The sequence below is a fragment of the Haemorhous mexicanus genome, chromosome 5, assembly GCF_027477595.1.
Source record: "Haemorhous mexicanus isolate bHaeMex1 chromosome 5, bHaeMex1.pri, whole genome shotgun sequence".
Classification (NCBI taxonomy): Eukaryota; Metazoa; Chordata; class Aves; order Passeriformes; family Fringillidae; genus Haemorhous; species Haemorhous mexicanus.
Genome location: NC_082345.1, coordinates 257,623 through 544,743, shown reverse-complemented (window position 1 = coordinate 544,743; position 287,121 = coordinate 257,623). Strand labels below are relative to the sequence as shown.

The following is a 287,121-nucleotide window of genomic DNA, read 5'->3' as shown; positions in this document are numbered from 1 at the left end:
ACAGACCATTCTGCTCCAGGAAGAACTATGCAAATAGGCTGGGAACAAGGAGCCATTCTCTCTCCTATTTTTATCAGTAACCCAAGAGCATCAGAGAGGCTGAGACAGCCCCTTCCCAAGGATACTTGGGCAGTTTAATGGGACCAAACAAAAGGACTGGGCACTTCCACAGAGCATCCTCCTTCAGTCAGCAAAGCAACTGCAAAAGCTCTAGGTCCAGCCCAAAACTTCCCAGGGGTACCTTCCCTCTCCCCACTGCGCTCCCTTCCCTCAATTTGCCATCCCTGCTCCCCTCCCCTCCTCTCTGCTCCATCCCTGGAATTAGGCTTCTCCTCAGCCATGGAAATTTCCATCTCACTACAGTAAATGCAGGGATTTTGCTGGTACAGGGAATCAATGAGAAGGTTGTGACAGAACATATGTTTTTATCTGAAAGCAGGAATCGCCTGCCATTCTCCTCCCCCACTTCAAGAAAAAGGAAAAAATAGAAGAGAGGTGGTTATGATATAGTTACTAATTTTCTTTTGATCTAAGTGATATATTGCTTTTCCTATTAGGATTTCATTTCTTTAGCATGAAGAGATCAGCAAGTAAGTTGTTTTAATTAGACAGGTACTAAAGAGTTTGATAGTAATTTGAATACTGACAAGCTGGAGTGCTCACTGGTCCATGAACAGAAAAGACATTACAGTGTTCAACCTGCCTGAAGAGAAAAACTCCCTTAAATATTTTACAGGCAAGAGAAAAACAGAAGAGAACGTTCTGCCAAACAGAGAGATGAAACACAAGCAATAGGGTGCCAAGGCTGACCTGTGAGCCACCTGCAAGACTTGTTCTCTCCCTGTCTGGAGTTGGAGCTCCTTAGCAAGAGCCTGGTTTAGCAACACTTGCTGCAGGTAGGGTATAAATAGTTGGATATCCCTAGCAGGAGGCCTGGTTTAACAACATTTGCTGCAGTAGGGTATAAACTTGGAGCACAGAGCCCAGAAGGCCATTTCTCACAAACAAGATTTTGGAGCATCTCTGCAGATGCCAGTGCCCAGGAAGGGTGAGTCACAAATGTGCCATAAAAAGCAGCTAGATGCACAGAAAAGGAGAAGCACACAGCTGTGGAGCTTGTGCAGGTAGGCTTGCTGCTCCTTGCCACAGTGCAGCCTTTGTGTGCCTCCTTGGGGCTCTCCTCAGCTGTGTCCCCCTCCTGTTCCACACCATTCCCCAAGGGAGCTTTCTCCCAGGAACACATCTATGGCAGCAGGTTCCCTTCCCCAGCACGTGTGCCAGCTTATCAATGACCAATTCCTTAAAGATTCCTTAAAAAAGGCTCCCCAGGAACCTTCTCTGCACTGCAGGATTATCATCCCTTCACTCATCTCTCTTCTCTTGCTGCTGCAGGAGCAACTTCTTTCTCCTCTGCCTTTCTTCAGGCAAACCACCCTTCAGGAGCAGGGCTGCTGGCCCAGCAAGCAAAGGCTGTGCTTTAGCTGAGCTTTCTCTGCTCCTGCTGCTCAAGAACCCAAACAAAAAGGAGCACTGATGGCCTTGCTGAGCCAAACCAACATTAATATGTGTATAAATTCATACAGATGCTGACAGGGCAGCTGGGATCTCCAGCTTCTGAGCACATGAACACGAGCCCCTGTACACAGAATTAACTCAGCTGTGCCAGTCTGCATTGCAGCCACTGAAACCTGGCCTGGAAGAGACTGAATCACCATAGATGTCCCCTGCAGGACAAGCTGTTCTGTTCCCTGTTGCTGTTTGCAGCAGCAGAGAGATGCCCATTGACTCCAGCAACGAGAGGGGCAATGCTAAAGGTGCAACACCAGTAAAAAAGGAAAGCAAAGCTGCAGTGGAAGTGCTGAAGCAATATGAAACATGGGTTAATGAAAGGTCTCCCTCAAAAATGCCAAGCAGCCCTGACCCTCCTCTAGTGGGCAGAAACACAGACATGGCTCTGAGAGCCTGCAGTGGTGCCCAGATGCACAAACTGCCCCCCAGCATTTTAGAAGAATGGCACAGCTGCTATCTTTAGCAGTGAGAGCTGGGATTTCAAAGTTGCCAGTGCCTTTAAATTTCTTTGGGTTACGAATGTTTAACTCATGCAAATTTCTTTGAAAGTCCCCTTAAAATATTCAAGAGTGGGACTTGTTTGAAGATACTACACAGCATTTGTGAGAGGCAGACTGGAGGAGGATTGCAGGGCAATCACCATTATTCATTTCCATTCAGGACTCCTGCCCAAATTGCTGGGCCACCATGAGCAGTCCACCATTTCCTCAGCTCACACACAGACAAAACAAACATTATTTCCTATTCCCTGAGAATTACATTGTAAGTCTTATTTAGTTACAGTAGGTATGGCTGTGTGTTTTCCATACAATCTCCTGGAGTCAATCACTCAGATGGAGACCTGCATCATCTCATGCTGCTCTAAACTGCACAGCTGTGCAATAATGATTGCTGAATAATTAAGGGCATAGCTTACAAATCCTTCATTTTTCTATACTTTGGATTTAGGTAAAAAACTTAAAATAAATTATTGTTGACACAGCTATTTTCTCTCTCTCTCTCTCTTAGTTCATGACCTTAGTAAAGTCCTTGTGTCCCTTTCTTCCTTTTTTTATTGAAATGCACTTTACTTTGAAGTTAGTTGCTCTTTACTATTTAGAACTGCTGGCCAGCCAACTAAAACTCCTCTAGCTAATCCCAGCTTTGTTTCCAAAGCACAAATAGGTTGCACTCAATGGAATCAGGAAAAAGAACTAAAGCTGTGAAGAAAAGCAAATGCTCTGCTCAGACCCCACTCACACTGAAGTTACAGAAGGACCTGCTGCTGTTTCTGCTGTCATGGGCAGGGTTCTGCAGATCCATTCTGCAAACACACCTCCTAAAAAGCAGCAGGGTTCTGTGCTGGTCGCTGTAACAAGGGTCTGACAAGCTGGCATGTTTCTATTTAATCTTCTGGCTCCAACAATTTGGTGTTGGTCAGGTTTAGAAAACTCCAGCAGTTCAGTTCATCAAACAGAGACAACAGTGACAGTGTGCAGGAGGGGCACCTTCAAACACATGCAAAGACATTCAAACCCCGGGGAAGGCAGATAAGAATTGACCATTTCACTGAATTGTGTGTCAGTCATTTTGATTCACATGTTTCTAATACTAACTTTTCAGCCTCCAGTTCCTCTCCTCCTGACTTCCCCAAAAACTCCCCTTTTTCCAAGTTCCCTGCTCCTGCTTTTCAATTTGCTGGAATTTCTGTTCCATCTCAATACAACCTACTCTAGGTAAAATCTCATCTTCCCACATCCTTCCTGTCACTCTATTTCTGATGGTGCCTTCTATGTTCACTCTCACCCAGAACCACTTGCCCTTCCCTGCCCTTTTCAGTGGGGAGAAGATTTTGTGATGGAGATCCACAGATAAAAGCCCTGATCCTTCAGCGCTTAGCATTTTCGTGTCCTCCTGACCTCACTTCTTTTTGGAGTTTACCACTCCTGCTGCTTTTTCCTTGGCTTTCTCTGCAGGCTCACCTGCCCTGTGAAGCACCTGAGGGGCTCAAAGTCTCTGCCAGGCTCTCCCCTGCACTCTGTGCCAGGCCCACTTGTCTCTCAGTGCCTGCAGTGAAACTGTCAAATAGCAGAGCACAGGTAGCTGGGCAGCACTGACTGCTCAGACTTTCTGTTTTACACCACTGGCTTGGTGATTTAGAGCCTCAGGCAGGCTCATCTGCTGCCCCACTCTCTGGTTTTATTCTCCTGCAAATGGGAGTTTGGAATTGGATGGCAAGTACAGACATTCCCACAACCCTTGCAATCAAAGTGACTGCAGGAGCTATTCCCACTGCTTGAAACCCATGCCAAGATGATTCCCATCTCCATCAGGCTTCAAAAGTGAGTTGAAATTCAGTGGAGTGTACATTATTAAGTGCCTGGATCACTTTTGAAAAGAGAATTTAGAAGGATTTTTTAAATATTACCCTCTTTAGATTTGGGATCCTCATTTTTCTGTCTGTGCTCGTAGTCAAAGCATAAGTCAGACACCTGTGGTCAGTATTGCAGGGCAAATAATATCAACACTCCTCAGCATTATTCTCCACTCTACAATATTTAAGATATATAAAAGTCAAACTTCCAAACTGAACTTTTAGCTACACATCTGTCAGACCCAAAGGCTTCTTTCTAGAAATAAAATATTATTGTTAGTGCCTGCACACATGTATATTAAATAAACTCTCCCTTGATTTCTTGTTACACAATGATGACTGCTGCTTTAGCTGTGTGAACGAGGACATCCAGCCTCAAATGAGCCAATCCAAATGCTTTCTAAAAATCAGCACTCAAAAAACCTCCTCATCTGTGTGAAGCTCCTGTCTGTGTGAAGCTTCCACCCCACACGGGGGTCCCCAGCCTGTGCCAGGGAACCTGCTGCTCTCTCATATCTGCCTGTGCCCTTCCTGATGGAGATGTTTTCTCTGAGACCCAGTGATGGAGCTCCCACAGCCTCCCCTGCATTGTCCCTCTGCTCTTCTGTGGTTGCACATCATTGCCACACAGCCCCCAGTCCTTGCTTTATATCTTAGGAGGAAATTCATTGACTTTCCCTTCACAGGTCACATTTCCTGGGCCTCTGGTCACCATCCCTGTTCTCCTCTGCATTTTCTCCAGCCAGTCCACATCTTCCTTGACTGCACCACACAAAAGCAGACACAGCCTCAAAGCTGAGGGAGTAGAGATGCCAAAAAGAGCAGATGAGTGTCACGGGCCATGCAGGTTATACTGCTGCTGATCCTTTCCAAAATGATATTTGCTTTTTTCACAAGAGCATGACATTGTTGGCTTACATTTGGCTTTTGCTCTCCTGTCTCTCTGGTCCTGCTCCACAGAGCTTCTACCAAAGCCTTCTCACCCAACTTGAGCTTGTGGTCATACAAGCCTGAGTGGGGCACATGTAACTCTTCCCTTAGATTCAGAATTTAGATGAAGTTGAATGCAATTTATCTTAACAAGGGGTACTTTTTGCTCCAGTCTGGGTCTTCTGTGTCTCTCAGTCCCTCCTAGCACCATGTCACATGGGCATTCACCAAGTGTGCTCTCTTTTGTCACCCAAACTGCATCTCAAGTCCTGCACCCAGGACAGACTCCTGCAGAACACCTCAAACCCACCCTTCTACTTTACAGCAAATCCCTGATAATTCTCTACAATCAGTTTCCTAACTGATTTTGGGCCCCATCCACAGTCATTTCACCAGTATTAGGTTATTTATCAAAATGTCACAAGACACTGACAAAAGCCTAAAGAAAGTGAAAATACATCCTCTGCTGCTTTTCCTTAATCCACAGGGTATGACAGCCTCTCACCAAAGGAAGTCAGATCACCTTGGCATGAATTTCTCTTGACAAATCCATTTGGTGGCTATTCATCTTCTTCTCTTTGCTTACAAAGAATTTTATTGGTTACTTCTCCCAGAATTTTTCTGGGCCTTAAAGGAAAGTCAGCGGGGCCAAAACAGCCCAGTTCCTTTTCCTGAGAGTTTTGTGTCTCAAATCAGGCAGTGACAGCTCCGAGGGTACCCCATCCATCCCGAGCAGCAGTTCCTCAAGACCACTGACTTGAAATCATTTAGGTATTTTCAGTCATGTTTTAGCAATGAGAGAGACAGCCAGAGTGTTCTTCACTTTGAATTATTGATCATCAAATTGCAGGTTTTGCATGGAAGCATTTCCAAGTGCTCCTGCCCCTGGATCAGGCTGGAAGCCTCAGCCCAAAGGGGGCAAGTACTCACAAGATCCACCCTAATTAATCCTGTTTAATGACCCTGTTACAGCTCCCTTTCTCAGCTCTCTTGTGACTTGAGAGATGATATTTCCCTATTTCATGTCTCTGAAAAACATGTGAGTGCTATTTGTGGTGGTAGGTCATCTCTCTCTTGACTGTGTGAAGACAACAGCCCAGTGTACTTGCACTGAGTTAATATTTTACTGCTTCCAAAGGAAAAACTAGAAACAAATAAACAAACAACAACTCCTTTTGTTTGCTGTCCTTCTTTTCAAGTATCAGATAAATCACAAGATGCCTGAAGTTACCAATAACAGGGACAATAAATGCAGGCTAATGCCAGCAAACCAGTCACATGCCTCCTGCTTTTGCAGGGCCTGATCATGTGTTGCCTCCTGCAGCTAGAGAGGATGCAGTTTTATAGGTGCTTCAGATCTTTCTTTGACTGCTTATCAAAGCCTCTTGGCCCTAAGATTTGTGACCATTACCAGGACAGAGAGGCTGGCAGCAGCTCCTGACTCTGCTTGCATGGGAAAAGCCCAGAGGCATTTTTCAACAGTTGTTTTATTTTCCAGCTCTACTTTAATTTGGAAGATGACCAATTAATGGATTAATTTTTGTTCTCTTAAACTCACTGACTTCAGCCAAGCAGCAAAAGGCTAATCTCTTCCTGGAGTTGTCTGAGTTGTCTCTTCACCCACTACCATTAAGCAAATTTTTGCAACCTTCCTTCAAAGTTTGCCTCACTAAAACACAAAGTCACTGAACTGTGAGGTTGTGAGCAAACCTGGTTTGTGAGGTGGGCACTGTCCTTAACTGAGGCAGTTCTACACCTTTCCAGAGACCAGCACATGATCCTGCACCGGGGGGTCACTGCCCCCTGCCCCTTCCAGCTAATTAATAAGATTATTTAAGGTCCCAACAATGCAGCAAACCAAAAGTAACTGCTAACCCTGGCAAATCCCAAAAGAAGAAATGCAGGGGAGTTTTGCAGACAGCCCATGTGATCTTCCACTGCTGGATGGCCTGGGCTGGTTCTCTCCCATACAAAACACCACTGAGAGCAGCTGCACAGTGGCTGTGCCTTGAATTAGCACAGGGAAAGTCTCCCTGTCAGGTTCCTGATGACACCTTGCAGCACCGTGCCAGCTGAGGACACTGCCAATACATGGCTGCTTTTCTACCTCTTTCAGACATAGGACAAAATCCCAAGTGGCTGCTGCTTGGCAAAAGATGCTCAGATGTTGAGAAGAGCGAGTCACTCTGGAATACCAGCACCAGGGAAGCTGGAAGTCAAACTCCTCATTACTCCAATCCCTAAAGCTTTCTTGGAAAGATGATTCTCCATTTTCCATCCTCCCCTGGTTTTGATTCTTCCAAATATTCGAATGTCCCACTTATTTTACAGTCAGAAATGACACCCCATTTGCTTTCTGCCTTCCCCTGGATCAGCATAATTTTCCTTTTACTTTAAAAAAGCCAAAGCACTCTCAAGTTGCAGCTCTTGACAGGCAGCAGTGCTGCACCTCTATCCCTGCATGTGCACCCAGCAAGAGCAGCAGCAGCTGCCACTGGTGCCCAGACCTCCTCCCCTCAGCTGACAACCTGTCTTAATGTTGAAAAACAGTTCAAGGTAGCACTTGAGACCAAACATGCCATTTTTCTTGTCAAAATGAAAGCTGTAAATTTTAAGCCTAATGCTTAATGTATCCAGATATTGAACAGAGGGACTTTTATCCTCAGCTTAATGGTCTGTCTAAAATCATCAAAAAAGATTACTTAAAAATTCAAGGTCCTCAGAGGTCCCATAAAAATTGTGTGAACCATTTTTTTCAGAGCTTTTGGGGAGGCTAGGGGATCCTTTCATATCTTTTTCTTTCCCTTTGCTTTTTTCCAAATGCAAGGGGAAAGCATGTACAGAAAGATTTCTATCTCCTTTTTTCCCGAGCTTGAAAGGCTTGCAGAGAGCTGTGACTACACTGGGGGAAGCAGAGCTGGGGCTGGAGTGAATGAGCCTGGCTCCAGCAGTGGGCCAGGAACGAGAACAATTCACACCAGCAGCGATGTCCCGGCTGCTCCGTCCCAAAGCTGCATCTCTCTGAGAGGAGAGCCAGCCCTCCAGCACTCCTCAGGGGCTGCAGACCCACTCCCAGCCCCCTGTTTGTGGGGCTGGTCTGTTCTGCTAGCCTGGGTGGGATGGCTGAGGATTCAAGGTGCTGTTTGATCAGTCTGCAGATGGGAAATGGGCAGGGTCAGCTGTGACTTCTCACGGGGACTTCAGAGAGGGTTGGCACAGTCCCACCCTCACATACCAACCCTGGAGCTGCTGGCACAGCACCCAGTGCCAGTGCAAACCCCCTTCCCCAGAACAGCAAAGTGTCTCCTGGTCCCTGGCCCTGCAACCTTCCCAGTGCCCAGAGGTGTCTTCCAGGGCTGGGATGCTCCCAGGAAAAGGCAAAGAACCCTCAGAACAAGCCTCACAACCTTCAGTTTCCATACACACCTGCCCAAACCTCCCACGGACTGAAAACATGCAGAAATGTGTACTGCAAATCTTTTCCCCCTGCTTCTGTAGCTTTGCAGAACTAAAATCTAGCTACACTTTGAAGCCATCCAACCAAAACCTTTTAAGTGTGTCAACATCTGTCCACACCTACAAGTCACACTGCACTCAAACATTTGTGTTTGTCTGTAACTTGCAATAAAAAGCATTAATAAGGTAACAAGTGTACACAGATTATAGGCTGCATTTTGAAATGTTAGTAAACACAGTGTTTATATGTCAGACCATAATGTTTCCAGACAAGCTGCTGGTAGGAGCCAGCTTCACAAAAACTTTCTAATTGTTTCTTTATTTCTGTTCCCAACTTTCCATTATACTTTCTTTTTACAAAAAGCAGTACACATTGCTCACATTGTGGCAGCCCCTTGGACAAAACACATTCAAATTTAAGGCTGATGTACCATATCTGGAAATGACAGTTCCACAAACAAGTAAAACCCAGAAAATTCCTTGATGAGTTATGCCTTTGCAAAAAGCAAAAATATCAGGCAAGAACTTTGCTTCTTCTGATTTTACACACATGAACTGAAATCTTGCCAAGATTTTAGAAAATGGGCACACATAAATACCAGGGTTTATCATTTCTTTACACAAGCATAGCTGTTGTGCATACAAGCAGCTTCAGTGAACTGGCAGAACATACTTAGCTCCCCGTGTTCAGCTGCTCTAAATCCACTTTTTCTCCCCAAACGTTGAGCTAAATCAATGTATATAATCTGTGGGTCTGTCCCTGCCTCTCCAAAATGGTGCTGCAAACTTTACCAAGCTTACTTGTAAGATCTCTAGCACCTCCACTTTCTATTTTTGGCTAACAGTATCATACAAGCAACCTGATTCTTGTTTTCAAGCTAGTCTCTCAGTCCTTCCATGTCCAGACTCCTCCAGCACTTTGCTACCTGTTTAAATTGCCAAAGGGATTTGATCTCACTTCAGATCCAGAAAAAGGGCAAAGGTTTGGAAGTGTGCTTGTTTGCAGTTTGCTGGTTTGGGTTATTTCCCTCTCCAAGGTAATTATGTGTGCTTGTCAGGTTTAACAAAGGACACTACATGAGAAAAAGCAAATTTTCCACAGCTTGGCTCTACAGATAATGTTATCAAAAATATATAAATTTGAGTTTAAAATTAATTGCAACCATTATAACCATTTTGTAAGTTTCTCAAGGAAACACAAGGGTTAGTAGTCAATTTTTAGAAAGGAAAATTAACTCGTCTTTACAATAACTATGCCCAGAGGGTGTGAAACATCTTCTCATAGTGCCAGATCTCCTTTGCTGGGAAATCAAATAATTTCAGGGGAGGCAAAGGCGCTGCTCAGCAGTCCTGGGGCAGCCCCAGGCATGTGTTATTCTAGAGGAGGCATCAGGCAAAGAGCAGGGTCAAACTGCTCCTGCATTACCTGTGCCCCTCCCTCCCTGTTCCGTGGAGTACTTTTAAGAAACCAGCTCTAACAAATGCATTCAATAATTGTTGGAATTGCTGCTCTGCGTTCTGTCAGAGATGGTTTATGGACAACCATCAATTCATTCTGCTCATCACTCTAACAAGTTCAACGTACTGCTCAGAGCAAAGGATGACTATTTATTTAACAGCTTTTGGCAGGAAAATTTGTTGCGTGCCACAACTTTACAAAGAACATTAAAATCAATGACAATTTATAAACCAAAGACTTGGAATTGTGCTTTGGATTCCCATAATTCATCAGAATAAAGCTGTCAGATACCTTTTATTATAAATTAATAGCATGCTGTCTGGCAGCTTGGCAGCAGCAGCCGTTTTGCCAGGTCAGCAGTGACATCTTGTGGTGTTTCCACCCATTGCTGCTGCTTTCAGCTTCCCTGAAAACGCTGGGTTATCCCCTCGTAGCACAGAGTGCAGAAAAGAATCCATCTCATCGTGCACACATCAGCATCAATCAGGTAATAACAAAAAAGTGATCTTGGCAAGTATGCTACTACTAATGTAATCCTGAAATTTGGAATAGAGGAAGACATTTTATGTTTTCCTTTTGCCAGTCATGTTGGATATTTATTGGTCTGGTGTTACACTTACTGACAAGTTTACTCATCTCCTAATGCACGCTTTGGTGTCTTTATAATCAAGATTTATTTAGGGTGCAGATGGGGTTTCATGCTATATTGGTTTGGGAAATTCATGTTTTAAAGGTCTGAGATCTAGCCTTCCTAAACTCTTCCATTTTAAAGTATTCTTTTACCTTTTTCAGATGCTCACACAAAATCCACACCTCTTAAATTTCTCTTTTCAGGATCCACTAAAATCATGTACAGAGGAGTAAAAAAGCATTATTGGATGCTGCAGGAGGGAAGGTCTCTGTTGTTTCCATGTTCTGCAGGGCAGCTACTCTTGGTTTTCAGTAAAAATGAAGGAGCAGTTCTTTATAAACTCCTGGTTTTCAATTATTTTTCTATTTCCTGCGACTACAAAATGATGTCTGGAAGTTTTAAGGAAACTGTATCTGTTTCCAGGAGCTTTGTTGGCTTACAGAGGCCCTGATGATGAAAAGAGCACAAGAAAGATGAAGAGTGTTCCTTTGGGACACAGAGATGACAATTTCCCAGCCATCACAGGGACTGGTAACAGATGCACAGAGAGGAGCAGTCCTTGCACACACTCACCCTCCTATGTTATATTCTGGTTTGGAAAGGTCTGGGTTTATTCCTGCCCTGAGAACAAGGATGGCTCCAACCTGCTCTGGTTACATTCTTAGGAAAGGTCTGGGTTTATCCCTGCCCCGAGAACAAGGATGGCTCCAACCTGCTCTGGTTACATTCTTAGGAAAGGTCTGGGTTTATTCCTGCCCTGAGAACAAGGATGGCTCCAACCTGCTCTGGTTACATTCTTAGGAAAGGTCTGGGTTTATTCCTGCCCCAAGAACAAGGATGGCTCCAACCTGCTCTGGTTACATTCTTAGGAAAGGTCTGGGTTTATTCCTGCCCCGAGAACAAGGATGGCTCCAACCTGCTCTGGTTACATTCTTAGGAAAGGTCTGGGTTTATTCCTGCCCCAAGAACAAGGATGGCTCCAACCTGCTCTGGTTACATTCTTAGGAAAGGTCTGGGTTTATTCCTGCCCTGGGAACAAGGATGGTGTGAGCAGCAGTTCCAGGCTGGCAGGCTCCTCCGTGGCATGCCCAGCCCAGCTGGGCACAGAGCAGGGAGCCCTGGAGAGCCAGGTGGAGGTGCCCAGGTGCCCAAGGAGAGCTGATCCAAGTGCCACTGGCAGCTCCTGTCAGAGCAGCTGCCTGCCATCCCCAGGCTCTCCAAAGTCTCCCTCTTCCCTGGGAGCAGCCCCTGGCTGCCAGGGGAGTGCTGTGCACGGGCTGGGAGGGTCCCACTCCCACAGGATGTGCTCCCTGCAGTCAGAAGGCACTGGAGAGCCTGGGCTGGCACAGCAGCTCCTGCCCACCCCCAGCACTCCTGCGGGTGTCTGACAGTCAGTCCTCACCCCCAGACCCTCCCTGCAGAGAGGAGCACTCCCATTGCCAGGCAGTGATGTGGGGACAGGGAGATGAGCCCCAGGCCAGCCTGGAGCTGCAGGGTGGAACAGAGCAGGCATTCCCACAGAGCAGAGCCCAGCCACGGGAACATCCTCCCAGTCCTGCTGGGAGCTGCTGGTCCTGGCCTCCAGCCCACTTCTGGGAACACCCAAACTTCACAGGCATGGCAAGGCGTTGTGTGAGAGGAACTGCTTCCCTTGCTACAGCCCACAGCTGCAAAGTCTGATTCAAAACCACCCAGGATTAGGAGCAAACATCCTGCCTAACTTCAGGCACCCAAAGACAGGCAGCTAGGCTGAGCTGCCTCCCCAGGATCCCTCTGTTGTCAGTAGGAATGGATACCCATCTCCAAAAGCAGATTTATCTCACCTTCCTGAGATAAGGCACTGTCTGGAGGAGCTTATCTCTTTCCATTAACTACAGAGAGAATCCTGATGACTCCTTCAACTGGGTGCTAGGAAGCTGAAATTAAGTAAATCTTACCCATATATAGGGAGTTTTATGAAAAATAAAAGGTAAAAAGAGTGGGGTTTCCAAGGGGCCTGAACTAGACAGCTGCCTGCCAGTCACTTGACTGCCAGCCCCCAAATTTACATTCAAATTCCAGCACAACACTTTTACAGCAGACTGACAATGACCTCTAAAATATCAGCATTCTGATAACCAAACATACCCCATCAAAGATTAAAATGTAATGCATATGCCAGTACAGAGGCATATCCCAGTGTCCTTAGCAGGAATCTACACAAGATAAGAGCTTTTAATATTTGAATCTCAGAGGACTTTGAAATATTGCCCATTCTTGCAACTTTGTAAAAAAATCTAACACAGGGATGTTCACTGTAAATCCCAGGTCTTTTAGCATTCAACAATGCAAAGATTTTTGGGAGGGAATGGTGGGGGTGGGGGCTCACTGGAAGAAAAAAGAAAAAAAAAAGAAAAAAAAAACAATCTCCCCTCAGACTGCAGCACAAAAATTTGACAACAGGAAGACCCTAAATGCACTATGGAACTATGGACAGCAGTGTTCCAGGTTCAAAGGGCAAGAGAGGAAAAGTCCATGCTCTGGCATTTAAAGGATCTCATCACCTGTAATGCAGTGTTTTTACACCAACACTGCTGATTTATGATTTTTCTCATACAGCATTCAAAAGAGGTCCCAGAGATTCCTTACCTGGCAGAGGTGTGGATTATAATTTCTGCCATGGATTGAGATTTCTAGTGCATCCCTCGTGGTCACATGGCTCTCAAAGAGCCTCTGTCTGCCCTAACTTCCCAGGTTTCTTTACAGCTGCTCACACATGCTGGAAGTTATTCCCAAGAATGACAACTCCTCTCTGCCACGTTTTCATGAATTTTTGCAATTGGCTCAAAACTTCAGCCCATACCAGTCATGAGAACTTTTGCTCTCTCTGCTCCCCTGGTTGATCCTTCACAATCCATCATGCTTGCCACTCCAGCACCAGCCCTAAAACCTGGGTTTGGCCTGGTGCCCAAGGTCACTCCCTGGCTGTCCCTGGGATCCTCTGCCACAGCTCTGGCAGGGCTCAGGGGGCATCACTGTGTTCAGAAGGCTTGGGAGCAGTTCCCTGCCTGTGCTGGGCTTTGAGTGAAAGTGCAGGCTGCTTTCTAAGAGTCCCAGCCCAACAATACACTGCTAAAACCATAAACCAAGCTAATACAGATGAAAATGGGATGGAAGGGCAATAGCCTGCCACAGAGAGGTCACCCTGTGTCCTCAGTGTGCACACAAGTCTGGGAAGGGCTGCCACAGCACATTTTAGCAATTGCTCTAGCAGAGGGGGTGAAAGGCATTGCCCACGTTGCCTGTTGGAGGCACCACAGGGCACAGAGCTCTGTCCCACCCCACGCAGGGCTCCCTGCCTGCTGGAGGACAGGGAACTCTGCTGCAGGCATCCCACAGACCAAAGCTCCTGGCAGGGTCCCAGGGGCCACATTCAGCAGCAGCAAAGGTGAATTGGAGCCTGCCAGGCCCCTCTGGAGCTGTCCATGACCTCTGACTGGCAGGCACAGGAGGGAGCTGGCAGACACTCACTGCCACAGCCCCTTCCTGCCCTGTCAGTGCTCACCTGCACACACCCAGCTCCTCTGGGCCACCACAACCCTGGGCAGCCTTCTCTTTTTAAACCACTTTCAGGAGGCATGCATCAGTTCCAACTGGTCCCTCGGGCTTGGGTCAGCTGTGTTATTAAATTAGGAGATGGCACAAAGGGCAGAACCTGGGATCAGCTGGAAAACAGCTGCACAACCTGCTCTGCACTCACTGCTGTAGCTCATGCTACCTTTGGCTCCATTCTCAGCCTAGAATGATCTGGCTGCTTCCACATCCTAATTTCAGCCTGGGAGTCAGGCATACTTATCCCAGAAAGCTTCTAGTAGCTTATTTTCTCTGCCCTTGTGAACGATGTGTGCAGCCTCTCAACTCACCTCTGGTTCACCACAGCTGGAGGCAGCTCAGCGAGCCACAGCAGCAAGGCTTACCTGGGGTGGAGCACATGCTTGGCTTGGTGTGGCACAGCAGCCAGACAGCAAAGCAGGAAAGAGCAAACACCTTGTTATGCTGCAGAGTGCCCTGCCACGAGGGCTAGAGAGACACAGATGTGAAACCAGAGTGAGCAAGCAAAGCCTTGTGGTTTCTGCATCCATCACTCACAAGCTGGCAAGAGGAAATGTGGTCTGTAAGGGGCAGGACTGCCCAACAATTGGCTCTTTGGGAGCTCCCACAAATGCCACTGAGATGGCAAACTCCTGCCCTGACGTGGTACAATCCAGTGATGAATGGACTGCTGCCCAGGACCAGGCATGAAGGTTTCTTCATTCCTAAATTTGCATCTAAAAGCTTAAAGCATGTTCCCAGCATCTGCTCTCTCCAAAAACCAACACAGAAAAACTGCAGATCTTGGTTCCTTGTGAGACTGAGATTTTCTGCACTTCTTGTTCAAGCAGGACTGCAATTACTCTATCACAAAAATAGCTTTATTGTGATAGAGAACAAACTCAAGAGCTTATGAGGTATCACCTACACACACATTGCAGAGCTCCAATTCCTGCAGTGCCTTATTTTTGAAAAGTCTTGGAAGTGGATGTCTCTAATTTTCTGAAACCAGACCAAAGATACCTGAAAAGAACAGCTTGAAATCAAATGGAGAGTTTGCTATCACCACCAGTAGTTAATGCAAGACTTAGGCAGTGACAAACTCTGGAAAGCAAATCAATTGTTGAAATTCAGGCAAACTAAGCAAAAAAGAAAAAAAATGTAAAGCCAGTTCCCTAAAACCTGGTTTACATCCACTTTTGCTTCCAAGTCCCTGTGTATTAAGCAGGTCATAAAAGCACGCGGGGAAGCTGTTTGAATTCCTCTGGTGAGGAGTGCCAAGAGCTTTCTCCAAGCTCAGAACTAGAGCTAGTTAGAAAACAGGAAATGTTTTGCATAACATTTTTGCAAGCCAGGGAGCTGAACATTATCCACAATTAAGACAAACATGAAACAAGGGGGCTTTACCTATAACACAAGCAAATGTCATGTACAGGACTCCACCTTTAGAGTGAGGCCAAGAAGAAAAAGCTCACTCCTGACTACCCCTAGTATAAAAAAATATTTTTTTATCTACTCCAGTCCTATCCCTTGCTAGTGGATTTTTTCCCTGGGTCTCCAAGCAGTCAGAATGCACAAGATTTGTTCTCTATTGTCGCCTAAAGAAAGCTGAAAGGGCAAAACTCCAGGGCTTTCTCTGCTGGTTGGTTCTGAGCAGCAGCTCTGCCACCTCCATGGCTCTCCAGTTCTCCCCATTTCCTGATATAATTTCACATTACAAATCTGCTACGGAAGGAATAATGACATGGATAACACACCAAAGGCTTTATTAAACTGAATACAACATATGGTGCTCGTTTTCTGGCAACCAGTCACACCAAGGAAAGGCAGAAATCCCAGCCCAGAACAGTCCTGTCAGCAAGCACTGTGACAAGGGAATATTGCAAATACCTGGCTGGAAACAACAGCCTCACTCAGCTCACAGCAGCCCCACCACTGCTCCAGAGCTGTTCGAAACACAGGGAAGAAAAGCAGTGTTTGATGTGAAAGCAAAAATGGATCAACTTCAGCAAATAAAGCTACAAAGTGCCAAGGAGAGGCATCCAGTCGGGTTTTTAGCCTTGTAATTTGGAGTCCTCTTTGCACAACTGGCACAGAACTGTTCTGAGATGCATCCTGAGGTAGTTGAAAACATAGAACAGGTCCAAAATATGCTCCCAAGAGTCTCTGTGCAGAGAAATATCACCAATCCAATCTTAAAAATGGCTTTTGGCTTGTATTGGAATCCTTTAGCTGGAGTCTGAAGGTGCAACATGCAAAACAAAAAGTGAGTGGGAAAAAAATGCTAACAGCTGAAATTAACCACCCAGTTGGGTTGGGCTTAACTGTACAGCAAAAGGTCTGAGTACTGATTATGTGAATAATCAGAGTAAATAAAAAAACAGGTCTCCAAATAACCTAGGTTTAAAATTCTTTTAAAAACCTTAGAAAAAAACGCTTTCCTCCTGTAACAATGAAGTTCAGTGACAATATGCATTGGTTTTAAATGTAAGGAAAGTACATAAGAAGGTAAAACTTGGAGTGGTGCATGCTGTCTCTATACACTGAAACGTTTGTATAAATAAGTGTACAAATCAGTATTCATGAGGCCCTGAGCACTTCATAAGTCTGAAGCCTTTCTACCAAATGTGAAGTCATGACAAAAACACTTAAACTGTCTAAGATGCAATAGTCCCTCAGCATGGAAACAGGAAAAAAGACTCCAGTTCACATGTTCAGAACCTGTGCTTGTCCTCCATACTTTGTGTTGCTTCTCATAAATGTTTGGTTTTTTTAAAATAATCACACTTGAGCACAGAGTGTGCTTGGAGCAGAGTTTGCAAAAAGATGACAGGGATGGCCTTATCTTGTAAAGAAAAATAGGGAAAAAAGGAAGAGCTAGCACATATTTATTACCATATGGGCTTGGGAGATATTAGTTACAAGACAAGAATTCAACCCTGTAAACAGAGAGAAATAACTGTGGCAAGAAGAGCTGAACTGCTTCAGTCAGGAACAAAAAAGAAATATTGCTGCTGCAAATTAGAATCATAAATTCACAGTGAGATTTTAACAAAAAGTGAAATCTTTAATTTAGATAAAGAATGCAAATACTAAAACCTAAAGTGATGGAAGTTTCAGGCACAAGAAAATGTCTTTTTTTCCTTGTCCCTGGATGCCTCCACTGGGACAAGTCCACAGGGTAGGTAGGGGAAGCTTTAGCTGGTAAATGGCTTTGGTGTTCTCTCACCTGTTCTATTCAAATGTCCATTGGTCACAACAGTAAAGCAGAGAAAAATGCAGCCCATCCAAGGTATAAGAAATGAGGAAGAATACCTTCAGCAAAGAAGTTCAAAGTTCCAATATCTAGATTTTAATGACTACAAATTGAGAAAACTTAGAGTATTTAGCATTGCACAAGCTATATATTCAGACTTGGAACTGCAGCTATATTTGTCTCAAAGAAAATATTGTCTGACAGCACACAGAAAGGAGAAAAACTAGACCTAAAAAAAAAGAAAAAAAAAAGGCAAAATTCCCATTGACTTCAGCAGTCAAGACTAGGATTATAGTACATTTTGCTGCTCTCTGTTTCAGGAAGAATAGTTTTTAAAAAAAACTTGTTCAACCCTACTGTTCTCCCCGTCACAGTCACCCAACCACTCTGGTCCTCCTCAGTCACACCCTTTTTCTGAGCTGCCCAGTCCTCCCCAGGCTGCTGCAGGTGGCACTCAGGAATCCAGGACACGTCTTGGAGTCGTTTGTGGGCTCTCCCTTGCAAGAGTGAGGAAGTCAGACCAAAGCAGAGACAGAGCCCATACAGAATCCTCCTGCATACAGTCAGAAAAAACCCTTTTATTGTAACTAAAGAGCACAACTGCTCACATAGAATGTGTGTACACCAATTAAGGTTAGCTCTCCTAAACTTTCCTGAGGTGTATCTAAAAACACAACTTCAGCTTTTCCAGTCATGAAGTGTTTAGATGTAACTGAAAGAGGCAAATCACATTCTGCACTCAAAGAGTGGAGAAGATGCTTGGTTATCTGCATAACTCTGGCATACTTTGCCTGAGCTATGAAAGGATAAATCTTTCCCTCTTCTTTGAAGTCTTTTTTTTAAATAGCATCTTAAAGATTTTGCATGTCCCTTCCTCCCCCTGCTTTGTAAAAGAACATAAGTATCCTAGGATTGCTGAGTTTAGAACATGTGAATTATAGAGATCTTTAAGTCTTCACAGCAGCTGTTTTTCAAGCACTGTTCTTAAATCATAAATGATAGAATAAAATGAAAAAAAACCCCAAACAGAGCTTTGGGAAGAAAGCGTATTTGATCCTGCAAGACATTTCAGGAAAGCACTTAAGAATCCTCTTAATTAACAGGGATTATTCATTTCTGCAAAAGGAATGCCTAAACACTTGGCTGGCTAGGCTGGAAGCCTGGAACTCTGCGATCACAACATCTCCCATTCCTGAATGTCCACATCTTGGAGGAAATGCTGCAGCACTGTCAGAGCACAGCATGGACAGGCTGGGGGTTTTTAAAAGAGTTTTCAGTTTCTCACACACAGAAACAGCAGTGTGGGCAGTGCCAAGGAATCCATCCAGCCCCTGGCCAAGCACTGCCCATGCCCAGCTATTGAGCCCATCCATTGTGGTGCCAGGGGGACAAGGGACACCTGGAGCTCCTTGTGCCTCCAGGTTCTTCTTGGGTGGGCAATGGTGAGCAGGGTTTGTGCCTTGTGCAGCTTGCTGGGGCAGAAAGCCATCAGCACCTCACCCCACCTCTGCAGGACCTCAGGGATCGTCCCCAGCTCATGCCCTGCCCAGCTGAGAGCCCTGTGAGACAAGGAGGGGCCCGTGGGCTGCTGCTCTGCTGGCCCCCAACACAGGGGCTCAAGGAGCCCCTCCTGGTGGGCTTCCCTCCTGGGAACACACGGGGGGCCAGCCCAGCCCATCCCAAACCTGGGAACACACGGGGGGCCAGCCCAGCCCAGCCCAAACCTGGGAACACACGGGGGGCCAGCCCATCCCAGCCCAAACCTGGGAACACACGGGGGGCCGGCCCAGCCCATCCCAAACCTGGGAACACACGGGGGGCCAGCCCATCCCAGCCCCACCTGAGCCTTCCCACTGCTCTGGCCTGCCTCAGGCTTGGCCCTTGATGCAGTGAGGAGCAAACACAAACACCTCACAGCAGTCAGCCCTTTAGCCAGAGCTGGCACAGCACTGCAGAGCAGGGGAAGGGCAGGGAGGAGAGGAGAATACCCAGCCTGAGCCCAATAAGCAGCTGCAGAGCTGAGCACACCTGAGTGGCAGTACCTGAAGGGTGGGAGGTGCTGGAGCTGGCAGTAAGCTCCTGCTGCTTTGCCAGTAGGGTGCTGGAGACATTTTGCCACCCTACACAGCTACAGCAACAGGGAGCCCACTGCAACCTGCAGAAACCTCGTTTACCCCAATCATGTTTCTTTACCTGACACCTCTGCCTTAGGAATAAGACACTGTTTTTCTTATCAAATTGAAGGAAGGAGCTTATCCCCCATAAGAACACATTGAAAAGCTTGAATGCCCTGAATTTGCTCACGAGGAAAAAAAAAAAAATCAAAGCCTACAAATATGACCAAAAGCAATAGCAAGGGAAGTCTTGCAGCATCAAAGATTTATATCTCCCTGCGTTGGACCTCAGCCTCCCTCCTTCCTGTTTTCCTGAGTGCCAAGATTTTAGCTTTAGCACTTCATTTCTAGCTTGTGAGGGAGGATATGTGGAATGGGCTTCTCCCCCCTTGCAACAAACACAGAAGAAAAGGGTTGTTACTGCTTGCTTTTCCTTTGTCCCATACATCCAGCATGGCATTTGTTGGCCTGCTGTCACCAACATCCCAAAGCCCAGGGGTCTGGGGGTACCCTGAGGGACAGGGGCACAGGAGCAGGGCACAGGGCTCCTGGAGCCCACATTTAGCCTTTGTGCTCTCCCATTCTGGGGTACCCTGAGGGACAGGGGCACAGGAGCAGGGCACAGGGCTCCTGGAGCCCACATTTAGCCTTTGTGCTCTTTGTGCTCTCCCATTCTGGGGGTACCCTGAGGGACAGGGGCACAGGAGCAGGGCACAGGGCTCCTGGAGCCCACATTTAGCCTCTGAGCTCTCCCATTCTGGGGTACCCTGAGGGACAGGGGCACAGGAGCAGGGCACAGGGCTCCTGGAGCCCACATTTAGCCTTTGTGCTCTTTGTGCTCTCCCATTCTGGGGGTACCCTGAGGGACAGGGGCACAGGAGCAGGGCACAGGGCTCCTGGAGCCCACATTTAGCCTTTGTGCTCTCCCATTCTGGGGTCCCCTGAGGGACAGGGGCACAGGAGCAGGGCACAGGGCTCCTGGAGCCCACATTTAGCCTCTGAGCTCTCTGTGCTCTCCCATTCTGGGGTACCCTGAGTGAGAGGGGCACAGGAGCAGGGCACAGGGCTCCTGGAGCTCACATTTAGCCTTTGTGCTCTCTGTGCTCTCCCATTCTGGGGTACCCTGAGGGACAGGGGCACAGGAGCAGGGCACAGGGCTCCTGGAGCCCACATTTAGCCTCTGAGCTCTCCCATTCTGGGAGCCAGTACATCACAAACCAAAGCAGCTGGAGAAAGCTCTTCCTGGACCATGCCCAAGTGGAGCAGTTGCATGAAGGATTTCAGCAGCTTCCAAGGAAGAAATTCAAAGACATCAAGGCATGTGACAACCCTGGCAAACTGCTACAGTCTCCTTGGTGGAAAATTATGTTGAATATTGTTGGAAAAAGTGTCTCCTTCTCTTACCTACCTAGAAGATGAAACAATTTATACCAGTGAGTTTAATCTCACAATTCCCTCAAAGAAGCCAGAGCTCCTACTTAAAGGAGTCAAAAAACCCTGAATAATTTATTTTTATAAACAATATCACAAATCCTTGCACAAATTTAGTGCAAATGAGTGTAAACAGGCACAGCTCCACTGTAGTCAAGGTTACTAAACTGATGTGGAAATGCTCACTGGATAGAAAGCAAAAATATTTGCAGAAGCACACCCTGGAAACCCTACAGACAAACAGGATCAAATTCTTTTCAGCTGCACAGCTGGACAACAGATAAAATTCACTGACAGCCATGCAAGGGCTGTCATTTGAAGTGAGGTAACAAAGAACCTGGCTCCTGTGTTTTGTGGATATCATTAAGAAAACAAGTTCTTTGGCTAGGCTATAAAAGCAGCAGAATCTTTAAGCAGGCATCATACAAAGGAAGCATCATTGGTAGCACCATCAAGTCAAGGAAGCCAGATCTTCTGCAGATGCAAATCAAAAGTGGCTTCAGTGGAGAGCATCAGCTGTGTTAATTTACAGCAGCTGGAGGCTGAATAGCCATCTCAGCAATGCTCCTGGGCAGGAAACAGAGACTGCATTTATAAAGGAATTTTCATCTTCGTGGTGGTGTAATAACTAATTCCTTCTGTTGCCTGCTCCAGCCCAGAAATGAAACTCAAGATAATTTCAGTATGGGATCTAAAAGTGGATCTTCATTGAGGGCTTTCAGGGGCAGTTATGGAAAGATGTCCACAAAAGCTCACCCACATGGGGTAAATACAATTTCTATACATTTAGCAAATTATTGTCATTGACAAGAGAGCACCAGTTAGCAGGACGAGTGGGGATGGAGTACCCCCAGTCAAGGCCCTTCTCTGGAGCCCCCTTGGCACTGGCTGTACTTCTGTGGCAGCCTTTGTCCATGAAATCTAGCTGCAAAAGTGGTTCCCAGCCCTGGCAGCCAGGGACAGCCAAAAGAGCACAGGGGCCTTGGAGCTCTGGAATTTGTTTGGTCTTTATGCCTGGGGAAAGGGCATGAAAAAGTACTGGGAAAATTAGCCACTAACTCAATAGGCTATAGAGCTACAAATATAGGTGTGAAGAACACAGAGAACACCTTAAAGAAAAGAGGCAAAAGCCAAAATGGCCCCACTTCAGCCAATACCCCTAAGGAAACCAAACCCCTGGTTGCATTTCCAGGGATATCTCAGCTTCATGTATGACAAGTTGCTACCAGCCCTGACAAAAATTAAAATATATAAATGTATGCATAATGCACATTAATTCCTCCCTGTTCATCAGGAGCTGTATTTCCTGGAATACACATCCATCACCTGTCCTCCACTGAAACTGCCTGCTCTTTCCTAGAGTTCCACCTTCCCTGGCAAAAACCACAGAATTGCAGAATGGCTTGGGCTGGAAGGGACCTTAAAGATCATCCAGTTCCAGCCCCCAGGTAGCTCAGAGCCCCACCCAGCCTGGCCTTGGGCACTGCCAGGGACCCAGGGGCAGCCCCAGCTGCTCTGGGCACCTGTGCCAGGGCCTCAGCACTCTTTCAGGATTGCTCCTGTGTGTCTCACCTAGGTTTTCCCCCTCTCAGTGTGAAGCCATCAGCCCTTGTCCTGTCGCTGCAGTTTCTGATGCAGAGCCCCTCTGTGGCTCCCTGGCCCCCTCAGCCCTGCAAGGAAGGAGAGGCTTTGGCTGGGAGAGCCCCCAGACTCCCTCCTGCAAACACCTGATCTGCACTGACAGCAAGAAGAACTTTATCTCTTAACTCAGATTTCGGTTCTAGGATTTGGATCCAAACATTGCAGAGAGAGAAAACCCCCAGGATGATTTTCCTCAGCCTGTTCTTGGGTGAGTGCTGCCTGTCCCCAGCAGCACCCCTGCACAGAGGGGCTCCTGCTCAGGCCAGCTCCCCTCTGGCCCTGCTCTCCTCTCTCTCCAGCAGCAATTCCAGCCCAGGCAGAGGCACAACGTGCCTGCTCCCCTGGGACACACACCTCCCTCCACAGGTCACCCCCTCTGCCATGGTTCAAGGTCAAAAGCATTGCCATTTTCTCAGCTTGGAGGGCTTCCCCCTGCACCTATTCCTGAGCTGAGCCACAGCCACTGAACTGAGACCAGCTTTCCTCCAACCACGTGCCATGTACCTGCCAGCCAGGGTGTTCTTACAGAAACTGTGTGTGGGACAGGAACACCAGCACACTCAGAATTATCAACAAGCTCTTAGAATGCAAAACCAAAAGCCCCTTTTGTACTACCTGCAAACAAAACACAACTCAACCTTCAACTGTTCATAGCCAAAAAAATACAAATGAAGGTTATAATTGTACAATGCTGGATTAATGGTCCAGTTATGCAATAATATTCAGCATGTGTCTTAGCTCCCAGTGATGCAACCATATAAACTCATTAAAAGGATATTTCTATTAAATATGCAATCCCATAATTAGGCTGACTTTTCCAATTTCTGTTCATTAAAGAGGATGTTTTAATAACTTGGGACTAAGACTGCACATATCTGGCCTGGTCATGTCACCATGCTCAGAAAATCACCATAACCAGCAGTACTGGGTTCTTCTCCTAAAGGTGCTCACACACTGGTTTAGGTGCCTCAAGCAGCTCCTGAATAACCCCAAAGTGGCAGTAAGTTATTTGCTATATCTGTGCACAATTAGCTCCCTCCACCAGCCAGCTCCAGCTTGAGTTTTACAGAAAACCCAAGGTCACGGGCAGAACCTGGCTACTCTCTTGTGAGTTTGTTTGGCTTTTTTCTTTCCCACACCCACAGAAAACCCTCTTCATAGGAAAGTTTGCAACAGCATTGCTTGCTTTGATGCCCAAAAGAATGTGAGCCCTAAAGAGCTCAAATACCTTTACTTTGTGCTTGGAAATTGTGAAGGGTTCTTTCAGGAAGTGCCACCAATGCCAGAGCTATGTACCTGGTTTTACACTTGCCATTTGGGATGGCAGGAGGCCTTCCACTCCCTTTTAAGCAGATTCTGCTTTTAAAACATACCAGTCAGGTGGAATGCTGCAATGTTTTGCCCCAGACTTGACAATGTCAGTTCAGCACTTCCAAGTGTGAGTAACCAGCAGTGAACTTGCTGTTCTCCAAAGGGGGAAAGCAGAAGTGAAGAGTGTTTCTCCTCTCACAGAAATAACCTGCACAAGTTCCTAAGAGCTCGGAATAACTTGGAGAAGACTCAGAAGACATTTTTTGCTCCTCTGCTATTGGGAAAAAGTAATTTGCAACTCTCTCAGAGGCTGTGAGTCCCAGCAGGTACCTTGGGCACTGCAGTGTGGCCTTTGCAGTGACCCCAGTGCACCCAAATCTTCACTGCACAGCCACAGCACCACTGCTGGCACTGCCACAGGAGCTGCTCCTCCTCTCACCTCAAAGAGGTGACCACAAGGCAGAACTCTGGTCTTATTCACCTCCAAAAATTACTCTAAAGATTGACTTTCAGTTTACTCTTCTAGCCTAAAACAAGAGCCCTAGCTCTAGCTCAAAGTAGGCTCACAGACATCAGTATGATGACTTGATAAAAAGCACCATTTCACAGAGAAAGAAGGAATACAATAACCACTTTATTTTAAGTATCTTGTGCTGGATTACAGTTTATGGGTATGTCCATCACCTGGCAGCACAATTTTTTGTGGCTGTGAAGAACAGTTTATTTGGAAGAGAAATTCAATAGAATGTCTTTTCTTGAAAAACTACTACAAAATAATGCTTATGGCACAGAGTTTATCCACTAAAGTAAGAATTTATGGCAGTTTAATTCCCTGAGTTAAAGGGGAGAGAAATGTAAATGATGCTGCAAAGGTAACTAGGCTACCAAGAAGCAGATGGCTTTAATTACCTATTTACAGGATTGTTTATATTGGGAATTTGAAAGAGACACACAGTTTAGAAACAAAACTCATTGTGGGAATACTCTGTACATTTTAATTAAGCTGGATTCTAAATAGGAATAAAATGAGATTATTATATGCTACCCAAACTCAAATTGAAACCTGAAAATCACGTGTGCCTTGCACACAAGCATGGTGTGATATCAGATGTGCACCTGGATGCACCAGTCCGTGCCTGCCAGGACTCACCCTCATTTCTGCTCCTGCTGCCAAGAGGCCAGGCTGGGAGAGGCAGCACCATGCACTGAGCCAGGCTCACTTGAGTTTCTGAGCTCAGCAGAGCTGGCTGAGGTTAACTTAAACTCTTGTGCAGGACCTCAGGGGCCTGAGCCTCCTTTGGCAGTGCCCAAACCCAAGGCACCTCCAGCCCTGAGCAGGTGAGACCTGCTGGCCTGGCCCAGCCCTGGTTTGGGGTGAAGGTACCTGGAGCTCATCGGGGTGCTCACACCAATGAGGTGCTGGAGGAAAAGGTTCCACCAGAAATGTTGGAAATGCTGGCCTCTCACCTGTTCCCAGACCTTTTCCACCTCCCCTCAGGAGGCTGGCTGACCCCAGGAGTGTGACTTGCTAACCAGACACAAAAGTAACTCAGCCAGAATAAAAGGTTTTTTCAGAGGCAGCAGCAGGAGAGGCAGGAGCAGCCAGCCCTCCCTGTAGCAGAAAGCAGAGCTGCTGGCCATGAAAGCACCAATATTTATATAAATATATTGCACAACAGCTGGAACATCAAGGCCCCCTAGGGCTGCCCAGGGTCTTGCTTAAAGGGTGTTTTCCTCCAGATCTCCCATCCCACCCACTCCTCACCCAGGGCTTGCATGGTGCAAACGTGGGCACAGACAACAGCAAGCAGGCTGGCAACAGCCAAGGCAAACAGCTTGAGGGTGCCCAACCTCTGCACATCCCCTGGCACACCAAATCCCAGGCAAAGGTGTGCACTTACAGCACTCCAACCCACACCACCTCTCACACCTCTTAACAGATCAGTCCAAAATTACTCTTTCAATTAGGCTGGTTAATCAATGCCAGGCATTATCTACAACCCAGGCCCACAATGAACACTTTTTTATAATCAAGATCAAACATAAGGAGCATAAACACACTAAATAATTTAAGTGAGCAAATTATGTCTGCACAGAAGATACACATAAGGAAGGGCCACTCAGCTTCAGTGACAGCACAAACACGCCCCTGGGGCAAGGATTGATTACAGTACATTGTCTACAAGCGAAGAGAATAACCAAGTCAAGACAAAATTCAAACGTATGGCAGAGGCTCTGAGGTGCTCCCAGGTCAGAACAAGAGAAGACATACAGAAAATTTTGCATCTGCGACAGAAGAGCAGCAGAAACCCAACCTCTTGGCATTTCCTGGAAAAACTGAAAATATTCACGACTCCACAGAGAAAAAGCTGAGCCAAGACGTATTATTAGAGTGAGAAAAGGTCACCAGGAATTTCCCTGCCAGCTCTTGGTATAACAACATGCCCTCCACATATTCTGCCTGACATGGAGCAGCTCCCTCAGTCCCCAGAACAGAGGTGCACCACCAGAAAGGGAGGGCAATTGTTCTTTGGGACTTCACAAATCAGAAATGAAGAATTCCTCTCTCCAAGCTGCTGTTTGTTCTGGAGGCCATTGCATTAAAAATCAGTTAGTTCTGGCCATGGTCTCAGCAGGACAAACCTAAACTCAGCACCATGAGTTTTTCTGCCCTTCCAAACCCTCTGGACACACCTGCACCTCTGCTCTGGGGTAAAGCCCACGGCAATGGACCACAGCCAGTCCCTAAAGTGCTGTGAGGGTCCACTCCAGACCAGGCTGTCACAACAGCATGGGCCACAGATCACCTGCAAATTCCTCACAAATTAGGAGACTTTAATCTCACATGGAAGCAATCGAACAAAACTAAAAGGGAAAAATAAGTCTAACAAGCACTTGAAGCTCAGCCTGGTATTTTTTCCATTGCCAATAAAAGTGATTATAGCAACAAGAGGATTGAATTATTTCCTTTGTCCTGTAAAGTCTGAATGATCCAGCTTGCTCCTATTGATATGAAGGAGTGCACAAGGTGCAAAGCCTCAGGCTGGGTCCATCCCACATTGTTAAACCACCTTACAGCTCCATGGAACTCCAGAGCTGCAGCAGCCTGTGCCAGCTGGGGGCCCACTCCACATGAAAAAATCCTGGCCAAAAGATGGAAGTGGCAGAATTTCCACTGCACACAGCAGGACTGGATGCTGTCACTGACAGCCTCTTCTATTTGTTATCAGTGACCAGTTTCCAAGGCTTATCTTTATCACATTTAGACATTTCAGGTACAGGTTTACTGTCCCTATTTATAAATATTGGCTTTTTATAAAATTTTTTTTAATATTTTATTCCCCCTGCCAAAGCCATTTTTTGGCATACTGACTGCAGCCTTCTGGACTATCCTAATCCCTGAGAAGACTGAGACACAGAACTAACTAAAATTGTCTAGTACAGCCAACACTGTGCTTAAAATAGTCTCCCATGCTTTTAATCTATTTTTACTGGCTAGGGCAGGATTTAATCCTTCAGTTACAGGGTTGTGCCTTAGATTTTATTTTTAAATGTGTTAGAAACTTTTAAATATCTGTTTTACTACATGTATTTTCTGATGTGTTAGATAACTTCAAACCAATATAAAATTAGGAGACACAAGTTAGTCTTCAGCAAGCAGAAATACCACAGAACTTGTCTTTTCCAGAAGGGTGCCTTACACTGAAAATCTGATTATCTTCATGTCAGTGCATGGCTATCCCTGGAGGACATCCATGTTTGCAATTGGTCACCATGGTCCCCATTGTGGTTTATTCTTTTCTTTTTCCCCACAAACCAGTTGCCCACAGTGCCATTTGTATCCACCTTATGCTACTAGAAAAACCAAAATAATTGCAGTTATTAAAATATATACATATAACTGCTCAGAAGTTTGCTCTGGTTTCTGTTGGCTTTCTGTTTAGCTATGGCCACGGGTGCAAGCAAAGACCTGCAGGAATATCTCAGTGGCAATGTAATCAGATTTAGGATTATCTGGAGGACAGCTATCAGAGGGTATTGACAGTGACAGAAGTTATGCCACTCAAGTCCCTTATTTGGGGGGCATCCTGTATTTCTCAATCTCCAGAAACTGGTTTTGGTCACCAAGCAGTGGCAATTTGGAATAATTTCATGGAGTTTGCAATTGAATTTTAGTGTTTAACACTTTTCCCCTTTCAAGGCAGACACAGGATGAAACCCTGGCAGTCCCTGAGAGCAGGGTCCCACATTTTAAAGGCAGTAACAGGACTGGACAGACACAAAGCTTGTCATGTCTGACCCAACACCCCCAAAGCCAGCCCTGCACCCCGTGGCTGGCACATTTCTGGTGTGTGGGAGTGCTTTGTACAACAGGAGAGAACCTGGACATCAATTACAGGAGACTGAAATAAGAATCTGGAGACTGCTCAAGGGCTCCTTTCAGCTCTGCAGCAGCAGGCAGGGGCCAACAGGAGGGGTCAGAGCCACCAAGCAGCATTATCCCATCCCACCTGCTGTACCCCACTGTGCCCTTCCCACAGTCCCCACAAACACACAGAAATTCAACTTTGCAGGCTGCAGAGAGCAAAAGAGCATTTCCTGAGCCACCCCAGGGCCAGGGGCTGGGCAGAGCAAACCCCTGGCCATCCTGCCTTCCCTCCCAGTGCAATGGCACCCAGCAGGCCCAGCTGTAGAGAGGACAAGAGTAAAGTCTGAGTCTGCTTCTCATGGCTGGAAAACCAGCCCTGATGACAAGAACCTTGCTCTCCTGCTCCTGGCTCACAAGGCTCAAGTTTAAGGTGCACTGACATTTGACCTGTAGCAAGAGATGAGGTTGGTTATTCTGAGCCTGCACACATGAACACCTGCACACATGAGAGAGTTGTCCTCAAATAACTTAGCTGTCATTTCCTCCTCAAAGCTGGGCAGGTAATGCCAGCCTCTATCGAGCACAAAAGTGGCTCAATTAATATTTTATGAATTCATCTGAGATGTCAGAAGTACTACTTAAATATCAAAAGCTCACTATGAGCTTCTTCTAGCCTATTAGAAGTGGAAAAGTAATTTGCTCCAGATTTGAGGAATCCTCTAGAAGTGATCCATGACTGAAATGATGAGACATCAGCGATATCTACACAACTAACAGGCAGGCAAACAAGCCTACAACTTCCATTAATATTTATTAAGGCTTTATTAATTTACAAGTACATACTGATTAGGAAAACTCCTACATTTCTACCACTTGACAAGCAGTGCCTCTAGCACAACACTGTAACTGGGACCTGCCATCAAAGAGAGCTGCCTCAAACATATTGGATCCTAATAATAAAGTCAACCATCAGAAACAATACCAGTTATTGAAGCAGACTTGTAAATTAGCCACTTGGATATCAAAAAGTCACTTACATGTAGCATATGCATGAGTCAAATGTGCCCTTTTGCTGCTACCCTTCACATGTAGAAAAAAGTAGGGCTGCTCTGCCAGGCCAGTGAAGCAGCTTTTTGCTTCATCACTGTGTGGACCCAACTGTAATTGGACATCTTCTTGGAATTAAAATTGTCTCTTACATCAAATTCTTTCCTCTGAAAAAGTGGGGGTTTTTTTCCAAGGTCAAGGGATGGAGGGAGAGGTGTTTGTTCAATTTTAGGCACATTTGATTTTCTCCTAATGTGTTTTCTATTTTCTTTTTGTAATTGAAAGAGGAAAGAGAACTTGAAGAAAACTTTTTTAAAATGCAATTGCATATAAATGCAGAGTACTTTCTTTAATTATTAAAATGAGAATAAGTTAATAATTTCCCAAAAACTAACAAGAATACTTGCTGTCTTATTTGCAGGTTCCAAAAGTGCCCCAATGGCTGCTGGATTACAGCTTAACCTGTGGGGCAGTTATAACTAAATATTCTTGCAGGAAGCACTCAAAAAATGCTACTAGTTTCCTTTTGTAGTAATGTAAACTTACCTGATTATGGAAGAGGAAAGCTACTCCCAGAACACAGATCAACTCCTAAAATACATATGATCACTCACTAAAAGCAAATAAGAAGCTGATGCTAACATTTGTGTGCCTTGGAAATGGAAAACGTTGCATACAACTAATGCCAAATATAAACTTAATATTTGTTAGTTAAAAACGAAAGAAGAACTTTTATTTTTCTGATGTTTCTTGGTGAATCTTCTCTCATTGTTTCAGGTTGACATACTGCTTGTTTAAAAAGATAGAATGTAGGTGAGGAAAAAACCCTTCATTTCAACCTTAAAAAACACATAAAACACGGCCTCATGCAGGAGGACTTTCTTCACAGTAGACCAGTAACAGGACACTCATGGCAAATGCCTTACAGGCATATGCACAAAGATCCATTTATTTTAGTACCTCCAAAACCTCTGATGGTCCCAGACTAATGCACCCACAATCATCCTCCCTAGAAAAATGAGGCTCTAATAGTTTTATTGGTAAACTGGATCCAGAACTGCAGCTTCCAGGCTCTCTCTCTTTCCCAGTCTTTACAGTTCAGAAAATAATCATGATTTGTAAAATTAAGAAGATTTTTTAAGCAACTTCTCAAAAATCAACTTCCCCACCACACACGCACAATAGAGGGGGGAAAAAAAAGAAAAAGTTCTTGTTCCTCATTGGTTTTAATAAATGCAAAACCAAGTTCCCAACAAGACACATTTTTAAATCATACAACAATCAATACTGTAGAAGTGACTGGCAGCTCAGGTGCACTGACTTGAAGGTGCCCACATGGAGACACCCCCAGCAACTTGGCTTTAACTATGAGGATGTATTTAATCATTTTTCCTTTGAAAATCTTGGCCCAGGCTTTTCCCAAGTGTCAGTACAATAGAAGCTGTGCCCTGATTTCTGCCTGAGAAAAGATGCCTTTCTTCTCCTGTGCAAGCAGAGACCATCTCCCTGCTGCTGGAGCACACCTTCCTCTCCTTCCCCCCATAATTAAGGCTGACTTATCTTATGTGGGCCATTCACCTCTCATTTAACAGGAGCAGCCTGCCAAAAGAGCTGAGAGGTTTACAGGAAGGAAGCAGTTAAATGATAAAAATGTGAAATGTTATGCAGCAAGCTGTGTACAATTAACTAGAATTCAAATATACACCTTGTTCCAATCCAAGCCATTTATGAGATAAAAATAGTCTGCTAGAAGAATGTCATGATTAATGAGGTGAGACTCCAGCTAATTACTGTTTCCTCCAGAAGTAATTAGGTTGGCATTGCTAATCAAGATGAATGAACACTCTGACCCGCTTTTTTAAATGTAAAACTATGAGCTGCAGCAGCAATAACATCATTTAGTTCAGGCAATGTAGTCTTTATTAGGCTTGTAGTTTGATTAAATTCTTTTGTTATACCAGGCTTTCCACACATGAACAGATGAATGCTGTGATGTTCAAAGAGTTTGTCACCCTTAATTAAAGGCTGAAAAGGCTTGTTCAATTCACGGGGCAGTACACAGGACAGCTCTAAATTGATAGCTTTTAAGTGGGGGATAACTGAGGGAGTCAGAGGGGTTCCCATCTGCAAGAGGATCCCTCCCTCCTCCCACAGTTTCCTGCCATAGTAGCTGGCAAATCAGTATCAAGTATTTTTGTATTGATTCCATTAGGCAATTCTCATTTCATCCGAGCAGCTTTTCATACACAGCTTCACTTTTACAGAGTGAATCCATTATGAGCTTACTTACTGCTCTGTGTCTGTCCGTGGCCCTTTTGCACCCAGCCCCAGAGCAGCCTCGTGTCCCACCATCCCCATCCCAACTGCACAATTTCACCTGGGAAGGAGGTTGGGAAAGTGACACCTGAATGATGTAGGGATCCAACGTGTTACAGTGGAGTTAACACCAGGTGCTTTCCTTTATTACCTCTTACTAGCAGATAAAGCACTCCCTTGTAACCAGGATTAATTTCAGCCAAACATCAGGTCCAAATTTTCACCTAGCACTTTTGATTTAAAGCATAAATGAGTGGGTAAGGACGTGCCCCTCAGCCTGTCCCAGCCTGCTGGATGCATTTGCTGCTTGAGCAGCACAGCAGGTGAGCAGAGGGGCCCCAGGCCCAGCCGTGGGCACAGGGAGGGACAGGTGGTGGCACAGGAGCCCTGGCATGCCCCAGCAGCAGCTCCCTGCCTTCCCACATGGTAAATTCTGTAAATGTGGAGCACAGAGACCTGCCCGAGCCCCCTGCCTCACAGCAGGCCGTGCCGTGGGCACAGGCCGTGGGATGAGCTGGTGCCAAGGCTACCAGCCCAGCCGTGCCCCATGGCACTGCAGCAGGAGCCGAGCCGAGCCCCCCCCGGCACGAGTGTCACACCGACCCCCGGCACGAGTGTCACACCGACCCCCCCGACCCCCGGCACGGGTGTCACACCGACCCCCTCGACCCCCGGCACGAGTGTCACACCGACCCCCGGCACGAGTGTCACACCAAGCCCCCCGACCCCCGGCACGAGTGTCACACCGACCCCGACCCCCGCCCCACGAGCACCACGCTGAAACCAGCCCCTCAGCCCAGCACTGCTGTGAGGGCAGAGCTCCCACCGGGCCCTGCCCCACGGCACTCCAGCCCCTCAGCCCAGCACTGCGGTGCCTCAAGGTGAGGGCAGAGCTCCCACCTGGGCCCTGCCCCATGGCACCCCAGCCCCAGCACTGCTGTGAGGGCAGAGCTCCCACCGGGCCCTGCCCCATGGCACCCCAGCCCCTCAGCCCAGCACTGCGGTGCCTCAGGTGAGGGCAAAGCTCCCACCTGGGCCCTGCCCCATGGCACCCCAGCCCCAGCACTGCGGTGCCTCAGGTGAGGGCAGAGCTCCCACTGGGCCCTGCCTCATGGCACCCCAGCCCCAGCACTGCTGTGAGGGCAGAGCTCCCACCTGGGCCCTGCCCCATGGCACCCCAGCCCCAGCACTGCTGTGAGGGCAGAGCTCCCACCTGGGCCCTGCCCCATGGCACCCCAGCCCCAGCACTGCTGTGAGGGCAGAGCTCCCACCTGGGCCCTGCCCCATGGCACCCCAGCCCAGCACTGCTGTGAGGGCAGAGCTCCCACCTGGGCCCTGCCCCATGGCACCCCAGCCCCAGCACTGCGGTGCCTCAGGTGAGGGCAGAGCTCCCAGCGGGCCCAGCACGCACAGGTGCCATTGCCCTGCCTCGGTGAGCCCTCTGTCAGCCACAGCAGCCCAACAGCCACCCCAGCGGGCAGTAGTAGTCCCCACTAGCCACAGCACCATGGACAAACAGCAGCTCCCTGAGGGAGCTTTGACTCATTCTCGTTTTACTTGGTGAATCAGCTTGCTGGTTACGGATTGCTGCAATGACAAACTCGCTAGGAAACCAGGAAGGGAAACATCCACCACTCCTCAGAGCTCCACTTCCCCTCCCTGCAGTGCCCCTTCACGGCTGTAGGCAGGATGGTGCACAGTCACCCTCTGCCTCCTTCCAGTGCTTGAACAAGGAAGTATACAGTGTAGAAAGTTATTTAAAAATGCAAAGCCAGTGAAAGACACTTCCTATGGCTGCACACCTTGTTTCTCAGGCATTCTGAGCTCACAAGTCACAGAGTCACTTATATTGGAAAGACCTCTAAGGTCACCGACCAACCTTTAACCCATCACCACCATCATTCACCACCACAGTCCTAGGTGCCACATCCAAATGTCTTCTGAAAACTCCCCTGGACAGCTGGTTTCAGGGATTGACTAAAATTTCAGTGTAGAAGTTTTTCCTTGAGTCCAATTTAAAACTCCCCTGGTGCAATTTGAGGCCATTATCTCTCATCATTTTCACCTGTTACTTGGCAGAAGAGACTGATTTCCCTCCCCTGCTCCCCTTCTTCTTTTTATAGCCTCCTTTCAAGGAGTTGAAGAGAGTCATAAGGGCCCCTTCTGAGGCTCCTTCTCTCCAGACTAAACACCCCCAGCTCCCTCAAATTCTCCTCCTAAAATGTGTGCTCCAGATCTGTTCCCATCCCTGTCACCCTTCTCTGGACACACTCCAGCTCCTCCTTGCAGTGACAGACCCAATCTATAGACAGGATTCAAGGTGCAGCTGTGTCATAGCACACATCACAGTTGAGACAGGCACAATACTCAGAATATCCCTACACAATTTCTGAAAGCTTCACCCCAAACCCAGCAACACCAAACCTCTCCAGAAGGCATCACCCCAAACCCAGCAACACCAAACCTCCTCAGAAGGCTTCAGGCATTTGCCCACACACAGTAACATCATTCCAGCTTCAGAAAGCTTCACCCCAAACCCAGTAACACCCTACCTCTTCAGAAGGCTTCAGCCACGTGCAGAGCAGCATCACTCCACTCCAGCAGGCTGCAGCTTCTGCCCTCCTTGTCCCCCAGCCCAGCCTTTGATGCCCTGCTGCTGCTGCAGGGCCCCTGTGTGCCCTCTGTGCCCTCTGGGGTTGGGCAGTGCCCCTGGGCACTCCAGGGCTCCTTCCCTGCAATGCTGCTCACCTGTCCTGCACACCTGGAGCCAATTGGGGGTGATTGGGCACAGCCCACCCCAATCACCACAGACCAGGTGCACCTGTGCTCTGGTTTCCTCACAGCCCAGGGAGAGGTGTGAAAGGACAGGCTTCAGGCCCTGTGCTCTGACCTGTGCTGACCCCAGTAAGCAAGGCTGAGTGTGTCTTCATTAACACAGTTGGTTCACGTGTTCCTGGCCATCAATTACACAGGTACATGGTTACCTTACACAGGGAATCATGTACACAGGTTATCAATAGCCTGTGCAGCCCCTGAAAGTGAAGCATGTCACTTCTGAGCTGCTACATGCCACTGAATCAACTCTAGTGATTTACTGATGGAAGTTTCATTGGCCTGCCCAAGCTGCTCGTTCCCTTTTACTGACACATCCCCTTAATTTCTGTTTTGAGAGCATTGGTTAACTGACTCCAATTAAAACAGGTGACCCCATAAAGGAAGAGATTTCTAAATCCCCTTTTCCTGGTCACAGCTGTGCCACGAAGGTGTTTCCCTTTCTCTCCACGCATTCCTGCTGGGTGTGTTCCAGGGCTTTCCAAAAGGTCCTGTTGCACAGAGCAGGAGCAGCAGCTCTTCTGCTGCTTGAGTGTAATAATTTCCATCTCCCAGCCTGCTGCTGCCCCAGTGCTTTCCTTGGACTCCTTCAGATTCATCACTCTGGGCTGCTTCTTTCCCTGAGAAAGTGGTGTAGTGTATAGGGACTGTTGCATATTCTTTGGCTCTCCCCTCCCACATATGCCTGTAAATATGTCACAGTGAGGTGTGATGTCCCCTCAAAGGTCTGCCAGGAAACAAACCTGGAGAGACAGGGGATGTAGAGGATGAACTCTCATTTTGTATGAGATCTGATTGGTTGCTTTTTTTTTAAGTAATTTTTTATTAGCAGAACTACAAACATCTTTGCTGCCAAAGATTGATCTCTACCCTAGCAGTGTAAGCAAAATTATTCTTAGCTCCCCCCCCATTTTTTTTTTTTTTGGCTGATAATAAGACCCAAGGGTAGCCTAAGAAATACTGAGAGAATTAAAATTTTGGATGGCTAAATGAAAACTTCAAGCAAAAAAAGGCAAATGAAGTAAGAAGAATTAATAAACCCATGAGGTCCCTGCTGGTGCTGGGCTCGTGTCAGGGGCAGGGACCTTGCATCATGCACATGGCAGTTGTCACCCAGCCTGCAGAACGGAGGGTGGAGCCCACATCCCACCAGTGAGCTCATCCCCGGGCTGATCCTACACTCCCCAGATTCTGGAGCACAACTGCTGCTGTTTGAGCAGGAGCTGAGCTCAGCCCTGCCAGCCAAGGGCCGTAGAGGGTCAGGAATTTCCAGACTGCTCCTCAGGCCAGTCCACCCCCACCAGCTGATGTAGTTTATAAGTCCCTAGATCCACCTACTCTCTGCACTTCCTGAGCTGCTGATGTACCACAGAGCTGAACTTGGCAAGCCTGGGGATCTGTCCCACAAACACTGGTGCATGCACCAGTAAAATCTGGTTTGCACAGGTTAGGCGTCTGTGAGTGCCTAAACCACAGGGCAAATAAAGAGATCAGTCACGTTTCTCAGACCCAAAGTGTATTAACCTGAAATGGAGAAATATTTATGGAGTATTCAGGGAGGCTCCCAGTTCTCTCCCCTGCTACCAGCCAAAGCATCACATGCAATGTTTATCATGCTTGCACTCAGTCTGGTTTGGACAGCAGATAGCAGAGGGAGCTGGTTTTCCCACCTGCATAAGCAGATGGAAGAGCTTGTCCCATGCACAAATGAGGAACAGCAACTTTTTAATATCAGCAGCAGGGCTGAGCGTACAGAAGTGGGTTGGGTGAACAAAAGTGGGCACAAGGACCATGTAGTTCCCTCTTCCCATGTCGTTTTTTGGGCTGGCTTTTTTTGGGGGGAGGATGTAGAGCTGGGTTTTTGGTGGGGTTTTTTGCTCCTTCCAGCAGTTTTCCAGCCATCAGAGCTTGTCAGGTTTGTAAAAAGAACAGCTGGGATCTGAACAAAATCATTTGTGGGCTTTTTCAGAGCCCCCTGCTCATTGTGCTGCTGCAGTGATGGCTGAGAGAACATGGGCTCACAACTGGGCTTGTCTGCTGCAGCTTTCCTTCAGCTAATTCAGGTTCTGCAAGTCTTGATGTGAGTTTTTCTCCCTGAAAGAGTAAAATTGAAAAAGTCACTGATGATTTGTTCTTTGGCTCTATTTTGGTGCCAATGCATCATTTAGCACTACAGCAACCATCAATACCCATTCAGGCACTATCACAAAGCTTTTCCCTAACATTCACTGTGTCATTTAGAAAGTGATAAAAATCCCAGTTAGAGCAGTATATTCTTTTGTGGTCCCCTAGTTCCAGCAACCTTTTAAGGTACTGGACAAAATTAGCAACATATTACTTTATGAATACCGAGTCCTTTTGTTGCAGTGTTCTGAGAGTTTGCAATACTGTCAGATTTGAATTAAATATAACAAAAATTAAGCTACTTTGTGTGGCTGCTTGCTTAGACAGTGAGGCAATTATATATAATAAGGAGATCTGATTAACAATCACTCCTAGTCATGGCAACCTCACACCATTATTGTGCTTAACATGAAGACAGATTGTTATATTGTTTTGGAATGTGGGAAACCAGCAATAGCAGCAGCACACCATCAGCTTAATATGTGGAGTAGAGTAGGAGTTTTAACATTGCCAGCTGCAGTGAATTAATTGTTACCAATATTTTATTTTTTCAGGGAGTATGGTTTTGCACGTGGGTTAAAGAACAGTAAGATGCTCAGTAGGTACACTGTTCCTTCAGCAAAAATACCATAATGTCCAAGCTTTTGTTGCCCAAAATAAAAACAAGTCTATGGGTACTGGTTTTTATTTTTTTTTTAAAGGAAACCACAGCACAAAATAGTTGTTGTCCTATCACAAGGAGATGTGATGGCAGTAGTAACAACAAACATCCTGGAGGAGACATCTTCAGCACTGAGCCCAGCCCCTGCAGTTCCCCTGTGCCTTCCTTTGAGCCATCGTGCCAGGGGCTAAGATGACTGGAGTATATGCTACTGTGAATTTACAGTGCCAGTGATTTTTTCATTTGGGCAGCCTAACAGAAACAGGGAGTTCAGACACAGTATTTCCTTCACACTTGGCTCAAGGGCTTTTGTTCCCTCTGCCCTAGCAGCCCTGAGGGCACACACCCTGTTTACCCTGAAGGATGGAAAGGGGAATTTTATTAATAATGCATTTTTTCCCTGTGTTGGTAAAGTGTCTTGTCCAGGGTTAGCATAAGCAGCTCTATTTTTGGGACTCTCCTTCACAGGCACATTGCATTTTAAACTCAGGGAAGCAGCTGGAAAAGAAAATGTCACATTCAGTTCTGTTCAGGACTGAGTTTTGAATCTTGGCTAAGCTTAACCAAGCAGTCAAGGAGGGTAAGTCAGCCTGGTGATTTGTGCCTCTGGAAAGGAAACAGCTCCAGCTAACCACACAGCAAACAAACAGCCGTGCTTTTCAAAGGGGACAATGCACAACGCTGTGAAACTTCTCAGCAGAGCAGGAGGAGAGCTGGGAGGGAGGCAGCACCAGGAAGAACTCGTTGGTACTGAGGGGATTTAGGAAACATTTGAGACACATTTCAAAGCTGAGAGTGCACACAGAGCAGAAACCTCTGACAGGCAGCAGGAGCCAAGCTGAGCTCCCAAACACCCCAGAGCAGCTCCCACGCTGGGACTGACACAAGCCAGCACAGCCACTTGGCTGGGGCAGCATCTCACACATCCAAAGGTCCATCTGGGGGGGAGAGTTATTAGGTGAGGGGGTGATAAGGCAGCCAGGAAAAGCACATGGACACCAAGAAAAGCAAGAGCTGCACTCGGGCAGGGGGTCAGTAGCTATCATCCAGAAAGGGTTCGGTGTCACCGTGCCCAGCCCCACCAGGACAGTGAGCTCCTGCTCCAGGGAGGCTGGAAAGGCACATAAGGCACAGAGAGCCATGGGGAAGGGAGGGCAGAGGACAGAAAGGACAATCCCTGTGCTTCTGTCTACTGCAAGGCCCTGTTGTTACCCCTGAAAATGACACAGCATTTATAGAAATAATGCAGCAACAGCTGGATCCCTGTTCAGAGCCACATCTGTGAGGGGAGCAGAGGCACCCTGGGACTCTCCAGCCTGGAAGAGAGGGAACCTGATCTTCCATGGGCTGGGGGCTGCAGTGAAGGGCAGGAGGGGGAGATTTGTGGCTCCTTCTCAGTATCTAAGACCTAAGGACACAAAATGAATTATCTTGCAACAGAACTGGAATGAGTGGAGGAAGCACTTTTCCATGTGGCACATAGTTAAGCTCAAACACAGATAATTCTGGAAGCCAAAAGTATAATATAGTTGAAAATGTAGTTTGACAAATTCATGGAGGAAAATCTATTACGGGCTGAGCAACACAAAGCCACAAGTCAGCTCAGAAATCCCTGAGCAATGGGGAGGGGAAAGTTTTATGACACATTTTAGACCCCTTCCTGCATTCTTTTTTTGATTTTCATAGGAAGAAGAAAATGTTGTCTGCTCTGGCACACTGCTGCCATCCCAGTGTTCCCAAATTAGCTGCCCAGCCTGCTGTCCCAGGAGGGTCCCTAGACCCAGCTGGGTGTTTGGCTGTAGCCTGCAGGTTCTGCTGGGAAAACTTCCTGTCTGCACCTCCTCTCCCCCTGGGCAGGGTGTGCCCTGTGCCTTCTCTATCTCTGCTACACCGAGATTTTTCTACTCCATGAGGAAGGTTACATTATAGAGTGGAATAAAATACTAATTTGAAAAGCTTGATCAGGGTCACATCCCAAATTAAGTAGAAGGAAGATTTCTGTCCAAATCCTGCAGACGGCTGGGGGTGGCAACCAGTCTGCCTCAGGTTTCAGTCCTATTTTCTCCTAGAGCACACTGAACTCATCTTCTCACTGAGCAAGCTTTAGCAGTGAGCAACTGCAAATAAGCTAAATCCAGAGAAGTCTGCGTGGATTGGAGGCAAAATGCAGTGTTCTTCTCCAGAGAGCAGAGCTATCCATGAAAAAATGTGGAAGTAATCTAGTCCTTAAAAACAAACAAGGCAACATAAAACCCTCCTGTTTTCTTTGATCATAGTGATCTTTATATAGTCACCTTTGGGTGCAAGGCTGGCATGGAAAATTCCAGTCACCACCATGGAAAATGGTGAAAGTTTGAGAAAGTTAGACATGAAACAAGGAAGCTATAGATGAAACCAGGTTTTAACTCCCTCAGGCACATGCAATCAGTCTTCTCATTGAAGGGTGTGAAATCCATCTACTGAGGAGACAGCACAGTGAGGCCAAGCTGGAAAACCCCTGTTCTCGTGCACAGTACCCAGGGTATGCAGGGGCACCCTGCCTGCCACAGGCTGCTGTGCCCACCCTGCTCTTCATCACATTTCACAATTGCAGGCTCTTACATACAGGTGTAATCAACATTTCAGATGGACTGAACTGAAAATGTCCTCTGAGCAGCTTTTCACAAGGGCAGATAGTGGTAGGACATGGGGAAGAGTTTCAAACTGAAAGAGAAGAGATTTAGGTTAGATGTCAGAAAGAAATTCCTTACTCAGAGTGTAGGGAGGTACTGAAAGAGTTTACTCAGACATCTGCCTCATCCCTGGAAGTGTCCAAGGCCAGGCTGGACGGTGCTCTGAGCAACCTGGTTTAGTGGGAGGTGTTCCTGCCCAGGGCAGGGGGTGGAATGAGATGATCTTAAAGGTCTCAGCCAACCCAGACCATTCTGTGTTTCTATGATTTGTAACTCCTCTCTTCTCTGCCCATCTGAAAGTATCAGTTCTGCTCCTGCACTGCCCAGAGACCTTAGGGAGCACCTGGCAGACTTTCTATTTAGAATTAATTCTGTATTACAGTTTCACACATTTTTGCTCTCCTTGGACAGGTTCAACAGGCTTGAAGGCAGCAGAAGCACTGTTTCTGAAAATCCAGCTGACAGATAAGTGTGGTCTGCACAGGCTGCCTGCTGGGCCCTCTCTGATGCAGAACAGTGCTGTAAAAGCCTGGCTGCTGGACAGCATTCTCCTGATAAGCTTCTCCTGAATAAAAGAAGAAACTTGCACATACCTGGTCATTTTACAGTGAGGATAAAGCACAAACCAAGCACTAGAGAAGTTCATATGTTTAATGCTTCTTGCTTACACTTCTCTGCTTATCTTTCCTCAGTATCTCTTGCTACATGACTGCTGGTTTTGTTGGGGTTGAATATTTTCCTAATTCTCTTTCACTCCTTGCTTTTTTATGAATGTGTTAGGTATTGCTCTGGGACACAAAGTAAGCAGGAAATCTTGTGAGGCATCTTTGTATCTAGTTCTGTGAAGTGCAGTTTGAGAAGCAGAGCCTGTGTCCTCTTTAGATAGAGGAGCCAAAGAAATGGTACTGTGCATTTATAAACTGCACAGCTTGTCTCAAAGCCCATGTGTTCTGCTACCAGCACTGAATATGCTGCCTTAACCACAAAAAGGCAGCCCCTGTCTCAGGCTCTGTAAGCACCTGAATCCAAATCCCATCACTTCTCCTGTTCCATCAGTGCTCTTCACTGTCTGAGTGCTGTAAGCAAAGCATCTTCCTTATGCACCACTGGCATTAAAGGTCCTCGAGGAAAAGTTGGGTTCTCTGTCAAAAATGTGATTTACTGAATTTGCATGGGGGATATAAATAAAGTTTAGTAAAATTCTCTTCCTGAAGCAAAAGAGCATCCAGGTCAGTCATTGCTACTGTTGCTCTGCAGTGCTAATGAGAGAAAGTGCAGTAATTTTTAGTCATTTTTAGTCATGGAACATGACTCAGAGTAAGAGACAGACAATCTACTGATTAGGAGTTGTTAATTTAATTAAGGAGTCACTCAATGAGTTAATGGTACTTTAGATCTAAGTATCTAAGCCTGCAGAAATTTTAGGAACACTGTAAGCTTTTGTATTTCAAAAGCAGCTTGGGTTAAGATTATTTATCCTTCAGAGGTGACATCTCAGCTTTGCAGATGGAGAGAGGACTTGGAGTTCTAGAGAGATTAGTCACTGCCAGTGACAGCACCACTATACAATAAAGACAGTATATTTTGGGCTATAATGGTACTGCTACACAGGGAGAGCAGCTCCACAGCTGAGGTAAAAGTTTGTTACTTTTAATGAAAAATGTTGACACGGTAGGCAATGAAATTATTTTTCTTAAATATTCTTTTGTCCAAAATTTCACACCATAAAGGTTTGGACATGTACAAGCTGAAATACTGAAGCTGAAAATACCATGCACAATGTTTTAGCCAAATATTTCACCAGGCTGGATACTTAGTGGCTATTATTAAAGAGTTTTAAAGTTTAATTGTACTCTGGAAATAAAATTTTTCTTTTTAAAGAAAAAAGAAATCAAACACTCACTAAAGAAAATATTTTTTTGTTGAGAAAACCAAAACAGTAACAGATTTCAGTCTTGGTGCATGATAGAGAATTGAAAACAGGCATTTTCCCTAGGAATGTCCATTTCATCAAATTTTCCACTTTGACCAAGCTGTTGTTTTTCTACACACAAGGTAGGGGAGGAGTTTCGTGACCATTTTTTGTATTACCTCTACTATAATTTCTTACTTTTCATATTGTGCCCACCTTTAGTTGGGAGCTGCTGGCTGCCCCCAGCCCATCAGGTTTAGGCTCTTGCTGGGAATTACAGAATAATTTGTGTTGGAAAGGACCTTAAAGATCACCCAGATCCAACCCTCTGCCATGGCAGGGACACCTCCCACCATCCCAGGCTGCCCCAGCCCCATCCAGCCTGGCCCTGGGCACTGCCAGGGATCCAGGGGCAGCCCCAGCTGCTCTGGGCACCTGTGCCAGGGCCTGCCCACCCTCACAGGGAACAATTCCTTCCCAAAATCCCACCCAAACCCACTCCCTGTCAGTGTGAAGCCATTCCCCTTGCCCTGTCACCCCGGGCCCTTGAGAACAGTCTCTCTCCACCTTTCTTGCAGGCTCTCTTTGGGCCCTGCAAGGCCCCCAAGGTCACCCCAAAGCTTCTCCTGCCCAGGTGAGCAGCCCCAGCTGTGCCAGCCTTTCCTCCCAGCAGAGCTGCTCCATCCCTCTGCTCACCTTGGTGCCTGCTCTGGGCTCCTGCAGCAGCTCCAGCTCCTCCTGTGCTGACCCAGCCCTGCAGGTGAGATCTCACCTGAGGGCAGAGGGGCAGAACCCCCAGGCTCAGCCCAGCACAGGGGGTTGGGCTCCCAGGGCACAGCCAGGGCACAGCCAGGGCACAGCCAGGGCACAGCCAGGGCACCTCTCACCCTGCAGCACCCTCAGCTCCTTCTCCCAGGGCTGCTCCAGCTGCCCATTCCCCAGCCTGGCTCAACCATGGAAAGGCTTCCCCTGGGGCTTGTTTGTGACTTTTTTCTGGTTTTGGAGCAGCTCTCTTGCACCACAGCTTGACACAAGCAAGGGTTTCCTTCACACATTTCTCAGTGAGCAGATGCCTTCAGCTCTGCAGTGTAAAATCTTCAGTCAGCTCCTAACTCCACTCGGTCATTCACAAAGCCACCCCCTCCAAGGGCAGGTTCTAGATTGCCTCTCACCCCCTCACTGTGATTTTCCAGGTTCTTGTGTGGCAGGAAAGCTGTTCCATGAGGAGCTTTGCCCAGCCATCCCTGCAGAGCTGGGCAGCAGCAGGAGAGGTCTCTGGGGCTCTTGGGCACCACCCATGCCTGGCTCACCTCTTAAACCACAGCCCTTCAAGATGAAGAACTCCAAGAACACAACTTGAATTGCTAAAAATTAAGAAAAAGAACAACCAAAACTTTAAAATTCATATTATTCCAATTATGAATACCCAAAATGAGCTCACTTTAGTAGGTGGAGCAATTTTTTATTGTAACTAAACCACTGCTCCTGCTTATCGCTTGCAGAGTGGGTGTTAAACAGATCAAGATTGCAAACTTACCTTGTGGAAAATTCAGGGCTGTGGAGAGGAGCTGAAAAGGTTTCCAAATCAGAGCAAAATCTTGTGACTTCAAAATTCAGTAATGGATTAAAATTTGCTTTCAATTTAATTTAGAACAGTGAACGTATTTCCAATAATTCATTTGGATAATGTTTATCCATCTCATTTGAGCATCTCTTATGTGAAATATGATGTGTTAGCTGGTGTATTTAATATGAAACATGTTAAAGATAATTTAATATAGAAAGAAAATGAAATGAAAACATGATAAAGTCAAAACAATTTTATCTTGTATCGAAAAATGTTTTGATATTATTAAAATAAATCAAGAAAGTAAAAATGAAATGTTTTGACTTTTCCTTGTTAAAAATATTTGTCAAAATTGACACGTTCTTGCAAAACATTTGGACTTTGACAAACAGAATTCTTTTTACAGAAGAATTGTTTTGCTGAGCTCTAATTAAAAACTGGCTAACTCACAGATCTCAAAAAATAGGTGTCAGTGGTGAATTATTACTGGGAGTCAATCTGTGATGAAAGGGAATCGTTCATCGGCCAGCGCCACTTAATATTCTGACCCGAGATCCTGAAATAAATACAAAAGCACTTCTGAAAGGTTTCTGGGTGCTGAGGAGTGCAGCAGAGGCACCAGGGCCACGAGAGTGTGATGGGATCTCTTTGGGAGACCCGTGACTCACAGAGCAGCTCTTTCAAGGCAGGGAAGTCCAGGCCCTGCCTTGTCAGGACAGGACCAAGGGCTTTTAATGGATAAACAAGTGAGCAGGGAGGGAGAGCTGGGAGCAGCAAGCAAGATACTGAGAGAGACCAGTGCAGGAAGGGGGATCTGCTCTGACACCTACAGCTTCAGCTGGGAGAGTGGAAAAATCCCTGAGGAAAGGACAAGTCAGTCAGAGCCCACTGGTATTTCGCCCATCGAAGACTGAAAGTGATGAGGGAAAATGAGGATAAAAGGTTACTGGGGGTTCTTTAGGGACAGAGTTTAAAAAAGGAGTTTAAAGCAGAAAGTTCAGAGGAAAAATGAAGCAACTTTTACTGGTGACAGTAGAAACATGGTAATTATCAACATGATAAACTCATCATTTCAGGATCTATAAATCAAAACTTTACTGAAAGCACAAGTTACTTTGGTTCAGCCCAGGAGAAGAAGGGGGGAAGTTATCTAACCTGAGTCACAGAAAAGAACAGAATAAGTGTTTTTTTAAATATCCACTACATTTATAATCTATGGGAGTCTGCACATCAATTATTTGAACATGGTGAGTAATCTGAAGATAGCCAAGGTTTTTTAACTGAATCAAATTATGCCAAAAATCAGGAATTTATTATCAATGCTGTCAACAGTTGTTGAAAGTGGATGATTGGATTAAAAACATTATCCTGGACATGGTTTCACAAAATTCTTTCTAACTCAAAATTTTGGTACTAAATCTAATGAGACTGAGCTTTTAACCTTCATTTCAGGAATAGAAAAAGAGAGCAGATCTAGAATGAGTGCCCTGGTGGCAGGGAGACACAGAGGCAAGAGAGATACCTGCTTTCCTTCCTGATTCAGAGCTTCCCCGGTGCCTCCTCCACTGCCCAAGGCCTCAGGATATTTTCAGCAAACAGAACAATTCTGTAGAAACATTTCACTCTCAGCAAGCACCATTTCATCAGGAGAGAAATTAAAACTTGATCAATATAATATCAGTGTTTAATTCCTGCTCGTGCTACAAAACTAACTGTGCAGAACTGGGTTTGCAATTCATATTTCCATGAATTATGTTCTTCTCTACATGTAAAATGGGAATCTGAGCTTCTTCCACCTTTATATCCATGGGTGGGAGAGTTTCTCTCTCCCTGTGTGGGCATACTTCCACACAAAGTAAGAAGCACATCAGCTCATTTGTGACATAGGTGATGCTTGTCCTTCTACTTCTCTATTTTAAAAAATACAGCCAACAGCCAGGAAGTGCATGTCAGAGATTTTATCCGCCATCCGTGGCTTGAATATTATATATTTCAATAAAATATGGAATTATTTGAAGAAATTAATTTCTTGTATGCCATGTGTTTCTTTGCAGAACAATGTGACAGTGGGATAACATTTTGCAATTTCAGATCGTTTCCCATGGCAAGGAAATTACATTTGCCAGCCAGCTGGTTTCTTTAACTCCACTGAAGGTACACACGATGGATACTGGTTAGAGTGGGAGACAGAAGCCCTGCTCACTCCAGCTCAACAGCAAGCACTCTGGGAAAGGTTCAGCTGAGAGCAAACCAGCTCCTGGAACCAGAGCTGGCATCTGCTTGCCACTCTCTTCAATATCTCCTCCCCCTCCTCTTGGCTGCTCCCTCTCATTTCATGTGCCTGTTTTTAAACCCTCCACTGTCTCCCATGTCAGTGCACCTTTTCATTAATCCTTTTTTCCACTACCTGTCCCCTAAATCTTTCCTTGCCTTTCTCCTCCACAGTGGTAGCTCCTCTTCCCATCAGGGAAACACATTCTTCTTTCTGACCCCTGCAAATGAAGATCCCATATTTCAATACATGAATATGCCTTGATACTATTGTTAATATTGTTAGCTGTGATCTATTAAGAAATGACTTGCACCCAGTGCTGTAGTTGAGGTGACAAGGTGGTGGTTGGTCAAAGTTTGGTCTTTTCCAACCTCAGTGATTCTGTGGTTCCATGATTTTACTCTTTGCCCTAATACAGCTCTACCTCAGACAACTCCTGTTTTAACTACAAACATTAGCATTCACATAGGTCAAGATCAGAGTAAAACATTTTCTTGGTCTAGTGCATAAGATACAGAAAACAGCTTTTCCTTGTGCAGAATTATTAGACAATTCCATTCATTTTCTTTGGTTTAGTCTGTTTCTGAAATCTTGCTTCCAGTCAGCAACTGCAGTGAGAGACTGCACCTTTTGGTCAGACACAGAGTCACAGAACCACAAAGGTGGGAAGAGACCTCCAGGACCACGGAGTTCCCTTTTGGCTGAGCTCCTCCTTCTCAATGAACCACAAGTGCCTCGTGGAGTCCCCTCTGGAGCCCTTCCAGGATGATGACCCCAGCCCTTCCCTTGGCAGCCCATGGCAGGGCTGGACAACCCTCTGGTGAAGAATCTCTTCCTGCTGTCCAAGCTGAACCTGCCCTGGCTCGCTGGGGCCATGCTCCTGTGCTTGGCTTCCTGCCTGGCAGGAGCTGCGAGGCCCCAGGACACACACCAAGGAAAAGTTTGGTTTCCTCTACAGCTCTGCCAGTCTGGCTCCTGCATGGCAGCTGAACTTGCAGAGGAGGGTGAATTAAGTCCCCTCTGTTCTATGCAGAAGAAGCATCAAGAAGCTTGAGAGAGTTTGGTGCAGATAAAACACTGCTGCTTGCTCCTTGCCAGAACTGACAGGTGTGCTGGGACAGCCAGGAGCCCGCTGCTCCTCCTGGAGCTTCTCAGCACAACCTGTTGCACAACCCAAGAGAGTTAAGATCAGCCAGTAGACCCCTAGACATCATTTTTCCAAACTTATTTTCAAGTTTTACCTTCAAAGCTTTACTGAATTCTGTGCTAGGAGCCAGGGGAGCCCAGTGAATCCACGTGCAGAGGCTGGATCAACACTGCAGCTCAGAGAAACTTCAGAGCTCTCACATTGTCACCCCAGCCCAGAGAAAAGTGGAGCAGCAGCTGCTCACAAGCTCAAGCTCCAGCACAACTTTCAGAAAGTAGCTTAAGTATTTAAAAGGTCAAATAAAAGTTTTGTGTCTCCCTCTCTCCACAATCTTCTCTTGTTACTTCCCTGATAAAATCCGAGGAGGACATGCTGCTGTTGTTATAGTGCAACAGGATTGGCAAAGCCCCACTTCAGAAAAGTGTGGGTTGTAGCATGCATGACTAATGATTAATGATGCTCATTAAAAAATGAAGTTCTGATGAAATTCATTAATGCTTGGCTTGAGTCTTGCTAACAGTTATGCAACATTAAGAGCAAGGCAATTACAGATCTTGGCTGCAACTCATTGAGAGATAAAAGAATACCCTTTTTCCTGTTTAACTCAATGTATGACATGCTGCACTACAGAAAAGAGCTGTCTTGAAAAGGCTTCTCCAACAATGAGACACAGCCTGCAGCTCCATTGCCACCTGCGGGTAAGTGCTGGAGTCTGTCCTCCTGCTTTATTTCCCACAGCACAGGGGAAAAGTGTCCACAGAAAAGAAGGAAAAGCCATGGCTCTAACTCACCCGAGCAGCAGGCCTCGGCCAGAGCTGACTTACAAGATGGACCCTGGGCAATACGTGGCTGACACCACCAGTATTATTTAGCTAAAAACACATGACTGAGATGCTGAAGCTATCTGTTTAACACCAAACTGACTGCTTTAGAAACTTTCACATAACCTTGTGCAGTTATCTGCCAGAAACGTAGCGTTCCAAGACTCTTCCCCAGCTGACATGAACAGAGACTTGGTTGTAGGGTATTTGATGGGAAACCCTGCCGGCCAAGGCAGGGCCCTGGCCAAGCCCTGGTCCCTGCTGCTGGGAAGTGTGCCATCAGAGCCAGGAGTTTCTGTGATAAAATATAATCAAGCCACTTGGACTTGCTGGCTTGTGCCTATAAATGCTGGGCCCACTTTTGGGGTGAATTTGGAGCTCTCTCCTCTGGGTGGAAGCACTGTGTAGGATTTCCCCAGTTGCCTGGAGGGGCTCTCCAGGTCCTCGCTGTGAAATGGGGCTCCCAGGGACTGTGGGCTCTGCATGATGGTGGAGTATTTAGGCAATTGGTGATGTATCTATCTCTCTCAATCACTACTCTCTCTCTTCTACAGTAATGATTAGGTGCATTACCTTTCTTACTTTTGCTTGCTGCTAAAGCCAAGCATGTAGTTTTATTAGATATATCATTTTACTTTTACGTTGCCTTAAAAGTCACAGTAAAATAAAACCACTCTTTCCATTGGTGTCTGTGTCCTTTAAATTGCCCCCATCAACTGGCAGAACACCTGGTAAGCCAGAAAATACTTCCAAGTAGCCATCACCTTTGGCCTCAGGTGAGTACTTTTACTTCAACAGTTTTATACAGTGATCCTTTCAGACTCCAAAAAATCTAAAAACCAGATGAGCAATGTTATTCTAATCAGCACAGCAAGAGACTGGGCTAAGGGTAAACTGCCTAGTGGTTGTAGGGAATATTAACAAGGAATGGGAAGGAAACATATATAGATATAATCATTGTATCTATTAACAATGTATTCATGTCAAATATATTAGCCTATAATCCTATCTACATCCTAAATAACCCAAATCAGCTTTGTATTGTTATTAAGATTAAATGTGCTATTTTGAATTCACTCAGGAAAACTCCTGGGAGTGCATACTTTATACAGCTGACATTTCAGTACCCTAGGCATTGGAGTCCACCACCCATGCCATTGTTTACCCTCCTATTTTATGTCTGTACTATGCTCTTTATCTAAAGAAGAATTAATAAGTTACTCAGGACCATATTTTCTGTATTGGCCTCAAAAAACTTCTTCATTACTTCCCATGGACAATTTCCATCTCAGTCTGAGCTTATTCTGAATATTCTGGCCAAACTGTGAATGAAGGATTTTTATTTAGGAAAGAAAAGAAAGATTGCAGGTTACCCTGGATTAATTCACCAGCACAGGTCTCCTTTCCAGTGCAACCACAACAGTGAACAAAGATTAGCACAGCTTAGCCCCCCTGTGGCACTGTGAGGATCTGAGCAGTGCGTGCCAGAGGAACACCCATCTGGGGCTCTAAGCAGCAGTTCAGCAGGGACAGTAAGCCCAGAAACCCAGCCACACTCTAGTTCCTATTGCACTGAAATCATTGGAGGCTTGCAGGAACCCTAGAAGATCACCCAGTTCCAACTCCCTGCCATGGGCAGGGACACTTTCTACCCTCCCAGGCTGCTCAGAGCCGGGCCTTGAGCACATGGCAGCTGATCCACAAGCAAGTATCCAACCCAGTGCCACTGCACTGGATGCAGAGCTTATTTCCAGCATCATGGGTCAGCCTATAAAACGGCCCCCTGGAGGTAAAACAGCACTTCTGAGGCACGAATTGAACTCCAGTGCAGCCCTAACTTTGCATGCTTTCCTACTTGACCTCACTGGCAGTGATCCCTCCTGACACCCACATTCCACATAATTCCTGTCTCCCATGTTAAATTTCAGCAGACAATGACCAAGCCTGTTGAACATGCAAAGCTGTTAACAATTAACTTGGTGCAAGGCCAATTCTGGCTCCAAAAGAATCTTTTTTAGCTGCATTGTCAATCCCATGGAGAGGCATGCATTCGGACACAAGTCGAAACCCTTCAAGAGCTCTTGGCTATTCTGTACCAAGAGTTCTCAAACCTGGGGGAAGCAAAATCACCACAATATATACCAACAGTGCCATTAGAAACCAACTTTATTGTTGCACTTTGAAATTATTTACACAATATAAATCTCTTTGAAAGGTACATTTCTTCATTTAATCAGTGGTAGAAGGCCTTAGAATAGTTTCAATCACATTTAGCTCAAAAGAAATACAATTCACTCCAATGAATAGATGATGCACCTAAACACCACAACACACAAGAGGCATGGGGACTCTTTGGGGGGATGACAGTGCTAGAGGATGACAAAGGCTCTTTCATAAATTGAGCTCAGTTTACTCACAGGACACGAGTGGACTTGTGTTTAAAAGAACACTGAAAAATCAGCAGTAACAAAGAAAATGACACAAAAGGAACATATTCCTCATATGCTGTGGCCCTGTGTCTGCAAGTGTTCAGAGGGTTTTAGAGAAGAGGCTCAGAACCAAGGGCTCTAACTTGAAGCCACACCTCAAAGATTGGGTACATCCTCCGTGCTGAGACCATCCAAAGCACTTGTGCACAAACAGCAGCATTAACTACCACACTGTGATACAAAATGGTACATGGAAACTTGCTACAAAATAAAAGAACTCCTTCACACACTGAAGGCTGGACACTTATTTTCTCATAACACTTAGGAATTACTACTACCAAAAATTTAGAAACACATACTTTTTCTCCAGTTCATGCTGTACTTTATCCATTTTATATGATATTTTTTACGTTTCTCTTCCAGGGTCTCTTTCATTTTGCATTTTGTATGGGTCTCTATGTGGGGAAAAGACCCAAAACCACTTAATAGAGGAAAAACAATTGCAATGCCACAAAAATAGGCTGGTGTAGCACCTGAAGTTATGTCAGCATTTAGCATCAAAGTTGGCTTGCTAGATTTCAAGTAATTTGTTTTCTTTTCCTTTTGATTTCCATGAAGTTTCCCTCTGTGTCCCCTCTCTACAAACACCAACCCAAAGACACTGGGGAAGTCCATGAACTAAATTCCACAGCACAGGGAACTGTGACAGCAGCTTGCCAACTTCAGAAGGCTGCAGCAACAGAGTGTGAAACCTTGAACCAAACATTTGGTCATCTGGTCAAGTCTGGCCATCTAAGGTCCCAGTGGTCTTCAGGGCCATGCCAGTCAGTTTTCTGACATTTCCCAATAGTAATAAAACCCTTTATGAGAGAATTCTGTGCAGAGCACCATCCACACTATAAATACACAGAAAAGCCCAAACCACAATGTACTGCAAACTAATCAGCTACAAAGGTGCTTTCTTTTTATAAATGATTTTTTGAACAGTCTCTTCCCTCTCTCCACAGGTTGACTGGTTTCCTAATTCCATAATCTCTACAGATCAGACCTGTAAAAGTCACTTAAAAAGAAAAACATTTTAAAATCAAACAATGCCTTATCCACTGTCTCAGCACTTCACTTGGATGGAGCACCTCCTTACAAGGGGCCTGTGCAAACATTTCACACATTTTCCTTCCCACTGAAGGTCTCTAAGCCACAAAGTCTGGTTTAATCCAACACATCCATCTGGAGTGGAGTGATTTCTCAGTGTTGAGAGCCCCTCTCCTAAGGATCCTGTGTCTGGTTAACAGACACCTACCCTGCACAAGCTCAAAGGGCTTGGTTTTTCCTATCTTTCACAGCTATTGAAAACAATCAGTTTGCCACTCACAGTCATAAAGAGGGAGGGAAAATCATCTGCAAGACTGCTCCACATCAGCCTTGCATTCCCTTAAGGTGTGAAAAAATGCTTTCTGCTCCACTACCATGATTACAACCTGCTGGGTGGGAAGATGACAGTAGATAGTTGCCAAGTGCAGCAGCTTAGCAATCTTAACACACAACAAATAACAAAAAACCATGAAAACAAGGAACACACAAGCACCTGAAACAGACACGTGAGACATGTTCAACCTGCTCTGCTAACTAGAACAGGCACTGCCCCAAACAAGAGATCACAGCGTCACTGCAGTTTGAAACAAAGCTTTCTTTCATCAAAAAGTCACCCAATTTTAAGATTTCTTTTGGTATGAGTAACAAAAGAGTATTTGAAAGCTTCTGTTACCTGCCAAAGGCTTTAAAAAAAATCTGAGCTTCATTCTGAAACAAACTTGACCCTTTATAATTTGCTCTTGTTCTTAAACCATGAGAGTAAACAAGCATATTCAATACCTTGCTACAGCAAAAACTTGAGATTCCAACTGATTTCCTTTGACTTACATTTCTCAAGCCCATCCCTCCTCTTGACTAGCACTTCTTGGATAAAGTCACTTCCCAGGACCTTTGTAACCTCAAGTGTCACCACAGGTAAGGCTGAGAGGTTGTACAAACTGCATCAAGGTCAATTTGTCAGATGGAGAGCAAGATTTGCAAACCAGGATTTTCCAGCTGAGGTATTTAACACACCAGTGAGAAGAAGAAACTAAGAGCTTGAAGGACACCATGGAGTTCCTAACAGACAATGAAAGGCAACAGTGATGAAACACAGTCAGGGAAAAAACGAACCTTTGTTATGTCTGTGTTTCCAAGGTTAAAGGCCTCCTCAGAAAGGGACTTCTTACACAAAAAAAAAAAAAAAAAAAAAAACCTGATGAGAAGTCATGCACTGACAAAGCAGAATGTAATTTTAGTCCAAAAGGAAATAGTGATAAGCCAAGTATGGAAAGGAAGATTTTAGACTCACGTTTATGCTAAAAGTAGGATTGTGGGCACAAGGAGGAGGGGGAAGGAACACACAGGGAAAAGATCTCAGCTCTAAGTGTTAAATACTCTATAGCTCTAATGTTGAGGTAAATTAATTCACAGAACTCTGAGTGATTTGGGCATTCAGGATAAGCACTTCCAAGTTAGCAACTAATCCTATTAGAAGGCTACATCCACCAAAAGCATTTGAGGGACTCACAGCTACCTCAACCAGTCCCCATGGGAGCACCCACTTCAGGAGTGCTTCAATCCAACACCCTTAGTTTGGAAGTCAAGAGCCTTCAAGAAGGTATAGGAGATGTTTGGAAGTTTAAAGAAACAATTTCAACAGCTTTCCCTATCCCACTGGTGCTGCAGACACCTCTGACACATGGTTTGCCCTATTATTAGAACAGATTTTCTCTTAATCTAAGTACTGTATAGATCTCTTCATTCCCAGAATCATTCCCAAGAGCAAGATTTCAAAAAAGCTAAGGGGGGGAAAGACACTGGGTGTCCAAGGCTATCAATGGATACCTGAACGTGAAAGTATTGGGCTGCCTTATAAATCAATTTAACAAAAGAAGTCCACACACAGAGTTAGAGTTCTTCTTTACAACAAGATTTCTACAAAATAGGAGAGAATACAATGCAATACACAAGTCCATAAATGCAAGATAGAGTACAATTCACACTAATTTACAAATGGTTATTTACACTGTTGTATATACATGTACAGTCAGACCTGGTTAATGCAAATTTCACGTCCTTTTCAAAAGCAAATCAACACGTGTCAATGAAGGTATTTAAAATTATGTGACAGGAGACTAGTGACCATTCAGAAAGCTTTAGTGCTTGAGTGACCTAAGAAATTAGGTCTGGATTAGCCAGATCTGACTGCAGAAATGAGAAGGAAAAAAAAAAATCACACTATTCTGCTTTACAAAAGCAACCAGGCCACTACAGTCTATTGACTTGATGCTATTTCTGCAAGAATGCCCAGATTAATGATCCTCTTTATATTTACAATATAGCTTTAACTACAGCAAGAATTATTAATTTTGGCATTCATGCCCTTAGCTTAACAAAGGCAACAGAGTATCTTCTTGGCAAGTCACAGTCAAAACTACGACAGGATGTTTCTAGAGCTCAGTCATTTTTTGTCCTCCTTCCAGTATCTTCATGTTGCTAATACAGAGACCAAGATAAATTAAGTGAAACAAGTACATGTTTTCTAGTACCTAACTTACATTCAGAATGTCCTGTATTCACAGTTTCAGGCTACCTTACCACCTGCAATGCAAAGTACTACCTCCAACTGAATGCACCTGTAGATATTCCTCAGGAAAGGAGGATATCAGAGTGCTACTGGCTCAAAGGGATGCAGAACAAGGCTCAAGGCAGCTGGCATTGCATTTTGGGAGATGCTTTACAGTATTTCCTCAGAGCTGATCACAAATGGATTTAACCTGCACTTCTCTTGAGAGAAAGCTGATGCAGAGCAGTGCTGAAGTGAATTCCAACGTGCAAACTTAAAGCCTTGACCAGTACTGCAAAGTCCTCCACTGTGACCTGTGACAGTCCTTGTGCTCCTTCAAAGTGGCTCAGGAAAAGCTGGGACTGTTTGCTACCTGCTTCAAAGTGCTTTCACAGGATTCACTCCACAAGGATGAGACTGAGCTGCACTCAGGAAAAGCTTTGGTTCTGCGGAAGCAAACTTCCACTCCTGCAGTTATTGCTACTTGAGCTGTACAAACACAGTACTACTGACAAAAATTACAGGAACTCCAAACCTAAGTCGTACTGGTACCTGAAAAGGGAATGTGTTTTGCCAGCCATTAGGAAACTTAGGATCTGTCAGCTGTTGGATTTCCCAAGACCAAATGAACTTCACAGCCTTCTTTCAAAATATTTCATAAATACAAAGCAACACTGTCAGAAATAAAGCCATTGCTTGGAAGAAAATAGCAACAAAGAGTTCAAAAATCTTTAGCAATCTTAGTTCCAAGGACATCTTGCTGAACTCAAAGGAAATACAAGACAGCAGGGTATTATTCATCAAATGTCAGTAAAGTCCATAGGGAGAAAGTACAGAAGATTAAGGACGACTTCAGTGCCTTCATGAGCTCTAGCAACATCCTTGATAACTGCTACAAAGTAAATGATAAATGTCTATTTAAGCTATTTGTTTCAAATCAAAGAGAGTTTATCCAGTATAGTAGCCTCCAGCTAATGAAAACGGTTACCTCATTTCAAGTTACAAAAAAACTCCCAGCTCTCCCATTTGTATAAAGATTTTTAAGATTTTGACTGAATAAAAATAAAATGCAAACATTCATAGATCAATATAAACAAGATGAAAAAAATCCTAAACGGTGCTTTTGTAAAACAATACCATTGGAAATGGTCTTTATTGGTGAAGATTTTTCATTCACATGAGTTTGCTTTGTCCTGAATCACTCCAAGCTCTTGTAAAGCACATGTGTATGTACGTGTGTACATGCTGTACACACATACACACACTGCCATGTGCCATAAAGCAATTTTGAATAAATATCTTTGCTGGAGTCTGTACAACAGACTCCCCACCCAAGTTTGTGTTTGCATGTGCTCGTGCACACACACAGACTTTGTACACGTGGGCACTTATGTGACCAAAGTGCAAAGTTTTTCAGAGTATCATCAGAGTCTGCCTAGCCCCAAACCACACTGCTGGGCTTGAGCTTTCTGCTGTGGGTTCCTTCCCATCTCCTGCCCCCCCAGCCCCACCCTCCCTTTCACATTAAAGCCTCTCTTCCACACAAACTTATGCATTGTTCCATTAGGTAGGTAAACATTTTCTGTTCAGTTAACATTTTGTAATCCAGACCATTCTTGGTATAATAGCTTTAAGAAATAAAATGTGTGAGATGATCAAAGCCTCACTGCCAAAGTCATACACTTTCCCATAACGTCCTTCACACTGGAGGCTTTGAAAAGCAATTTGCTGACAGAAAAAAAAAAAAGAACCACCAGACATACCAGAACCACAACTACAGGGCCAGGCATTTAAGACTTAAGAGTTCGAGGTTAGAAGGGGACAAAGCAGAAAGCTGTCATCGATACGGGAGCTGGGAACCGCTGTCCTGCTCCCAGTGCCACAGGAGCTCTGCTCCTATCTCGGGTCCAACAGTACACTCTGCCACCAGAGCACAGCAGATACAGACAGCAGAGGTCAAATCCTGAACCAAGTTGCAAAAAGGAAGAGAGATTTGGAGTAGTGGTGCTTTGATTCTAAGAGAACACATAACAAACAAGCAGCTTTCCCAGGAAGCTGGGGATGGCAGGCTGTCCGCCCAACACCAGCGGCTGGTACAAACTCCTTAGAGAACCTTGTGGTCACAGAACTTCAACAGAATTTCTACAGCCCAATCCAAGCCAAAAAAAATCAAAATGTTATTTATCCTTTCAACAAGCTGCTTGATTCTTGTGCAAAAGAAAAGTACCATCCTATGGAAAGCTACGTTTTAAAAAAAAGGGGGGGAATAAAGATCATCCGAACCCTTCTCCCTAGCTGTACCACACTAGAGATCTCACAAGTCTACTGTCACTCCTTTTGCTCATAGGCCTCTAAAAGAACAATTGTCTCTGACATGTCTTCTTCAGAATAAGTGAATGCAACTTCAATAAAATAAGTTGTTAAACGAATCCTTTGGAACAACTTCACTGTCTGCACCCAACTTTAACACAAACTGATGAAAGCAGCAACGGAATCATGTTAAACGTATAATAAATAATTCACATACAACATATGTTAAATTACAAAGAAGGATTAAATTGCCATTTCTACAACTTTTTATAGATTTAGCAAGTTTCTAATCCGTTTTATATCAACAGCAGTACGTATGTTCTTCATAATAAATTTAACATTGAAGGACTGTCTAGAGGCATTATTTATAAAGCAAGAACCACCAAGTGAGCATTACAGCACTTCAACAAATGTTTAGCTTTTTTTCCAGTATCTGTTCTCAGAAAAGATTCAGGAGTTGTCTATCCACTTGGTAAGGGTCCTCCTCTTCATTACTCAGGAAGAGTTAACACCATGACCTCCAGTTTCATTTTGAAATACTGGTTAAACCGAACAATTGCATACCTGGTCAAAGGGAAAGAGACATTCCAGTTAGGAATAGCTAACACTTCACATGACAACAGCCATACTAAGTAGGACTAGTCAAAATTCCAATGACCCCTCTCTGTTTCCAAAACTGACCCTCAGCAGCTGCCAAAGGAAGAAAGTAGGAACAGAGAGATGTTATTATGGACCTTCTTCTCTAGCACGCCGCAGTCGCAGGTTGCAGAAGGGATGCAGCGGCAGGGTTATCCAGGGTGGAGGTGCAGCGTTTGACTGCTCTGGAAGCACTGCCCAGCAGGAGCCGTGCCGGGATGGATCCCTCCGGTCCCTACTCAAGGGCCGAAGCGGGCAAGGCTGGGGGTCCGCTGGTGTTCTCGCGCCCTCTAGCGGGCACTGCGGGCACTGCAGCCAACCGGCCTCACCCACCAGAACATCACAGAGCCCAGGCAACCGGCTGGGTGCAAAAACCCTCCGAGGGACCTTCTGCCAGGGAAAACGATGAACTCCATCACCTTGCTCGGTCCTCAGCGGAGAAATTAATTCCTCTGCTTGTTGCCGTGAAAGACCATTTTAAAACGGCCAAAGGCACAGATATCTACCTGAAACAGAACTTACCATTCTTTGGTGGTACAAAGACTCTTTAAAACAAGAACAGCAACTTCCAGGATCAATATTCCATGCAATAAGTAATCGAGCTCTTTTGTGCTATGTCCTTGACTCTCACTGTTGGAAATGTAGGTCTTGCACCTGACAGACAGCACACCTTACTGACCACCTTGCCTTTTATGCCTTTGTCTCCCGAGCAAAAAACACTTGATTCCTAAAAACATTATGTTCCTTGCCTTGTAAACATGTTTTAGCCCAGGGGCACATAATTTAGAGAACTCTCAGCAACAAAAAACACTGACAGCTTTTAGTGCCTTGTTCTCCCTTACAAATGAAGAGTTTTATTGTATGATCACAGAGGTCAGGTGGGTTGCTCAGATCTCAGCTTCTGATAGCTGGGGTGTTGGACTAAATGGCCCCACAAGTCCCATCCACCCTCTAGTATTCCATGATTGTACACAGCAAACACACTTACCCTAGAAAATCAAAATCAATGGTGGAATATTTGGCTTGAATTAGAGCCCACAATCCCCAAAAGAAGTGTGAAGCCTGAAAGAAAAAAAAAATTAGCACCAAAAAATTAACCTTATCTTAAATCTAACATGTAAACATATTCTCACAGAGACAAAACTTCATCTATAAGAGAACACTCAAACACCAATCTTTTTGTAAAGTCATTTGATCTCTCTTTACCAAAGAGATTTATAAGTGGTATTACAGAATAAATTACCCACAAGCAGACAAGGAAATCCATTGGAGTCTAACTCCCTCCCCATGTTGAAAGCAGCAACAGATTGCTGCTTGTCAAGAGAAACAATGTTCCATTTATAACTACGTCCCCTATTAAGTAGATTGTTGTATGACTATATACACCATGCTAAGAAAATGCACAGAAATGTAACCACCACCTCTACTGCTGGAAATTTCTATTACTCCACATGTATTGAACTCCAGTACAAACAGGAAATTCCTTTTGAATTTTCAATTACACCCTCAGACCTGCATAATTACACTCACTTTCACTGCTGGCTTGGACAAAGAGAGATGTAACACTTTAGAAAAAGCTCTATTGCATCAGCATTTACACATACTTCTCATCTGTTCCAGACTTACTTCCATTAGGAGTCCAGAGAAGTAGCCTGGAGGCCTCTGCTCACTTTCAGATTGAAAGTGTGGATCACATTAATGAGATGGTAATACACCTCAAAATGAACATGTGATGGCCATGTAATACACCTCAAAATGAACATGTGATGGCCATAAGCGTGACAGAGTCCTGTGGAAGACACTTCTGAACAAACTCTGAACTCCAGTAGAGGACTGCTCATACTAATCACCTAAATGGCTTCCTGAAGCTTACATGGAGCACTTGACCAGGAATTTAGTAGACATCCATGGACACACCAAAAACACCTCAAAACAGCAGCTGATCTGTGCCCATGTGGATCCTGTACCTGTGGTTCAGATAACCTGGCCAGAGCTGCAGTTCATCACTCTAATCAACATCCATGAACTTCCTGTCAAGTTTCCCCTTGCCAAAGCTGCCCACGTGAACTGACACAAGAGTCCCAGGGTGTCTGTGCACCACAGGTATTCTACAGACAAATCCTGACCTGCTCTCTAAACACAACTCATCCTCTTACACATTGCTATGGCCGCTGTTAGAAACTGACCAGAGTGCTATTTATTTTCAAACAGACCACCAGCCTGCAGAACTGCTGCTCTAAGTACCCTAAATGAATGGGCCAGCTGAACTGGACAGTAACAACTAACATCTCAAAAGAATAGCAGCACACAAGCTGTTCGTTTTAAAGCTTGTTTAATAATCAGCTTCCTGTGAACTCTACTTCCTCACTGCAGCCAGCAGCTTTTGCCAGAAAACTCAGGGGATTTCAGTAACAGAGGTGTGCTTGAATCAGTAGGAAAGAGGACTGAAATAAGGCTAAGGTGGCTACTTGAGCCTTACTCCTCCTATGAATATTATTCTTCAGAAGAAAAAGCATACAAGCACTTTGGCTGTAACATCTCCTGTCGCATCATTGAGGCAAAACAAGATCAGCAAGAGACTCTAGAGTGACCTACTTATCTGCAAAAGACAAAATAAATTAAATCCATCTATTCTAGTTTAACAGAATGTTATAATCTTCTTTTTAAAAAGGCTTTTAAAGCTTATATGTCTTCATGAAGCACTACCTTGTTCTTCTGTCTTCTTACCACTACAAGCAAAAATTCAACAAAGACCCACCATAAGCTGTGGCCAACTTGAACTTGCCAGGCCAACAAACAGCCAACAGAAATCCTCACTCAAAGCTCAGCTCCTCATTTTCTGAATGTGCAATGCCTCCTTCACTAGGAATATTCTACAGAGAATATTTAACAGGCAACAGAGAAGCAAGTTTCCATAGAACAGCAAAGTTTTATTTCTCATGGAAGTTTTCTTTACATGCCACTACATTCAAATTCAAGAAAACAGCAAGTACATTTGTTCAAAGAGTATCAGGTTTCTCTGCATCATTTAAAATATTCTAATCAAGTGTTTGTTACTCACCAGTGCAAACTGATTGACTTGGACATAAAGAACTTCAACTTCTTTTTCACTGACTTCTGTGCCAAATCCTTTATATTCTTTGTAGGCCTCAAGGTAAGATCTCAGCCATTGCTCCTGTAATTTTCTGTTGGGATAAAGGCTGTAGTCTACTTCATTTACTCCTAGGAAAAAGACAAGAACTATCAGAACCTTGTGTTGCACAAAAAGACCATGAGAAACCCTTTAGTACTACCACCAGCAGTCCATTACTACTTACCAGTAGTCCAGTGCCCCTTCCCACCCCAGCACCAGGCACAGACTGATGTGAACAAGTGACCACATTTTTACTTTACCCTCACCTTAAATTACATGCTGCCAACAATATCCCACATACAAATCAGAATGTTCTACACGACAGATTTATGTTTTCAGCCAGATAGAGTCTGCTTCTATGCTGGGATTCAGCACCTTGGGCTTTGAGAAAAAGTATCTGCTTTATGAAACAAAACCCCTCACAAATAGATCAAATATGACATATTTTGTAGGAAAAGAGACTTGTATGCCACAACATCCCAAGCCAAATCCAGACACATACCCAGTTATCACTGAGCCCAGGTCTGAAGAAAACTTCCTGTGAGTCTGCCTCTCTCCTCCACAGGGCACTGGTAGAATTAGGAGCCCAGAACTCATTTTTATCCTGTTTTTCTTCCTGTACTGGAGGTGCTTAGTCACAGGCTATAGGGAGCCCCAAGCCTGGATCACAGTTCACTTCCATTATCACTCCCAGTGAATTCAGGAATTCTCATTAATCTAACTTGTTTTCCAAATGTTTAAATTACCAACTACAGAACTCAAATTACCAAGCACACACTCTGATTTCTTCTTTTTTCTTCAAGTTATCTAAACTGAACATTTTTTTTAAAGCAACTAGTAGATTAAGGCTCTTCAAATCACCACAGTGTGCTTTCCATCTGCTCTGATCATTATGTAGGTTTTCCCTGCTGGCCATGCTCTGAAATAGTACAGCATACACTTGAGGTCATGTCTCCCTTGTGGAGTAAGGGGAATGGGCACTTGCTGTAAAAAATTTGAACTAGTTAGTAAATTAATCTAAAACCACCATATTCCTAAAATCCCCCCTTTTCCCTATGACACAGTCTTAGCCTTTACCTCTTGTTTTAGGACAGGCCAAGTACTTGGTGCACATATTCAAAACCACCACCAAACACAGAACCCTGCCTTTTGGCACTGGGGAATCCCACAGGATATTGCCAACGTGCACCTCCAGAGTGACTTCCACAGGATTCCACCACAGTGGGCTGTGCCACCTCACAGGAGGACAGGGTGAAAGCTGTGTGTTCTGAACTAGTTATCTAACTATCAGAACTTAGGACATGATGTTTCCAGCTCTGGGTTAGAAGACCTGCAAAGGAAGGGCACAACTGGTCTGCAAAATGAGACAGCAGCACATCCTGAGCTGACAGCTGTAAGCATGTAACCAGATACACAAACCAAAACAAGAAGGAGTTTGTTGGGGTTTTTAGTAAAACCAGACAACTCTCCCCTCAGAAACCCAAATCTTACCTGCAAATTCATTGAAGTGATTTCCAATGTCATAAGCCAGGTAGTTGTACCCAGAGTACTCATAGTCTATGAACTGCACATCACCTGTGTGAGAGACAACAGCAGCAACATTAGAGTCCACATCAAATCAAGCACCAGCCCTGATCCTTTGGTGTCCTTTGAAGATTTTGGGAGTAAACAAACCACAAACCCATTTGTACCTGGTTGTGTACACTCAGACATTTCAGGGTAAAGCTGTGACTTACACAATAGGAGATATTTAAGGGTAAATATTCATTCAGCAAAGCTCTTGAATTTAGAGCTTACAATTCTCTCTGCTTCAAGTCTGAGTAGGAGAATTTCAATTTTAAATTCTACCACATGAGGGCCTCCCTTACTCTCAAGAAGAGAAGTACAGCAGCACATTCTTTCTTTAAACTTTATGTAGAAACAGCAGATCATTTTCTCCCTGACTAAAAAATGACAGTCCTGTTTATTTATCACACAAATGTACAGCCCCAGTGGACTAACACATTGCAACATGCTGATACTTCCTGTTTCCTCTACCACTCTTACAAAGCAAATTACTCTAAACTGTTGCTTTTTTTAGGCTGGATTCAACTAGCCTCAAGAAACCATCAGACTAAGATCACCAAAGCTACCAAACTAAGCAGCACTGTGTAAACAAGGGCTGATCAAGCAGCAAAACACAGCCCTAAATGTTTCCAAATTATGCTAACCTGCACTGAAGCTGGGGAAAATGCATTGAAGGTGCTCAAGAGTGTCTACAGCACACAGAACACTCAAAATGTAAATAAGATTGATCAGGTAAAACTAGAGCTCTTGTATTTTAAGGGAAATCAGCAAAAATACCAAAACCCAGGAAATTAAGCAATGGGTTAACGTAAGATCTGTTTGCACTAGAACATTTAAAAGTAAAACCTCCCATTTGTCACTGCTACACTGAAAAAAGTAATTTTCACCACTGCACCCTTCTCCCTCTACTCTTTTTTTTATCACTACCTGTATTTAATTAACAAAGCACTCATTCTATTATAATGAAAAATCTTTTAACATGACTTAAAACTGTAGGCTGAAAAGAAAATCAGGAACAATGTTGAAATCAAGTACATTATGTATGTATTTCCTAGACTAAGGATTTTACACTGCCTCCTTAAGATTTAGGAAAATTGTACACCTCAAGTAAAATAGTTTCACCAATGTCCTAACCAAGTTAGCACAGAAGTTGGTTAGAAGTGTTCTTTACTATGCAGCTCATCTTTGCCACTCTTGAACTCCTACCACAATTATGTTTTCCACATGGACAAATCTTTTTGTCTAAGCACTGAAAATGGAAATAAAACTTTACAACACAAATATAATCACTTAGCCACAAATCTTCCAAGTCTGAGTTCACCCTTACCTCCACTGAAAGTGAGGCTTGCTTACCAAGGTCATGATGTTAAATCTTTTAGGTTCTACCAAACCAACAGCCCTGCAAACTGGCACACTCCTGCCAGGAAACTCTGCTGGCAGTGGAAAAAAAGGAAGTTCTCTAGAACTTCAAAGCAGCAAATCCTACAGCAGCTGCAGGCAAGATCTTACTGTCACTGCTGAACTTGTGCTCTGCCTGACTGGCAGATTCCCAGCCTTGCTCTTGTCACTGGCTCCCCTGTGCTGCTTTTCACAGCACACGCCTCTAAGGCCAGTTAAAATCCCAACCCTGGCTAATGTTCTGCTACACAAGTGATCTCCTGACCCCCTTCTGCCCCCAAGACATTTAATATCACTTGTATTGAGAGGTTTTTTTCCTTCCTTCCTTACCTAAAATCCAAACACAGCAGGTGAAAGTCTGCTAGTAAAATATGGACATAAATACTTTAAATTTTTCATTAGCAGATTTCACCTAGAACATCCCTAGGTGGCATCATGAACTTTTAATTACATTTAAACAACTTACTTCCAGATATAAAGAATCTTACATAGAGCAGAAATTGAAGCTAACAAGATATGGGTGGGACTGCTACCAGGCACTGTCCTCACAAAGCAGGAACAAGGACATACCCAGCCCTTGGGTAGCAGATGGAGAAAACTTGGCAAACTCCCAATTGATAAGACAAAAATTCAAAGCAAAGAAGCTTTGTATTTATACTGATCCATTTCAGACTCATACTACTGTGCAACTCAACCTTTTAAATTAATTTTTGCACAACTGCTCAAAATAAATGCACACAGTTCTGTGGAACTGAAAGCAAAAACTTTGATGTTTACTGCTTCAAAAATGTGCAACATAGATGTACTTATACATATAAGGACATACACACACACACACATCTACCCTGCTTTAGGAAAAGCAGAAGAAAGTCTGCAGTCACTGTTTAAATAATCAGTGTATTTTAAGATTTACTGCAATTCATATGAGCAAGCCACTTCTAAAAGCTCTGGCTTACCCTACCAGCTCAGCAGGTAGCTGTTGTTTCAAGATTTCCAGAAGATATACAAATTGTATATCCCATCAATACTCCTGAGAGCAAGAGATGCTGGTCTAAGGGTATCTGTGCTTTATTGACATGAGAAAATTGGAAAACGAGCTCTCTGGAGAAGCTACAGCTATTGACAGAAATAGGCATGTCCAGAGTGGGGAATATTTCAAGCTGAAACACATTTCTTTTTTCCAGGCATCTCCTAGGGCAGACAACATGCAACACACCCCACAAAACCCAGAGGAAGGTCCAGAATTCACTGTATTCCATACCCCAGAAATGCACTTTTACATAGAGCAAGTAGCAATCAACAAAGCATCTGCTGGATCTCCTCAGGGATCTGACAGGTAGGACACCTCTCTTCCCAGCTGCTGTTCCTTTTCAATGGTTCACAGGGAAAGCATTTCCCTGCCAAGTCTTGGCTGTAGCTACCAGAGCTGAGGGATGTACCCTGAGCTGTGTCCCATCCTGCTCACTGAGCCCCTGGAAAACAGCTTCAAAGACAAGGATCTGTGCTAGGAACACACCTGGAAATTCACAAACAGCCCACCCACCCAAAGGATAATTTTAGCTATCAATACCCAAAAGAGCTCTGCAAACCAAACAGGTTTTTAGATCAAAACCAGAAGCCTCAAAAACGCCTCCATCTTCAGAAGCACTGAGCACCCACACACTCCTACCAAGGATCACAGAAAACATTGGCTAGGCAGAGGGAATAAACAGAACAAAACTATCCATCTACCTACACACAACTCCCTGCCAGCTGATTTTCATATATGCAAAAAGAGCACACATGGAAACAGAAAATCAGTCTGATGCTGGATCTTGTTGAATAGCAAGTATTTGAATACTCTTAAAATATCAGGTATTTTTGGAAGTTCCCAGGCCACACTGGGGAAAAAAAACCAAAAAAACAACCAAATTTAGGAGCATCAGAACACAAAGTCTATAAATAAGTGGGAGAAAGCTTCAAGCATATTTTGAATATTCTTGATGTCAAAACTGCAATAAAAAGCAACATGAAGTACTGAACTATATCCTTCAAAGGGTAGGTGACAGTGATAATTATAAGTTATGTAAAGTACCACTTGCAGATTTCCATATCCTGAGTGACTGAGAATGGACATTAACAAAACAGCAAGAGGCAGAGTTCTCTCAGCCACAGCAGGAACAAATTCAAGTCAGATGAGTGAGACTCCATGAAATGAAGTTAACACTCAACATGCTCTTCCAGACTTATAAATAAGGACAGGAGACTGATTTTTCTTAGAAGCAGTATGTGGCATGACTATGATTTTTTCTTTCAACTCTGAAAACTTTATGTGAATTTAGTGCAGAGGACAAGTCTAAGGCAAAGCTCAGGAACAAGCCAAATTATTCACACTGCATTGGACACGAGTCCTCATACATCCTGATTGTCTGTAGCTTAAACACATCCCTCCAAACAGTAAACGTGCAAATTAAGCATTCAAAAACAAAATTATAAATACAGTATTACTAAAACAAATAAGTTCTGTTTTCTTTGTGTCAGCTTCTGAAAAGCCTGACAATACTACCAGTTTTGCACAAATTTTAGTGAGGAATAGAGAAAAAATAAGGTAGTTAATCTAAAAAACCCATTTTCTCTTGTTTTCAGTTTAGGGTCACCAGGGCCTTTTGGGCACACAGAGGCTTTTCTACATAGAAGAGTGAATTTAGTCAGAGTATTGCATCCACCAAAAATGTTAACTAGATTCAGACAATTTGATGCCATGCCTAGTGGTGCTCATCTTTTAAAAGATTACGTTTTGTGCTCTTGCAAAATTTTCCTTTATTCCAAGAAAAGCTTTTGCTCTGCTAAACACAAGTCCAGTTACACATGTTACTTTACAGTTAAAGCTGAGCTTCCTGCTGATGCTCTGTAAAAAGTGTGCTATAAAAACCAGCTTCCAAATGACAACCATCCTTTCTACAGATGGCACTGAGGATTGGTTACTATGAAAATGGTCCCTGCTGTACCCAGATTGCACAGGTTTTACAACACAGTACATGTACAGTGTTCAAACATAAGTTTAATCATATATTTACTTCACATTTCCAAGTGTCTCCCCCAGCTGTTTACAGCTTGCTTGAAGCCTAAGTACTTCCCAAACCTCCCTCTCCCCACCCAGTCTCCAAACCCTAAACACTCACACACTTGGTACTGCAGGATTGCTCACAAGGGATGCACTGCTGGCATTGTTTTTCCCCCATTCTGCTTACAAAAAGAAAAGCACTCAGCATTTGTTTTTCCAATTAGGAGCTTCAAGCATATCCACCACAACAGGGAAGTTTTTAAAGGAATTCCTCAGATCTTTTCCTTTTTCTTGCACACTTCTGCTATGAAAAGTGACTACAGAAATTACTAAATTACTTTTATCTCAGTGGGTCTGCTCTGGAATGCTAAAAGCCAAGGTAATTTCAGCACTAAAAAAAAAAAAAACACATGGTAAAAAGAAATTTAGTTTTGGTACTACAGTATCAAACTCCAAGTGTGTAAGACCACAAGTCTGGTCTTAGGCACACCTTTCATGCTTTCCCCCCCTTTCTCTTTTTAAGCAGAGCTATAGTCCATCATTGCAACTCAGTAAAACCTCCCAAGCTTGGTACTGAATTCACAGTATAAATCTATGTTACCAGCATTGTTAGGGTGCATATACACACACAGGAATATCTAACTTAAAGCAATTCCCTTCAAAGGGGGTTTGACTCAGAGGGAAACTCAGACACAAATCACCAAAAGAGTTTATTTCCTCAGTTCACAGGGTGATGCAGACATGATGCAGAATTCACACATGATGCAGAAATGTGTTAGCACATAGAGCCAGTTTTCATACTAGAACCAGCACCAGCTTGGTTCTGTTCTTCTTTTTCTTTAGGAGTTAAGGCACATAACTTTTAGACCAACAATCTTACTCAACTGGCACAAAAATATGCAGCTACTAGAAGGAATGTGTCACCCTTACTTCAAGAGAAAACCTCGTAATCTGATTAGTCACATTCAGCTGAGCTCAGGTATTAGAAATGGGAGGAAAATTGTGTATTTTTACTGCACAGTGGCCATTTTAGTGTCACAAGTTTGCCTTGTTTAATTCCTGATTGATACACTTAGTAACCAAGCCCCAAACCACTAAAATCAAATCAGCTGTGGGTTAATATGGAAGCTTTAATAGATCTTAGTTACATGAACTATGAGCTAAATGTGTAGTAATAGAAACAAAACTGTAATTCATTTTTCCAAGCTGTGTGCTGCCTACAACTGTTTAAACAAAGCATGTATCTACAAAAGAAATCTTTCAAGATCTCTGTGTACCTCATGCAGAAAACAAATGGAGCTACTGAATGTAGTAATTAATATCATTAAGATACTTCATTATGAAAGGGTATTCCCCACAATCACAAACCAGAACAAAATGTTGCAGGAGACAATTTTCATGTTATTTTCTATACTTGTATGATCTTCTTTTCTTCCTAAAAGCTTTATACAACCAGAACAGAATTAGCATTCAGTTACATACTTGGAAGCCCAGGCATACAGGCAAGCTGGGGATTAACAAATTCACAAGGTCATTACAGCACAGACAAAGCCCCTCACTACTCACACCTACCTCTTTTCTTGTTGTAAATAATATTCTTACACAACAGGTCGTTGTGGCAAAGCACCACTGGTGATCCTAAATTGGACAGTCTCTCCTTCATCCAGGCCATCTCCTCCTGAAGAACTTGAGGACTTGGAATGTCCCTTAAGAACCTTTCCAGGTATAAGGAAACAGAGTTAACATTTACAACTCTGTGTTCCATGGTAAGCATTTGTAATGAAGTACTCTTCTCTACATTCTTCCTGCCAATAGTTCAACAGACCCTCTCCCAAATCAGGGCATTCTTCCCCAAGGCACAACAGCAGTCAAATCATGACAAGTGTTTTCCTCTGTCCTCCCCAGAAAACAATTTTCTGAAGATTGTCTGTACTATAAACACAACAGCAGTCCAACAATCAGGAGCAGAACAGGAATACACTCCCACACATTTTAAAGGTGCAAAGATTAGAAGAATAACTGCATGAATTTCATTCACTTTTTGTTCACATTCTGGTACTTCCTCCAAGAAGAATACACAACAGTACTAGGTACCATATGTATCCACACTGAGGAAATCTGCACTAAGTTTGAGTCTGGTCACAGTATACACTTCAATGGCCATTTTGTCCTCTACATTTTCAGTTACCTATTCATGTTTTCTCCGTTTTTTAAGAACTTGATGTTGTAAAAGAAAAACCACTTTACTAGAGCATTCTTAAATTAAAATGCAGCAAGAAGGGTGTCCATGATTTCAAAGTCACATGAAGAATATTTTTAAGCTGGAGTCTGCTTCTGAGCAACACAAAGTCTGATGATATTGTACAAACACAAATTCCAGCAGAAGGAACGTGAAGTCGGGAAAGAACATGATGAAATACCCACCTTTTATTTACCTCCTCATCTGCAAATTCTGTGGGTATGAGAGAGAAGTATTTCCCCATTTTCAGCCACAAATTGGATTTAGGGATCCATCCATTGTGTGCATGAATAGTATGGATTTTAGCAAGCTGTCTAGCAATGAGTCTAAAAAAAATTAAAATTAAATTAATGTAATATTTAACTGAAAAATTCTAAAAAATACATCTCAGGAATTCAAAGAGGGTTTAAACAAGAGGAGCAGAGCCATAGGGCAGCCACATTTCAAGACTCAAAGTTCATGAGGATCACTACCTGTGTGAAGGGAAGGGGGAAGGATTGGAGGTCAGTTCCACTTCACCCGCATTTACTGTCTACTCTTGCTTATTTTTGCAAGTATTGATTTAAATTAGCTGCTATTTTTAGGCAAATACATTTCAGTGCACACATGAAAAACTAAAATCTTACAACATCAGCACTTTCTGCTCACTGCTAACAGTTTAAAAAAATCATTTCTCAGTGGAACTTTCTGGGATCTATTCACAAAAGGAATGTCTTGGAAATAGCTGGAAATACTTTAACCAAGTCGAGTCCCCTACAATTCCACCACATTCAATGACCTCCATAATGGCAATGTGCCAGTGTCAAACACAATAACCAGACCTTTAATGAGTACAGTGCTCTGTGGAGGCATCAGGGATCACTGTTCAGCACTCAAATACCAGAACTAAGGCAGTGTGAACATCAGCTTAGCACAGGCTCACAGAAATACACATTTTCTGCTCAAACTCAACTCCAAGTCCTTCAGGTCAGGCAGAACTTCCTAAAAACAGAATGAAATGAGATTTTAAAGAGTTCAGGAAGTCTACCTGAAGATGTCAGGATTGCAGACGTGCTCTGGGTCCAGGGCCTCTCCCTGCATGAACTCGTAGCACAGGCCGTTGTTGAAGGTGCAGTAGAGCTGAGGGGCACAGCCGTGGGCCTGCAGCACTCGGAAGCTCTTCACCTCCTCGTCCCTGTCCACCAGCAGCTCCGTCTTGTTCCCGTAGATCCGGACCAGCACCACATCGTCCCTCGTGTCACCCACGTAGCAGCCAATCAGCTTATTGGTGATGCCATCAGTGAACAGCTGCAAAACAAGCAACACAGTGAGCAGCCCAACTCTGCAGCCCCCACGAGCAGGAGGGAATGCTCAGTTATTGGTGATCCCATCAGTGAACAGCTGCAAAACACACACAACACAGTGAGCAGCCCAACTCTGCAGCCTCCATGAGCAGGAGGGAATGCTCAGTTATTGGTGATCCCATCAGTGAACAGCTGCAAAACACACACAGTGCAGTGAGCAACCCAACTCTGCAGCCTCCATGAGCAGGAGGGAATGCTCAGTTATTGGTGATCCCATCAGTGAACAGCTGCAAAACACACACAACACACTGAGCAGCCCAACTCTGCAGCCTCCATGAGCAGGAGGGAATGCTCAGTTATTGGTGATCCCATCAGTGAACAGCTGCAAAACACACACAGTGCAGTGAGCAACCCAACTCTGCAGCCTCAACAAGGAAGGGAATGCTGAGCTACCCCTTAGCTCCCAAAACACACATGCTTACTAGACTGAGCACTAGGAAATAAAATCATAAAGACAGAGGAGTATGATGAAGAAAACACTTGAATATAAATGTGGGTTTTTTGGTATTTACAGTCATGTCTCTTCTCCCACTCTGTGCCCTCAAAACCCAACTCTTAATTCAACCTCCCACAAAACAGTCTCCCAGTAAAACAGGTAAGCAGCAAAACGCAACTTCAAGTTGAATAACAAACATTTTTTAATTCTTAATAGCAATGAGGTCAGAAAGCCAGCTGAAGAAAAGAAACCTATTTATCAGGATCAGACTACTAAGTGTTCAATGACAACAGTTTGATTTCCTTATTTATTCATGTCCAGTCATGCACCCTCTGATAGGACTTCTGCCTCAAGCCCTACGTCAGGCCCAGAACAAAAATACTGACAAATGCAGTGATCTGTTGTGTGTCAGACACTATTCTAAGCCATGGTATTTAATGAAAAACTGCTTTTGCTAAAAAACACACACCAACAACAGGAAACATACCTACAGGCATCATCATTCTTTAGAACCTTGGACAGTTTGGGTGGGGTTTTGTTATGGGCTGGGGGGAGGAAGGTGTTTAGGGGGGGTTTTTGTTTGTTTTATAAAACAGAAAAACAAAATTCAGGAAGTCTGACTTCTACTCCCCACCCCACTTCAAGACATAGCCTTTATTTGAAAAGTAGCATCACTCAAACACAAGTGACATTATTTCCAGATCTCAGGGGTTGTCATGGTTTGAGCCTGGCGCAATGCCAGTGCTTCTAGGAGAATACTTTTTTTTTTGTATCTGCTGTGAGATGTGATCAGAGAGAGCAGAGCGGGGTTTAACTTAAGATTGAAAGAAAAAAAAAACTTTATTAACTTAAAACTACAAGGAAAAACACACAGAACACAGGATGAAAACTTTCTCAAACTATGACAGGGGTTTAGAAAAATTGAGAATTAGGAGCAAATTTTTTTAATTACTAAAGGGAAAAAAAAATCTGAAGTTGGGTCAAGTCTCCCTGTTTAGGAAAAGACAAGACTTTCAGAGTAGATGTGTTTCAGCTCATATGCCTTGCTTTCCCCAACACCCCTAATTTGATGAGGTCAACAGATTCATCAATGCAGAATAAAGTGGGGAAGCTTCAGCTGTCATCACAAATTAGAGGAATTTTCCAAGCTCCTGAGGAAAGATGCAGAAGATATAAAGGTTCTCTATTCTCTTGAACAGTTACAAACACTCAATCTTCAACAAGTAGGTATAGCAAATTATATAACTTCCACCTAGACAGGGTAACCATAAATTCAAATAAAGCTGCTTCCAAGGCCTCTTTGACTGACTCAAAATTAAGACTTTACAATTAATGGGCACATCTTACTACTAGCTATGACTTTAATAACTCAAGATGAATAACAAAGAATCCTGAACAGTGTTCACAGTAACTGTTACAATGTTAAGCACTGCACAACTAAGAAAACTGCTCCACTTAGCACCACAGATACTGGGCCTGAGTAGTGCTTCATGGATTTGAACAGGCAGTACTTCAATGCTTTTCAAATGCTTGTCAATCACAAACTGCACCCTTATACTACAAATGTTCCCATTCACAACCTTCCCAGTCATACATGTACGGTGACAAAACTGTTCAGATGAGGAAGGGATCTCCTGGGATCCTCTAGTTAAACCTCCCCACTCAAGCAGGGCCAGGCAGAGCCAGCTGCCCAGGACTGTGCCCAGGGCAATCTCCAGGAATTCTGGAGACTTTGTAACCTTTATACCTTGTCTGGCAGCACATTCCAGCGTTTGACCACTCTTGTGGTAAAAAAGCATTTTCTTTTGTTGAGATGAAACTTCATACATGCTATTTTGTGCCCATTGCCTTGTCTGTCACTGGGCTCTGAGAGGAGTCTGATTGCATATTCAATTCCCCCTCCCCAGGTATTATACATCTAAGATCCCTGCAAGTCTCCTTTTCTCCAGGCCAAATATGAAAGATTCTCCAGGTCCCTCTAATCTTCATGAACCTTTGCTGGACTTTCTCCAAAGAGCACGTGTCTTCCTTCTACTGGGGAGCCAAGAGCAAGACAAAAGCACCTAAAGATGGAGCATACAAGTACTGATTCTTATACCTTTTAACATAAACCCAGAATTAATTCATTTTAAAAGTATGAAGTTCACTTTGCAGAAGTGATTCGTGTTCAAGTCAAAAAGTCTCTTGTCTGTCATACTTAGATAAAAGCTTCCAAAATGTAGTTTAAAGAAAAAAAAAGTACAATGAAAAAGACACAGCTTTAAGGTAATCAGAAATAGTGATACTACAAAACAATATGCTAATAGTGCTGGTGCAAAGAAACAGTAAGGATTTGAGTTGTTATGCTTTTGAACAGAAACTGCTGGGCACATTACACTTTCTGTCATAGGGCTATTATCCCCTAAAAACAAGTTTCATTAGCACTAATAAAAAGAAATCTGCAACAAGGAAATTGGACTCCCTCAACTGTTAATTTAGGAACTCTACTGATTAGCATCTATTTGTAACATGCTGCTCCAAATAATTATTTACACCCAGGAGTACTTTAGCTCTTGCTTCTTAGGCAGAGGGGTTCACTAACTTTTCTAATAGCATAATTCAAAGTAGGCAATTTCCGTATTCCATCATAAGAAAACATCTAGCATTTGCCACCACCAGTAAAAGAACATAATAGTCACCTTACTCTTTTATTCAGAATGCCTCTACTATTTAAAGAATCAGCTTAAAAGGCCTTGTCCAAAACATAACCTGAAATGAAGCAGAGCAATACAGGAGTTCTAGATCAAAAGCATCAGGTGAGCATGAAAAGCAGAGAACAGACTCTGATGATGTGGATAAGACAATCAGTAAAGTATCAAGGCCACGTGGAAGAAGACGGAAGACTCTACAGAATGCAATGAAAGTAGAAAATTCTGGGAATAAAATAAAAATACAGACACAACAGAGGTTAAGAACACAATGCAACACAGGAAAATCTCTAGCAGTGAGATCCTGACACGCCTCTAATCCACAAAAAGTTAATTACTGTGATATGTGCTTATCACAGCTTAATACATACTTTCACATGAGCTGATACAAAGGTAAAACTAAACTCAGAAACATTTCTGGAAATTATATTTATACTGCCCACAATCAGATCTAGCTTGAGTCCAAGGCTTTCTAGAAAAAAAGAAACTCTTTAATGAAATGTGGACTCAAGGTGAGAAAGCTACAAATAAGCTTAAATTACTCAAGTCTCAGAGAGCAGCACCTGGTACAAACAAGACATGAAGCACCTTTGAGCTTAGCCTAAAAGCACTGTTATTATGTTATTAGACTCCTGGAAAGGGCATATGATGCATCTGCTTCCATCTAATAAGCAGGTGCTCCATGAAAACCTTCTCTCTAATCCCTTGTTTCAAGTGTTCAGAAGAATGAGAATGAAATTGCAACCACATGTAACAAGAACAAATAAGAGAGAAATAAAAGTGTCATGGGGCAAAGTAGAAAGTACTTATGACTCAGAAGGGCTGACTTTTCCCTTCTAGACTGAGTTACGACATCCACAGGAGGAAAACACAGGAAACAGCACTGCAGTGCCATAAAAACACAACAGTGATGTGAAACTGCAGCATAAATGAGTAGGAATTCCCCAGATTCTGCTGCTGAACCCCACACTGACTTTAAGATCTCCAGAAAGGAACAGACTTCAATAACATGCCTCTTTAATGCTCACAAACCTTCAACTTTGTATTGCAAATCTAAGTTGATCTTTTTTCTGGAAAAGTATAGTCTACACAGGCACATCCACAGGTATGCAGGTCAAGAACTGAATTCTTTGGAACAAGGCTAGTTATTTCTCTCTGTAGCTATTCATAAAAGGACAAAGTACAACTGCAGGAAAATGCCTTGGGTAAATTCCCACATGACCAGCCTCATTCAGAGGTCTCCAGGCTCTGGAGCCACATCCTCCAGGTCATTTCACTCAGCAGGTGAAAGTCGCTGTCTGCAGGATTTAGGGGGTCAGATGATCAGGAGCGAGATCATTTGGTGTTAAAAACACCAAAAAAGCAAGAAGCAAGCAGTTGTGCAGCACTGCTCTGCCAAGTTCAGCCAGAGGCTGAGCTACAGCCTCTGCTGAGCTCCTGGGGTGCTGTGCAGGGCAGCAGCGCTCACAGCAGATGGTGCTGCTGGAACCTTCACAGGGCTCTTCTGGCCTACAAACCATCCACACTTCAGCCTCACAGTGTGGGGGTTTCTCTTGGGTTGAGGGCTGGTTTTGATTGGAATGCATGACAATATGTGAAAGCTTTTGGTGTTTGGTGGTGTTTGGTTTTTTTTTCTGCCGGGGGGGGGGGGGGGGGGTGGGGGGGGACGACAGGGGACAGACTGTTTTGGTTTGGGGTTGGTTTGGGTTTTTGTTTGGTTTTGGGTTTTTTTTTTTAATGCCAGGGGAAAAAAATAATGAGTTACTTATTTTTCACCTTGTTTCTGAAGAATATTCTTCTACCTGAAAACTGTCAACATCAGGTAACTTGTTAGCACTTCGAAAGTGATGAACTGGCTTTACAAATTTTGTGGTATCGATGAAGACAGCCACAGATTTTTAAATAATAATAATAGTTTAAAAAAAAGCTAATAGGAAAGGAGCCTAAAACTTTATTCTAAACCAAATAATTCATTTGCTATTCCTCCCCCAGAAGATTTTGATGTGAAATGCCTGGGGGCTGGGGAGGGAGGGGCAGAGGGACAGGAACTGAACTCTCTTGGACTGTTCCTTTCCAATGTTACAAGCTGCAGCACAAGTTATCTCCCTTCACATGGACTCCTCCAAGCTGTGCCTAAACCAACATTGATTCCCTGTAATCACAATCTCAGTCACCACTAAGCACCCCCTACCATGCACAGCTGAATTACATCAGGCACACATGGCATATCACTCACATAAAATCCCAGTACAGTTTCTGCCCCACACAGACACCACACAAACCTTCAGAAACAGGGGACTGAGATTATCAAGCTTCATCAGAAGCTGAAACAGACTGGAGAAGCCAACCCAGCCCCCAAGGACATCCAATCCTGCTGGCACTTCCCCCTGACTGTGGTACTGCCTTCAAGGCACACCTCAAATTACAGTTTTTCCACAAAACATCAGCAATGCAGCCCTGTCTGCAGCTCTAACTTTTCTTATTCTTCTCCTCACTCATCACTTCTCCATTTGGAGCTATCAGCACTTCTCTGTGGATTCAGTCCTTCCTCTTCATGAGGCAACTGCTTTCTCAACTGCTGAAGTGGGTGATTTGCCAGAAGCAGCTGAGCAATAAACGCCTCACTTGAAAAATGTTAACAGCGCTGGGATACAAAATAAAGTTAGTTTACTTTGTTTCCCAGACACTAACATTTTCAATTATTTCAATGCTTTTAAACCCCGGCTCAGTCTGCTTAAATAAACTAAAAAATATTCCAACAAGTTCAGAACTCTGAACCAAATGACAGTTTGTTATAAAAAGAATATCAAGATCAACACAAGCAAATAAATTCGATCAGCCAGAAAATACTGCCTGAAGAAAAGCTACTGAGTGCAAGTCAGGATGAAAATTCAAAGGAAAAAAGACAAAAGCTAAGCTGGTAAACATAGAAGCAGGTGGGTGGTTGTTTCACTGGCAAAAGTACAATTTTTTGTAAGCCTTGGGTCCATTCCATTCACATTTCATAGCTGCAGGAACAAATCTTTGCAAATTATATAGTGTTGCAGGAGCAAAGTCAGGCCAAGTGTTGATAAGTGCAAAGACATGTAAATCCAGGAGAAAACAAAACAAAATACAACAAAAACAACAAAAACCAAACAAAAAAAAACAAAGAAAGAAAAAAAAAACCACAGTACCAAAATACAAGGAAGGCCCAAATATTTCAGAGAATTAAAAAAAGCAAATTAATCCAACTTATTTGGAGATGATAGTTGCTTGCAGGATTTGCATGGGGAGGTTATGGAGTGTCTTAATGAAAAATTTAATCCCCTTTGCAAAACAAATTCTTTCTACCTCTCCTCAGGTTTCATCCAGGACAGGAGCACTGTTTGCCAGCCTAACATTTCCATGATTTTAGATCTTTGAATGATTCCTCAGCATATTTCTTCCCACATATACCATTCTGGTCTACCCAAATAATGGTATAAATTAACACTATTGGTATTAAGCCTTTTTGCCAATAAAAACAGGCAGCCTTTATTCTCAATACTAAATATTATTTCAGAATGGTAAGAAATTCTGATACAGTGCAGGTTTTTCCTGCACTGTAACATTACACTGCAGAGGAGAAATTGTGTATTGTCCTACTGATGCCTTCTTTGCCAGACTTACAAGAGGCAGACAGTCATGGCATACAAGAATCCTGAATCAGCACTACTGAAGTGGTAACTAATTCTCCCATACTGCAAGCAAACATTGATCTTCCTTGAATCTCCACAAGAGAAAACATAAGGAATTTGTAAGGTGGGCAAAAAAATCCAATCTGTGAGCGCATTTTTACGTAGGAAGGGTAACACAACCTCTTTTAAAAAGTAAAGAGTAAAAACAATTAAGTTTTTATATTTCATTAAGAATCATGCAGAATATAAAAACTGGAATGCCCACTGTCAAAATTCAGGCAGTTTACAAAACTCAGAAGGCCTGTTTTGAGCTAGAAAAGCATTTTTAAAAAAACCTGTTTCTGATGTTCACAACGGCCAGTTTCTGAATTTAGCAAGCAGTGAGTTTCTCAGCAGAAGTTTGGGAGAGACCTCCAAAGATTCCTTCCAACCAGAACTACTCAGCATTGCATTCCAGAACCAAAAGTGTCCACTGCAAAGAGCAGAGAAAGCAAACCTCAGCATTTGGGAGTTAGAAAATCAAGCACCCAGTCCTGTACAGTTACTAGGACATTTTCAGCTGGCAAGTGCACAACATATATGAAGATGAGTGTTTAGGCAGAGAAATTCTGCTTCTCCCTAGCAATGTGGGATAACCTGAACATTTGTACTGCCCTGTAGGGACAAAATTCATCTATAACTTCATATAAAGGAGATACATGACAGTATAGCTGCTTCCATTTCAAAATGTAACAGGTGATGCTTCTGATGTTATAGCCTTGCTGATAAATAATGCAATAAAAATTAGTATCTTCAGTGCTTATTTTCATCTTCCATCCTACATTGTGTTTTACGCTATGGTGCAAAAAAAAAAAAATTCAAATGTTAAAATATACTCCTAATTTCAGATACTTTTAAATCTTAGGGAAAGCAAGGATTAAGCATTAACCTTTACTAACTACAGTTTCAAAGTTGTTTAGCTGACTAAACAAATTAACTCACAACAGTAAATTTTTGCTAGAGAAGTTAATTAACTTTTTCAAGTCAAACTCTGGACTCTTCAACTGCTTACTAAGTGCTCTGACCCAAGAATTACTAAGAGCAAAGGTAGCAAATGGCAGAGTTCACCTGAAGAAGCAGTAGTTCATTAAATCCATCACCATGCTATCACTAAACCTATTTTTGTCCACTTTGCTGTTTCAGATTAGCCAGGCATATTTTCCATGCACCACAGGAGTGCCACCCTCATCTCCCTCCTGAACACACCCCTCTAAAGGGAGGGCTCCAGGGCATCCTCCTGCTCACTGACAGAAAGAGCCAACACCTGTCTGTACTCTGCAGGCACCCCGTGAATCTGCTCTGGCTGCATTGCTGCTGGAGCCTGCTCCAAAGCACAGGCACTCCTGCTCCTACACCCTCACTGCAGCTTCAGCAGCAGCTAGAGAGTTAAAAATAAAAGGCCAGAGCTAAAGAGCTTTGTGAATAGAACGCTCTTCCGCTGTTCTAAAGGAAAACACCAAGCTGAGAAGTTGTGTTCTTACAGTAACTTGGTTAAAACTAAACTCAAGACATTTTTTAGACAGAAACCTCTAACCACAGACAGCAATCTCCTAGTTCAGTTCCGTGGGACCAGTCAACTGTTCCACACCAATGGTACTGTGGGTTTTACTCTGTTGTTTCTTGCAAAGGGAGTGGCAGAAGAAAGCAACTTTTTTTTCTTAAAGCTACTACCTCTTTACCCAAAGGATGGTCATCCCTGCTTAACAAGATAATGTTTTGGTTTCATTTTTGAACAATCCCAAAAGAAAGACATAAAAATTTTTTGCTGAGAACTGCAGTCATCAGAGAACCAAAAAAATAAAACTATCTATAACTTTATGTAGCCCTGCAAGGAGCAGCAAGTTGGATTATGCTAATGGACCCCTCCCAACTCAAGATATTCCATAAACTTTCACAACCTCATTTACCTTTACACGTTGTAAAGAGCTATTTTCATTGCACCTCGAGATGTTGGGACTGTGCATAACTTATGGCCACTGCCTGAGATTACTTAGAAAAAGCTCATTAGCTTAATTTTCATGCTAACGGGACTGTCATGTGTCAAGGTCCATTTTTCTTTCAAGACACTAGAAAATTTCAGTCAAATTATATGCCATTACCTCAACGTGCTCAGCTTTCCTATACAAATTAGTTCAGCAGCTCTCTAAAGAGAAACTTCATTGAAATGAGACACCTCCACGTAATAAAGACTGCTGAATAACACAGCCGAGCATATAATAAAATGCTCAACCAAGCACAGGCTGAACCGCTATTTCTGCCAGGCAAACTGGCTAGAGTTTTTGAGTCCAGGGGCCATGTTAAGTATATTCTAGAAGCACAAAAGCAGGCAATCCTCCGGAAGATGACTCGTCATAAGTCCCAATGCCTGCTCACCTAGAGAGCAGCAGAGACAGCAGCGGTGCTTCTGCCAGGAGCAGCGAGAACGGGCCTCAGCGGGGCAGCTGCCAGCAGCTAAACCGCCAGCCCAAACCCCAGCCCGGATGCGAGCACCAGACAGATATTTATTATGCTTTTTATTGCAGGAAGCACCCGACAAGGCTGCACCGCCCGTGGGAGCGCCCCGGGCGGCGGAGTGGCCTGCTCTGCCCCCGGCTCACCAACACGCCCAGCCAGCAGAGACACGGCGCGGGTGAGGCCAGGAGCGGCTCCTGCTCCCTCCCTCGGCCCGGCTCCGGAGCTCTCCCCGCCGCCAGCGCGGGCAGCCGAGCTCCAGCGGGCAGGGCACGGCAGGAGGAGGACGGAAGGAGGGAGAGAAGGAAGGAGGCAGCCGGGGATGCTGCGCGCCGCCCCGCCCCGCCGCCGGGCCGCCCAGCAAATGGGGCTCCGCGCAGGGGGCTGCGGCGGCGAGCGGGGGAAGGAGGGAGGGGAGGAAACAAGGCGGCAGCTCCCCCGCACAATGGCCGCCCGCCCTCGCCCCTGCTGCTCCCCTCCCTGCCGGCCCGGGCTGCCGCAGCCCCCCACACAGCGGCCCGCGGACCCCCGTACCTGCAGCGTCACCTCCTCGGGTCTCCAGTGCGGGCGCAGCCGGCGCAGGAGCTGCAGGGCGCCCTGGCGATAGCCGGGCCCCTCCCGCTCGCTGACCGTGATGTCCAGCTTGGGCACCTCCGGCGAGCCAGGCGGGACGTGGATGTAGTTGGACATGACAGCGGGCAGGACGCGGCGCGACACGGGGACACGAGAGTAGGCGGCCCTCGCTGGTGCTCCCTCCGCGGCGGAGCCGGCAACTGACGGGGAAATTTCCACTTGGGCTCCCGATAAAGCGGCTCCACCTCCCTGGCTGCAGCGCGGAGCAGCCTGGGAGAGCGGGCGGAGCCGGAGCCGGGCGGAGCCTGACCCCCGCCCGTCCCCTCCGGGGTCCTGTCCGTGCCCTCCAGGGTCCCGCTGTCCCCTCAGGCACCCGTCCCTACCCTCCGGAGCCCCGCTGTCCCCTCAGGCACCCGCCCCTGCCCTCCGGAGCCCCGCTGTCCCCTCCAGGGTCCCCCTGTCCCCTCAGGCACCCGCCCGTCCCCTCCGGAGCCCCGCTGTCCCCTCAGGCATCCGCCTCTGCCCTCCGGAGCCCCGCTGTCCCCTCGGGCACCCGCCCCTGCCCTCCGGAGCCCCGCTGTCCCCTCGGGCACCCGCCCGTCCCCTCCGGAGCCCCGCTGTCCCCTCGCATCACCCTGCCCGGGAGGTGATTTACCGAAAGTGTCCGGGGCCGCTGCGGGACAGCGGCCGTGAAGGAATGCGGGCGGCTCCCGGGGAGCAGCTGACCCTCACCGGCTCGGAGCTACTTGCTGCGGTTCTTTTTTTGTCTTTAATTTGGTCCCGGCTTTCGGAAGCCCTCACCGCGCCTCCCCTCAGGGCGCGCACCTGCTCGGCGCCTCGATCCGCTCCTCGTACACAGCAGATACGTTCTTGCTTTTGTTTTTTTTTTTCCCCTCACTTATTTTATGCTGGAAATCTTGTTGCCTTGAAGTTATTTTCACCAAAAAAAAAAAAAAAAAAAAAAAAAAAAAAAGCTCAGACTACGCCACAGCTTGTGTGGTGGGAAAAAAAGGAGAAAAAATCCCATCTTTTTTAGAAGTATTTTGATGCTCCCCTAATAGTCCTACGAGTACCTCCCTTCTTTCACATTCTGTGATTTTCCCACAGAGGAAACACCGAAGAAGTTCTTTGTAAGAAATGAATTGAGTTGGACGAAATCACAAGAACTATGAAAGCAGAGTTCTGGTCGGGCTCTCCCATGAAGAGCTGTTACTCTGAAACAGACACAGGTCAGCGCATCTTTAATCTTTATATTCTTTTCCATCTAAACTTTGATTCAGATCAGGTATTTAAAATCTGCAGAGCCAGGAATCTGTCTGGGAGAGCTCAATAAATAAATTTTCCTTCTGCTGTATTTTAAATTAAAAGTTAATGTTTGTGGATTTATGTTATTTGCTTAAGTATGTTATTCATTAATAAGATTTTTCTTTCAAGCATTGAAGGGGAAAGAACATCGGGGTCTGAATCAAATTTCAAATGCCACAAAATTTTACCCATTTCTTCCATTAGCCCATTTCACTTTTTCTTCTTTGAAAGTAAGAATATTTTGAAATTTCAATGTTTTGCAAAATAGTTTTCTTTTAACACACTCACCTTCATACCCTTTTTTGCCCTATAAGTCAATATTGCCATAGAGGTATGATATCACTCTACCAGATCAAGCATGTGATTCATAGTGGCCTCTGCTTCTGCTTAGGCAGTTTGGTAGATGATAAACTAAGATTTATTTATAGATTAAGGCCAAAGAGATATTTTGTTGAAATAAAAAGGTTGAATGCTCCAGCTTCCAAATGTTAATTTCAACAAGAACTGGTCTAAACAGAGATTCCATCTTGCTAATGCTGAGAATAATAAATACACCCACCAGAACGTTTCAGTTATTAACTCTGAGAAGCCTTGTGAATTTACCCAAGTCTGATCAGATTTCCATAAGTTGTTTGTGAGTGTATTTTTAACAGAAAAGGGGGAGGCTTGAGCAGTTATGGTGCTTAGATTGTTCAGGAATGATGAGAGCTGAACTTCTGTATGCTATTTACAAAGGATGTGAATGAACCTTGAACACTTAGGCAGTAGCACTCTCATCTTTCTGGTCATGTTATGAAGACACACCCTTTTGGCTTGTCCTCATGGTGCATGGGGAATTCTTAATTCCTGGGGTTTTATTTAAAAAAAAAATCCCATTTTTCTTAATTCCTGTTATTTTAATTAATAGAAGTTACAGTTAGCTACTCACCTGGTTTCCTTCCCTTTTAACATTCTGTTTCCCACAAATGTATGCTGTGTCCAGATCAAACCCCAAAGAAATGTGTTTTCTCTTAAAGCTTGGTACATTTGCAGGTGCACCACACCAAACCAAACTCATTCCAAGGCTGGTCAGAGATGTTCACTACAAGGAACTGAAGAAAACAGGATGTTTTGCTTCTCTCCCAGGCCTGTGCTCTACCAGTCTGACCTGCTAATCCTCCTTGTTCTGCCATTCTCTTTTCCTTTTCTGATATTCAGAAATCAGGTTGTGCCATTTAATTTATTCCTACACTTTTCACCTTGCCTTTATGTCAGTGCTGGATGCTTATAAATGCTTAAAAAAATTTTTTAAAAAGGCAGAAAGAGTAACATCAGGATCAGAACCAGTTTTAACTTCCCAGGTGCAGTTCACCTGGCTGCTTTCCAGAGCCAGTAATTGCTTCAGAAGGACTCACTGCATAAATGTGACCAGAAATAGGACCCTTCTAGCCATAATTAATTTTAACAGCATTTTGCACAGTAGTGTTTCAAAGTGCTTTATGTTGTCCTAATCTCACAAGTAAAAAACTGAGTCATCAGAAGGTTTAAATGTGCCATTAGACCAGACAGTGGGCTTGGACATCATTTTCTGACTTCCAGTCCTGTCCTTTGATCACAGGATTTCTTCAGTGCATTCAAGCATATAATTTCTGTTCATTGTCCCACGTGTATTGCTTGTGTCAGGATGAATCACAACTCTCTACATATGGTATAAAACTGTAAGTCAGCTCTTACATATTTATTTATTTATTATATTAATTTTTGAAGTGCCTGGTGGCCTAGCATCCAACAGCATCCTAGCAACAACTCTTGACACACAAAGTTGATCATTCTGTCATGTTTATTGTATTCCATAAAGATTTTGTTTTAGTCTCAGGGAAAATGAGCTTGAAATAGTTTATTTTATAAAAATCTTGACAGTTTAGAAATTTCTTAAAGATGGATATTGCTTGGTATGTTGTTGAAATGGTAAAAAGTCCTCTCTGGTGCAAGTTGATTGACACAATAATAGGTTATAGCTTTTTCAAGTGTACTTTGAAAGCTATCTGAGGCAGAGTAAAAAGCCTCAAGGCTCACTGCAGTTTCACAGCTTGATTTTCTAGTAGGCTCCCAACTGTCACTCTTGTGACAGGTTCCACGTGATAACCTAGCTCCTGACCATCCAAGCCCTTTTCCCAGCATGGCAGTGGTGTGGTGCACAAGGCACTGTGGTTACAGGGGAGAGCTTTCCAGCTGAGCTGCTCAGGCTTTCACAGGGAAGTCTCAGGAGTTCCTGGAGGAAGCCTGGACATCTGTGAATGGCCTTGTTCCCTCCAGGGCCTCTCCAGGTGAGTTCCCTCTGTGCTGTCCCTGGTCATGGGCTGTGTGTGAGCAGTGACCCAGCCACACCCCTGCTGGAAACCTCAGCAAACTAAACAAGCCCCTGCAGCAGGCCTGCTAATGCAACTCAACCAGCCAGAGACAAACCTGATAAAACCTGCCCAACTCAGTAGGAACAGAGACATGCTTGCACTTAAGCAGATGCTAAATCAAAACAAGCAGCTTAGAAAGGATTTCTGTAGTTTCTCCATTTTCTACATGCTGTATGTTTGTTTAGGGCTATTTATAAAACAGTATAGCCACTGAGTTAAGAGAAGGAAGAAAAAAAATCTTCATTTTAGTTACATTATTCAAAAAATACCTGTACCAAAAAATAGGGATTAAACAAAGCAACACAAAATCATAATGAAGGCCAATGCCTGTATTCATTTTAACAGACTAAGCTGTATTTGAAGAGTAGTTACAAGTTGACCGATCCTTGACTAAACTTGAACTCTACATGTGTCCAATGATTTACCCTATCCTGGTGTTTTTCTCAAGGGCAACTAGTACACATCTTGCATAAGTACCCAAAAGAGTCTACTTCAGCAGATTTAAAATCTCTTGCATTTGAGAATAAATCCTCCTGCAACAATACAGGAGGAGGAGTTGAATGGCTTTTGTACTTTCTAGAAATTTATGCTTTTCTAACATTTTATTGACTAATCAAACATCCTCCTACAACAGAAAGCTATAAACATCAGCAATTTAAAACAGTCTGTGAAAAGGACAATATCAACTATGCATTTAAATGTCATGCAAGCTGTAAAAGAAGCCTAGAATACTTTTTCCTCTTTCCAAGGTACTATCAGAATGTCATTGTATATTCTCTAGTGAAATCTCTAATCAATTTTACAGTACAAAGGGAGGCAGAAAGGAGATGGCTGAACTAAATTAAAACAATTAAAAACTGTGTAGAGAATTATCTTGAGGGACTGCGAGCATGGTTATCACAGATAAATGACTGCCACTTTACATTCAGCTTGAATCAGTGAGAAAGGAGAGAGAAACCTCATGGACTGCGAGTGGGCTGAGTGGCAGATCTCGGGTGCTGGTGACCAGAGTCCAGCTGAAAGCCTGTAGCTTGGTGTCCCCAAGGGCCAGCCTTGTTCAACTCACTCACCAGGGACCTGGGTGACCATCAGCACCTCTGCTGATGATACAAAGCTGGGAGGAGTGGCTGATCCACCTGACAGCTGAGCTGCCTGTCTGTAAAACTTGGACAGCTGGGCACAGCAGAGTTCCACAGGAGCAAAGTTCCACCATCCCTGCAGCTGGGGAAGAGCCACCAGCACAGGCTGGGGATGGCCTGCTGGAAAGCAGCTCTGCAGGGAAGCACCAGGGAACCCTGGTGGACCAAAGGCTGTCATGAGCCAGCACTGTGTCCCTGTGGCCAAGAAGGCCAGTGGCACCCTGGGGTGCATTGAGAAGAGCAGTGCCAGCACGTCGAGGGGGCTTCTGCTTTCCTCAGCCTTGGTGAGGCCACCTCTGGGGGGCTGTGACCAGTTCTGAGCTCCCCAGGACAAGAAGGGCTAGGAAATGCTTGAGACAGCCCAGTGGGGAGCTGTGGAGACCATTGGGAGCTCCAAAAAAGGCTGGGAGAGCTGGCTCTGTTCAGCCTGGAGAAGGGATGGCTCAGAGGGGACCTCACCAACACTTGGCAACAGCAAACGTGCTGGTGCTCTGTGACAGGAACAGGGGCAGGGGGCACAAACAAACACAGAAGATCTGTCTGATGAAAAGGGAAAACTGTACTTTGAAAGCAGCAGGGCACTGGACAGGCTGCCCAGAGAGGCCATGGAGTGTCCTTATCTGGAAATACTCAAAACTCACCCGGACTTGATCCTGTACAACCTGCTCCAGGTGAGGAGAGAGGTTGGACCAGAGGATCTCCAGAGATGCCTTCCTACCCCAACCATTTTGTGATTCTGTGAAAGGCAAAGAAAGGTGTCAACGAGGGGAGATGAGGAAAAGAGCAGGAAATTGTTGCAATACTGTGTTAATGAGAAAAGAAATTATTAAACTGCCTTATGTGTGTTCCTCACAAAAACACCATTCCCAGCAACTTTCTTGGTAGTTTCAAGAAGTCAAGGGCTAAAAAACCCAGAAATTATGCAGAAGTTGCACTGCATTCTTGTGCTTATGACCAGCTCCTTTCCATTAAATTGACAGATGACCAGGAGGACTCTGGGCCAGCACCACAACATCCTTTTCATAAGCATTCCAGCTTGTGTGCTGAGGCCCATGTGTCCAGCAGACTCCAAGCTGGATGCTCTTTTGGTGCCCCTGTGTGCACCTTCTCTCTAGGTCTTGCTTCCAGCCTTGTTCATGGCCCATTTCCTACAGAATTAAGGTTAATGTGACCAGATTTTGTGTCTGCCCTCCATTAATGATTCAAGAAGGAGCAACTTTAGAATTTCACGAGGTCATTAAATACCAAGGACAGTTTTAAATCCTATCATTGGGAATTACTGAACAGGTGGAGCCTACAATTTGTAGGTCATCATCTCTGGCTGCTTTTGAAAGCCCTACAGATTATTATTATTGTTTCCAGGGTTATTTCATTTTTCACCTTATAGATTTTATTTACCTCAAGGCATTGGTTCTCAGGGGGCTGGCAAAAGAAGTATCGTGGGCACAATAGAAGAACAGCTCAGAACAGCCTGATATTTAATCATAGGTTGTAAATATCTTTTACAGACTTGTCTGTTTGCAACTGTCGCTAAGCATAGAAAATTACTAAATTAGTCAGCTTCATTTATATTTTTCTTAAGGGAGATCTTGGAATATCAGTTACATTACATTTCAGGTTTAAAGATAATAAAGGTATGTATTCCTCTTGGAAAAGTAAAGCAATATTATGATAAAAAATAAATGAAATATAACAAAATTATTGCAGCTATACCAAAGGTAAAGGGCTGAACTTTGCCCAATTCTCTATCTTCCCTTCCACAGAGCTCCAGAGCTCTACAGCCACAGGAAGCACAGAGGACTGCTGGGAGGAGAATTGCTTCCCTGGCTCCTGCAGCTTGGACACCAGCATGGAGCAATCAGGAGGGTAATCAAGGAGAAAGGTATACAAGAATTGACACAAGAACATTGTGTCTTACTAGGAGTTCCTAGTGCTGGTGAAATTCAGAGTTTATGTTTTCTCAAAACATCTTGAAAGAGAACTGAAGTCTCACTGCAGTGTAAGCAAACACAGAATCTTTACTGGCTTTCCTAGATTCTGGTTCTTCCTCCTCTTCCCTTAAAATATTTTGGACTGTGAAGCAGATCCAGTTCTGCAGTCTGCACTTGAAGATGTGGCACACTAGCAAGGTTTGCGGTTTTGTGAATCCACCGAGCTTTTAACATGTGAAAAGCAAGGAATATTCATTCCGGCTCTCCCCAGCCCTCCCCCTTCCCCCCGGGCACCAGAGGTGTGGAGCCTGCTCTGACTCTTTCTGGCTCGCTGGAATTTTGCATTTCTGTGTCAGCTGGGCCTCCCTGCCCGTGCTCCTTGAAGGCTGAGCACACCCAGAGCACAGAAAATCTCGTGCAAGCAACTGCAGCTGCAGCATTTTGGTTCAATGTGATCTATGTGTCTATGGCTTCAGTGTTATTCTGATAGTTCCATTTTTATCTAGATGTGAAGTTTCTAAGTGAGGAGAATTTTTGTTTGGCAGATACTGATTTCCCTGGTATTTGTTACAATTGGCCGTATTTCGAGTATGTCAGGCGCTTAGTCAGCTGTTCCTGCAACTGAGACTTGTTTTTCTTCTTTTTATCCCTTTCATCCAGTGGAAAAAGTTTCCTGCTGCTCTCCCTACTGATATTTGATATCCTATCTCCAACTGATGCACATATTTAACTTTTAAAGAACAGCACGTCAGCTAGCTCTGCTAATTAAGACTCCTTCTGGTTTTGTATTGTTTGGTTTTCTTTTGTTGTTTTGTGTTTTTTGGTTTTCACTGAAAGATTGTTTTGGAGGTATTACTTCTCAGAGGAATGACTTTTTCTAATCCAGCTCCCTCTTCTTAGCAATAATAATTTTTAAAAATCAGCTGCTCATGCTTTGTAGCAATGCATTTATTTAATCTTCAGCATTAAAGGAATGCTTCCAGGGAGCAAAGCAGCCAGTCAGCAGCTTTTTTGAATGTCTGCTACAAGTCATTATAATGCAAAAAAGTAGGGAACTTGAGAGATTTGTTTTTAGTTTCTGTAGAAGTGTTTTACATTCTAACAGCATTCCTGATAATCATCTTTCCTCCTCTTTTTCTTTTTGCTTTTTTTTTACAGGAAATAATCTTTCTGGCCCCACCAGCAACTACTTACAGTGGAAAGCAACAGTGGGAAGCCATTAATATGTAGCTATTGATGATGTTATCAAAATGTATTACTAAGAGAAAGGCTAAAAGCTGTCCACTGATCTTTTTAAGATGACTCTGACAAAAAGCTTCCAAACCATTCCGTGGACTCTGAACTCCCTGCTTACCTTTACAAGTCTTTCTTTCCCACTGTCTTTGGGCACAGGAAGCTCCAAGTGGTAAAAGCCCACAGGTACACCAAAGCAGGAGTGCTGAAGGGATGTTAGAAGGGTAGATGGAGTGATGCTGTCCTCTGATGGATTCATTGCCCAGGTTTATGTGTTTCTATGAAAACCTGCAGTGCTGTTCATAGACCCTCAGTGGTGGACCAGTGGAATTCATGAGAGAGCAGCTCTGGGACAATCACTTCCAGTTCAGTAAATCTTTGTCTTCCCTTGCTTTGCTAAGTTACATAAAGTCATTGGTTCAAGGTCAGTTTCCGTGTGCTTCTTAGAGTGTCCCCAAACCAGCTCTGACATAGCCTCAGTCAGATCTTTCTTACAAGGCAGCACCACAGTGTGATGAAGGAAGTAAAACAATCTCAAATACCTGAACCTTCAGAATCTACTTAAAAAAAAAAAAAAAAAAAAAAAAGGGCAAACAAAACAAACAACAAAAAAAGCACCTTTAAAATTCCCTTGACAAATTTCAGGTCACAGCTTATGGTGGTTCACTTTGTGCCAGTCAGGGATTTACATTTCCTCCACCAAGAAGGAAAACCTTTCTACCACAAAAGTTGATGCCAAAACCTAAACCTCTGGCCAAAGCTATTTTCCCTACAATAATGTCTCCCTTGCTTACTTTTATAAAGCAACTCTTTAACTGTTTCCAGAAATATTCTGGGCATCTGCTCCTCTCTGGTATATTTTAATTTGCCCTTTTTATCTTTGCAGTGTTTTTCAGCATTCTTTCCTCAGTTAGCTGTTCACATTTGATCCTCAAAATTCCCTGGATGTTTTCATTGAAAAAAAAAAAAGAAATAACAAATAGAAAAATAGTGAAAAAAAATCTTCTCTTGGATAGAAAAGATCACAAAAAAGAGGTTTTACTTGGTCAAAAGAGCATTGAAAAATCTGAATTTTGTATGGGAAGGATCACAGAGTAGAACACAAATACAAGACAAAGCAGTTTTAATGCAGTTGCTGAAACTATAATCAAGATCAGAAAAAGGTTAGAAAATGAAATGTAATTAGTACAAGGTTTGGGTTTTTTGAATACTTTATTGGGAAACACACCCTTATTGGGGCAGGGGGCATGGCAGAAAAGCTGCATGGTAGAGAGCCTTAGGCTTGAAGTTCAAGAAGCAGCTGAAACCAGCACAGCAGCAGGCATGGAGAAGCACTTCCCGTGTCTGTGACTCTCTTCTCCAAAAGCCCAAGGGTAATCCCAGTTTTACATGAGGAAAAGCTGTTCCGTGGGAGCACAGGGCGAGTGAAAGCAGTACAGGCATTTAAAAAAGAAGATAAGCTGTTTCCACAGGTATAGTCTATGGAATCCTTTTCCAAAAACCAGTCATTACTTCTATGACCCTTAGCAGCAAAACAGGGAATTCATGCAATAACATTTATGTCCGATGAATTTAGAACAAAGCAAGCAAGAAAGGCAATTTTTTAGCTGAAATAGGCATATAGAAAATAGTGCTGCAGGCACTTTAGGTAAATTTTGTGGCTGAATAATTTTAGAGCTGATGGCAATACATGCAGTTATTGCACATACCAAGTTAAGGATAATTAAGATAAGGGTGATTAAATGTCATTCTCATATAGTATAAATTAAATTGTCAAAAGTCAGGAGGTAGTATTTTCTTCTAAAGTTTTGTATTGCACAGTGTATATTTTTAGGGAATATTAAAATATGTTCACCTGTTTCTGGAAGCCTCTGCTTCTCAGATACAGCTGGTACTAGCAGAGTGGGTCACTGATATCATCTGGCATTAGATTACTTTTGGTGTCTGTGGGGCAAAGCCACTGGGGCTGCAAACACACCTCTGCAGGAATTTGCAGGGACACCCATATATTGCATTGTGGATATTCTCTAAAGAATGCTAAAATGTTCAGTACATTTGAAATTTCCTGGTTTGGTGTTGTGTAAGCATTGGAAGCTTTTCCTCCATTGAGTATTCAGAAGTGCTGCTGTGCATTGGCGTGGAGATCTGAGGGAAGCAGAGTGCTGCCACCAGCCCTTTCTGCTGCCTTAATGAGCTCCCAGCCCTGCAGGGGCAATCCAAGGCCCAGAGGGAGAATTCTCTGTGCTCCCCGTGCACGGGCAGGCTGGCACCAGCTGCCACTGTGTGTGTACAGCACACACAGAGCAGGTTTTAGTTCCTGCACCTCCGTGTCTGGAATTGCACTGTGACTGGGCATTGCTCAGCTTTATGGACTGTCTGCCTCACTAGTGTGCTACACTTGTCAAACAGGCAGAGGGAATCCCAGGGTGTACTGGAGAAGGTGCTCACAGCAGGGACTACCTGCAAATCCAGAGGTAAAGAACTAGGGGGACTGTAGCACAAACACTGTCAAGACCTCACACGAAACACCAAGTCCAATTCAGGCCTCATACATGAAAAAACAAACCAGGAAAAGAAAACAAGTATGGATAAAGGAGAACAGCATACTAAGGTAAATGGAGAGAAGAGAAGCTTGGCTTGTTCCAGCCAGTACCAGCAGAGCTGTGTGGACAGAACCATTCACACAATGCACAGATGTATCCTGAAGGCAAAATGTACATTTGGCTGTAAAACAACATTAGCCTGCAAAAAATAAATCAGGCATAAACTGATACTGGAGTTCTTGCTGGAAATTTCTAATTGTGCACAGAGGTCCTAAAACAGACTTTAAATATGAACAGTGGGGGCAAGAAATGTCTCAATTAAACAACAACAACCCACCACAAAAACACACCAAAAAAACCCCCAAAACAAAACAAAAAAACCAAAACCCCAACCAAACAACAAGCATAATTAAATCACAAGAATCCTAATCTGTCCTCTTTGAGACTGAGTCAAAAATAGCAGGCTTCTTGCTGGATAGTGTAACGTCTGTAAGGAATACCAGACATTCCCAGGAATGCTAGAGCTGTACTTTAAATTCAGCATCCCAATATTTTCAGTTGTTGCAATTTGGAATGAGGAGAGTTATGCAGAGAAGCATAACCCAACATGCAACCAGCCCACCCCCAGCCAAGGGTTTTGATACTTCTGTGCATCTGACCATCTGGTTGTAACAGAATTATTCTTTTTCCAGATTACTTTTTAGCTGCACCAATTTCAACAACCTGATTTTGTTCATCACGATTTAGATACTGCCAGTTAACAAGGCTGTGAGTGAGGATTGCATTTCAGTGCATAACAAAGTCATTTTCAGTGGCTGTGTGAAAAAGGCATGTCTGCACCATGAATAGAAAATGAAACTGACACAAAGCTGGTTTATGAGGGGAAGGAGCCACTCAGGATCACAGAGATTTGAAATACAACTTCTCCAACAGCCTGCTCTGAGAGCACAGCCTCAGCTAGAGGCTGGGAAAGATCAGAGCTGCAAAACCTGCATCTGAAAGACTGAGCTGCTTCTTCTCTGCTGCAAGCAGATAACAGAAAGTGTCCATGGAAACCATTTTTATTCTGCTTATCTAACAATTCCTGAGCAAAAATCCTTGGAAGATGCGAATTGCAAAGGACAGGCAAGTATCTAAAATGGCAGGGGAGTCATCATCCCTTGCACACCTCTCTGCTGGTTCCCCACCCTGGTGGCAGCACTGCCAAAGACATTCTGTCTCTGAGCTCTGTCCCCTGCTCCCATCCCTGTAAGGATCCCAGAGGGCACGGCAGTGCACAGAGTGGGTGTGTGCCCAGCCCTTCACAGCATGTCCCTGAGAGCTCCTCCTCAGGGATGACAGCCAGGCACTCCTAGCAGAGCTGCCCTAGGCTCAGCTCAGCTCTTGGACTGTGAGCAGTCTGAGTGCTCCAACCACCAGCCCACATCCCTGGCTGCACAGAAACTCAAACCTGCCTGTGTACAGCTCACCTACTGGGACAGCTCACATGTTCCTTATCTCAGACACAGCTAAAAACCAACCAAGCCCTGCATCCACGTGCTCATCAGGCAAGATTGTACGTGGCAGGTATTCAAGAAAAACTCTTCAAATGTTATCTGAGACAGTTTGTGCTTTTTTAAACTTGAAGATCTGTGCTATCAAGCTGTTTCCCCACACATGCAAACAAAAACGAGGTTAAAATAATATTCAATCTGTCTTAATTTCAAAACAATCCTCCAAAATTAAGTGAAGGCTGATGAAGTGATTAATCTATTGATTTGAGGCACTGAAACTTAATATAGTGCTTTGAGATAATCTCTGGCATAAATGGAAAATCACTGGAAAAGAAAGGCACAGATAAAATAGGAAACTCCACGTCCTAGCAGTTAATTTGTTGGATTTAGAATTAGGCCTCTACAGATCACAGCTATGCTTTGCAACAAATTCTTGGAATGGTTGTCCTTTGCAAACTGATTATACACATTTCTTCACTCACAGCAATAAGATCAGGAAGCCCAGTAAGTTTTCATACTACTGAAAAATCATCTGTGAAAAACTCAAGACTGGGAGTGTAAAATTATGACACAAATGTAGTGAACGTGTTCAAAAATGAGGATGGATGTACTGGAATATTTTTATTCCTCCTTGCCTTTTTCAGACTGCTAAAATTAGCGAAGGATGGTCTGTTCTTAGTCCTGATATTAATAACAGCAAGATAGTGGAGATCTTTCTTACTCCAAGAGCCTAAATTGTAGAGTGGCAGTCATATACCTGTGTACATGAAAACTCTCATGTAGCTACTATAGGGAGGGGTGTTTTTGTTACTTCTTAAAATCCAGTAGTGTGTCTCCTTATTTTGGTTTAATATTAGTTTAATTTTAATTTTGAGAGAATTTTCCCAGCTGCTAGGTGCTTTGGTGCTAGGAAGATGCACAGTCATTTTGCAAACTTCTGTATAATTAAGCAATTTATTTAGCAAGTATTTCTCAAGTCATGCTGCTCATCATAATCTTGGCTAAGAAAATCAAAGCAGCCTCTCCCTCAGCTGCTATCAAGAAATTATTCCAAGGTGATGACCATAATTCTCCCATACATAAAAGCAGAGAAAGGCAGCACAGGCCTGACAAATGAGAATGTTTGTGCTTTGAAGGCAGTCTGAAGACGCTGTCCTTGCATTTCAAAAGCCCCGTAAATTTCTGTTACCAGGGTCAAATGCAGCCCTGGAGACAGCTCTGCCTGGAGTGAGTTAAGACAGTACTCAAAGAGCAAGCCCCAGTGAGAGGTGTCTCCTTTAGCCAGCTTGTACTGCACAGGAGCTTTTACTTGAGAATTGGGGTGGTAAACAGAGTTTGTTCAAACAGCTAATAATCAAGAAAGTGAACTGGATAGTTCCTGTTGGATAAGGAATGATCCTTCTATCTTCTTTCCACTGTACATAACTCACAGAGATACATCAATTAGGAGTTTTTAAAAGGTTTGTGGGGCTGTCCTGCAGTTCTTGAACTTTTCTGCTTTGTCTGTGAATGGATAGGTCCTTCTGACCTCAGGTAGGAATGCATTCAGGAATAAAGATAGGTCCAAAGTGAATATTTGCTTTGTTAGAATTATTCCTCTTGTTCCATTAACCCATCAGGCATGGATAAGAAGACTCAGAATTCAGATTCAGATCCTGAGCCTGTTCAGTCTCTTTTGGCTTGGCACAACACAAACCCCTCTGTATCAAGTTTTGACAACAAGCAGGTATCACTGTGTAGACACAAGCTTGAATCCCACTTTTGTAAGAAGCTGGATGTGAGGCATTACATACTTCCAAAACCAGAACTCAGTGGTTTGCTTTGTTAATGAGTTTTATTTTTGATATATTTAATACTTGAACGTTTAATAACTCACATCACCCTGTCCATTTCAAATGGAACACATGAAGCAAAAGCATCACATGGTTATTAAGAGCTGCAATCACTCCATGTTTTGAATATGATTATAATCCAATTTAATGTCTTCAATGCACCAGAGAATAACTTACATATCTTGTGAAGTACCTTGATGACGACTCTAAGGACAGTTGATGCATTTACTACAGTTAAAATAATCTCCTTGGCAGCACAGAGTGACCTGAGGAGCAGCACTTCTGTGCTCCTCCTGCCTGTGCCACAGCTGTTGATGAGACAGGGACAGTGGCTTTAATAAGCGTTACAAGACTTCACAAGTGCAGGATCATCACCTTTGATTGTGGCAGCAATTTCAATATATAAATACTGACATTCATTAACATGCCTGTGGTTTGGTGTGGGACTGAATAAATGATCTATTTATTACATTTAGGCAGGAAAAAGGAAAAGACCAACACAAAATAACATTGCATAATGCAATGTAACATAACCAGCAAATATAACTGCTTTAATAACTGTGGAAGTGTAATACATATTGCCAGCACAATTAAATATCTCATTTGTCTCGAGTCTTAAAAGCAAAAGAGGCAGAAACTCTGAAAGTGTCACTGAAGGACTATTTATTTTTTTAAGGCTATAAATACCGCTGCTGACAACTGCATTTAATTAAATTATTTACTAGGTGCTGACTAATTAACTAGGACACTGTACATGGAAGGACTCTGAGTAGCTATTATTATTATTCTGGGGTAACTCAAGCTCTGTGTGGAGCATGTGCACATGGTTCTGATTCAGTCTCTGGGAACTGATACCCCAGTTCTGCCATTGCCACTCAGAAAAAGCACCAAGTCTATGCAATCTCATTTCCCTCTCAGAACTGTGAGAAAGAGAAATGAGATCAAATTATTGCCTGAGAACGTGGCATCAGATCCAGTTGCTTGATTCCCCTGTAGGCAATTGCATTCATTCCTGTGCTAGTGAATATTTATTTTATCCAACCTCTTTCAAGGCTAGATGGAAATCAAGACCTTCAGACAGCAATAGTACAATGAAACAGAATTATAATTATTATGATTTGAATGGCTCTGTTTTTACAAACTGCTTGATATGGACCAAACCCCAAACTGCTGAAGTCCACAGAAGATTGACATGAGCAGACTGCTGGAAAGGTGTTACATTCAGAAGAATAGAGTGCTAAGATCTCATTTCCAAAGGAAATAATTTCCTTTTATATACAGGAAACAAGGGTACATTAAAAAACCCCAGAAATATAATTTTAGGACTATGACATATGGGTTTTATTTTTACCCTTTTGAATGTAAGCTTTGAGAATAATTCTTGGCTTCTTTTTTCTTTAAAGGACAACTAGGTTTTATTCAATTCACTAGATCTTCATGGGAATATTACTGTGAATATTACTGGAATTAGAGTTCATTGGATAAGCTTTTTTCATACATATTATGGGATATTTAAAAGACACATAGACATGGAACTAGGTCATTTAGTGGTGGAATTGGCAGTGTGAGGGGAATGGTAATGGAGAGACACATGAAGCACATATTTGGAGTTGGAATTGGCTCAGGCTTCCATGCTTCCCTCACCACACTGTTATACCAGAGATCCTTGTGGTAGCAGGATTTTGTTCCAGTGGATGGTAGCAGACATTCACGTTGCTCTAGCCTTGTTTCCAAACAGTCTAACTGCAGAGAGCTCCTCCAGCATAAATCAGAGCCCTTGCCCATGATAAACCCCATCTCCTCACTGCAGGGAGACGTTTCCACCTTACTGCTTTTCCTGAGGGAGGATTTCACACTCTGATGACAGGGACTGGGGCTGCAGGGTCAGTCAGACACTCGCAGGTAATTACAAACAGAAGTGGCTGGGATTTTGCCCCATCCCAGGATTTGCCCACCCAAATCCTTGCAGTGGACACACAGCACAGCACATACAGAGCAGGGGGAAGGTTGGGATTTTTCCTGGGATGCAGAGGTTCTTTACTAAGGATCCACGACTCTGGATACAGAACTCCTATGAGCATTATTAAAAATATTTTTGGATTGTTGTCCCTCAGGTGTGGTTAGTTTTACAGAGACATACAGGAATTTTTCCAGAAACCAAAGTCTGACCCTGCAATTTCCTGCACTGATGGTAGCTGAACGGTTCCTCTTTCAAAGAGCACTTAGGACAGTAACTGCAGTAGAAACAGGGCCAGTATCTTCTGTGGGCCAGAGGTAAAAAGCATTTTTTCTGTGTTTCAACAAACTAAAACCCCTCCAAAGAGTTTTCCATTCGTTTCTGTTTAAATCAACAAAAGGCAATGTAATCCAAAAGCACTTTTCCCTGTGGAGGAGAGACAGCCCACCACACCCCAAGTCCTGCTGTAACCTGAGGAAAACCCAGACCACCACCTTCTAATCTGCATCTTGAAGTGGTAAACCAATATAACTGAAACCTGCCCTGATGGAATGGGTCAGCAGACTGAAGTTACCTTCAGAGATAAGGAAAACCTTATCTCTGAAGTGTCAGTTTCCAAACTAAGGGTTCCACATGCATATCTATCACAAACTCTTTCTCTTACTTGAGACTGAAAAAGAAGGGACACATGGATCATTGCCTTTAAGTGGCAAGATCACCCACAAAAAAGTCCCCTATTTTTCTGACAGTCACTGTTCCACACGAGATGCCTTTAATGTTGCAATTAGCAATAGTCTTGGTTGTTTAGTTGAGTTACAGAGCCATTCAATACATAGCAACACCTGCTCAGGTAAGACATTCTGCTCCTTAAGCATACCGTAGCTGAAGCAGGACTTCCATTGCCATGACTTAATAAACATCACTTCTAAGCAGAAGGGAAAAGCCTCAGCAAGAGGCAATCCAGGTACTGAAATGCAAAGTCAGGTATCACATCTCATTTTTCCTTATTATGAAAAAACACCTTTTAGTATTTTCTGTGGAGTTCTGAGCATGTACATACTATAGCTTTAGTTTCCAGTATATCCATTACGTTTGCCTAGAACTGATGGCAGTTTAATGCTGTTTTGGAAGCCCCAAGTAATTTATAAATTCTAGGGGTCTGAGTGTACTTTCAGCAGACCCTGCTGCCTTTCACAAGTCCCCGCTGGCTGGCCCTAGAGAACTGGAATGCCATTGGCAGGAAAGGTGGGAAGTAACATGCTAATTTATGGAAAGCCAGTCTCATTCTGCCAGCACAGAAAATCCTCAGCCCCAAGGTAGGTCTAATACACCAAGCAAGTTTCTCACTGCATTAAATCAAATCTGATTCATCTTACCAAGTACCTGAAAACCAGATTGGAACTGGCTCTCCAAATTAGGCGTTTTCTGATTTCTAGTCCTTCAGCTAACAGAATCTTCCATTGAAAAAGCTGGATCCTCAGAAATCTTTCAAGAAAGAAATATGCATTGCATTAATCCCTGTATTTCATAATCCCTGAGAACTGAGATGTTCACTAGGTGACATCTGTGAAGCTAGTTAGCAAGAGCAGAGGATAAACACAAGTTTTGTCCGAAATAAAGAACTCATAACAAAGTCCACTTTAATGTTGTTTTTACTTGTTCGAAGCCCAGAATTTATTTTACATTCTCTCTATCTTGGGCTCTACAGCAGTGCACCAGAAATGAAAAAATGCCAAATAATGCTGTACCTAACACAGGGAACGTTGGGGGTTTTTGTGGTCCCATCTGCTGAAAGCTTTTTTCTGTAACAGGGAAGTTAAGAATGGCTGTGTTCACAAGTAGTGTAGTGGATCAGTGGCCCCATTTTTGGGGTGAAGCAGTGCTGAGGACCCACCACCCACAGTTCTGGTGGATTATTTAATCCTGGCTTAATTTGCTGCCACGGCCCAAATGCCCTGAAACACCTACACAGTGTATTTGATGTACTGCTGCCTCACACTTCTCAGTTCATACGCTGTGGCACTGCCCGCTTATGCGAGCCACAACAACGTTTAAGCAGGTGAGATCAGGGGATTCCACTCAGAAAGTTCATTTCTGGTCTAAACTAAACCCTTAACATCAGTAGCATGTCTTGTGCTCCTGATTTCCTTCCTGGGTCTTTGCTCTTCACAGCTGTCCTGGCGTCGGGTTTGGGACTTTTCCTTTCGTTTCTTTCTCTCACGGAATTTTGTTCCATCCGTCGCTAAGGTCGAAACCACAACGATCCACAGTTCAGAGAGACGAAAGGAGCCGCCACGGGAGGGCTGCGGCTGGCTGCGAGCTTAGCTGGGGGTTTCTGCTGGGGGGCGGACAGACGGACAGACTGCGGGATTCGGGCTGGGCGCAGCCCCCGGGCTGGGGAGCAGGGCTGGGGATTTGGGCTGGGCACAGCCCCCGGGCTGGGGAGCAGGGCTGGGGAGCAGGGCTGGGTGCAGCCCCCGGGCCGGGGAGCAGGGCTGGGGATTTGGGCTGGATGCAGCCCCCGGGCTGGGGAGCAGGGCTGGGGAGCAGGGCTGGGGATTCGGGCTGGGCACAGCCCCCGGGCTGGGGAGCAGGGCTGGGCACAGCCCCCGGGCTCGGTGCGGCTCCGGCTCTCCCCCTCTCTCGGCACTCCCGGGGAAGCGGGCTGGGCTGCGGCCGCCGTGGGCAGATGTCGCCGCCCCTGCTGGGCTCCTGCTGCCTTCTCCCCCGTGAGTGGAGCTGTGCCTGTGGGAGCGGCTGTTGGCCTGGAACCTGATTTACACCTACCTCACTAAGAAGGACTCTTCATCATCTGCTCGAGTGCCCCAGAGAGATCCCCGGGCCCTTTCTTCCTGCAGGGAGCCTCTCCCGGCCGGGATCGGGAGGCGCTGCCGCTGCCCAGCCCCACCGTTTCTTTGGCACGTGTTCGGGTTTTGCCAGACCGTACCCACGGACAGTGCCCACCGGGACCCCCGCAGCTCCTGCCGCAGCTGCCGAGCTTCCGCTGCCTCTTGCCTTCTGCCCGGAGAGCCCGGCCCGCCGTTCCGAGGGTCCCGCTGCAGCCATCCCCGCCGTGCAGCCCCGTCCGTCCGTCCGTCCGTCCGTCCGTCCGTCCGTCCGTCCCCGCGGGACGCAGCCGGCGGCACAGCGTCGCCTGGCGGCGCGGAGCAGCAGCGCAGCCGAGCCCGCAGCGCCCCTGGCGGCGGCGGCCGGAGCTGCAGGCGGGCCGGGCCGGGCCGGGCCGTGCCGGGCCGTGCCCTGTCCGCCGGGGTGCCGTGCTCCTCTGCCCTGGTACACTGCACACACCGGCAAAGACCTGCCCGGCCTCTCCACAGAGCTTTGCCCGAAAGCCCCCTGATTAAAAGTTATAGTAATTCGGAGGGAAGGCGGTCACATTCTCCATTCCCGCCTTCCTTGGCAGACACCTGTCTTTGAAACCGAGACACCTGCATTAGGAGTAGTCTCAGAATCACAGAATCATTCAGGTTAAAAAGACCTCCAAGACTGAGTCAAACCTTGGACCCATCACCACCCTGTCAACTAGACTAAAGTGCTGAGTGCCACATCCAGTCACCTCTCGAGCACCTGCAGGTGTGGGGACTCCATCACTTCCCTGGGCAGCCCATTCCAATGTTTGACAACCCATTCCAATAAATTCTTGATGCCAACCTGAACCTCCCCTGACATAGCCTGACCCCATTTCCCCTTGTCCTGTCCCTGTTCCCTGGGGCAGAGCCTGACCCCACCTGTCTGTCCCTCCTGCCAGTTGTGCAGAGCCACAAGGTCCCCCTGAGCTTCATTTTCTCCAGGACAAACACCCCCAGCTCCCTCAGCTGCTCCTCACAGGACTTGTGCTCCAGCCCCTTGCCCAGCTGTTTCCTTCTCTGGACACATTCCAGCCCCCCAAGGTCTCCCTTTTGCTGAGGGGCCCAGAGCTGAGTGCCAGGTTCATGGAGAGCCCTCACCACTGCCAGGCACAGGGGACAGTCCCTGCTCTGGCCACACCGGTGCTGACCCGGGGCAGGATGCCACAGCCCCTGCCCCGCGGGCACAGCCGGCTCGTGCTCACTGCTGCCAGCCGGCACCGCCAGTCCCCTCCTGCTCTCTCACTGCAGAACTCCAGGCAAACATGGAGGGATGAGTTAAAAACAAGCATTTAGCCTGTTTACAATTGACTTGGATATGATGAATATTAGCAACAGTATGGATTGTTCCAAGGGTAACTTCCAAACAAGCCCAAGAGACAAAGGGCTGCCTTGGTGGGACTCGCTGCAGGCAGCCCGGGGACAGCCAGCCAAAGATCCCTACTCTCAATTCCCTACACCACGCACTGCAAAGCAGTCACATGATTTGTTTGGTGTATCGCACTCCAGCCCATAACATTATTTAGTCTTTTTGTAAGATTAGAAAGAAGGGGAAATAATCCCAGGAGATCTACTCTTTGGCTCAGCACCTGAGGAGCGCTTAAGCAGAGCACAAGGGCTCCTTTCTGCTCCAGCTGCTGAGCAGCCCAGCGGCACAGCCCTCACCCCGCGGGGTCCCGCACAGCCCGGGCCCCGCACCCCGCCTGCAGGACCACCCTGCCCCAGTCCCGCTCCTCTGCTTTTTGCCAAGCTCCCACAGTGCTAGTACCTAAACAAAGAGCTTTTTCAGGCATCAGAAAGTTACAGCCTGGCTGCAGGAACCGTTTCAAATCCTATTTTTGATAGCTAAATTCCATTTAATCTATCCATAATCCTGAAAATACTGTAAATATTTGTCTTTCGATTAAAAAACAAAGCCAACCCACTGGCCGGGGGGGTCTGGGTGCTGTTTTTAAAGCTTTTACATGAGACTCCCACAATATCTGGGGATGCACGCGTGCTCCCGGCTCCCTTTGAACTGGGAGCAACTCCTTCCCGGGGCAGGCAGAGCATCCCGGGGCGCACCGGCTGCTTCCCGGGGCAGGCAGAGCACGCAGAGGCTGCTGCCCGGGCGGGGTGCGGGATGGGGCACGCAGGGTGCGGGTTCCGGGGTGCGGGGTGCAGGGTGCCGGTTCCGGGGCGCAGCCCGGTCCGCTCTAGCGCCACCATCGATGGCTCGGCGCTCAGGCGGCGGGCCCATCGAGCAGCCGGAGCCCCTTTCCCTGTCCCCGGCTCTGGGTAGCCGTGCCCCGGCAGGGGCCTTGCCCTGGCTCCTGTCCCGAGCTCCCTTGCAGCCCGGCAGTCCCGGGGCTCCTGTCCCGAGCTCCCTTGCAGCCCGGCAGTCCCGGGGCTCCTGTCCCGAGCTCCCTTGCAGCCCGGCAATCCCGGCCCCGGTGCCCTCCCGAGCTCTCTTCCAGGCCCCGGGCCCGGCGCTCCTGTCCCTCTCCCGCTCCCGCTCCCGCTGGCCGGGGCCGTGCGGCGCGGCCCCCACGCATGCGCAGCCGCGCCCGCCGCTCCATGGCACAGGCGCGGTGGCGCTGTCGCTGCGGCCGCGGGAGGAGGAGGAGGAGGGGGAGAGGGGGGGCACGGGAGGAGGAAGATGCCGGGGAAGCTGAAGGTCAAGATCGTGGCGGGGCGCCATTTGCCGGTGATGGACCGCGCCAGCGACCTGACCGACGCCTTCGTGGAGGTTGGTGGCGGGGCGGCGGGCCGGGCCCGCGTGGGGAGGCACCTGCCGGGCCCGAGCGGCGCTCCGGGGAGCGGAGCGGGGCGGGCGGGACGGCGGCGGGAGCCGCTCCGGGAAGGGGTGATAGCCATCGGAACGGGCTGCCCGGGCCAGGGGCGGGAGCCGCTCCGGGAAGGGGTGATAGCCATCGGAACGGGCTGCCCGGGACAGCGGCAGGAGCCGCTCCGGGAAGGGGTGATAGCCATCGGAACGGGCTGCCCAGGGTGGGCCAGCGGCGGGAGCCGCTCCGGGAAGGGGTGATAGCCATCGGAACGGGCTGCCCGGGGTGGGCCAGCGGCGGGAGCCGCTCCGGGAAGGGGTGATAGCCATCGGAACGGGCTGCCCGGGGCGGTGGAGGTGCTCGGGACTCGGTGCTGGGTGTGCCGGTGGTTGTCGGTCCCAGCTCGGGCTCGGTGGTCTCACGGGGCGTTTCCAGCCTCAGCGAGTCTCTGATCAGACAGACGTGTTGCAGGGAGGATGGCGAAGTAATAAAATCATCTTTATATCAGTTGTATTGCTGAGTATATGGGTGGTTGTACGGGCTTTACTTTTAAGGCCAATGTTCGTCTTTCCTTTTAAAACATTTGAAATACTAAAATGTTTTCAAAGGGGGCTTTTAGTCAACAAATACTTAATATTACTTGCGTGTTTAAACACTTTATTGTACCCAGAGTATCTAGCTTCAACCTTTTTTGCAGTCATGTAGTTTGCAGGCGATACGTAGGGTCTTCTCAGGAAGGCACTGTAAAATAAGTTGAAGTGCAAAGTAAGTGGAATTATTTAGGCCCAGGTTGGATGGGGCTCTGAGCCATGTGCTCCAATGGGAGCCATCCCTGCCCGTCACAGGGGTTTGAATGGGTCCCTTCCTATCCAAGCCTTCTTACGATTCCTGTTACATGACCCTTGTGGAATTAAGGTAGGAAGACAGAATGCTTTACTAGACCGGTATACACTGGAAAATATGTTAATATAAAAATAAAATTTGGGATATGTAAGTCCTGATTTAATTTGGTGCTTAAAAATTTGGTTGGTGATAGACTCTAAGGACATTGCTTAATGGAAGAGTAAGCTGGTGGTAAAGTGAGGATGTATTCCAGCCTTTCAGTGGAGCAGAAATAGTACATAATTTTATTTGATTACATGAAACTTAGTGTTTCATTGTTTTGTCAGCTATTTCACCGGTCATGTTTTAATTTTTAAAAGCTTCTCTTGCAGGCTGCCTGTTAATCCAGTCTAAAATTACTAGAACTCTGATGCTTGCTCCTGGGAGACAGGGAAAACAGGACTAGGAAATGCAGTTCACAGAGTTCCATTTGGCCTGGTTTTACTCTGTGTTAGGAGAAACAGCTCTCCTCTTCTGTGAGAAACAGCTCTCCTCTTCTGTGGGGCACTTATTCCCAGCCCTACTGGCAGTGCAGCAAAGTAGATTGTCGAAATTCGTGTAGTAAAATACTAGCATAGCAAAAAAGGAAAATAAACATTTTCAAGATCAGCTTGCTTAGCTGGGTTGGCATGCAGTTCCATGGGTGTCTTGGCACAGATAAGGGTATAGAAATACCCAGATGAGGGCCTTGCTTTCAGGATTGTTAATTAGGAACAGTGTGAGGGAACTTCCCTTTCCCTGTATGGAGTAGGCAATACAGCAGGTGAGATTTATTGCAAAATAAGTTGAGATTGAAACTATTGTTTCACTTTTCTATGTGAGATTGCTGAAAAACCACAATGTGTTTTTTCTTAAATAAAAATGAAAAGCAGATGTTAAGGTTGTAGTTGTTCACTAACCTTAAATTTCCTTGTTAAATATTACAATATAAACTTAGAACTAGAAAAGAAAATGAGAAGAGAATGAAGAGCTCTTACTTCACTCAGCTTATGCAAAACTTGGACTTAACTAGCCCGAGCACAATGATCCTTGTCCCAACTCAGCATATTTTGTTACAATTTCTTCCATAAATGTGCTTTTGACTTTGCACAGGGGACAGCAGTGTGGTGTTTTATTATCTCTACCAGCTTCAATGACCTAGCTGGAGCACCAGGGAAATTCAGTTATAACTGCCTGGGGCTCCAAGGGAACTGATTTACTCCCAAGATAATGCCTTAAAATAGGCTGGGTGGAGCTCAGGACTGTTGGATCCTGGCAGCTTCTGGAGCCAGAACTGGTATCTAATTGGCAGCTCCCTTGCAGCCAGTGCTAGCAACACCTGATTGTACTTAAGCAAGTGCAGAATCCTTCAGAGCTGGGAGATGCACCTGTGCAAGATAATCACTATGTTACTGAAATGTTCCAGGTGGTCACTTAACACTGTCTTCAGCAAAACTACTGCCGTGGTCACATCCAGGCCTAAACTTAGTTTCCAAAATGTGTTTAGCCTTTTAAAAGGTAAAAGCTGTCAAAATCGACACACCTCTAACTCCAGCATTTCTTTTCTATCTGCCTAGTCATTATCTTCCTTAAGAATCTTGAATAAATTTAAAAAAGTAAATTTGAGTATTAGTAAGTACCTGGTATGAGGTGCAGTGCTCATTTCTTTGAGAGGCAGCACTCAGAGAACTCCAGGTGTTTGTAAATGGTTTGAAATGAAAGCTGCAGTGAAATAAGTCTCTTCCATGTCCTGGGTGGCTTCCTGATGTATGGAGCATCACAGAAATTCAGTTTCACTTTAAAAAAGGAAGTAAGAAGCCCCCACAAAACCCAAATGGGTTTAGCCTGAAATAGATGCCTGTGGAGACCATATGGCTAGTGCTGAAGTAGGTTATTATGTGGTTGAAGGTGCAATAAGCCATAAAAGTATGGAAAATATTCATTTTTAGTAGTCCTCTCTCTGTATATCTCAAGTACAGTTTGATTTTATATTTCTATCATCAATTGTCTGTGAAGCTGATTGAGAAATCCTAGAGAGAAGAGTAATAAACTATCAATGTTTAGTATGTGAAGTGACTTTGAATAGCCAATATAAGTGATATTTTTGCCTCTCAAATGATTGAAGAGGAAAAGAAACAATTTTAGTAGAATGACAGGATGAGAGAGAGATTGATTGGAAATGTCATTGACACATGGATACTGATATATGTAAATTGAGTTTAAGAGCCACTCAGTGAAAAGAAAATGATTTGTTGAAATATGTATTTGAAATTATTTGCATTTGTCAATTAAATGAGTTTCAAAATCTTTTTGTTAATATTTGTAATTGCTAATTGAATGTTTGCATTTTTAGGTGAAATTTGGAAATACAACATTTAAGACAGATGTGTATCCCAAATCACTTAATCCTCAGTGGAATTCTGAGTGGTTCAAATTTGAGGTAAGTATTTTTTAAGAGTTGGCCTGTGACTGCATAGACGCTCTGGTTTAGCTGCCTTAATTAAACAATTGCATTTCCAGCAGAGAGTGAGCACTGAAGTGTTTTGTGTTTACATGCTCAAAGCCTTTCCAGCAAGCCCAGCTCCAGCCAGGCCCTGTTTGCCAAGGGCGTCTCTTTGGCTTTCTAGGAGTGGTTGTGAAGATAAAAGCTTGCCAGGTTGGATCCAGCTTGAATGTTGTTCTGTTAGAAAAGAGAGTGCTGCAGTGAAGGTGGGGAAGGGCAGCAGGGGTTAGGCTTTTCAGAACAGTTATCAGTACAAGGATGTGTAAAGAAGTACATATATATGAAAGTACAAGTGTTCTCTGGGCTTTTTTTAATTTTGAGCAAGGGAAGTTAATTGGTATTTGAAGTCTTACATTTGGTCGCAAGGATCATGCAGAGGAGAAAATGAAAAATTCCTCTGTGAAGATTACAAAATAAATAGCTTGGACAACAATTGTTGGACACTTTCTCTTCTCGTTTCCTTATGTAATAATGAGGGCATGCAGCATTTTCCTGTAATTGCTTGTTGCTTTCCAGGATCTAATTTGTTGGTGTCCTTTGACATTATGCCCTGAATGAGTGTTTACATGTTTCTTTCATTTTTTTACTACTTAAAAAATGAGGATTATGTTTAGAATAAATTAATTATTGAAACACTTGAATGTGTAGTTCTGGTTGATTTCCCATGCACTAAGGCAGTATCACAATTCTGCAAACACTTAGATGAGTCATCCCATTGCAGTTAGCAAACTTAATTCTTGGTTTGTGACATTGAACACGAAAATTTGTTAAATAGTTGTCTTAGTCCTAAAAGAAAATGGTTGTTATATGTAGGTGGATTATTGCATTTGTTTAGGAAATTGCATGTGTAGAATTACTGAACTTTTACTGCAGGCTGTGTAAAATACCTGCTTTTAAGCCACTGACCAGTGATGGGAACACCATAAACTTCAGAGCATAATAGGCCTCTGAGGTATTTTACCTTAAATTTTTTCTTTCTTTCTTTCTTTCTTTTCCTTTCTTTCTTTCTTTCTTTTCCTTTCTTTCTTTTCCTTTCTTTCTTTTCCTTTCTTTCTTCCTTTCTTCCTTTCTTCCTTTCTTCCTTTCTTCCTTTCTTCCTTTCTTCCTTTCTTCCTTTCTTCCTTTCTTCCTTTCTTCCTTTCTTCCTTTCTTCCTTTCTTCCTTTCTTCCTTTCTTCCTTTCTTCCTTTCTTCCTTTCTTCCTTTCTTCCTTTCTTCCTTTCTTCCTTTCTTCCTTTCTTCCTTTCTTCCTTTCTTCCTTTCTTCCTTTCTTCCTTTCTTCCTTTCTTCCTTTCTTCCTTTCTTCCTTTCTTCCTTTCTTCCTTTCTTCCTTTCTTCCTTTCTTCCTTTCTTCCTTCCTTCCTTTCTTCCTTTCTTTTCCTTTCTTTTCCTTTCTTTCTTTCTTTTCCTTTCTTTCTTTCTTTCTTTTCCTTTCTTTTCCTTTCTTTCTTTCTTTTCCTTTCTTCCTTATTTTATTTATTTATTTATATATCAGTTATTTATGTATCAGTTTGTATTGTGGAGATAGGTGGACAATCTTTTAAGTGCAACTTAAAATATTGTGGAATTTTAAAATGAATAGTCTCTGTAATTGTGCTTTCTGTTCTTCTCCCAGTGGTAGCTCTGTTTCCAGGATCTCACCAGGCTCTGAAGGATAAAACCAAAATGAGTGAATGTGCTGTTCAGCCTTCAGGAAGCTGACATTGTGGATTTGTCTGTGTCACTGTCCATTAGGAACTCTCCTCTGCATTTGTTTTTGAGCAGTTTTTCCCTGCACATTTTGAAATGCTCAGCTTTTGTTAATATTTGCTGTGCAGGTGGATGATGAGGAGCTGCAGGATGAGCCCCTGCAGATCACAGTTCTTGACCACGATACGTACAGTGCCAACGATGCCATTGGCAAGGTGTACATAGACATTGATCCTCTGCTCTACAGTGAGGCAGCCACGGTGATTTCAGGGTGGTTTCCAATTTATGATACCATTCATGGTAAGATTTGCTGATTTAAAGCGGGCTTGTTGGAAATCTAATCTGCTTCGTACAATCTCATAAGCTGTATTCAGAAATTTGTAATAACTTTAGCTTTGGAGTTGGAAAACTACTTTCCTGGCTTTTTTTCCCCTTATTTTCTGACATGAGAAAATTTCTGGCAGGGGAGTAAAGACTGGTGCTTGGCAGAATTCCTTCCATAGGACTGGTGACAAGTGGGAAAACATCTTCACTAGTTACTGCAAATTTCAGATTAAAGAAAAGACTCAGACATATATGTCTAATCACCACGTGTTTGCTAAACAAATGCAATTTTACTGGGGTTACTTGAAGTGTGCCTTCCTGGGATTTGGGATAAACTTCACTTGAGATGAAGGGACAAGGATATGAGATCTTCAGCAGGATGAAATCCTTTCCCTGCAATAAGTGCTCTCAGGGCTAGGTGGATTTCATCAGAATGTCTTGAAGGTATGAGAAAATAAAGGCAATGGTATTTTTGCTTTTGATTTTAATGGAGCAGCTTTTGTCTCAGTGAGGCAATGTCAGTTTAGAGCAATTAACTTGCTGTTTGGATACCTTGTGCAGAACATCTCTGTGGCTGCCATTGTCCCCCTCGTTCATTATTCAGGGTGAATTAAATGACCTAATGATGTTCAAAGCTAATTATAAATCATTGCTGGGAAATAAATTATGGTGTTCACCAGATGCTCATCATAACTGATGCACAGTATTTTTTGCATTTAAACCAGTTACAGCAAGTAGAAATATTAAGAAATCTTGTAAAATTACTGGTTTTTAATTAACTTTTTTATCCTATGCACATTTTCCTATCACACATTTTCTTCTGGAGCTAAATTATGCAAACACTTGTTTCAGGATGTGTACAGCTGGTAGGTTAGAGTTAGATTTCTCTATATTTCTCCAGATATGTTGGTATTTCATAGCTTTTTTCTGTGTAAGTAAAATTGGAATTCTTTTATTTTCATGCTCATAGCACTAGATTCCAATTATCTTGATTCTTGGCAAGCATTAATTGACACTTCCTTAAAAAAGAATAAATATAATGTTCATAAGTTTGTATTAAATTTTTTTTCTTTCACCTCAACATGATTGTTTGTGAAAATGTATAACCCTGAGGCATTTTCTGTTACAATAAATGAAGGCTTCTTCCTGTTGGCATTTTGGAAGGGAGATGCAGCTGATTTTATTGCAGTAATGTCTGAGCTGAACAACAAATCCAGTGCTGCTGTTTCAGTCATATGCTGATGTGATAAAGGCTTCTGAAGACACGAGAGATCAGACTCATCAGGTTTAGTCCTCAATATGTCAGAACCTATAATATGGGAAATGATTTTGTTACTGGGTGGGGAAAAAGAAGAAAAAGCTCAGAACAGGAAAGTAGAGAAGTCAAAGAGGAATGGTTCTGTGATAGAAAATATTCCATTTCTAGTAAGGTTTAATCACAGTCGAAAATTAACCTTTGTCTAAAAGGACTAATAGCTTATTTTTATGTAGTTCTTGTCACAGTTACAGTATTTTGCAGACACTTCCTGTGTCACTTTGTGGTTCAAGAAAGAACCATAAATATTTCTCCTTGGGCTGAACTTCAGAGGGGAGCTTTAGTGCAGTTTTGAAGTTGTTTCAGGGAGGAAACTGAGCAGAGAGAGCACCCTGCAGCAGAGGCCACTGCAGCATCAAGAGGCTGATGGCTTCTCTTTCCCCAGTCCCATCTTTCTTGTCAAGTTCTGTTTGGTGCAGACAGGCATTTGAGGAGTGTTGCTTTAATTGCTTCAGCCCCACGGGCTTGGCAGAGCTAGAAACTTCCTCTGAGCCAGTGTCTCTGCAGCAGACCTGAGAGGCAAGGCTATGGCTTCCTGCTCCTCTGGCATTAATTACTAATAAAAGGAAATAACTTATAGGTCTAGTTTTGTATTGATTCAGTTACATTGTTATAACTTCTGGTATTTCATGGTTTTTATTGATAGGTATACGTGGGGAGATCAACGTGGTGGTGAAAGTAGATCTCTTCAATGATTTAAACAGATTTAGGCAGTCATCCTGTGGAGTCAAATTTTTTTGCAGTAAGTAGAGGAAAAGAGTTTATTTGGACAAAAACTTTTTCCGTGCTTTCCTTTCTTTGCCTCTTCTGTCTCCCTTCTCATGGCAGACAAGGGAGCTCATTGCATCAACCTATCAGAGATAACATTGACACAAATTGCTTTTCTTTTTTAACACATTTTTACTGTTCACGTTTCAAAGCAATGTAAACTATGGGATTGTTATCCCATAACTAATGGGATTTTTAATGTCCAGAAGTTGCATTTCAGTGCCTGTGCATGCACACATGGTGTTATTTTGGGTTGAAATCCTTTTAAAGAGGCCCAAAGTGAAAAGGTTTCGTAAAGGTACACGCTGGAACTGGTACACTGGACAGTTATCTTACCAGGGCTCCACAACTTCATGAGCAAAACTTCCTGGGTGTGACCACGTTTTCACAGAAAATTGTCTGGATGAAAGAATTTCTTTGTGTAATTTGATGGTTTTGTGCTGTGTTTGGCTGGGAGGCCTGTCTCTTACCCCTTGGCTCTGTGTGTCTGTGCAGCCACGTCCATCCCCAAGTGCTACCGGGCCGTGGTGATCCACGGCTTCGTGGAGGAGCTGGTGGTGAACGAGGACCCCGAGTACCAGTGGATCGACCGCATCCGCACCCCGCGCGCCTCCAACGAGGCCCGCCAGAGGCTCATCTCGCTCATGTCAGGTACGGGCCCTGCCCGGGGGGCACGGGGCCCTGCCCGGGGGGGCACGGGGCCCTGCCCGGGGGGGCACGGGGCCCTGCCCGGGGGGGCACGGGGCCCTGCCCGGGGGGGCACGGGGCCCTGCCCGGGGGGGCACGGGGCCCTGCCTGTGGGGGGCACGGGGCCCTGCCCGGGGGGGCACGGGGCCCTGCCTGTGGGGGGCACGGGGCCCTGCCCGGGGGGGCACGGGGCCCTGCCTGTGGGGGGCACGGGGCCCTGCCTGGGGGGGCACGGGGCCCTGCCCGGGGGGGCACAGGCACGGGGCCCTGCCCGGGGGGGCACGGGGCCCTGACTGGGGGGCACGGGGCCCTGCCTGTGGGGGGCACGGGGCCCTGCCTGTGGGGGGCACGGGGCCCTGCCTGTGGGGGGCACGGGGCCCTGCCTGTGGGGGGCACGGGGCCCTGCCCGGGGTGGCACGGGGCCCTGCCCGGGGGGGCACGGGGCCCTGCCTGTGGGGGCACGGGGCCCTGCCCGTGGGGGCACGGGGCCCTGCCTGTGGGGGCACGGGGCCCTGCCTGTGGGGGCCACGGGGCCCTGCCCGGGGGGGCACGGGCACGGGGCCCTGCCTGGGGGGGTGCTGACACTGCCTGTGGGGGCACGGGGCCCTGCCTGTGGGGGCACGGGGCCCTGCCTGGGGGGGCACGGGCACGGGGCCCTGCCCGGGGGGCACGGGGCCCTGCCTGGGGGGGCACGGGCACGGGGCCCTGCCCGGGGGGCACGGGGCCCTGCCTGGGGGGGCACGGGGCCCTGCCTGTGGGGGCACGGGGCCCTGCCTGGGGGGGCACGGGGCCCTGCCTGGGGGGGTGCTGACACTGCCCCAGGTACACAGATGATATTTTCCACTTTAGTTATTACCAAGGCAATCCAGCTACACAGAATCATTAGTTTTTTAATTATGTCCTCCTAAAAAGGCATCACTGACAGACTGGTTTCTTATAGTCACTGTCTTTCAGTCCTTGTGTGCAGTTAATAGGAGGGCAGTGTTTGGTTTGCAGTAGAGGGGCAAAAAGTAGGAAATAAGTTGAAATATGCTTAAATAAATCAGTAAATAAGAAATTATAGATGTTTGTTCATATAGATTTTAAAGATGTCAAAGACCCCAAAAGAGAATAGAAGTTCACTGCAACTCTGAGCTCTTTATCTTTTGTTTTGTAGGTGAATTACAAAGGAAGATTGGCTTGAAGGTGCTTGAAATGAGAGGAAATGCTGTTGTTGGTTATTTGCAGTGTTTTGATTTGGAGGGAGAGTCTGGACTTGTAGTGAGAGCCATAGGAACAGCCTGCACGTTGGATAAATTAAGTAACACATCAGCATTTTTACCTGCATGTAACTCCCCATCCAAAGAAATGAAGGAGTAAGTATGAATTAGTAGCTTGTAGGAAAACAAGTTTCACCTCTCTTCCTTTCATACTCATTCAGTTTTTCATAACCAGTGTGATTTCTTTTTTCCCCCTGAATTTGTTTTTCTTTTGTAGTTTTATTTGTCTGGAAAAAGTTTTCTATTCCACGATTCTGAAATGTTTTAGGTTGGATGAGTTGTTATTTCAGTAGAAACTGGAGTGGTAGTTCTTACTTAAGATGACTTTCTTTGTATTTATATAGCAATAGCACTACATATCCTTGGCTTGTGATCCACCAGTTTAACTGTAATTTGTTCTTCTTTGATGCTGTGTTTGTGCAATGAGCGTTTTTGTGAGGACCTCTCACAAATATACTTTTGGTTCAAGCCTAAGTGTTTATAAGTGTATAAGAGAAGATAAGTTTTGAATTCTGATCGTTCTGTCAGTAATTTAGACAATGACCCCAAAGAGGTCTCATCTTTTATTGTGAGCTTTGCTTTTTACTCTTGTAAAACAAGGAGGACTATGGCAAAACAGGCAGACAGTGAACTTGCAGAGAAATCTTTTTACTATGAGAATTAGAATTTTGTGATTTTTGTCATATGTACTGCAGCACAAAACAGTTTGATTGCAATGTTTTGATATGCATACAAATTAATAGAAATATACTTGCAGTCTTCTTTCAACTGTTGCTACTTTTTTGCAAGGATAAATTAGTTTTTTTCTGTTTTGTAGAGCAATACAGGAAGGAAAAAACTGCACCAAGAAATGTGTTACATATCCTGTATTTCTAGATGTATTAAATGAAGTAGCTGTTTTCATTAACTTGAACTGTTCTGTCACTGCAAGAGAGGCGTGGCATTTTTTGCTCTGCAGAATTTTGCAAAATATGAGCTGACTTTTAAAAATTACTGTTTTCTATTTCACGGCATAGCTTGTTTGACTTGTCTTGATGTTAAAAAATTGCCTTTAAAAGAGCTTCAGGATACAGTGCAGCATAGAGCAACAGCGTGGTGTTTAAAAACAAAAAAGGTAGACCTAGTAATTATCAACTTAAAAAGTACCCATAAATAAGCCAGTGGCTTTCACTCTGCAGCAAAATGTGGAAATTCCACCTCCCACATTATCCACGTTCAGCTTGGTGATGGGTATTGTCTCAGTTCAAAAAATGGGAATGTTTCTCTAAGGCAGCAAGATCAACTAATTTGATTCTTCTTATTCTTGGCTTTACTTACCTGATGGCCTGTTGCCAGAAATCCATGATGCAGTCACAAGCAAGTGCTTAAGCTGTTCCTTTCCCTTCTTTTATTTCATCTGGACTCTTGCATGCTAGGAATTGCAATCTTAGAGTCTGCTTAGAGTAAGAGATCTCCTCTATCTGAACTTCCCTGAAATCATTGGTAACATAACTTTGCAACCTGTTTGTATGTATTGTTTTCTTTTCTTCCACCCTGGCTGCAAACTCTCTCAGGTCTCCGCTGGTTCACGCGCCGAGCCATGGATGCCGCTCGACCCACAACAGCCCAATTCACACTGCTACTGGCTCACGGCTCACTCAGAACTTCTCTGTGTCTGTTCCCACTCTCATCTACACTGGTACGAGTCTGCTGACACTCACAGCTGGGGAGAGGCAGCCGCAGGCACAGTGCCCACAGGGCAGGCAGGCAGGGTAGGCAGGGACTCTCCTCCCTCATTGCCTCACGGACACACCTGCTGCTACCAGGGTGCTGCAGCTCGAGGAAGTGCAGGATAGGTTCTTGGAGATGCATCAGTCTCTTCCACAAAGCCACACTCTTCACTTTAACATGCTCTTGCTTCCTGTGAAATTAACTAAAACCATAGGTGATGTAACTGGGAAACATTGATTTGAGCTCCTAATTGCTTTCAAACATAATTCACATGCAGTAGGTTTTAAAGTGGTTCTAGGAAGGGTCTGTGCCATTTGTGGAAGAGATGGTTTTAGAGAGCAGGTAAGTCAAGCTGTGCATAAAGAAGCTGTTTGTCAATAGAGTTGTTCCCATAAAGATTCTCCTCTTTGCTCTGTTTTTAGCTGTGGCATGCTGCTGATGCTATAGGATAAGGAAACATTTTTTTTTTACCTTAAAATGCATATGTGTATATACATAAGTGTATAAATATGTATAAACACAGCTGTAATTTGAAATCATTTTTTCTTTATTAAACTAACTCAAAGCATTGTGTATTTGACCAGATTTTTAAGCCATAAACTTTTCAATTTTTTTATTTTGCATATATATATATATATATATGATTTTTTGTCACATCTCATGCCTTTCATTTAGCTTAATTGTTTCATTGTAGATGATGAGCATCTGTCTGTAGGATGCTGAGAGGGTAAAACAGCATTTCTTTGCCTCTGGCCTCATTCCCAGCCTTGCTCCTAAGGAATAGCTGCTGGCCCTGCCCCAGTCCCATCCTGGTGTTTGGATCATGCTGCTGTCAGCCAGGTCCTTTGGCACAGGATTACTGAATATGTTTCCACCTTCTTCTGGCAGGATTCCTTTCAATGAAGATCCCAATCCCAATACATATTCATCAGGACCCTCCACCCCTCTGAAAAATCAAACCTATTCCTTTTCACCTTCCAAGTCCTACAGTCGACAGTCCTCTTCTTCTGACACAGATTTGAGTTTGACACCCAAAACTGGTAAGGCACTTCCACCCACTTTTTGTTTAAGTTGTTTCTCTTTTTATATTTTCATTCAACCCCTTTTGCTTTTTGGCATTTAAGTTATCAAAATGATGTGAAAATTGGAGACCTCACCCAGCACACCTCAAGCTCTAAAGGGTTTCTACAGGGTCAGAATTTCAATCTTGCCTGTATTTCCACTGTCCAGGATAACATGAAAATTACTTTTGTAACACAACTGAAGTCAAAATAAAACTTCTCAGAGCATTAAGGGAGTCCCAAGTAATTGCCTTTTCCTTATTTCCTCCATTTCATATCACAGATCATGGGAGTGTATTTCTCATCACAATATGTTAAGGATGCTGTTACTAAAACCATGTAGCCTTCAAGCCTACTGTGTTGAGCCCTAAGTTTACTGCATACATTTATCTAATTTTGAACTCCCTTTTGCAAATTCAAAACTAGAAATGTAGCAGCCACTGTCTTTTAATTCTCTTGCTCTATGGAAGTAGCTTTACATACAACAGTATACACTTTCAGTTAGCTTAAATTACATTAGAAGTAATCCAGCCACCTTCAAAAAGCATTTTTCTTTTTCCATTGCTTTATCATAATTCTTTCAACTTGTTTTTACCTCCCTCCTGATTTTTTAGTTTGTGGTTAGAATCGTGTCAGTAATAATGTCAGCAAAACTCAAACAATTATTGTATGTTTTCATTATATGGCCAATGCTATGTATTTTGCTACCATAGGGCAAAGTATTTTCTACAATTGTTTATGGAAGTGTAGTTAGTTTTTAAATGATGCTGTAAATTGTATTTGAAGCCCATATAATTAGACAAATTTTAAGCATATTAAGGTAGTTTATTCAGCTTTACTTGATAGCACTCCTTTCAAGAATTTTTCCTGGCATATAAATTGAATATTACATTCAAATGGAGTTGGATGAAATATTTCATGCAGTTTATTCCCTAGATGTATTAAAAATATTCCCAATTAGCAAGCTGTCTTTCTTAGTGCTGTCTTCTCTGTCCCATTAAAACAAACCAGCCAAAAAAAGCACACTTTAGTTTTTGTCCATTTTAAAGGCTGTTCACTGGGTAACCAGTGTGCTGGTCACTCATTTAAAGGACCTACCAATAGAACTGGATGCTTATTACTTGGGAGCACCCCAAATTCAGGTGTTTGGCTTACTGAATATTTGAAAACCTGTTGCTTTTGATCAGATTTTCCATGGTAAAGATGATGTCATGTGAAGGATTTAAATGTAATATAGGTGGTCATCTTTCTGGATGTAAGTGTTGTGAATTTAGGCATGTGCAACTCACTGTGAATGTGTGAAGGTTTTAAAGCAGCAGCCTTGTGTATTTCCTGGCAATATTAGGTAGGTGGATAAATCCTGTTTTCTTCAGTCAGTTCCTTCAGAACTGAAACAGATCATCATTGGTGCCTCTTATTTGTAGGGATTTTTCAAGTATGTAAAGATATTTTTAGCTATCTTTCTAGTATTAAAGCAAACTATGGGCATACTTTTGCTTACTAGCACTCTTTTTGGCAACTTTTAACTCTGCTGCTGAAACTTGTCCAGAGAGGATTTTCTAGTTACATTTAAACATGCTGTATCTTGCTATGACAAACTCAATTTTGAATCTTAATGGATTTAAAGGACAATACCTCTTGAGTAATTTGCTTTACTTTTACCTAAAATTTGATGATATGCAGAAGACACTTCCTTAACATACTAAATACAGTATGTTGTTCTTAACAATTACTGTATATGTTTAGACCTGTTTTCATTTCCCAAGGCTGTTACTAAGTTCAGGTATTTCAGTGTGCAATTTAGTGATCTCAGCAGTTAAACAAAGTTAAAGAAATGCAAACTTCTCATGTGACACATCTGATGTTACCAGGTTTGAGATACCCATTACTCAGGTTGGCTGATGTGAAAAAAGAACTCTTTTCTGCTGTTTCTGCAGTGTATTATATTTGTCTTTATTTCTCAGTCAGGTAGTGTGCTGACATGTCTGAGATGGACATTAACCTGGAGAAACAGTGCAGATACACAATTTTCCAGTATGATAACAAAACACTGGACGTTGGAACTTGGATCTGCTTAAGCATCTAATCTTCAATAGCTCCAAATCTGGAGAATATTACCTTGATGTCTTCTGTGAAATACAATTGTGCTTGTGTTATCCATTCTGGTCTATAGATACATTTGCTGAATTTGGGTTTGAAGTTAGAATTCTGGGAGTAGGGATGTATTTTATGCCACTGCAAATGAACAGAATCAGGCTGACAAAAAGCATGATGTTTTTTAATGAGATAATACATTCTGATGTGCCATAGCATATGTTTGGAGGAAATGGGTAAGGTGGGAACTCCTTTACTTGATGGGAACTTAGAATTCTACAAGATTTGTTACTCTAAAAAATCATAAAACGAATCCATGGCCTCTTTGGAAAATAACCTTTTCTACTGAGATAATGCAAGTAATCAGATTAAGTGTGTGCAAAGACTCTGTTGTTTGGGTTTTACTCCATACTATTTGCTATCAAATTTTGATTGGCATTTAAAATGTTTAATTACCATGTCTCTAGAAAATTAATTTCAAAATGAAGTTAATCAAGTAATGGTTTTTAAAGACACGCTTCTCATGTACGTTGTGGAGCTGCATTGTCATTCCATTTCTTTGTATGTCAAGAAATAATTTGTAGTAAGTGTTGATTCCTTTAGAGAAAACAAATATGCTTCATTTTGATTTCTTTTGTCCGTTTCTTTAGTCATCTTCTGAATCTACATCTCTGTCTCTATTACTTTCCTCCACAGCACCTTCCCCGCAGGGACCTAGGATTTTCCTGTTTCCCAGCTCCCCTACACTCTCTTGTGATTCCCCACATCTTAGAAAGTCCTGTCTCCTCCTCTCGGGGTCTAGCATTAAACCTCTACACTCTAGCCATGTCAGCCCAGTTGTTCTGAGGAAAAGTGTTTCTTTCACTGAAGAGCTGCTTCTGGCTGCTTCTGGTAGGATCTATCTATTATGGCCTTTTAAACACACTTTTAAGGAAATGTTGTTATTTGATTAACACACAGATGCTTCTATAACCCTGGGTTTGCTCAGTTAGCCTCTGAAAACTGCTGGCTACATGACTGTGCATTCCATCTCTCACCTCTGCCCCAGAAGCTTGAAACACCTTCAGAACTTCTTAGAGGATTTGAAACAATGTCATTTATGCTACAGAATTACTTCTTACCCTTGAAAAATATCCTTTGCTAATTGAACTGAAATAATTTGCTTTATTTGTAATCCCACACATTCTCTTCACTTTGTTGCTCCTGCATTTTGCATGGAGCAACTGCTCATTGCACTTGCTCGTGAATTCATTCATCATTTGCTGAAATAATGGGTGTCAGATGCTACCAACTCTGCTTTTTAATTTAACCTTTCAAACAATGCCTGTGCTTTTTATTTTTTCTGCCCACTTTTTCATTTCACTGACATGGATTATTTTTATAGATTTCAATTAAATAGTTGTTGATATTACTTCACTTTTTTTGTAGAAAGTCTTTTGGTTAGTTTGTATTTTTTGAGTTTGTTTGGTGTGCAGTATTTATGCTATGTTTGTCTGTATTTAGTCTTGTATAGTCCCTGACAGTGATGTTTAGAATCAATGCTAAATAGTAAAAGCAATTTAATCTTGTTTAATGGGACTATACAGATACTAATAGTTTTGTTTCCTTATCCAAGAACAGCTAAAAATACTCATTGAAGATTGTAGTGGTTTTATGTCTAAGTACATGGTAATGGTAGCTTAGTAATGCTTGAAAATGAATGAATGAAGTTAGGAATGAATTTACATACATTATAAAGTCTGGTATTATTTCTAGATCTCCCAGCCTTTGGTAAAAACAAATAACTGCACTTCAATGTATATTTACACTCTTGTTCATCCTTACCAGATTCCTGATCAGAAGGAAAAGGAAACTAGCAAGGAATTTTTATGTTGAATTAGTTTGAAATTCTGGAAAAGAAAATCTTGGCTTCATTTCTAACTGTTTGCACTATGCTGTTTGTATTCCATCCTGCTCCTGACACCTTTCTGTTCTTAACACTCTGCTTTCCTCTGCTGCTTAGGAGCTTCTTTTGCTTTGTCATGTTAGCCCTGATGGCTTTAGACCTGAGGACTAGCAAGGAGAATGTGTTCTAGGCATGATATATTAGCAAGAGAATCTGAGTCACTAGTGCTGTGTTTGCTTGCTTTAGGAAAAGCCCAACCTTGGCACGTGTTTGCAGTGCTGTGACCACAGAGCACCCAGGTCACTGTCAGACACATAACCTGCAGCTCAGCACACTGTCAGGGGAGCATGTCCCTGCTATGAGTAATGCCACAGCAGAGGTGTTAGTGCCCCTGTCAGCTTCCTCTGCACACACCTGCTGTGCACAGGTAATGCCACAGCAGAGGTGTTAGTGCACTGAGCAGCTTCCTCTGCACACACCTGCTGTGCACAGGTAATGCCACAGCAAGGATGTTAGTGCCCCTGTCAGCTTCCTCTGCACACACCTGCTGTGCACAGGTAATGCCACAGCAGAGGTGTTAGTGCCCCTGCCAGCTTCCTCTGCACACACCTGCTGTGCACAGGTAATGCCACAGCAAGGATGTTAGTGCCCCTGTCAGCTTCCTCTGCACACACCTGCTGTGCACAGGTAATGCCACAGCAAGGATGTTAGTGCACTGAGCAGCTTCCTCTGCACACACCTGCTGTGCACAGGTAATGCCACAGCAGAGGTGTTAGTGCATGTGTCAGCTTCCTCTGCACACACCTGCTGTGCACAGGTAATGCCACAGCAGAGGTGTTAGTGCATGTGTCAGCTTCCTCTGCACACACCTGCTGTGCACAGGTAGTGCCACAGCAGAGGTGTTAGTGCACTGAGCAGCTTCCTCTGCACACACCTGCTGTGCACAGGTAATGCCACAGCAGAGGTGTTAGTGCACTGAGCAGCTTCCTCTGCACACACCTGCTGTGCACAGGTAATGCCACAGCAGAGGTGTTAGTGCACTGAGCAGCTTCCTCTGCACACACCTGCTGTGCACAGGTAATGCCACAGCAGAGGTGTTAGTGCACTGAGCAGCTTCCTCTGCACACACCTGCTGTGCACAGGTAATGCCACAGCAGAGGTGTTAGTGCCCCTGTCAGCTTCCTCTGCACACACCTGCTGTGCACAGGTAATGCCACAGCAAGGACTTTAGTGCACAATCAGATGTTAGTGCACTGAGCAGCTTCCTCTGCACAAACCCTCTGTGCTAGGGGGAGGGCTGGAGGTGAAACTCTGAAAGAAGGAAGGAGAGAATTACCATGTTATGCAAAATTGGAGTTGATCTCCTGTTCATAATCTGCAGGTTATGTGTGTGCCAATACAGTAATCCAATAAGTGTAGTTTTAAATGCAGAGCAGTAGTAGCCCCTAGCTTATTTGAATGAATCAGATGAGTATTTCATAGTGTAAAATAACTTGTAATTTTTTTCAGAGTTTATATTCAAATCAGAGGATATGCCTTGCCTTTGTACTTTCTTCTTGTTCCTAATCATGCATTATGTAACTGCTGCTGTAATCATGTGTACAGTCTCCTGCTTGTAGTTAGGAAAGGTGGTTTAGTTACCTGAAACTCTCTGAAAACCAGATTTTTATTACTTCTATTAAATAAAAATATTGTCATAATATTAGTGAGAAATGCACAACCATAGAGTAGTCTGACAGAGACTCTTTTTGATAAGGGCAGATAATCTGGTTATATAAAGACTGCATGTGAAAATTAGATCTCTATTTAAATCATAGGCAAAATGTCATAACAAGAAAATAAAATAAAGTTCTGTGTTGTAGGAAAGAGTTTTAAATCCACATCTTTAGGTTTTTATGTTTTAAAGTTGATTTTAATTCAGGTTGACAGCAGGAAAAAAATCTTAGGTTGGGGGGGTTTGTTCAAATACTATAAAATCACTGCTAGTTGTGTGAAAAGGAAAACCTAGAACAACCCTCAAGCCAAAATTAAATTTTTGATGCTTTTTTTTCCCTTAAAAATTAAAATAACGGGGATACTTTGATTGTTTTCAATGACTCATTTTTATCTATTTTGAACTCACCCTTTGATTACACATTATAATATATGTTTCTTTGAATGTCATTTGTACTGATATTCTTCAGGAATGGGCAGTGGGAGTGCTGGAAAAGAAGGGGGGCCATTTAAAACTCTTTTAAGACAACAGACTCAGTCAGCTCTGGAACAAAGGGTAAGGCATTTTATACTTCCATTTCTGCTCTACTGAAGTGAAAATTTATTTTGTAGTAAGTTAATGTTTGCTGTTACCTTCTGTTTGAAAGCATTTAATTTTAGGTCTGAACTTACAACTAGTGTTGACTGCTTAATAGCCCTTTTATACACAAATTATTTAAATATTAGTATATTACTAAAGCACTGGGAAAAGTGGAGCAATTAACTGTGCACGGCACTCAAGTAATTGCAGTGGTATTAAGAAGTTATGGGAGAAATTACCATTGTGTGATCTCTGAAAGGTACTGATGCATGTTAAGTTGAACACTTGAGTAAAGACATGATGTTAAAGTTTTTACAGAAGCCAAATTCAGAAACATTGGCATAGCTTTAAACAAGCTGAAAATCCCATTTGGGTTTGGGAAAAGTTTCAGGTTTTGGGAATGGAGTTGATGCCTTGTGCCCCATTTAATGGAGTAAAAGGTAGCCTTTAATTGGGAACTTGAACCTGAACTACTTGCCAAGCTGTAAAAGGCATTTATAGATTTAAACTTTTCCTCTCTTGGACTAAAAATGCCATCTGTCCTTATGCTAAATAGACTATATGATGAAAATAGTGGTTTTAATTAATTGTTTACGTGTGGAATTATTTTTTTATAAACTATACCCTGCTTTGATCAAATGTTGATAATGAGGTGTCTTGAAGGAAGAAATGTGAGTATATTGGTACCCAGAAATTATTGTACTGCACCTAAGCCAGTGCCATGGGAGCATGTGTGCTAGCTGGGAACAGAAGCACGTGCAGCTGTGGGATCTCAGTGGCAGTTTGTGCCCAGAGCTCAGGGTTGGGGTGAGTGGATGACTCTCTTGTGTCTCTGTGCTGCCGTGGCTCAGGGAGGATCGCCCCGCGGGTTCTGTGCCAGGCGGGTACGTTGGAACCAGCGGGACCCCCAGCCCTTTCCCTGCTACCAGGCATTTCTGAAGCACCAGCTCAATATGGGGGGTTGGGAGCCTTTGCAGAGTTCTTTGATTTTGTTCATGCAGAATTTTTAAAATTTGTTGGTTTTAAGAGCATTTTTTAGATCAGTGTATTTTGCATGTTGATACATTTCAGTTAGCATTTTAGTTTAGGTATGAATACAGAGCCATGGCTTTTTGCTTTTAATTTTTTAATTTGGCTGAAGGAATGCTTTAAAACAAGCCCTTTTTTTTGTTCACCTTTGATTTTGCTAGCATTTAGATGTTCCATGGCTGATCTTTTTATTTCCTTAGGAAGCTTTTTAAAGACAATAAAAAAGTAAGTTGAGAGCCCTTAACATATTTTTAGAGCCTGAATTATTTGCACATTATTTTGATGAGGTCTTTGTATTGGCTAGTAGAAAAAAGATACTGTAAAATGAGGCAGAGATATTTGAATCTGTTATTGATGGCAATTATGATGTAGCAGCAAAGCATGTGGACAGTTAATTGATAAAAAATATGTTCATTCTTTCTTCTGAAAATTCCGTATTGGATGTGGTGTTGCTGTGGTGTTACCTCTTTTGGTTACCTTGAAGTTAACTGGAATGAATAGCATCTATAAGTTATTTTTTCTCTTTTAGTACTACACCCATAAACAGTGCACATAAACATCTACTTGTCTGGATTACTTACTTACTAGGATAGCAAGTATTTGGGAAAAGCAAGAATAAGTTCAATATATACAATGCAGTTTCACATGTATTAGATATATTATAAAATCCCAGAATACTTTAAGGGACCTTAATGGTCATCGTATTCCAACCACCCTGCCTTGGGCAGGGACACATTCTATGAGACCAGGTTGCTCAAATAGTTCTTTTGAGTCTTAGATTATTGGGGTATATGGTAATGCTAAGGTACCTGAAAATAAGTTCATTTAGTTGCATGTCTCAACAGCTTTTTTTTAACCAAATGTGGTTTTGGTGTGTTACTTAAATAACCCTAATTGCAAACTGAACAGGGTTAGTTAGAAGGGTAATATTCCTCAATTGCTTCCCTGAAAATAAATCTGTAGAAAATACAGTGGAAAACTCAGGTGCATGTTACATTGTACATTAATAACTGTTGGCAATTTCCTGGACATCTGTAGATTGCAAGAGTAACTGTAGCACAGCTACAGTTTCTGTCTGTTTTTAACTAAAAATACATGCTGCATTTCCATGAGTAGGAAAATTTGATGTTATCTTACTCCTCAAACCTTAGCCTGTATTTTTGTAGAAATGGCCAAAAGCTGCTCTCAGTGGTATTTAGTGTCTCGCTTCCACAAATTCTGGACAAATTCTGGTTTCTTCCTGTTTTTACGTTCTGCAAGTGCTTGAGGGATCTCTTCGGCTGCCTTTTCAAAACGGGGGTCTGGTGGCCTTCATCTCTGAAGGGCTCTGCAGGAAATCTGTTCTCTGGGAGATTTGTTTGGCTGAAATCCTAACTTGAACATCTTTTCTTTCCAGCGACTTCGTACCCACCCATCCCCTCAGTTCAGGGCAAGCAAAGCTGTGAGGTTGTTTGGCCACCTTGTGGGGTGGCACAGTAATTTTGAACTCTTACAGTTTACAACATGTACCTGAGGCTGGAACTTGTATTTAAGTAATATAATAATAACATTTAAAAAACCTCTAAATTAAATTAAAAAAGAAAAAAAGTCTTCATATGAAGTGATGGAGTTCGATCTGTGTCAGAATGACTGAGATTGTTAACAGAATTCTGTCACAATGGTTCAGTGAGTCTGTTACCCAGATTTGTCTGTGGCTCAAGTTAACTGAAGAAGACCTTATTTTGTCATGTGTCATAATACAGGCTTGGGAGTATTGATATATTTGTTGGGATGGAGCCAAGTTGTTATTTGAAGTTTTACCTGGTTTATAGTGTAGGAAATCAGGCAAACTGGAAGTGTGAGCATGTTAAAATTACTTGCAGTACACAGCCTTATGGAAAGGAGCAGAAAGTGGATAAACTTCTGAATTTCCACTTAGATTAAAAACCATCGGATTTGCTCAAGCTTTAGAGCATGGAGTATTGTTTCCTGTGCTCACTCCATACTGCTTCAGCCTGGTGTAAATGTGTGTGTATACATAGAATGTAAGTGTAGTAAAGGCTTAGTGGAATTCCATATAGGTGGCACATTCAGAAAACTCATTTATTCATTTCTGCAGTCCTGGGAAAGCAAGTATTTTGAGTATTTTGAGTATTCTGATAGCTTGCAAGGCACTTTGCAGTCTCTTAGAACCTTCTGGGGGAATCTTCACTGCATCCCTCTCTAGAATCCGTCTCTGCTCCTGGAGAGCCATCAGTCAAGCAGGTTTGCAGAATCCTGGGGTGAAATCTTCCTACTTCTTAGTTACAAGTTAAGGCAAAACTGCAATGTTTGGCTTTTGTGAATTTTTCTTTTTCTTCTGATTATTGATACTATGGTGGCTGATTTCAAAGTTTGCGTTTTAATTTTGGAAGTTTAGGCCAAATGAAAATCTAGAGAACTTAAAGTTTGTAGGAGCTTTTAGAAGTTCTAGGAGTTCCTATAAGAAGGGTGGCAAGAATCCTGAAGTATTAACTTTTAAACCTACGTTGGGCTTTAGTTTAAGATGATTTTTCATGCCATGTATTGCTGGAGGAACTTGATCCTCACTGAATCTGCAGCATGTGTGCTGTTCAGGTAGAAGCTTGGTTGAATTGTACTCTTTCCAAGTATGTGAGAAAGGAATCTATCCTGTACTTTCTCTCATATAAAAATATGGTGTTTATTAGTTCAATTTAATCAGTTACTATTATACAAAACGTGACTGCATGATTTTTCTTTTTTTTTCTGCTTTCTGCATTTAGAATTGCTGAACATGAATTATTGCCTTTCCCCCATAAGTGTGCTATTATGTATATATTAGACATTTCACAGAACATCTCTGGAGCAATTAAAATCTAGGTTTGGGCTCAGCTTCTTTGAATATGACTTTTATTTCATCAAATGTGCCTTGAAAAATTGCCATTATTACTTCCTTTGCTCCTTTCATGAATTAAAAGCTGGAGTAGTTACTGAAAGTTAACTCTTCATTTTACTTATTAACTGGAAGTGAATTATTTTAGTTTAAGAATTTACAGTTGTGTTTCAAGACCTATGCTTTATTTTAGAAGCTGTATATTTACTCGTTATATTTAGAGCTTACTCGCAGAGCAGTCCTTTTGATATTTTTTAGATATGTTTTCCTGTAATAAGACAGTCCTCATTCTTGCAAGACTAGTTTTTTTCACCCTGTGCTTCAGAATCAAACTGCAGTCAGTTGTAACAAAAACACCTGAAAATGGAAAAAAAAAATTATTTTTTTATCAGCAACGAAAGAAGAATTCTGGTGTTTAGCAGGCGTGGTAAAAGTGGATCAATAGAGATTTTTTTAATCTCTAAATATCTAAAATTTTGGTTGTTTATCACTGTTGTGCTGAGAAACAACTCTGTGGGGGAAAAGTATTCTTTGAGTGTGTGGGACCTGTGCTTTCCTGATCCGTGGCTCTGGGGCACCTCTGGCCCAGGGCACTGCTGTGCTTGCATTGCAGGGCAGCGAGAGCTCGGTGCATGTTACTGCCCCTCGCAGGGCTGCTCAGCAGGCACTTAATCACTTGGTTTGTAATGCCCACAGGAATTCCCCTTTTTCACCCTGACCACCTTCCCACCGGGCTTCCTGGTCCACGTCGGGGGCGTCGTCAGCGCGCGCTCGGTGAAGCTCCTGGATCGCATCCACAACCCCGGTACGTGAGCACGGCAACGCGGGCCTGGCACGGGCAAGCGGGCCTGCCCGCCATGGGAACGCGGGCCTGGCACGGGAACGCGGGCCTGGCACGGGAATGTGGGCCTGGCACGGGAACGCGGGCTCGGCACGGGAACGTGGGCCTGCCCGGCACGGGAACGCGGGCCCGGCACGGGAACGCGGGCCCGGCACGGGAACGCGGGCCCGGCACGGGAACGTGGGCCCGGCACGGGAACGTGGGCCTGCCCGGCACGGGAACGTGGGCCTGCCCGGCACGGGAATGTGGGCCTGCCCGGCACGGGAATGTGGGCCTGCCCGGCACGGGAATGTGGGCCTGGCACAGGCACATGGGCCTGCCTTGCTGCCTTGGTGGCACCAGGCCTGAGGAGAGGCAGATCCGTTCCAGCTGTGCACAGCCTGCCTGGCACAGCCTGCCTCCCAGCCTCGGTGGCACCTTGAGGAGGGACAGACCTGTTCCAGCTGTGCACAGCCTGCCTGGCACAGCCTGCCTCCCAGCCTTGGTGACACCAGGCCTGAGGAGGGACAGACCTGTTCCAGCTGTGCACAGCCTGCCTGGCACAGCCTGCCTCCCAGCCTCGGTGGCACCTTGAGGAGGGACAGACCTGTTCCAGCTGTGCACAGCCTGCCTGGCACAGCCTGCCTCCCAGCCTTGGTGGCACCTTGAGGAGGGACAGACCTGTTCCAGCTGTGCACAACCTGCCTGGCACAGCCTGCCTCCCAGCCTTGGTGGCACCTTGAGGAGGGACAGACCCGTTCCAGCAGGGCACAGCTGAAGCAGTGCATTGCAGAGAGCCATTGAGGCTTGGAAAATGAGTTACTCAAAGGTTGTGGTTTTAATGAGAAACCTTTCAGCAAATTAAACTAGTAATAAAAATGCTTTGAATCAGTAACTCTGCACTGAAAACTAGCTTTGAATTATTGAGGGGTTAATTAATTTTTTGCCACTTTTTGTGATTAAAACTTGATGCAAGTGTTTCCATTCAAACAAAAATGAGATTAAATGCTTCATCTTAACTATGAATGTTTTCCCATTTTCAGCTCCTTGAAATCTTTAAGGACTAATGGCTACCGCCTACAACATGGTTTTTAACCTTTACAGCTATTTCTCTTTTCTTAAAAACCTTTACTGAACAGTACTTTAAGGTTTTTATTTATTCTTTTCCTGGGATTCCCAGCACAGGAACACGTGGGGTTTGCATGTCTTAGTTCTAGTGTTCTGGAACTGAGTGACTTTTGGCTCTGAAGACTTGGTTGTTTAGTCACTGAGACCAGATGAGGAATGCTTTGCAAAAAGTTGGAGTTGACAGCGCACTTAAAAATGCAGAGGAGAGTAAAAATAGCACCTGTAGTGGTTTTGCATGCACTAGTCAGGAGTAATAAAAGGAAGTTCATGCAAATACATCCTTGAAAACAAGTACAAAAACCACAAATCTTTTCCTTTTCTTCCTATGGCCCAGAGCAAGCAATTCTCCAGGCAGGTAGATCAGATTGTTGCTGATCTAAAGATTCAGCAAACTGGCAGCATGTACGCAATGTCGCTCTTTTGTTCTCCTATTCTAAGATCTGTTTACACAGTGAAGAAAAGATTAAAAGAAATGTCAGAATGTAATTGATGTATCTTTCTTTGCCACAAAGTTATTTTAGGATTGTGTGCTTTCAACAGATTTCTGATACGGGTCTCTTATGTGTAAAATTTACTCTGTGATAGATGTAAGACAGAGTATTAAAAAAAAATCAATTCAATTTGCTCAAAAGTATTAAAACTAATTTCTTGCATTATGCACTCCTTCCTTTTTGCCAGCTGACTGGAAGCATATAAGCCATAAGGCAAGAAGAGATGTGTGTTTGCAGAGCTGCAGTGTTTCTGTGAGACTTGCACATTGCTCCTGACAAGTGAATGTAAAATGCATGATCCTTGCAACTCCCACTGCAAAAGAGCAGGAACAAAAGGGGGAATGAAGGCACATGGCTGTGAGGGGGAAGGTGTAGGAGTAGAAAAAATTCTGGTATAGTTATGATTGTGAAGCATTTGAGTCAAATAAGTCTGTAAAATATTAAAGGAAGCAAACAAACTGGCAAAATAATGAATCGGGAAAACATGGAAGGGGAGAGAACATCTGCAGGTGGATTAAGAGCTTGCCAATAGGACCAAACTGCCATACACTGTCCACTTTGGTCCCTAGTGCCAGATTGCTATAGCATGCTCCTTTTCCCTTTCTATTTCAGCCTCTGATGAACTCTGCTGTCTGTGTCTTTCCAGTTCCTGTGGAGTGGTGTTGTCAATTGTGTTCTTGTTGGTAGTTTTTTTCACTATTCTGCTTCTGTAACTGATCTACTAATTTGCTGTTTTGAACTCAGCCTTTGTCGGAATTATGGGTAACACAAGATCATACAAACTGCTAGACTGGAATAGTTTCAATTCAGGTATTTTATTAGTCATTCAGTACTACATATGCTGACAGAAATTATGGCAGCTCAGTGAAGTTATTAGAAATGCTCTAGGATATTTAGGTTAATGCCTCAAATTTAAATCTATTTAATCATCCAATGCCTAAATGTCACATTTTCATGCTGTTAAAGACTTTCTTTAAAATTACAAAACATTGTTTTAGTATAAAATAGTATTGCTGAGAATAATTTAATATCCATCTGGAAAGCTGAATGTTCAGATGTTTATTTAGTAGCCACTTTCAGCTCAGCATCCATGAAGGAAGTAGTTTAGGATAAGAGAATGGGTTCTTCCTTACACAGTTGGGATCATGTCAGGTGTGGTTTTTTTTTTTTGGTTTTTTTTGGTTTTTTTTGTTGGTTTGGTTTGGTTTGGGGTTTTTTGTGTAATGGGGTTTTGGGTGTTTATTTTGGACTGTTGGTTTGATTTGGGGGGACTGTTGGTTAGTTTTGTTGTTTTGCATGGGCTTGCACTTTCTTCAACCAAGGCTTTCCTCCTGATGATTTCCTTCAACCAAGGCTTTCCTCCTGTTAATTTCAGGAAATCAATGAATGTGTTTGTTCTTAATACTAGCTCTAAAACAACAGATCTAAAAAATATCCAAGAAAAATAGAGAACTATCAGTTTAAAGAGAAGAGTAGTATGTAACCCAGGATTTGTTGGTTCATAAATCTTGTATTGTAAAATGCAGCCAGTTACAGGACTTAAAACATAATTATTTGAACTTTTTAATCACTTCATTACCCAGCTTGAAAAAAGCCCCAATATTATTTTTTATGCAGTTTTAGTGACCAAAGTGTGTGATTTCCTTATACAGCTGTAGAAGGAATGGATGAGTTGGTGCAGTCTAGGTGCAGTGAAGGCTTCTCTCTGTCATGTTTTCCCTGTGGAAAGATAACATGCTCTGGAAGAGGGGCAGGCATAGTTCTTTGCACAGAGCATCCAAGCCAGTAGGCCTTGTCAGACTTGGGTGTTTATAAAGCTGGCACCATAAAAAGGTACAAAGCTGACCTCTGAGGGCTTGCTCCCCCCAGAAAATTTCCTTTTTGTTAATTCATTCTTGCCATGCAGCTCTGTATCATGCTCTAAAATTCAGTTTAGATGTGCAGTTATTAAAAACCAGACATTTTTCATTCTGCAAATTGTTCAAAAGTAGGGAGAGCTTAAAACTATTGACTCATTTTTATTGTTCCTTTTACAGTAACCATCCTTTAATATTGTGATTATGAGCTTTTCTGGTTTTGTTGGTTTTCTTTGCTTGTTCTAAAGTGATAATCTTTTAAAATTAATTTTCAGTATATAAAAGAATATTGTCAAATTCTCAGATCTGTGACTGGTATGGCATAGTCTGATCCAAGGTGTTAAAAATGTGTTGAAATTTTTGTGTATTGTGTCTGCCCTTGAAAAGTTGGAATTCATTGTTGGTTCTTCCAGATTGTTTAGTAGGATGTTTTTATTGAAAGAATTTTATTAGAATAACGGAGTAAAGGAGTTTATGTACAGACACTAAACATGCTTTGACTAGGCTAGAAAGTGATCCACAATGTAAGATTAGTAAGTGGAGTGCAAGTCAGGAATTCAGTTCTTGACAGAATATCCAAAACTGTTGTTTGAATTTTTTTAGAGATTACAGGAAAATGAATGTGCATTTCTATGTATATGAAACATTTTCCCCAGAGTTGGAGTAGAGAGGTCTAAACCAAGGAGGAACTGTGGAGTTAATCCCTCCTGAGAGCTGGCAGTGTTTCTGTAGCCTTGGTGTGTCTGTGGGAGAGCTGGTTAACCCTGCTGCTGTGGGATGAGCAGGTTACACTCCTGTTCCTGAAGTGTGGATGGGGCTTGTGCAGTGCTAGGTGTGCTGCTGGCCAGAGAGTGTCATCACAGCCATAAGTGGGCTAAAATTGTTTTCCTTTTGGAGAATGTTCAGGCTTCATTTCAGCTTGCTTAGTGACTGTGTAGTGCAGGAGGATATTTCTTTTCCTTTTTTTTTTTTTTTTAATTTGTCTTGCCAATGATTTAATTGTATGTAAGATACAACAGGAGCCTCCAGTGGTAGGGAAACATCAGAGATTTGAAGGCGTTTGAAAATCAAACGTGGAAGTAAAGACTGACTATTTAATGAATGGAAAAGCAGCTGCTTAAGTATCTGTGATTTACATATAGTTGAATGAAGAATTGTTTAAATGTTTGTAAAAAAACAAAAAGGGGGATATTAAGATGAATTTGCAAAGTAAAAGTAGGGAGTTGAGCAAAAATTCGTAGAACAGAGGGCACATAATGCAGTGGAAGATAGCCTCTGGGGCTGTGTCTGGGAAAGAATGAACTCTAAGGATAAAAATGTGCCCGGAATCCTCAGCCCAGGAGGCTGGATCTTTGTTAAAGGATGGCACTGAGGTTAAACACAGAGCACCAAGGTAGGCAGTGCAAGAACTTGCTGAATAGAGGCTCTTTTTCTATGTGGCTGTTTCATAGCACCAATATGTCATTTCTCACATAATCAAGTGTTACACTCCTCATTCAGGAAGCTGCTCCAGCAGTGCATCTTCAGCTCCAGTAGTCAGAAATACGGAAAGAAAAAAGATTGTTAAAACCTTCCTAAGCATCTCCTGAGCTCCTTGTGCAATATCCAGTCCCACTGGTGGAGTGTGAAATTCTCCAGAGTCAGTTTTGCATATGAGGAAACACAAGAAGAAAGCTTGGCTATGTTTTGTTTCTGTAACTGAATGTTTTTCTTCCACAGAAATACAGAGAATGTGCAAATTACATTTCCAGCTGCTTTCTGGGGTGTAAGTGTGGCCCAGTTGTGGGAACACAGCAGGAAGTGTCAGAATGTGCCTGCTGGTGTCTGGTGTGGTTATCCTTCAGACCAAGCAGTAAAAGCCCCAGCATTTTAAGGTTGACCTCTTGCCTTTTCTTGGAGAATTTCCAGGTTGGCATCTTGCCCATCAGAGTGTGTTGAATGAAAATGGGAGGTTAAAGCAGTTGTCAGAGGCTTTTTCTGACAAGAGTGAGGGGTGTGATGGTCTCCAGTAATAATTGACTCCAGTTTTCTGCAGCCTTTCCAGAGGAGTGAATGTTGCCAAGTCATTTCTATGGTTAATGTGAGTGGTGTTTGAATATTATTTTTGGAAGCAGATACACCCTTATGTCAATGAAATCATTTTCATTGGGACTGTGCTTTTTTTTCTTTGAGAGAGAGTTCTAAGTAGATATTTATGTAACTGAAGAAAGGGTGGTCACTGTCACTGAGCACAGAACAGTATTCACATGTTTTGTTAGAGATTAATTAATAAATAAACTTGGCATTTCAAATCCTTGTTTAGAATTCTTTGCCTGCCTAAGTAATGCTATTCCATACTGCTTTAAAACTCTCCCGAAATTCTGGCTAAGTGTGTGAAAGCCAATAGAAACTTTTCTTTGCACAAGTGCTCCAGAAAAGCCATTGCTTATTGCACAACTACACTTTGGTTTTGAATTGATAGTACACCAGAGAGAGAACCTTGGTCTGGCAAAAATTGCATTTTTGCACATAACTCATTCTAATTTCAAAATGCTTAAACTATTGTCTTCATAAAATTTCCTTCAGGGATTGCATTGAGTTTTTTCAGCCTTCTGATATTTGCTTCTGTGGTTGCAAACATACAGTTGTAGAACTATCTGCCTGGCTCAAAATGTGTTATTGTTAGAAGAGAGCCAGAATGATTCTGGTTGAACCAGCACCTTCCTAATTGCTACATAATTACAGCTAAACATGGCCTTGTAAAGTGTCTGCTGAGGATTTGTAGGAAGATATACAGGCAGAGAACACAAGTTCTAAATGACTGTAACAGGATTACAGCAATAACTGATCTATGTCAATGGATGATAAATATGAGGCACAAGAGATTTTCTTTTTAAGTCTCCTTGCATCCAGAAGTTCAAAGTTTGTCTTAGAACAGAATAAACAGTTGTGAGTGCACAGAAATAATGAATGCAGAGGTTCTGCATTCATCCTCTTCCTGCAGCAATAAAAAGATAAAATGGGGTTTAGAAAGCCCTGTCTCGTTACAGCACAGAATCCCCAGCTCTGGGTAACAGCCCCTGGTTGTAGTCATTTAAAGCTTTTCTTTGGAGATTGCTCATGTTTTAAAATAGGTTGTACTTAGTGTGCCAGGGTAACAAAGCAACAGAGACACAAAATAGAATAAGTAGTTTCTTTATGACCTGCTGAGTCACCATTCTAGGATGAGCGACTGAAATAATCACTAAAAGCTAGAGTAACAAGGCACATATTTGTGCATGGAAATGATTTTCCAGAGGCAAATTTATTTCCTATATTTAATGTTTTCCAATTTCTGGGCAGTATTTTTGAGCTTTTATAATCCTAAGTATGATGCAATTTAAACCTTCATTTTAAAGTATTTTAATTTTTAATATATGTTTGTTTAATTTTTAATATATTTTGAATACTGAAATGCCTTATATTTTGACATTATATTTTTCATTTTATTTAAGTTGTATCACATGGTGGTTTCTTTTCTTTTAGCTCTGCACTAAATTATTACTGCTGCTTTCATATTATTACAAGACTTTTTTTTTTTTTTTAAATTCAGCTGGTGCTCTTCCTATCAGACTTTCATCTACAATTAAAAGGAAAAGTTACAGCCACTGTTGTGGCTGTGTTAAGCCATAAGAGGAGCAACCCTTCTGCTCCTCCATCTTGGAGTGTATTTTGGGATTAAAGCTGTCACTCCTCAGCAGAGAGCTGCCACTGAAAGGAATGCTCTATGGAATTTTTGTATGGTTTCTCTTGGAGACTTGGTGCTCATGTAGTGATGTGGCCTGACTGGCCCAGTAGAAAACTGCCCTGCACGTGAAGGGGTTTGTGCTTAATCAGCCAGCCAACAGCTCATCCTGTAAATGCAGTTGTAATCTGAGTGTTCTTAAAATTGTCTCCTGAGTAATTGAAGAATTCCTTACTTTCCAGCCTTGTTTTGCTCATTCAGCAGTTTGGGCTTAAGAGGTGAGGTGTGTGCTGCTCTCTGACTTCATCTGGCAGAGGAGCCCTGGTTATCAGTAACATCCTGCAGGCTGGAGTTTGATGTGGAGTTTACCTTTGTAAACCTGTTCCCTTTGGGTGTGGTTACACTATTTCCTGCTACTTTAGTGTATCCTAGTTTCCCTTTGATGTATCCCTACAATCTACTTCCTTCACTTGCTGTAACAAAGTTTTCACTCGTACATCTTTCAGTCTTAAAGATGAATATGGGCAGTATTTCTAAACAAGGAGGGAGTGGCTTGGAAACTGTTTTGAAAGTTTTAGGTTAATCTTCTGTAGGTTTAATTATTTGCTACCTGAATTTTGTGTTAATCTTTAGAGATCAGAGGATTTGTGTTTCTGTACAGTTATTTAGTCATTAAATGATTTAGAAAATTGATAATGTCAATGTTAATGGGATAACCAGAAAGGATTAAATAAAACTTCAAGGTCCAGGGAAGGTTGCTTATGAACCTAACAAAGGTGTCTGTTAAAAAAACCCAACCTGCCAAACCTACACAAAAATCCCACACATCTTTCTGTATAAGCTGTTAGTAGGTTTTTAATTAAGAATATATAAAAATAAGGGAATATTGAATGTGTGGATAAGGGCTTTGCCTAGTGAAGATTCAAAGACTGAGTTTGAAAGAATATTGACCTCCATTGATTGCCATTTTTGAAACAACAGAACAATGAGTCATTTATAGATGATGAAAATTTTCTCCGGGTGGTTGTCCTCCTCCTGTCAGAGCATTGTGTTATACATGTAAATATTTCCTAAATTATGCAATGTAAAATTGGTTGAAATAAATCAGACAGTCCCTATTTTGAAGCAGGTTGTCTAAAGATTCAGCTTTAAGGATACAGCAACTCTTGGGTATGAACTGTGTCATCAAGAGGCCATTCTTCTTAATCTGTCTTCAGCTTCAAAAAATCTATATGGACTAGCAAAATGCAGCTTCTGGCTAAATCAGAACCCTAAAGAACCTGTACAAGTGAACCTCTAGCAAATAACTTGGGAAAACTTAGGAATCAGAAAGTGATAGTGTCTAGGTGAAAGATTTGTACAGGATATTGCCCCCTGGATAGTGCAGCTCAGCCTTGTATTCTAAAGGAGATGGGTGACTTGGTGGTGGATAGAACTAACTCAAAGAGCATTCCAGGTACAGAAGTGCTGTCTGTGTCTTATAAAACTGCTGAATGAAATCAGTTTGGAAGGTTCCAGTTGGTGGAGATGTGAGTTGGCACGATTTTATAGAACACTGTACTCCTGACAGCATTGTTTCTCAAGTCCTCAACCATAGAAACAGTGTGCTTTGCTTCCACCTGGTTATAAATATCCTGCCAATTTGGAAACATTAATACAGTAAGTTTAGTGTTCAGCCTTTGGTTTCCCACAAAGGGGACATAATTAGCAGTGGAATTTCCTGCAAACCTTTCTGCTTAAAGTTGTAGAGAACCCTTGGTCCAAATGACTCGGTACATTTGCTAGAAAAGCTTGTGACTGAGTGCTCTGTATGCTTGCCTTCTTGCTTCCACCTAGAATCCAGGGCCATTACTTTCTGTAACCATTTCAGTGAGCTGCCATAGTTTTCAGTCTGTACTGTCACCTGATCCAAGCATGCGCCAAAATTCCCACCGTTTCTGGCTCCTGTCTGCTGAATCTGCTTTGCAAACCCTTAGTTCTTGAGCTTTTGCCTTAGCCAAACAACCAACAGGCACTCCCATGGAGTGTGCTGGACACATGCCATCCTGCTTCCCTAACTCCTCTAATTGTTTATGTAAATCCTTAGCTTTACTAAACTTGTAAATGCTACGACAGCATCCCCATGTGAAATTGTGTGGCTCATGTGTCAAAAAAGGCTGCTTGTGAAAATATTTGTCAGAAGAATATGAATGCTACACATTGCACTGCATTCAGTGTTTTGTATCAACCTATTATTGCAATGTCATGGTGTTTGATTTTAATTGTAGACAATTATTTTGTGTTTTAATACGCAAAGGTAAGTTCATGTAAACTGTGAATGTACAATATTTATATATAAAGATAATAATTGTTATTTTTTGGCCTCTTTCTGGAAGAAAAAAATAGTCAAATATCTTAAGCAGAGGTCACAATCTTCTTTACAAACAATTGTTTCTGCATGACTCTTATAGAAGTATTTGTTCTTGTATGATAAGAAATTGTTGGATTCTTTGAAAGATATTGAGCCTGATCGTGTTAACGCTGAAGACAGTGGCTGGAAAATGCTTCTTACCTCTCAAAAGAATGAAAATGAGCCTTTAGATTTCTCTAGTTAATAGTTTTGTTAGTGAGGATATTGAGCAGATTCCTAGAATAAATGGTTAAATGTTGTTTTAGCCAGACACAGTGTTGAGTAACTTCACAACAGTATGTATTAGCCATAATGGTGAGGTGTCCTTGTAGATGTTAGGTAAGAAAAATTGTCTCTTAAGTTCAATAATTTAAACTATACATTTTTGTGGAGGAAAGCTAAATGTTTGCATAGAATTTGGGACCCGTCACTATTTCTACCTTCCATGTTCACTTTAAGGATCCCCATTTCCTTTCAACATCTCATTCCATTTCACTTTTCACTGTGGCTACCTTCCTTTTCATGGTCATTCTTGTCTTTATCACTCTTACCTTTATTTCACAGCACTTTTTGTGTTCATCCTCAGTCACTTCACCTGTTGCTAACTCAAATTCTCATCATGACTTCACATTTTCTTGCACTTTTACATTGAAATGTCACTGGTGATAAGTAGAAGCAGTTTTTGCCAGATGGAACCAAAAGGTGTAAAAAGTTGTAGTTTTGAAAATTGGCACATTTATGTCTAGAAAGAAGGGTATTTCTTCTTTGCAGGTGTTTTTCTGTGAAGTACAAGAATTTGTGTGGCTGTTCAGTCAATGTTTCTAGCCAGCTGCCTGTGATCCAGTCTCACTGAGCAGGTGTTTTTCTGCATGGTCAGAGAACCACTTTTGCTGTTACTTAGACTTTTCATGTACAAGGAGAAACACATTGCTTATCAAAACAATCTCTGGCCCATGACTGGAGGGGAGAGGAGGAATTGTTCCCAAGATCCATGTCCATGTCACCAAAAAGAGTTAAAAAGAACTTTCACAGAATGTGCCTGTGGTCTCACATCCCCCATGCACTGAATTGGTCAGATGTTGTAGCCTGGCCTTACAGTCCCTTTCTAGAGATCTCCCTCGGTTCAGCCAGCCCTGCTGCTGTTCCCTGCTGGCAGCAGAGCAGCCTCTGTCCAGAGGGGTACCTGCAGAGAAGGCATTTCCCACTTTTTGTACCACAGGTGGTCCTGAGAGCTGAGCTGGGAGCTCCAGCCCTGTGTGTGATGGATTATTTCTGTAGGAATCCCAGGAATTCCAAAGCTGGGAAGAGCAGGTGCTCCAGGAATCTGAGTCAGGATTGCTGAGTATCTTCTTAAGCATTTATTGCCCCAGTCACTGAGAGGATTTAACAGTGTTTTCACCCTGAGAGTGAAGTGCAGCACCTCAAGAGTCTGCCAGCAGTGCGCTGAAACCTGCTAAAGCGACCTTGGATTACAGAACATGATTGATAGAGTTCATAGAAACCCCTTGGTTTGTGTCCTGACGTGTGAATTTTTGTTCATTGCAGAGAACATGCCTAAGAACCCTCACTGTAAAGTTCTTTCTGCTCAGTGTTCATTTCTCAAAGCAAAGGTTGAATAAACTTTAGTCTGAGCATCCAGGCTGCTGCTGGTCAGTGTAATGCTGTGAGTTACCCAAGCATTGCCATCTAAAGTTGGGTGTTATTGAATATGCAAACCTCTGTGCTCTTCCTTTGCATTAGAAAATAATCATTAGTTAAGTTTAGAAAAATTAGAGCCTAGTTCTAATTGCGAAGGTGAGGTAAAGTCATGAATGAATACATATTACTTTACAATATTTCTGTTTCAGTAACTTAAATTATGTGTATATCTGCATCTTGCATTTTTGTTTGTCATGTTGTCAGAGAACCAAGTGTATGATAATGTGGTTATCATACACTGTGTTGGTAAATATTCCTGGTAGTACAAAATTGGTTCCAAATAAATTCCAGGTTTTGACTTTGTTATTTAAATTATGATTCAGCCAGGAGAACCCAGTAGCCAGAAGTTTGTATCTGTGCTAAGTTTGGTTAATTTCAGGGAAATTCCATTAGAATCTCTCTACTCAGAATCCTTGGTAATGATTGTTTGTTACTGGTTTTCCCTTTTTGTATCAACAATTAACACAGTTGCTAACTACATTCATTGAAACAGGTAAGTTTTGAAAGAAGAAACAGCTGACAAATTCTAGTTGTAAATTCAGTATTGGCTCCATATGTAAAAAGCTTGTAAGACAAGAGCTTTAGCTGTGAGAACTAATTGCTGAGCAATTAAAAAATAAATGGACTGCATGAACTTATTCTAGCAGCACACTCCTTTTGTGTTTTTGTATCTTGTGGTTTTCAAGAAAAGCAGGCAGAATATATTCAAAATATAACCTTGAGGAATTTGAATCCATTCATGGGTATGGAGGGAAGGTGCAGTTTCCAGGATACTGACTCAAAAAAGCACTGACAACATACATCCTGTATTTCTTCACGTTGTAAATGTAGAAGTAGTTTCAAATCCAAATGGCTTCTCACAGCTAGAAGTGCCACAGAATTAATTGTCTGTTTGATTAGTGATTCGGTTTGGAACAAATATTTTCAAAATCTGGGTAACAGAGAGAACTGCTTCCAGTAGGAAAACTTACTGATGTTATTTCAGAGATACCAAGTACCCAGCAATGTAAAATATCAGTTTACTACTAGAAATACTGTTTCATTACTGTTAGTTTTTCAGCATTACAGAGTATCTGGTGTTACACACTGCTCTTGTGTTGTTGGAAGCTGAGGGTGTGGTTTGGGACTAAAACCAAGTGCAGATGGGAACAGTATCTACAGTATTTTAGTGTTACCTGTCCTATGGACAACAAGAAGAATGCAGTAATTTGTGAGAGTCTGCTCATGTGGGGGAGAAACAAGATAATTAGTGAAAAAGTCCTGTTAGTGTTTCCTTGAGGTGTGATAAATTGGAAGGAAAGAAAGTGTCACATTGGAAGCACCTGAATATGCAAACCTCAGCTTTTCAGGTTAATTGCATGAAGCTTTGTGTCAGCCTAGTCCAGAATAGTGAACTGATTTATACTTTGTCTTTCAGATGAACCAGAGACACGAGATGCCTGGTGGGCAGAAATCAGACAAGAAATAAAATCCCATGCCAAGGCATTGGGTTGTCATGCTGTAGTGGGCTACAGTGAATCAACCAGCATTTGGTAAATCATGATGATGATTTGCTTTTCAAAATGCCACAGAAAATGTATTTCATCATCAGTGGATTAAAAATTCACTATTCCAGTACAGGTGTTGGTACTGTCTATTCTATAACTACTTGACAGAGTTTAAGTGAGATTATGAAATTTCAGTATTAGCCATTTTTATATATGTTTAGATCTGGGTTTTAAGTTTTTTCGAAAGAATGTTAAAATTTTTTCTTTTAAGCTAAACCCTACAATTTCTTTTGTAGTAACAATATTAATTTATCCATGAAGTTTTCTAAACCTAATCTACCCAAATAATTAAGACTGTTCCTGAAAGTATATGTATTGAAGTTTCATTATTGGATAACGACTGGCAGACCAGAACTTATATGGAAAACTTCACATTTCAGGCCCAAAAAAAGCTTGTCCTGGAGCAAAATGTGTCTGCTGATATTAAGCAGAAAATTACTCTGGTTCAATATTTCGAATTGCATTCGGGAAGTAGCAAGAAAATTCCAACATCTGAATTTATTTTCTTTCAAGTTGATTTTGCCTAAATATTTTAAGGTAGAAGCACTAAAAATTTCCTTTTTTAAGGAGAGAGGTTGGAAAAGTTTCGGTTTACTGTATTTTCCTCAATTACTCCATCAGTGAGGGATGAACACACCAACATGAAGCATTTATTCCTTTGCTTGTCCGTCTCCTTGTAAAAAGCACAAATAGCTTGTATTCTTTTTCCTAGCCTAACTATGGGGAAAGAATGTTTAGAGCATAGACAGACAGTCAAGTATTGGGTTATTTAATGCTTGCATTTCTCTAAAGGAATTGAATGTGGTAGTGTTCAATTATTGATAAAATATTGATTGGAATTGCCTTACTTATTGCCAGTTCAGCTTTATTCCATGCTCAAAGCACAAGCCTCTGTGTGTAAGTACTGGTCTGCCAGACATGTTATGTATGAAAAATTATTTTGGAAAGAGAAACAACAAATACAAACAAGGCACATGTATCATTCTAGAAAATGTGGGCAAGATTCTCTTTATTTTTTTTTCAATAGTAAGCAGTAGTATTTTATACTGAATGCTAGATGTTTGTTTCTTATTTAACAACTTGAGAATTATTAAAGCTCTGTGGTCATTCTGAGAGCTTGAACTCTGCTAAATCCTAAGTATGGTTGGTTACTTTACATGCAAAATGTTCCATTTCTGTAATTATTCCTAGTAAAATTGTACTGTTTTGCCATTTTTTATACTTCAAGAAGCACCCTTGTCAGTGTTGAGATGTAACTTCATTTTGAAAATTGAATGTTAATGAGATCCTGGGGCTCTCAACTTCCCTTTTACTTTTGTAAAAAAATTATGCCTTGGGTTTTTTTAATGTTTAGTTGGTTTGCTGTATTTCTTTGCATTGTTAACCACAGAACTGAAAACCATACTTAAACCTGGTTAGCCTTTCCATTGCTATATTATTTGTAACATTTGTTTGAGAGTTTAAATGGATCAAATTGCACAAGTGCACAGAATTAGTGGGGATGTTTAACTTCACTGAGACTTGTAGTAGCCCTTTAATCTGATAGTTTGATATAAAAGCAGCCACCAAGCAGTAGGAATTCACTGTGTTGTTGTTCTTTTCTCTTATAGTGAAGAGGTCTGTATTTTGTCCGCATCTGGCACAGCAGCTGTACTGAACCCTAGGTTCCTTCAGGATGGCACCATGGAAGGCTGTTTGGAACAAAGGTTGTCATGGCAGCCTGGCTTCTTTTCCATAGGGTCAGAGAAGGGAGAGGTTGATTTTTTTCCTCAGAGCCAAGATAGTTCTTCTCTATTAGGGTAGGTTACAGTGTTACAGTGCAGGATGCGGGACCAACCACTTTACTGCTTTTCACTAACAACAACCATCACAGGAGTAATGGAGCTCTGCACCCAATTAGATACTCTGTTTTTATTTCTAACAGTCTCAATAAGGTAACACGTTTGACTACTAACACAGATCATAACTCAGTTTTTTCCTTCGCTGCTCTTCAGGTCTCTTTTCTCAATTTTGTATCACACCATAAAAAATGACAGGTGTTTGATAACTTACATTAGCCAAAAGTGGCTGTGTCTGTAATGTGTGCTCCATTAAATACTCTTTATGTGTGGGAGATAAAGTAGCTTGGTTATTAAACAAATACAATGCCAGGTTTTTTCCAAAATAGGTATGTGTTTGTTGAAGTTGATGAACAAAAGCATGAAACTGAAGTTTCCCTTTGTTTCTGCTCTTGCAAATAGAATTTGAAGAATGAGTATTGCCACAAAGTTATTTTTGGGGAAAAAAAATAATTATGCTTTTTGGTAATTTATTATGTATTCATCAGGGCAGTAATCAAATATTTCAGGGGATAATTATAGTTGTAAGCAAGGCTGTTCATTGCACTTTAGCGCTTGCGTTGCTTTTTCCCTAACAAACCAGTCAACATGGTTTATTTAGAATTTATTATTCTTTGTTGGCAGAAGACCATTGTCTTCTAGTGAAGATAGAGTTTTAAAAACGGTAGCCAAAACTAAAATACTTGGTTTTGTAGTCACTATATGATGGATAGAAAGCAATATCATGTTCGTAATGTAAAGAAAATATTACTTTTTCAAAACATGTGTTTTGGGGCTACTAAGAGTCTTGGCATGGATTAGAAGTGCCAGAGGGAGGTAAAACAGGTAAACAGACAAAGCTCGTGCTCAGCACTAAATCTGTTTGCCAAAGTCTTATGATATCTAATGTTCCAAATCTGACAGACTTGCTTAAGCACCTCTTCAAAATCCCTGAGAAGAATTGTTGATGTGAAACAGAATCCATATGCAGTGATGCAGTTGGCCTGTGCTTTCCCTGTCCATATTTTTATAGTGGTCATTCCTGGGTATTCCTCATGGGGGGGAGAGACTGTTATAAGGAAATAATTCACTTTACCTTTTTGTGCTGCTTCTCAAAAGGATGATTGGTTTGTTGTTTGTATTCTGCTCTTACGGGGTTTTGGACACAATGAGAAAAAGAGAATTTTTGGTGTGTTTGGTGCAGCATATTCTGTGTACAACTGTTGTATCATGGATTATATTTGGAAGTTACACTGCTTCAAGCCAGTTCAGTGATGTTACAGGTTTTTATGAATTGTTGGTCACTGAATGTCCTTTTTCTCAATCCCTGCACAAGTAGTTTCAATGCAAGTTTTATTGAGAGCATTTTAGCAAGTAGTGTGCAACCTTTTCTTCTTGTAGTTGGTGTATTGTAATACTTGTCACACTGGTGTAATGGAGCAGAGTTCAGTTGTGGTGTATGATTTGAGTAGGTCTCTGCAGATGTTTATTCACATGTGCACTTATTGAGCATGGTTAACAAGATGCAGATGTTTTAAGTATTCTCTCCATAATGTATTTTTAGGATTGAAGAAGCTTCACCACCAGGTTGTGGATTTTGCCATATCCCATATGATGAATTGAACATGCCATTTCCTGCTCACCTCACTTACTGTTACAACTGCAGGAAGCAAAAAGTTCCTGATGTCCTTTTCACCACAATTGACCTTCCTGTAGAGGCAGTAGTTGTTGGGAAGGGATGTCTTATTCAAGCCAGGTATCTGTCGAGATCCTTCCTTAGTCTAGTAAAGTTTTGGAGAGCTCTAAAAGAATTCCTGTTGCTAAAATCCAATGTGTCATCAAACCTTATCTTGTAAAACACAGAATTGGCCTGTGTTCTTGAATAACATTTCTCTCTGAAAGTATCATTGCACTGGTTTGGGCTTTGAATTTCAGCTTGTAGGACTAAACTCAAAGAGTGGAAGATGACTAACATGTAGTCAGAGATGGGATTGCTATGCTCTGCTTTATTCTTTTCCAATAAATATGGCTAATGCTTTAGCTGTGAGGGCACTTGGGTTGGGTTTGGTTTGGGGATTTTGTTCTTCTTTCCAATGTGTGTCTTAAATAACTGTATTAATAGGAATTGTAAAAGTTCTACCACTAGAAATTACAGTAGTAATTTTCTGTACTTGTGCCTGAAATGGTTGAGGCTTGCAGCAAGAGAAACAGATGTTTGCATGGGGGCCCTTACTAGAAGAAGAGCTGAAAATAGAAGTTTCAGATGGCACTGTCTCAAGGGGTTCTTGTGAAGAACTGGCATTTTATTGTACTGTTGCAGCAATCTAGAAGAATTGAAAAGAGGCTGCACTTGGTTATAGCATGAGGAAGGAGAGGCAGGTAGCTGTGGTCCCATGAGCCTCCCCAGGCCTGCCAGAGCCCTCTCTGTGCTGTTGTGTTCCAGGTTGTGCCGGCTGAAGAAGAAAGCTCAGGCTGAAGCAAATGCCACCTCCATCAGTAACCTCCTGCCCTTCATGGAGTACGAAGTGCACACACAGCTGATGAACAAGCTCAAGCTGAGGGGAATGAATGCCCTCTTTGGGCTGAGAATTCAGATCACTGTGGGGGAGAATATGCTGATGGGCTTGGCAGTAAGTACTGTTGGGATCCTGGGGTGCTTCTGCTTTCTTGCAGTGTTTTTTTCAGGAAGACATGCAAGTGTTCTGGGATTCAGAGTAATCAGACATACTAAAATGTCATTTTAAGAGCAAGTATCATAATTATTGTAAAATCAGGACAGACTTGTCTTTCATAACCAGCAGAAGAAGATTCAAATCTCTTGAAAATGGTAAAAGACAAGATGATTAAAAAGAGGATGAGAGGAAAAGAAACTTCAAACAGTTAATTGGCACAAATTGTAGAAAAATGATGGTATTCTTTAAAGGTCCTGTCAGAGAGATCCCTGTTCTTCAAATTGAATTTGTAGTTCGATGACAAATAAGGTCAATTAAGCCTGTCAGGAAATCTTCTGGTTATTTGGCAACAAGGGGAAGTTGTGTTGCCTCTTCTTTGACGGAACTGAAGAAATAAATTATAGATTTGAGAAAGTCAAGAGATGTTCATTAACAATACTTTTTAACCCCATTCTTTCATGCTAGATTAGAATAGTGAAATATGCTGCTTCTTCCTGCCTCTGGGGGTGCTTGGGTAATTCTGGCTGCCATCTTCTTTTGTCTTTCACGATCTGTTTTCTGTAAATAGAAATAGGGTTGTCACAGCCTCACTGATGCTGTAAATGTTTTGGCCAAATTTTAGATCTTCAAAAACTCAAAAAAACTATTTGCTTATGCAAAACATACTGGGGCAGAGGCTTTAATTTTTAGTTTGTTTGGAGTTTTTAGGCAAGTTTTAGAGTTCCACCATTAAAAATCGAAAAGAGGGAGTTTTCTAAAAGAATAGTGAAGTTTTTTCATAAGTGAACAGAAGAGAAAGATCCATTTGTTTATTTCCAAGAGATGCTGCTGTAATTTGCATGTTACAATGCTGTTTTAGCATAAGCATTATGGAAAGCTTTATATGAAAATATTAGGAGTTCATGCTCATATACTTGTCTTTTTCTTTGTGACTTTTTAAAAGTCTGCAACAGGTGTGTATTTAGCAGCTTTGCCAACACCTGGAGGTATTCAGATTGCTGGCAAGACTCCAAATGATGGCACCTATGAGCAGCACATATCCCATATGCAAAAGAAAATAAATGATACAATAGCAAAGAACAAGGAACTTTATGAGATTAATCCTCCAGTAAGTAAATCTTTGATTCTTAAGAAATAAGGCATTCTGATTTAACTATATGCACTTTATATCCATTTTTTCTTACTGAGTCATTCAGAATGGAAGTATGTTTGCAAATAGAGATACAGACTTCTTTCACTGGATTTTGGAAAGCTGCTGGAATTTTCAGATCCCTTTGCCACATAGCCAAATCTCTGTGGTATTATTTAGATATATTTCTCAGTAGAATGATTTTCAGAGTGATCTGATTCTTAGAATTGTTAACAACTTGTGGAGAGTTGAATTTTTTTTAAGCTGGGCAAAACATCTCTTAATTCTTACATTCTTTTTAGGAGTTACCTGAAGAAATTATTGGGTCTCCCATTCCAGAGCCAAGACAACGTTCCAGGCTATTGAGATCTCAGTCAGAAAGCTCTGATGAAGTGACAGAGCTTGACCTTTCACATGGGAAGAAGGATGCTTTTGTCTTGGAGGTGATAAACATTTCACTACTCATGTTCATACTTTTCTTCTCCTGAAATATATACTTAAAAAATTTTTCTTACTCATCTCCAAGAACAGCTCCTAAATTGTGTATGAATTTTTCCCTTTTGTATCAATAGAAAAAGGGAAGTATTACATTTTGCTCTGTCTCCCTTTTACTTACTCTATTTGCTTAAAGCACAGCTCTGTCTACAGACTGTCTGAAAAAAGATTGCCCTGCTGTTCATGAATATGTAGCAGTCTCTAGATTAATAATTAGGAGCTTTTAAGAAGTGTCCTTCTGCTTGCTTCAAGCAACAGATCAGACTAATCAAAAACTCAAGATCTATTTTCATAAACACTGAGGTTCTGTGTTGCCACACTTTCTATCTAGCAAATAAAAAAATTGTATTTTCTTCCTGTTTCAAAGCTCTTACTGTGGTAGATGAACATTCAGAATTATTGGTTTCCAGAATGGGATGTATTCAAAGCATTCAAAAAACTGCATGTGCCAAGAGAGCACATAGAAGATTTTCAGAATTTCAGCAACTGCTTTTCACAATTTAAGAATTCACAGCTTGTGACAGTACCTTCCAGTTCTTTCTACAGCTGCAACCAGAAAGAGCAACACCTGCAGATAAATAAAGGGTGTAGATTTCTGTTACCTCTCTCTTCACTACAATTCAAAGACACAGTTGAACATTGTCTGTTTTGAAGTCTTTAATTCTCCAGCAAGTGTTTAAAAAGGGGCTGGAGTTTTGGTCATCCTGCAGAGACAGTACAAATACCTATCACTGACTGAAAACCACTTCAAAATACAGCCTGCAATTGCAGCCTAAGGTACATCTAAGGCTTTATTAACCTCCACAAATCACCATGTTCATGGAAAATAATCTGGAAGAGAGGCTGTAGTGAGGAAGAATGAGGGAGCACTATAACAGGAATTTGTTTGAAAACAGAAATGTGAAAGGAGAATGAAAAAATAACAGATTGGGAGAGTTTGGGATAATAAATTTAGATTGGTTGGTGCTTTTGCAAAAAAGGTCAAATACCTTTGTAAAAAATTGAGGATTTTTGTAAGGTATTTATAGAAAAAAATTACTTTTTATCTGTGGAATCATTTACTGCTTTCTTATTTGAGAAGTTTGGTTTATGATTAATGGGATATCAAAGACAATATTCCAGAAGATTTAGTTGAGCTCCTGACGAAGCTTTCAAGAGTAAAATCATTGTTCACTGGAGCTGTATAAGAAAAAGTAGTAAAAATTTCGTTGGGATGAGGATGTGCTAAAAGAGGCTGAGAAGGCAGTTATGAGAGGTAAAGAAATCTGGGTTAGTTTTGTTTAGTTTTTGGGTTGTTTTTTAAAGGAAAGAAAAAGACAACCCCTTTTACGTGGAGAGGGAGAAGGAGACACATTACTTGACAGAAAACCCTTCAATACTGGAGTTAAATTATAAACCATTTCTAAAACACTTGATAAGAAAAAGTTGGCAGTTGGAGGTAAATGTGGGTCTCTTGCAGGTCAATAGGACAGGATGAGTGTAAAAGGCACAGCAGAGGCATTTACAGCAGGTAGCAGGGCTCTCAGTCTGATCTGAAGTAAGACTGTTAAAGGTTGAATGGAGTGGAAGTTATTTGATTTCTGTTGGGAACTTCTTACTGGCACAGCAACATGATTTTCTCCATCATTCCCTTTTTGCAGATTGATGACACAGATGCAATGGAAGATGTACATTCTTTACTGACAGATGTTCCACCACCTTCTGGTATAGTTACAACCATATTTTTCTCATTTATGCTGTAGGCTGCAAAATGACAAAATGGGACTAGTTTTATTAAAAATTATCTTAAAAGTTCCAAGAGAACTGACAATATTACTGTTTCTGAAGATTTTTAGTCTGAATTATGGATTTGTAGGTTTGAGGGTAATGAAAGTAGAATGGAGAACTAATTATGGCCTGGTATCAGTTGTCTTTATGCTATTTATTGTTGTACAGATGTGTCAAACCTTTCCCAGCAGAGCTGCTGGATCTGGATAAGAGGCAAATATAGGTGTCAATTATTGGAAATTGCTCTGGACATTTGATTTGTCCTTGTCCTTCTCTTTTCATTGTAAATTTCCCTGTGTTTCTTCTGAGAAGGTCTTGGTTTCCTTCCTAATAACTGATACCTGCAAATCTTGTCACATAGAGCTCAGAACTGTCCTTGTATTATCTGTTGCTATCACCAAGTCTTGGTTTCCTCACTGATTATCCTGTTCTGCTGCAGTTGTTTTTACTGCCCTAAATTAAGGCTGTCAGCCATCACCTTGTTTTATCCTCTTCTGCATGTAAGTTAGGAATGTGTTTGAAGCACAAAATCCAAAGTTGCAAATTGTCTTCACTGTGAAAATGAACCATTTTTGTCCCTCTTTTCTTTGTCTTATATTTACATTTCATTGGATGATGCTTCACTGTTAGTTTGTTAGGAGACCTTGGTGAGGGATTGGTGGTGCTTCCAGCTGCTCTGGGCTGAGCAGTGACACAGACACCTGCAGTGAGGAGAGCAGTGAGCAGTGCCTGCTCCTGGGAGGTGACAGTGCTCTGCAGTGCTGTGCTCCTGGGGGGTGACAGTGCTCTGCAGTGCTGTGCTCCTGGGGGGTGACAGTGCTCTGCAGTGCTGTGCTCCTGGGGGGTGACAGTGCTCTGCAGTGCCTGCTCCTGGGGGGTGACAGTGCTCTGCAGTGCTGTGCTCCTGGGAGGTGACAGTGCTCTGCAGTGCTGTGCTCCTGGGGGGTGACAGTGCTCTGCAGTGCTGTGCTCCTGGGAGGTGACAGTGCTCTGCAGTGCCTGCTCCTGGGGGGTGACAGTGCTCTGCTCCCTGGGAGGTGACAGTGCTCTGCAGTGCCTGCTCCTGGGGGGTGACAGTGCTCTGCAGTGCTGTGCTCCTGGGAGGTGACAGTGCTCTGCAGTGCCTGCTCCTGGGGGGTGACAGTGCTCTGCAGTGCCTGCTCCTGGGGGGTGACAGTGCTGTGCTCCCTGGGGGGTGACAGTGCTCTGCAGTGCCTGCTCCTGGGGGGTGACAGTGCTCTGCAGAGCTGTGCCCCTGGGGGGTGACAGTGCTCTGCAGTGCCTGCTCCTGGGGGGTGACAGTGCTCTGCAGTGCCTGCTCCTGGGGGGTGACAGTGCTCTGCAGTGCCTGCTCCTGGGGGGTGACAGTGCTCTGCAGTGCTGTGCTCCCTGGGGGGTGACAGTGCTCTGCAGTGCTGTGCTCCTGGGGGGTGACAGTGCTCTGCAGTGCTGTGCTCCTGGGGGGTGACAGTGCTCTGCAGAGCTGTGCTCCTGGGGGGTGACAGTGCTCTGCAGTGCTGTGCTCCTGGGGGGTGACAGTGCTCTGCAGTGCTGTGCTCCTGGGAGGTGACAGTGCTCTGCAGTGCTGTGCTCCTGGGGGGTGACAGTGCTCTGCAGTGCCTGCTCCTGGGGGGTGACAGTGCTCTGCAGTGCCTGCTCCTGGGGGGTGACAGTGCTCTGCAGTGCCTGCTCCCTGGGGGGTGACAGTGCTCTGCAGTGCCTGCTCCTGGGGGGTGACAGTGCTGTGCTCCTGGGGGGTGACAGTGCTCTGCAGTGCCTGCTCCTGGGGGGTGACAGTGCTCTGCAGTGCTGTGCTCCTGGGAGGTGACAGTGCTCTGCAGTGCTGTGCTCCTGGGAGGTGACAGTGCTCTGCAGTGCTGTGCTCCTGGGGGGTGACAGTGCTCTGCAGTGCTGTGCTCCCTGGGGGGTGACAGTGCTCTGCAGTGCTGTGCTCCCTGGGGGGTGACAGTGCTCTGCAGTGCCTGCTCCTGGGGGGTGACAGTGCTCTGCAGTGCTGTGCTCCTGGGGGGTGACAGTGCTCTGCAGTGCCTGCTCCTGGGGGGTGACAGTGCTCTGCAGTGCTGTGCTCCTGGGGGGTGACAGTGCTCTGCAGTGCTGTGCTCCTGGGGGGTGACAGTGCTCTGCAATGCTGTGCTCCTGGGGGGTGACAGTGCTCTGCAGTGCTGTGCTCCTGGGGGGTGACAGTGCTCTGCAATGCTGTGCTCCCTGGGGGGTGACAGTGCTCTGCAGTGCTGTGCTCCTGGGAGGTGACAGTGCTGTGCTCCCTGGGGGGTGACAGTGCTCTGCAGTGCCTGCTCCTGGGGGGTGACAGTGCTGTGCTCCTGGGGGGTGACAGTGCTCTGCAGTGCTGTGCTCCTGGGGGGTGACAGTGCTCTGCAGTGCTGTGCTCCTGGGGGGTGACAGTGCTGTGCTCCTGGGAGGTGACAGTGCTCTGCAGTGCTGTGCTCCTGGGGGGTGACAGTGCTCTGCAGTGCTGTGCCCCTGGGGGGTGACAGTGCTCTGCAGTGCCTGCTCCTGGGAGGTGACAGTGCTCTGCAGAGCTCTGCTCCCTGAGCAGTGCCACACACACCTGCAGTGAGGAGAGCAGGAGGAGCAGTCTCTCTAGCACCTCATTCCTTGGAGATTTGAGAATGTTCTGGTAATGGAGTAAGGTGACACTTCAGTGTCAATGAGCTGTTTGATCTTTTGCCTATTCTGTGGTTTATAGGATTCCTCCTTTTTCATTTGCCTTTTTTTCAGTATCTTCTTCAGACTCTGGTTCAAGACAAATAAACAGGACTGGTTTTCTGCTGTTGTGGAAAGCTCTACTACACTGCTGTCAAAAGAGAAGCATGTTTTCTGCTCTCATATTATTGTTTCTGCACATCCTTTCTAAATCTTATTTGATTCTTCAACAGAATTTCTGCTTTTGATGTTCTGAAAGACAGTCCATTAATATTTATACCCTCTGCAAGCTGCTACACAATTTCTTTTCTAGCTCATTTTGTGCTTTTATATAGGCCCTACCAGACTGGCCTCTTCTCTGCTTATTTAACTCTGTCTTCAGGATTTCAGAATCACTGACTTGCTGTTAATAACGTTTTTACTCTGCTGTTTAGTCATTATAATTCTGTTTTCATTTGCAGTCACTATGGTAGTTCCTTTACAGCCTTTTCTGTGCTCTCTATTAAAGGCTGGCTCTTTAGCTTTTCATAGCACACCTTTTTAAACAATTTCCTCATTTGTGCATAGTTTATCTAATAGAAGTAGGTGGAGCAGTTGTGGATTTGGGGTGTTGGCCCCTCCTGCAAGGATTCTGTATTTGTTTTTTGAATGTTGACCTCATTTCTGGTGTACTATTCAGTATTCAAAACCAGGAGGGAAAATACTTGCAAAGCCTTGTCACATATGTTTTCTTTATGAGTATTTTTATATTGCAGTGTATAAAATAGATCCTCTTCACAAAAATTTTCTTCACAGGTTTCTACAGTTGCAACACAGAAATTATGCCTGGTATAAATAACTGGACACCAGAAATTCAAGTAAGGCTGTTCAAAATTGAAATGTTTTGCTAAATTGTTTTGAAATATGCTCTAGTAATTTAAATATATATTTTGAAAGCTAAATTCAAAGGACACCCTTGTGACAGAAATAAAAATAGTATTTTGGTAAGAACAATAAGGTATGAGAACCTGGGCTTTTGTTGGGTTTTTTAATGCTGTCATGTTACAAATAGCCTAATACAGAAATATGAAAGTAATTACAGTAAATTTGAACTTCAAGGTTTTGGCTTTTTGAAAGATTTGGCTCCGTTTGAGGCCCCTTAAAGTGAACAAGATTGTTGACAGTGTTGCTTAGCTAACTTATTTTGTTACCTATTGAACACAAATGTTAACATATTTTACATTATTGCCCTTCTTTATAAATTTGGGTTTAAGACAGTGGATAAAATATATTTGCAAATGTTGGCAAAAAATCCCCATGTTTGTTTTTAATTCAGATGTTCACAGCAGTTAGAGTGTCCAGATTAAGCAACATTAACCCAACAAATCAAACACTCAATAAGAACTTTAATGATCTCTGTGAGAATCTGTTGAAGGTAAGAATCTTATTTCAAATACTTTTTTATGTGTTCAAGTGGGAGCCAAGGAAAATTCGGCTGTACTGAAATTACCATGCACCTCATAATTTTGAAAATAGACTGCAAAGTGTCTGTAATTAGCTGGTGGGTTTCTGTAAAGATAGGTTAAACCTGTTTTAGTATATTAGGGAATTCCAGAGCTTGTGGAACCTGAAGGAGTCCTTTGACTAGCAGGATACTCTAGAAATAGAGCCCCACAGTAAATTGCATTCTGTCCTGACTTTCCACACATTAATTCTTCTTCAAGAAAAAGTTAATATCATTAGATGACTTCTACTACGAAAAGAGTTTTGATCCCTAATTTCTCTGAAATAAACCACCCTTTTTTCTGAGTAACACAGAATGATCTCCTGTCTTCAACAGAGTTTGTATTTCAAACTGCGGTCCATGGTTCCCTGCTGCCTTTGCCATGTGAACTTCACAGTGGCTCTGCCAGAGGATGAATTGGTTCAGGTAAGGGAGCCTCACCTTGGTGCCTTCAGCCTCCAGGCACAGCCCTAGGTAATGTTTGCTGCTCAGGGTAACCTGGGCTAGGATTTGATTTACTGCTGTGGCTGCTGAATTCTTAGATGGCTTTTTCCCTTTTATGTTTCTGTTCAAAGAACTGCTTGTTTGCAAAATTATTTTTCTGATTGCACAGGAGATCAACTTACCTAATATGCCAAATGTTCCTGATTTGCAGATTGCAGTCACAGCTGTTGCCATTACATATGACAAAAACCAAGCACTACAAGCCAACAAAGCACCTACAGAAAAATCACAGCAAAGAGGTAAATATTGTGAGGCATCTTTCCTTTTTTATCCCCAGTGCCTGATGAGTCTGGATTGTAATTTCAGTTACCTGTACAGATCACAGAATATTCTGAGTTGAAAGGAACCCACAAGGATCATCAAGTTCAAATATACATATTCTTCAGGGAGGGTCTTTCAACGCATAGAGGTTTTTTAGAGTTCATGTACTTGACCTCCAGCAGGATGACTTACTTATCAAGTATTATGTATTTATTTTACATAATCAACAAATTTATAGTACTATGTTATTCTGTCTGTGATACTACTTTGATTAAAAGGTTGGTGTAACAGATGATGACATTTCTGGTTTTTTTTGGAACATGTGTAAATCATCAGGGAAGACTTGTTCTTATAAGTATAGATTTTGTCTGTACTTGAAGGTGGGAAATAAATTATTTGTAATACTTTTTAAAAACCCCAACCTTCTGCAAACCCTTAAGCAGGTCAGTAATAGTTTTGGAGCTCAGTGAAGCACGTGGAGGAGATGGAATAGACTGCTGTGGTCTGCATATGTCACCTTGCTAATGAAGTACCAGCTCATGCTAGAAATGCAAGTGTGCAGTCTAAGTGGGGATTCAGACAGAACTCTGAGCATACTCAGTTCCTGAGACTGGAATTAGATAGTAGAACAGAGTCACATGTTTCTAAAACATTAGTTATAGCTGACTTTTTCAGTACAGTGAAGTGTTTCCTTTCATGTGAAATAAGTGCTAACTTTTAATATAATAGCTGTCGTAGATCCAACTGCAGAATTAAATGAAATCCATTCATGCATTTTTATTTTTTCTCCTAAAAACTTCAAATACTTTTCAGTGGAACACAAGCTCTGTTCAGTGTTGCAGCTGGATTTGTTTCTGCAGAACTGCATCATTTTATGCACATGCTGAAAATAGCTGTTTAAGTCAGACCTGACTAAACTGACTTTGCTGGCAAATCTTATTTTGGGGGTTAATTATCAGTTGGCCGTGTTTTCTTTGTTGAAGCATCTACAGACAATGAAGAACAGCTCCAATTTCCCTTGGAACTTTCCTCTGATCCCCTTTCTTCTCAACCATTCTCTCCAGCTAAAGGTCAGTTAAGGGGAAGAATATTAAACTGTTGTTTTACATGGATTTTGAGTTCTGCTCTTTCATAGTTGTAGAGGCTTCTTTAAAATATCTGTACTTTCAAAGGCTTTAAATGTGCTTTGCTGCCTAAGCATAATGGGTATTTTTACTCCTGTAGTGAAATTTTTTGAGTCACATAAGATGGCTTGGCTGATCATTCTGTCTGTATTTTCTGTCTTAGCATTTAGAATATTGAAGGTGCTGCAAATCACTGGTGTTGGGTGTCATCTGACATAACTATCAATTACCTAATAATTAGGCTTGTCCCATACTGTCAATGGCCCATATAAAGTTTCCATGTTTTCTCAGCCTCACAGAATTCATCTCATTGTTTTCATGATGGAAATACTTTATCTGCCAGATACTGATTGCATGCCAATTTCCTTTAAGTGAAAGGAGCCTAAACTTGCATAGTAAATAATCTGTACAGTGCAGCACCCTGTTGCTGTTAAACAGCTGCTTTATTTTACCTGACATTGAGCTGCATTTCAAGAAGGGTTGTCACAGTTCTTCCACGACTGCAGTAAAAATTCAGTACATTGAAATCAGCTGTCTTTTATTCCTTCTGCCTTGTTGGATTATCTACCAAAATGGTTTCTGAGATGAAATTAAATATCTGGGAATTACTGTAATGTTTGAGCTCCCTTTTTTGCCTGTACTTCTTTTGTGTAAAGAAGGCTGCCTACCACACTTACTTGTATTTTCAGAGGTCAGATTAATTTCAGCAAAAAGATTCTTATTGTTTTTTTTTTTAATGCTTAAATTTTAATTTGCTACAATTTTTATTTTCAATAAGAGAAGCTATCCAGAAATTTCTGCTGGTGTCTCCAGCCATTACTGGACTGTGCTGTGTGTGTGCTGGGCACTGACCAGAGGAGGGCAGCCTGTTCCCATGTACCCCTTTTCCTGCTGTTCTTCATGTCCCACATCGTGCTGTAGGCAGAGCAGTTCAGCCTGAAAATTATTCCATCTGTCATTTCTTCACAACCTCATTGTAGTTACATTTGCTTAACAGGTTATTTAGAATATCTCTACTTTTCTATAGGATTGTTGTTTTAAAAATACTGTGAATAAACATATTAAAATTGCAAGGTAGATTTAGTAAAGTGGATTATTTATACTAACTCTGTCATCAAAGTACACAGTATACTATGTAGAGGGTGGGGTTTTTTCATGCTTGAATCTAAAATCTTTCATAAGGGTCACAGAATGGTAGAGTAGTTTGGGTTGGAAGGGACCTTAAAGCTCATCCCATCCCATCCCATCCCACCCCTGCCATGGCAGGGACACCTCCCACTGTCCCAGGTGCTCCCAGCCCTGCCCAGCCTGGCCTTGGGCACTGCCAGGGATCCGGGGCAGCCCCAGCTGCTCTGGGCACCCTGTGCCAGGGCCTGCCCACCCTCACAGGGAGGAATTCCTTCCCAGTATCCAGTCTAAATCTCCTCTCTGTCAGTGTGAAGCCATTCCCCCTGTCCTGTCACTCCAGGCCCTTGGAAATAGTCCCTCCCATCTTTCTTGGAAGCTGCTGTCCTGTAACTCTGCTTAATAGATGATCTCAACACAATTAATTTTGTTTTGTTAGAAGCCCTGGAGGGTGCAAGTTCCCACACAGGTATTCCTGCTGCTCAGAGAGGTGAGTTTCCTTAATTTAGCCATCTGCCAGAACAGAATGAGCATTCTTGGGATATTGGTATACTCTTTTTGGATGTGTCTTACTCCAGGAAGTGTTTACTACTTAACTGAGAGTGCATGCTCTGGTGTGGCTTAATGAGATCCTAATATTTTGATGTGATTTTTCATTATAAAATTTAGATTTGTAATAAGAACAGCCTCTCTGTCAGGTACATTGCTATAACTTGATCTGACAGAAAGTGAGTCCCTGGGAAGAGAGCTGTTTTGCCTGTGTTAATTTGAAGTTAGCATGTGTTCCTCCCGTTTCTTCAGGATAATGAAGAAACGGTGTTTGCAACCCTCCCCTTTTTTTTTAAAGATGTGCAAACACCCCTGCAACTAATACCAAAAGTCATAGCAGAAACGACTCTTCCTTCTTATTTTAATGATAGTGGGAGGGGTGTTGGAGGGAGGATGTTGGGGCAAGGAAGACTGTTCTGTAAGGAAGATTCATTTGTGTTTAAAACAGAGGTGGTGTTTCAGTTTGTGACTCTTATCCTCATCACCAAAGGTTTTTCTTTTTTCACTCTGTAGGTTAGTTATTGATAAAGACATTTGGGAAATTAAAATCCTGATCAGCAGCTCTTTGTAAGGAAAAAAAAAAAAGGCAATGAAAATTTAAAAAAGGCTTAAATAAAGTTAAAAAAGCCATAACTTACAGCCTAAATTGAGATTATAAAAAAAACTAATCTAGCATAAGTCCTTAATGACTGTATTTGCATGTTTTTTCAGTGCTGAAGTCCCACTCAGGCAGTTGGTTCAGAGCTGGGACATCACCAGAAATCGGTACTTTGGTTTGGACAAGTCCAAGCCTGCCCTGTAACTTTTCCTCTTAGACAGACCTGCAGACGGATGGTTGTTCTCTCTCAGGCAGGAATCATTGCCTCCTCAAAAAGGAGCACTGAGATGAGCAAGAGACATCATCCATATATTTTTTTTCTGTTTTTTTTTCTTTTGTTTTTCTGTCTGTGTTTCCAGCAACGTCAGTTGATTACAGTTCCTTTGCAGACAGATGCAACAGCTGGATAGAGCTCATTAAACTGAAAGCTCAGACCATAAGGCGCGGATCAATTAAGACAAGTAGGCGGCTGTTTCTACCACGTTCTGATAATCTGAGCCATATCTCTGATTTCCCAGTGGTGACTTAGTGGAGTGCCCTGCCCAGCAGGAGCATTGCAGGTCACGTGTGGAATGAATTCCCGAGGGTGAAAACTGCTGGCATTGTTCTGTAAACTCATGTAGGGTTGATGAACCGTAGCATAAAAAGCAAAATAAAGTCTTGCTGTAATTAGTTCTCCGTACATGTGTACGCCTACTAATTGTATAACATCCACTGCATGGATGTAGGTGTATGTATGATCTTGGAAAATTGGGGGTGAGAAACAGGAAGCAATCACCAAGGGGACAGTCAAGGCAATGGTCACTAAATTAGCAAGTGGTGAGTTGGTTTTCAGTAGTTCTTTGGCCACAGGTCTGACTATCTTGCTTAAATTAGCAGAGATTAATACCTGTTTTAATGGAAAATGCTGCACTGGGGAAACACAACAACTTTCACACTTCCTTTAATTTGTTCTTCCAGCAGAATACATGTTTCAAAATGTTGGCACTTTTTCCTTTACCTTCACATTATAACTGATGGTTGTCTGTGCAGCTGCTCGCCTCAATGTTTTCCTTTCGCAGGAATGCCACCCTTTCAGATAAATGCCATTTCAGCTTCTTGTCTCCTTTTGCATGCTTTGCATGATGATTTCCTTTCTCACGTATTTGGCTGAGCATCACAGGCAGCTGAATGTTGTCACCAAGCTATTTGGAAAACCATAAAGAAGAGTTTTTGTGTTTTGAGGAACACTGATGGATCTTGATGGTTATTTTCTGCTGTTTTTCCCCATTTTTCAGCTACTTCCCTTGAAAAAGCAAGTCCACTGGCTGAGGGATACTTGCGGCACCGCTCTGTCCCGTCGGGCACCAATTCCACTGTCTCAGTTGTTAAGATGACACCTCTTTCCTTCCTCCCTGGGGCGAAAATAACCAAATACCTTGGGATAATCAACATGTTTTTTATACGAGAAACCACTTCCTTGCGTGAGGTGAGCTGCATGGCAGGGATGCCTTTTATGTCAGGGAACAATTTTTTGTTAATTATAGGAATCAGAGGTTTGAGTTGAGGTGTGTCCCAACCAGGGAGTAGAATTTGTGTCACTTGTGGGAAGGTGCTGAGTGCAGAACAAGTTCCTTTGTGCTGCTCTTGTCACAGAGCACACGAAGCCATTTTGTGTTTGGCACTGTTAGGAGGGAGTTAGTTAACAATTGCCACTGTTGAATTGGGTAGAACACTAAACCAGTGAGTTCTTAAACAGAACTATGAAAAAAATGTCTTTGACCAGCAGTGGTAGAAGTTGGGATCATTTGAGCCCAAATTAAATGCTAAAGAAAAAAATAAGTCATCTATTCTTCTCTCGTTTAGCAAGCTCAGTGAGGAAGTTTCACAGTGTATCTGGATAATTCTTTGGTTAATATAACATTGCCCATATCATAGACAATGTTATGCTGGTTTTTAATGTTACATTCTGTGCATTCTCTGAAACTAAACTTTGTGTGTTGAGCATCAAAAATTACACCATGAGTCCGTGATCCCACAGCCAGCTTAGAGGTGGTGTTCAAGCCCTGATCTCCATTCTGCATTGGAAAAACAAATAATCCTGTGAGCATGTCAAAATGCAAGCCATCTTCCTTTCAATTTCCCTGTCCTTTTGGGAAGTAGCTGTATCTTTGCTTTTGGCCACAGAAGGAGAGTGTACCTCTTGCCTGGTTTGTCAGTGCTGGGGAGTTTGCTGGTTTTTCCCAATTACACATTGCTGAAATTACAGAGCAGATGTTAATAAAAATGATCAGTCTTCTGGAAAATGGGCTGTGAACTCTCTAGAGAAACTTGGATCAGAGATACATTTTGTTTAGATCTTGCAAGTTACTTTTAACTTGCCCTTTTAACTTGAGAAATCCATGTGTGAAAAGGACACTGTTCTCAAAAGGATGTCAGAGCAGGGAAATGGTCACAGGACATTCCTGGACTAACTGCAGATTCTGTAGGTACAAATTCAGTAGCTGATGAGCTTTGGTATCTGTGATAGCAGATCCCAGCAAGGATGGGTCACTCAGGTGTGTGATTCAGCTCCTGCCTGAAGCTGGAATGTTGCAGAGTCCCTGGGTTGCTGTCACTGTGCACCTAGGGGAGCTAATTTAAATTATTTCAGCTACACAGGCTAAGTCACAAACTACTCTTACTGCAGAATTGCCTTGAGTTACAATGGAGTCAGAACAGAGCAGTCATTATATCCAGCTCCAGCAGTGTGCTCCAGGTCCTACAGGAAGCACTTTTCTCTGTATTGCTTTATGTTTTGCTTGTGCTGGTGCTGAGGTATATACCAGAATAAAACATTAATGATGGAGTGAAACATTAATGATCATTTCAAGTCAGATTAATCCATTGTTCTCAGGCTTTGCTGCTTGCAGGTGGGTGTTTACAATCATTTTGTTACCTCTTGTCATCCAGTGTTGCATTAGGTTTATAATTCATATTTTTTCCCTGTCAGTTGCTGTACCTTTAAAAGACTTGGACAAAATCAAAATTCCATGAGAATTATGAGCGTGTATTGCATTTTGATTTCTTGCTGCAGCTGACTTGATTCCAGCTTTATGCTGGGTTGGGTAAAATTATACCTGTCCTTTTTGTTTGTAAATTTTCATCCAATAGATGGGTTTTTTATGCCTTTATGAGTCTGTTCAGGGCACATGATACTTCTAGGAATGAGCACAGCCCTTGGAAATTCAGCTTAGTTCAATCTCTTCTTCTGCCTGCCTCTTCCATTTTCTCCAGTGGCACACACACACAGAGTCATGTGGGAAGTCTGCTGGTCTTGCCCTCCACCTCAAGTTTGAAATTTTTTATGTATTTTGAACCAACAGCGAGCTCTGTTTGGATCAGTTTCTTTTCTCAGCATTTTCGTGGATGTTTATTTCTTTGGTTGGTTGCCTGGTTTGTGTGCAGTAGATTTTTCCCCAAAAGGTAGTCGCTCACATTCTTTCATAAGGGTTTTCTAGGAAAATCCATATTTGGTTGTTTTCCTTCTCCTTTGAGATCAATTTAAATTCTTCAGTTTTGCACCAAATAAGTAAAAATGCCCCACAAGCACCATCAAGTCAAAAAAAGTTAATGAAATGAGATGGCTGGAAGTTCCTTTGCACTTCAAGGAGGAAAATAAAAAAAATGAGCAGCCTGAATAGCTCAAGTCTCTACTCTATCCCTTGCTTACTTCTTTTTTTGAGGGATCATTTCTTTAGTGAGTGTTGAGAGCCAAGGACAGTCATTAACATACGTGAAGTTGCAGTGATCAGAGGTAATGGTCACTCCTTACTGGGAATCTCCAAGAATTTCATAGAACCATGGAATGGTTTGGATTGGAAGGGACCTTAAACCCTCTTGTTCCACCCCCTGCCATGGCAGGGACACCTTCCCCTGCCCCAGGTGCTCCAGCCCCAGTGTCCAGCCTGGCCTTGGGCACTGCCAGGGATGCAGGGGCAGCCCCAGCTGCTCTGGGCACCCTGTGCCAGGGCCTGCCCAGCCCCAGGGAACAATTCCCAATTCCCAAGATCCCACCCATCCCTGTCAGTCTGAGGCTATGCCATCTTGTCCTGCTGCTCCAGGCCCCTGTGAATGCTCTCTCTCCATCTGACTTGTGACTGTGACCCTTCAAACAGTGAATGTATTTTAAGTTCTTCACACCATGTGGGACTCACTGAGTTTTTCAGCTGATAAATATGTAAGAGAGGTACTCAGCATCTTGTGGCTAGACCCAGTACCATATGTAATGTGTCTTTTTTCCATTCTAGGAGGGTGGTGTCAGTGGTTTCCTGCATGCTTTCATTGCTGAAGTGTTTGCCATGGTGAGAGCCCATGTTGCAGCTCTGGGAGGGAATGCAGTTGTGTCATACATAATGAAGCAGTGTGTTTTCATGGAGAACCCAAACAAAAATCAGGTACATTGGGTTGTGAAATGACAAGTGCTCTTGTGGTTAGTATGATACAAATATGCATTTTATGTGTTAAAAAAACAGCAGTGCTGTAAAGCCAGAGCCTGCACAACATTCCTTGATTTCTTGGATTATGTTTGAAGAATCCAAGAGTGTTCTTGTATTAACACAAAATTATGAGGATGCTTCTTAGATACCCAGATGGATAAAAGAACCAAGCTTGCTAGAATAAGTAAATTGCAGGAGACAGTTGCACAGCAGTGCAGAACTTAATTGGTATTTCTGATATTGCAGTGTAGGATTTCCATCCTAACTCCATGTAAAAGTTCCTGGAGTTGCTGATGTAAAATGCTCCGTTGTGTACGTAAAGGAACAAACCTTGATTTGTGAAGACAATAGCAGAATATGCAGTAAATTAAATATGTTCAAAGCAGTAAGGAAAGCAGGTACAGATATGCAGATATTTCACTCTGGTGGTCTCCCAGGAATCCATCTGCATGTTTGGTAGCACACAAGGGAGCATACAGAAAAGAAACTGGCACAGGTCCCCTCACCAATAAATGTTTATAGTTTGTCCTACTCCAGATCCCTGTTGATTTTTGTGTAGTTATATTTAGCAGCTATAAGTAAACATAAATCTGTGATTGTTGAAGTTTGGTAACTGGGCATTGTCATTTTCCAGGCTCAGTGTCTGATCAATGTCAGTGGTGATGCTGTCATCTTTGTCCGTGAGTCTGAGCTGGAGGTGCTGCCAGTGCAGCCTCCTGCAGCTGCTCCTCAGCCCACGGGCTCTGCTGGGGATGTCACCACGTGAAGGCACAGCAACTGGAGTGCTCTCTGCTCAACAGAAACGTTATTTAAAACGTGGGAATGTTTAGGTTTGCATCCTCAAAGTCAGTGTCTCTCCATGACATTCATAGCCAAACTCCAGGACAATCACTCTCTTTTTGTTGTCATGTAACTGAGGTAAGTCAGAGCAGTGGGCTGGCAGCTGTGCTCTGCTTCTTTATTACTGTTCCTGGCCTCTGTGAAACACTCACAGGAGAACTTGGATTAGAACAGCAGGCATCTCATGGAACTGTGGAAGAAGGAAGGAAAAATTCTGTTCTATTTTTGAGCTGTTCAGTGGGACTATGATAAGTTGTCATTCAGAACCATTTCTGAGCCTGAGTGTTGTCTGTCTCAGCTCAGGTCAGGGTGGGAGGGAGGTGCCTGAGAAGTCTGGGTTGGAAACCTTTGATGAAGAAGGAAGAGATTTGTGTGCAGGCCAGGGAAGCATGGGCTGGACTGTCAAATTCCTTTACATCATAGAGTGTGGAGAGAAAAAGCAGTACCAAAAAGTTACAGTTTGAATTCCTGCTCATTGAAAGTATTTTTTCTTATTTTGTTGTTGTTTTTATATTTGGGAGCTGGGGGGTGTTGTTTGTTTCTTTAATTGTTTTTTAAAAGCTGCCAGACCACAATACTGTGATCCTGGGCATCCCTGTGGTGGGACAAATAAACCCCAGAACACAACAGAAAGTTCCAGGGTGTGGCTGGTGCTAGTACAAGATGTTCACTTCAGTATTGACAAAGCAGGTCTTTTTGTTATTTAAGACTTTGGGAAAAAATTGTCCTGAGGTTCATTTTCCTAAGGCAGGATCTGTTTCACGGATGACATAAACAGTCCCCCAAAAATCAGTTGTGCAGAGATTATCCTGCAGCCTCCTTCCTGTTTGAATGCCTGGCTAATTGGAGATTGATTTGTGTGACACTGGGTCCACTGGGGTTTCTTTCTTCTTTTCCAGTGCTGTAGCTGGGAAATAAGGGTACTGCAAAGACAGGAAATTGGTCATTTCAGTAAAAGTGTGAAAGGTGATGATACTCTGTTGTAAAAAAAAAAAAAAAAAAAAAACACAAAAAGAAAAAAGGCCACAACAAAAACCCTTTGATTTGAAGATACATTCTTGCTTAATTCTGACAACATTGTACATGGAACTTGAACTAAGATGTAAACTTGAATGTAAATATTCAGTTTAGAGTTGAAATTAAGCAATGACGTGATTATTTGTTAAAACTAATTATTTCGTTGTAAATGAGCATGAAAATCATTCTTGCACAATAAATATCTTTATAAAATTCACTGTCTTAATGTATGTGCATGAGGTAAGTGTGTAAGCTGGATGTACTAAAGATGTCCCAGCCCCATTCTCCTCAGAGGAATCTTTTCTGTACAGCATGTAACAGCCTGGGCTGAAACTTGTGTCCTGGGCTGCATCCAAAGCCCTGTGGGCAGTAGGGCAGGGGTTCTGCCCCTCTGCCCTCGGGTGAGATCTCACCTGCAGGGCTGGGCCAGCACAGGAGGAGCTGGGGCTGCTGCAGGAGCCCAGAGCAGGCACCAAGGTGAGCAGAGGGATGGAGCAGCTCTGCTGGGAGGAAAGGCTGGCACAGCTGGGGCTGCTCACCTGGGCAGGAGAAGCTTTGGGGTGACCTTGGGGGCCTTGCAGGGCCCAAAGAGAGCCTGCAAGAAAGGTGGAGAGAGACTGTTCTCAAGGGCCCGGGGTGACAGGGCAAGGGGATGGCTTCACACTGACAGGGAGTGGGTTTGGGTGGGATTTTGGGAAGGAATTCCTCCCTGGGAGGGTGGGCAGGCCCTGGCACAGGTGCCCAGAGCAGCTGGGGCTGCCCCTGGATCCCTGGAAGGGTTTAAGTGAGGTTGGATGGAGCCCAGAACAGCCTGGGCTGGTGGGAGGTGTCCACTCCCAACAAGCACTCAAAACCTCCCCTCTCCTCACAACAGATGAACTTTTAAAGCTGTTCCAACCCAAACCATTCTGTGATCCTGTAATGATGATATTTTGGGGGTTAATTATCCTTTATATTTGAAGTGTGTGAATTTGGCCCTTTCCAGAACACATCACTGACACAAATCATCTTGCTAAATTCTGTAGCTGTTGCAACCAAAGCTGCCATGAATTAATTTGCCTGTAAATAGCTGAAACTCTTGATTGTTTTGCAAGGCAGATCTTGTTTCCCTTTGAAGCTAATGGCAGAATGTGAATAACTTCAAAAGGTCTTGGACTGGCACAAAAAGTTGTATACAGCATGAGTATTCAGCATGAAATATCTGAAGGAGCACACTAGAGTAGCTGGTTTTGATTATTTTCCCTTCTGAGGGGTGGTGGTTGCTTCTATGGAAGCATTAATGCCATATTTTCTTTTCTAGCTGTGTAAATGTCACAGCTTCCTCTAGTGGGTTTCTTTAGACACAGAGGAGCTTTCTTATCTAAAAATTTTAATTCTTCTCCAATTATTAGTCCAGAAGTGGCAGACCCAGCTCTTAACTCCAAACAGTCACAAAATTGTCACTTCTACTTTATGTTTGTCAGTTGTGCAACTGACAAAGGAAAAATCCTAACCTCCACCACATGGACTTTGCTTTTTACTGTCACCTATCCTACAAATAAACTGACATTATTTTAATAACGTAATTAGAGTGGCATCAAATTCAATGAAGTTGTATTTACTTCCTTGGAAGAAAGGTTTGTTATGATTTGTCTTAACTCATCATAGACTTCAGACTTTAAAAAATGCAATCAGGCCCCTCTGAAATAAAAGGGGTCTGTACTCCAGCAATTAAATCAGAGTCCAAACTAAACGGGAATGTGAAAATAGCCTGGACAGAAATTTGCTCAGATGCCAGCACAAGCAGCAATTCAAATTTAACCTGGTTGATTTTACCTGATATTCTGCAGTAAAACAGCTACATTGGCTCACTGAATTTGAGGAAGCACAAAGTCCAGAGTTTCTGCAATGAAAAAGGTGTGTGGGACAAGCAGCTGATCTCTCAAGCACCCTGGCTGTACTTTGGCACAAATCTGACAGGAAATGATGTGAGACTTCTCAAAGCAGTTGCCCAGGCCATTAGGAAGTCTGACATTAGAGCTGGGAGTGATTAATGGCTTGGGTGGGTTAAGCAGGGATTTGTTTGATAACAAACAGCTGCTCTGGGGAAGATTCCAACAGTGTCCATTAATTTCTTTGTGGCTCGTTCTGTTGCACAGCAGCTGATCCCAAATGCCTTGTGCAAAGTGGGTGAGTGCATGGACCCTGCCAGGGAGATCCTGGGCTGCCCCCAAAGCCCCCAGTGAGCCTCTGGGGCAGAATTAAGAGCACAGTGCCAGCCCACTCAGGAAAGAGCAGTGCAGAAGCCACAGCACCACACAGACCTGAGGAACAGGAGCTGCCCTCCTGTGGTGCTGGAACACAAGAACGAGCAGGTTCAGGTAAAGAGGATATTGCAGCTGGGCAAACACAAAAGAAGGTGTGTGGGTTTAGTGCCTGGTTTGTTCAGGATGAACAGTGCCACAGTTCTGGGAGAGCTTTGAGGAAATCAGAATAAATATTTTGGGAGAAAGTTAAAAGATTGTGCTTACGAAGGAAAAAAGTTTGGGTTTTGTTCTTCCTTTATGCAGTCCTTGCCCACAGAGTAGCACAGGGAGCAGTTTTCTCCTCTGTCTGCCCAGGTTCCATCTGGGATAGGGTTACCAGAGGGATGGGGCACTCTGGTTCTCAGCTGCTGGCTGGGCTTAACCACAGCAAGTGTATGATGATGCTGCTGGAGAAGGGAAAAATGCACACTCCGATGACAACCACAGATATTTTTGGCTGGCTAGACACAGATTTAATTCATATGATTTTCTTGAATGGTATAATTATGATATTAATTTTCATCATGTTTCCTAAATACAAATGCAAGTGCAGAAACAGAAAACTGAATTGGCAGCCAATGAAATGCAGTTAACACACAGGAAATATCTCAGACTACAGTAATTTGCAGATTATGAGAATAGGTGGGAGTGAAACAGCAAGAGAAAAGGAAAATGGAGATGACAAGAAAAATTAAATTAAGCTTTACTTCTATGCATTTTACCAGCTATGCTTACATTTCCCATAAAAAAATCTCATATTGGCCCTGACTACCTTAATGACAGGGAATTCAAATATTTTTTGACTGTTCTCTGGCATCATTTCCAAAATAATTCTTCAGTTGCTAAAATGAGGGGACTGAAGGCACCTGAAGCCTCAGAACAGTCAAATTAGTGAAAAAAAATGCAGTCATGCAAAGAATAGAAGTATGTGGCTGGAACGAAGAGCAGAAACAGCCACGTGCTGAGACAACTTCTGAGAAGGGGCACCTGAGCTGTAAACCTTCAAACACCTGGAACAGACTAGAAAGTTAGGATTTCTGGGATTAAGGAAACTTCTGAAAATTAACTCTTGGTCTTAGATGGATGAGGCAGTAAAATAGTCACAAAATCTATTTTCTTCCTTAGCTTTCCAGTTCATCAAGGGAGGGGTTCTGCCCCTCTGCCCTCAGGTGAGATCTCACCTGCAGGGCTGGGCCAGCACAGGAGGAGCTGGGGCTGCTGCAGGAGCCCAGAGCAGGCACCAAGGTGAGCAGAGGGATGGAGCAGCTCTGCTGGGAGGAAAGGCTGGCACAGCTGGGGCTGCTCACCTGGGCAGGAGAAGCTTTGGGGTGACCTTGGGGGCCTTGCAGGGCCCAAAGAGAGCCTGCAAGAAAGGTGGAGAGAGACTGTTCTCAAGGGCCCGGGGTGACAGGGCAAGGGGATGGCTTCGCACTGACAGGGAGTGGGTTTGGGTGGGATTTTGGGAAGGAATTGTTCCCTGGGAGGGTGGGCAGGCCCTGGCACAGGTGCCCAGAGCAGCTGGGGCTGCCCCTGGATCCCTGGCAGTGCCCCAGGCCAGGCTGGACACTGGGGCTGGGGCAGCCTGGGCTGGTGGGAGGTGTCCCTGCCATGGCAGGGGTGGCACTGGATGATGGTAAAGGTCTCTGCCAGCCCAAGCCATTCTGTGTTTCTATCAAATAAATCTGTGCTATTTCTGGATGTACACAATCACAAACATAAATGAGCAGTGCAAACATATTTGTGCTGTGGGGATTCCTACCTAAGGATACAAACATGTGCATCTGATTTCATGGGGGTTTAACTGTTGGAAATTTCTAGTTAATGCTTGGAGGTGACCCAGCAAAAAGTGGAGAGGCACAGCTGGACAGCTTGCAGAGAAACAAGGAGAAAACCTGCTGCTCCTGGGAACCAGGGCACAGAACTGGAGACATTGAAATCAAACTCTGGTCGGACACAGAGGTAACACAGAAGCCAATAAAACAGTGAGTGGCCAATAATCATGGTAATTATGTTATTTTTGGAATATTTAATCTTATGTTTGGGTTAATTTCTATCCCATGAGTAAATGGAGTTAAGTCAATTAGGACACTGCTGTACAGGGCTCTTAAGTTAACAATCAAGGGAAAGAATCTTAACAGACACACTGAAAATCAACTTAACTTCTAAATGCTCCCCAGTTTTTTTCCACATTGTGACAAATGTTTCAGTTCCCTGTGAAATTAGGTAATTTGGTCTCTTGGTTGAAGTTGGTCTAAAAGATCCTTCCTTTATTAGAAGGGATGATGGGTAGTTAGCTCAGAAATGTCTTGCTGAATTTCTCTAGGTTTAATATGATCTTCTTATGGTTTTGTAGCAGTATTTTAGAGCTACTGAATCATTTGAGTTGTGATAATTTAATCCCTCTGGAAATCTGACATCTGAGACATTTCATTTTGAATAACCACAAAATGAATCACTGGAATTAGGCTTGGATATTTTGAACTCCTCACCCAAAAATTTGGAGACACTGTTTGGACACACACTGACTGAAAACCCAAGGGAACTGCTCCTGCAATCTACATCGTGCAGGAAAAAACAGTTTTTGAATTAATGCAGATGGCACCCAAGGCAGAGCAGCGCAGGCTATAGCTGAATCCTAGGGCTGAAATTGTGCCTGACTGCAGCCCTGATCCCTGCTCCAAACCCAGCAATCATAAATCCTGTGACCCCTGTGACAGAGCACCCTCTGTTCCATCAGTTCTGTGCTGATGATGAGCATCACTTGCAGATTGACCCAGCTGTCCTTCCACATTCACCTCCTCCTCGGCCTCCACAAATGAACTTAACCTTGTAAAGCTACAAACAGATGCCAACAAAGCTCCCAGATGTCCATCTGAGGAGTTATCTGCTTTTTCAACATTTACAGTTTGGAAAATCTGTGGAAGGAAAAGAAATGCAAGATGTTTGATGTTTGTTTGTTCAGTAATGGCTCTCAGCAGCAGCAGAGTGTTTCTCTGTCCTCCAGGTCTCAGCTGTGGGAAGTATTTTGACAGCTCCATCCACAGTGTGGAACTCCATGTGGGCAGAGTTGTGTTTTCTTTTTGCTGCTGAAGAGAGACTTTCCAGTTTGCCACAAATCCCAGGCATGTGAGCGTGTTCCTGCTGAAACACCTCCTTACCCTCTGGCTTCCAAGGGGGGGAAGCTGATCCACACTGGTGCTTTGGCAGCATCACCCTCTGGAGATGCTCCCTGCTCCTGGTAGGACACCCAGTGTCTGCTCCAGCCTCCTGTCCCAAAGCTGTGGCACTGTGGGACCAAAGAGGGCTCGGAGCCTCCCTCCCCCTGCACTGCCCAGCCCTTGGATGTGGGCACTGAGCTTCCCTGGGCCTTTCCAGGGCACCTGCACCCTCCTGGCAGCAGCTGCCACCTGACCCTGCAAGGGGACAGCAGCCTGCAGCCCTCCCGTGGCAGTACCAGCTCCTGGCAGAGTTTCCCTCCTGTTTGGGGGGAGAGCTGGGTGGTGCTGTGGGCTGAGGTCCTGCAGGCACCAGCCAGCCCAGGGCAGGACGTGGGACAGCTCCTGCTTACACTCATCACAGGAACCTAAACCCAAACCAGCTCCAGCCTTGCAGCTGGGGAATGCAGGGTCAGCTGAGAGACACCCCCCTCCATGCTGCATTCCTGGCTCTGCTCTCTCCTCCTGCAGGGACAGGAGGAGAGGGCTTCAGCTGAGAGACACCCCCCTCCATGCTGCATTCCTGGCTCTGCTCTCTCCTGCAGGGACAGGAGGAGAGGGCTTCAGCTGAGAGACACCTCCTTCCGTGCTGCATTCCTGGCTCTGCTCTCTCCTGCAGGGACAGGAGGAGAGGGCTTCAGCTGAGAGACACCCCCCTCCATGCTGCAATTCCTGGCTCTGCTCTCTCCTCCTGCAGGGACAGGAGGAGAGGGCTTCAGCTGAGAGACACCTCCCTCCATGCTGCAATTCCTGGCTCTGCTCTCTCCTGCAGGGACAGGCTCCTTCTCCTGTGCACCCTGCCCAGTCCAGGCAGCTCCAGCCTGGGGATCCACACATAATGTTTGCATTTCCATTTCCTCTCTGAAGACAGCTCCAGAAAGAGACATCCATGTCTTTCTTTTTCCCTCAATTTGTGATTACAGTGACTAAAACAATAGCTTTTCCCACAATTTGCAGCTTTCTCATGTCCTGGCACGAAGGAACTTGGTGGTTTCATGTACTTTGTTTGAGGGGCCTACGTTCCAAAGCTGTTTCAAAGTACTGTATGGTGCTTCACTATGCTTTTTTCCCAACATTTTTTTCATGTCTGTTTGAATCTTCAAGTCTGCAAAAGCCATCATGTTATGCAAGTAAGGACTTTATTTTAATAATCGAATTTTGAATGGCACTCAGTAACATGTTACCTCAATTCAGACTGGTTATTTTACAGGGCAATGTATATTTTGATCCTTCCAGTTCAGCAGAAATCATGTTAATGATGGTAGAATTACACCTGCTACCAGGTGACTGATTATTTGCACATCAAAGGTTTTGTTCTTTGCTCAATTTCTGATACACTAGCAATTTTCTGTTACCCTCTGAAAAGGGTATTCTTTGTGCAACACTGCAACAATACTGTAAACTTATGATGTCATATTTCCCACAAAGTGAACAGGCAGTTTGAAAAGTATGTTGAACCCCCAGATAAAAGGGCTTTGTTTATATTTATCTTCCCAAGCAGTTTATGTTATCTCTTAGACTCTCTCCCACCAGCTGGCTGAATTAATGACTTGTGAAACCTCCCTGCCTGCCACGCCTGGCAGCGAGACATTTTGTGAGACAAAGCCATCCATCTCCTGGGGCTCTTCTCAAGAGAGAAAACTGTTCTTTCCCTGCCTTTCAAATGGTTTATAGGACTAAACTCAAAACAGAGGGAAAGCACAGCCCCTCAAATCTTTTCAAAGGGATTCACATTTGAGTAAGTACCTTGAGAAAAATCAGAATGACGAAGCTGCACAGCTAAAGGTGTCTGTGTCTGCAGTCCATGGAGGGATCACGTTATCTGACAGCTGGGAAAGAGCTGCTGTGGTCTGGGATGCAAAGCATGGCTCAAGGTCAGCAGAGGAATGTGCAGGTTGGTCCCTGGTCCTGCTTTTCTGGGGTTTTTAGCCGTGGTGTCGATGCTGTCTGTGCAATAACTGCAAATCCCTGTGGGAGGCTGCTTTCCCTTGGAAGCCACACTCAGGCCCAGGGTGCTTCCTTCACTTGCAGTTTGTATTGTCACCCAGCATGAAAAATAATACTCCAGCAGTTTTCAGTTTCATCTCTGTCCTTTGGTGGACAATTTCTGTGTCAAGCCTTGCTTCCATCTTTATTATATTTGTGAAGAAACAGAATGAATTTTCACTCTTGTTTGCCCATTAACCACACTTGAAATTTTCTGCCTGGGTCCCAGTGAAGTGATGCTGCTTAAATTTGGAGGCCATAAAAAAAAATCATGATGATCTTGAAGCACTTCACTAATATTAGCTGTTGGTGCATCCAACAATTTGAATCACAGCTGAATTTCTCTGGAATGTGTGTCCCACAGCACTGCTCTAGGCTTGAAGAAGTCTCTGTTACAAATCTACCTCAGTCATCAGTCGAATATTTTCAAGTCTCTGTCTCTGTTTTCTCTGTTAGATGGAGATAAGGATAGTAACAACTTCTTCCCAGAAGTTTTAAATCACTTCTGAGGCCTGCTCTAAATGCAAGGAGGTTGTGCTTCTGGTGCCACTATACCAGAGCTGCTGTGTGTACTGCTGCTGCACACAACTGCATGCCAGTGTATTTGGAAGGAGGGTCAGAGGCCACTAACCTTTGTCTTTGATGAATGGGTTAATGGAAAACCTGGCCAGTGCAAACCTGCCAGTCTCTGCACTGGGTCTGTGCCTGAAGCTCCCCTGGCCAGGCTGTTTCACCTCCAGCACTGAAGCCGTGGCTTTTTGCTCAATTTGAAGTCAGATTTCCATTTTCCCTGTGGATGCTGATCTGGTTTTGCCCCTGATCCTGCACCCTTCAGAGCAGGAGCTGTGCTCAGGGTCTGAGTGTTTGCCAGAGGAGGCTACTGACACCCAGAGTGCTTCTGAGGCTTCTTTCTAGACACTTCTCTGGGCAGGCTGTGAGGGCCTCAGCCACCCTTGGTGAAAGCTGTCTTCAAACACATTTCTGCATCCTCTTTTTCTGCTTCATCCTGCTCTCTGTCACCTTTTCCAGGGTGGACAGCTGAACAAATCCCATCACCTAGATCTGCTGTTAATTCCCAGCAGAGAATTCTCAGCAGGCCTCCTGATGCCTCACAAAAATTCAAGTTTCTCCCTAGTTAGAACTAAGGATCATTTGTGATAAGACACAGCAACAACATTAACAAGCTTTTTCCTCTCTTCTGCTTTTCTTCTACCCTCTTCATCCTGGTATAGAGGGATTACTTATTTGTGAGACCAAATTTATTACGTCCCCCTCTCAGACACAACCTTCTCACAAACAGGATTTCAAACCAACATTGAGTTATGAATGATGGCTTCCTGACAGCAACTGCTCAAATTGAAACTTCAGCAAATGTCAGACGTGAGGTCAGAATCTGTTTGAGCTCCCAAGGAAAAGGAACTGCACTTGCAAGGGAAGAGCCTGTTTGCTTTAGAGATGTGTTTGTAGTCTCTGTGCATGTGGGTGTGCATGCTCTATTGTGCCCTTTATGTGCATTTTATTGCCTTCACAAATTGTGCATTGTACCACAGGACCTTCCAGCCACAATATCTTTGGCATGTCAGTTCTAATACACAAAGTCTTAGAATAGTTTGGGCTGGAAGAGCCTAAAGGATCATCCAGTTCCAACCCCCTGCCCTGGGCAGGGACACCTTCCACTATCCCAGGGTGCTCAGAGCCCCATCCAGCCTGGCCTTGAACTGCCAGGGATCCAGGGGCAGCCCCAGCTGCTCTGGGCACCTGTGCCAGGGCCTGCCCACCCTGCCAGGGAAGAATTTCTCCTGTAAATTGAACCTAATTCTCCCCGTCTGAGTCTGAACCCATTCCCCCTTTTCCCACCACTACAGTTCCTGGTGAAAGTCCCTCTTCAGCTCTCAGCTGCCTTCTCAGCCCTTTAAGATGCAGGAAGCTGCCATGAGGTCTTCACACAACCTTCTGTTCTCTAGGCTGAACAGAAGTTAATTGGGACTACCCCAGCAAGTCCCTTCCCCTTCTGAGGAGCTGTTTCTGTGAGTAAGGCCATTAACTGCAGCACAGCTCACTCCTGCTAACAGTGAGCACCAACCCATAGAGCTGCACAGGCAGGAATTGCACCCAGAATTTCCCTGTACGTAATTGTCTTCACCTTACAGGTGCTCCTACCCATCCACATCTTACATGGGCATTTTCCCTGCATTGAAACTGGCTGAAGAGGCATCCTGAAGCCAGAGCTGCAGAACAGAAGTCTGGGGTTTATGCCTTACTTCAATAACATACAGCAGTGATGGTAAGGTTGTAAAAATTGCCTGTGTAGAAACACATAAAATTCCATTTTATGAGAAAACCTTCTTTCCATGCAGAACCAAAAAGCAAAGTACCTGTGGCTAATGCCTTGACACATTCCTTGTCATTACTCCTGCATGTTTTCACTCATTCTTGTTCCACCTTTTTACCAGCCAACATCACTGTTGGCATAAAAAGATGTTTTGAAAGTCCTTTCAACACTGCTCGTAGAAGAGGTTCTCAGTTTTAGAGAATGATCTCTGTCTTTCAGTAAGTCATTTCCCCCATTTTGTGCTTCACTCTCGTGCATTCTGACTCCTGTGTGCAGCTGAAAGGATGACTGGAGATGTCACAGCAATGGTACAGCCACAGCATGACAGCCGAGGGGAAAACGTGCCAAAACTGGTAATGCTTTTTCAGAGGACTGGTACAACTGGTACAAGCCAGGTAAAAACTGATTAGCTTTTGGACACCAGGACTTTGCAGGAATTAATTTGATATCGTAGGTACAATTCTCCCCTTTAATAGGATTATATAAAAACTGTCTGTCAAATTAGGGGCTTAAAATGCTTTATCAGTGAGAACATATATTGGTGGGTGGTTTCAACAGAGCTGCAGAGTAACTTCTGACAGGGAGAGGCATAATGGGAATTTGCCAACAGGGCAACTGTGCATCTATTCATACAGTTCAGTGTTGGTGCTGTTCTTATGGAGGGAGATTCAGATGGCAGTTTCAGATCTGTGTGAACAGAAGGAATTCAGAGAAATCAGCCTGTTCACAGGTGACACCCCACCAAAGCTGGCCTACAATGATAATTCAGGCAGTTGATGATTTCTGAATATTTTTGTGTTGTACATTGGGTCACAAAAAAAGGTACCAGAGGAGCACTGACTGTTTGTGGCAGTGGGGAATAAGGGCTGGGGTCCCACAGAGTGCTTACTTTGCTTTCAGCTTCGTTTTCCCTTGAAGAATAACATCCAATTTTCATATAGACTCTACTAACACAGCATGAAATACTTCCAGAACTGAGGGCACAGCAGAGCAAGGAATTTTAGTCAGGTGGTAACTGATGCATTGGGAAGGTACTGGATTTGCCAGGAATAGGGCACGGTGACATTTTCATCACTAAAAGGATGCCATCCCCTGAAAACTGATTCCAATGCAACTCCTCTGCTAAATTCTGCAGAGCAGAAAGTGTGTGGGATGCTGAAGTGGAGGGAAATTCCCTGTTATTTTGGAAGTGAGAGAGCTGAGAGTGCAGAGACGAGGTTCAGGGGATGCCTGTAGGAGTACACGGTGCTCCAAATGAAAGCAGGCAAAAGCTGCATCTTCTGGGGGTGTAGTTCTGATCTTCACCAGTGTTTTGGGCTGGGAGCAAGGGCAAGAAGGAAACCTGGATTCTGTGGCTGGGAAAGGTGTTGGCAGAGCAGAGTGTCAGCTCCAGCCGCAGGGACAGCAGAGGAATGCAGCAGGGAACGCAGGGGATGCTCTGGTTGGTTTTGGGGGGAAACCGGGAAATCCTCAGGGCGGCGCCTTCCTTCCGATCCGAGCACAGCCACGCTGTGTCACCTGAGAGTTTAAAAGGCATTTTATTCCATGCTGCCACTCGCTACTTTTCTCTGTGCTGCTTTTTCAAGGCACCTCTCAGAACAACTTTTTTGTTTGTTTCGGGTTTTTTTTGGTTTGGTTTTTTTTTTCCTGTAGTGGACAGACCCTGCCCAGGATTACCTGGCCCTTTTCTGCCTGGGATCTTAGTTGGAACCAAGTAATGGAGGTGAGTTTAAACTCACCATGAATTCTCACTTAAATTGAGTTCAAAAGAGTGGAATCATGCCTGAATATCAATTTTTTGCTTCAGTTTAAAGATGTGGATTGTTGATCACATCTCTTACCTTCTCAACAATTGCGAAGTGTCACGCAAGTATCTCAGGCTATTTGTTTGTAAGCCAGGTGCATTTTTGGCAGTTTATTCTTCCCTCCTGTTTGCTGCCCACCCTCAGCCGCTCCTGCCAGCAGAGAGGAGTGTGTGCTGCTCCTCAGGGCTCAGTGCCAGAGGGATGAGGCTGCACAGGGCACCAGGCCTGGCTCTGAGCTTCCCCTGGTGTGGCTGCAACCCCAGCTGGGCAGGAGCCAGTGCCAGGCCTGTCCAGCTCCCCGTGGCCCAGCACAAGCAGTGCTGGCCCAGGTGTGTGCTGGCCCTGCAGGCAGCACAGGGGGATGGAGCTCCTGGAGCAGCCTGCCTGGGGCTTCATGCTGAAATGGACTCACAAAACAGGGCAGGAAATGTTTAGGAATATCTCACAGGTTCACAAATAAAAGATATCCCAAAATCTTGTGTGTTGGGTGTACTTTAACTTAATGCATTGCAAGCAATTGCACACTGAAAGAATAAGTCATTCCTGCTTTCTCTTGTTCTTTTCCACTTTCTTGTTTCCCAAGCAGTACAGAGCCTCCAGTCTGTCTTCTCAACCGAAGGTGAGCAAACAGTCAGGATCTAATTTGGGATACAGTTCTGTTCATCTTTTCTCAATCACTTTTTTGGTTTTACTTTTAATGGCTCTAGCTCACAATGTTTTGAATTAGTCTCCAGAGACTGAATGGTTCTGTTTGTTTTTAACAGACATGACTGAACAGATTCTGGTTTATTCTGCTGTTGGTAAATAATTGCCTCACAAAAATGAAAATATTTACCTGGTTCTAAATATTTTTTTTTCCTAGAGGTTAACTAAAATGACTTGCTCAGTTTCTTTTCCCACTTTTGTCATTAGAGAACAGCTATAACATTCCAGACAACTGTAGCATATCAAATATGAATGAAAATAAAATTTCTTCTGCAATTACATGTTTCTGGCATTTTGATGTTCATTAGACATCATGAAGTAAGTGTTCTGTTTGTCAGTGTATATTTCTACACAGCAACACGCTGTTAATGAGAATGTTATTCCCTCTCTCAAGCACCATTGAGATTTCCAGGTTTATTTTTGCACTGAGAACTAAGAATGTTGGGATCTCTAGCTGAAACCACTGTTGAAACACCCAGCCAGTATTTATGGCATTGTATTGCCGCCTTAGGGCCAGGAGATACCAAACTAACTGATAACTAAGGAGAGAGCAAACTTTCTTCCTGATTTCCTTCCTTGGCCCCATTACCCCTTAACTCCTTAATTACTGCTCAGCCCTGGAAGCTGCCCCAGAATAGCCAAGGCTCCGTGTGCTGAGAGTCCAGAAAGCACTGGCTGCTCTCCCGGGGTGTGTGGCACTCTGCAGTATTTCCCGGGGCTCTGGAAGGTGTGGCTGAGATGGTGAGCACGAGGCAGGGGCCAGCCTGGGCTGAACCTGCCTTTTGTGCCAGGGACTAGAGACTGGATCTCAAGGTAGGATCTGCCACTGAGACACTGAGAGGAGCTGAGCGTGCCTCCCATGTTTCAGCCTGATTATCAGAGAGGTGCTTTCTACTGGTGGAGGGGCTCTGCTGGCATGAAACCATGGCACTGGGGATTTAGGAGGACTGAGGGCTGCACATGTGGCACCCTCACCCTGGTGTGCAGATGGATTCCCAGTGGGAAGCCTGAACTGGGCCCTGCCACAGGTGTGCAAGGGTCATGCTGCTGCTCCTTGGTTTGTGGGTGGCTTCTCTGCCAGCTCTCCCTCACTCCAAGCACTGCAGCAGCAGCCCCAGAGGGCTGGAGCACCATCAGCCCCTCAGTGTGCTCTCTTCACAGACCCAACCACCCTAGTGGGCACAGAAAATCAGAGAATATCCTGAACTGAAGAAACCCAAAAGGATCAGCGGAATCCAACTCCTGCTCCTGCACAGGACAACCCCAAGAATCCACCGTGTGCCTGAGAGTGCTGTCCAAACGCTTCTTGAAATGTGTCAGGGTTGATCCCATGACCACTTCCCCGGGGAGCCTCTTACAGTGCCCACCGCCATCTGGGTGGTGACAGACACTGGCACAGCTCCGTGTCATTCCCTCGGGTCCTTCAGGGGTCACCACGGAGATGAGAGCGGTGCTTGTCCCTCTGCTTCCCCTGACAGGGAGCTGCAGAGCAGCTGCGAGGTGTCCCCCAGCCCCCTCACCTCCAGGCTGCGGAGAGCAAGTGCCCTCAGCGCTCCCTGAAGGAGCCGCTGCCGCTGTGGGACGGGCGCTGCTGGCAGGGCTCGCTCGGCGCTGGCTTGGCCGTGGCCCGGCTTGCTCCATCCTCGCCAGTCCCTGAGCCCGCGGGTGCTCCTGTGCGCTCTCCGGGGGATGTCCTTCGGGCGGGACACGCTCTGCCTGGGCGGTGGTCGCGGCCCGGGGCTCTCGGCTGGGCCCGGGGCCGGTCCGGAGGGCTCGGGGGTCCCGGCGCGGGAGGGAGGGCAGGCCGGGGCGGGCGGGGGTCGGTGCCGCCAGGGCGCGTTGGGGAAGCTGCGGCCTCTGCCGGGGAAGGGAGCCAGGCGCCGGGAGGGAAGAAGAGAGCGAGGGAGAGCGGTCGGTGGGAGCCGGGCCGAGGCCGGAGCGGGAGCGCGCTCCGTGCCGGGGTTCCCCCCTCGCTCGGTGCCCGCGGCGAGGCGGGGCGGGCGTGGCGCCGAGCGGAGCCCGCAGCATCGAGGTCTCCGCTCCCTCCCCCGGCGGCTGCGGGCCGGGCAGCGAGGCCGGAGCACCCCGCGGCCGGGGCGGGGTGGAAATTTACCGGGTCGGGGCTCAGCGAGGGGCTCGGCAGGAGGCGGAGGGAGGGCGGGGAGCGGCGGAGCATCATCTGGCGGGGAACGCGAGGGACCAAATGACTGTGACCAAGGGCGGCAGCCGCCACCGCCGCCGAGAGAGCAGCGAGCCGCAGCGGCAGCAGCAGCCCCGCTCCCCCGGCGGCGATGGCGGCGGGCGGCGGCGGGGCTGAGCGGAGCTGAGCCGGGCCGAGCCCGGCCGGGCCCCCGCCCGCGGCCCCGCATGGCGCGGGCCTGATGTCGGAGCGCGGCCCGGAGCCGCGGCGGCGCTGCGGGAGCAGGAGGAGGATGGCGGGGCTGGCGTGGAAGTGGCCGCGTACCCGCCTGCCCGTGGGCGCCAGCGCCCTGGGCGTCTTCGTCCTCTGCTGGCTCTACGTGTTCCCCGTGTACCGGCTGCCCGACGAGAAGGAGATCGTGCAGGGGGTGCTGCTGCAGCAGGGCAAGGCGTGGAGGAGGAACCAGACTGCGGTCGCCCTGTTCAGGTACCGCCGTGCGCGGCCCAAGGGCAGCGGGGACGGGCAGCGGGGACCGCCAGCCGCGCCCGGAGCCCGCCCGGCCGCTCCCCGCCCCGCCGAGCCCCAAACTTTATTCCTTCTTCCCCGACCCTTTGTTCTGTCACAGCGGGCGGCGGGCGGGCAGGGCCCTTCTGCCCCGCAAAACTTTTTTTGGGGTGGCTCCGTTGGCTGCGGAGGAGAAGGGGCTCGGCGCGGGGGATGGAGGCTCGTCCCCGCAGGGATGCGCTGCCAGGGGGGTGAGGGTTCCGAGGGTGCGGCGGCCGCCTGCACAATGGGATGCTTCTCGCTTGGCGGATATCAGAGGCACCTAACAAAGCTCCGCGGCTGCTAACAAAGCCCGGGGCTGCCGGCCCGGCTCCCCCGCTGCCGGGGCTGCCCGGAGAGAGCCCGGCCCGCGCGGCTCCCGGGATGCGCAGGGATGGATGTCTGTGCAGAGAGCCCGGGATGCGCAGGGATGGATGTCTGTGCAGAGAGCCCGGGATGCGCAGGGATGGATGTCTGTGCAGAGAGCCCGGGATGCGCAGGGATGGATGTCTGTGCAGAGAGCCCGGGATGCGCAGGGATGGATGTCTGTGCAGAGAGCCCGGGATGCGCAGGGATGGATGTCTGTGCAGAGAGCCCGGGTGCGCAGGGATGGATGTCTGTGCAGAGCCCGGGATGCGCAGGGATGGATGTCTGTGCAGAGAGCCCGGGATGCGCAGGGATGGCTGTGCAGAGCCCGGGTGCTCAGGGAAGGTTTCCGCGGATGTGCATCCGAGCAGCCTCGGGAGGCTCCGCGCTGCTCCTGGGCTCTGTGCAGTTTATTAGAGAAGCCACGTGAAAAGGCACCTTTTCTCTCTCCTCTCTGCTCTTGACGTGGCTGGGAAATGGCGATAATCCCTGGGGCCCGTTTCGCTTTCCCAGCTGCACAGGAGAGGGGAAGGCTGCAGCCGAGCTACCCCAGCTGCCAGCCGAGGAAACCGAGCGGGTCCCTGCGCTGGGCAGGAATTTTTAATCACTCTCCTTCAAAAGCGTCTGCAGTGGAGACCTGCATCCTCTCAAAAATTTCTCACATGTTTGGGTAAAATACAGGCAATTGGAAGAGAGGCAGATTTCCCTCCCTTTCCCGGAGGGAGGCTGTTTTTTTTGTCCCTGTCCTCCAAATAGCAAATTAAAGATCAGAGTGAGTGGTAATCAAACTGCCTCCAGAAATACCCTCTTTAGTAAAATGAATCAGATCCAAAATTCAAGGGACTTATTTTCCTTTTTAAAAATATTTTTGTTTGTTTTAAGTGGCATACAGATTTATTTTAAATTCTTCAGTATTTTCTGAATGTATTTGCCTTTGTCATGAACTGGAGCTGATGCTAATATCAAGTTAATATCTTGTCTGCTGGGATAACAGAAGCCTTACAGTTCTTGAAAGGCACAATTGTTGGTTAGCCCCCAACCCTGGAGGAAGTCTGAGCAATGATGGGTGATGAGCAGGAATGTGCTGATACTATCTCATTAGGCAGGCCTGGAAGAAGTCCTCCTTTTAATACAGAACTGGCTGTAAGTTCTAATAAGACACAGGATCCCTCTCCTAAAGCACTTAACTAACTCTAGAAGCTACGTTTGTCTTCTTGACTATTAGTTAATCTTGATCCTGTGCCCCAAATTCCCCCTTTTTTGGGGATACATGAATTCAGCTTTCTAAAAAATTACCCCACAGGTTATACAGGAAGGAGTTTGGTTTATAAGTTGTCATGTCAGTAACCAAATGTTGTTTGAAGAATGGTAGTGCTGCTGCAGTTCCAGTTTACAAAACAGTTCTAGACCATTTCCACCACATGGTTTAGTAGCAAACTCTGTGTGGTTTATCAGCTATTCCACTTGCCCACATGTTTTTCTACCCTCTAAGCATAGTGATTATCTCAGAGATGCTATTGAAGAGAGGCTGATGCAATAAAAGGAGCTCTCGTTTCTTGTCTGATGCTCTTGATGAGTTGGTGCAGTACTAAATACAATGAACTTTAAATCAATCTGCTTTAAATGTAGTTTTTAAGAGAAATTGTATGCTGGAGATATGTAGTGAGTATAGTAAACTGTATTATTCCAACACTTGTGAAGTAGAACTCTATTTTTGCTTCTTTAATTGGGTTCTCTTCATGATGGAAGATTTTGAAGTTGAAGCCCATGTCAGGCAAGCTGCTGTGTATTTGAGGTTAACAGAAACCCTTTGCTCTGGTCCTGCTGTCCCTAAGCAAGCCAGCTGTAAAAACCCCAAATTTAACTTTCTGCTGGAAAATTCCAGAGAATGTCAGTCTCTGTTGGAATGGGAAAGGAGAGATAGAGCTGCACAGAAAACCTGCATGTGAACTTTCAAGTAATATGGCTTTCCCTAATAGTCTAATATTAAGTGTGCTTTAATGTATTATTAATAAAATATTATTTAAGAACAGTGTTAATTGCTGTTCTCCCTAGCCTTCCTGCCACATTCTGGTTAACAGGCAATTTTGGTTTCACTCAATTTGAAGCATAAGTTGGAATTAATCTGGGCTGAAAGTTCAGTTCTGCTTTGTGTAATAGAGTGGCATTTGGGGGATTGTATAGCCAGGCTCTTGCTACACAGAGCAAACACCTACTAGGTTTGGGACTTTCTCCTCCCATAAACTCACTGGACTCCCACTGCTGAAGTGGATGTTGGGTAATTAATTTGATGAAATCATATTTTTCAAACCTCAGAAAGACTATTACCCCTTTGCCTTCTGTACCAAGGACAACTTCACTAAGTGACTTAACAAGTTCAGCAAAACCATTGGGGTAATTTGGGGTAGTTTGGGTTGAACCCTGGCAACCCTCAATCTTCCTTCTCCTCTCTGTACAGCCAGAAACCCTGAGGAAAGATCTGACCCCTCATGCAAGAGCCCAGACTGGCCTGGTTCTCGTGGAATGATTCAGTGGGAGTTTTGTGTTTGAATGAATTTCCAGAACTGCTTTTCAAACATAAACATCTGCATAATTAGCCACAGAGGCCTCTAAATTTCAAGACACTAGAGGTTGAGGGTAGTCATATAGTGACAGCATCTCCTGTCTGACAAGTGCTGAATATTCTGTCAGTCAGATGGTAAAACTGCTCAATTTTGAGCTGCAAAGTGGTCAAAATAGGAGTAAGACCATCATTAGAGCCACTAATAGCTAATGTGTCTAATCTGCCTACAATATAATGGCTTGTCATCCCCTGAGGTGGTTAATGTTATTGAGCCCTAATTGTTTTTACAGATTGCTTAGGGGTTTTTTTAGGGCCTAGTGCTGCTGAGATTATTTAGGGAAAATGTTTTTACTTGTTGTCTGTTGTTTGCTGAAGTAAATTGAGTACAGTAATACCTTTAGGATGATTTTGTTTAAAATACTGCAATTCATTAAAGGCAAAACTGGATCTTTTTAGCTGCCTTACAGGCTCCACAGAACCACGAATCCCAAGCACTGTGTTTATATGACACACTCATTTGTTGGTGGAGGATGGAGCCCCTCTGGGGGGGGTGTGCTGTGGGGTCAGTGGGTTTGGGCTGCCAGCAGTCCCCCTGGAGGGGCTGGATGATGGTGAGAGCCTTAGAGGCTCTTCAGGAAGAGATGGGACAGTCCCTGCCAGACACCAGGAAGGCTTCTCTGAGATTCAGCTGTGTTCTTGCTTCTGCAGCTTCAGTTTGGTGTGATGCTGAAAGGTCACCAGAGATTATTCTGGGGGTGACTTGATCAAACTGGCGGCAGATGTCCCCTGTGAACTCACTGCTCATGACCTGACTCCACCAGAGCATCTGCTGCAGCTTGTCTTTGTGTCTTTGCTCCCCAGCGATGGCTCTGACACTGCCAAACTGGCCATGCTCACCTTGGCTGAGGTGAGCCACTCCTTCCCACCAGATCTGTCCATTTCCCATGGGCAGAGCAGAGAGGCTGCCCTGGAATCACACAGGGCTCAGTGCCTGGGCTGGATGGAATTCCCAGGCTCGGGTGCTGGCAGAGGGGATGTGCCCAGGCTGTGCAGCCTCTCCTGCTGCTGCTGCCTCTGTGTGCCCTGCAGTAGCCCTGCTCAGCTCCCAGGTGCCAGAGGGGCAGAGCAGGGCTGGCTGCCCTAGCAGCCTCTCCTGCCAGCTGCTCTGTCTGCCCGGGGTGCAGGCACAGCAGGAGCAGCCCCTGCACATCACTGCTCCTCCTGGATTGCATGAGCACAGGCTGCAATCACAGGTCACTCCCCCACGGGTATGGCAGATGCTATGGCTGAGTCAGCAAGGTTTTCTGTAGTTCAGATGGGCTTTTCCCTTCTCTTTTTTTGGCAACACTGCAAATTTCTTGAGTCTGGGGATCCTCACTGGGCCATTTCAAGGCAAATCTGAGATTAAACTTTGTATTGCTCAGCTTGACTTTAGATAAGAGTTTGGCCCTTCCTAAACAGCTTCATCAGATACAGAATTATCCCTGCTTTCCTTAAATGCTTATGAAGGACAGAGCTAGGAATAGACCTGGGAGATGCTGGACTGGGTTAGTTCTGCCTCTGTGCCCTGAGAAGCCCTGCCCTGAAACTAATGGGTATGCCCACGTGTTGAGCCAAATCCTGTTCATTTCTCTGTCCTTAGGAGGTGTTGCTGCTGCCTGGCTGTGTTTTCATCAACATTTTACTTGATTTTGTTGCTGTTGCTGTTGTATTTGCTTCATTGGTGGTAAGGAGAGTATTTGCAATTTGTGGTTTCCAGCTGAGATGAGAAGTTGTTTTGGTGAACAGCTACAGTTTTGAAGAGTAGGTTGAAGGTGAGAGGAAAGAAATATTCTTATTGCATGTTATTATTTGGAGGCTGTGATGAAGAAAGCAAGCTGTAGAGAGGCTTGGCTCCATATCTTCCAGATGGATACCTGAATGACATGAAAACAATGAGAAATAGTGATCTGAGTTAGCTGACAGTGTCTTTGCAGATGAGAGCTGTGCTGGCAAGATAGGAATTGATTTAAATTCCTGAGTTCCAGCTCCTGCTCTCCTCCCTCCTTGACCCTAAGCAGCATTTTCTTACAGACTGTGATTGGCAGGCCTGAAGAAACAGACTGCTGAGATCCCTGGTATTGTGCACCGAGTTGGATTGCTGCTTTCCTTTGGATTTGTACAAAGCCCAGCCTGCCAGTAGATATGGGAGGATGTGGCCAGCTCCCTGAGGCTCTTTTCCTGTTAGCTGGGAGCAGCCAAAGGCCCACAGCCAGGCTCTGGGGAGCTGCAGGAGCAGAGACTTTGCTGGAATTCAGGTTCCCCAGCTGGGGCCCCCAAAGTCTGGTATGTATACAGCAGGCACTGCTGCATGCATGCATTTTCCCATTTAGCTTTTCCCTTTCTTTGCTGTGCAGTGGGCACTGAACCACCCATACCACGGAGAAATGAGTGATTTATTCCTCTCCTTGGAGTTCTCCAGAGCAGCCAACAGTGTTGCTCCCTTTTGATGTGTGTTCAGTGACATATATGAAAATTCCTATTTTTGAGACTAGTTGCTAGTAGGTAAATGAATGGAAAATGAATTGCCTTTCAGCCTTTAGAATTTGTCTTTCCCCAGTGTGGATGAACCTCACTGAAATGAGGAAGCTGTTTGGACTGCAGTCTTCTGTTGTTCCAGTTTTCTGATCACCAAAAAATACTTAAATTTCAAATCCCTTGGTATACATTAATCTTTTTCTGTATGCTGCATATGGTTCTCAAAATGCAAGGAAATTGCTCCTGATGCTAAATCATTTTAACACAGCTGCACACAGTTAAATTCAGCCTGAAGCACATTAATCCAAGCTAAGTAGTGTTTGTAAACCTCAGTGCAGATTCAGCTTTTGTCATGTCAGGATTTTTACATCCAGGAGACCAGAGGTTCTTCTCCCAGGTCTTGGAATTTAACCTGATAGATAAACAGCAGATGGGGTGGGACAAGGAACTGATAAGTCCCTGGACCCTGGTGAAGCATTTTTTTCTGTGAAGTGTTTGCTGCAGAAGCTCTGAGCTTTTTGAAGAAGCTGTGCCCAGTGCCTTGACCTTAGCAGTATTTGAAATTTTTAACAAGGTGAATTATATTGTGGAGAACTAAATCCCAGCTTTCAGCAGGGTTCTGGAGGTCGCTTTCCCACTGCTCCCTCGGGGATAAAGGTGAAAGTTATGAAATTAGATTGTTATACAATATTTTATGGTTAGCAGAATGGTGTGGGGGTTTTGTTGTTATTGCATTACATCCACAGAGTTTTGTTTTGACTTTTGTTCCATTTGCGAGGAAAATGCCCTCCTCAAGTTCTTGGTTTAGAAATGCTCTTTTCAAATGGAGATGTGGCTACAGTGAGGCTTTTAAAGCTGCTGGGAACAGCTGAATAGAAATGGTTAACATTTTTCATGTTAGAAACATGTCTTTCATGTTTGCTGAGAGCATTCTGAACATTTCCTGAACAACCATTGTGTTTATATTTTTCCTTTTTTTTCCCCCTGCACCTCTTCTTCAGTCTATTCCTATTCTTAAGCTGCTTGAGGCCCTCCTCAGCTTTAAGGAGAGCCCCAGACTATTGGAGTGGCACCTTTTATAACTGTCCAATTATCGTTCACTGCAGGGATACAGAGTACTCGTGTGAAATCACCCACTCCTCTGTCTCCTTCCCCAGCTGAACTAACAGTACCCTTCTCCAGAGTCTTGCAGCTCCCACTGTTGATCAGGGCATCTGTTGTTGTCCATCCTTGATGTTCCAGCAGTTGGCTATCAGGCTTTCCAGGTAAATTGCAGACTTTGCCTTCACCAATTAGCAAGACAAAGGCTTTACCTATCAGCTTGCCTCTGCTCTGAGGAAGCACCACCAGGTTTCATTTAAGAGTTGCTGTGTAGACCTCCAATGCTTTAAGGAGTGCTGGGAAAACAGATCATTGGCTATTTTCCTTGCTTTCTTGTGGGAAAAACTTGCTCTGCATATTTCTGGAATGCCAGGAGTGGCCGTTGCTGTAATAGAGAAATTACAGCTTTGTATTTCCTGTCAGAGATGGAAGAGAAACAAACAAGACATATTTTATTTTCTCCAGTGAAAAGATTTTTAATATTTTCCTATGGGGTCCATCTTGGCCAAATGTCAGTTCTGGGAATTGTGTTCCATCTGCCTCAGTGTCTGGAGGTTCCCTTGTTCTGCTGGTGCTGTGGTCCTGCCCTGTGGTGGTGTCCCAGGGCAGGGTGATCAGGGACCCTCTGCTCTGTGCAGTGCTCAGAAATGCCAGAAGAGTTGAGGAAACCAGTCCAAAGGCTGAAATGTGCAGTGAGTGGTGATGCTGAGCCCAAAGTTCTCTGCCTGCTGCCTGCCTTTCTCAGTGAGGCACTCAGATTTAGGCCTAATGGCAGATGGGACAAGGACTACTGGGGTTACTCATCTGGGCTTCAGGGCTCCTGCTTGGAACTGCAGGAGACACTGGGTTTGGTTCCCATGGAATTCTGTACAGCAAGGGAAGCAGAGTTATAAAGGAAATTAAGAAACTGTGTAGATGGCATGTTTATCTCTTGTAACAACTTCAGGTCTAGGTCACCACTAGTGCTGGTTGGGAATTCTGTGAATAATTATCCTTGTCCAGAAATTATTATTTTTACAGGGCCATAAGCTTGCAGAGAGACATTCTGTGCTCAGAAGGATTTTCTTCCCAAGAATGTGTGTAGTGAGATATTGGCTGTGCAGACGATGAATGGGATGGGTTTCCCATGTGTAGGTGCAGTCTTTAATGGGAAGGAATGTTGTAGGCACAGAGTCAGGGGTGATTGGGGTGGGCTGTGCCCAACCATCCCCAATTGGCTCCAGGTGTGCAGGACAGGTGAGCAGCATTGAAGGGAAGGAGCCCTGGAGTGCCCAGGGGCACTGACCAAGCCCAGAGGGCACAGAGGGCACACAGGGGCACTGCAGCAGCAGCAGCAGCAGCAGCAGCAGCAGCAGCAGCAGCAGCAGCAGCAGCAGCAGCAGCAGCAGCAGCAGCAGCAGCAGCAGCAGCATGAAGGGCTGGCCTGAGGGACATTTTGGGGCTGCAGAGCCTTGGAGCCCTCCTGGGTGCTGGCTGTGGCTGCCCTGCCCTGCCAAGCAGGGCCTGCCTGGGTGAGTGCCAGGCTGTGTGACTGTTCTTGGGGGGTGCCCCCGTGGCTGAGCTCAGGGTTTGGTGGGTGCTGGTTCCTCCTGCTGCTAGAACCTGGGGTACCAGCTCGCTGCTTGTGATGTGGGAAATGTGTTTGTTTTAGTAGTTTTCTTCTTTCCATGACTTCCATTGGAGCATTTATCTATTTCAGGGAGAATAGAAGAGCTCTTTATTCCACGTGTAGCATTCATTTGGGATATGAGTCCCTGTTCCTGGATAGTAGCTCGCAGTTACTTACAGTACAAAGAATGAATTGCCAGCTACTGGTGAATTTCAGGTTTGCTGCTGCACCTGTGAGTTCTGTCACAACTGAGCCAACAGTGAGAGCTGCAGCAGACATTCCTAATTGGAATGCAGTCTGTCGATTATCCCTGCTCCTTGTGGGTGATTTACTTCCATCCACTCATGCCATGTTACCTTCTTATTTGTCTGAGCAAGGTTCAGACCCTGCAGGCTCCTGTGTTGTGCTGTTCAGTATCTAATGGCAATGTAAAAAGCATGGGAATTAATTTCTCCAGGGTGTGGCTGCAACATGGGCTAGAAAGGAGATGCAATATTCATGAGACAGGAGCAGAGGACTGATGTTGGATCAGATGAAAATGGGAATGAGGAAGTGAACACTCTGTCTACAGCTTGTTTAAAGATTGATTTGAAAAATAATTTTGAGATGAATACATACTGTATTTAATTTTTATTTCCTTTTAGACCTCTGTAATTTTTATGATATAATTAAGAAATGGATTGAGAAGTTTTGGTCTGTCTACCTGTCTGTAAAGCAGATAGCTCACCTGTAAGTTCTCATAAAGTTTATATATCCACCACAATTCCTCAGTTACCTGGAGAGGAGTTTAAGGTTTATCACTGTGGTGGTCTCAATTTAGGGTTATGAGGCGGGCCCACTTGCCAAGGACCAGGATCCCAGCTGTTTTCAGGCTCTGAGGCTCAGCAGGCCAGGGGATGCCCCCTGCACAATTTCATCGGGCTTGGTGCTGCTCGCTCCTCCCTCAGAGCACAGCAGCAAAGGATGCTGGAGGATTTGAGGCTAGGGGCACTCAGTGTAACTTGGAGAATGCCCCCCCCTTGGCAAGCTGTGCCAGCTGCTGCAATCAGGACTTTGTGACAGTCTTGCTTTCATGGCATAGAAATGAACCTCAATGTTTGAGCCCTCATAACTGCAGGGAAGTGCTGGAAATGTGAATGGTGGCTTGGCCCCCAAAAGGCAAGTAAAAATCCACTGTGGGTTGTTGTAGTTCAGATGCCTCATTTCTGTGCTTAATCATCATTTTGGGGGCCTGAGTCATGGTTTTTAAGTGCTAGGATTGCTACAGTGAGAATTACATATCAGCCTATAATTAGATGCAATTTTTAATTAAGGACACTGCAACAGTGAAGGGAATGAGAGAAACAAAACCTATCTGGGCATTCCTTCATAGGTTATGTTATTGAACATTTTGTCTTGGCAGCCAGCAAGCATCCAGCACAAACACACTTGCTGAGCCTTATGCACAAAGGCTGAACATTTCCAGGTTTGTGTGCCCAGCTGGATGAAGCAGTGAAAATGCACATGGGGTTGTTATCCTTCCTGTCCTGTTTCAGCCATTGCCTTTAGTGTATCCAGAAGGAAATGGAGAGTGCTGTTGGAGCTTTCTGATCCACAAATGGTAACAACAGCAAGGAACTTAACCTATCAATAGAGGAATTGTGTGTTTTGATAAATCTGTTTAGACAACAGAACAAGTGGAAAACACTTATTTAATGTAGTTCAGTAACTGCTAATGGGTCTAGTTTCTTAGAACATGTTTATTTTTGCCTTGGGTCTGTGATGCTTTCTCTCATTTGCAAACTGTTTCTCTCACAAACTGTTTTGTGCTTCGCTTGTCTAACAGGCCATTGCTACTGAAAGTCTTGTACTAAGAGGGTTGAGTTTGTTGTTGTTCCCCACCGAATCTGTGGGAAAACATTGAGCTGGTTTTACAAATTGAGTACAAATTCAGTTTTCTCATCTGCTGCAGAATAGCAGATCTGCATCGGGGGAAAAGCTGAGTTCCCTCTGCAGCGTGGGGGCGTGGGCTGCTGGGCTCTTCTCTGTGGCATGGCCAGGAGAACGTGGGCAGTGTCTGTCACCTGAAATCAGGGCTCACCCTCCATCAATCTGACCTTGCTCAGCACTTCTGGGCTGATTTCAGCTCTTTCCCAGAGAGCTTTCAGCTTCATCATCTGGTTTCAGGTGGTGTCCCTGCAGTCTGCCTGCTGAGAATCTTACTCCCCTCCATTCAAGAGCAATAACTTGTTTTGCCTTAGAGAAATTAAAAAGAAACCCCAAAGTCTTGAGAAGTTGTTTCCACTCGTGAATTGCTGCCAGTGTAGAGGTGTCTCTCAAACACCTGGATAGCTGCTAAGAAGAGACCAGCTTTAGGAATGTTTAAGGAAGAAATTGCCAGCATTGTCATTTCCTCATCACCTCTTTGGGTCCAAGGAGAATGGGCTGAATGTACTGCAGTGAAAGATCTCCCAAAACACACTGGACAAGTGATTGAGCACATAAACACAATTTTTAAAGTATTTAAAAACCAACTTTCAGGCAATATTCCTGTCTTAAGATGCCTCTTTGCAGGACTAAGTAGGTTGAATGATTTATTTAGTGGACTTTTACTTTTATCCTCATACTGAGTAGATATGTTGGATAAATTTCCTGAAGGATGTTTAGGATTTTTGCTTGCTCTTTTTAGCAGCAGCTTTTAAATGTTAATACTGTAAAAGACCATAAACCTTCAGAAAGTTAACTCCCAGTGAAAAGCACTCTGAGTCCTCTGGGCTTGTGCTATTCCTGCAAGCTGATACACCTCCTCTGGAAAGGGGAGAGGGGAGGCACCCTTGGGAGTTGGCCCTGCTTTCCCTGGTGCTGCCCTGCATCCCTCCCTGCTGGAGCTGCTGGCTGTGCCTGCTGTCCCTTGGGAACTTACAGGGGACACCACAGGCATGCCAGCTCCAGAATAACTTGTGTCCTGGTGTTCTGGAAAAGGATTGCCTTAAAGCTTTGGATCCTTTCCAGAACCACCTCAGCTGTCACCAGCAGCTCTTCCCACTTGAAAGAGCAATATGTTCTATAAATAGTGGTGCAAATTGGGCTCTGGTTGTGTCCCAGATCCCTCAGCTTCTTCCACCCCTGGTGACAGGAGTGTGGGGTGAGAGGCAGCAGGTGCTGGGCAGGGGCACAGCTCTGCCAGCTCTCAGGGCAGGGGCACAGCTCTGCCAGCTCCAGCCTTGTCCTGCTGCTCTCAGGGCAGGGGCACAGCTCTGCCAGCTCTCATGGCAGGGGCACAGCTCTGCCAGCTCCAGCCTTGTCCTGCTGCTCTCAGGGCAGGGGCACAGCTCTGCCAGCTCCAGCCTTGTCCTGCTGCTCTCGGGGCAGGGGCACAGCTCTGCCAGCTCTCATGGCAGGGGCACAGCTCTGCCAGCTCCAGCCTTGTCCTGCTGCTCTCAGGGCAGGGTGCCTTCCTTCACACATTCTTATTTAGAAGCTGAGTTTTCTCCTGGGAGAAGTGTCAGAGCCCTCCTGTTGGCTGGAAGGAAAAGATTGTGGAATGGAATGCTGCAGAAGGAAGGAAAATGCTCTTGGGGGGCAGGAGGGAAGGTGGTGAGATGGAGAAGCCTTGGGAGGTTGAAAGGGAGGAGGAAGATGGAGAGAGGGCTTAACACAGTAGAGACAAGGAGTTTGTAGCAGCAGGGGCACTGAAGAAGAAGAAACACAGAGAGCAGAGAATAAAATAAGGAAACATTTATGTGAAGCAGAATAGCAGAGAAAGACCATAGGAAATCTGAGAACAAGTGTGTGGCTAAATCAGAGCAGCAATCAAGTAAGGGTAAAACATTCAGTGAAGTGGACAATTTAAGGACTGCTCTGTTGGTTAAGCAAGGTTACCCAAGGAGGTAATAATTAATTAAAACAGCATGAGGTAAATGATAATTTCAGTGAAGAAGCTCGAGTGTCAGAGGGAAGCAGATCACTTGAGTAAATTGAGGGTCCAGTTTCAATGGCCAGAGGTATGAGAGAGGCTTTGAAACCATAATAGGAGAGGGCATTCTCATGCCACAAGACATGAGAATCATTTTGCTCTAGAGATGATGTTGGAGTGGTGAGATTTGGAAGTGGAGTGATGAAATATGTGGAGTACAGCCCACTCACTGCAGCTATCTCTGGTACCTGTCCTACTTAAGAGCTGTGCTAGGGAAAATGTCCATATGGTTAGCAAAAAGACAGGAAAACAACATTTGTTGCTCTGGTTTTTTTTCATTCTCTGATTGCATTTTTTCAACTAGACAGTCCACAGGCTTGGCATCTAGTGAACTTTGTTTGCTGAGGGTTAGCTTGTCCTTTGGGGCACCAGAAGCTCAGGCTGAGGGATAATGAGTTCCAGCAGGCAATTCCTTGACTTCTATCTCAAAATGGGGTTGGTTACTGTGGTTTGGGGTGAGACTTCAGAACAAGGCATGCTTTGTTCTGGCTGGGTGCAGACATTGCATTTCTGATGAGGTGACTCCTCGCTGTCTGCTCCAGCAGAGTCAGGCACACTGCTGGCATTGCATGGATGCAAAATGTGTGTTCAGAAAGCTCCCAGCTCTCTGTTCTGGGCTTCTCAGCTCCTGCACAGCTCCTGGGCCATGTGCACTTGGCCAGGCTGGGTTCCAGGCTTTGGGGCAGCTCTGGGGAGGTCAGGGCTGTGTGGGGACAGGGGGCTGCTGCAGGTCTGTGACATGGCAGCCTGTCCCCAGAGGGACCTGGCTGTGCAGGTGAGTGCAGAGCAGGGACAGGGGGCTGCTGCAGGTCTGTGACATGGCAGCCTGTCCCCAGAGGGACCTGGCTGTGCAGGTGAGTGCAGAGCAGGGACAGGGGGCTGCTGCAGGTCTGTGACATGCCAGCCTGTCCCCAGAGGGACCTGGCTGTGCAGGTGAGTGCAGAGCAGGGACAGGGGGCTGCTGCAGGTCTGTGACATGCCAGCCTGTCCCCAGAGGGACCTGGCTGTGCAGGTGAGTGCAGAGCAGGGACATTCTGGCTCTGGGTGCTGCTGTTCTCCCTTCTGCAGCACTTCCTTCATGTAGCTCCTGCCCCAAAAGTGCCTACTCCCAATGGTTTGGGAACCCTGTGGGGATCTGCAGGAGATTTGTGAGAGGTGTGCAGCAGAAATCTGCTGGTAGTGGACTTTTATTGTAGTGCATGAAAACACAGAAATGTCTTTAACAGGACTAATTACTCCATCAGGTCCTTCAAGTTCAGTTTCCTATCTTTGTCAAGGCTTGGTACCAAATGCTGCAGAAAAGTCATGCAATAAATGCAGTAGTAGCATGATCTCCCAAATCAATTCTCAGCATTTTGAGACTTCATTTAGCCTTCACTAACTTAGTTCAGCACCTTGTTCCAAATTACTGTTGTTACTTACAACAGCCTTCCATGTTCTTGGAGCTTACATAAACAATCAATTCCTTCATTATTCTTAATTAAGGAAGTGCAGGTGTTCTTGGAATGGTTAGTTCTTAAATATATTTGTCTTATTCTTAGATCACTGCTTAATCACTTTAAAAGAATGTGTTTCTTCTTTGGCTCATACACTCTTTTTGTACTAATTTGCTTTTTTATCTGGTTGATTTTTAGATTTTGACATTGTACCAGAAAATAAAATGTCACCATGCTGTTGAAAACTAAATAGCTCATCTTCAACCCTGTAGTAAACAGTTTAATTGCTGTGGAAACTGAATTACTGCTCTTTAAAATTGTTCAGTTGTTGCTTCTGAACTGATCCTTTTTTGTTTTTTTCCCCAAAATAATTCACTGCATAAGTTTCTTGACATGAGCAGCATAGACCAAGTGGTCACGATGCAGTAGAGTTCTGTAATTTGTCATGCACCTTGAGCTGCATGGTGAATTTTCAAGATGAATTTGAGACCTAAAAAGGTGGCAGTTGGACTGCCCAGCTGGAGGATGCTCTCAAATCAGCTGTGTCAGGCCTGGGAGCTGAGGCTGGGTCAAAGAAAAAAGTGTGTCAGGAGGCTGACATTTATCTTCCTGATAGGGCACATTTTTTATCTTTACTTGGTAGCAGGAAGGAAAACCACAGATTCAGTCAGTTCATTGTGGAACAAGTCCAGAGCTGCCCCAGGAAGCTGGGGACAAAGGGGTCAGAAGGAGAGCACGTCCTGGGGCTGGGGGGTTCTTGTTCCCAGCACAGCTCCCACAGTGTTCCTGAAGGATTGAGCTCCCTCCTGTGCTCACTGAGGAGTTCAGGATCAATCAATAAACTCGAGGATCTGCCTCCTCCCTTCCTCACTCCCCTGGGGATCCTGAATGCAGTGTTCCATGGGCCAGTGCTGCTACTGATGATCTATCCCCAGTCAGGCTTTCTGCTGGTGAGCAGTGGTTCCAGCTGTCTGCTGACCCGTCTGGTACTGAACTGACCCCTGACACACCCAGGGGTCTCCCGGGCTGCTCACATCCCTGTTAGCCTTCCTGAGGCTGCCACGGAGAGAGAGACAAGTCTCCCAGTGCACAGAGTTTGTGATCCAGGGGTTTCCTGGAGTCTTTTAAAGGAGATTTGTCCCCAGCACTATGCCTCATTCTTTGGGAGTGGTGGATGTGGATTCCTGGGTGAAAGCAAACTCGGGTTGAATGCACTAGCCTGTGAGACTGCATGTGTGAGTTTTATGTCTTTTTGGAAAGAGCTGGTTTAGAAATTCCTCCCTCAGATCTTTTCAGAGCCTAGTTGAAGTATTTTTAATATTTAGATTTCTTTGGATTACGGGTAGTCTGTGAAATCTGGAGCATGGCAGCTAATTAAACTTAGGAATTCAACAGTACTTCAACCCAAAATAGTTTCCTGTGATGTGTGTGGCTGTATATGTCAAACTCTTCAGGCTTGGCTTTAATTTAGAATTTCAGTTTTGCAATATATATAACTCTTGCAGGCATTCCAAGGTGGCATGTTTTGCTTTGTTGTAGTGTGCTTGGCAGCTCCCTGAACAGCAGCAGGTCTCCTCTTGACTCCCTTTACTCCAATGCATCCTGTAGCTGTGTTCTCTCAGAGTAAAGAAGGCTGTAAAGGATGGGAAGCTCAGTAAGAAAGAGAAGGAGAAGGTGACACTCCAGACTTGATTTCTGCCAGGAGCATTTCCTGAAGCTGTTCCACTGCCCTTGGAAGCCCAGGGTTCCCCAGACCCCCCTCTGGTGCTGGGGATGAGGGGAGATGTGATGGTACAGCTGGGGCAGGGCTGGCAGAGGCAGGAGAGCTGGATGGAAAACAAACCATCTTGGCAAGGTGGGTGGGAGTCATAGCATCCAGTAATCTCTGTGGTTGAGTTTGACAGGCTTTTAGGAGTTCTGATCTCACATGGAGTGTTAGCTAGTTAAGGCCACCAGATTGGGCAGAGGGGGAGGTTGGATAACTTACATTTTCTGCCAGGACTTCAGGCTGTAGGAACTTAGTACATAAATCATGTTTATCCCCTGGGAAGCTGTTTGATTGCTCTGGGTAATGGGGTTTGTGCATTCTTGATTTATTCACAGCAAACTGGTCAGATTAGGACAGACTCAAACATGCTTCCTCTCTTGTGCTCATCTCTTCTTTTTCACTGCCAGCTCTGTTTTCTACTTCTGCTTCTGCCCCTGTGCCTGCACAGGAAACCTCCCCACCCCAGAGCCACCAAACAATGTGGTGTGTTGTGGAACTCCCTGTTTGCAGTGAGTGCTGCCAAATGGCATTTGCTCAGTGATAAAGGCAGTGTGCAGTGGGTTGAAAGTTGTAAATAGGTGATGACCTCGATGGCTGGAGGTGTTTGGATTATATAATATATGATATTTAAGGACTGTTTCAGAGCCTTCACAAGCTGTAGTGCTGCCTGTGAACTTCTGGGTGCTTTGGAAGGGTGAGTTTTGGAAACTCTGCTTTCAGCACCACGTGAATATTTGTAGTGAAAGCCAGGTTTATGCTCCTTGCTTACGCTGGAAAATTCTTTCTTGTGGGCTGGGGGAAGTTCTGCCATCCTTTTTTGGAATAGCTCAGATGATACTGGTCTGGAATAGCTTGGATGATAAGCCTCAGCATGTCTTTGTAAAGTAACAGAAACAGGGATTAATGTTTAGATGCAAAAGGAGTCTTAGATCCCCAGTGCTTCAGTCCAAGCCAGGGAGTCCCCAGTGTTTTGTACCCCTGGAACCCAGGGGGGTGTTTGTGGTGAGCAGGGCATGTGCTGTGCCTGAACCAGGGCTTGGCTTGGCTTGGGTGGCCAGTGAAGGAGTGGAGTGGCTCAGAAATGGGGTGGTGTGGGAGGGAACTCAGGAAATGTCTCCTGGACCCTTCCCCACCTCCTGTTAGAGACTCCTGGGGTTTCCTTGCCATTGGACAGAGAGGAGGTTTGAGGATGCTGTAAGTAATCACAGGAGGCATTTTACAGAGAATCCTTGGTAAGCTGGCAGCACTGTTAGACCAAATAGCAAAAGGTTACTTCTGCACCAGCATTTTGTCCTTTCTGATGTGGTGCTAGCAGAAGTAAGGCAGTGTTTGTTACTCAGGTATGTTCAGAGAGAAAAAAAAAATCACTTTCCTGAGTGCAGAATGGAGCTGTGACCATCTCAAATCAATTAATACAGCACACAGCTGTCACTCAGCCCCTGGGAATGGGAGTAGGAGCGTAGCAAAAAGAAATTCTGTGATCCAGCCTTTGCTTCTGCTTTTGTTTCATCACAGCAGAGTCCCTGATGATAATCAATAAACTTGATTTTTGGGTTTCACTGGGCCTACAGGAGGGAAAGTTGTGAAGACAAACAGGGTGTGTGGCCTCTTTTTCTTGGGACAGGTGTCTGGAGGGGATTTGTGAAAGCATCTCAGCTGAACTTCCCTCCAAGAACAAACTCATTTCAACCCAGAGCTGGGGAGATCCTACCTCCTTTCAGTAAGTCTGTAAAGAGGCAAAAGAATCCAGCTGTGGTGGAGTTCAATATGAGTGCAAGATGACAGCCATATAACTTTTTCTGTGGCTTTACCCAAAGAGACTTTAAAAGATTTGGAATTGGAGTTTCTGATAAAAAGAGGTTCTGGTTTAGATATGTCTTTCCTTTATTTTAATCTACTTAGGGCCTTTAGCAAAGTGTTTGCATTTGTGACTTAATAGCACCTAGTGCTCAGGCAAGGGTTAAAACACATTAGCAAAATTTCAAAAATGAAGCTTTTAGCTGCAAACAGAGAAACTGCAAGTTCAAGGTGTGTTTCAGATGAATGGCTCTGTTTTTATCTATGGTAGTTTTACTGCTCTTGTTTATCTGTTGGAAGCCATCTGTCAGCACTCAGAAGGAGCCCTGAGCTCAGCTCAGAAACATCTCTGGGTCCCTGGCCAGCTGGGGGTCAGCTGCTGGCAGAAGAGATGCTGGAGGTGGCAGCAGCTAGGGCTGTCAGTGAAGTCCAGTGTCAGTGCTTGGTGGTGCATTAAATCCTGGCTTTCACCCAAAATCAGACTATTACAGCTTAACTGGTGTGTAATTCTGGGTGTACAGAAGCAACAAAGAGCACACTGTTCTGTCAGTGTCCACTTCAAGGAGGCCAAAGCAAGGCATTATTTGGCATTTATGGATCATTTTTGCCTTTTCAGCCACTAGGAAATGTGATCTAACTGAAATCTCAAATCATAACCCACTCACTTTAAGAAAGTTCTCTCACTGGCAGATTTCCTCCAAATGAAACAGAGTAATAGAAGTCTTAAGGGTAGTGAGTTCCTACCAGTTTAATGAAAAACTGGATAAAAGAGAGAGGTCAAGCCCAAGGTTTCCTATTTTGTTTGGCCAATCAGCTCATCCTGCTGGCTGTTAGGCATCAGATGGATGCTTCCAACCAGGCAAAACTCATTCCACTCCTGAACAATTGAGAGTTATGGGATGAGGGAAGCAGTTTCTAAGAAATGAGAGGAACAAGTTTGCCTTCAAATCTGGGCTTCCTTCAGTCTGTTCCTTCAGATTTATTCATCCATCTTTGGTGGGTTACAACTGTTCTCCAGGTGTGCACCTTCATATGCCTTTGAAGATGTATTGCTTTTTCATGCCTTTTCCTGTGGTGTTTTTACACATCCTTGTCTCTGTCACGTGTACAGGCAGTGGCTGCTGTGTCACACACAGGCTTTGCATCACAAACCACTTGCAGTGACAAGTGCAAGAGTATTCCTTTTCTCTTCAAGGAAGGAACTTTGTTTGCTTTCTGTCTTGTTCACCTTCTTTATCAAGGGGCATGACTGAACTGACCAAATTAGTGAAAAGCACTCGATGTGCTTTTTTGGGTGGGAGCCCAGGGGCACTTTGCAAGGAGCATTACTTACATTGCTTTCATCTGCCTTGCCTAAGCAGGTGGAGAAGTCACTGTGGTGTGATAATTGACTGCTTGGACCCAGGTGGGACCCATCAACACTTCAGTGCAAGCTCCAATGTAAGACTAGAGCTGCTCAATTAATTTTTAGTGGATCTCCTTCTCCTGAAAGAGCACAGCCATCCTGTGCCCTTGTTGAGGCCAAATATTTCTCTGTGCTAGTGGGGGCACAAAGCAAGCAGTGGTTTATTTGGAAGGAAGGAGGGAAGGGGTGAGAACAGCTGATTTTTGCCTCGTGCAGTGTGACTTTGTCTCCATTGATGGTTCTGCTGTTTTGCAAGATTGCTGTTCATCAATTTCACCTCATACCTGTGAAAACTGCTCTCTTCCTGCCAGGTTTCTAAGATTAAAAAAAAAAAGGATAGCACATGTAGCACTTAATCTCCTCCCCTGCCCTGCTCCCTTTGCCTCTGAATTCTCTGTGACAAAATCTCCTGTCAGTGCAGCTGCCCCAGCTCATTCCTGTGAGGGATGTGTGAGCAGAGGTGAAAAACCATCAGATGGGGCTGCTGGCAGGCAGGACCTCCATGGGGTGCTGCAGTCCCCTTCTCCGAGCTCACCTCTGCAGCAGCTGGCCTGGCTCCATGGGCTGGAATGGAGCATGGAGCTGGCAGATGTGGATGTGTGTATCTGAGGCACTCCTGCCTTCATGGCCATCAGAGGTCAGGGTGAGATGGAGCCCACCTGGAGGGTGGGGGCTCTGTGGGGAGGGCTAGGAGTGAGCTCAGTCTGCATTTCCAGTGCTGTGGCACAGCTGTATTTGGGGGCTGCTGGTGCTGGCATTGGCAGAGCAGAGGGCAGTGCCCCTGGGTTTCAGCCTTGTGGGAGTTTGAGTCTGCCCCCCAAAACCATCCCTGGAGCTCAGCCTCCTCACTCCCCCAGGGAAAGTGGCTGCTCACTGCAGCTCCCAGGTGAGGTGTCCAGCCCCTGCTGCTGTCTCTCCTGGATGTGGTTGGGACCAATGCAGACAGCTCAGACATCCTGCATTCCTGTAGATTTTACTGCATGAATAATTTGGATATCTTCAGTTTTGCTAGTCACAATTTGTAGTGACTAGCAAAAGTTTCCTTATAATACAGCTCTTTTGTGCATCTGATGAGAGTCTTAGAAAAACTTTGTCTGCCCAAGTCCTAGAATTCATAATCTAGAATCCATACCTTATAATTTGTATTTCAGCGCTTGCAAGCAGGCTTTGTGCAGAGGAATTTGAGACAAGTTTGCATGAATCAAAATGTGTTTCTCTGAAAGGAAGCAAGCAATTCTGTGTTGCAGTAGCATTTCAGATCAAAGCTGCTCCATATTTAAGTAAAAGAATTGGCAGGAGGGAAGGTAAGCTAAAAGCTTGTCAGGTGATCTGGTAGGCTTTTATTGACTCAGTTAGAGAATCATGGAATGCCCTGGGTTGGAACAAACCTCAAAGATCATCCCATCCCACCCCTGCCATGGCAGGGACACCTCCCACTGTCCCAGGCTGCTCCCAGCCCCATCCAGCCTGGCCTTGGGCACTGCCAGGGATCCAGGGGCAGCCCCAGCTGCTCTGGGCACCCTGTGCCAGGGCCTGCCCACCCTGCCAGGGAACAATTCCTTCCCAATATCCCATCCAAACCCACTCTCTGTTAGTGTGAAGCCATTCCCCTTGCCCTGTCACCCCAGGCCCTTGGAAGTAGTCTCTCTCCATCATTCCTGGAGGTTTTCTTCAGGCACCAGAAGGCCAGAATTAGGTCACCCCAAAGCCTTCTCTTCTCCAGGCTGAAAAATCTGAATTCTCTCAGCTTTGTATCCTGGCTTCTTCTAGTTCACAAACATTGTTCAATCAAAAAGGTAGTCTCTGGCAAATTTTAGCCTCATCTGTATTTCTCCAGTCTAAATGTGCCTAAATGTACAATCCAAGTAAACTACCTCATTTTCTATAGCACTTTGAATGTGCCTGGAAGGAAAATGTATCACTTTTATATTAAAAAAAAAAGTAGAGTTAAACAAAATCAGTCAGAGATGAGGATGAGGTGCTGCAGTGACTGACAGCTCAGATTTTGCCTTCTGGAAGGCAGCAGGGTTTGTTTGTTCAAGGCCAAGGCAGCAAGGATAGGGTAACCATATCATCCCACAGGATGGAAAAACAGTTTTCTATTTCTTTTGCAGTCTGGGAAACAGAACTGTGAACTCTGCTGCGTGGGTGGCGCCAGATCAGTGATTTTAAAATAGGTAATGAAAATCCAAATATTCTCTGGATAAATCAAAGCAGGTAGTGAAAACTATATTCTCAGGTTAAGTAAAATACTTTGTTTCCCTTTTGGGCACCTCAAAAAAGCCTGGAAAAAATTCTAACAAGATACCAATGATGGAGAAAAGGTACAAGTTCTTGATTTCATAGTTTCTTCCCCAACTATTAATTTGGCCATTTATCATTAATTTGTAGTTTAATTTCTTGCTTTAAAAAGTCACAGCAGCTCTGTTGCTAAGCTGATGAAGATGTTTTCCATGGATTGTCCTTTTTCTGTGGTCTCTGCAGTGCAGCCTCTTTCCTTTCATGCCAGTTGCAGTGCCAGGCATGATTTACTGTCTGCAGCCTTTCTGTTGTCCTGACAACTTTCATCTCTTGAGGAAGTTGGGGAAATATTGCATGATCCTTGTGAAGTCCAGACTCCAGAAATCGCTGCAGGTGGCATTGAAATAGGCTGAAAGCTTTACACCAAGGAACAAAATAATAATAAATGTAAGGAAGAATACGGTCATGACTTCATTCTTCATTAAATCTCACCATATTGCAGAGACCTTGGCTGGGGAGTAAATCAGATTATCTCTCTTCTGCTCTGTGCTATCCACTCTTCTTATATTTCTTTTTTCTTGCACTTAGACCTATTCTCCAAGCTTAGGTAACTGTGTTTTTTCAGAAGAGAACCTCTGCTCAGCAGTGTATCTTTGATTTAGATGTTGTATTTGGCAAAGCTCTTAGTTTTAGCTAGAGCTCCAACTCTGCCTCTTGTTCCAAAATCTCAATTTGGTGTGCTTTTGTGGGTATCCAGAGCATTTGCACTGGCCATTCTCTTATCCATTTGGTACTTGTCCAGCTGATCTTTCTTAGGAGGGAGGTTTTGAGATCACATTCCCTAACAATTGTGCTGAGGATAGTTTTCAATTTAATCTTGAGTGGGGTAGTATGCCTGGGGTAGTAAGGTGCTTTAAACACCACGAGAACCTCCAAGTCTCAGTGAATTCTTCTTGCTTATCCCCAGTTGCAAGGATTAGGTTGAGCTTTTTAGGAAAAGAGACTTTTAGGAAAGACAAATTCAGTGTATGTGACCAAACCCAACAATGTTTTCACAGAATATTCACAAGCCAAATGTCTGCTGCAGCTCCAAGCTCACTGACTGTAGTAGAACCAGTGATTTTACTGTTACTGGATGGCTTTGTAGAATTCTGTAGTGCCATAAAATTCCCAGACTGACAGCTTGGAGCAGAAATTGGCCAGAAAAATGTCATTATGTGCTGTTTGAGAGGGCTCTCTTACAGCTGCAGGCATTGGCTGCTGCCACTCTGGGAGAAGGGATATGAGCCCAGATTTTTGGTCTGTTCTGGGATGGTGTGAGTAATGAGAGGTCAGTTTGTCCCTGGAGTTAGCAGGGGGTAGATACCCTAGAAATAATATTTCCAGGCTTTATTTAGAATGAACTATTTAGGGGTGGGTCTTGAAAAAGAGAGAATAGCCACAGGAATTTGGGAAAGAGTAAAAAGCTTTGTTCACAGCAAGAAATTCAGGAAACTCCAACCTTTTTGCTCATCAAGGGGGAGGTTGAAATTTGAGCAGCCTCCTATAAGGATCTCATAAAGGAGGGAAGAAAAATTATTTAAAAATCAGCCAAAACCTGAAGTGCCAAAAAAATCCAACTCCGATCAGGGTTTCTAAAGACAATACATTATTAAGCAGTGATTTTGGTTTTCCCCCTTGCCACTTCTTGCAAAAACATGGGGATGTGTTATCCTTATGGAAACATTACACCAAAGACATAATGAGGAGAATTCCAGGATTAGATTTTGAGGCTGTTAGAGGTGGTCAAGCCTGATGTGTTTCAGAGCCACTGCTGACTTCAGTCCCTGCAGCATTTCCAGTAGGGGATGCACATGCTGGGAAACAGGACTGCAGGAGGCCCCTGGTGGGTGTCCCTGCTGCTGCTGGGGGTATGTAGGTGGCAATAATAAATTGCACTGAAATGGATCTGTGCAGCTCTTCCCCAGGGAACCCAGGTGACCACCTGTGCTCTGGATTCCAGCAGCTCCACAAAACCCTGCTTGTGAGTGAAAGCCTGATGGTTCTGTCTTGACACCAGCCAAAACTGCAAAGCCAGATACCTTTTTTTTCCCTGGGCTTTCATTTGATCCCAAAGCAGACCAAGGGAAGTTGAGGCAGATGGGAGCTGCCATGTGAAGGGAAGGTTTGTGTCAGGCTGTGCTGCCACATCCTGCTCTGTTTTGCAGCCACCAGATCAAGGCCAGCGTGATGTCACCCAAATCCAGGCAGCTGAGCAGAGTCTGACTAAAGCAATTCACTTCAGAAATTATTTTTATCTCAGACTTGGATGTGAGCCTCAGTTGTTATTTTAATGCTCCATTAAAGCCATACTGTAATGAAATATTAAGTCTCATGTTAACATTTTTGTGCAATGGTTGAATCAATGCCCTTGTTCAGTGAGGGCACTGCTGGCGTTTGCTGGGACCTGCAGGAGCAGCATCAAGCTGTTCTCTCTCCTGTCCTTTCCCTATGCCTGTGCTCTGGACCATCCTTGTTTCCTGAACACTTCCAGGTGGGTGACTCCACCACTTCCCTGTAGGATCTTTGTGAGGGTGCCTTCCTCCTGCTGCTGCTGCTGCCCGAGTGGCTCCTCATCACTCTGCTCTTTTTCACATCAATGCAGTGCAGCTCGCTTGAATGGATGTAAAAGGGAAAAGCTGGGAGGAGGAGCTTTGTTCCCCCTGTCCTGCACAGTGCTGGGGGTGCTTCCACCTTCCCTGCAGGACAGCATTCCCAGGCAGCTGGAGAAATGGTGCCCAGCTGGGGACACAGGACCCCCCACTGCAGAGGAGAGACAGATAAGGAGCTGTGACCTCCTGGCTGACAACCTATGCCATGGAATTGTCCATTTTTTCTTTTAGCTACTATATTTGCTGCATTTGGGATGTTCAGAATAGCTCCTTTGTCATTGTTGACTGTGACTTGAGTCACACCGGGGTGCCATTAAGCATTAACTGTCTGCAAGCTGAAATCAGACTGCAAAGTTTGTTAACTTAAGGTGGAGAATAAGTAGTTTGGGAGTTTTATGAAAGTTTTGTGAGTGAATTCAGGTTAAGAACTCAGTGCTGAGGCTGCCTTTTGCTTAATGATGTGCCTGAAATCTGAGGGGCTTGAAGTGAGATTCTCCAAGGAACATTTCTCTTGCTTCTCTCACAAGTAGGGATTTGTCCCCTAAGTGCTCTTGGATCTGAAGACCCCCAGTACCTTTTTAATCCAAATATTCAGTCCTCTTATATACAGGTCTTCTCTGAACTGGAGAGAACTTTGAATCAAAAGCATATTGTTTATGTGATGTGAGTTGAGGAATGCTTGCAGTGAGCTGAGATTGCTGACTGAAAGCTGCTGCAGTTCTGCACATTCTGTAATAACATTCATGCTGTACATTTTAATCAAGCTTAGCGAGCAGCTCAGTTTCCCTGATCCTGCAGAGTATCCTGCTATTTGTTTGGATTTGAATCTGTTCTGCTTTTCAATGAACCTTTTGCTATGAAGCTTTTCTTGCTTTGTAACTTTGGAATTTGGATCAGAAAGAGACTTTTGATAAATCATTTTCTGATGGAGAGCACACATCAGTGCAGAGGATTGTTGTGTTCTTGCACACAGCTTCATTCTTGAACGAGTGGCCTGCCTATTTGTGGCCCTTCCAGGAGCCCCCTGCTGCTTTTCATAATAAGTTTATTAATGAAGCATTTAATGGGAACTGGAAGGTGGCGTCTTCGGGGATGGGAAGGAGGAGAGATGGATATCTCACCCAGTAAATAGGGTGGGACTTGTACAAAGAGCTGTTCCTTAGCTCTTCTGTCTACCCTGGCTAAGATTCATTAGTGTGGAACCCTCCCTAGATAACTTTCGCCTAAGTTATTTGGGGGTTTCTTTGTGCTTTTTGCTCAGACCAGACTTCCAGAGAAGGTGTGAGTTGCAGAATTTCACTGGACAATTTTAATTGTGTTATACAGTTTTGTATCAAATGGCTCCAGCTGATCTTGGATTAACTTACGTTTTTTGAAAGAGTTGCTGTGGGGATAGAAAAATCTGCAGAATTATTTTCCTTCCGTTTGAGAGAGAGAAACCATTTTCCAAAATCTGCAAACTGGTTGGTTGACTGCCAGAAAAATCTCCACAGTCAAATCTTGTGCTTAGAGCAGTATTCCATGCCTGTTTGACACTGTTTTGCAAAGGTTATTCAGTGAGAGATTTCGAATTTGCTGTAATTTGTCTGTCACAGTTCTGTGGTGAAGGCTTCCTTTGGGCAGCAGCAGGAGGGTGATGTGCAGCCTTTCCTTGGTGGCTGTGGATGAAGCCATTGGTGCTTTGGAGTGGGAATTGCTGCTCTGGCTGGCCCAGAGCTGGGTCCTGCTCAGAGGGACATAACCAGCTCCAGCACCCCACACCTGCCAGGCTGGGAAGGGGCCTCAGGTGCTCACCTGTCCCAGCCTTTTGGGGAATCAGACCCAGATGGGAGCGTGCTGCAGCTTGTCCTCTTGTGTCTTGAGGTCTCCAGCCTTGTGGACTCTGCCACTTTCTGAGGGATGTTGTTGCTGCAGACTTATTGTTACTTCAGTTGAAGTGTGCCTGAAAAATAACATGCATTTGCAGAGAATGATGAACTTATGGCAAAATCAATTTTTGGTAGGGAAAAATCACGTGGTTTTCAAATACCAATTATTAGAGATGAAAAGTAGCATTGAAACTTTTAAAAATGCTTACATTTAAATTTTTGTGGATGACTTTATGGTTTTGAATAAAATCTCCTCTCTTGCAGAGGAGAACAGCCATATCAAGCATTTTAGTAGTCACTAATAGTTGAGGTTTTCCTGCTTACAGCTCCTGTGCAGCCACTGGAAATGGTTCCAGTCTCTTTGGGATTACCTTCTGAATACATGGGGAATGTATATGACAACATGATATTACAGTGTAGTGGTGGAATTGTGCAGTGTGTGTTTACATGCATCTGTGAGTGTCACCCTTCCTAGGGCCATGCAGGCTTTGGAAATACAGGATATTCTGGACCTTTAGAGCTTTCCATCATTCTGTGTTTTAGGATATTAATTGCTGAGTGGTACACAATTTTCAGGATAACCTTCAACCCCCTCATCACCTCTCCAGTTTCTACTCAGGCTGAGAAGTATTTTTGGGGCATGAGGGAGTGAGAGGCCATGGAGTTTGAGCAGGGCACTGAGGAGCACAGCCACACTCTATAAATATCCATCACACTGGGTGGCTCAGGCTGCCCTGCAGTTGGGAGGGAGGCTCTGACACTGCTGGGAATGCAGCACAAGGACATGCAGAGAGGTGCCAGCACTGCCTTACCCAGCTCTGCAACTGTGGGCTTCTAGGAGGCCTGCTCTTCATAAATAACCCTTGGTACTGACTATTTATGCACCTTGGATTGAGTTTTCAAATGAGCTTGTTTGATTTCTGTATGTTTTGGAGACCTGTTTTTACCCATTAAAACAGGCTGTATAGGATGGGCTTTCTTTTGCTGAATCTTGGTTTTGTTTCTGTGTCAGTCTGAATGAAAATTTCGATTTTTTTTTTTCCCCTGTTTCTAAGATTTTCTGAAATAAAAGCAGCTATTCTGGCTCTTATGTAAGAAAAAAGAGTGCCACGGTTCATCTGCTGGCTGGGAAGTGTGGCTTGGGAGCACCTGAGTGCAGCAGGAACATGGGTGTGAGGGGTGGTGATTAACAAAGGTGTGACAGGGCTCCAATTAATAGCCTTTACTCTTTTGTTCCCTTCTCTAGGAAGCTGCTGGAAGAATGCTGTGACCCTGGCCAGCTCTTTGCTATGACTAAGATGAATTCCCCCATGGGAAAGAACCTTTGGTTTGATGGGGAATTTTTATACTCTGTCACAATTGACAATGCAACTTACTCTCTCTTCCCACAGGTTAGTAACCATGTTTTATTTTCATTTTAAGTATTAAAATACTAAATGGTAACATGATTCAAATAAGTATAAATAGGCTAAAGGGTCATCAAGAAACTGTATCTTCATTTCTCAATACCAAACTGCATCTGATTTTTCACTTCCATATTCTCAGAATTTTGTTTGCATGAATGTTAATACTTCCCTGGCTGCTTTTTGGAATGTACACAAGGGATGACCTTGGGTCAGCTGTCTTGACTTCTGAAGAGTTTGGTTCTGGCTATTTCAGGAGGGTGATTTCTGCATTTCAGTCAGGGGTTGCAGTCACTGTGAGCCTGAGCCCTCACCTGCAGGGCCTTCAGTTCACACCTGTGTAGCCAGGAGGGGAAGAGCTTTGAGTGAAGGTGTCCCCAGTTACTTCCAAGTTCATGAAGTTCATTGGTGGCAAACGATGTAAGCCCAACAAGAGCCAGCAGCTGGGCTTTGTTGATTCTTGCTGTGATTTTGAATGTTGGAAGGGGTTGGTTTTTCATGTCTGTCAAAGGTGCTTTGGGTTAAGTGCAGCCTTTTTGAGAGCTGGCAATTTGTAATACTGATCTCGGCTGCTTCTTGTGGTTTTAATTAATACAGGAACTGATGCTAAATAGTGAGTTTGTTATTTGCCTTCAACATACAAAATTCAATGTATTTTGTGGCTACACATTTAAAGAAAGCTGAACTTCTGGCTGTATTAATTGATTTACCTGCTACTGTAACCTGTCAAATTCAAGGTATAGGGATTTATTCAGCCTCTCAGCATTGAGTCAGTCACACAGGGCTTCTCATTTGTTGCTGTTTCAGTTAAATGTGTGGCAGAGTTCTTACTTTTTAACTTCATCCTGCAAATAAAGTTTTAGGTGTTTTTTTAAAAGTACTTTTTAGATCTCAAAACCAGAGTTATTACTTAGAATGAGTTTAGTTTGATGCAGGAGGAGTGTGGGGCAGAGGAGATGGCAGCAGCCCCTGTCTGTGTTGGCAGGATCCAGAGGAGCTCTGTTACAGCTCAGGGTGCCAGGTCCTCCGTCTGGTCACTCGTCCCTGCTGCCACGGACTGGGAGATGGAGCTCTGCCCCCTGAGCCTGCCTCAGCTCCGCAAAAAGCAGCTGCTGAAACCTGCCTGTCAGGTGGGTTTCCTGCAGTACAGGTGGGAAGTGTGTCCCAGCCCAGCTGGGCTGGATTTCTGGGCACTGATGGAGAGTTTGATGTGGCAGAGCAGCACCTGTAAGCTTTGTTTCTGGGGATTAGTGTGGTGTGCTGCTGTTCTGTTGCAGTGTTCACTGGAGAAACCAGGGTCCTTGGCAGGACTCTGCACCACAGGATGCTGGCAGCAGGTGTTCAGGGTGTGTCCTGCCCAAGGTTTCAGGAAAGCCCCACCTGGGCCCGGAGAGGGAGGTCACTGGCTTGTGATGGATTGGGGATTTCAGATTTGGGGTTTTTTATTAAAACCAAGCACTCTGCTTGGCCACAGAGGTGTTCTGCCTTACAGCACAGAGCAGCTTGCTGCATGGGCTCCAGGCTCCTTCACACAGTTAGAAAAATGGTGGTCTTTGCAACTCCACTGCTCCCCAGGACTCTAAGACCTGTCCTAAAGGTTATCAGTAGAGGTAAAGAGTAAAGATCTGGGAAGTCCTGCAGAGAGAAGCTCCTGGGGGACAGCACGGGCTGAGCAGCTGGGACTTGATGTCCTGGGGCATGTCAGGCTGAGGAGAGGACTGCAGAGGGGCTGGGTGGATCCTGCCGTAGGGTTGGGGGTGGAAAAGGGGAATTGTGGCCATGTTCCAGCCCTAGAATGTTCCCACCCAGGAATGCTGTCCCTGTAGTGAGGTGATGGGCAGTTTGTTTCCCACAAGTGCTGCTCACTCCTGCTCCTTCTTTCCTTGCAAGTACCACTACCTCTAATTTGATGTGTTATTCCCATGCCGTTTGCCCAGAGGAATTTTGTCAGACTAAATCCTGGTAGGCTTAAAAGCTAAGGGGGATTTATTTGCAGTTAATTTTTAAATGCATTTTTCTGCTTCTCTCTTTGTTTCAAGAGAAGTACTTGCCTAAATTTTTCAGGCTCCTTTTTTGAAGAGTGGTGTCTATTATTAGCTTGCTTGCTAGCAATTTTCCTAAAGATGAATATTCCTTTCAAATGTATCCCAAAGCTTAAACAGTTCAAAAATATAATACTCTGAAATGCCGTGGGGATGTAATAGGAATGTAAAGGGCCACAACTATGTTGATATAATCAAAAAAATATTTCCTCTGGAATAAATAAAAATGGCTCCATCCACATTGCTGGGCTTGAGCAATTTGGTGATTGCAGGAGATTTCTCAGTCCTGAACCAGTGACTAACTTACAGGACAATGTAACTCAAAATTAAATAGGGAGCTTGCTGTATTTCATCTTATAGAAAAATAGGTATGTCCAAGGTTAAGATGTAAAATGTCACTTATTTCTGAATGTGTGCAATACAAAATAGAATCATTCTTCTTCTGAGCAGTCTGTTGATAAAGTTCTTACAGCTGGGTCAACATTTTCTGTCAGAGTGCTTTTCCACTAGAAATGCTATTTCATGAAAATATAAATTTAGAATCACTTCATTAGTTTTTCAATTTTTCTTTGAAGTGAAAAGGTTGAAAGGTTTTGATGGTGTTAGGACATTCCATTTTAACTCATTTTTTTTTTAATGTAATACTTCAGCTGTTGGGGTTTCTTTTTATCAGCTCGGTTGCTGCCTCCTTTTTTCTCAGACTTTGAATTACTCCTTTTCTTTTTTCAAGTTTTTGAACCACCAAGGGAGAAATTTGCAAAAGAGAAAAGCTTTTATGTGGAAAGTCATTCAGTGCTGCATTTCAGTTTATGAGGACAAAATTGGATGTGGCAGGGTTTTGCATGAAGCAGTAGGTGCAGATGCTGGAAGCAGCTCCTCTCAGCCTGCCCTCTGTGTGGTTTGAGCCCTTGATGTTGAGAAGTGAAGTTTTGGGAGGAGGAGTGAGCTGTGGCAGAGTGCCCCATCCTTCCCTGCAGAGGAGCCAGGCTGGCACTGCAGCTCCAGGGTGGCTTGGGAGGGACCTTGTCCCCACGGTGGCCTTCACTGAGCAGGGCTGAGAGCCCAGGGCTGCAGTCCTTGCTGGCACAGACAGACACAGACCCTTCCCACAGCCCGGGCTCAGGCAGGGCTCACCAGGGGCTGGGATGGTGGGAGCAGGCTCCAGGGACTCCTGCAGCTGCTCTGGGAGCAGGGTGTAACCCCAGGAACAGCTGGGATGGTGGGAGCAGGCTCCAGGGACTCCTGCAGCTGCTCTGGGAGCAGGGTGTAACCCCAGGAACAGCTGGGATGGTGGGAGCAGGCTCCAGGGACTCCTGCAGGGGTTTTCAGCTGCTCTGGGAGCAGGGTATGACCCCACCAGCAGCTGGATGTAACTCAAAACCACATGAAGGATGTGTGAACCAGCACTCAGCTGCTTTGGGGTTAGAGAATGCACCAAGCCCCAGTTTCAAGTGGTTTTTTGAAATAATTTTTCACTCCATGCTATTTTTGTCCTCCTTAGAGCTTCAAACCCAAATTTCAGACTACCTTTAGCATTAGAGAGGATAAACTGCTCGCCCCAATAGTTAGATTTTTGTGCAAATATCTGATTTTTGGTGCTTGTTGGCAAAAGCCTATAGCGAGGAAGAACTGAGGTCAATCTCTGAGGTCACCTTTCTCCATCCCCCAAGGGGTTAAAAACCTTGGTTAACTCAAATGTAACTTTTCACTCTGCTATGTATTGTTTTGGAGGGTAGGGGAGTGAATACATTTCAAAAGACATTTCAGACATTAAACTTTAACTTTTTAATCTGGCAAAATAAAATTATTAATTAAAAAAATGTTCTGGTTTTGTTGTATTTCACTTAAGCATTTAGACATTTTTGGTACCAGTAAATTATTTTAAATTACTAAATTTTGGTGCCTCAGCTGCTCAGGTCCCTTGTAAAGTTTTGCCTGCAGAAGCTGTCAGTTACAGGAGTGGCTACTTGCACTGAGCTCCTCATGAATAGTCATCACAAATGGTGTTGGAGAAATCCAAAGGAAATAACTGCCAGCCACAAAAAAAAATTGGGAAATGTGGCACAAAAATTGTGGAAATCTGTTTCTGGGTACTTTGTCATCAGGCGAAAGATGACATTTTCCAAATCACACATATAATACAAATATTTGTTCTAAGTTTAAAATCCCACCATTAATATAAAGGCAGAGAAAAAGTTGCTCTAATTGTAAATGTAAAATGGAGACATTCTCTGACATTTTCTGAATGGTGTGTTGGGTAACAGTGACTTACTTGATGATTGTGCTGTGTGTTTTTCATTCAGAGTACCTGTTTCATTCAGAGCTCCTGTTGGGAGCTTACTTGGTTTTCCTGGTTGATCAAAACATCTTTTGTTTAGCTGGAGATTTTGTGTTGTCCTGCTGGTGCAGTTTCCAGGCAAATTCTCTGCTCTCACAGTTACAGCCTGCCTGCAGCAAGTAGAATAATTTGTAATTATTTCAGGGAAAGAAAAATGGGGTGTGGAAAGGGAGTTTGCTGTAGAGTCTGCAGGCTTTGTCCCTTTTTGTATGCTGAGAATACCAGGAAAGGCCTCCCAGGGAAGGGAAGGGCCCTTGGTTCCAGCAGCAGGTGCCAGGTGGGCTCAGGGACAGCTCCAGGCTGGAGTGGGACACTGGAACTGGGTAGGGACAGTCAGCCCCTCCAGGAGGACAGTGCCACCTTCCTTCCTTAGGGCAAGCACCCTGTTCTGGTCACTGATTGTAGAGCCAGGTGATCCAAAAGCTGGGTGTGAAGTGGAACCCCCGAGGCAGTGTGGGCCAGGCTCTGATGGCTGCAGCGTTGGCAGCAGGCAGTAATTACTGCCCTGCTGTTGATTTTGGATTTGCTCTGTTAATCTTTTGCTAGCAGTGTACTCTGCTCGCAGTAATGCTCTGTAATTAAGAACTGCTTCGAGAAATACAGGAAATACAGTGAAATATTGGCTGTCATTTGTGATACTTTTAGTGTTGCCTTGGATGTGGACATAAATTTTAGGTCTATGGACATTCTTTTAAACAGCTTTAATTTCTATTTTTATTAATTCTGCTGCCTAAATAGGTGGCACCTTGTGTGCCTTTGAGTTGTTTTTAGTTAGGATTTGGGGAAATGTCTTGGTGCTTTCCCTTTTGATCCTGTTTTTTTCTTCCTTCATTTTTTTTCCTGCTCCCTATGCCTACATTAATATGCAAGCTCTGTTCTTGATTTGGGCTAAATGTATTGACTCAAAATGAAAATGTGATAAACCTTAGTTATTGGAAATGTGGAAATATTGTATACTAAAAGGTGAAGAGGTATTTACATATTGTGAAATATAAGTTTTGTTTTGGGAAAGCCACTAATAGATTTTTTTATTATTATTCAAGCAATTTTATTATACAGTGCTTTTCATAAACTGGGAGATGCAATACTGTCTGTGGAGACCTGACAAATTGTGCTCTCTTGGAGCATGAGTCCTCCCTTCAGTGCCTTGGGAGGCTCCCTAGAACAGAGGCTGGGCAGAGTTAAAGGATAAAGCAGGGATTTATTAAAAGGCCTCACAGGATACACTTTGGGCAGTACAAGAGTCTGGCTGTGGCTGCACTCAAGATGGATGATGGGTCATGAGTTTTCACATTTCTATAAGCTTCAGTCCATTTCCATGTTGGGTTCATTGTCCAGTTCCAGCTCCAGGTTCTGCAGTCCCACCCTCCATTCCCTGCTGTTTGCACTTTTTGGCCCTGAGGCTGCAGTGGTGTCCTTGTTTCTGGGGCTGGAAAAAGATTGTTCTGTGGGGCTGAGCTGTGAGGAGACCTGCTGACACTTCATAGGGAGTACAGAATGCAGAAGAGAATCTGGATAGCATGAAAGCTAAAACTTAAGGCATCACCTTCAGTCCTGGATAATCTTTATCCATTGGCATGAGGGTGATTGAAACAAAAATGTAGCTTAATATTTAGTTAAGAGAAACCCCTGCCTTCACAATGATTCCATCCTGACTAATGAAGAGCTGTGTAATTGGACCAGTTTGCGTGGTGTGTTAGAAATGCTGTAATGGAGCATCCTCTGCTCTGGCTGCTCAGCTAAGCAAGAGCCTGTGTTTGTGAAACTGCTCTGTGGAGACAAGGGGCAGCCATACCTGACAGTGAAAATCCAATTTGTGCTGGAAAGCTTGAGCTGGAACGTGTCTAGTTGGAAGTAATTAAATGAAGGAAGGGCAACATGCCCTCGTGGGGGTGAGCTGAGTGGGAGCAAGGTGCTGCTGTCTGTCCCCGTTGATGTGGGCTTTGGTCAGCCTGGCTTGCTGAGTGTCTCCAGCCAGGCTGCCTGGGTGAGCCTGGTGTTTGTGGGTTTATCTGCAGTAGTGCAAGGCCAGGTCAGTGCAAACACGGGAATAGATGCTGCCCTTTCCACGTGTAACAGACAAAGGGAAGGGCTGGATCTGGCTGCAGAGTGTCAGTTTGGCCTGCAGGCAGAGAGGGTGGGCTGCCCTGACTCAGCCTCTGTGCTTCAAATCCAGAGTGACTGAGCATCCATCATTCTCTTTCCTGGGTAATACAGCAGCTCATGCATGTTTCTACTCACTGGCTGCACAACTGAAATGCTCTCCCTGGAGGATCATTTCTACATTACCTAATGGTCACAGCTACAGATGTTCTGCAGTGGGATTGCCAAGCACAGAGCAAAAAGGCTGGACTCAAAGAGGAAGTGGGAGTGAAAGAAGAGAGACAGAGAGGACCTGGGAATTTTATGGGATTTTTTGTCAATGTTCATCTGCTTTAAGAGGACATAAACTTGCTTCTTTAGAAGCAGGAACTGTTGCAAGCAAAAGAATAATTAAAGCAAGTGGGCCCAGATGAGAAGCTGCAGGGACACCAGACTCGTGATGGCTATAAGTGACTTCAGAGCATATAAGCTGCCTGGCTGGGGGTGTAGAGATAGAAATAAGGGTGGGTTTGAGCCTGCCCAAAGGCAACACAGCTTGGTTTGCTTTGTTTTATTGCCTGTAGTCGTATATGCCTGATAAGATACTAAAAGGAGATTGTTCCTCCATGCAGAGGTTTTTCTGGCAGTGAACTTGTTTATATACTGAGACTTCCACCTACAGATGCAGTGTGCAACCTTTGCTTCTAGAGAAAGCTTTATCCTTTATATGCTGTCTACCTCTTGACCTTTATTTTATTTATGAATTTTGTTATTTAAATTCATCTTGTTCAGTTTAAAGATGTTTTACTGTATATGTGACTGTATATTTGAATTATTCCGTGATCAGCACATTACATCAATTTTCTCTCTGTAGTAGTTGCCTTTTTTGGTAAGACACTTCTTGAAATAGGCTTAATACCTTTACTGGCTTATTTGAGGCTTAGGGCTGGGTCCCTTTTGTACCCAGCTCTTTCTTACCAGCTGGCAGAATAATGAGTATGAATTTATGGAATGCTACATACCTTTTTTGGTTGTTTTCTTTTTTGTGCTGTTATTCGATTTATTGATATGGCTTTTATTGGGGTAGATTTTACTGGAATATAGCAGGATACCAGGCTATGTTCAGAAGGTATTTATTTGGACTTGTGTAATGTAGCTGCGAATCCCAACTGCAGAAAGAAAGAGTTCTTTTCAGTGCAGAAATTCTTTTTTTTTTTTTTCCCTTCTATAATTTCTTTCTCAAAGACTGTCCTGGAGATTTCTGCCAGCATGGGCTTTTGGGGCTGGGGGCAGTTGGCAGTGCCAGTCTGGGTATGTTGTGGAGAAGAGCAAATTTCATAAAACATACCTGGCTTTGCAGATGGTTTGAAGCCCAAGACCATGGCTTAAGCTTAGCTCATGAACCCTCCATTATTTTTTTTCTCTCCTCTGCCCAGCTGTGGCAGGGGAGGGCGAGTGAGTGGCTACTGTGGGTGCCTGGTGTTTGGCCAGTGTCAAGCCCCAAGAACGAGGCAGCGCCAGTTCATGGTGGAATCTCAGTGGAGCCTGTGCCAAGCCATTGTCTGCAGGGATGCTCGGAGAGCTCTGCCCCAGGGCTGGCAGCTCTGCCAGCCCATTGGAATGGTTTGGGTTGGAAGGGACCTTAGCAATCATCTCATGCCCCATGGGCAGGGACACCTCCCACCAGACCTGCCTGTTCAGAGCCCCATCCAGCCTGGCCCTGAGCGCTGACAGGGATGGGGCAGCCACAGCTGCTCTGGGCAGCCTCTGCCAGGATCCATTTCTTTTTAACATCTAATCAAGCCTCCCATCTTTCATGTTTTTCTGAAATATTTTTCTAATAATTTTTACGGCTTCTTCATGGAAATTCCACAACCCACTAGGCTGTCCAATCTAGTAAGTTGCTGCCCTTATGCACAGAATACATTTCCTGACATCTAACTTGAAATTCCCCCGGCTGTAAGTTAGGAGATGTTTTTTCCTTCTCTTTTCCACATATGACTGCTATCAAGTATCCCCACAGTCTTCTTCTCTAGGCTGAACAACCACAAGTCTTTTACTTAAATAGCTGGGTTTTTTTTAAACTTCTGAATGTTTTTGTTTTTCTAATGGTCTGTAAGGAATATATGTGCCAATTAACTGTGCGGTGCCCTCAGAAATATATTCTCAGATTTATCCTTTGGAATGGTGCAATGATTGAGTACCAAATACTCCAAAGCAGAGCTTAATGTCACCTTTCTGCTTGAACAAGCTTGTATTTAGTGTTGCTGATTATTCTATGCACAGTGTAGCTTGGTACTGTGGAGCAGTGCTGCAAATTTAAGTGTTGGGACTGGGCTCAATAGGAGATAGTTTTGGTGAAAGAAGACAATAAAAGCCAAGACTACAGAGATCTGTTCTCTGATCCAGTATTCTGTCAGTCAGAATGAGAAAGCCAGAGAGAAATAATTCTTGTAGGAGTATGATGCCTTTCTAACAATTCCCTCAGGCACTTCACAGTCATTCAAATTCAATGCATGGTGGTATTGCACGGGTAAATCTATGCCTGAAGACCTCTGGAGAAAATTAAAATAAGGGTTTCTTCAGGTAGAGTTTGTGGGGAAGAAATATTGCAAAATCCCTTTTTCCCACACAGTAAACAGATAGAGATACTGGACCACTATTCATTTTCCTTCACACAAAGAACAAAAAAAAAAAAAAAACTACTAGAGAGCCCCTGTGATACTCTGGCCAGTATATGAATACAGAAGGAACTGTGGTGGCAGAATGAGTAACAAAGTTTGTGGTAGAACAGGGGAAGTGAAGCCTGGTTACTTCTGAGTTGACAGAAGTGTTCCAGCTGACTTCAGCACAGCCAGGATTTAGCCTTGTAACCTTTTGCTGAGTGCAATTCTGCTAAGGACTCATAATTTTGGTATTGTGGCTTCTTGGATAACAAATAATGTTACTTACTTTCTTTTTCCTTTTCCCCAGTTTCTCAGCCTTTATTAGCCATTGTTTTTATGTAGTGAATGAGTTCTTTTTGTCTAGTCTGACTGAAGGAGGATTCCTTCATGACAAGGACATGGACCTGCTGGAGTGAGTCCAGAGAAGAAACACCAGAGTTGATTACAGGGATGGAGCAGCTCTGCTGGGAGGAAAGCAGAGAAAATTGGCATTGTTCAGCCTGGAGAAGGGAAAGCTTTGGGGTGACCTCATGGTGGCCTTGCAGTGCCTGAAGAGAGCCTACAAGAGAGGGGCAGAGGGACATTTTACAAGGGCCTGGAGTGACAGGACAAGGGCAATGGCTTCACACTGACAGAGAGTGTGTTTGGTTGGGATATTAGGAAAAATTCTTTACCATGAGGGAGGTGAGGTACTGAAACAGACAAGTTCTGCATATCCCATCCCTGGAACTATTTAAGGATGGGGCTCTGAGCAACCTGGTGTAGTGGACAGAGTCCCTGCCCATGGCAGTGGGTTGGAACTCAATCTTTAGGGTCCTTCCGAACCCAAACTGTTTTCTGATTCTGTTATTTTCTGCAACATTCTCTTCAGATACAATCAGATACTACCATGGTCAGGTGTGCGTTTACACCAGATTGTTGGCGTGGAGCCAAGGAAGTCCCTATGTTTTGTGAATTTCATGTTGAATATCTGTTTGAGAATAGACCCTCTGAGAGGCAAGGAAGTTGTAGAAAAAAACCTATCTAGTGATAATTAGCAATGTTGGTTTCCCTCTAAAGTTTGATATGTGCTCCCACTGAGCACTTGTAAGGCTGAGTGCTTTTCTGAAACCTGCTGTTATGTGAAGCCTACAAAATAAATAACATTTCCAAGTAAACCAGAAACTTGCTTTTTGTGCTTTCAAAGGGTCTTTGTTCATCAGAGATAAAAAACGTAGAGGCAAAGTTAGAAAGTGTTCAGCATGGGTCTACTCTAATGTAAATTAGATCCTTCTTGCTTGCTTCTTTATTAGCATTTTGATCCTGCAAGAAACTCCTCATTCACAATAATTAGCTATGCAAGATATAGTACCTAGTTTTATTCTTTTAAACATTAGCTTTTGGCCCTTCTTTCTATGTTTTCCTGTGCTCTGAAGTTTGGTATGCCAGTTACCTCCATGCAATATTACTCTTGCTAACCATGTAAACTTGATTTTTCACACTCATTTGGTTTGGAAAAATGCATGTTAATAACTGTCCCTGATAGGTTTTCTCTTTTCTTTCCCTTTCCTGTGAGCACTGCTGGCTTCCTGCTTTATGGAACACTGCACTTGATTCTCTCTGCCAGCTCTAGTTGAGGGTGATATTTGCCCAGGGTAAGGTGACCTGAAAGGCCAACTGGACCTGGCAAGGACCTCAGAGTGGTGGCTGTGCCCACTCTGCACTGGTGGCTCTGAGGGGAGCTGCAGTGCAGGGGATCTGGTGGAGCAGCTCTGTCAAGTCATTTCAGGCACAGATATTTACAGATATGTGAGCTTGCAAAAATGCTGCCCTTTTTATTCAGCAGAGCTTCTTCTTTCATAACCCACTTAGTTTTATCTTCCCACTGATGAGCTACGTTTGCATTCCTTCAGAGCATCTCCAGCTGTAGAAAAGCAGGTTGGGCTGTAAGTTGCCCTGCTCCTAAATTGTGTCACCAGCTTAACTGGGTTTTTGTCATGCGTTTGTCAGGGGCTGGTGTTCTACATGACTCTGCTACCCTTATTCTCCATGGAGATGACAGTGTAAAAGATAGATCCTGGTGACAGCTCAAAGGTTGCACTTGATGACCTCGGAGGTCTTTTCCATCCTAAATTATCCTGTTATTATGTTTTCCTTTGCTCCCTCCATTTGTTTCTTTGTGCTGTTTTGATCTTTTCCAGTCACAGAAATATCCTGGTTCCATTCTCAGTCAGCATGTTGGGATGGCATTTGTCTGTGGAGTTTTCAAGTCAATTTGATGTTATTTTAATGCTCTGCAGAGAAGGGTTTTGGAACTCTGGAAAATTTTGTTAAGTATCTTGTTACCAGGTCAGGTGTGGTTCATTTTTGAAATCTCCTTAAAACTTGAGTAAATATGGAACACAAAAGTTGTGCAGGGTTTCTGACTTATCAGCAATCCAAGTCAGTCACTTCATAGCCCTTTTCCCTGTACATTTAGGAAGTTTCTTGTGGCAAATTCGTTAATAGCCTGTTGTGTTTTCAGAGAAGCTAAATGCAGTACAACTTTCAGAAATATGAAAGATGTGCATTTGGCTTTGAGTAGCCTTTCCACCAGAATTCATAGTCTTTCAAGAAGCATTTTCTCTGAAATGATGCTTTCAGAGTCTTCTTCCTTTCACTAACATATGCTAACTACCACTTAACTTGCAGTGAGTGCACTCCAAATTCCTGTCAGAAAGAGTAAATTTAAAAACCACAGGTTTTACTGTGAAATTTGTCTTTTGATTGCCATGTCTTTGTTTTGCCTTCAGTGGATGTCTAGCTACTTACTTGAGGGATAAAAAAGCTGTCTCTGCAAAAATGATGAGCTGAGTGAAAATTATTTTTGTCTTTGCTGGTGTGTTAAGAGCAATTTACGCTGTACTTTGATATTCTTCCCACTCCTTTGGGACTTGCAGTAGTTTCATTTGGATGGAGGAGAGAAACTTTGATTTGAGGGAAGAAACAGAAAATAAAGCAGATGCAGTCGAGGGTGTGTTGCAGCCTGTAGGTTCTCTGGGGTTTGGAAGTCTGTGCTTAGAGTGCCATGGAAAGGCTGCTGGGAGATCAGATCCCAGGCCGAATGCTGGAAAGCTGTGAACAATCAAAACAGAAATTACACATAACACACATCCAGATTGCAATCAGAATGCTGAGAAATGCTAGCCCAAGTTATCCTCTATTTGAAATTCATACATAGAGTATCTCTAATTTAAATTTCACTGTAGAAATTACAGATTTTTATGGAGAAAATAATTTTGATTTCTACCCTCACAGCTGCTTGGGCTGTTAATTGAATGACTGAGCTTTACCCTTCTGCTTTAGGTTCTTTAAGGCACCACTGTGGCTATGAAAATGGATATAAATTACAACAGTGTTTAGAGAAAATGAATTCAGGGTTGTCCAATCAGCTGTGTAGGCTATTGCCTCATCTGCTGGGTCAGCACTGAACACTTGCTCTTCTATATATTTATTACAAAATCATGGCAGTATTTTTTCATTCACATTTGAAGTTTGTTGTTTTCTCTGTTTATCGCTTATTCCGAGATGTTATGGTGTCTAATTAAATTTTTGTTGCTGTGGCCTCTCTTTGTAGATCTATGTGTGTGATACATAGGAATATACAATTACATCATTCAGCACTTTGGAAGTAACTGAAAATATTCTATCTACCAAGGAAATCTCTGTTGAAAACTCTCCATGTTAGGGCTTGATATTTCTTCATATGAACTCATGCTTCATGTTAGGAACTACAGGGAGGTTTTATCTGACTATGTGAGCTTTTGTCTTAGAGGTCTGTTCTTCAGAGCAACCTGTTCTGCCACAGGCAGCCAGACCAAAAAAAAAACCAAACCCTTTCTTTTGTCTGCCTGCCTTTGTTCCTTCATCCTTGGAATAGGTTGTGGTGTGTGGCAGCTGGGAGAAAGGGAGAAGTGCTGGCTGCCTGAAACCTTGCATCCTCCTATGCAACGCTCTTGGAAAGGGGATTTTTTTCACCTTTTACTCACCCAGTAAACGAAACGGAGAAGCTGTTCCCTGGACCACGCCCTGGGATGAGTGACATTCAGTGTCTGAGGCTGGAGAGGGAAATTCCTGAGGGAATGTTTAATTTCCACCCCTGGCTGACTGACAGAGTAGAGCTCCTGCTCTGAAACACGTGGGGTTTGTGTTTGTTCTGTGGGGAGTCCTGGTACACGTGAATTACTGCAAGTTCAGTGGAGCTCTTGCATTTCTTTGCTGTATTGAGTTTGGATGTCTGAATTTTAAGTAGGAGTGGGAGAAGTGATTTAAACAAAACAGTGTAGCCTGTGACCCACCACTTTGCCAAACTCGCTGTGAAAGACTTGCCCATTTTGAATTCTGATGTAGAATCATTGCTAATTTATCTTTAGCAAAGTGCTGTAAAACAACCTCCTCTTCACTGGAATATTTGGAGTGCAGAGTCTGCCAGTCAGTTGTATCTGCAAGTGTCCTCTTCAGGCTTAATGAAACCTTGAAAATTCTCGCTGCTTAAGTGCACGCTTTGCCACTAAACTATTTCATGAATGAAAAATGCAGGCTATTGATTTATTAATATGCGTAAACTTTTCTGTTGAATCTGGATTTGATTTATGAAAGATTACAAATTACAAAAAAGCTCAATGCAACTCAGTAGTTCTGGTAAGGTTTTCTTTGGGATTTAACTGTGACATGAAACACCCAAATGTGCCATTGCTTTGCTGACAAAAAGGAGAAGCTGAATGAAAAAGAAGAGGATATGTAGGCTCTGGCAGTCAAAGAGTCACATTTGTTTGTGGTGAAAAGAGTGCAGATCTATGTTGAAAGGTAGGAAAATGTAAGTAACACTACAAGGGAGGATGCTGTTAAAAGGAATCTGTTTATTCTGCATATTCTAGAGTCATTAAAATCTTATTTACTGGGGGAAAAAAAAAGGGCACGATATTGTTGCTAACTTGGTTGTTAGCGGTGGGATGGTCTAATATCTGCTGTTTCCAGGTGTCATGAATGGCATTGTCAGAGGACCAAGACAAAAATGGAAGGCCTAGGTGGTCCACTCGTGTAGAATATTCACTATTGATGCAAAAAAGAAAGAGCCTAATCTGACTTTCTAATTACAGGTCATATTATAAGTGATCCTGTGCCTAGGGGAAAAACATTTTCTCTAAGTGTGACTTTTTTGGCTGGACATAATTGAGAAAGAATATATTGTACAGCACTCAAAGTCATTTTGCAATCGTTTTTGTCTGCCCTTTAAAGGCTATCTAGACATGTGTGGAGAGCAACAACACTTGAATATATCTCTTTAATTGACTTAGAGAACTCAAAAAAAAAAAAAAAAATTGAGGTCCTGTGGGAAGATGAAACCAGAGGGCACAGTTACATGTAGTGACAGGCCAGGAGGGAATGGCTTCCAACTAACAGAGAGTAGGTTTACATTGGGTATTAGAAGGAGGTCTTCACTCTGAGGCTGGTAGGTCTTCACTCTGAGGAGGTCTTCACTCTGAGGCCCTGGCAGAGGGTGCCTAGAGAAGCTGTTGATGCCCCATCCCTGGAAGAATTAAAAGCCAGGTTGTACGAGCAACCTGGGAGAGTGGAAGGTGTTGAAACAAGATGACCTTTTAAAGGTCTCTTCCAGCCCAGGCCATTCTATGACTTTATACATCTCTTATCAAAAGCCAACAACCAACCTGTGGTGTCTTCCATGAGATCCATCATGTGAATAAAGAAAGCTAAAGGAAAATTCAGAAGCTTAATTTTGGGGAGTATCAAAATCAGACAACTCAGTTTTTGAAAGGTGAAAAGGTCATGACAATTCTTGTATGACATATCTTGTTTAAAGGATGAAAAGTAAAGCAGAAGAGTGAGTATAAGAGGTAGAATGGAGTAATTTTCTCAACCACGGAAACAAGTCTGGCCTAAGGATGTCTTTGGAAATGCTTCATGGGACCTGCAGCCATCATGTTTGGGTGTTACTGTTATATGTTAGCAAGTACTGAGAGTGGGTTCAGCATGAGCCTAATTAACAGCCTCTCATCCCTGCTGGTACACTCCAAGCTCTTTGCTCTTTTACCCCATCCTCTTCCAAGTCACTAGCTCAAATGTTTGCAGATAGGAAGCTGTCCCTCCTCAGCCTAGCCGTTAAACTGGGGCTGAAGTTGGCCCCAAAAACAAAGTGGAGGGAAAGGCTCTAGGCTCAAGCAGCTTGCTGTTGGGTAATGCTTATTACTCAGGGAGTATTCAATCCATTCCCATGGTGTTAACAGCTTCCTGCTGCTCTGGATGTTCATGAATTTGCCCTGGATTTGCACCAGGTTTGGGAATTGCTTTAAGTGAAAAATAAAATTTGTTTTAGCTTGGTAGGAAGCTCAAAACCTACTTGCTGGGTCTGGCAATAACTTCAAAATAACAAAATAATATGATGTCCTAGCAACCACTGTGATTTCACAGAACCTTAAAATCATTAAGTTTGGAAAAGACTTCCAAGGTCATCAAGTCCAACCTTTGACCAATCGCTCCCTTGTCAATTAAAGCACAGCACTGAGTCATTGTGTAACACCTCCAGGGACGGTGACTCCACCACCTCCCTGGGCAGTCCATTCCAGTGCTTAGCCACCTTTCTGTGGAGGAATTCCATCTGGAACTTCATTTCCATGGCTGTTTGTTCAGCTGGCAGAGGGAGTTGTGGTTTATTGAAGCTGTTTGCTGAGTTCTCCAGGGTGCAGGGGGTTTGATTCGGGCCCTTTGCTGAGGGATGCCGTCACCCCGGCTGAGGGAGCTGCAGTTTATTGAAGCTGTTTGCTGTGTTCTCCGGGGTGCAGGGGGTTCGATTCGGGCCCTTTGCTGAGGGATGCAGTCACCCTGGCTGAGGGAGCTGCAGTTTATTGAAGCTGTTTGCTGTGTTCTCCGGGGTGCAGGGGGTTTGATTCGGGCCCTTTGCTGAGGGATGCCGTCACCCTGGCTGAGGGAGTTGCGGTTTATTGAAGCTGTTTGCTGTGTTCTCCAGGGTGCAGAGGGTTTGATTCGGGCCCTTTGAGGGATGCAGTCACCCTGGCTGAGGGAGCTGCAGTTTATTGAAGCTGTTTGCTGTGTTCTCCAGGGTGCAGAGGGTTTGATTCGGGCCCCTTGCTGAGGGATGCCGTCACCCTGGCTGAGGGAGCTGCAGTTTATTGAAGCTGTTTGCTGTGTTCTCCAGGGTGCAGAGGGTTTGATTCGGGCCCTTTGCTGAGGGATGCCGTCACCCTGGCTGAGGGAGCTGCAGTTTATTGAAGCTGTTTGCTGTGTTCTCCAGGGTGCAGGGGGTTTGATTCGGGCCCTTTGCTGAGGGATGCCGTCACCCCGGCTGAGGGCGGGCCGGGCCCGGCGGATCCCAGCGCTGTCCAGGGTCCTGCACCCACAAACCGCACACACGGGGAGACCCGGCTGCAGCCGGAGGTGCACTGGGTTCTCTCAATTCTCTGGTGCTGAAAGCAAGGGAAGCACCAAGTCAGTGAGGAAAGGCCTTTGTGTGAGGTCAGATTTCAGATCCTAATGTGCAATGGTGCTGTCTTGGTTTGGGTTGGGTCCCTCAGGCCTGGCCTCCCTGTCTGGCGGCACTCACAGTAGGGGAGTGAGCCCCAAAAGTACTTTCACAGAATCGCGGGGTCGTTTAGGTTGGACAAGACCTCCAGGAGCCTTGATTCCAATCTTTGAATGATTTCCACCTTGTCCACTAGACCAGAGTACTGAGTGACACATCCAGGTGTTTCCTGAGCACTCCCAAGGATGGTGATTCCCCCACCTGCCTGGGCCGCCCATTCTAGTGCCTGGCCAACCTTTCAGTGGAGAAATTCATCCTGATGCCCAACCTGAACCCTCCCTGGCACAGCTTGAGGCCACCTTCTCTTGTGCTATAGCTCATTACCTGGGAGCAGAGCCTGACCCCCACCTGGCTGCATCCTGCTTTCAGATACTTGTGGAGAGTGAGACGGGGCCCCCTGAGCCTCCTTTTCTTCAGGCTAAACACCCCCAGCTCCCTCAGCTGCTCCCCACAGGACTTGTGCTCCAGACCCTTCCCCAGCTCTGTTGCTCTTCTCTGGACAAGGCTTTGTGTAAGCTTGCAAAAAAATGACACTTTCTGATTACTATTTAGGGAAGCTATATCCTTATATAGTGAAACGGCACTTTTCCCCATTTAATCTTATGTTGCTAAGTGTTTTATTATTGATGTAGAAGTGACTGCTGTTCATTCAAATCAGTTATGATAAGTTATTCATTAATTATTCTTGTGCTCCTATGTGATAATAGGTTTTAAGGAGTTCTGTTTTCATTACCAGAAAAATAAATAGCTAATGGAAACTTCATTGGTTCTGTAATTGCAGTAGTTATTCCCCTTTACCTCCTTGGCCTTCTAAACTTCTGTTTTCATAAGTTTTAGACATGACATGACATGGCACTGCACTTCCCTCTAATTGCTTCCTTATTTGGTAAACATGGCTTTTCTAGCACGTTGGTAGTCACTCATCATGTGCAAATCCTTTGATGCTGCTGACCTCCTTTCTGACTTGCCAGCAAGGGCTTTTAACCTTGGCTCTACTTCTCTGCAGAAAGACTGCCCTGAAGAAAGTGTTGTAAATGCAGACCTGTACCATTGCCTGATGTGCAGTCCTTGAAGGTCTCTGTGTTGTTCTCTTGGTGTGCTGTTATTTGTTTCAAGTCTTTGTGCCAGCTTTTCGTGTCTGGTTAGTACATCAGCCAGATCATGTGCCATATGATCATGTGCTTCTGCATGAAGGGTAGAATAAAGGTGTAAGATGCAGGCTGATACATTGTTAAATAACCTCCATGTCTGTTGTAAAATTTGGAGTTTTCAAGGTCTGAAATTTGTCTTTAAAATTATGTTTTGCCTCCTTATCAATAAGGTAACTGAAACTTTCTGAAGAGGTTTAATTTTTCTCATTAATAGAGGAGAAAAAAATGGAAGTGTGAAAGTATTAACATCAGCAGTCTTTCCATGCTGCTGAGAAACCAATCTCAGTGTTCAAACTCTAATTGCAAATTTCCTGGACAGCTCAATCCTTGCTAATTGTCTTTTTAACCAGTGAATCTCAAAAGATGTCCATGATTCATCTGAACTATTCAGAGGTAACAGAAAGGCAAGGCTCACTTGTTGATGAGAGGATCTTTTCCTTGTAGAGGTTCATTGTCTGAGGAACTGTCAAAATGGAAGTGAGTTGCTATTTTGATACTTCTTATGATAACTAAATCTGTATTTTGATGCCTATATGAGTTGATTAATTACCTGTAATTTGCTGTATCTGCTTATTCATATCAAAGGGATCAGGAATTCAGAGATCCATTCCTTTCTAAAAATGTTATTTGTCCTTTCTGCAATTAGGTTTGGAAGCCCTTTTTTTTTTTTTTATGAGCTGAAACTAGCCTTATTTATTGCATATGCTGTATTTTGCTAATAACATTTTGAGGAACATAAAATTGTTGATAAACCTTTTGTAAAACTGGGAAAAGTAAACAGTACCCCTTCCTGAGCAATAGTTGGTCTTGCAAAATCTGCAGCTATCTTCCTTGCTGACTGTGTGTTGTCCCACACTGTCACAAGAGAACAGTTCAACATTCTTTACTTATTCCTACACCAGACATAAGTAAGCAGGTACCCTGCAATTTCCCCTGTTCTCTTCTGGTTTCTGCTTGCTACTCAGATTGTGCATCTTGAAATCACTGGGGGAGAATGTACAGGCAAGAGTTGGAGGACTTTGTAATTTGGCAGTCATATTATTTGGTTTTATCTTTGTTTCTCTACCTGGAATGTAACAGTTATTTACTTTAACAAAGGCTTTTGTGCAGGAGAGTTGGTGTGTGCCTGCAGAGAGTAACTTCCTCAGCCAGGATATTGTGCACTGCAAGGCAGGAGATTAACTGCCTTGAAGTTCATACTGCATTTTCCCAGACCTGCGGGAAAACTCATTAAACTATCATAAGGTAACTAGTTGTGTTGTTTAATAGATTTACATGACTTTAAAAAAGTAGTTTTCCACCCAGAAGTGATGATTTGTGTTCATTCTTGTTTCCATGCAACACACAGTCACAACTTGAAAAGGTTTGGGTGCACTTTTTTTGGCTTAGGCTTAGAGCATTTTATTCATGCAGCTCTAGTGTTTACAGGTAGATACACAGCTTTTTATCCTCTGTTCAGACTTGGAGCAGATTGAGCAAGAGGGAAGTAAGTGCTGGAATACCTGCTGTTCCTCTGTCTTTGTGCCACCTGGTGCCAGTGGTCTGGGAGGCAGTGCCTGCATTTCCCCTGAGCCAGCTGCAGTGTGGGGCAGGCTCCTGTGCCCTGCCTCCAAAGGTGCTGGCAGGGCAGGGCTGGCAGTCCCACCCAGAGCATGCTGCTGTCCTCCCTGTGGCACCTGCTGTTGTCAGGAGCTCAGGGAAAAGGAAGGGTTTGCTGAGTGCTGCTGTGGGTGTTGGGAGAGTTCAGTGCTTTGCCCTGTGACTCAAGGTTTAGCCTTATCACACACAGTTTAAGCAGAAGAAATCAAAGGAGGCACCCAAGAGTGCAAGAAGGGGACAAGGGAAGCCAACAGAGGCAGTTTTTTATGGGTTCTGGTCATGCTGTTCCTCAAGGAATTTGTGTGCTATTTTTCCTTTTTCTGCTATTTACATGGGACTGGGTGACTCCACAGAACATTTATATGCAGCTATTTAGGAGGCACTATAAGTTCTTCTTGAAGCTTCCCGGTTGTGGAAATGTTGGAAACTGTAGCATCTCCTGGAGTAAGAGAAACCTTCCCCACCCCCACAATATCACCAAATGATACTTCATTTTTATAATTTTAAATCAAATTTTGGGGTTCTAATGCATTGCAGGTTGTAGTTTGGATCCAGAAATCTTGCAGATCTTTGGAATTTCTCACCAATTTATTCATTTTGTCTTGTCAGTGGAGGATACCCTTGGCATTGCCAGAGCATTCATTATTTAAAATACTGTCTATGATATACAGTCAGTAGTGTGTTCCAATCTACAGACGTGCTTTTTTTGGTTTATTTTTTCCATAATCTCCACATGGTGCTGTCCTGGCTGTATGGAGGCTGACTCTGTTGAATTAAATGTCACATCAGCAATGTGAAACGTTCTTTTAATTCCAAGCAAGTGCTCCCTTGCAGTGACATCATGCTGGGTAGAAAGCTGTTAAAGATCACACCATTTTGAAGTTCCTACTTAAAGTACAGCTGGAACTGAAAGTGACTGCCAGCTTAGTCACTGCTGCTCCGTGCTTTATATGAATAATGTTGCCAAGTGTTCTCTCTCTAGCATGTGGCTGCTCTCAGTTCATGGATCCTTTTGGGTAGCAGAGCTTTTCCTGCAGCAGCACAGCAATGCATTTGGTCTTCCAAGTGGTCTTTTGTAGCCCTGTGTCCCTGTGTAAATGGTTCTTGAGGTTCTAATCTCATTAAAAACAATACTGCCTAAAGCAGATATTTGTGGAGAGCACAAAGTTTGCATAAGCTTGCATGTGAATTCCACCTCAGGGCTGCCTAAAGACACTGCTGTCATGGCTGAGACATGGACACCTACGGAGGAGCTTGTCCCACCTGGGCAACTTCTCTTTGGGGCAAACACTGAGCTTCAGGTTTCAACATGTACCAGCTGGCAGTGCCAAAATCAGCTGAAGAAGGTAGCTGGAGGTCCAGTGTGGGATTTCTTTATCTTCTTTCATGGCTCCTGCCACCATTTCTTCTTGTAATAATCACTTTTTAATCAGGGTCCCCCCTGTTCCAGTGAGAGAGAGTAGATTTTGACTAGATATGTGGAATTTGAGATTTATTTCTGTAAGAGTGGTGAGGCAGTGGAACAGGCTGCCCAGAGAACTTATGGGTGCCCCATTCCTGGAAGTGTTCAAGGCCAGGGAGGTTTGGAGGGGGCTCTGAGCAGCCTGGTCTGGTGGAAGGTGTCCCTGCCCAGAGATGTTTCAACAGGATGATCTCTAAGGTCCCTCAAAGCCAAACCAGCCTGTGATTGATTCTGTGCCTATTCCCTTACTGTCCCTGGGTCACTCCTTGCTCTGGGCCCCTGCCCCTGGCAAGGGTGGAATTGGCAGCTGGCTGGAGAGAAGGAAATGGGAGAACCAGAGCCCCCATTTCCCTGTTGGGACATGCCTTCCCTGGCACTGATGGGTTTTGTGGCCAAGCTGCTGTGTCTCACAGCTGTGGGTGGCCAAGGGCCATCAGCCCAAATGTGACCTGTGGACAATGGAAGAGGAGCCGCTGCCACCCTGCAGCACTTGGCAGTGTGAAAAGGCACCAGGACTCTCAGGGCTCAGCTGGCTCCTTAGGGAATTCACTACAACCTCACCCACCTCATCCTGATGCTGCCTCTCAAAAGGGACAGCAAAATCACAGCATCTCTTTCCAATTCAAAAGGCTTATTTAAAAGATAAATTATTCTAATTTATGTTCTCAGTATTTTCAATGATTTTTGTATCTTCAGCATTAAAGCAGAGGCTGAACACTGTAGTTTTTCCTGTTTTTCCAGTAAGAACCTGGTTTCTGATTAAAGTCTTTGGCAGTGAGTGGGCAAAAAATTAGTGCATTAACAACCTAACAATGAAATCAAAGTGATTTAGAGTAGCATTATCTAAAATTATTTTTTGTTGGTATGTGTAATGTTCTTTTAACTGATGACAATGATTTATTTCTGCTTAGATGAATGATGAAACTAATCAGTCCATTGCTTGAGAGATGATTTGTTAAATTAGTCCCATATTCAATTGGGAGTCTTTAATCCATTGCTCTGTGTGCTTTGTCATTGAATTTGCAGGGGGCTGTGCAGGTTCTTCTTTTGTTTACATGAATATGAACTAGAATGCCTTCACTGATTGCCAGTAGAGTTTCATTGTTTAAAAGGGGGGAAAAGAGACAATGGGGCCTTCCTGGCTCTGGTTTTATTGGGAGACACCTTTTTAAAAAATGCCTCATGCAATTCATTTAATAAAGTGCTTGGCTTAGGTTTAGAAAGGGAATTCATCCTGCTTATTTCCAATATGCAAGGTGTTACTATTTAAAATTATTTGTAAATTTTATGGTAATTATTGCTCAGTAATGGGGATAAGTTGGTGGGTTTCTGGTACATTTTCTCTATCATACTAAATAAACTGAGGCTGGTTTTTTCCAGTCCACCCACAAGACTGTGACCATTCATAACAATTTTATGAATGAAGAAAATAACAAAAATAACATGTGTTGACAATGAAAATAACAGAGTTTCAGGAAGCTAATATTAGTGGAAATGCTTTTGTTACAACTCTGCTGCCTAAAGCCAGCATTTGTTAGGCTAGCTTAGAGTTCTAAGGAGAAAAACAGCTGAGGTTTTTGTAATCATTTAGCATAAATGATAGCTGGGTCCCTTTAATGTGAGAATTTACACACTGTCAACTATGAACTGATAATTTGCCTAGCAAAGTGTTGTGATGTGGAAGGTAAAGAAGGAAAGCATTAGAAGGTTTTGTGGAGAGAGGAAAAAAAAGCCATATGGCTCATAGTTGCTTATGGGCAACTCTCAAGTCTAGGACTCAGTTTAGTGTGACCAGGCAGTTTTGTGTTTGTTGGGACGAAGAGCTCCTGGAATGTCCCTGCAGTCCCAGCAATAACACAGCTCTGTGATCTGAGCGTCTGAAACAAAGTCATGTGAAAGATAACAAATGCAGGGTTCTCCCAGGTCATCCTAAGTAATTGCTTTTCTCTGAGCCCAGAGCACCTGAAATGCCACCAAGCAGCAGAGACAGTTGATCCTTTGGGCTTTGCACCCCTGCAGGCTGGTAATGGCGCTGGAACCGTGACTTTTGCTTAATGCCTGTAGCAAGTTTAGAAGTGTGGTGCTGTGGAAAATAGGCCATTGATCATTTTAACCTAAAGTGTGGTGTGTGGACTCTGATGTCTGTGCCATGTCCTGAATCTTCAGAATTTTGCTGGGGGAGGCAGAAGTGTCTGTGGGCATGGTGTCTTTCCACCAAGAGCTGTGTCCAGCCTGGTTTTCCTCCTCTGTGCATGCAGCAAGTGGATCTTCACAGGTTAGGCAGAGGGACACCCACCACGATGATGTAATCTGCCCTTTCTGCTTTCCTTCGCCTTCTTCACTTCACCCTGTCAGCCCTGATCTTGTTATTTTGCTTCTTAGACTCTCTGAAGAGATACCTAATCCACGATGTGATCCAAACTTGGGAATTATTTTGTTGTTAATCAGTAGCTATACCCTGGCAGGTGTGATTGAGTGCTTGCATTGTAAAACTTGTGGAAATTCATAGGCTTGGCTAATCCTTTGTTTCAAGGGAAAGGGAGTGCTATTCTGAAATGAATAGGCTGTTTGGACAAGAGCCACTAGGAGTGAAGTCAACAGGACTAAGCAGTAAATGGGGGAAGGAAGAATTAGAATGATAAGCAAGAGATATAGATATTAAATAAGGTTAGATTAATGAAAAATTATTGTAATTTGGAACCAATGTGTGTTGATGCCATTGTTTGTTAAAATGTAGAAATTGTGTCTATTTACACAAAGTGTGGGCTCCCACCAAGCTCCCTACTTTGCACAAACTAAAATAAAAAATAGAACTACCTCACCTTGATGTGAGAATTTTCTGTATGCACTGAGTAGCAAGACTGTGCTCAGGATAACAAAAGGACAAGAGTTTCAAAACTTCATCAGCTTCTGGAAACCAAAGTATGCATGCAAACAAGAACTGGTATTATCATCTCTCAGCAGAACAGGAAACAAGGCTCCCTTGAAGGGACAGCAAGTCATCTCAAGCAATACTAAAGGCTGTTTGCAACTCACAGAATTTGGAAGCATTTAACAAAGGCTAAATGTCTGTTTGGGGGGTCTAAAGGCACAGAATTTGTGACAGTGCCCACCACCATTAAAAGCAAGAGTTAATGTCTGCTGCCTTTGTGGTTTGGCACAGCTGTCTTGAAGGGAGCTTTGATGTATCTTTAGGAAAGGTACTGTTATTTATAGAACACATCTAGTCTGCATTTCCTCTGCTTCCCACCCCCATGCCTTTACAGAGAATGTGAGTTCTCATTTGATCAGGGTCATCTCAGAGATGAGATGTCCTTTGAATCTCAAGATATGCTCCTGGTTCAGTAACTGTTAAGTTAAAAAATCTTCTTGAGAAGGCAGATGCAGGACAAGAATGCAGCTGCATATTCAGTATCGCTCTGCTGCACTATCATGGCTGGCTGTCAAGACCCTAAAATTTACTTTTCTGCTTAATCATATCTTAATCTACAGTTAGTTTTTTCATTAAAACCAGGTTGTGACTTTATGCAAGCTGAACAGAGTCTAGTTTGCAGAGAAAGGTAGACAAAGCAAGTAAATCTAGGAAGAAGACAAAAAAGGCAGCAGGAATAAGTTCTAAAAAACGCAGAGTCTGTGCTGTAATCCTGGCTCTGCTTTCTGGACCATGTCCTGTTTTGCAGTGCCTGGTGAATATGTGATGCAATGGCAGATGTTGCTCTGTACATGCAAGTGAGGCCACCCAGAGAGAATTGTTCTGTGCTGCTGCATCCTCTCTCCCTGGCATCCATGCTCTCTGAGGCTTGTGCAGTAACTCCTGTCTCTGCTGCAAAGTCAGGCTTTGACAGGTTTGATGAAGAAAAATCCCTGCACTTTTTTTTTTTTTGCTTGAGAAGAATATTAACTCTTGTATTGTACTCAAATCACATTCTGTAACTAAATCACACCGCTTTAAATTCATGTGTCTCTTCACCACCTTTTTTTCATGTGCTGGGCTGCTCTGAAGTGCTGTGTGCTGCTTACATGGCTGCCCCAAGCTCACAAGAGGCTCGTGGCTGACAGGAACATGTCCCATCCATAGTTTGAGATCCTCTGGAATGAGGACTATGCAGATCTAATATATTACCGTGTTTGGTGCAGGGGATCCCATGGCCATTTGAATTTGCACTTCCATGCCCTGTTGAGCAGCTACAGGGGCTTCTCAGCTAAAATGGTCCCATTCTAATTTTAATTTATGCTGATACTAATTTGTAATGTGTCTGGACAACTGGCTGTTTAGGGAGCTGCTGTCAAGCTCCAAATATCTTTGCCTAAGGCTCTGGATTGACCTGTCCCAGCAACACAGCCATGGAGAGAGCCAGGGTGACACCAGATTCCCAGTACACTTCTGTCATCACAGCATTCCCTGTTCCTTCCTTCCTTTCTTCCTCAAAGGTGACTTTTGTATATCAGCTCAGGAAGTTCACTCTCATGGATTAGGTTTTTCCTGTTTTCCCGCTTGTCTTGTTTCCCCTGTGTCCTTGCAGCTTGCCTGGAAGGCTTGTGAGCTGCCTGACTTTGGCCAGTTCTGTATCAGGACCAGGCAGTTTTGGTTTTGCAGAAAATCATCTTTTGTATCGTGTTTGTTGCATCCTGGTTCGGGGAGTGGGGATCAGACATGGTTCTGCATGTACTTACCAGCTCATTTCTGTACTTTTTTTTTTTTCCTTCACTCCTAATTCTCCTTTTTACTTTCTGTCACTTTGAGCCCTAACACCTCCCTGGGCTCTCCAGGAGTAGCTGCTACAAAGATGTTTGTGTTCTCCTCTGTAAAACCGGTCTTGTTTTGTGTTGCTAGGCTACTCCCTTCCAGCTGCCACTGAAGAAATGTTCCGTGGTGGGAAACGGTGGGATCCTGAAAAAGAGTGGCTGCGGCAGACAAATAGATCAAGCAGATTTTGTCATGCGGTAAGACAGAAACCTTCCTGACACATTATCCCCCCTTCCACCTGCTCACCTCAGCCTTTTCAGAGCTGTTCAGTTGGCATTAATCCATGATCATTTGCCTTGCTGCCTTGCCTTTGCACTATGCTTTACACAAGCAATTTGGGTCAAAGTGTGAGGAGAGGCAAAAAAATGAGTTGGGGCTTGGTTCTGCAAGGGGATATGGGGTGAGGGGGACAGTGTGCTGGTCAGTAAACTTGTGAGGACTTGTGCAGTGTCTCAGGGAGATGCTGAGGAGCTGCTTTTTTCATCATTTATGCAGTGGTAGCCAGGCAGCTTCATCCTGCTCTGTGCTCTGTCCTCTGAAACTAAATGCCATCTGTGCAACCCATGGACCTCAGAATGAGTAGGGTCTGATTTAGGGGGCAGGGCTTGAGTTGCTGCAAGCCAAAATCTTCCTTTGTTTTTCCTCCCTCAAGACTGAACTGTGGCTGTCTGAGGAGAGGCCAAACTTCTCCCCTTGAGGTTTTTGTGATTCTTCACATTTCCTTTCCCTCCAGCCTTCCTCAATTTACAAGAACCTGTCAGGAGGGATGTTGAACCAGCTACTGTTTTGTGATTAAATTTGGCACTTTCTAGGTCTGTGATCCTTAAGGAAGAAAGACAGAAATTAGTTCCTCCCTGATAAACATGAACAAGATAAACATTGTGGGGGAGAAACTGGAGGGGAATGCTCCAGAAGAGATGAGAACTGGGGTTTCTTTGGGTTTCTGATGGATGCATAATGAACACCCACTATAACAAGTCTCCTTATTACATCCTGATGGCTTATTATAAAACTATACAAATTTGCTCTAAACCATTCCTCTAATTTCTGGTTTGCCTTACATGCCTTCATTATTAAATGCCTGGTAATGCAAAGAAATAGAACAATTAAAGGCAAAGGGAAACATACTTGGAGCACTTAGGGAAGAGAAGATGTAAAGCACAGGGGGAGAGCAGCACTCTTCCATTACTGCAAAATTCTTGAGGTGTTCCATAGACTAAATATCAGAAACTGCAGTGTGTATTCAGTTTCTTGCATTCTATATTTTCTAGAAATTAAAATGTTGCAGGAGCAACCAGTTACAAAAACAACAGAAGTTTTAAAAAAAAAAAAAAGGCAACAAAACAGCAGCTATTTTAGCTTGATCATAAAACCCTATTTCTCTGCAGGGAGGGTAAAGCAAGCATTATATATACAGAGCTTGTTTTGATTTAGAAATAAGTGATAGAGAGAATCCTGCTCGAATCCCATTTGCTGCCTGCAGGCTCTGTTGTATTAGTGCTATGAAATCATTTTTATGGAAAATTTAGTTGATCTTTTCTAAATCTCATTTCTATAATCTGAGAGCTGAGAGGTAGAGCACAATAGTGACTTCATAACACTTCTCATTTTTTAAAAAGAAATTTGTGTAATAACTTCCAAGTGTTTCTGCACTGTGAAATGTCCTGCCAGGTTTTGTCCTTGTTTGTTAATTCCCTTCATGTGAGTTTTGATTTAACTTTTGTGTATTTCCATAAGCTTTGTCATGTGAGAGAAGATGGCTGCAGTCATATGTTGTAATTGCTAAGGTTATTTAATGAGTTTAGACTCATCTGCTTGCTGAGCATCTTCTACCAACACAGTTATTCCAGCAGAGATGAAAAGAGCAGCAGTTTTCAGCCCCTAGGGCATAGCAAGCTGTGTGTGCTCTGAGAAAGGTGCATATGGTCTCCATGTTTAGGTATTGCGGATGTAATGGACTCTTCTTCTGATTTTCAAGTTTCTAATTCTTACTTCCTAGGAAAAAAAGTTTTTCCTCACTCCCTACGTGCTAATGCTTATTTTAAGAGAGAAGTGTTGGGTAGTAGTCCTAAGCCATGTCTTTAACTCTATTTTTCATGTACTTACCTCTCAGTACCAGATATAACAGTAAGAGAATTAAAAATAGAATTTCTTAATATGAGTCTTGTGCTTCAGCGTGTTCCTCACCTGCAGAACACTCAGCACTCTGCTGACCAATCCAAGAAAATAATTGGCAAGGTCAAGTAGCAGATTTCCTGCAGTTTCCTGTGGATACTCAGCCCATTGCTTAATGTTTCCTGCACTCTAAGGTGGGAATCAGACTTACTAATGATGTGTTGAAATAATGCATCTGTGACTGGCTTATGAAATAATTGTCATTATCCAGATGCTGAGATAATAAAAACTAGGGTGAGGTCTTAGTCCTTCATAATGCTATTAAATCAACTTAAACCAAAAATGGTTTTTTAAAAGCATGCCCTATGAGCTTGTGTTTATTCAAAGCAGGGAGCATTAAACTGTGATCTGCCAGAGATATTATGCCACCTCTCTACCCTAGGGCAAATCTGCTATAAATCTTCCTTCACAAATATTTGTTTGACTTTTATTTTACCTTTTTTTAAGGAACTTTTTCTTGTTAAGATTTTATAATTTGTCTGAGAATTAAAATTTCCCTATGCCTCTGGCCTTTTCATTCCCCTTCCTAACAATGATTGCAGTTTCTAAAACCTCTTTTTTTGATTATTTTTTCTGTCTTCTTTTGAATTTCTCTAGCTTGTCTTAATTTGTGGTGGAGTGAACTAGAAGCCATTTCCTGACTGAAATCTCAATGCATTGTACACATCTTAACAAATACAGTCATGAAAATAGAAAATGTTCCTGGAAATTCTGTATTTCTTGGTGAATGTGATTTAATTCATGCATGTTTCATGTAGTTAGGACATTGCTGTCCTTTCCTTGGCCTTGCTGGATGATGAGAATTTAAGGTTTTGAGAACTGGTATTTATATGCAGATAGAGGCTGATATAGCACCAGTGTGGTTTTGGTTGGGGTTTTTTTTGTTTTGTTGTTCTTCTTGTTGGTTGGCTGGTTTTGGGTTGGTTGGTTGTTTTTTTTTTTTTTTCTAACTTAACAAGGACTGCAGAGAGAAAACCCCAACAAGGTAAACACCTAAAAGCCTTTCTCTGAAAAAAAATTCCAAATTCTGCTTGTCTTTGAGAATCATGATTTCATTTTTGCCTTTTAACCATTCCAAATTCTTTTCATGCCTTTGTTTTAAAGAAGAAATTTGAAACTAATAATGTCTGGAAACCAGTTTTTAGTGCACTTTTTATTGAGTAGTATTGAGTAGATTTCTCCTGACTAATTTTTGGGGCAGTGCACAGGCTTGGATACTGTTTGAATGTACCTTCGTCTTTGTCTCCTGCACCTTCCTCCTTCTCCTAGGTCTTTACAAAGGAGCTTTTAGGATTGTTCACTGTATGGATATTTCCCTCTACCTCTGGTTTACTGAGTCTTGATTCTCTGCTTCCCAAAGTAAATTTGCTCAATTGCTTTGGCTTTATTCCATCATCACCCTGCCCACCAGAACAAGATTGTGAGCAGAACTAAGACACAAGTGTCTAAAAAGCCACCTGATTTTTTCTTCTGTATTTTCTCAGTGAATTCTATAAGGTGATGGCAGCCCACAGTGTAATATTAGAAATGCCAGTTATAATGCCTGTAATACCATCGAGTGGTAAACAAGAAAAAACAGTGTGAAAACCAGAACTTTTAAAGAGTTTGAATTTTTAAAAAAAGTTCTTCTATAGGTAGTAACAGGCTCTTCCACAGCCTTTCAGCCTGTCAGAAATGTCAAGTGCATGCCTTTGGGTTTCCTTAGCAGCTACACAGATCTCATCTCTGCAAAAGGTTTTATTTCTCTATTTCCCCACAATCTGGTACAAAAATACTTATAGGTGTGGTACAGTAGGGAGCAATTGTAACCTGGTCCAGTGATACATCGTGTTTACATTTTCTGAAGCCTATCAGTCCTGAATATAATCTAAAATCTTGGCTGTCTTTGTGTGCAGGTGCAACCTTCCTCCTCTATCCAGTGAATACAGCAAGGACGTTGGATCCAAAACCCAACTGGTGACTGCAAACCCCAGTATAATTCAAAAAAGGTAAAGAGCAGATTTTTCCTTTTCTGGGTGGGGGTAGACAAAAAGAAAAATGCTTCATCAGTGTTTTAGAAATTGGTGCATCAGAGTTGTGTTCCTAATAATCTGATCCTGGAAGGGATTTGAAAAGGTGCAGTAGGCAATGGTTTGGTGTTGGGTGCAATAATTAAAGCTAAACCTCTGATGCTTTCAGTGTAAGCAGGGAGCTAAGGCTGGGGTGTGTTGATGGGTGCCCCAAACTGCTCTGCTGGTCAGGCCAGCTCCTGCTGCACCCCACAGTCCGTGGAGATGCTGCTTTGGGTCGCTCTTTGTTTCAGCACAGATAACCTCTGAGTCTCACTGCCTTTGCATTATTTGTTTGATACTGACTGACAGAGTATAAGAAGGATTAGGATGGAACTGCTTGGCAGGGTGTGATCATACAAGCTTTGCTTTCTTAGGAAACTGGGACAAATTTGTTTAGTTTATTAGAGTTGGTTGAAATTTTCCAAATGTCAGTCGCTGATGAGAGTGGGGAAGAGCAAGTGGGGAAAAAAATGTCAGTGCTATCTCTCTGATTTTGTCTTCCTGAATTTTGCCATGTTCTTTGTTTATCCTCTGGATGAGGTAGGTTGTTCTCAGGCAGAACAAGATCTGGTAGTAACCTGCCATGTTCACTGAAAAACACAAGAGAAAAAATATGAGCCAAGGGGATGAGCAGGAAATGACTAAGCACAAAGAAATGTATAATGTGAGTACTGGCGGGTGAAGGATTGTGAAAGGAAGCAAAGCAGGGAAATTAAATGCATGGTAGAAAGCCAGGTGTTTTGAAAAGGAAGGCACTGGCTTGGAAATGGATGTTTTATGGTATTTTAAATGTAATATTTTTCCTCTCTTTCAGGCATTGAAGGGCTCTGTAGTTTAGTGTGTGGAAGAGATGACAGTCTTTGACAGAGTAGAACAGAGAGGACAAGCAAGAGGGAAGTGGAGTAATAATAATAACAATGAGCTTCAAGAGCTGATTGCAGGCAGAAGGTGCTTGAATAGGGGAAGGCACAGCAATGCTTATGGGATGAGATCAAAGCAAGCCAAGCAGAACTGGCAGGGGATGGCACCAGGTGCCAGGCAGAACCAGGGAGTTACCCAGGGCAGTGAATCTGAAGACAGGGAATCTGAAAACGCTGTGGTATGTAGATGGCTAATTGATTTAAGAAGTGGAATAAAATGGCCAGAGCATCCATCAAGGAAAGACCAGTTTGGCCATGGCATTTGGGATGAAATGAAGAGGAGCAGTGTGAAACACAGCCTTTCAGAGGGTTTTACAGTTTGCAAGACAGAAGATTATTTAACTCAGGCGTATTTATTTGACACCCTCCCCTCTATCAAGGTCTGGAGTAGAAAGCTGACTGTAGCTACTATTTTTGAACAGAAAAGGGGAAGAGTTTTAGTGATGCTTGGAGGTGACTGTGGAGCCACACTGGAGAGACCATGGAGTGTTTCAGCAAGAGGGAAGGATGGAATGAGGAGATGGTTGAAGAAGCAGATGGAGAGAGCAAGTTGCTACTTTGTGAAGGGTGGATAGCTCAAGGAGGAGTGGAGAGGGGTGGGAAATGGGGAAAAAAGACAGAAAGTAAACAAGATTGTGATTAATGTCAGTTTTCAAAGTGAGTGGACAGTTACTGTGATGCAAGACCTTGGGTCGAGAGAGTATTGTGGAATGTATGTACATGTGTATTGATTAGGGGGAGATACACAACCAGCAACTGAGAATAACACAGGGAACAAATTCATAGCACTGAAAATTGGCAGAAGCCTCCTTTGAGGCTTTGCTTCCTCTGCCTGGTCAGGAAGAAATGCTTTAATTTTTAAAAATAATTGACTGATGTTTCCTGTGTGCTGCCCAAAGTAATTATTTTATCTCCTGTGTGTTAAGTTAGAGTGGGGAAATAAAGGTTGTATCTTGACAGTTGTAGTCTTTTTTCTCTATTTTAACTTTCATCACTCCTATGGAGAGAAGCTTTTTTAGGAATTAAGGTTACTTATACTTCTGATGAAATTCAAAGACATTCATATTTGTGACTGATGTATCTGTTTCTAAGCTGTGAGTTATCAAAGATCACATAATGGGATTATTCATTGCCATTCTTCCTCTCTCTTCTTGTCCTTGCTTGAAGTATGTTGATATTGATGAGGCTTGACATCTCAATTATCTCTCAAGCGTCTTATGGCAGGTTTAGTGAATTGGTCCTGCACACCATTCATGGTTTCTAAAAGATTTACCCTTACCAGATAATTTATGGTGATGCATGTTGAGTGTGGCAAAGTTTTCATACCAGGGATGTGAAAGTGCTTTTCTGTGTGGTTCTAAAACCAGAATTAGTGCCTTTAAAACATAAAAGTGTTGGCAGCAGTTATTGCAGAGACACCACCCTATCAATTTAGCACCTTAGGATGGAAGAGTCACAATTTTAATCTAGGAGTACCTTGTCTTTAACTTCTAAACATTGATTTTTGCAAAACTTAGAGTTCAAGTTCCTTCTCTGTTTTCAGCAGGAAATGAGACTCTGCAGGTAGTGTAGGCACAGAGTCAGTGGTGATTGGGGTGGGGCTGTGCCCAATCATCCCCAATTGGCTCCAGGTGTGCAGGACAGGTGAGCAGCATTGAAGGGAACGAGCCCTGGAGTGCCCAGGGGCACTGCCCAACCCCAGAGGGCACAGAGGGCACACAGGGGCCCTGCAGCAGCAGCAGGGCATCAGAGGCTGGGCTGGGGGACAATATGGAGCTGATGCCTGAAGCCTTCTGGGGTGTTGGTTGTGGCTACGCTGTTGTTCTGACAGGTAATACAGTTTTCACTTGTGAAATACTTTACTCTGTTCTTATTTGGGTTTGAATGTCCTACCCTTTGAATGTCCTACTCATTTGGGTTTCAGGAATGTCCTACCCTAACTTCAATTAGTGTAATACAGGAGAACTGACAACAGATGTACTGTGGTATAAATTTTCCAGTCTAAGAGGATGTGTGTTGACTGTCCCAGTTTCTTTTTTTGTCTAAAACTTTTCACAGATGTCTCTCTTCAGTTAATACTGGAACTCACAGTCCTTCACTCCTGTATGAAACTCCTTTTTTCACTTTGCATTCAAAGCATAGCTTTTCCATCAAAGCCTGTGTTAAGGTTGCAGTTGGGATTGAAATGTTGCATAAAGGTGCTCCTGGAGCCAAGGTGACCTCTCCCAGCCTCTAGCCCTGAGTATTGTTGTGGGACTGCCATCCCACATCTTTGATGTTTCCAGTTCATTCCCCTGCCATCCTGTTCAGCTGGGCTTCATCTGCAGGCCACCACTTTGTAGGCAGAGGGTTATTTTGTATTTGTCCTGGGTTTTATTTTCTTTCCAAGTCTAGCTGCTCTAAGTCCCTCCTAGGAAAGAGGCAGTGTGGTACCAGTACCTGTGATGTGCCTACAGCCATTCTTAAGACTCTGGGAAAAATGAGCAAGGTTATGTCACTTACAGAGGTTGTTTCCATATTCTGAACTCTTGTCTACAGCTGTAGAGAGAGACAAGTCAGTGAACATAAAAATGCTTAAGAGGCAATGCTGATTTTTGATCAATGGTATAAGATTCTTAACTAGGAAATACAAAGAGTTTGTGGATGTGGATTATTATCTGTTTCTAAAGTCACTGCATCTGGGCTGTTTAGGAGAAGCCAATTTTATGAATTTCTTATCTTCAACAACTCTTGCAAATGTCATACAATAATAATTTGTCTGAGCTCTGAATTAAATCTGCAGTCAGATGCTGTTTGCAGCAGTGTTCCTTTCTAGTGCCATGTCTGCTTATCTGTCTAACCTATGCACACTTATATCATCAATAACATGGATAGAATACTCCAAATAGATGTTTCCCAGCATTTGGGGAGTTTTAGACCAGCTGATGATTTTTGGGGAGTATTTTATCCATGAGCTGTGTGCCCATGGCCTGTGTGGAAGTATGAACTTCCACACTGAATGGGAACATTTTCCTTTCAGTAAATTAATACACCTTTTCCATCTCTGTGATATTTGACAAGTTTTCGCTGCATCCAGTGTCTTGCACTAAACAATGATGAAGGAATGAGACTAAAGACTAACAAATGCAGTGATTCTGCCTCTCAGCTTGGAAATGCCAGTTAAATATCACTGCTGTTTATTAGGTTCCCATGGATTTTGAGTGGGCTTAAATTTGCTTTCCAGTGTCCCCTACATTTTAGAGACAGCTAATAATCTTTCCAGGATTCAGTCCTGAAGACATCTCTGAATCCAACTGACTTAGACTATTAGGAATAAAAATCTGGAATTAAAGCAATAATTTACTTTGATAAAAGCTTCCTTTATCTTTGATCAGACAAATGTACAGTATTATTCCTGTTGCTTACACTCATGAAAATTTTTCATGAGAATTCTTCTTCAGTGTTTCTCCATGTAAAAATTACCTATTCTGTTCCTAGGTAGTTACATTATTTTTTGGTAATTGCAAAAGATCAGAAATACAAAGGTAGAAACCACCCATAAAAATGTTCTTGAAGGAAAACCCTTTGTGCTTATCTTGTCCTTTCTATACAAGTTGAGTGATGGGAAGATCTTTTCCTGTAAAGTTGATTAGTCACCAGATTTTAAGCACTTCATATAGAGGTCCTTTTCTCATTCCTGGTATTTAAATATATCTCGGATTATTTCATTGATGAGAAGTCCAAAGTGATAAGAATAATTATTTTAATTCACACTTTATGTTCTTCTACGAGAGTCTCTGAATATCTGTGCCAGCAGCAAGGGGATAATATTTCTGGGAAGTACTTCACAGGAGTCAAGACTGTGATAACTCTTCTGTACATGGAGGTTGCTTGAAGCCCCATTTGGTGATAATCAATTTTTCCCCTCCTCAAATACAAAGTTTCTTTAAAAACCTTTACATTTATCAGTTTTGCCTTATCTTCTCTTTGTGTGGAGCTTCTACTTTTGTCCTTGTTTGAACAGAAAAGGAAGTAAAACTCTGGGGATGGAGGGGACTGGCCCAGTGCTACTACCAAGCCAAAGACTGAGCCAGGAAAGAAAAATTCCAGAATTTCTGCTTTGCTTTTGTGTTTTCTTAGCTGATGAGCAGAAATACCTGGAGTTGCAAATAAGTCCTGCTGTGATTGGAACAGCTTGTTGCTATTACAGCCATGCTTTGACCCCACTTAAATCAGGGGCTTTTACTCTCTTAACCACGAGATAGAGCAATGAGCAAGAAGGAGATCCAGGACCCCTCAGCCTAAGGAAATGACTGGTGGCTTTAGAGGTGTCTCCAAATGCACCTTTGGCTCCAAAGAGAAAGGTCAGGTGCTGTTGCAATGGGGTGAAATTTTGGGTTAGGGAAAGGGGAACTTGGAGGAAAAGTTATTTAATCTGGGAGAGGAAAGACTGAGATGAACAGGGGGAGTTTTCTGACGTACACTTAGGGATGGTACCTCATCAGCAAAAGCAAGTGCTAGATGTTAGGAAGAACCTCCCAGAGAACCTACAGATGTCTCCATCTTACAGTAATTTAAAGGGCAAATTGATGTGGAGGTGAAATGGAAAATTATAAATGAGGTCTCATGAAATCATGGTTTGATGCTTTTTCTTGAAAATAAATATTTTATTAGTAGTTGTCATAAAGTCGGGATAGAAGATACCAGCATAAAAAGAATCCATTTGGATTTGTGATTGAAATAGCCTCAAATTTCAATTCTACTGTGTATTTATTGTAGGATTGGAGAGGAATAGGATGCATTACTTTATGCACACATTTGTAAGTTTTTTGTCTGGGATTTTGATGATAATTATTGTTAATCTCCATTGTGAATGACATTTTAATTGCAAAATCTTTGCCTTACCGAAATCACCAGTGCTTGCTCATCTGTGGGGATATTCATTAACACATTGTCTCACACATTTTCATTTTCTTGGCAAGCTATGGCAGGAAGACTGTTCCTTTTCATTCCTCCCCCCTCTCCCAGCTCCTGGTGTCTTCTTCAGACCACGGTATGCAAGAGTCTGCCAGCACTACCAAACAGAGAGACAGCCAGCTGTCTGATTTTCCATTATTAGGTCTGTGAAATGGGAAAGCTATATGTGTCCCTGAGCAAATCATGCTTTTAATTAACATGAGGTTTTTTCCTTCCGTTCATTCCTGCAGCAGGACTTGATATGACAGCTTCTAAAACCTACTACCAACATGTGGAATAGTTAATCACAAGCGCCTTATATTTGAGCATGTGACTAGTGTCTTCAAAGTCATTGTAATACTTTAGAATCTTGTATGGACAACCCAGGTTTTTTCACAATAACTTCTCCAAAGATTACGTGCCTAATCCATGTTTAGGTAACCAGTCTTTCTTTAGAGTCTTTAATATTAACCTAGATTTTTTTTTTTTAGCAGTATTGCATTTCTCGGATATATTCAGATACTAATTGGAGAGTAAATGTATTTTTTTTTCTTTTAAACAGAGATACAAGGCATCCTGCATTCTGAATGAATGCAGATAATGAGAGCACAGAAGATGGCTACTTCTCTGTAATCTGCCAGGTTGTGAGATTGCCACTTTTTCTTTTGTTCCTGTCTCTAAATAACTTCCACAGTTTTAAGCATCTGCAGCCATGTGATCCCATAAATGTCCAAGAAAACCTGCAAATTCAGGAGATGGGCACAGGAGTGTAGAAGTTAGCCTTACGGATAGCAGACCAAAAGCTTTAGGTTAATGCATAGATGTCAGAGTCAGAGGGATTAATTAGGGTCTGTTTCTCATTAAACAGCTGGGGATGGCTGAGAGTGAGATAAGCACCTGAGAAAGCTGAATTAATTTTAAGTAGCACTTGGAATAGATGCTGAAGGAAAGGATGAATGGAGAGAGAAACACTCATGTGGAGTCCTTTAGGGGAATAGACTCTGCAGTGTAAATCACTGTAGTGCTTCACAAACTGCAGGAATTTTTAGGTAAACCAGAAGGCAGATGAATCTTGAGAAATGTTTTTTCAGGAGTTTATAAATAAACAGCCAGAGCAATATCAGTACCACTAAGGAAGAATTATTGGGACTTTTTTCCACATGTTCTTAGGAGATGAAAAAAAAAGCAATGCAGTGCCTTAGGAAAGGCTTAAATTAGATACTAGGAAAGTTTTTTTTCACTGAAAGGGTTTTAAAACATTGGAACAGATAGCCATGGGGGGGTCACCAGCCCTGAAAGTGTTAAAAAATGTGTGGATATGGCGCTTGAGGGCATGGTTTAATGGTGAAAATGATGGTGGCTGATGGCTGGATTTGATTATCTGAGAGATCTTTCCAAACGTTAAGGATTCTATGATTCCATCAGGGTGTGGGGTGGGGTTAATCAAGGACAGAAGAAATCAGTTATTCTGACCTAGTTTAGTCCCTAGAAAGAGAGTAGAAATGGTTAAACATGGAAGAAATATCTCCATGCTCTGAAGGCCCTTCCTAGGAGGTAACAAAGAAGTTAAATGGCACCATCATTCAGGGAAAAGTATTGTCAGGGATTAAAATCTATTTTCAAAGCCAAGGTGTGCAAGATATGAAAGCCAGATTTCAAAGTCTGTCTCAGAAAGGTGTGAGTTGCTGATCCTGATTGATTTATGTTCCATAAGAATTCTTGTAAACAGCTTAGTTTTGACCATTCTAGAATGTGCTTTTAAACTTAGAGGCAGGCAAGTGGGAAAAGAAAGTGCTGAGCAGCTCTACCCACAGGCTCATTACTGCTCATTAAGAGGTCTCTGGAGGGAATGTTCTGATTTTATTGTCTAGATGTCTGTTTCACTGTACGCAAGCTGACAGAATGAACAATTAGGTAGCTGTGTAAATGCAAAATGGGCAGAATATTTATGGGAGCCAACATTTTAAAATGGCACAACAGGGAGAAAAAGACAAACAACTTTTGGAGGTTTTTTACTCAAAATCTTTGCTTTTCTCTTCCAAGTTAGTTGAATTTCTGAAGGTGGTCTCCAAACAGCCAAGACAGTGAGTTGTGATTGCAGGGTGTTGCTCTAATGGTTTCCCTGGGGCTCAGGTGGGATTTTGTGGTGTGGAGAGATTCAAATAAACGTGCAATGTGTGGCATAAAGGGGCATCAGTTCATCTGCATCTTCCTCCAGAGAGCTCAACAGCAGGAAATCCTCTGCAGGAGGGCAGGAGGACCTCACAAGGTGCGTGGTAGGGGCAGGGGACTCAGCTTACTGAAGAAAAGTCCTGCTCTCTGTGGTGCTCCTGGGCTGTTTCAGTTCTCCCTGAGGTAAATGGAGAAAACACCCAGCAGAGATGTCTGCATTTTAGGATGGGATGTGGGAGGCTGTTGGGATTATTTGTAAACAAGTAAGACTTATTTCAATTTCTGGTTCTGTTTTCTGACTAAGAATAACCACAAAGACTTCTCGTGAATTCCATCAGCACACAGGACTTTTCAAGGGATAGTGTGTTGATTTCAGCTTTACCTCCTGACAGTTTTGTCACCCCTGTGGGACTGAAAGTTTTCAGTGCATTTACTTGTGTTAATTAAAGCCTGACTATCCAGGGAATAATCAAAAAATATGCTCAGCTTACCATGAGTTGAAATTTGAAAAATTAGAGTACAAAGCTAGATCAGAGTGTGTAGACAGCTTATAATGTTGAAGTGTGTTATTAACAGCTAATAAAAGATGGAGCTGTAAAGTTGGACTAGAAAATATCTCCAACAGAGTGATTGTAACACTCTCCCTTGGGTGTGTGGAGATACAGTTGTAAGATTTGGCATTGCTGATTTTGGCAGCTGTCTGTGCATTTGGATCACTTGTGCATTTCCCACTGAGGCAGGATGGGTGCTAAAATCAGACCCTTAAGGTTCTAACTCTTTAAGTCAAATTGCACGTTAAAGTTAAGGGTCTGTGTCACTGAGTTTTGAAGCAATACACGAGAGATTTCTCAAGTGTCTTAAAATAAGAAATTTTAGCTACTTCAGGAGATTGTTGTACAGGAAATCTTAGTATTGTTTTTAACTCCATTTGTGCCAGCCCCTATAATTGGCTTGCCTAAGGAGGCATGGATACTTTGTATTTAGAAGGAAAAAGAAATTCATTTTTCAGACCAGAATGTCGCACTGTGACTGTCCTACCTTTTTTGCTTTTTCAACAAGGATAGCAAACAGTGTGCAAAATGTCAGCCTGGTCTAATGGAAGGATCCCTGCCCATTGCAGTGGGGCTGGAAACAGATGACCCTCAAGGTCCCTTCCAACTCAAGCCATTCTGTGATTCTCTAAAAATACATGTGTTATTACATTTCTAATTAATTTATTCTATTATGTTGTGGGAGGGTGTTGATTCTTGTGTGGTAATTATTACTTCTGCTGCTATTGGCAGGCCTTCCTTACAAACAAGAGAGTGTTTCTGCCTGGGTTTATGCCCAGAGCAGCATTTCTAATTAGTAGCAGTGCTGAATTTGTACTCAGAATACTCTGTGCTGAATTTTTCAGTGCCCTGCCTGTTTCATACAGCAGGCTGGCACTGAGCAACACTGATATGAGGCACAGTGTGGAACGGAGAGCTGAGCCTGTCACTGTTTCCATGGCAAAAGTTCATCCTCTGGTTTAAAAGATTGTAGCTCATCAGAACTTCAGTCAAGATTTCCTTCCTCATTCTGATCTCTTATCAGCCTCAGTCTCTGCTCTCCTGTACTATCCAGTAATGAAATACTGTAAATCAGTAATGTAGACTTACACCAGATGGTTGTTTTTACTATCCAGCTAAGAGGGACTCATCTAATGTTACCTTTTCCAACCCCATTCCAGGAAGAGACTGGCTAAATGCTGTAGGTAGACTTTTAAATCCCCACATCAAAGCACCTTAATTTGTAAAATTTGTCTTACTCTCTGGAGACTTGATTGCTGAGATGACTTACCCAAGTCTTGGCAGGGCTGCAGATACACAATGAAAGCAGCTGCCACCTTGGCAGGTTTGGGTTGAAATATTTTTGTAGAGCTAAGCTTGAGGAGGATTCAAAAAGTCATGGAATGGCATAAATTGTAAGGGACCCCTGGAGATGAGCCTCTGCTCAAGCAAGGCCACCCAGTCCTGGCAGCCCCTGTATTGCTTCAGCAGTTTTTAGAAAAAACTGGGAATGTGGTCTGTAGACATACTCATAGCACTTTTCTATTCACTCCCAATGACAACAGTAAAGACTTTCAAAAAGAATAAAAGATAAAATAGAGTAATTGGATAAAATGATGAAACATGACTCAGTTATCTTTTCTTTTTATAAAGGTCAGCTCAGTAACTGAAAGATGTACTTACACTCTATGAGGTAAAAGGGTGTGATTCTTAGGTTCATTGGGCTAATTAAACTTGCTCTTGATATGGTAGAGAGTTGCTTTTTAACTGTTTCTGACCAATCTGTCCTACCTTCCATTATGGTTATGGCAGACTAGTGTTTGGGCAAGGAGGCAATCCAAGAAGCAGCCAGATATGTCTCCTGACAGTGGGCTTGTTGAGCAGTAGCAAGGGGAAGCAAACAATAAGAGTTAAGCTTAATTTTTTAAGAAAGCAACTGACAAAATAAATTTTTTAAAAGCCCTGCAACCAAACACACCATTCTTTTATAGCAGTTGCAGTGATCAATTTTGTGAGACCTGAGCTTTGTAACACAATACACAAACTTACTCAGATATCAGAGGTTGCCAGTTAAATACAGTGAAGACCTGGCATCAGTGCTCCCATTATTTGTGGAAGTTAGGAAGGATGAATAGCCAGGGGAAAGCCTTGTAAAACTGAGTCAAAGGTGGAGTTTCTGTGCTGAGCAGAATGTGAACATGCTGCATGTACAAATCTGAGTGCTCTCATGCATGTGAAGCTCAGCATGTTAGCCAGCAGAGCTCATTCCAGGAGTGGGGCAGCTTATCCTCTGCTCAGGCTCTTCCCAGCAACCCTACAAGGATCAGGTAAGCTCAGTTTACTCTGGCATGGCCCAGCTAGAGCTTTAGCAGGTGGGTATCCCAGGAGTCCCAGCTGTGTTCTGTTCTCAGGTCATCCCCCTGTGGGATGCAGGTGTGGACCAGCAGGTACTTGGAGGTAGAACAGCTCTAAATCCAGCTGTTCATATTGGCACAAAGGGGCCTGGGTACAGCTGAGCAAAACCAGAGGCACCTCAGAAATGCAGCTCCTTCCCAGCTGTCTCCTGGCTGCAGTCCACTCTTGTCCTGTCCCAGCCAGCCTCCCAGAGAACGATGACTGAATCTCACCCTGCTGTGTCAGGCAGGAAGGAATCTTCAGAAAAGCTCTGGAGCTTTTGGGATGAAGGCATGTGTGACAGCAAGGGGTGTGGTTTGAGCTGGCCTTCGGGAAGGGCTTCTAGCTGCTGGTTCTGTAGTGGAGAGCAGGGAGCAAAAGGTTTGTTTGTGGGTCGTGATTGAAAAGATTGATCTCCCACTTTAGAAGGTGCATTTTTTGTAACTTGTAAGTCAAGCAGCTGTTTGCAGACTGGCGCGGAGATGCGTTTAGGAAAGTGGATGAAATAATCCTGTCCCTCATTTTCAGACAGGATAACAGAAACTCAAGGGAGCTGTCACAGTCCAGCAGTGAGCCAGTGAAGCCCAGAGCAGTGTATCCCTGGTTTTTTGCCCAGTCTTTGATCAGAGGTTTTTACTGAGTTACCACATGTGAAGAAGACTTCATGTTCTTGGCCACTCACAGAGTTTCTCTCATGAGTATTAAATCTGCATAAAGAGATTAATGAGACCTGCCAGAAAATCTGTTTCTGTCTGCAGAGTTGCTAATTGCTGTTCACACACTGTCAGGATATTGCAGTGTTTGGCTCTTATCTCTGATGCTTCTTCCTCAGGTGCAGAAGTGCACATCAAGTGACAAACTTAGTGTCCAAGACATTTTCCTCTGGCATGGGGTAGCAGGACCCTGAGCACGCTACCTTCCTAGGAGCCCATGATGCCCATCAGGGATGTGTCTCTTTCTGTTAGTTTTCTACAGTCACTGAGGAGCCACAGCAGAGAAGGACCTTCAACATCCTCCTTTTATGTTTGTCAGTGTTCCTGGATGTTGCTGGGTCAGCTAAGTTCCAGCTAAGTTTGCCCTTCCTCTCATTTTGCCCTTTGCAACCTTGCATGAAAATAGGTCTCTGTGACATGAAGCCTTAAATAATCACCTTTAGCAACAGTCCCGGGATCCCAAGGAAAAAAAAAAAAGTAAATTAATAGTGATGGTGATTAATTATTTAAAATTATTTACTTGGAATAAAGTGGGTGTGAGATATCAATGGAATTTTTTTCCCTGTGTATGCTTAGCAGTTGCAAAGGAAGATTTTGGCCTGTAGAGTGAACTGCCTTTTAAGGGACTGATTCCTTCTTCACACAAAGGGAATTCATGTTTGAGAGGTTCCAAATTGTGTTTTGTTCAGGTGGCTCTACTGAGGCTCTGCTGGCGATGTTTAGATAACAGAGGTATGAGAGCTGAAGCCCTGAACTAGAATTTGCCATATAAATTTTATTTATCTTGCAGTATTCATAAAGGCTTCTCATTCCCTGAAGGATGCTCAGTGTTCACAGTGGCAGCAGTGTTCCAGTGGTCAAGAGCAGAAACTGGGAAGCAAGGTTTATGTTGTGTGCTAATGTTTAGACATCAGTAAAGATCTTTTGCTTTAAATCATTTGTTTGAGAAATTGGCTGTAATGCTACTGGCAAAGAGGCAGGTTGGTTCTTAGAGTAGGTGTGGAGTTCCTGTTGACCTTGGTTAGGACTCAAATTACATCTTCTGCTTAGAATTGAGTGAGGTTTCGCCTTTGTAAGCAGGGTGAGTTCCTAAGTTGAGCTGGAATATTAGGTAATCCTTCTCCCATTTTCTGGTTTATGCTTTATTCAGCCATTTATTCTGGCTTTCAATTCAAGGTAACATTGTCTGACTGAGGGTGTGGATGGGGGTTGAATCCAGCCTTTGGAAACCTTCTGTCCAGTCTCACTTTCAGTGGAGGAGATGGGGGATAGCTGGTCCCTCAGCCAAGTCTGAGTAGCCTTGCTGCTGCTGAAATCAGGGAGGAGTGGGGTGCACTGGCAGGCACAGACAAGGTTCAGGAAGAGCTTGGGGGCAGGGGATGGGATGGGGCTGTTGGCACATAAGAAAGATTTAAACCCCAGATCTGCTTCTCCTCTTTCTTGCATTGTTTTCCCCTTTCCTCACTGAAGATACAGCACCAGGTCTTTGTGGAGAGAAGCCAAACTCTGTCAGTGCTGCCGGATAGCTGGCCAGGATAAGGTGTGGGGCTGATGTGTGCCCTTAGGAAGGCACCTGCTCCCTCTGTGCTCAGACAGACCGTGGACACCCTCCTGCAGCCCCTGGCAAGGATGTCTGGCAATGGCTCATAAGGTACTTTGCCATTTCCTTTAGTGCAGTCTGCCGGGAGTTGTGAGCCATGCAGTGACACAGGGGCTGCATGCATAGGCTGTGATCAGTAAATGCAAGCTGCTCTGGCAGCAGCAGCAGCTTCAAGAAAGAGGACAGGATGAAGGGACAGCTTTCAGAAGGGTGGCTCACTGACAGAGCCAGGTGTATGTTGTCATTGGTTTTCTGTGCATATCCTTCCACTTGGTGAGAAAAGCTGGCTCCTACCTAGATTTTCCCTCCCTTTGTATGCTTGCTCACAAGAAATTACAAGTTTTCTTTTTAAAATATTTGCTGTAAATTTGCTATGAGTTTTAGGGTATATTAAGGAGAGGGGGAGAAGAGTGGCTACATAAAGGTATAAGTGAATAAGTGGCTGAATAGAGTATAAGTGGCTGAATAAGAGTAAACTGTTTATAAAGGTAGGAATTCACAAACTATCTCTCATCTTGCAACAGCTGTGGATTTTGAATGAGAGCAGCTTGAATATGGAGTGTTCAGTGCTCAGAACAAACTGCTTTCAAATTGCACAACATGGGTCATTTCAACAATTAAATAATCCCAATGACTTTTTGATGTGCACATGGATCACTCAGTGGGCTTTGGATCACTCAGTAGCCCTCCTAATAACTCTGATCTTAGTTTATTTGCTCTGCCATATTCACTTAGCTCTGAGCTGTGAGCTGATGCAGAAATTATCTATGAGTCTCTTCTTGATAAATGATATTCTATTAAGCAGCATGCTTCATGCCATGTAAGCCTTGACTCAGATCTGGCTGGATTAGCCATGCGGGCGCAGCTGGAGTTAGAGATAATGGATAACATCCTCAGCTGCTGCATTATAGCCACATCATTCTAGGGAAGCCAAGGGAGCTACACTAATTCTCACCATCTGAACAGCTACAGTTCCTGCAATTGCTCTCTGTCTCTCTCAGCTGCCAAAGCTCAGTTTGTACCTTTGTGCTTCCCCAGTAGAATTCAGTGATATCTCTTGTGCCTGAGTGGGGCAGAGTGCCCTACAAACAACAGGCTCTGTTTGGAGTGATGAGTGTTAGTGTTGGGAGCTGCCTTTGCTCCTCCTCAGTGCTGAGGCAGGTGCAGCACTGCAGGAGGACCAGATTTACCTCACTTGGGAGCTACTGGTACTTTTTACTGCACCCTTCATTTGTGATGGAGGTAGCACTGAACTATGGCTGGTTATTTAAGTTAACAGTTCATAAGCCCATTTCATACCAGAGCCCTTAATTAGAGACAGATTTCCCATTTCCTTTACCATTTAAATTGTCTGCACTTGTGTCTGCTTTCCAGCTGTCCACAGTCAAATATAGCCAAATACATATTATTACAGAAATCTATTACATAAACAAGCCTGTACTTCTTAAAAATGTAGGTCAATAATTTCTGAGTATTTTCCAGAAAAATGGGTGTCCTTGGGAAAATTTTTATTACAAAAATCCTACATTCCAGCATTATTTGTGGTTTTGGCCAAATGTATTAAAAGGAGTAGTTTGAACTGTCTTAGTGCTTCTCCAAAACTAATCCTCTCCAGTCTCTCAAAGACAGGAGAAGCTGCTTTACCTGGTGAACAATGTTTGCAGCTGCTCTATTGCACTTCAGAGAGCATCTTTACATGCAGCTATACATGCAGCTCAAGATTTGCAATGGAAGGGCCCATGAAAAATGTTGCCTAATTCTCATCAGTTAAGGTCAGCAAGCAGAAAAACTCTGAATCAAACTCTTAGTAGCCTTTTTTTCCTGTTGCAGTGTTCTATCTCCCAAATCAGTTACTCTGGATTTGCAATTATATAATTAAAAGCAGTATTTGGGTTTTGTAGGAAAACTGAACTTACTAGGAACCAGATGCTACTGGTTATTACCTGAAATTGTAATTTCTTGTTTTTATTCAGTGATGAACTATAGAATGACTAAGACAGCCCTTCTGGCAATGATTAACATTGATAGAAACCTTAGTGTTTCCAAAAGGTTCTCACTTGCTGTGTATTTTCCAATGCTTATGCCTTTAAATTAATGTGATTTCTCTAGAGAGTGTGATGGAATATGTTTATGGTGGATAGCAGGGAAGGCTGCCTCATATTTTGTAACCTGACATTATGAGACTCCCCATAAACAGCAATGTGCTTTTGGCCTCCAGGACACCAACATTCCTTTCTTGAGGAATCAGCCGGTCAGTACCGTGTGTGGCAGAACAGTGTTTTACAAAAAAAGGACTCTATCCCACTTTTGATTTCCTGCTCCTTCACACTGCCCTTGCCTGGGGACATCTGGAGCAGTCAGAGCATGAGGAAAAACTCCTTTGCCTTTCCTTGGATGTAAATGTTCCAGCATGGGTGCAGTTTCACAGCTTCACTGTTAGTGAGAACAGTTTAACCTCCTCAAAATGTGAGGGGAAACATACAAAGCTGAGCCCTGAGAACTGAAACTAGCACCTGGCAATTGTGGCTCAGACAGAGCAAATGTGTGAAGCCCAAGAGCTGGAGGCTGAGCTGGACAGACAGACAGCTCATGTGTGGCAGCAGTGCCTACTTCCTCTTTCACCCTGTTCTAGTAGAAGTGAAACAAGAATTTATATCCTCCCTGTAGGACTTTGGGAGATCCTAATCTCCACCAGCTGGTTACTCAGTTCTGCTCTGAAATAAGAAAATACTTTTTCCTCTTTATTTACTGTTCTAATGATTTAAAATTGAACTAATGGGTAAAGTTTTACATCTTTAACTTCTGATGTTTAAAAAAATTCTGATTAAAATAATAATTAATTTAGGGGTGATTAATCATTTTCTGAGGAAAAGTATTTTTATATTAGTTGATGAAATATCTCAGAATTATTATTCTTCAGGCAACCTTTGAATTTCTGGCCCCTTTCCATAGACACACTAGTGCCTTACGTATTGTGTGTGTATTTATTTACCCAGTGCTTTACAGGCATTGAAGTGCCTCATTGCTAGCTGCTTGCTATTGATTTGAAATAGAATTTGTGGAGTTTGGTGCATGTTCCGTAGCTCAATTCATCTCCAAGTGTAGCTTTTGCAAAGTTACAGAGCTTTGGGTTGAATCAGCCTTCACAAATTTCATTTTCCTGGTTTTCCTTAGAGTTTGTAACCTCTAGCATGAGATGAGAACAAACACTTGGGAGAGCAGGTCATTACATTTTGAATCATCTTACAATGAATGTGAGTCAGAGCCTCTAGCAATTCTGAAAATCCCTGCAGCTGTGTCTGTTTAGCTTTCCACTGTGGACTGCAACCTCTTTTAAAGGGACATCCTTTGGTCTTGTCCTTGCAGTCACACATCAGACCTGGGAGGGTTGTTCTTGTGGAGCTCTGATGTCTGCCAGCATCATAACCCCTGGGTTTAAAAGGAACCACCCCTGCAGTGCATTCAAAGGTGAGAAGTCAGCGGTGATTTGTGGGGAAAAAACCCCACAGATGCAGGGAGTTTCAAGTTGTTCAGGGAGTGACAGAAGGACAGATGGACTGGGCCCTGCTGTGACACCTGGAGGGAACATTACAGTCCACAGTTCTGAATGCTCCACAGGGAGGGTAAATTTTTCAGTCAAGCAGCATCAGCCGGTTTGCCTCAGCACCACAACAGCTTAGATGATCTTTGTTAGAGTTCCCTGGCATGGAATGAGAGGGAGAGCTTACAGTAAAGCTTTTTTTAAATCAGCAAAAGGGGGAAGTTGATCCCTGAATTACGCAACGGCCATGTCAGCTAAAAATGGATTGGAAAAAGCTGTTTTCAATATCAAGAGCTTTCTCTCCAGACAACTAAAAATGTTCTCTCATTCACAAAAAAAGAAAATGTAATTTTTTATTGCCCTGATAAGCTGAGACAAACACCTGGTTCAGTGTGCTCCGGGACAGAAACAGGGGTCAAGGTCCTTGTTTATCTCCTCCTCTGTTACAAGCAGCCCTTTCTTCCCCCAGTCCTAGGCCAGAGTAGGAAGGCTGGTACATTTAGCAGGGTCACAAAGAAAGGGATGATGTGTCTGCCTTGCTTCTAGTGTAGATCTTCATCCAGGAAAGAAATATTTTATGTGACATCTCAGTGATGAGGGTGAAAAGCATTAGAACTGCTTGGCCTTTACATGCTGTTCTGCACTCACTACTCCTTGGTTTCTGAGAGGATTAAATGAAAGAAGGCCAATAAAAAAGTGCTCAAGAGATCTGAGAGTGAAAGCTATGGCTTGAAATCCCCAAGATGCTCAAAGCTTATTTTCTCACGGAGTTTGGACTCAGTTCCAACAGCAGGTTTTAGTTCCTGCCAGGCATGGCTTCCTGGGAAGCAGAGATAGGAATACCCTTGGCTCCACAGGGAATGAGGCCAGCTCCTTGTTGTTCATTGAGGTCTTGTTTCCAGCCAGGCAGCAAAATCACTTGATGCAAACGCTGCATGTTGCTGTGCATGGTTTTTTGTGGTAAAAGCCACCTGTGCATTACCCTGCTGTGGAGGATGTCAAAAACTAAAAAAGGAACTCCTGGAAAATGGTCTTGTGAGAGTTCATGTGACTGTTGGGAAGTGAGGAGGAAGGGCAGTAGGAGATGAGGAGGGAGGGAGAAATGTTGTGCAGGTACTTGTGTTGTGGTTTGGCACTGGCCCAAGGCCAGGCACCCACGGAAGTCACTGGCTCACCCTCCCCTGCCACAGCTGGGCAGAGCAGAGAAGGATTTAATGAAAGGTTCATGGGCTGAGATAAGGACTGGGAGAAAACACTCCAAGGGCAAAACAGGCTCAACTTAGAGGTACAAAGGTGAATTTATTGCTAACAATCCCCACAGGCTGGGGGTGGATCTCTGCATCCCCTCTGGATCCCCAGGGGCTGTGGGTGGATCTCTGCATCCCTGTGGCTGTCCATGGGCTGTGGGTGGATCTCTGCAACCCCTCTGGATCCCCATGGGCTGTGGGTGGATCTCTGCATCCCTGTGGCTGTCCAGGGCTGCAGGGGCTCAGCTGTCTCACCATGATCTCGCCACAGCTGCAGAGGAATCTTGTCTCTGGCCCCTGCAGCACCTCTTGCCCCTCCTTCTCCACTGACCTGTGTCTCCAGGTTGTTTAGCTCACGTGTACTCACCTCCTTCTCTTCTTTGGTGAGGAAAAAAAACTGTGCCCTGCTTTGTTTTGATTTTACCACAGAGGCGTTGCCATCATCCCTGACTGGCCCAGCCTTGGCCAGCAGCAGGTCTGTCCTCAGAGCCATCAGGGATTGGCTCTGCTGGATATGGTGGAAGCTTCCAGCACCTTCTCACAGCAGCCACCTTTGTAGCCCCCCTGCTACCAAAAACCAGGCCCTGAAAAACCAACACAACTTGCTACAAAATAATCTATCAGAAAACATTTTGAGATTTTACTTTATGCTGTAAGTCAGTTGACACGGGTACTTTGTAGAGATTTGTGGGGAAGGAAGCATGTTACTGAGCTGCCTCAGTTTAATTACTACTTTGCTAGTGTTCCCATAAGCAAAATAAATGCTCTTTCTGTCATGGTTGCAACTTCCATTTAGCATGGAATGAAATGTGAGAAATTAAATCAGAGTGTGCATTTATGTATTTTTAAATCTGAGTCTCGCAGAATTAGGCATCTGAGGTAATAGCTAGGCTTGCTTTTTCTTCCCCAGAGTTTTCCTCTGCAATGGATGTTCCAGAACTTTAAACCTCCACAAGCCCCATCATCTGTTTGAACATGGATGCAGGTGTGAGTTTCAGCACTCTGCAGATTAATATAAAAGATTTGAAAGGGGAAATGGGAGCAGCCTGTGTGGGTTCACTGCTGTTCACTCATCAAAACCTGAAACTTCTAGCAAACCACCAAAAATCAGTATGTCCTCATCAACCTAGCTACAAAGATGTTGTCCTCATCAGCCTAAAGCCAGAGGATGTCCTGAGCCTGCCTGGCCTTTGCTGAGGGAAGCCCTTGTAGTTGGTCACAGTGAAGGTATTGCGAGGAGGTGTGGTGTGGAGAGAGAGGCAGGACCAAAGGGGCCAGGGGTTGTTACTGTCCTGTTAAAACTGGTCAGGAAAGCACTGCGGGACAGACCTGATGGGAGATTCTCTCTCTCTCAAGGTTTTGGTTTCTCTCCTGAGGGGGCAGGTCAGGCAGGTACTCTGCACTTGCAGCTGTAGCTGCTCCCACCAATGGGGCCAAGGGACTTCAGGTCCTGCAAAGGATGTTTTCTTTCCTTGCTAAACTCTGTTCTTGGCAGGAACCACGTGGCTCTGTGGAGAACAGCGTGGATGTTGGATGACAGAGTGGGTTTAAATGGCAGAGAGTCCCACTCATTGCCTATAAGAAACTGACTGATTTTTTTTTTCCCTTGTTTCTGCCCTTCAAATGATTTAAAAACAATGCACGGAGCCTGCAAGCTGATGTAAGTCCACGCAGCCACCTCATTTCAGAGCTTTCTCAAAGTACTCCAAGGTAAAGATAATTTTGCACAGTGCAATTTTCTTGCAGAGCGAGGGAGGTTAAACAGCTCAAGAAATGTGTTAAATATGAAAAGGCAAAAGGCTGGGCCAGCTGTTAGGCAAGACATGGCCTTGGGGAGTTAAAAAATGGTCAGACACTCTTATACCTGGTCTTTGGCCACCTGCACTTGTGCTATACAAGCAGACTTTGAGGCTGTGCTGATGGGGCATTGGTTTTATCCACAATTGCAGCTGCAGTGTTTTCCCTGAACTGTGGGGAAATTGTTTTCATCATTCAGTTTTCTTCCTGCATGACAGACTTCTCCACACGTGTCCTTTCATTATTTATTTACGGGCCAGAGCATTTAAAGGCCAAGGATGTTTTTTGAGTGGTCATCCTTCAGGGACTGTGGCTCGTTTCTTGCACAGGGTTTAGCTGAGGCTGCTTGATCTGTTGTTGACTCCAAAAGGGTTTGAAAGAAGTCCCTCTTCCTTTCCTTTGCTCCTTCTCCTGAGAGTGCACGTTTCAAAATGCTGCTGCTGGGGTAATTGTGCCCTAATTGAGGAGAGTCCTGGAGTGACTCCACTGGAGTCAGACACGACATCAGCAGCGTTGCCCTGGCAGCAGTTCCCATCCATTGTTCCTGTGCCACACACACTTCCCCAGCCCCAGAGGGGGTGTGTAACCACATCCAGTGATCACCATCCTTCAGCAGGAGGTGCAGCCTCAGCACTTGGGGCACAGCACAGGGGTTTGCATGTGGGCAGTGTTTGTACTTGCAGAAACAAAGAAGACTTCTTCGTTATCGATGATTCTGTTGTCTAAGCAGCACATTCAGTGTAAGATCCTGGCATTAGAGAAGGGATTATTCCTTGCTTGTAGGCAGATTACTTGTCATAACATGTTCAGGGTGCGCTGCTGGTGCCTAAGAGACCCATCTGTCATCCCTTGAATTTACAAGGATAAATGCAATGCCTCAGGCTAAGGTGATATATATCACCTCAAAAGTGCTTGTGGGATCAATATCAGGGCGATACTGAATTAATCTTTGTTGGATTTAGATAACTTCATCCCAGTGAGTTTCTTGCTATGATAATGATGCAGCTGGATTCCAAGTCCTTGGCTCTTTCATCAAATAACAGCTTCCCTTGCAGAAAATTCGTATGCTATTTGATCTGTGCTGTGTGCTCCTGTATGCTGAAGTCAACAGGAGTTTCTTTTGTTGCTCTGTGTGGGATCACACCGTTTTGTTTGAAAGAAGTCTCTTTTCTTTGATGGCATGTGTTTCTAGACTACTTTGGCATTTTCCATGTTTCACCCTCTCTGAGCCGTTTATTTCTACTTGCCTCTTAATGACTGCTTCTGGCTGGTTTCCCTCTCTCTCATTAGAGCTTTCTTGGATCTCCAGTTGAGCTGATGAGACATGGAGTTTACACAGTGTTTTTTCACTCGGTCTCATTGAAAATACAACGTACTTGGGAGGATGTATCTGGCTGTGGGTGCCCTGTGAGAGTCAGCTCAGGTGGGCTTCCATCTGGGCTAAGCAGCTCAAGGGTTACCAGGACTGTTTGCTCATTAACACTCCCTGTTTATGCACTGATCTTTACAGATGTGCATGCAATTTGCCCCAGTATTAGTACCGCAAAATCAGCTTTTAAAGGTGTTTTGAGTTTTGGGGTACATTTTATAATTTATTCAGTATAATTTATTCATTGAAAAATAAAATTTACAATTTTTGTGTTTTCAAAAGCAATTTGCAAGTTCTTCTCAGGGTAGTATTTTTTTCAGTTGAAAAAATTTGTTGATTTTTACTTTTTCTAAATGGTCTGCAGTGGTGATAACCGAAAGTCTAGAAGGAAATATAAAATAGGTCCAATCATAAACACAAAAATAATATGTCAGATCCCAGGTCAGCAGGTGATTTTATTTTTTATTGCAGAACATGATAAGAGCCCTCTCTGGGATGTAGTTTCTGGTAGATGTTGAATGGCTGAAATTCGTTCTGGCTGCTTTATTTGGCTATCATAGTAAATGGCACAGGCCTCTTTCCTGTTAATTTCAGCTATTCTCTTTTTGAGGAAGTTTGTTTTAATCAGTTTTTCTTGGCAGTTTTCTGCCATCAGGTCTGGAATATACTACAGGCAAGAATTAGTTCATTAAATTATAAATATGCCACTTTAATACTTAATATCTATTCTCTGTCTCCTTTTTTTTTGGGGGGGGGGGCATTGCCTCTGGCAATGATGCTTTTTCAATTTCTGATTTGAAAAAGTAAGTGGTGAAAGGACAGTGGTTTTCAAGATACGAGGAGCAGTTTGGTAGGTTAAAGCTGATCCACTGGAATTCTTCATCTTGGTTTAATCCTTATCCCACAATAGCTTGTTTGTTGGGAGAGGAAACAGAAACCTGCCAAAAGCTGTCATTGTGCTGAAAGATTAAGTAGGATGGGGCAAACCAAGCTGTCAGGATGCACAGTGCAATTCAGCAGGGCAGAGAATAACGTGGCTCTCATGGCAGAAAAATTGCCCAAAATGAATAAAAGTAGGACCCAAATCACTGCATCTTCTTTTAGTAGCAATTTAAAAATTATAACTGTTTCAAAAATGCAACTTTGAGAATAGATGAAGATGGAAAATAGATTGTAGAGAGTTTATTTACTTCTGTAGCCAGTTCCTGGCCCGTGGGTCACACGGAGAATTTTCCTGGGAGAAAAACCCTTAGCAAAATCCTCTCTTCAGCTTTTGTTATTTTTTAGCTAACATGTACTTCAGTAAGGACAGTCACCAACTTTTCATCAAACGTGCAAATAGCAGTAAAGATGCTTAAAAGTCTCATGGCACTGAAACAGGAGGATTTGTGGAAGGAAAATGAGGAAGTAACCTCTTCCATTGTGGGTGTAATAAACTATTCCTGCAGACTGGATTTATTGTGAAGTTACAGCTTGGCTGAGAATGCTCAGGGATAATGTTAAAGAAATGTAAATAGGGAGCTTTTTATTGCAAATTGGTCTTTAAGTTATTTGGGAGCTTTTTAAAAATATTGCTGTATATTTAGAAATGTTGAACTGGTAACATAACTTTTTTGGATGTGAGTTTGAATGCTGTGATCCTAGAATTTTATTCTTATCATCATTGGTTTTCAAACATGGCAATGATGTTTTTTTGTGGAGGGAATGGGCTGCTAATGATATCTGAAAATATAACATGCTCTCAAGTGTCAGAATGTTGCAGAAGAAAGCTGAGGGCTTTTTTCCCAATTCAGGACAGTAAAGGTGGCTACTTGAATCTTGGAGCTTTCCCAAAGGAAATAAAACCCAGGAGATGACAAGCAGGATATTTTAGGTGGGAACTTGTATGCATGTGGAAGTTGAAAGCAAGTGAAAGCCTATAGCACTAGAGTCAGCATAAATGTAAAAATAAAGTAGAAAACTGTGGACAGTGCACAGATTGTGCTGTAAAAAGTATTATACAAGACTCTATTCCCTCCTGTGAGCGTGAGGACTACATTACTGTGACCCCTCAAAGGGAGGCACTGGGTTCCTGTCCTTCCTTGGGCCTCCCTCCCCGGGCTGACAGCTCAGCCCTGCCATGCCCTGTCCCCAGCCTGGGCTGGCCTTCCCTGGCTCTTTTTCTGCAGGCAGGATCTGGGGCACTTGGGAATCCAGCTCTTCTGCTGGCTTCGAGGCCCTTCTGAATGGAAAGGGGACACTCAGTTTCTCACAGTGTCATAGTGCTGTCCCTAGCTGTTATACAGGAACAAAACCATTGTCCTGAAAAGGGGAGCTTGCACAAGTTCTTGCTGTTCTCTCAGGAAGAATTTTTAGAACAAGGTTTAGAGTGAAGATGGTGTGGCTGCACTCAGTTGTCTGTACACTTGACTTTGAAAGAAAAATGCTCTCTTCCTCTGGGCTGAGCAATAAGTTTTTATCCATGTCAAGAGTGTGAATTATGAGTCTACTCATAATGCAGTATAGTCAGAGATAGTGCTTAAGATCATCTGTGAGCTTTTTATATAGCAAATATCATCATAGTTCAGAGGCAAGAGGACACTGGTGACATCCCTGATTTCTTCTGCTCATTTTATATTTTTTTTTTTCAGCATCTGACAGTCTAGCATTTGATTTTTTTATCCAAGATTTTGTGGTAGTTACAGGACATTACAAAGCATTTTGGGACTGCTGGAAGCTCATCAAGAGCCTTCTGAAGTCAGCATCTCTTACAGTGCTGACACTGCAGGATTTCCAAGGAGCTTTTTGCATCTTTTCTGTTCCTCCTTGGGTTCACTTGCAGCATCTCAGCCCTGCCAGAGCATCTGTCCCTGACCCAGCCCTAGCAGAACCCCTAAACCCAGGTGATCCTTTGTTCCCTGACTGGTGGTGCTACCTGCAAACAAGCTGTGCTGTTCCCAAACCATTGGAGTTAGATTGTGCTGGAAATGACCCATCTGCTGGGCTTAGCCAGGGCACCTCGGGTCTGTGCAGCTGAACTAGGTCACCACCTGCCCCTGCCCACCTGGGAGGGCAGAGGTGGCATTGTGCAAATGCAGCCAGGAACGAGATGGTGTGTATTGTCTGAAGTGCTGCTGCAGACTGGCTTTGGGAAAGGAAATCCCTTAGGCACACTTGCATGGTCTCCTGCAAATTGTTTTGTTTTTCACTGCGTGCTCCTAGGCCCATTAAGCTGGAAATGGGACTGGGAATGGCTTCTGGAGGCAGCACACAGGACTGATTTTGCCAGAGCATCCGTGCTCTGTTTATTTTCCTCACTTCATGCTTCAGCATAGTCACTGCCATCCCTCATTTTCCCTGGTACATTAAACCTGGTTCAGGAATGCAAATTATTGTGCTGGGTGAATCATCTCCATAGTCTTGTGCATCCAGATGATGTCATTGTCTTTGCCTGTGTGTTCACAGTGTGCTTCTTGAATAACACAGTGTGCTGGTGGTCCCTAAACCTTCAGTATCTGGCAAATGAGATCACCAAGACTGAGCTATATCCTAATTTGATGAAAGCTGGTGTAAATCCACTTATACCAGGGGAATTGTGTCAATTTAAAGACTCCAGACAGAATCTTCATGATTGAATTTTTACTCCATGTCAAAGTATATTCAAAGTAAAGGATTTGTCATATTTGACAGCACTCCTTAGGGTGGTCATTTTTAACATAAGAATGCAGATGTGGGGGAAAGTAGAAAAAATTGTCTGGGTTTTTTTTTTTTTTTAGAACAAGTAAGACTAGTTACTACTAGCAGCTAGTAACTAGATAAGACTAGTTACTACTACTAAAGAGTAGTTGGTATTGCAAGCGAAGTGCTGGATTTACTGGAGCGTGCAAGGTTGCTGCTGAGCCTGGTGAAGCAGAGCAGCACTGTGCACTGGGGCTTACTCTGCTGTAGTAGCAGATTAAGGAAGGGAAATTCTGGCCCTGAGACAAATTCAGATAAAGATATGTCACTTGTTAAAAACTGTATTTGTTTTCCAAATCATTATCTGGGTAAAGCCTGTGGATATAAACTTCAGCAAGAGCTTTCCAGAGTTGCTCATCACCAGACAAATTATTCTGGCTCTGGTCTGTGAAAACATGGGGCTGGATTTCACCAGTTGTGCTGTTTGAGCTGCTGCTTTAGGAATATGTGTGCTGAGCTCCTGGGATATAAAGGTCTGTCAGGCATCATCCCTGAATGATCATTCCAGTGTCTGGAAGCCTTCTGGGACTGATTCCTTAAGGAGGAGTTTGACTGTGACTGTTCCAGTGATTCATGGCCAGCCTCATGTTCTTTGGAGCTGCTGACAGACAGCTGCTGACATTTATAGCTGCTTTCAAACCTACAGTTTGGAGTCATCTGAAAAATAGTTTGGCCTTCTCTAACAGGTGTCCTTATGGTATTCTCTTTTCCTGTGTCTGAGTTGTGCTGTGGGCACCAGGCCATACCTCCCTCCTCCCTCCAAAAGCCTGGCTTTTAGGTCCACATCCACATTTTTTTAAGGTGATATGTTACTGCTGCTTCAGGGAGCCGAGGCACTAATGGTAGCTTTTGTTCCTGTTTGATTAGTCAGTAATACTTCAAAAGAGTGGCTTAATCTGTGTTTGTATCTTTATTGTAATCACATAAAGCAGGTGGAACTTATTTAGTATTAATGTGATTGTCTGAAGTCCTTTGATAGAATTTCTACTGTAATTCAGGATTAAATGCCCTGAGCATTTAAGAAAAGGAGCTTATTTTCATGCTGCCTGAATCTGAAAGTGCCAATGGTGTCTTCTGGAGTCAAGCTCCATGCAATTCTGACAATTCATTGAGATTGACCATTCCCTGAGGTAGGGAGCAAAAGGGAGAAAGGTATTTTTGCACGGTATTTCACATTGTGAAGAGGTGGGGCCACATTTGAGTTATGACACATTATATGAAAAAGAAGAGCCATGGCATCTTTAGATGTGTGATAGGGGAAACCACCAACCACAATTATCAAGTTGCTCCTAAATAATATAAATATTTCTGCCATTGAATCTTCACTGGCATTTGGAAACTAAGAGAAATAGGGAATTAAATGTTCTGCTCCACTTTCCTGAGGCAATGCATAGAGGGCTCTATAGTGCTCAATGGCTTTCAAAAGCATTATTTTGTCCTAGCAAATAGTAGTTCTTTCCAGCTACCTTAGAAAAAAAGTTTGCTTCTTACTACTTTTACACTGTGTCTCCTTTAAATGAAGTTAGTGAAGGGTAAAAAGGTACAGGAACTAGAACTTGCACAGATATCAAAATAGTTGAAGATATTAGAAAAAGCTCCAGCATATTTCAGCTATCTGTACTTTGATTCTGTTCTATTATTTTGGTCAAGATTATTGTAGCTACAGCAATTTAATTGACTAAGACTTGAGGGGAAAACTTGGCAGTTTGATTGTGTTGAAAAGAAGTTTCAGTGGCATTCTGAGCATTAAGCACCAAGAAACATCTTAGAAAATTCATCTGGATGATGTACCCAAAATAATGGACTCTCCTAAGGGTATCATACTGGACAAAGTTCCAGAAGCATCTGTTAAGCCTTAAGAAAAGGTAACAGCAAATTACTGAAGACATCACTAAAGGACAGAGAAAAAGGAGATTAATGGAAACAGAGAAACATCCTACCAAAAGCTGGAGTTGTTTCCAAAGGAAATTGAATCTATAATAAACTCTGGCTGATTAAATATTTTACCTATGTGGCAGGTAGAAGAAGTTTCCAAGAACAGCTAATCAGAGGGATGAAAGCCTAGTGCTACAGCCTCTTTCCAGCAACCACAGAAGCCAAAAAGAAGCAGAAAACACCCACCCCCACCTGCTGTGTGTGTATGGTTTGTTGTTGGCCAGCTATAAAAAACAGGTATAAAAGGGAGGCTGTATGAATTATTTGCATCTTTCCTCACTGTGGAAGACACTGAGATCATTCCCTGTGCCCATGGGGAGGCTCATCAGGCTGAGACTGAGATAATTTGAAATTAATTTAAGGTATAGATCAGGGTAGATATGAATTTGTAGGCAAAACTGGGCTCACCCATGAAAGAAGTGCAGTGTGTGTACTTCCTCACTGAAAGCTGCCTTGGTACTTGAAGACTGGAGGGTGTTAGAAATGGGATCATTGTTTAAAAACAGTCCAAATGAAAAATAGCTCAAGTGTATCTGCAAGCCTGCCATCTCTTCCAGCTGATTTGGTGGAGACTACAGTATAAGGTAGTATTAGTGAACACCTGGATAAAGGTATGTGCTCTTGCAAAACTTTGGGGGTTCTTCAAATTAGTGCATGTGGATATCCAGTAGATAGAGTATATTTGAATTTTTAAAAGGCTTTGGACAAAGGCATTGAGGCAATCATGAAATAAAAAAAGTATTGGTAAACGAATTGGTTAGGAGGATGCAGAGGATAACAGATTAGGCAAATATTTGGAAGTAAGATTTACTGGAGTTACTTCATTGACAAACTACACCAACATCAGGAAATCTGAGCTGAAAATACTTGGATGTGCAGTTGAAAATATACTGGTTTTGTTTCTAGTCTTCCTTAAGGCTCTGTGTGTGAGTTGGAGAAGGGAAAGAAGGCTCTTTCAGAGATCCAATGTGCAGCAATTAACACACCTTGGACCCTGCTGGAAGCCCTGGAGGAGCATCTAATGCTTCCAGGCATGACTGAACAGCACCAGGATGGCTGTAAATTGGTATTAGATGGCAGGAAAGCCTTTTTGTTATGAAGGTCTACAGCTGCAGTCCTTGGGCTGGTGTGAATTCCCCTGGCTTATTTCCAGGAATTGTACAAATGGCCCAAGCTTTTGTGTGCCAAGGACTGCAAGGGTCTTCCTTGTCTGTCAGACAGCTGTTTCTCTCTTTTTTTTCTATAATTTCAGCCTTGTGTTTGGATCCAGAGCAATTTGTCACCTCCTCTGTTCATACTCAGGTGGCCACTACCTGATTGCTCAGTTGCAATGCATGTCCCCTTAGGAGTCCAGGGAGGTTGCCCAGTGGGAGCAGCTAACAAAAAAATACAGAGATCTTCTTTTATGTATTTTAGAGTTGTGTGAATTTATTTTACCCCATTTCAAATATTTTAGATTCACCACATATTCCTATGGGCTCTGAACTTCTGATTTTCTTACCAAGCTTCTAGTTGACAGTTTTTAAGAGGGATTTGTGCTGCAGCTGTGGCATGGTCTCAGAGAGCACCAGTGATTCATGTACTAAAGTTTAAAAAGGGTGCTCACATACTCAAAAGAGAGCACATCCTAGTTACAGGTCTTGCCATAATCCCTGTTGAAGCATTTGCTGTTTTAAATAACTTCCTTCAGTCTAGAATTTTTGTAGCAGAGAGCACCTTTAAAAAGAACATTCATTCAAACATTGCTGTTTTCCTCTCTTCTTTCCAGTTTTTTTTTTTTTTGGAGCGAGCTCCAGGAGTCTGAAAAGAGGATGTAGTTGAATGTCACCTTCACTGATATTTGCAAATTATTAATGTGTGAAGGATGTCATGATGTTGAAGAGACAACTCAAAGACTCAGCAAAAGTGTTCTCAGCTATGAATAGGTCTTTCATAACTGCAGTTGTTTAGTAGGTTTTGTGTTTGGGAGACAAAGCACAGGAGGCCAGCACAATCAGGAAGGTGTCATGTTATTAGCCTGGTGTTTCTGCAGTGCTCCTGTGGGCAGTGATGCACAGGGACCTGTGTCTGGAATGTATTTGAGTGGAAGATCCAGGCGATGAATCTGTTTTGTTGCTGTCTCAAAGATGCAGCAGTCTTAGGGACACTGTCTTAATCCAAAGCAAATCTCCTGAAGTCTCTGTCTGGGCTTTGTTGTGATTCTTTTTCCATTAAAACCTGAGATGTGTGATCTGGTTATGTTTCTGCTCAGCTCTTTCTGGCGTGCAGTCCAGTGAAATTCAATGCCAAAGATATCAGACTTAGTTTTGTGCTGTTTGGGGTTTTTCCTAGCTGATTTCATTGCTTCTCCTACTTTCCGACCTTCCTGACTTCCAGCTTGCAAGAGTTTGGAAGTATTCAGAAGACGTAGAAACACCAGGCAGCAGCAATTTTAACAATACAAGTAATTCACCTCCATGCTGTTCTGGCTGTCTTCAGACTGAGATGAGCCGCTGCTCATCTTCTGGAGGCTAAGATCCAAGCTGTCAGGTAACAGAAAGGAATGAGGTTTACCTCTGCTGCTTTTTGAAAGAGTAGCTATTTAAAGCACATTTTAATTTGAGTTGGCAGAATAAGGATCGCACACAGTCCCAAAATACCAGTGAACACTGATTTTAATGTTTCATTGTTTTGCTGTACAGGATAGCTGGCTCTGTGTTCCATTGGAAAAGTCAGCTTTCCCTTGGCACTATATCTAGTGTTTCTAGGGCCACAGAGGAATGGGTGGAAGTTTTTTAAAAGCTCTAATTAATGCTTAATTCAGTCAGAAAAGGAGCCTATTTCTTCATGAGGATTAAAACATATCTCTGCCATGTCTCACTGGACCCTCTGAATGCATCAAATTATTCTGAAGTCTACATGCTAAGGACAGCTCATGATAAAGAAACAGATTAGCCCAGGAAGTCACTGGAAAGAGCATTTTTCCCCTGCTTTTGCCATTTAAAGATGATGGTGGAAGTACTCAGAATCCCTGCATCGGAAAACACCATTCCAAAGGTTTATGAAAAGGAGAATGAGGCAAATTTGTCTTTAATTCTTGGTATCAGAGAGGACAGAGAAGAACAGGCTCTTAGAGGCTGGAAGCCCCTGTCCATAAGAAGCAGCAGTGTGGAGTCTCAGCGGGAAGGGATGAGCTGGAGTGAGTCTGGGAGTCAGTCACCCCTGAGAGCAGCGAGCATCTGGTCCATAAAGAGCCAGAAGGGAAGAAGGGCAAAGGGAAGGAAAATATGGGAATAGCATCACCCCACTCATGCCATGAGCTCTCAGCTGGGTGACCATGGTGCCTGTGGAGGGACCCAGACTGAGAACAGGAGAGAATCCCTCCTGCTGAAGGTGGTTGAAATGAGGTCAGACAGAACACTTGGGAACAGAGTTGGTTTTGCCATTGACTTTAGTAGGATTATAATTGATCCTTAAGTCAGGTAGCCATCCTTAAGGTGAGTAAGCAGTGGCTTGTGTTGTTGGGAAAGCTGGGGTAAAATAAAATGGGGTCCATTTATAGTGCTTTATGTGCTCAATTCTGGCTCCCTGTGTGGACAAGTAGAAAGTTTGCCTTGCACCTAAAGCATGCTAGAAGTGGCTACATGTGGAGTGAGCACACAGAAACAATTTGTTAATTGGGACACAGCCTGTGTGTCAGTAAGATTTGTCTGCACAAACCCCAGAGGGGCACATCATCAGGAAGAGCTGGATATGAGTGAGGGCATAAAAGCACAGGGCATAAAAGAGGGCACTGCTGTTTGAATGGCACTCTGAGGAATGAGTGCAGTACAACCCCTCTGTCACAGCAGAGGAGGCTCTGATGTGTGTTTGCAAGCTGACTTGTTGTGACCCCAGCTGTAAGCAGAGTCCAACAGCTGCAGCAAATTGCTAAATCATTCTTGGCCAATGCTGACATCAAATTACCTAAATAGTTATTGTTAGGTTATTGTTTGTCACAGGGACATAACAAATATAAGTCTTTACGCCTTCTGCTCTATTCCCTTGAGCTCTGTCATAATTTTAAAATAATATGCTATTTCTTTGGCATCTGAGCTGTTCCACTCATTACATAATTTTATTTTTTCCCCTGTGATAAGTTAACTCCCAGTTAATCCAGAGTGCTGAACCTGTGACTTTGCAGATGCTGACAGAGTTAGTGCCTGGGATATCGTCATGGGCATGAGATAGCGACTCTCTAGGGAGATCAAAAAGAAACCAAGATGCAAGGGAATGCTGCCATAATTATCTGCAAGAAGGTTAGCTCAATGTCACTGCAGCAAATTCCCTGTGGTTACTGAGAACTGTCTCTCAGTACCAGAGAGCAGCAAAGTCCCTGAGTATCTGCTAAAGAACGTGAAAAACAGATTAAAAACATAACCCAAAACACTTACTGCTCTTAAGTCTTCAGTGATTCTGTTATGACAGTGGGCCATGGCAGTTTTCTCTTGGATGAATATTTCTCTCTGAAAAAGTAGAGCAGAGCATTTGAAGGAATTCTCCAGCTGCTAGCAAGGAAACTTTCACTGATAGCTGTGCAGCTCTGCCTCCACATGCTGCTGAAAGATGCTGGGTTTATGTTGCTCTTTCCCAGGAACCTGACAGAAGCATGTGGTGCTGATGATCTGAGTTGTTCACTGTCCACTGATGAGTGCAGTGGAAATATAAGTGCCTGGGCTGGACCTGCTGTGATGTTTTTTTGCCAGGGTTCACAGTCACTGGTGCCTCGCTGGGAGCTGCTGGAACACATCATGGCACGTTGCCAAGCTGCTTGTGGAGTCTCCAGGTGCCGCTCAGAGCTTGGAAAATTCCAGCTCCAGTTTTACCCAGATGCTAGCAACTCTCCACGTGTTTTTGTGAGCTTGACTGCAGAAGGGCAGGGCAGGACCCTGACAGCAGTTCAGCCGTTTCGTGCTCCAAGCCGCAGTGTGGAGATAACATCGCCTGAGATGCACTCTTGTGCAAAGCTCTAGATCATTTGATACATTTCTTTGGAAGCTGTGTGTGTGTGGTGGAGCTGCACTGCTCCTGGGCTGTGCCACTGAGAGGACTGGATGCTCAGAAGAAGCCCACACTACCCAGGAACCAGCAGCTCCTCGTTCTGGGTGAGGATTGGCACAAGGGAAGGCATTTGTGCCCCTGCGGATGCAAGGGCTGTGCCAGGACATGCGGGAGACAAACACCTTCGTGCTCCTGTGGGCACTACAAAGCCTCAAGGGAAAAGCCTTCCTGGTCCCTCTGTCAAGTGTGGAGTAGCCTTCTTGCTGCCTGCTGGCATGGGTGTGCTGTGGTGCCTTCAAAGCCTGCAGGGCTCCCTGTCTGGATTGGGAGTTAAAGGAAAACACACTTGAGCTTCCAGCACCAGCTCTAGAACCTTGCTTATGCACAGCATTTGTCCCCAGATTTCTCAGCTTCTCTCCAGCCTGTGAAGTGTCAGAATGCTGGAGAGCGCTTCCATTTTCACAAATAGGTAACAGAAATTTTCACTTGTTTCTAATATGTCCCTTCATGAGGTGCTCAAGATGGGCAGCAGCTTTTTGGCTGTTAGACCATCAGCCCAGCCATGTTTTATGTTTTTCAATGGGCTCCTGGCCACCTGTATAATGTCCACGTGCTGAACTGGGCAGGATGCCTACGGCACTGCCATCCAGACTGTTGGAATGAGGCATGGGTTTGCAGGAGGTGATGATGTTCCTAAAGGACAGTTTGCAGCAGGGTGACAAGTGCTAGTGTCCCTTCTGCATGGACCCTCCCATGCACCGGTCTCATGGCACTGCTGTTTACTTCCTGTTACTTTAAAGCTTTTGGTGGGATTTATCCAGAAGAATTGCAAATGCTGTGGCAGTGATAGCAAATGGATATTCAGAGACAGTCTCTGGCCCTCTGAGACTGAGGAGTTTTAATGTGCTGATCGTGAGCTGGGTGGGGCTTTTCTAAGAATGGTAATTTTGCTAGAAAATGCAGGTTTAGAATAACCACAACTATTTTCCCTCTACAGTAAAATTTGTGGACTAGTTCTAAGTGGGAAAGGATGTGGTGCTTCAGGAGAGACAGTGAACGTGCCTCTGGCCCTTCCTCAGCCGAGGTGCAAGGACCCCACAACATCAAGGTGTTTGCTCAACACCCCTTACTGTGGAAGGAAGTGTGAGCCTGCCATGCCCAGTGACTGAATCAAAAGTGATTAGAGATATTAGGACAATGTTTGGTTACTGGGGGTCTGAGCACTTAGGTGAATATCAGAAGAATTAAGCTTGAAGTTTCCTTTTTGTTTTTTCCCCTTCAGTGAGAGTGTCCTGATGGAGACAAAATAAGCTTGGTAGGATGGAGCCAACTCATGCAGCTGGTAATCTGCAGGTTGTCCTGCTACTCCTTGGGAAGAGAGGCTGGTAAAGCTAATTTTGGGGAGCAGTCATAGGTCTGATAGTGATGGAGGGAGAGGCCCACATGGAGAGGCAGACAGTGAATTTCTGCCAAGGCACCTTGGTCTTGGCCGGCCTTCTACACTAAGCTGTGTCTTGGCTGGTTCTACAGAAAAGAATGCCAAATGCAATAAGTTATGAAATTATTGGGGGTTTTTTTTTGTAGGTTGGGGTTGAATTGATGTCTTACTTGGAAGCCAGCGAGCAAATAGCACCATGCAGTAGGAGCAGATCTGCAGAGAAGCAGTGAGAGCCAGACAGACTTCAGATTTCAAACCAGCATCATTCTAATACCATGTGCAGGAAGTTCTGCAAGAACCTTGTAGCAAATCAAGAGACAAAATATTTAATATTAAAAATGTCTACAAAACCTTTCAATTTATCAAGAATATTTCAAGGTTTTTTTTTTCCTTGCCAAAACAAAGACTACAAAAAGACCTGGCATATATTATGAGACATTCCAATGCTGTTGAAGCTGTTTGGGTTGTTTGTTTCCAGTCATTTCAGCTGAAATTTTGTTTAATTATTCTTGAGGTCATCTGGCATTCTATTTAAACCTGTGTCACTCTTGTTATAATTTCAAAGAGGTTTATACATAAAATCGATCTCTTTATAACCATTTTAAAACATATTAATATACCTATTTCTGCCTGCACAAGAGAAAGGAAAAAACATCCAGTGCTGCTGGCTTAACTTTGTTGTTCTGACTCTTCTGGTGTGTGACTAGGGAATTAGTCATGACACATCTGCCTTGGCTGCAGGAAACAGGGAGAGGAGGCAGCAACACAGGCGTTTGGGAGCTGAGGAAAAAATGGGGATCATGTGCCAGGGAGCAGCCTAGCAGCAGTGAGAGGAGCCTGTGAGGCTTGGGCAAAAGTGGTTTTTAGTGTAGTAAGCTTTGCACACTGAAGGCTTTGGACATTGTCAAGTGATAAAGGTGAGGAGGAAACCCCACCTTTGGGATATGGCAAGGAAAGTTTATAGTCCATGATAATGGTTGTGGAGCAGTTTGTCAGTCAAACATCAGGAATAAAACAGCCATCAGCAAATAGCTATTGACAATTAAACAAATTGTAATGTGCTGTTTTGATATCAAAGAAATGATCTGTACATATACCTTGCTCTCCTAATCTAATTGGCTTCTTATTTTTGTCTGCTTTTAAGAACAAGAACAACACAGATTTGAAAATTTCTCTTATAGATTCCCATACCTGAAAAATCTGAATGTTTGGACAGATGAAAAATACTGCTAAAAAGGATTGAGGGAATGTTGTCAGTGTTCATTGGTTTTTTTTAAAGAAGATGAAATCAGAAAGGTTTTGGAGTTAGCAGGATACCAGCTAGTTACCAACTCTCTATTCAGGTGTCTCTTTTCAAAAGAGAGGCTGTGTCAGCCAGAAGTTTGTCTGGACTTTCTCTGGGCTCGGAAAAGGCGTGCAGTGAATTGTGAATATGGGTATAAGGAGCATCCCTTAGGTAGATTCTAAAACATCTGGGAAAACCCATGTGTGACCAGCTCATTTTCCCTTGTGATTTTCCAGGTTCCAGAATCTGCTGTGGTCCCGAAAAGCCTTTGTGGACAGTGTGAAGGTCTACAACCACAGCTACATCTACATGCCAGCCTTCTCCATGAAAACAGGGACAGGACCCTCCCTGCGTGTCTACTACACCCTGGAGGATTTCGGTGCCAAGCAGGCTGTCCTGTTTGCCAACCCCAACTTCCTGCGGGACATCGGCAAGTTCTGGAAGAGCAAAGGCATTCACGCCAAGCGCCTCTCCACGGGGCTCTTCCTTGTCAGCGCTGCCCTGGGGCTGTGTGAGGAGGTGACAATCTACGGCTTCTGGCCCTTCTCGGTGGACCTGCATGGGAAGTTCATCAGCCACCACTACTATGACAACGTCCTGCCCGACTCCGGCTTCCACGCCATGCCCGAGGAGTTCCTGCAGCTTTGGTTCCTTCATAAAAGCGGTGTACTGAGAATGCAGCTCGAACCTTGTGAGGACCCTCTAACCCAGCCTTCAGCCTGAGGATCAGAGTCACTTTGGGAGATCAGGAGTTTTTAATTTCCATGCTGTCCAACAGAGAGTTCTGGTTTATGTTGGTTGTTTTTAAAGGGATCTGCATGGACCATAAAAATGCTACTTGAAGGCCAAATGGAATATGTCCTTCTTGTTTAGTGCTTTATGGAACTGGGAGAGCATGAGTGTATCTCTCCATCAAGTCCATTCAGCAGTGGTGGGGAAAAAATGTCAGAAACAGCACAGCTAAACTTTCCAGGGACGTTTTTAAGTGACAAGTGTAAAAAGGGCATTAAGGCTCAGAGAGTAACCGGGCCACTCATAAGCTTTTCCTGACAGTGCCAAATATGACTATTTCTTCCAAATTCCATTTCATTCCAGATCAGCACCCTGTAGAACTTTCCTTTTTCCTTGCTTTTTCCCTCTGTTTGGGAGTGTGTGTGTGTAGGACAGCATGTGTGTGTCATTGACTCTTTGTTTCTTTTCCTTTTATTACTTTTATTTTTGATGTGTCACCCCCTCCTCCGAGGAAGGAGAAGGAAGGGCTTATAAGCCCAAGGGGCTGAGCACCATCAGCTCCTCTGAAGACTCTTGGGAGAGTGAAGGTGCTAAGAATCTGGTTAGAATGTCATAGGAATGCCTTGCTGCTGGGGACAGATAGACCTCTGTGCTGTAGGTATTATCAGGATGGTTCAGGTCACTGCACTTACAGCTATGCCAGTGCTGTACTATGGGCTAGAGCTGGTTAAGGAAAACTGGTCTGAAAAGAAAGCATGTCACAAAACCAGCAGTGAAGTGCAGCCTGGTTTCAGTGACCTGCTGCAAGATCGCTGCAGTGACTTTCATAGCAGGGATGGTTCCTGACCTGTTTTTCTATCCAGCCTTAGGGATTAATTCTGTATTCATTTGGACTCCAGATGCTCATGGACTGTTGAGGGTGTTTGAGGGGTTTAGTGGAATGTAGAATGAGGTTCTTCATGTGCTTACAGCAGGAAAATTGCAGAAATGAATGTAAGTGTCATTTAAAATTAGTTGAAGCTTTGAAAATCGTTTCTCTGCGTGTGACTTGCTCTTCTGCTTGGATTGTAACATTAGCCTTAAAGACTCGTACTTCTCACATGAGATTGTCTCTGCTTAAAGAGAGTCTGGGAAATAAAACAGCCTTTGGGAGCGCCGAAAAGCTGCACAGCCAGCAAGAAAAAGGAAAAAAGAGAAGGGCATGCCTGATGCAAGGCAGCCCTGCTCACAGTGGTGAATCCTGTCAGTGTGCACAGTGCCTGAAGGACTGTTTTATTTTGGGTTATTACTTGGGCAGCAGATGGTCCTCTCACTGTGGAAATGAGAAATTGTTTTGTTTGTTTGCTTTGGTTTAGCACTGGAGGACAAGAGGAGAATCCCAGCTCGGTCTGCAGCACATTTAAGCTGCAAGATGTTGCCAGTATTAACTTGAAAAATCCAGATCAGTGTTCTCTTTCTTATTATCTTATTACTGAAAATCTAGTCAAGGTGTTGGAACAACAAAACTGTCAACAACTTTCCACAACAATTTCCTGTCCTGTTCTAGCTCCAAAGTTCTAGTATTTTGGGGGATGTGTCTTCTCAAGTGTTGATAAGGTCTCTCCTTGTAGACTACCAGCTGCAAGTTCTATAGATATAAATAATTTTTTTTTAAAGTGAAATCCATGGCTCTTTAAATATGAATAGTTCAACACTCTGTGTAAGAAACTGGGGAAAAAATAGTCTTTTTTTTTTTTTAAACCTATGTTTCATAATAAAAATTTTCCTTTGGAATATTGTTGTTCCAAGCATAAAGTGGGCACTGTTTTGTAGGATTACGGGGCAGGGCTAAAGGGTAAGGTGGAGATTTTGGAGTGTTCCAGCTATTGTTCTGATAGAACCTGAATGTACCTCATAGCCCATGTTATCTTTGTCCATGTTTTCATTAAAAGTACAGTCAGCACACTGATGGAACATCACCTGATAATTCATTCTGTTTCATTAGTGCATTATCTGTGATGTGGCGACTTGGTGAGGAAGGATTTGGAAGTAAAATATTTTCCTTTCTGCTTGTTATGGCAGAATTTGACTGAGCTGCCTTTCTTGGAGACAAAGAGGTGCCTGTATGGTTTTTATTGGGTGCATCAGGTTTGCACTTTTGAGTGCTTTATAGATTACATTATCTGTGAAAACAACAGTTGGAATACGATGTGCTAAAAATGGCACATCAGCAGGGTGCCAGTGTTTCCTTGAGAGCAGGAGGGAATGAGGAGAGTGAGGGGGAACTGCCTCTTTGCTGGTCATCTTCTGGTGTTTTTACCAGTACTTAGGAATTCACTTCTGAACCTCTCTTACAGCTCTCCAACTCCTTGGTAATTATTTGTTCTGTGTGTTGGGAAAATAATTGGATTACAAGAACAAGTGGTTTTGTAGGAAAACTCAGTCCAGTGTTTCCTAATGTCTGGCTTGTTCATGTTCAGCTGGTGCCCTGGGTACCTGGAGGTGCTGTATTCCCCACCTCGGCAGGACTGAACCTGAGGCCTTTGTGAGCCCCTTCTGGTGTCTGCAGTCCTGATGTTTGGGAGACAGCTTCCAAGGAATTGTGGGGGCAGGAGGCACCCAAGCTGTGTGATGTGCAGCTGATAATGGAGAAATCTATGGTTCTGGCTCTGTTCACATCTACACACAGCGAGTATAACTGGCACACACAGTATAAGGCAGCCACATTTGGTGAGGAAGCAATGGCTTCAAGGGTAAACAATTTTCTATAACTTCCAGAAAACTGGCAGTTGAGAAGAGGAGAGAAACAAAAATAAATGCCACTTTTAAGAGGCAAGGTCTGGTTTAGCTTGTCAGTCCATGGAAATGCTGGCCAGCAATCAGCCTTTTGCCCAGCAGGTAAAAAGGGATGCAGGAGAGCACTGCAAGTCTTCTGTGGCAAGAGCAGTCAAAAAGGCAAAACCAAGTAGCTGGGAACATAAGAGTGGCTGTTCCTGGGAGAGATGTTGGAGGGAAGGCTCATCCAGGTGGAGTGTGGAGCTTGCCTTGGGGATATCTTGGAGGAGAGCAGTCCATGTGTAGGACCACTGAAATATGGCATGGCATGGAAGGGCCTGAGAATTTATCCATCTTCAGGAGGGAGGTCATTGCTTGTGTTGCTGTATTTTTAGTGAAGTCTTTTGAAATCTTAATATTTGTTAGTGAAATTCCCTGCTGCAGCACCTCTATTTCCACTGCCAGTCCCTGAGTTTCCCTGATAGTGTACTAAAGCTGCAAAAATCTGCCAGATTGAAAGCCACTGCAGTTCATCATCAATAAAGACTGGTTCAGGCTGGCCAAATGATTTGTTACTATTCACAGTTATTAATTTTATCATAAAGCTGACAAGGGATAGAAGTACTGGAATATTGCTCTGCCTGCGGAGCCATCATTGTCCCATGTTTGTAAGGAGAATAAATTGAACACCTTTACAAAGGTATCCCTCTTGATACAATCTTTTTGGGGCTGTATATGTTCTTGAGGAAATCAAGACCAGTTTTTGAACTTGTGACAAAACTATGTGAAACTTTCCCTCCTTGTTGATTAGGAAGCCTCTTAGAGCTCTTTCTAGATCAGACAAGCAAAACAGAAACCAGCAAAGTAAAATCCTAGAGAAGGGAGTGGGAGGTGTGCTCATGAGAATAAAAACATCTCTAATTTTGGCACAGACTTTGTTACAGTGCTAAGAACTCTTGCTCATGAATGTTGTATTATTATATTTTTGCTGGAATTAAGATAACAAGTTTGGTATGAGGCAGCTACTAAAGTCAAATGTCTAAGCCTCTGTTACAGCTGAAGCTTTACAGAATATGGAAATATTGGCTGTTTTTTTGACTTGACTACTTTCATCTTTTTGTTATTTTCCTCAAAATTAATGTTGTTTTCTAGGCAGCTGAGTTAGCATGTCTGTGATAGCTGAAACTAAGCAAAGCATCTGTTTTTTGAAACTTAGTGTCCTGAAATGTGTTAGTTATAAAAAACCACTCCTGGAAACAGCTTCATGAATACTAACCTAGTATCGGGCTCACCCTTGCCTGTAATTAAGGTGCAAGGGAACTTTTTATCTAGAAGTGAGGAAAATGGAGGAGGTGACAACCATCTCACCATTTGCTGCCTCTCTGACTCTTCTTCAGCTTAATAGATTAGTAAGTGTTGGAAGAAGTCCAGGTTATAGGAAGGACAAGCTGTTTTTTCCTGCCACTCCCATCAAAACGCAGATATAAAATGGACTAGCCAGCTGCTGTCTTGAATCATGGCCTCCTTCAAAAGCTCTCATGGTGGAGTTTCCATTAGCTGATTCTTCCAGGTAAGCAAAATTCATCAGGCTTTGTCCAGAAATGCCAGTTCCCCATCTCCATGATTGTTTGTGGGGTATTCTGGGTACTGTAGCTGTCCTAGTGTGCAGTGACCTCCTCTTAATGTGGACTTCTCTTTCTGCCCCAAACCATCATCCTGAAGGATCTCTCTTCCCTGTCCTTCCAGATGACCATTCCCTTTGGGGATAGAAGTGTGATTTAAAAAATCCTGCCATAAGGCAGCTAATATGTTTTGTAGTTTGAACAAGCTTTTCTTTTAAACTGTTGACATATCCACCAAGAGCTCAAAATAGCTCCAAATAAAAAATATGGCTTCAGCCAGGTGTTGGTAATTGCCTTACTGGAGAAGAGAGAGAGGATAGAAGGATGTGTTTTTCAAGGCAGTTGTAAAATAATACCTGTTACCTTGAATTCCCATACTTTATCTCTTGGAATCTATCATATGTTTGACTTTTTTGTAGTTTCTAAACAGAACAATTAGTAAAAGACTTGGAGTTCTTTTTGTTAAATATTAACAAACTCGTTTCCATAAGTGGAATGCAAAGAGCCAACAGGAGGCTTAACCTGTCCTCCCTGGCTAATATTTTTTGGCAGCAGTGAGAACATAAACAGCTACTCATTCCTCTCTGATTATTCAATTTCATCAGTTTTTATTGCAGCAGGCTGAGCCCTGGTGTATTCAGCCCCTTCAGCTTAATGCATGTGCTTTAGAACGAATTTTGCTCTGCTTTTCAGCTGTTGTGGTGGGGGGAAAAAATGTGTTGCTAATTGAAAATGCTTGGTTTGGTGCAACCAGGAGAGAGGCACTGCCAGGTTCTGGCTCCTTCTGGCCATTCTGAGTTCTCTGCAGGAGTGTGAAAACACTCCAGCTGTGGCTGTGAGGCCCAGCTGTGCAGGACAGAGCAGGGGCTGGAGTTCTCCCCCTGTGGAAGAGGCTGATTGTTCCTCGTAGCCACCTCTGTGGCTTTGCCCAGTGCCCAGCAATGCCCCCTGCCTGGGCTCAGCACCAGGGGATGCAGCTCCAGGACCAGCTCATGCCCCCAGGTATGGCAAGTCCTGTCCTGCTTCACAGTCAGGAGTGCTGGGCTTGCTGGGAATGGTGGTAGCTCATCCCTTTGGAGACCAGCCTGCTCCTAGCAGCACTTGAAATGCCTGGAAAGTCTCAGGAAGGTCCATTAAAGCTGCAATTATTGACTGTACTCCCTCTGCTGTGGGGTCAGCTTTCTGCTGAGCTGAATATTTATTCTGTCGGGGACCCTCTAAAGCAAGGGAACCTTTAGCACTCTGACCATGTGGAAATTACTGTGTTATTTGAGCCCTTCATCTTCCAAGTTCAACTTTTTTTTTCTCCTTTTATCCTGGATTTAACTCCTGTGAGTAAATCCAGAGTGAGTTTAAGAAAGCAGCACCACTAATACTGGTTCTCTGGGCTTATGAAAAAGATGGTGTTCAATAAACCACTGGAGTACCTTTTGGACAGTTCCTTCTGATTTCTAATTGTATATTCAATGAATTGTTTCAGTCAGATGGGACCCATAGCAGAGACGAGTTGCATTATTTTCTCTTAATTGGAAGGAAACCATTACAGAACTTTATTATATTTCAAGCTGAATTCTTATCAACAACTTAAGGAATCTTCCTTCTGCAGGAAGCTTTGTTACTGGGTGATTATCTTGATAGTAAATGAAAATTCTTCACTGAAAATAAATGCATCATCTGGAGTTCTGAGACATCAATTTGAGTCTCTACTCAGATATCTCCAACAAAGATTTTGGTGTTCTGCAAAAGTGCCATAATCGCAACTTATTTTTTCTTTTGTGCATGTGTTCTTATAGGAAATGCTTGAAATTTTTTTAATAAGCCTTCTATGTGCTGAAAACAAACACTCCTTCATCAGGAACACAAGTTTCTTTTCGGGTACCCATTGTATGCAGAGTAAAAGTGCCAGGAGATGTCCAGTTTTCAGGAAAATGCTGGTTTGGAGTAGTCAGGCAGGACTCCTTGGAGCACGTGAGTTGACTGCTGCCTCTTGAGCTGTAGAGTTTGGGCAGATGATACAGAGTGAGCTGCACTGACAGGAAAAGAGAGATTTTAGCCACAGCTCTGCCTGCTTGATGTCTCCCACTGTGGAGAGGGCCCTTCAAGGACTCTGATGCTATAGATCAGTCATGTGTTGACTGGTTTTAAAGGCCTGGGCTTTGTACTGAAAGCTACAAGGAGCATGGAAATGACTGGGAATTATGTCCTTTAGTGTATTATCGTTTGGTCACTGCAGGGTTTGGCCTGTTACAAAACTTACACATAAAAATCATTTTATCTGAGTATCCAAAAGCCATCTCACCTGAGTATGAGACCTGCATGTAGGAGGAGGTCACTGGAAGGTGACTGCCTGGTGCTGCAGAGTGCAGAAACCACTGTGGTTTTATTTCTATCAATAATGAAATCCCCACGGAGGTAATATTGGGTTAGGTCAGCTTTCAGTGCTCTTGCAACTCCCGCCTCATAAGCATTTCCAATAATTGTGCCATGCAAAGGCATGAAACAGGAGATTTTTTCCTTGTTCACACAAGTCACCTTGCATTGACAGTGGAACAAAAAGTCAGTCAGAGCTCTTACCCCTTTCAGAGGGTTCTGAAGACTCCCTAAATAATAGATAGGCACACAGTTACATAAATATAAACAAAATAGCCTGAAGTTTGTAGCTCAGATGCTGGTTAGTATCTTGAATAATTAGTTTCAAATCATTTAGAGGGAAAAAAATGGCAAAAATTTTACATGTGAAAAATATCCCCCTTTTTTTTTCCTCCTAAAATGTACTAATAACTAAAGAAACCATGTTAAAAGATATGGTAATTTTCCCTGGTTTCCAATTTATTCTGCACTTCAAGCTTTGTATTCAAGTCCATACTTCTGTAAAGCTTCCAATTCTAGATTGTCCCATAGACTGAAAAAAACATAATAAGAAAAAGCAAAACCCAACCAAAAAAAAAAAAAAAAACCAAAACCAAAAGCTTTATACTCCAAATGTGGTCTAAAAAGGAAAAAATAGCAAGGCCAGGACAGGTTCAGCTCTTCTGAAAGCTCTATCTGCTGACATTTAGCAGTGGTGGCCAAAGAAGTAGGCAAAGATCAGAAAGGAGATGAATGCACAAAAGGACACAATATTTCTGGTAAAGATGAAGGGATGGAAGCATAGATTTAAATGCTTGGAACCCAAAGCTGTTAATTGATGTTAAGTCTTTACTCTTTTGCTTCTCCTTCTCTCAGTTTTTGTGCTGGGGTGAAACTTGCCCTGTTCACAAGTTGCTTAAAATTTTCTCTGCACTACACTGAACTTTCCTCTGGCCCTAAACCTAAAAAATTACCAGAGAGGCAAAAACCACTTCAGGTTTATCGATATTTGTATGCAGCATTTTACATCTTCCTAGTACTTATTAGTCTATTAACTCGTAATTAAATGAAGTAGTGGAAACTGCTACCTATCCCAGAGTTTTGAAGTCTTTCTTCCTGTGGTGATTTCTCTGTTATGTGAATGAAGATTACTTTTAGGTCAGGTATTGTGAGAATTAACTCATGCTTGGCAATCCAAGTGAAAAACCCAGAGATTTTATTAAGCTTATCTGTTTTGAACAATGAAAACAAGCAAATGAACTACCCTTTTTATCTGAGTGAATTTATGCTTTTGTTAGGAAGTAAAATAGGAACATTATGTTCAGGGCACACCTGGATTGCAGGAAGGGAAGAGCTGTGCATTTATAAAGAGAAAAGAAGGTTTTCTCCTCTCAGTCACACCCTTGAATTTATAAACCAGATTCTCTGCTCTCTTTCACTGCTCTGACTCAGTCAAATCAATAGAATTGCCTGGATTTTAACTAGTTGACTGTTCTCAAACAGGAGGGAATTCATCCTATGAAAATTTGAAATTATTTTGAAGCACTGTCAGATTATGATACTTAGTCAAAGTATCATAATTCTGTTATCTACCAATTCTTTTTTTCCCCACAAGTTTAGCAGTTTTTTGCTGTTTGTTGGTTGCTTCTGTAAGGCAAATATCTCACTGTGTTTCAAACTTCTGCCACACAAAGGCATCGCAGGCTGAAATCCAGTGGTGATCTGTCACGTCCTTGTCTCATGGAAGTGATCCATCAGCTGCTCCGTTTGTCAAGGGCATTGGATGAGCCAAGTGAAAATGAAAAAAGGATTTTTCAACACTGGCAAGCTTCAGTGTTCACTGGCTGTAACTGGGAATTGGATATCCTCGATTTATTATTCTTGATGGATCTGATGTCTGCAAGTGTTTCCTCCTGTCAAATAATTTTGTTAGATTTTATTGATAGAATGGGATGATCTCTTCTCCCTGCTTTTTGACTGCAACTCTTCTTTTTTGATAGTGTTTGCAAGGAATAAATTCTTCTTTCTTCTCTCTTATTTTTTAAAAGGACAATTTATATCTAAGGCATAATTCTAATCTCAAATGCTGGTTTTCTTAAATAAGTTGGTCTCACTCTTTTTTTCTGTGTTGGGAGCAATATTTTCTTTTCATAACAGTACTTATGTTTTCAGTGATGAAATCTCAGCAAATTATCTTCCTCTTTAAAAACTGAAAGATTTTCTGGCATTCATAAAACCCAGTTTATGAAACTGTCTAGTGTCTTTGGGTTTTATCCTAAATTGAACATAGTTATATTTTGAATCTTTGGTATATCTTAGTACACTCATACTCAATCTGGTGTCAAAATAGAAATTGATTTCCAAAATAGCTTTCAACTTCAGTTAAAAACAGACTTTTCCCCTTAATAAGGGCCTGTAACTGCCATGATGATACTGATGCCCTAAAGAACCCAGCGAGGGAACAACACACTTTGGAGGTAATGTTAGTACAGGTATTATAAAGGCTGGTCTCTATCGGGGCCTCCAGGGGCAGACACCCACAAAATGCCCACACCCCTCCCACAGGCTGAATACAGTTTTATAAATTTAGCAAATTAGCATAATTTACCAAAATAACCAATTAGAGACATAAGTGGTGAGGCAATTTCTCCCAGTTCAACCCTCTCTGAATCCTGCTCCCCCTCCCCTTAGATGGGAACTAAGCCGTGTTTATATAAATACATCTCGAAGGGCTGGTCCCAGCCTTGGTTCCTAGGGAGAGCCAAGACAGGATGGGGGCTTTGGAATGAGTTTTGTCCTTCTGTCAGGGCAGGGAACTGTCCTGGGGAAACTAGAATACAATAACAGGCTGAAGAACTACAAATAGATGTGTAAAGAATACACAAAATATATATAAAAGGAAAAAGGTAAAAATAAGTTTGGCATCATTCCCGCCTGTTTTTTAGAGACTAACAAGACTCTGTCTAGTCTCTACTCCATATTTAACCAGACCCCTGTATCATACAGCCAGCTATTATTTCAAGAATAACTACAGATATAAGTAGTATGAACAGTTGCTTTTATCCAGGCCCAGTTCCATAACCATGAGGTCAGAATGTCAAAGATTATCTCAAAGTTCAATGTGCCTTTTTAAAGCCACTTGATGTAGAATTTGAGTTTGTTTTCAAATTTCAACCAAATCCTTAATAATTCTTTCACTCTGATCTACATGAGAACAACCACCAGTGTTAATGATTTTGCAGCTAGTAGGCAATTTAGAGTCATTCTGTTTTGTAAAACTATACCAGACAAATCATGGACTTCTTCTTGTGGGGCCAAAATTGCATCTGAAATTTGCTTTTCAATATATTCAATAATCCTTACTGTGATCAAATATTACATTTGGAAGTACAGCCCCATGGGCACAGGCCCAGTCTTTATCTAGGGACAAAATTTACCAGACAGCATTTTCACATATTCAATACCACCCTGGCAAGTTGTTCTTATGAAGAGCTTTGGATACATTTTGGACTAAAGCTGCATGCAAATTTTGGGACCAAATCTGCACCATGGTTACCAACTGTGCATTGAACATGCACAGAAGAATAATTTAAATAACAATGTCCTGATTTGTATCGGTTTCTGTTTTCCAGTTGTTCCAGGAGAGAGGTCTCTTAATTGGGAGCAGTGAATTCAGGGTTCCCTGCCAGCAGCCCTGGCTTGAGTGGGAGTAGTCAGGGCTTTGAATGGTCCTCTCCACTTAGCTTGGAGGGTAACTGTCCCACCATTTCACACAGACCCAGCCTCCAGACTGGAGCAGGGCACATGTGTCCAGTCCTGTTGGGCTGGGTAAGCACGATGAATCTCTGGACCTTCTGCAAAGTGGAACTTAAAGCTAACCTTAGCCCCAAATAATAAAAACATTTGGCACCAATACAAACATCTCTTATTTTATGTCTCATGGAAGTTACAAGGACTTCTAAACTTTTTTATTTTTATGCATACCAGACACTTTAACCTGTGTTAATGCTTTTTCCATCTGGCTATTTCTGAAAGCTCCAGCGAAAAGCAAGCGAAGACACCAAGGAAATGAAAGGTGCCTTGCTGTGATGTTTTTCTAGAGTGGTACATTGCTCTGATAATGAGCTGTGAAATGTAGCATGTGGATGATGATGAATGTAAAAATTGCATGTCTTTTTATGTGAATGTTGTCTCCCTGAGATGGGTTGTTAGTATGAGCTCTGTAGTGTAAAAATTCTGAGAAGGGAAGTGGAAAGAAGATGCTTCTAGCGGGTTTTGCAGTGAGCCACACCCCCTTTGACTGCTTTTCCCTCTCAGACTCAGATTTGGTAGCATGGCCCTTACCATTAGGATAGTAATAAACAAACTGCTCTTTTCCTAAAGTTAAATCATCTTCTTTCCAGCACTGGGAGGGACAATCTGTTTGTATTTCCAGCACATCCTATTTGTTCCCAGGTGCGGGCTCACGGGGCTGCACTGGCTGGGAGATCAGTCAGGCTCACTGGTGATGCCACTGCACATGGCACTTCCTGCCCTCAGCCCACATCCTGCATCCAAAGTGTGCCTGTGCCAGGAGATAACTCACTGTGGTTTGTTACATTTTGCTGCTTATGGCTAGAAGCTGCAGTGCAAACTAAAATTCCCTTCCACTTCCGGTAGGCACAGCCACTTGAAAGGAACTTGGGCAACTTGGGGCAGTTTTGTGCTCGACCAGAATAGAAATGGGCCAGGCCAAGGTTTTTCAAAATTGATCATTTTGCATTTACCTCATGGAGGTGTTTAGGAGAAGTGAGTGGTTTCACAGGGCACCAGTATATGTTGGAGTTGCAGCCATTCTGAAGATGGGCCCTGCCAGGGGACCAGGGAATATCACGGGGTTATCCCAAGTCCCTGGTGTTTGACCTTGGAAACAGACTAGGTTATCTGAAGGCAAGCAGCCCAGGAAGCACTGCTGAAAGCCTCTGTTGGCTTCTCCCTGTAGCTGCAAGGTGCTGGCTGTCACCTTCCCTGAGCTACCATCTGACAGCTCAGACCTCCTGCTCTGTGGCTGGCTCTGACTGTGAGAAGGGGCAGGGGCAGTGCTCAGGGCAGTGGTGCTTGGATCCGTGGTGCCACCAAAACTTCAACGGGTGCTGGCAAGGAGCTCAGTGTTGGGATAAAACCAGCTGGTTTGGGATCAGTCTGTGCTTTACAGGACTGCTGGCATGCAAAGCCCTGGCAGGACAGACACAAGGTTTCTCCTGGCTCCTCAGGGATGGGGCACAGTTGCCATTTTTGCTCTCTCACACAATATTCCCAAAGGAGCCGTGTGATGTGGGATGTCAGTGTTAGCTGTTAAATTCTAGTACTTTCATTTGCATTCCTTCTTCTCTTGCCCAGTTTATTGAAAAAATGTGATGGTACGTGGTAGTTCGATGTCTTGAGGTGATTTTAAAGTAGTTAAGCAAACCATTATGCCCCTGAGATTGCATAATTCCATGGATTTGTTTTACCTCCAGTGCCCAGCATGTAATATTTATTTCTCATTTCTGATGTGTGTAAGCTTTACAGGCTGGATATCGTGTCCAAATGACAGGAGCACTTGGGTGAACATCTCAAATCACTGGTTTTTTTGGCATGCTCAGGGGCAAAGGTACTTGTGTGGAGTGTGTTAAACATCCTAAAGTGTGGTATTGTTCTGAGTCTTGTGATTAGGGCTTCGATCTAATTCACTCTCCAATGTAGCAAATGTTTGCTGTCAGCCAGCACTATTCAAGGACTAAGGGAATCTCTTTCTTTGCCCTGCAATAATGTATTTTCTATGATTATGTCAGTAGAATTTGTTCATTTTTCAAGTGCTGTGCAGTGCTTCTTTGAAGAATGTCCCTTTTTCAGGTGGTTTCATGGTGACTGTACCCCAAAATGTCTAGATGTCTCTTAATAGCAAAAATTGCTTTGTTATTGAATGTATTATTTATTAACAGTATCTTGTCTTTTTCTAGTTGCATTTTACAAAATGTGCCACAAGCATCTTCTGTGATTTTTTTATAAGGAAAGTCTTATTTATAATGTTTGTGCAAGTGGATGGACACAAATAATGATTTTATAGTAGCCCATGCCTTTTTTCATAGCTGCAGAGTCTTAATGAGCATGATCAGAAGGGACAGGCTCATTGTTTCATTTAATTTTGATGAAGGTTTTCAGAGTTAACTATTATGTTATTCATTATTTGAAATTCATTATCTTAACAAATAAATACCACCATTTTAAGAAATGAAAAGAGTATTTGCAGGGCTTCTTTTTCTTCTCTGTTCCTCGCTCTCTAACCCCATATGTCCAAACAATCAAGGTAATTTCCTGTTCCTCTTTACATTTTAAACCTCCCCACCTTAGCCCCCTTTAAAAACAGTGAGGATAAAGGGGCAGATGATGCTGGCTACTGCAGGGGCAGCTGGAGCAAGATTCCTCAGCCTGGTAGGTACCAAAAAGCAAACATCTCTCCTTTCACTTTATCGGAACCATTATCCATAGCAAAGGTGGTCTCTTCTGAGGTAAGAGGGGAAGACAGCTTTCCTTTAGCTGTGATGGTTCTTTTTCAAAAACCCATGTTTCAAGATGAGTTAGAGTCCATTTAAGTTCCAGTTTATTCAGGTGTGGGCAGATATAAATTGCTGAAGCCAGTCATGGATAATATCCCAGTGATTATGTTTATGCTAGAAATCCTCAGATTATGCCTTAGCTTTCCTTGGCTCTGTCACACATTCATTTCCTTTTTCTAAATGTGTGTTCCTATACAGTGATTTAATGAGAGTTCCTCATTCTTCTCAGTTTATATTTCCTTTTTTTTTAATATACTATCTCTATCAAGGTGACTTTCTAGACTACTTCCTGTTGCAAGGAGGGTCAAATGTCAGCGAGGGCTCAGAAAATGAGAACTCCCTGCCTCTGCCAACTCCTGCCAGGGGAGCTCTCCATGTGTGGAAACTTCTGTGCAGGATCTCTCTGTGGGTGCTTCCTTGTGGAGGCAAATTGCCTTGGAATGTGAGAAACCTGGTCAAATATCCAAGTCCTTGAAGGTATATTGCACTTAGAGCTGGTGAAGTGCGACTTGAAAGTGATCTCTTGCAGGTTTTACTTCTGGAAGGGAATCCTTCCTTAGTTGTACCACTAATCCCAGGTACTTTTGTTTAGCCATGTGCCTCTTCTTCCTAACCCTTTTATCTTGGTACACTGATATTCATTCCTTGTAGGAAGATATTCTGTGAAAAGGAAAAATGTTGTCAGTATCAGGGCCTTAGAATTCCTTCTGTCTGGCTTTGACAGGAGATGCTTGAATGTCATAGGGAAGGACAAGAGAAGCACATCCAGAGCAGAGAATTCTCTTGGTATCTCGCTTCAAATCCTCTTCCACCCAAATTTCCAGCACACAGTGGCATACCCAGCTTGGACAGCTTGGTGTGGCTGTTACTTTTTGACTTCTAAGTATCTGTTTCACTGATGTGCTTTTCCAGTTCATCCCTTCATGGCATTTTAGCAGAAGTGCTGCACATCTTCCATTGTTTGATCTGGGTGTCTGGTAGAAAATACACTCCTAAATGTGAAGGTCAGCTGGCAGAGACAGCTGCAGTGGTGTTGATGAGGGTGAGTTAATGGAGATATCCCCATCTGGTGCAATTTTGCCTAACTCTGTTGAGAGGTTTTGTGGAGTCGATGCATCAGGCACACCAGGATCTATCAGCTGGCTGTGCCATTTTGCTTGAGCTTGTTCAGCCACAAGGAGGTTTCAGCCTCCATCAGGCAGCATGTGCTGTCTTCCTAATGAGCACAGAAGTAGTGTGTAACATGAGTAACAACTTCAAGAAGAAGACTTCCCAGTCCCATGTGGGACTTGGCATAAAAACCTTAATTTGTGATTTTCTGCTGCAGATTTCCTCCTTACCCACTCAAATTGATCAACCACTTTATGTCAAGCTGCTGCTGTTTGTCGACAAGGACCAATTCTTTGCAGTTTCTCAAATACTAAGGTAAAATATTCTTAATGTACTTCCGAAATTCTGGCAGAGAGAATTGGAGACTGGAAAGAAACAAGCTGCCCTGCCCAGAAGTCCCTCCAGCTGAAAACTGGTCCCAGGTTACCGTGACATTTTGTGTTGCCATATCTGCTTAGAGAATATTTCCAGTGTGCCACAGCCGTGAGGTAGTGCATATGTCCATCTCAATCAAACTGCTACTTCATAAAATATCCTCCCGTACTGTCCTGCCAGGTGGCTAATTAAACTTCCCATCATGTAGTGTGGCTTTTCCTCTAGCTATCAATGCAAGGCAAAGGCCTTGCTCTCCTCCAGACAGGACTCCCCATTTACTCACTGCTTTGACGAAAGCCATCCAGCAGCTGAGGTTATTATCCCTGTTGCTCTTCCCTGCACTCTTTTCTGGTCCTTCCTCTTTCTTTTTGAGATAAAAGGCTTAGAATTTCATGGAATCTCAATTACAAGGTTTCTTTTCACTGTTTTCAGTGGTTGTCAAATCAGGCCTTACTCATCTCAGCTTTCAGCCTCTTCCCTGAGAACCTCAAGATCTTCAAATCTGGTGGGCTAAGCAGCTGAAATTAAAATTTAAAAGTAGAACATTTTTGTATTTTCTTTAATTGCTCTATTTAATTTCTGTGTACACACATATGTGTGTGTACATACATATGCATATATCCTGGGGCTTGGTGAGAAGGCTTCAGATATCTGAAGTAGACTTCTTACTAAAGAGGGATTTAAATGCAACCTCTTTGGATATCTGGACATTTTTAAGAAAGAATGTTAGGACTCAGCTACTTTCCATTAAAAGGTCTGCATGGGTCCCTTGGTAAAGAACAAAAAGACCTAATTTAATTATCTCAAAAGATAATGGGAGGTTGAATCATTCACTCTGGTCCATTCTGCTACAGACTCCTCTTATTTTGTAGGCATTTAACAGGGGTGTGATTGTAATGTGGTTTAGATCCTGTCCTTGTCTCAAAAATTTTGATCCAGTTCTCAAAAAGATCACTGTAGTATTTTCAATATTTTGATTTTGGTTCATCCACTTTGTATTTTTCCTATATTATGTACCCATAAATGAGAAAAAAAAACAGGTTTTTTTTAACCAGTACCAGCAATGCATAGATCCTACAAAATGTTTTTAAAAAATCAAGTACCTGTATATACTGCCAAAGAAAAAGTCAATACCGTGTAAAAAAAGAGAGATTCTAGATAATTTTCAGGCAGGATTTATGCATCAATTTCTTAGAGCTTTGTATTCACTCTTTAGGATTACAAATGGTGATACTTGCAGATCTACCAGGTGAAATTAATCTATACCCATGCTATTATGCAAAAATATTTCATAAAACATAGAGTACTTTCACAAAAAGGAAATTTTTTTTTACTCTGTTATGCAGGCTTACTACCAAAAAACATTATAGATGATGAGGCAAAGCTATCCAGAATCCCCGTTATAAAAACTATCTGCCATGATACTAAAAATAAAATACAACTGTGTATGCTGAATTACCATCAGGCTCTGTGTGGTGTTTAAATTTAAAAAGTATTCTAAGACAAAACAAAGTACTTGAAAATCAAGCTAATGTGAGATTTTCCAGTAAGGAGAGGAAACTGAAAATATGCATGTGAGAGAGAAGACAAAGTTCTAAACAGTTCAGTTGCATTCTCTTGTAACAACCCTGTGCCATAATGGAGTGCTTTTATCTTAATATGTTTTTCAGAGTCCCTTTTAGAAAAATCTCCCAGAAGTTGTTTCACTCAAGTTATAAAATGAAGATTTCGTTTGAAGGCTTCAACAGCTCAGAAAAGCAATTTAACAAACTTTAAAACCCACCCATGTAGGTCAGGTGCTTTGCCTTCCTCACACTGCCCATCTCCAAACCCACCACTCACTGCCATTGGGACACCAGCTGGCTGCTAACAAATGCTAAGTGAGACAAACCAGCTTTGGTGGCACACCCAACCTGCCTGAGGATGGGGAAAGTGTGACAAAAAGATGACAACAGAAGGAAATTGCGAGTGACAGCACTGTGGCCTTAGGTCCATTAGTGGCATGACACCTGGGGCTGAGATTGCACGTGGCCTGTCAGTTGTGGTTTGGCTCTTGGAATTATCAGCTGTTGGGATGGTTAATTGTTAGAGTTATCAGGTGTCCTCAGAGCTCATGTCTAATAGGGAAATGGCAAGGGCAACAGTGTTTATGAGGGACAGTGCCTGTGGCAAGAGGGCTTGGGAGGGCAGCAAACCAGGTGTCAATAATTCAGACTTGCCACGGCCAGGAGGCTGAGACAGGTAATTTTCCCATGCAATTGAGTAATTGAATCGGTGTCGTGAATGCTACATCTTGTAGGCACAGAGTCAGTGGTGATTGGGGTGGGGCTGTGCCCAATCACCCCCAATTGGCTCCAGGTGTGCAGGACAGGTGAGCAGCATTGCAGGGAAGGAGCCCTGGAGTGCCCAGGGGCACTGCCCAACCCCAGAGGGCACAGAGGGCACACAGGGGCCCTGCAGCAGCAGCAGGGCATCAAAGGCTGGGCTGGGGGATTGTTGCAGTAGCCAGCTGGGCAGGCTAGTACGGGCTAGGTAGCTCAGTCCTTTGGAGATCCACTGTCCCAAGCCGCTCTTAGCCGCTGGCAACCTTAGCAAGCTTAAGTGATATCAGCTCTTATTGACTATTCAGCTCTTTTATGGTTTCAGCTCTTTTGCTTTCTGAGGCGCCCTGGTGGGCCGTGGCTGACCGGTCAGGCAGACACAGAGAGAGGAGAAGAAACGTCCTGGTGTTTCACAGCGATGGTTTATTGGGGGGGTCTGTGAAGGGTTCCAGCTACGGCTCTTCTGACCAGAATGGGCTAAAGCAGCCCCCTATATAGGGCTAGAAGGGATCAGAAATTGTCCAATAGCAAGGATTAAGGAGAAGTAACCTATGGGGTCACAGAGAGATCAGAAAGGCCAAAGAGAGGGGCTTCTGGCCTTTTCACCATGACGCGGCATTTCCCCTCTCTAGGCCTCAGGCCTCCTCAGAGCTTCAGCGGGGCCGGGGCCTGCTACAAGGGATCATTCAGAGCGGCTGCTTGGAGCATTCTCAGTGTCAGCTGTACCCCTACCGTCCACATCTGATGCTGCAGTTGGGCCAAACGGCCTTTAAAGGTCCTTCCAGCTGAAATGATGATTCGTCAACCTATGATTCTTCAACCTGTGAGTACTTCCTTAATCCCATTGCCCTGCCAGCTTGGCAATAAGTTACGTGGTGAGACTGCTGCTGTTTCTTCACTGGGGCTGTTCAATAGCCCAAGGACCTACTGTTGGCTTCTCCAAGTACCAGTGTGCTGACTGACATGGAGGAGGACAACCAGGCAGTGCTGAGGGTGTGTGTGTCCTCAGCTGGTGGGACAGAGGGAGGGTGCCTGAAAATGGGAAGCTGGAGAATCTCCCTTCATGTTTCTGTAGGACTGGGTCATGCTGGGTGAGGGCTGGTTTCCCTTTGCTTTCAAGATCTGTTCCTGCTCCCACCCACTCTGGCCAAGCCCTTTCAGAACTATGACCTTTTGTAATTTTTTGAGTACTTCACATTTCTTCTTTTCTTCCATTTAATTTCCTACCTTTTGCTCCTTTCCTGGTCCCCAGATTTTGGCTTCCTTTTAGGGCCCTACTGTTTGTGGTGTTCCCTGCCCACTCCCCCACTCTGAGAGATCCTCTAAGCCCCAAACTTGTTCCTACTCAGATCCCTAGAGGCATTGCTAAAGCTGCTGCTCCACATTAAAAATCTTTGACAGACTGAGGCAGATGTTGTAGGGAAAAAAATCCACAAAAGTAGCCTGGAGGAAGCAAATACTTTTTCATCTGTGCATATTTTGATGGACTGAACTCTAGAAAGCTCATGACAACCACACTGAATATAAAATAGGTGTAAATAACTATTTATTCAGCGTAAAAAGAAGAGATTCCTGTCTGGCAAGAAATAAAAAAAGTTCAAAAGAGGAAAAGGAATACAGAAAACCAATACAGCTGAAAACGTGCTTTTGAAGATGATGCCAACATCATCCTTCTGACAAATACTGGTATCCACCTATAACTCAGATGGGTATTACCTGCTTCCTGCAATTCTGAGTTCATAGCTCCCCATGGCTTAATTCTGCAAACCCTGCTGGCACCAGGCAGAGCTCAAAACAGATGTACTTAGGAAATGGAAACAAATATTATGCAAACTCCTCCACAAATATCTGGCACAGGCTGGCCATGTTGAGGGTTTACTGATAGCAACAGAAAGCTGTGGAGCAGGGTGGGATTGCTGATCTAAAATCTCTGGGCAGAAAAAGAAGCCTTGTAAATTAAAATTACTGTTGTTAGGTATCACAGGTGATGTCTGTCACCTGTCAAAGATCATCTGGTCCAGTCTTTTCAGTAAAAGCACGGCCTAGACAAGATGGCCCAGCCCCTTGTCCTGGTGTATCTTATACATGTTCAGTGTTGATGAATCCATCAGGTCCCTGGAGACATAACTCCAATGGCTGATTGATCTAACTGTAAAAAAGGTTCCTCTTGTGACTAGTAGCCATCTCCATACATGTAGCTTGTCCTCATTGCACTCATCTTTTCCACGTGACTCCTTGTAAAAAGGGAGTCTCCACCTTCTTTATAGCCATCCCTTAAATACTGGAATGTGGTCCTAAGGTCTCCCCTAAGCATTCTTTTCTCAAGGCTGTAGAAATCCCTTTCTCTCAGCCTTTCCTCATATAGCAGCTTCCCAGCCCTTTGACCATCTTAGTGCCCTGCTCTGGACCTTCTCCATACTGTCCACATCATTTTTGTGCACTGGGAACCAAAACTGGGCATGGTGTTCCAGTCATGGCCTGACAAATGCTGAGTGGGACAAGGACTTCTGTATCTCTGCTGGTCATGTCCTTCTTGATGCAACTTAGCATCCTGTTGGCTTTTTTTTTGTTTGTTTTCCACCATTCTATGTAAAATTTATAGTGTGATATATTTACTTAGTAGGTAAAGTTTGGGAAGGTATCTGCACTACAGAGAATTGAGTCAGAGGGGGTGTAAATAGTTCTGCAAGTCCAGTAACTAAAGCTGGTTTTTTGGGGGTTTTTGTTTTTTGTTGGGTTTTTTGTTTTGTTTTGGGGTTGTTGTTGTTGTTGTTTTCAGCTTTTGGTTTTCTTTGGCCTCAGCTGGCTGGTTTTCTGGATTATAGAATACCCTGTGTTTGGTTCAAGCTCAAACTAGGTAATAGTTTCTTTTTCAGTTGTTGAATAACTGAGTAACCAGCGATGGGGCTTGCTGGGACAGGCTCCTGTCACTGGTCCATTCCACAGAGCAAGAGCCTTGTGTGGGCATTGCATCAGCAGTGCTCTGCCAGGAGGGAAACAAATCAGGCAAGATCTTTAGATCCATGGTCCTTTTCTTCTTTTCGTTTTCTTTTTATCCTTTTTTAAAAAATATCTTATCAAACCTGCCTGCTATATGTGGATGTGCACATATATTTTTCCTTAATAATGGACTAATATAGGACTAACTATGTTGTTGGAAATGTTCCTCACATGAAGGAATAGGTTCCACTTTTTCCAGTTAGATTACAGAGCAGGGCGTTTACTATTTCATAACTTGCCAGAAAATATTTTCTCTTCCCTTCTGCTTCTCATTAAGAAATGATTGTTGAAGTCTGTCTCAAGACATAATGTGATTACAAGGAATGTGTTCATGTTTTAATCAATTTTCAATAGTTCATAAGTCTTTTGCCATGCAATTAATGAAACAGAATATGAACCAGACTTTTCTGATTTCAGATGGATGTGTAAGGGGAAAAGTTCAATTCTGTGTTAAAATAATCTTGTGGGCAGATGATCTGAATTTAAAGGGAAGAGTAGCAGGATTTCCAGAAAAATTACACAGGATTAATAAAAATGCAAGATGAACTCAAGCTCAGTTCACTAAAAATCTCAAGGAGAAGGAATTAGAAACTCTATTTCAGTTTAACTTGAGGAGGGCAGAAATAAAACTGCCCAGAAATAAATATTGAAAAATCTTGCTAGTGACATACATTTCTGTTAAAATTGTTGGGAAATATCAACATCCCTACAAGTCTTTAAAATTCCTGTCAGACTCAGATCATTGTTCATAAAGGGTTAATATACATTTCCCTATGCAAAGACAGATTTCCAGAGCAAGATTATATTGTAGTCAAGTGCTACCAGAGCAGCATCGGAGAAGCACATCTGAAATAGAAATCCTCAGGAGTGTTTAGAGCTGGAAGTTACTGATACTCTCTAGACATCTCCTTTTTCAGATGTGAGAATCTGAATGCTAAACATCTAATCTTGACTTTTTGTTATGACAACCAAAGATTAGTCTGGATTTTCAAATGCAACCAGGGGTAGTTTAGCTAAATTCTGGGAAAATTCAGCCTGTGGCATTTCTGGGTCCTGGTTTTCAGCAGCTGTCTGCTTTACACTTTTTAA

General features: G+C 43.7%; 3 protein-coding genes and 3 long non-coding RNA genes across 22 annotated transcripts; 3 read left to right on the top strand and 3 right to left on the bottom strand.

Annotated features, from left to right (window-relative positions):
* Positions 1–39,330: 39,330 nt before the first annotated feature.
* LOC132328208 (uncharacterized) lies at positions 39,331–43,404 on the bottom strand. The gene is made up of 2 exons (XR_009486716.1): positions 42,827–43,404; positions 39,331–39,773 (listed from the first exon to the last, which is right to left on the bottom strand). It is a non-coding gene; the product is annotated as an uncharacterized LOC132328208 (long non-coding RNA).
* Positions 43,405–49,609: 6,205 nt separating this feature from the next.
* Positions 49,610–79,275, bottom strand: ETNK1 (ethanolamine kinase 1). The gene is made up of 8 exons (XM_059847990.1): positions 79,005–79,275; positions 68,883–69,142; positions 68,041–68,181; positions 67,189–67,331; positions 61,101–61,184; positions 59,538–59,698; positions 57,465–57,538; positions 49,610–56,404 (listed from the first exon to the last, which is right to left on the bottom strand). Exons 1-8 carry the CDS (start codon positions 79,158–79,160, stop codon positions 56,332–56,334), a joined length of 1,092 nt encoding a protein of 363 aa, XP_059703973.1. The 5' UTR covers positions 79,161–79,275; the 3' UTR covers positions 49,610–56,331.
* A 14,721-nt stretch (positions 79,276–93,996) lies between these two features.
* On the bottom strand, positions 93,997–97,988 carry LOC132328207 (uncharacterized). Its single transcript, XR_009486715.1, has 2 exons — positions 97,814–97,988; positions 93,997–97,201 (listed from the first exon to the last, which is right to left on the bottom strand). It is a non-coding gene; the product is annotated as an uncharacterized LOC132328207 (long non-coding RNA).
* Positions 97,989–100,311: 2,323 nt separating this feature from the next.
* Positions 100,312–159,220, top strand: C2CD5 (C2 calcium dependent domain containing 5). Of its 16 annotated transcripts, XM_059847985.1 has the most exons (27): positions 100,312–100,458; positions 103,710–103,796; positions 105,676–105,847; positions 107,833–107,928; positions 108,450–108,605; positions 109,798–109,996; positions 112,499–112,650; positions 115,462–115,656; positions 118,834–118,919; positions 123,541–123,649; positions 136,347–136,461; positions 138,087–138,182; positions 139,858–140,049; positions 140,737–140,923; positions 141,909–142,073; positions 142,397–142,537; positions 144,230–144,293; positions 147,837–147,898; positions 148,357–148,455; positions 148,861–148,950; positions 149,180–149,267; positions 150,273–150,359; positions 151,978–152,028; positions 153,045–153,146; positions 153,963–154,153; positions 156,954–157,100; positions 157,777–159,220. In XM_059847985.1, exons 1-27 carry the CDS (start codon positions 100,369–100,371, stop codon positions 157,906–157,908), a joined length of 3,351 nt encoding a protein of 1,116 aa, XP_059703968.1. In that variant the 5' UTR covers positions 100,312–100,368; the 3' UTR covers positions 157,909–159,220. The 16 variants fall into 16 exon arrangements, with proteins under 16 accessions (XP_059703968.1, XP_059703961.1, XP_059703958.1 ...); XM_059847978.1 differs by lacking the exon at positions 115,462–115,656 and having other exon boundaries at positions 153,075–153,146; XM_059847975.1 differs by lacking the exon at positions 115,462–115,656.
* Positions 159,221–159,715: 495 nt separating this feature from the next.
* LOC132328204 (uncharacterized) lies at positions 159,716–165,176 on the top strand. The gene is made up of 3 exons (XR_009486714.1): positions 159,716–161,359; positions 162,410–162,529; positions 163,103–165,176. It is a non-coding gene; the product is annotated as an uncharacterized LOC132328204 (long non-coding RNA).
* An 8,445-nt stretch (positions 165,177–173,621) lies between these two features.
* Positions 173,622–282,170, top strand: ST8SIA1 (ST8 alpha-N-acetyl-neuraminide alpha-2,8-sialyltransferase 1). 2 transcript variants are annotated; one of them, XM_059847970.1, is made up of 5 exons: positions 173,622–173,953; positions 200,534–200,678; positions 226,441–226,550; positions 230,424–230,516; positions 265,428–282,170. In XM_059847970.1, exons 1-5 carry the CDS (start codon positions 173,709–173,711, stop codon positions 265,912–265,914), a joined length of 1,080 nt encoding a protein of 359 aa, XP_059703953.1. In that variant the 5' UTR covers positions 173,622–173,708; the 3' UTR covers positions 265,915–282,170. The 2 variants fall into 2 exon arrangements, with proteins under 2 accessions (XP_059703953.1, XP_059703954.1); XM_059847971.1 differs by lacking the exon at positions 173,622–173,953 and adding an exon at positions 189,911–190,019.
* The last annotated feature ends 4,951 nt before the right edge of the window (positions 282,171–287,121 follow it).

Bases quoted from the DNA above. Each gene is read 5' to 3' on its own strand.
- ETNK1 (XM_059847990.1), bottom strand. From the start codon at position 79,160: ATGTCCAACTACATCCACGTCCCGCCTGGCTCGCCGGAGGTGCCCAAG. The intron at 69,143-79,004 runs GTACGGGGGTCC...CTTGTTTTGCAG, and splicing joins CCGAGGAGGTGACGCTGCAG to CTGTTCACTGATGGCATCAC. The intron at 67,332-68,040 runs GTGGGTATTTCA...ATACCTGGAAAG, and splicing joins GATGAGGAGGTAAATAAAAG to GTTCTTAAGGGACATTCCAA.
- C2CD5 (XM_059847985.1), top strand. From the start codon at position 100,369: ATGCCGGGGAAGCTGAAGGTCAAGATCGTGGCGGGGCGCCATTTGCCG. The intron at 100,459-103,709 runs GTTGGTGGCGGG...TTGCATTTTTAG, and splicing joins TGACCGACGCCTTCGTGGAG to GTGAAATTTGGAAATACAAC. The intron at 142,538-144,229 runs GTGATAAACATT...CCCTTTTTGCAG, and splicing joins AGGATGCTTTTGTCTTGGAG to ATTGATGACACAGATGCAAT.
- ST8SIA1 (XM_059847970.1), top strand. From the start codon at position 173,709: ATGTCGGAGCGCGGCCCGGAGCCGCGGCGGCGCTGCGGGAGCAGGAGG. The intron at 173,954-200,533 runs GTACCGCCGTGC...TCCCTTCTCTAG, and splicing joins ACTGCGGTCGCCCTGTTCAG to GAAGCTGCTGGAAGAATGCT. The intron at 226,551-230,423 runs GTAAGACAGAAA...CTTTGTGTGCAG, and splicing joins CAAGCAGATTTTGTCATGCG to GTGCAACCTTCCTCCTCTAT.